Source organism: Sarcophilus harrisii, chromosome 1, assembly GCF_902635505.1.
Source record: "Sarcophilus harrisii chromosome 1, mSarHar1.11, whole genome shotgun sequence".
Classification (NCBI taxonomy): domain Eukaryota; kingdom Metazoa; phylum Chordata; class Mammalia; order Dasyuromorphia; family Dasyuridae; genus Sarcophilus; species Sarcophilus harrisii.
This window is the reverse complement of record NC_045426.1, coordinates 699122281-699393830: the sequence shown is the minus strand read 5'-3', so window position 1 is coordinate 699393830 and position 271550 is coordinate 699122281. Positions and strand designations below refer to the sequence as shown.

Genomic DNA, 271550 nt, shown 5'->3' with positions numbered 1-271550 from the left:
TGGGCAAGTCACTTAATCCTGTTTGCCTGTTTCCTCATCTTAAAATAAGATGGAGAAGGAAATGGCTAACCACTCTAGTATCTTTGCCACAAAAACCCCAAATGGGGTCACCACGAGTTGGACGTGACTGAAAGAAAAATTAATGAATAATAACAGCACAATTTTTCCTTGGGAGAGCCAGGATTCAAACCTCAAACCTCTGATTTCCCATCATGCTCACTAATACTTGGGCTACCCCTTAACATAACTCCCCAAAAACAAAGATGAAAGTTTTATACTAAATAACAACAAATGTTCATATAGCCCTTACCGTAGATTATCTCATTGTGGAGAGTTAAGGTACCACACATATTATTCTTGTCATTTTATAAACAAAGAAATCAAATTCAAGGATTTACCCACAAACACAAATAAGTGTCTGTGCTGGGATTCGAACACAAGTTTTCTACCAGGTCCAATGGCCTTGCCTGCTCTACCTCATTGTTTTGCTTTCATGGAACTTGAAAGGAGAGAGAAATTTGCACCCAAGATATCACTCCTTCAGACTGATCTTGTTGGTTCCCCCTTATTATATTTGGAAATCAGCAAATATAAGCACTGTATAGTCTTAGAGTAACTTGTGCAGGGTCACACAACTAGTGTGTGTCAGGGACAGGATTAGAGTCCAGATTTGATGGCCCCAAGACTCCTGGTCTCTTGGCTAAGTCCATCAGCCTTTTCATTCATACCACACTGCCCACCTTTCACAGAAGGCAGAGAAGACAAAGGACAGATACCCCTGCCTTTTACTATCTGACAACAAAATGCAAAAGATTTAATTCTCAGCTTTCTTCCCTCAGCATCCTGCAGCCAGCCTCCAGATCCCCTGTGACTGTTCCACTATCAATTCACCACAAAAGTGCACCACAAAAGGGCGGCTAGGGTCTCAGGGTGAGAAAACCGGTATAGATACCAAGATTGACGGTCCCCTTGCCATGGGTACCTGGCTTAAAGGAAGAGATAGATGGGAGCTGGGAGCTGGTGCAAGATGTATCTTTTAGCCATAAGGTGCAAATCTACTGAGAGGTGGGGAGCCCAATATTTTCTAATACTTTAGAAATAGCTCTCATTCATCACCCATTATGCTTCAGATTCATCTTGCAGGTGAGACAACTAGTCTTAAACTGGAGCAAGAGCAATTCCTTTCACAGCCCTTGGAATCACAGTCCTGCCTTTATCAAGGGATTCTGGGTCCTAGACATCTTTATCTTCCCCAAACCTGAGTCAGTCATACAAGCCTATGAGCCACTGCAAAGGCTGTCCAGAAGTGATTCACCTTCTAACGGAACAATGACCATTCCATCCCTGAAGATATAGGGTGGGGGATGCTGTAATAACAAGGCATATTTTAATATCAAATTTAATTTAATATTTTAATATAAAATAATTTTAATATCCATAGTTAATATTAATGTTACCTAGAGGAACAGAAGTACCAATCACCCTGAGCAAATGGGGGCCAATTTCGGGAGGCTGGGATTCTTTCAAAGATTTTCTCTCCTCTTCTATGACCTGGAAATCCCAGGATGCTATAACTGAAAGGAATTCATTCTCTTTTTAAAATTTTTTTAAATTTTAAAATTTTTTATACACGTTGCTTTATGAATCATGTTGGGAGAGAAAAATCAGGGCAAAGAGGAAAAACCATGAGAGAGATTAAAAAAAAAAAAAAACAGGAAAAAGGAAGTGAACATAGTATGTGTGCTGATTTACATTCAGTCTCCTTAGTTCTTTTTCTACATGCTGAGGGCATTTTCTGTCCAAAGTCTTTTGGGATTGCTTTGGATCACTGAACCACTGAGAAGAACCAAGTCTTTCACAGTTGATCATCACACATTTGTGCTGTTATTGTGTACATTGTATCCCTGGTTCTGCTTGTTTCACTCAGCATCAGTTCATTAAATCTTCTCAGGCCTTTCTATAATCAACTTGTTCATTATTTTTATCGAATAATAATATTCCATTACCATCATATACCACAATTTATTCGACCATTCCCCTATTGATGGACATTCATTCATTTTCCAATTCTTTGCCACCATAAAAAGAGCTGCTACATTTTTGCAAATATGGGTCCTGTTTCCAGAAGGAATTCATTCTAATGAATGAAGAGTAGAACTTAGAACATTGGATGGTAGGTCAGACTTAGAAATGAGCTTCGAGCATAAATTGTCAGTTGGAAGTGATCTTAGATCACAGATTATTAGTGCTGGAAAGGCTGTTGTTGGAACATAGAAAGTCAGAAACAAAAGGGGTCTTAGAACACAAGTTGATGGAATTGGAAAGAACCCTAGATAATGCTAGAATTGAGAACTCAGAAAAGAAAATATCTTAGAACAGAAAATATTAGAACTGGGAAATGTTTTAGAGTTTAGAATGTTAGAGCTGGGAGGAGCCATAGGCCATCGGATATTAAGACTCAGACGTGGAATTTAGAAATTATTTCATTTGCCCTCTGCCATCATTTTATAGAGAAGAAACAGTTCATGATCATGAACTGAAACAGTCAGCTGCTGAACCAAAACCAGACTTTAGGGCCTCTGGGCAACATTCTTTTCACTTCCCATCATGAGGCCTCTTACATATTTTAATAAAAGAGTTATTATCTTATAATTATAATTTGATTTTAATACCCTAATGTTATAGTATTACATTGTAAATCTTATATTGTTTTGGAATACAGCAAAATAATATTTTAATACTAATAGTAGCAGGATTTTAAGAAAAGTCACTATCTGGGGCAGCAGCTATGTGTCTCAGTGTACAGAGCCTATGTCACCAGGACCTGAGTTCAAAATACTTACTAGCTGTGTGACCCTGGGCAAATCATTTAAACCCAATTGCCTCAAAAAAGAAAAGAAAAGCTAAAACCAGGAAATCCACAAGAAGAATGGGGTGGGGAATGGTAGATTAAAATGTAAAGTTGTTGTTAAATTGTTGGTTAAAAAAAAAGCTGACATTTATAAAGTGCTTCCTCTATATTATATCACACGATCTACCTATTTGGAGGAGCAGTAAACTATTAAGAAGCCTGTAGTTTCAAATGAGGAAACTGAGGCTTAAAGAGGCCATGAAACTTAAGGTCCCGCAGCAAGGAAGTCAACAACTATGGACAATGGTAGATGCATTAAACCACTCTGGTTTAGAAAAAGAAAAAGAGATAGCATGGTCCCGGGAAACAGAAATTGGAGTTCAAGTTCTCCCCTTGCCGTTTGCTATCTGTGTGACTCTGGGCAAGTTCCTTAACTGGTATAGGTCTCAGTTTTCTCATGGGTAAAATGAGTGGTTTGGATTGTGTGGTCAATGAGGTCCCTTCTAGTTTTAGTCCCATGATCTTCCAAGCATCTTGGAAAGAGGACCCGATTGAAACCAGAAGACTTTGGCTCTGCAACTTACCTCCCGGTGCTATTTCTATACCTATAAAATGACAGAACTGGACTAATGACCTTTTGGGTCCCTTTCAATTATAAATATATGATCCTTTAAGGTCATGAGTTCAGCAAGAAATAAATTGTCAATTTTACTGACCTAATCCATCTAGCTCCCTTTTAGCTAAACAATGGGGCTATGAGCAGAATGTCCTATTCCACATCTCTTCTGCTGATAAGAGAGATATAAACCAATTCACACTAATTAATTCATCATCAAGCATAGGTAAGTGCTCACTATGTACCAGACAATGTTCTAGGCCATTAAGAGTAAAAGAGAAAGTAAAAATGTGTCCTTTTGGGGGCTCAATCTATTATATTAGTCTAGTCCCCATTTCCCCTGGCTTCTCCAAAACACTTCTCCCTGACTAGCATGATTTATGTTATTTCCCGCTGTTAGAATGTAAGCCCCTAGAGAAGGGCCTCTCTCCTTGTATTTATAAATGTCCAGGATTTAGCACAGTGCCCAGTGTAGCATCATCGCTACTACCACCACCATCATCATCATAGATCATTAACACCTACTTTGTGCCAGCACTTTATTAATATTATATCATTTGATCATTACAACAATCATGAGAGAGCAGTGCTATTATTATATTATTATCCCAATTTTATTATTTATTTTATGTCTTTAAATTTTAATTTAATTTAATTAATTATAATTACATACAGAAATATAAATATATAAATAAAAATGAAAAAATAAATTCTGAAAATTTTAAAATAATAATATGTAATAACATAATAATAATTAAATATTTAAAATTAAATATAAATCATATTTATATTATTATCATCCCCATTTTACAGATAAGGAAACTGAGACAGGCAAAGGTTAAGTGTTCCCAGGGTCACACATCTGATATCTGAAGCCAGGTTTAAACAAAGGCCTTGCTGACTCCAAGCCTGTGCTCTATCCCACTTAGCTGCTCCCCAAATAAATATTCTATATTTTTTCATTCAACCATCCAGTAAATCCAATAATCAATAGCGTGCAAGCAATTGACCAATAAACACTCTAGGCTCTAGTCATCCAAGAGAAACATGAAATGAATCTCCGCCTCCAGGAGTTTTCATTCTGTCCCACTTGTTTTCACCCACTTATCCTGTCCTTGCAAGCACCAGGTAGGACAGACAGAAAATCTCCTAAGATATGGTCACAATACTCAGAATAATTAAGCAAGGAAGTGAGTTTCCTTCAACTCTCTTTCTCGGAGCCCAGCCACTGAGCATCCCAGCTCTAAACAGCTGAACCTATATATTAAAGCAGCTGTAGATTAAGTATCAGCACAGCTAGATGGGAGGGGGATGTTGGAGGGGGGTGGAATAATTACTAAAAGGTATACAAATTAAGGAAATAATTCTCTAGCATTTTAAATTAAAACCTGCAACCCAAGAAGCTTGTTAATTTCAGCTCTGGTGAGTGGTTCTGTCACTACTTGGCTTCCTGCTGCCTAAGCACTGTCTGAAGTGGCTGGCTTTGATTTTTTCCTAATTTGCAACATACTCTGGCTTTGGGTAGCAAGTGGGTAATTACAGCCAGACTGAAAGCCAAGGCAGAAGCAGATCCACGGTGGAGCTTCACAAGGGGCAAAAGGCTGGAAAGAATCTGGGGGCTCTCCTCAGGACCCTCCTCCGAAGGCATAAAGAAGCATCCAGAGGATGAATCCATTCAGAAAGAGAGGAGCGGCCTTGAAAGCACACTGGGTTGTCCTCAAACTCCAGATGAGATGCTGCTATGATCATAAAACAATAACGTGTGAGAGCTGGACCTTAGAGATCACTAGGCTCCAGCCTCCTCTTTTGAGAGGCAAAACAACTGATGCTCGTTGAAGGGAAGAGACTTCCTGAAGGTCACAGAGATGCTCTTTTTGCCTTCTTTGTATTTCAAGTGCTGAGCGCAATGCCGGCACAGGCTAGTCAATTAGATGAATCTGATTCTTCATGACTCCATTTGGGGTTTCCATGGCAAAGATGATGAAGTGGTTTCCCATTCGCTTCTCCAACTTATTTTACAAATGAGGAAACTGAGGCAAATGGAGTTATGTGACTTGCCCAGGACCACACAGGTAATAAATATGAAACCAGATTTGAACTCAGCTCCTCCTGACTCCAGGCCTGGCACTCTATCTACTTTTTCACTTTAGCCACCATTCCTGGCATATACTAAATGAGTAATACTTTTTTTTTTTTTTTTTGATCAACTGACTGACTACATGGAAGAAGAGAGAAGGAGGTGAACTCTAGATAGCCTTAAATTGTCAGTGATCCTTTGGTATGATCCCCTTGCCCCACTCAGTTCTCAAATCCAGGGATTTGGAAAGCTCCTTCCACTTGACTATTGTCTTATGCCCCCTTCCTAGTGATCAGTGCTGGAAATCAACTCTACTTCTGACAAAAGTAAGGGACCTGTCTCCTTTTAGAGGGGGTTATTGCTTAAATGTGCTTTCTAAGCTGTGGAACACACATAGAGGGGACTTGACTTGAGTTCAGTCCAATCCAACTAAGCAATCAATCAATGATCATTTATTAAGTGTCTACTGCATGCCAGAGTGTGGAAATGACTGGAGATCCAAAGAAGAAAGAAAATAATCCCTGTTTTCAAGAAGCTCACATTCTAATGAGGGAGACAACAAGTAAATAATTCAATAGACACACAATAGGTAAAAAGTATAAGGAAAATAACCTTAACAAGGGGAGATCAAGTGACAGAAAGGACCAGGAAGGCTCTCGTTCCAATTGAGTCTTGAAAGCAGCCAATGATGTTAACACAGGCTAGGAGAGAGAGTTCAGCAGGCATAGGGAATGGACAGTGAGAATAGTTGAACAAGAAGGATGGAGTGTTATATTAGCAACAGCAAGGAAATCAAGGATCCAAATCCTCTTAAACTACTCCACTGTCTACCACCTTCATACAATCATAATAGTGGAATAATTAATAATAATAGTAATAATAACACTTACCATGTCTCTAAGCACTTTGCAGTCATCTCATTTAATCCACACAATAACCCTGGGAGGTAGATGCTATTATTATTCCCATTTTATAGATGAGGAAACTAAGGCAAAGAGGTTCAATGATTTGCACAGAATTACACAGCAGATAAGTGTCTATTATTATTCTTCTTTTACAGATGAGGAAATTGAGACAAACAGTGTAATGACTTGCATAGGATCATTTAGCTGGTAAGTGTCTGACAGACACTTCAATGAATAAAACATCTCTAATATTCCAAAATAAAGAATTGAGGTAAATATCCATTAATCAACAAGTATTTATTAAGCATCTACTATATGCCAGTCATCTGGTAAGCACTGGAGATAGACAGGTAAAAGTTGAAAACTCCCTGCCCTCAAGGAACTTGCAATCAAACCAGAGAAGACAATATAAACATATGTCAGCATATAGAAATAGATAAATAGATGCAAGATAATTGTGGGGGATTTGCTTAGGGGATGAGAAAAGGCTTCATATGGAAGATCGTGCTTGAGCTGGATCGAAACTAAAAGATATATTATACAGAAGATTCTTGTTCAAGTGTAGACTGGACTAGGTGGCCTCAAAGAACTGTTTCAGTTCTGAAGGAAATCAGCATTTATCAAGAGGCCACTTGGTTCTGAAGTCAGGGGAGCTGAGTTCAAATCCCACCTCATTCAATTAATAAACACGTATTAAGCGTCTACCTTGTGCCAAAACCCTGAAGATACAAAAAGAGGCAAAAGATGGTTCCTGTCTTCAAGGAGCTTACAATCTAATGGGGGAGACAATATGCAAACAAATATATACAGAATGGATGAGAAATAATTAACAGAGGAAAGTCACTAGAATTAAGAGGGATTGGGGAAGGCTTCCGGTAGAAGATGGGATTTTATTGGGATCTAAAGGAAGTCAGGGAGCCTGACTAGGAAGTTGAGGAGAGAGAATGTTTCAGGTATGGTGGTCAGGAAATTGTGTAATAAATTGGATAAATTACTTCACTTCCCTCACCCTCAGTTTTTCTGTCAGTAAGATGAGAAGATTGGACTAGATGGCCTGTGGAATCGCTCCCGATTCAAAATCCGATCCTTTACACAATCTGGAAGCAGCTTCAAGCATCCTTTTATTGACCATGTAAAGCTTCAAAAAAACTCTCTCTGATTGAGTCTGTTTTTTTTTTTTTTCCCATTCATCAGCTTCCTCTGTTCTAAGCACATAGCTGCTCTTGCCTAAGCCCTCACTCTCTCTGCTCTTTTCTGGAGATTTCTGGGATTTCCCCTGCCCTGAGATTAGATAGCACCGGCTTCCCCTGGCTAATTTTTGACACCTTCCTGGTCTAGAGAAGGAAAGAGCCTCAAGGACATCTAGTTCAATCTGCTCATTTTACAGATGGGCAAACTAAGGCCCAGAGATGTGAATTGGCTAAAAGTCACAAAGGCAGCAACTAAAGAAAGCCAGGATTTGAACTTGGGTTCTGTGAGTCCTTCTCCATGCTGCCTGCCTGCAGGAAATCTTACCCTGTTCCTAAAAATTCATGTTTCTCATCTGTGTGTAGTTTGGCTCCCCACCAAGGTCAGTGGGGGATGGGAAGTCTTCTGCTGCTTGCTACTTATGGAAAGTGTTTCTGAGGAGAATACTGATGCATTCTCTGCAACATGCAAGGGGAGAAGTTAGTGTAAGTCTTCATTTTTGGAATGAGGGGAAAGGGGGAAAAAGAGAAAGAGAGAGAAGAAGAGGGAGGGGGAAAGGGGAAGAGAGAGAGAGAGAGAGAGAGAGAGAGAGAGAGAGAGAGAGAGAGAGAGATCAAAATACACACACGCACATATATATCTTCATTCACTCTTGTGTACATTCTGAGTGTATTCTAATCTGTAGAACTCTTCTTTCTGCTGTCTACTTAGATAAATAGGTTCACTCATTATTGGCTTTTTGTGATGACCTTTGTGTAACTATCATTTGGTAGGAAAAAGTCAATTTTGCATGCTGAGTAGTCTCTCCCTTAAAGGGCTTGCCACCAGGGAAAGTAGTGACTTCTTTGGTTTTGGACCTAAAGAAGTCATACCCCTAGAATCAATAGTATTTAAAGAAATAGATGTTACTCTAATCCAGAACTCTCCTCTTTTAGAGATGGATAGATATCTCCTTCTTCTCCGCTCTAGGCAGGAATTTATTTTCCTCAAAGTATGATGGGTATGATCCCAGAGTTATCCATCTCTATCTTCCTATGACCCATCTATAAATTCAGGCAACCCATGTGGATATACACGTCTTATCTTGACAAGGTTGTGTCACTGGATTGCTTCCTGGCATAAAGTTGTCAGTAAATTGCTATTAACAGGACTGGCTGCTTGTTACTGAGGAGGCAAGTCACCTCCTCTTTCTTCTTCCACTTATCTCCAATACAAATGAAGAGAAGTGAAGGAAAAAGCAAGAAGCTGAATGTACCAAATTAGAAGAGCAGCCTCTCCATGGGATGATTTTTGACTCCTTCATGTTGTTGGTGTGGCTAAAAGGTCATTATCTCGAGACAAGACAACCTTCCTGGTTGCCTCCTTTCTTTGTTTCTCCTTCTCCTTCCTCTGTTTGACCCATCCTGACCCCTGGATGTTGGCCCTTAAACCTTATTTTATATGACCCAGAACACATCAAAATGAAGACCATGCTGCTTAATGTGTCTTTGGCCTGGTTGGTCCATCAGTAGAAAAGAAATGAGCAGTAATACCTGAGCAGCTAAGTAATGAACTGGAAGGAGCGTTAGACTTGGAATGGGGAAGACCTGATTTCAAATCTTGTCTTTGACATTCATTAGCTTTGTGATTCTAGGAAAATTACCTCACCTTTTTAACCAGTTTCCTCATCCATAAAAGGGGTATAAAAACTACACCTTTTTCCCCAAGTTTTTGTGAGCATCAAATGAGTTAACATATAGAAATTATTTTGTAAACCTTAGAGTGCTAAATAAATACTAGCTGCTACTACTATTGCTATTATTATCACCATTGTAATAACTTCCTTCAAGTACCAGTCCTGCCATATAGCAGACTGGAACAGCTAAGAAAGCCAGGTTCCAGAAAAGCTAAGCAAATGGTTCAACATGATGGTTTTGTAGCACAAGTGAGTACAGAATTCAGACGTCCTTATTCCTGTGTCTCACCCGGTACTTGATGCACAGTCGCTGCCTAATAAATACTTTAATATAATATAATGCTAATAAATACTGGTTGATTGACCAATTGGAATATTGAAAGTCCAATGTACTTCCCACCGTACTCCTCTGGTTCCTGAGGGTTAGCAAGAACAGCTGTCAGCAAGTGAGTTAACTTAGGTGTGATCTGTGAGTTCAATATCAAAGTGAGTTCATGGAGAACTATAAAAGTGAATAAGTGTCATGATTATTCTCTCAATTGACACTTCCAAATGAGTCACAGGAATTATAGTATCACGGGATCATAGATTTCTTGATGGAAGGGACCTCAAAGACCATCGAGTTAGACACGCCCTTTTATTATATATAAGAAAAAGACAAAATTAGTGAATTTGGAGATGAAAGAAATTTCAGAATCCATCTGGCTAAATTCACCCATATTGCAGATAAGGAAAAGGAGACCCAGAGAGGTCAGCTGACATTGGTCACATTGGTAACGCACAACTTGAACCCCAGGTCCTCTAACTCCAGAACCAATGTGCCTACTACTTCCAACCAATTGTTCAGTCCAACAGGACATGGCACTGTTTGGTGGCGGGTGTTACATTGCATAGGCTGCCTTGTTCTCATAGTTCCCCGGGAGCCCAGAAGCTCCAAGTACTCAGAAACGATTGTGGGGGAGGTTGATCTCCTTGTACTTCCTGCCAAGAACAAGGACTTCTCCCCAGCAGGCCTGTTCCCATGAAGCAGCCTGGCGTCTGGGAATCTGAAAGGAAGGTGGGATTCAGTAACTCCCCCAAGCACAAAGCCAAGGAAACTCCAACTGGCTTTCTGAGACTGAGCGCAGCTGCTCCCTTCGCCTCCACACCATCTCCCCATACAGCAGAATCTCCTGGAAGAGAGCAGACCTCTGCAAAAACAGAAGATTCCTGCCTATTCCACCTTCCTCTACAGTAGGGATTCTAGAAGAAGTGACATCTGTGAAAAGAAGGGACAGGGTAAATCAGGGCTGTACCCATGGACCTCTGAGATCTGGGAACAGGAGCTTTACAGATCAGAATCTTTGAGACGGAAGTGGCCGTGGAGGCCATCTAGTCCAACCCAAATCTTGACAAGAGTCCCCTCTATCACATCCCTAAAAGATACCATTCAGCTTCCAAATGAAGACTCCAGTGATAAATAATTCACTATTTTCCCAAGGCAGCCCATTTCATCTGGATCCATTCCAATGGTTTGGAAGCTTTTCCTTCCATTGAAACTAAACTAAATCTACTTCCCTGAAATTCATTACATTTGGTTCTGCTCTTTGGGACCTAGTAGAATCCAGATAAACCCACTCCTGCTTGATGGCCCTTCAGACACTTGAAGAGAGGTGTCCAATCCCTGTTACCCAATCCTGAGTCTTCTCTGCTAAACTTTCATTCAGTTAATCCCTATATAAAATTTCCTTCATGTTTTGGGTCACACCATTCCTTTGGACAGGCTGCAGTGTGTCCATGGCAACTGTTGTGCCACAGTTTCCTTTTATTGTCCTACTTCAGTTTCCCTAAATCATTCTGCCTCAGTTTTCCTAAATCATTCTGCCTCAGTTTCCTAAATTGTCCTGCTACAGTTTCCCTAAAATGTTCTGCCTCAGTTCCTTGAATTGTTCTGCCTCAATCCCCCTGGTTGCAAACCCCCACCCCCTTTCCTATTCATTAGGACTGAGATAATTAGGGCTGTAGAGATCTGGCCATCCTGACATTCCAAAAGATAAAACTCCAGATGTCCCATCTCAGACACCGAATTGACATCCTCTATCTCTAAGTTCCAGACTTTCTGTCTCTAACTAACTACTCCCGGTTTATCAGAATTCATGGTCCTACCCCCCAACCTGTCAGAACCGGATTGATGGTCCCTTCTTGGAAATTCCCACTCACCAGAGTTTGGACTCCACCCCCTGCCTTTGTCTTAGAGCCCTGATCTTAGAGCCACCTATATAAAAACCATTGGAATCTCACATTCGATGCTGCTGCTGCTGCTGAATGCTTTGAGATATCAGCCCTGAGACCAAAATGGATCCTTTGGTCCCAGAAAATCTCTCCCTCTCAGAAATCCAAATAAAATTAAAAACGTTTTCATCTCTATCTTGCCTCACTTTCTCCGGCATTATACAACCAATCAATTGGATATCATTCACAAAATCAATGACTTTAAAAGTACCTACTATGTGCCAGACACTGTGCTAAGCAATGGACACAAGATACTTCACTAGGTGCTGGAGATACAAAAATAAAACAAAACAGTCCCTGCCTTAAGGACCATTCTTTTGGAGGAAACAATATGTATTTAATTATTTAAGTTTATGCAACACATTTACGTTACACACACTTAAATTTATGCAATAAATCTACATGCATATAAAATAATGTAAACATTATATGTGAATACAGAATGAAAATAATGAGGCGATAGCATTTGTGTAGCACTGTGAAGTTTTGCAAAGTGTCTTACATTTGTTATTTTATTTGGTCTTAATATATTCAACATGCACCAAAGCAAGACATAGACAAAAGAAATTAATGAGATTACAAATAAGGAAGCACTTCTGCAGGGTGAATATAATGTTATTTCAGGGAGAGAGAGGGGAGAAAACAAAAAAGGCAGAGGATTGGGATGGACTCTTGGAAGAGGTAGCATTGGAACTGAGCCTCAAAGGGAAGTTGGGGTTTACAAGAGGCAGAAGTGAGGAGGGAGAGAATTTCATATGTTGAATACAGTCTCTGGGAAGGTATGCATGAGATGAGTTGAAGAAAGAAGAGCAAGAAGGATAGGTTGGGCTAGAAAGTAGAAGGCAAGAGGCGGGAGTACTGTGTAATCTTGCAAAGTAGGTTACACCCAGATCATAAAAGGGTTTAAATACCAAGTAGAGACATTGGTATTGAATTTTAGAGGCAACAGGGAACCATTAAAACCTCTTAAGCAGGGGATTGATGCAATCAGACTTGCATTTGAGGAATATCAATTTGGCAACTGTGTGGAGGATGGTTAAGAGAGTGGGGAAGGATTGGAGTCAAGATGACTAAATAGGATGCTATTATAATGGTCTAATAATACTTGCCAGTTTCTCATCTATAAAATGGGGATACACTGGAGAAGGATATGGCAAACTACTTCAGTAACTTTGCCAAGAAAACCCCATGAACAAGTCTATGGGGTCACAAAGAGTCAGACACGATAGAATGAATGAACAATAACAGTAGTACTTTAAGGTTTGCAAAACACTTTGTAAATATTGTCTCATTTGATCATCACAACAATTGTGGGGAGAGTGCTATGATTATCCCCATTTTAGAAATGAGAAATTTGAGGCATACAGAGTTTAAATGGTTCAGATTCACAAAGTTAAAAAGTGTTTGAGGAAGGATTTGAACTCAGTTCTTCCCCACTTCCCTGTCCAACAGTCTATGCACTATGCCACCTGGCCCTCTAAACAAGAAGTGTTTGAACTAAGGGGGATATTGGATGAATGGAGAGGAGACAGATGGAATAAATGTGGAATCAATGAAACTTGAAAATTGATTGGATATGTCTCCTCTAAAATGGCTCTCAGAATTGAAGTTAATATTCTAATTGTTATTTAAGGAACAATTTAATTTCTTCACTTTAGACATTATGATTCTATTAAAGGCTTCCTAATATTCCTTACCTGTGTACTTCCCACCAGCCTCAGAAAACTCATGCCGTTAACTTCAAAGTTCCATCTCATCACCCAGCATAGCTGCCCTAACCCAGAAGCACACAGAGATAACAGAAGTAAGAATGAGCCAGAATTGGGTTAGCATATGAAAAATTCCAGCCAAAATCTTAGGGTTCTGAATTAAATCTCCTTTCTAGGATATCAGCTCCTCCTTGAAGCCAATCCAAGGGAAAGTCACCTTCATTCCCAGAGTTTTCACCTGTCATTCATTTCTAGGCTTCAATTATGACTGTTTACATTGAGATTTTCTGAATTATCTGAAGCCCTAATTATTATGAGAACCCTGTGTTCAGAAATTGAAATATTTAGGAGGAAGAAATTTTAGGGATCATCTAACCTCTTATTTTACAGATGAGGAAACTGTTCATTTGTCTCCAGCACTGCTTCTCAATGTTTTCTTTGGTTTGAATGCTGTGGCCAGTGTACAAGGGAGAAAAACAAAGGGCACAATGTTTTAAATTGTATCAGTGCAGAATTAAAAAGTCCAGACATGCACTTAGCTGTGGTTCTGGGAATATTCATGATTTTACTGAACCTGAGGCCTTCTACCTCCCCCTTCTCACCCCACTCCCACTCCTATCTTATCCAACCAGATCTGCTTTTTTACCTGCAGTAATCCTCGGGATCATTTTCATTAGCAAGCTGAAATTTCTCTGTACAAGGGGTTTCTCCAAGGTTTGCTCCAAGCTCACAATTCACTTTCCTCTCAGCTCAGCAAAAGCTTTGCTAGCAGAGAGTTAATGGCCCCAACTCTCTGCAGGCTGCTCTTTGGGAGCTTGTAGAAGATGAGATCTGCTCTTGGGAGCCATTGTGTGTTTGTTCAAACTCTGGAACAAAGGATTCTTAGAATCTGGGATAAAACCAACAGATATGCACAAGGGCAATGTCCCTTGCTGCCCTCTGCATCCCCTGAGTGCCTTAGATTGAATTTCTCCCCAATTCCTGGGAATTCTCAGCTGTTGGAATACAGTGATTCAGAGAAAAGAGTGTTTGATTTGGGGTCAGAGAATGGGGCTTTAAATCCTATTTCTCACACTGACCTCTCTGACTCTCCTTAAGCCTCATTTACAAAATGAAGAAGTTGGACTAAATAACTCTGAGATCCTTTCTTGTTCTTGATCTAAGAACTGGAAACAAAGCAGATACACAAAGCAGATATACATTGATGGGCAAATGGGGCACACGGATTCAAAGCAATTCCAATAGATTTCTGATAGAAAAAGCCATCTGTATCCAGAGACAGAATTATGGAGACTGAATGTGGATCAAAGCATAATATTTTCACCTTTGTTTGGTGTTATTGTTGCTTGTTTGTTTTTTTCCCTCTTTCTCATTGGCTTATTTCTTTTCTTTTCCCCTTTTGTCTCATTTTTCTTGTGCAACATGACAAATATGGAAATGTGTTTAGAAGAATTGTACATGTTTAACCTATAATGGATTGCTTGCTGTCTAGGGAAAGGGGAAGGGGCGTAGGAAGGAGAAAAATTTGGAACACTATTTTGCAAACGTGAATACTGAAAACTATCTTCACATGTATTTGGAAAATTAAAAAGCTATTATTAAAAAATAAAAAATGAGCACATGAATGGGATGGAATCTTACTATGCAGTAAGACAGGATAAGTATAAAGAATACAGAGGGACATGAGAATACCAATATGAAATGACACAAAGTGGAGTAAGCAAAATGTGGAAAACAATAGACAATAATTACAACAATGTAAACAACCACAAAAAGCCCTACCCTAAACCAAAATCCCTGAAACTAAATGCAGTGAAATGATAAGAGTTATGAGTTTACCTCCCTCCCTTCTTTGCAGAGATACTGGACTATGATAGTAGAATTGTGTGTGTGTGTGTGTGTGTGTGTGTATGCACATATGTGTGTGTTATTTAGCTCCTATGTATTTTCACTTGGTGGCACAATGGATAGAGCACCATTCCTGAAGTCAGGAAGATCTGAATTCAAACTCAACCTCAGATACTTACCAGTTATGTGATCCAGGGACAGTCACTTCACTTTGGTCAGCCTCAGTTTCCCCAACTACAAAATGCGGATAATAATTGCACCTCTTTGCCAAGGTTGTTGTGAGGGTCAAATAAGATAATATTTGCAAAGAATTGCCTAGCATATAGTAGTACTTTGTTGTTGTTCAGTTATGTCCAGCTCTTCTGACCCTTTGAGGTTTTCTTGTCGAAGATACTAGAATGATTTGACATTTCCTTTTCCAGCTCATTTTATAGAGGAGGAAATTGGGGCAAATGGAAGTAAAGGACTTGCCCGGAGTCACACAACTAGTGACTGAAGCTGGAAATGAACTTGGTGTCCTATCTACTGTACTATTTAACTACCCCAATAGGTACTTAAAAAATACTTATTACCCCCTTCCCTGCTAATATATTAGTTAATGTTGGTGAATTGTTTTTCCCCAATCTTTTTTATTTTATGGGATGATTTGCCAGAAGAAGCAAAAAAAGGAATATACTGGAAATGGAAGTGATATAAAATTAAAATGTATCAATATAAATTTAAGTAGGAAAAAGACAAAATAAAGGGACTGATTATCCTATAGCTCATTTGAAATATTTAGTTTTCATTATTGTTCTATAGGAAATGGTCAGCAGGATGACTTTAGAGAGGCCTGGAGAGATTTACATGAACTGATGCTAAGTGAAGTGAGCAGAAACAGGAGATCATTACACATGGCAACAAGATTATACAATAATCAATTCTGATGGACCTGGCTCTTTTCAGCAGTGAGATGATTCAGACCAATTCCAATAGATTTGTGATGGAGAGAGCCATCTGCACCCAGAAAGAGGATTGTGGGAACTGAATGTTGTTTGACTGCATTTTATTTTCTTTCTCACTTTTGTCCTTTTGGATCTAATTTTTCTTGGGCAGCATGATAATTGTGGAAATATGTATGGAAGAATTGCATATGTTTAACATATATTGAGGGGCAGCTAGGTGGCGCAGTGGATAGAACAAGAAACAAAACAAAACAAAACATATTGAATTGCTTACCATCCAGGGGAGGAAAGGAAGGGAAAAAATCTGGAACACAAAGTTTTGCAAGGATGAATGTTGAAACATATCTATGAATATGTTTTGAAAATAAAAAAGAAATATTTAATTTTCAACCCTTGTCTGGTAGAGGAAGTCTCTTTCACCCAAGGAAGAAGGGATTGGGAGGCATATATATGACCAAAGAATATTAGTGGACATATAGTCCCTGATTCCAAAGGAACCCTGCTGCTTTGTGCTTACTTTGAGACTGTTGCTAAAGGCTATAGATCAATTTGTAATTTTTTATCTAAAGCTGGACCACCTCAAACATTAGAGGGCCATCCAGAGCCAGTTGCCTACCTGGACCAAGTGGTTTCCCTGAGATCCAGTTACTTATGCATGCTTCATTTTTTTGACACCAAAACAAAGTAGGGACCCTAGAATGGCAAAGAGATAGAAGACAGACATGTGTAACCATAGTACATATGTGACTGGATCAAGTCATACCTCTAGTACCTCAAAGATACTGACATACACTAGTTTCAACATGAGTAGCATGTTATTTCTCCTTATTATCATAGAACTACTTCTCCTTCCATCTTCTGATTATCTATTTAGCTTCTTTGGGGACACCTATTTCTCTATATCAATAATAATTTATTGCCAACCACTGTACTAAGTACCAAGATATTAGACTCTGATAGAGTGAAATAACTAGTAAGCTTCTCCTTAATGAAAGATGAATAAAATTCTTTTTGCACATTATCTAAGAGCTCTCATCCAAGCAGCCTACAGTCTCTAGGCTAAGAATGAATTTTTTGGCTTATTTTTCATCTAACTAAAAGATCAGGGCCCCAACTAACTATCTAACTTGGTGTTAATTCCCTCTCATACCCATAAATCTGATTGTAAGTCTGTAGCCTCAAAACCAATGGACCTCACTCAACAAAATTACCCAATGTTCATGTGGTGACTAGGTCTATAAATCTCTCAGTTCTGATATGCTCTCTGAATGACATTCAAAGGGGGCAAGCACAAAATGGTGCTATATCTTTGACATAGATAGACAAAGAAAGGAAGGAAGAAAGGAAAAGAAAGGAAGGAAGGAAGGGAGGGAGGGAGGGAGGGAAGAAGGAAGGGAGAAAGAGAGAAAGAAAAAAGAGAAAGAAAGAAAGGAAGAAAGAAAGAGAAAGAAAGAAAGAAAAAAAGAAAGAAAGAAAGAAAGAAAGAAAGAAAGAAAGAAAGAAAGAAAGAAAGAAAGAAAGAAAGAAAGAAAGAAAGAAAGAAAGAAAGAAAGAGAAAGGAAGGAAGGAAGGAAGGAAGGAAGGAAGGAAGGAAGGAAGGAAGGAAGAAAGACACAGATTGACATATCAATCTGTATCTACCAGCTAGCAATAAAATTACTCCTTGATGCTTAGGGTTTTGGCCAACATGAACATGTTGTTCTCTCTAGATATAGATTCTCCAAAGAAAACTAATCCAATACAATAGAGGCCTTCCCATAGGTATTTTTATATTTTGTGGCTGCCAATGAAGCATATAGCCCATCTCTGTCCTTCATTATTCTTTTAACATGTCCAGTCTACTTCCTTCTCTGATCAAAAATTTCCTTATATCACTTTCTGAGTATAGATCATCATTGGAAATGTGCTACATGTGCTTGTTCCCACCATGTGCTTCTCCACTATTCTTGGGTTCATGAGTAATTTTGAGGCCATATTGTACTGCAAGTGCAAACGAACTTAGAATCCAAGACTAGTCACAGATCATCAGCAGGATAGGAAAGCAACCCCCAGACTTTTGAGAATTGACTGTAAATGAGTTCTGAGTAGTCCTTAAATGTGCACACACACACACACACACACACACAGAGACAGACACAAAACAGCTGTTTTCTTAGGGAGAGAGCATTGGAGTTTTGAACATGAGACCTGAGTCAAAGTCCCAACCCTGCTTTTTATTAGCTGTAAAATTCAAGCCCTGACTTCAGTTTCCTTGTTTCTAAGAATGGGAGTAACAATGTACTCCCTCCCTCTAAAGATTTTTGTAAGAAAAGCACTTAATAAACTCTAAAAATAGAATTGTTAACAAGTACTGGAGCAGAACACATTGGGGCCATCCATGAAAAATGACTTTCAAGGGTTTTCTCATTCCCGGTTTCTGGAAGGAGCAGCCAGCATTATGTTTCTTTTAATGCTGGTGGACTATTATCAGGTGCTTTATTTTATGCAGGTACACCCAGCAAAGTGTATCTGCATCAAAAAAGGCTCTGTGCTCCGTGAGCAAAACAGAGCTGTAGTAGCTCAAAAGAAATGCAAGATGTACAAGTTTAGAGAACCCACCCCAAATGTTCCTAAAGACTATTTGTGTTGGATCTGTGGCAGAGAAGTCTAAGCTCAAATTCATCTGATCATCCACAGACAGGCACACTCTAACTTGACTCAACACAAGGGTGCCATTTTGAGCCTCCTTAAGAACTAAGGACAACAACCAACCAACCAACCAACCAATGTCAGACCAGCCCACCGAGCATCCATGCAGCCCTTGGCTGAGGTCTGTGAATCTAGTGTTAAAGGTAAGACTCCAAGGAACATGCAAAGGTTCCACTACGGAGGCAGAGTTTGTTCTTTGTCTTAACTAACTGTTGTATGTGGCTATGGCTGCTGAAATTCCAATGAAAGGAGTCAGGCTCTTGTATGGTCTACCCAGGTACACTTGCGTGCCTTCTATAACTCACATAGAACCCTACATCAGAAAATGGTGCCCATTTTCTAGGAGCAGATCCGTTGACATGTTTGGGAAAGCCAACATATCTGACCTTCCATATTGGGATTTGATCCCATGTCAATGGTGATGATCATCCTGTTATAGAAATGAGAGCTGTGGGGCAGCTAGGAGGCACAATGAAAAGAGTACCAGCCCTGAAGTCAGGAGGACCTGAGTTCAAATCTGGTCTCAGACACTTAACACTCCCTAGCTGTGCGACCCTAGGCAAGTCCCTTAACCCCAATTGTCTCAGGCAAAAAAAAAAAAAAAAAAAGAAAAAGAAAAAGAAAAAAGAAAGAAAGAAAAGGAATAAAAGAAAGGAAAAAAAAAAAAAAAAGAAATGAGAGCTATGAAATGAATTCACCCACTGATTAAAATCAACAAAATCATCCAGAGACAAGAGCCTAGAATATGCAGTCTCTGGAAATTTGTTGAGTTCATAATTTAACAAATGTATTAGGCACCCACTCTGTGCCAGTATTGTGCTAGGTGGTAGATATGTAAAAGCATCCCCTACCTCCCCAACAATTCTTGCCCTTGAGGAACTTACATTCTTCTCAGAGTATTTACTATATACACAAATTTTGTTGTTTTTGAGGTTTTTCAATCATGTCAGACTCTTTGTGACTCCTTTTGAGGTTTTTTGGGGGGGAAGGATTTGCCATTTTCTTCTCCAGCTGATGAGGAAACTGAGGCAAACAGGATTAAGTGGCTTGTTTAGGGTCACACTGTTAGTAAGTGCCTAAGGCTAGATTTGAACTCAGGAGATGAGCCTTCCTGATTCCAATCCAAGTGTTTTATCCTCTGCAACACCTAACAGTCCATATACACAAATAAATAAATTCAATACACACACACACACACACACACACACACACACACACCTTTCTTGCTCTCAGGTGAATAGTATCAGAGATAGAAGAAATAAGGATGCAACATTCTAAGGTTCAGAAGAACCACAGGGGAACAGTAGCTGAGCCTGGGAAAGAACTATGCCTCCAGAAGAATCTGTTTAATGCAATCCAAAAATGGATCAGTCTAGCATCTGAGACTCTGTTCTTTGAGCGAGAGAGTGACTAGTTCATTGGCTGTACTGCACCTAGGAGTGAATTGGCTAGTGGTGAGATATCTTTTTGTAGTCATCATTTTATATCTGAAACTACTCTTTCCAAAGACCCAGAGGTTTTAATAGATGGGAGAAAATGGCCCCAGTTGGAGAGGTACTTGCAAATTTGTTCTTTTTTCTGTTATTTTATTTTCTTCACTAAATAGTTCTCAATTACATGTAAAAGGATTTTTAACTATATATCTATATCTATATAGATACATGTATATATCTACATATAGATATATGTAGATATATAGATATAGATATATAGTTTAAAATCCTTTAATAATTAATTAAATATATATCTATATCTATAGATATATATAGATATGGATATATATTTAATTTTGAGTTCCAAATTCTCTTTTCTCCCCTGATTCTTCCCCTCCTAAAGAAGGCAAGCACTTTAATTTCTATTATACATATGAGGTCATGCCAAACATATTTCCTTATTAGCAATGTTGCAAAAGAAAACCAAAAGTTAAAAATAAAGTTTTTTTTTTTTTTAAGTATGCTTTAGGAACTCTGGGAGATGATTATGAACCACTACATAGAATTCCCAATTCCTCTATTTTTGTCTGCCTACATTTTTGATTTCCTTCTCAGGCTAATTGTACACTATTTCAGTCTGACTCTTTTTATACAGCAAAATAACTGCATGGACATGTATACATATATTGTATTTAATTTATACTTTAACATATTTAACATATACTGGTCAACCTGCCATCTGGGGGAAGGGGTGGGGGGAAGGAGGGAAAAAGTTGGAACAAAAGGATTTGCAACTGTCAATGCTGAAAAATTACCCATGCATATATCTTGCAAATAAAAAGCTATTAAAAAAAAAAAAAAGTATGCTTTAGGGGTAGCTAGGTGGTGCAGTGAATAGAGCACCAGTCCTGAAGTCAGGAAGACCTGAGTTCAAATGTGATCTCAGACACTTAACACGTTCTTACTGTGTGACCCTGGGCAAGTCACAGCCCCAATTGCCTCAGCAAAAATAAATAAATAAACAAACAAACAAATAAATAAATGAAATAATAAAAATAAATAAAAAGTATGCTTTAGGGGCAGCTAAGTGGTGCAGTGGGTAGAGCACCAGTCCTGAAGTCAAGAAGACCTGAATTCAAATGTGATCTCAAACACTTAATACTTCCTAGCTGTGTGATCCTGGGCAAGTAACTTTACCCCAATTGCCTCAACAACAACAACAACAAAATATGCTTTAAACTTCATTCAGAGTTCATCAGTTCTGTCTCTGGAGGCAACGAGCACTTTTCATCATAAGTCCTTTGAAATTATCTGGGATGTTATTTTGATCATAGTAGCCAAGTCTTTCACAGCTGACCATCCTTACAAATTTGCTGTTGCTATTTATATATTGGCACTTGCTATTATCAGTTAATATCCCCCTGTAAAATTAGTTGGTGTTTATTATCTTCTAACATTCTGTTTAACACAGTGCCTAGAACATAGTACTATAAATGCTTGGTGATGACTTAATTTATTACAAATAATATCAAGGAGATGTGGTTAAGTCATTTCAGTTGTTTCCAACTGATTCCAAGATAATCCATTTGTGGTTATCTTGGCAAAGATACTTGGAATAGTACTTAAAAAAGATACTTGGAATAGTGCCATTGCCTTCTCCAACTCATTTCACAGATGAGGAACCTGAGGTAAATAGGGTTAAGTGATTGCCCAGTATCACACAGTTAGGAGTATCTGAAGCCAAACTTGAATTCAGGAAGATGAGCCTTCCTGACTATCCACTGTATCAAATCAAGGAGATATCAATAGGTAATAAATGTTGCTAATTCCTTGGATGATAATTAGTTTAATTAAAGATTGATTAATCAGCTGATATTGGGAGGTTACAGATAAAACTCAGAACAATATCTCTTTTTTAAAATCCGATAATTCCTTAGGACTATCCCTTCAAATCCTGAGTGTAGATAAAGCATCAGACTTGATCTGGGAACTCAACCTAGAAGCAGATTGGGATAGGGAGAGTGAGTCCAGATTCTGTGTATGAAATACATATACAAAATATTGACAAAGTGCTAGACCAATCCCGGTGGTCTTGACTTTTGTCTTGCCACTGGTCTCTGATGATTCTAGAAGAAAGAGCAAGACTAATGACTTTGTCCAGCTCTGCCTCATTTAAATCCAATTCAGATGCATGTCAAGACATCACCTCATGATGTTATTGGTTCTCTTTGAGAATGAAGAACAAACAACAATTCACAAAATAATTTCATAAGGGAACAAGAGCTAACCTAATAACTAGAAGTACCAAAAAAAAGTCACATGAAAATAATTCAACTCTCCTGGAGAGCAATTTGGAACTGTGTCCAAAGGGCTATAAAATTGTGCATACCCTTTGATCCAGCAGTGTCATTACCAGGTCTGTATCCCAAAGATTTCATAAAATAAGGGAAGGGATCCACATGTGCAAAAATGTTTGTAGCAGTTGCTTTTGTAGAATTGGAAATTGAGTAGATGTTCATCAATTAGGGAATGGCTGAATAAGTTATGGTATATGAATATGATGAAATATTATTTTTTTAAAGAAATAATGAGCAGGCTGATTTTAGAAAAGCCTGGAAAGACTTATGTGAACCGATGCTGAGTGAAGTGAGTAGAACCAAGAGAACATTGTGCACAATAATAGTAAGACTGTGTGATGATCGAATATGATAGACTTAACTCTTCTCAGCAAAGTGGTGATCAAGACAATGCAATAGACTTAAGATGGGAAAGGTCATCTGCATCCCAAGAGAGAACTATGGAGACTGAATGTAGGTTGAAGTATAGTAATTTCACTTTTTATCTGTTTACTTTTTCTTTCTTGTGTTTTTTTTCTTTTTGATCTGATTTTCCTTGTACAATATGACAAATATGGTACTTATAACTTATAAAAATATTGTAACCCGTCTAACCTATATCAGATTGCTTGCTGTCTTGGGGAAGGAGGAAAGGAGAGAGAAAAAACTTTGTAATGCAAAATCTTACCAAAAACTATTTTTCCATGTACTTGGAAAAATAAAATACTATTGAGGGAAATTCCTTTACAGAAAACTAGGGATTCTCCAAGAAGAAGGTATTGAGAATTGCATTTCAGACATGGTGAAACCACTTGTGCAAATTTACATTGTCGAAGTTGAAACACTGTATAAGGAGAATAGCTGGCGTGTAGAAGAGTCATGTGAACTGACTGTCCTCTGGCACCCAGTTACTATATAATCTAAATTCAGTCTAATGTGTATTTACTATCCATTCCCCATTATCACCAATCAATATAACAGTTATTACTTAATGGGCAAAAATTGCAATTTGGGTTGTCCCAGATCTGCATGTTACTGCTGCAGCTAATTGGTACAAAACTTATTCTGGAGCTTAATGAAAATGTAAATTCCCACACATTAATCAAACAATTATTTCTTAACCGCCAGACAGACGATCCTAAACCCAATTAAGAAATAAACAAAGTTAATCAACGCTCAGACAACGTTTGCTAATCATATATATGGAGCAAGAAAGAAATATCGGGCAATGATTCATTGAAACATCCCAAACTCCTGTCACTTGCGACGGTTTCTAATAATCCAACCTCCCCGCTCCTAGGCAGCAATATCCCAATTTTATTAAAGCATTTGTTTTGCGTTAGGGTCGAGTAGGCATCAGAGGACAAAAATAGATATATTACCGAGTAAGGTAAATAATTGCACCAATTTAAAATAACAGGTCTAGGAGCCGGATATAAGCTCTGGTAACCTATTCTGGGTTTAATTAGCAAAATTTAGTCCATCTCATAAAGAAAAATGAAAAGCAGAATCTCATTCCCACACAAGTGTAAAGATTTCAATAGGAACACAAAAGATATGAGGCTAAATCTCATATGTATTATTTTGATCTCTTGTTCTGAGCTTTCTCATAAGTTGTACAGACCATTTGTATACATGTAGATCCTCCTCCTCCTCAACAACTCCTGTATGCCCAGATTTGTTCAGTGGTGTTTTCAACACCCACTAAGGTGGACTTTGTCATTCTACTCTAAACACACTACAAAACTACCAAGAATTTCCTGATGAAAGAAGGCTTTTACCTTCTTGTAGAGTTAAGTAAAGAGTTAAGCTTAATAGGGAAGACATAATTCATAAGAAGGTCATAATTCAACAGTTGTTTTCTCATACAGTAAGCACTACATAAATGTTTGTTATTATTTTTATTATTTTAAATATTCTCCAGTAGTTAGCACTCAGCCTTCTGTTCAGACACCTTCAGTTAAAGTCATTACTCCTGATTGTCAGGGTTCCATGTCCTCTGGCACAGGCATACCCAGTAAGGAACAGGAAAGGGTTCCAAAGGTGTTCTCAGGGATTTAACATTGTGACCTTCCTAAAATCCCAGAATTGAAGACTCCTAGGTAATAGAGTCATCGATACATCTGAGAATTTCTTCTATGGTAACCTCAGCCAGTGATCCTCAAGTCTCAGTGGGGAAACTTCTTGGGAAAAGACATCCACTGCTGTCTGATGCAGCTCCTGCTGGGTTGTGGTTGACTCTCATGATTGAGAGGTTTTTCCTTAACTCAATTTAAATTTGTCTCTTTGCACCTTTCACTCCTCTTTCTGTCTCTCTGGTCAGATGACTTTCAGATGAAAGAGGGATGTAAAACAAAGTACATCCCTCTTTCATCTGAGAGTCAACAAGCATTTTTAAGTACCTTCTCTATGCCAAACACTCTACCAAGTACTGGGGATAAAAGAAAGGCCTAAGGCAGTCCTTATTCTCAAAGAGCTCATAGTCCAATGGAGAAGAAAACACGAAAATTGTTAGGAAAGAAACAAGCACTTATTAAGCACCTACTCTTTGCCAGGCACTAGGCACTACTCATATAGTAGGCACCTAATAAATACTTTTTTCATTTGATTCTCACAACAACCCTGAGAAGTAGGTGCTCTTATTTTCCCCATTTTACAGATGAGCCACCTGAAATTGAAATTGAGAGAGATTAGGTCAACAATAAATCAATAAAGCAACGAAGATAGAAAAAGAGAGCTTAAAGACAATTCCTGTCCTCAAGAAGCTTAGGTGATTTGCCAAGGTCATCTAAGTATCTGAGCAAATGTTTGAGGCTGGATTTGAACTCATGTTTACCTGACTTTAGATCCAGCACTCTATTCACTGTACCACCTCCATGCCTCTAATTAAATACAAATAAAATATATGCAGGACCTAATCGGTTGAGGGAAGGCATTAGCATGAAGGAAGATGGGTAAAGACTTCTTAACGAAAGTGAGATCTTAACTAGGACTTGGTGGAAATGAGGGAAGCCAGAAAGTGAAGCTGAGGAGAGAGAGAAAGAGCATTATGGGCATGGGCTCGGTCAGTGAAAGGAATAGCAAAAAAGTTATGGCCACTGGATTGTAGAGTATATGGAGGAGGGGAAAAGATGTAAGGCCTAAAACTGGAAATGTGGAGGATACAGGTTATGATCACCCTTCAAATATCTGAATAACTGCCTTACTTGCTGTTCCTTAGGTACAAAATTACAACTCCCATCTAGATGTGTTTGAATAAGCAGAAAAAAAAAACTCTCCATTTTCTCAGGTCATATAGAACTCGTTTCTTTCAAATTTCAACTCAAATATCACCTATTGCAGGAAGAATATCTGGATGCCTCCAGTTGCTAGTGCCTTCCCTTGTTCTATCTACAAACTCAGGTTCTGATATTCAATGTTTGCTTAGGACAGAACATTTGGGACAGCAGAATAGCTAAGATATAGGACCTGCCCTCAAGGAGACTATAATCTAGTGATTCCCAATTACTGGTGACTTACTTTCTCTCTATTTTCTGTTTATTTGTCATTAGGCATTAGATATGGGAATGAGGGGAAGGAAGGAATGATGGAGGGATAAGTTCTAGATATCAGAGCTGGGCAATGGAAAAGATGATGATGTCCTTGACATAAATAGAGAATCAAATCTCTATCATGAGGAAGATGGGATCCATGTTTAGATCTTTTTTCAATTTTACATCTCCATGGTCCTTATGCCTTTATGTAAATCTCCTCAGCCTCCATTTACTCAAACCAAAGTGAGGAAGCTCCCAGGTCAACATTCAATTTAATTAAAAACCTCTTTCAAGGATAGAATGATTCCATTATATAATCTGAAATTATTCTTCATTTCCTAGTCATCTTCTCTTTAGCAGCTGTTTCCACCTGGATTAGATACCAAACAGTGAAAGCCTTAACACTCTCACCTCCAGAACTCCTGCCCTGGGAACCTTGATGTCCTGAATGGGGAGGACCTCCAGTGGTTTGCCATTCTCAAGCTGCCTCCCTTTATGCTTCCTTTTACTTCCTGTCCATCTTCTTGCCAATCCCATTGTGATGTAACTGCCCTCTGATTGATGCGCCATGTCTTTCCAGTTTAGGGATCAATACAGCCATTGCTACGATAAAGGTGAGTTAGTTCATTACCCTCTGACCCCATGGAGGTCATTTCTAAATTTCCAAATTAAACACTTTGCCACCATTCCTTGATCTGTTTTATCTCTTCCAATTCAATGTGCTGTGAGAGCAGGAACTGTTTTCACTTTTTTGTTTGTTTCACCAGTGCTTAAGGTAGGGCTTGACATATAGTAAGTATTTAATAAATGCCTTTTCTTTCTTTTTTCTTTCCTTTTTTTTCTTCTTCCTCTCTTTTTTCTTTTCTCTTCCTTCCTTAATTCCCTTCCCTTCTTTCTGTTTGATTCTTTCCTTTCTTTATTTATTTTCCCTTCCTTTCTCCTTCTCTTCTTCCTTTCTTTCTTCCTCTCTCCTTTCTTGCCTTCCTTCTTTCATTCATTTCTTTCTTTTTCTTTCTCTCTTCCTTTCTTTCTTCCTCTTCTTTCTCCTTTTTCCTTCCTCCATTTCTTTTTCTTTCTTTCTCCCCTTCCTTCCTTTTTTTCTTGCAATAAGTGTATTTTTAACTGTATTACAATATCACCAGAATCTCAGAATTTAATTTGTTGTAAAGCATCTCAGCAGCCATCTAGTCCAATCGATACCTGAAAAGAATTCATTCTCTAACATATCTGATATATGTGCCTGTCAATCTAATTTTATTTGTATTTCAACTTAAGGTGTAACTCAGAAATTTCCTGTCTTCATTTCTGATTGATCTCATCTTGACACCTAACATAAAGTCTTCATTGAAATCAGTCCAGAAACTGGGGCATGGGGCAGGGAAATAAAGGTTGTTCCTGACTGGGGAATCAGGGAAAGCTTCACAGAAGAGGCGGCAGTCTCCGAAGTAAGAAGAATGATCAGGAGCTATGGAACCAGTGACATTTGGCAAATCGTTTAATCTCTCTGTCCCTTCCTCTGTAAAATGAAAGTGGTTTAGTCAGATGAGCTCTAAGGTTCATTTCAGCTCTAAATGCTATGATCCTATGAATCTATGAACCTAAGCTCCTAAGAGGATTTAGGATCTGACCCCTGCTTGACCTCTCCATGACTACTGGAAACTACCCAAGACATCTCTGGAAAGTTGTCATAAGTTCCCTTACCTTGCTCAAAGTCCAGTGTCATTTTCTCATGTTAACCCTCCTCCCCCTCTCCATCCCCCCCCATATCCATACATACACACAAACACATTTTCTATTTTGTCCAGAAACTCTGAGGGTCTTCCAGATTAATATTTTTGGGGACCAGCTAGGTAGAGCAGTGGATAGAGCACCAGTCCCGAAGTCAGAATGACCCAAATTCAAGTCTGATCTCAGACACTTAACACTTCCTGGCTGTGTGACCCTAAGCAAGTCACTTAATCCCAATTGCCTCAGGGGGAAAAAAAAGACAGATTAATATCTTTGGGATGGCAAATTGAGTCATCTTTTCCCTTGATTCTTACTTAGTCCTTAGCCATTGAATGAGCATGACCTCAGACACACTGAAACCCAGGAAAGACCTTAATTTTAAAAGGCCAAGGTTACCCACTGTATTCTGGACCATTGCCAATGCAGGCATTTGGGGTTAGGGTTAGGGCTAAGATTACATTAGACTTTCATAATTGTAAAGGAAAAAGAAAAAGGCTGATAATTTTACACAGATTTGCCTCACTCAAATCCAACTCACTCAAAAGTCAAAACATCATGCTCACAATATCATCGGTCCTATTTGAGAATGAAGGATGAACAAAAACAGCATCAGGAATATAGAATGTCCAAACTGGGAGGAGCCTTAGAACAGAAAATGTCAAACCTGGGAGTAATCTGACAACCGTCAATAACATTTATATTCCCCTAACATTTTGTTTTTAACTCTGCATCATTTTTTATTTTTCTGGATTTGTTCTTTTCCCCATTAGATTAAACTTTCCTTAACGGCTAAGCTTGAGTTACATGTCTTTTGACCTCAGGACTTATCACATTCACTTTTCTATGATAGGAATTTAATCTTTGTTGACTTCAATTTTTTAGAACTCTATGTCAGAATTTGAAGGTCCTTATCAATGAACTGGCAAGCATTTATTCATTTCCTTCCACGTGCCTGGCTCTATCCTAAAGGTTGAGGAACCAGAGACAAAATGACATAATTCTTGCCCTCACAAAGCTTATATTCTGATGAGTGAGGAAACATTTGTATGACAATATGCAAAATGAATACATGGCAGTTTGGGGAGAGTAAGGCCCTAGCAGCTGGTAGGATGAGGTTGGTAACCAATGGGTAATCACATTGGTTGGGGCTCATGAGCAATAGTGCTAAAAATCTACATCTTCCTCAGGGTTAGCCCTAAAATCCTGAATGAGAGAATAGCAACAGTCAATCACTTCTCTGAGGACCTGGCCCACTAAGATGAGTGGGAGATGGAAAAGCAGTTCAAGAAAGAGTGATATATATATATATAATTTCATTTTACCTCTTTTGAGCAATATGTAAATATATATACATATATAATCTCATTGTACCTCTTTTGAGCAATATGTAAATATATATACATATATATAATCTCATTGTACCTCTTTTGAGCAATATGTAAATATATATGTATATATAATCTCATTGTACCTCTTTTGAGCAATATGTAAATATATATTTGTGTGTATATATAATCTCATTTACCTCTTTTGAGCAATATGTAAATATATATGTAGATATAATTTCATTTTACCTCTTTTGAGCAATATGTAAATATATATGTAGATATAATTTCATTTTACCTCTTTTGAGCAATATGTAAATATATATGTAGATATAATTTCATTTTACCTCTTTTGAGTAATATGTAAATATATATGTAGATATAATTTCATTTTACCTCTTTTGAGCAATATGTAAATATATATGTAGATATAATCTCATTTACCTCTTTTGAGCAATATGTAAATATATATATTTGTGTATATAGATAATCTCATTTACCTCTTTTGAGCAATAGGTAAATATATATATGTATATATAATCTCATTTTACCTCATTTTATCTCATAGCAATAGGTAAAAAAACCAGAAAGGTAGTAAGGGTCCAAGTTGACAAGTCAAATCAATAAGCCTTTGCAGGCATGTACTATTGTACATTGTTCCAATGCATGTTCATGCAGGCATGTTCCAAGTAGTAATCTCAGAAGTAGAGATAAAATATAGAGGGAAAGATAATATCTATCCTCAGAAACTTATATTCTAATAATAAGGGATCCTGAGGCTATCTAGTACAACCTTTCCATTTTACAGATGAGAAAGCTGAGTTTCAGGGCTGTTAAGGGCTTGTCCAAGTGAGTCAATGATGGAGTTTGACCCAAGCCTCTCGTCCTCTAGTCTAGGGCTTCTTCCACAACACCATTATAAACAAATTGAATTTATCTACTAACTCTGAGCTGTTATAAAGGCAATTACCATTCTGAAGACTTTGGGGACACCCTACTCCTGGAGAGAAGTCTCTCCACCACCCCTGCGTGTTCATTCAAGATACTTGGGAGATGACATCATTGTTCCCTTTAATTTCTCCTCAAGGAATTAAATGATAACAATACACACATAATAAATTTAGAGCAGGAATTTCCTCTCTATGTAGAATCAAAACACACAGAGTTAGGAAATATCTTTGAAATTTTCTCATCTGACATTTCACAGATGTGGAAACTGAGGACTGGAGTTTAAGGAACTTGCCCAAAGTCATACACATTGTAAACACCAGATCTGAGATTCAAACCTAAAACCTTTGGTTATTTTCAAAAATCAGAGCCATGGCATGGGGGTAGGGGCAGCTCCATGGTGGGGCTGGAAGGGAGGCATTTTACTCCCTAATTCTCTTCTGAAGTTGACATCTTTCCAGCTGTTGAGATTCCCAAAGGATTCATTATTCACTCACAGCAAGAAGCAGGGGATAGTTAACGTTGGTTTTATTAATGTCTTTAAATGTTTGTGTAGCTAAAAACTGAAGGGGAGAGACAAGGAAGGTTGGGAAAAAAGAAGGGCCCAACCTAACCTCATTGTATGTATGCCTGTTGCTTGAAATGAATTCTGATTTCCAATTTAATTTGCCATTTCCCTTCCTTATCTCTTCCCTTCCCTTCTTTCTTGCTCCTGTTTCTTCCTCTCCCTCTCTCCTTCCTTCCTTCTCCCTTTCAGCTTCTTGCCATCTCTCCTTCCTTTTCTTCCTCCTCATTCCCTTCCTCCTCTTTCTCTTTTTCTCTCTTCTTCTATCCCCACTTATTCCACATCCCTCATTTCCTCTAGTTTTTGCAGCTGGGAACCAGCCTCTGTTCCTTTTAGAAGGCTTTTTGTATAAAACATGCATAAACATGCATTTGCAGTGCCTGAGTTACAATATGCTTGATGTGACTTCCTCCATATCACTCTAATATTGTCATGCTGCTCTTGTCAAGGGATAAAACTCTAATTTGGTGAGGGGACAAAGACCTAATAAGCCAGGGTTCCATTATCCTTTACCCCTTCCCATTATCTCTCCAACCTCACAGACACCAAAATTTGAAATAATTTATAATTCTTTTTTTTTTTTTAAGAGTGGATTGGGGTAGCTAGATGGTGCAGTAGATAGAGCACCAGCCTGAAGTCAGGAGGACCTGAGTTCAAATCTGGCCTCAGACACTTAACACTTCCTAGCTGTGTGATCCTAGGCAAGTCATTTAACCCCAATTGGCTCAGGAAAATAAAATTGCTAGACAAGGCAACATGGGATGACAGATAGAGAAGCAGTTTTAGCATCGGGATAATCAGGGTTCAAGTCTCTGACGGAGGAGACCTGGATTCAAATCCTATAAGAGACTCTGACCCTAGGCAAGTCATAATTTCCTCATCGGTAATGTGAAGGAATTACTGACTTCCAGGGATCCTTCCAGACCTAAAACTCAGCTCCAGGAACACACTATGGGATCCTAGGACATCCAGGGATTTGTGAGCTTGCCTCTCAGTGCTCCTAACCACCATTGATATGTATTGTTAAAGGAAACTTCCTCATTGGGAGGTTCCCCAAAAGAATGAAATCACAATAGTAGAAAATGAATTTAAAAGTATGTTGTCTTCCTTTCTCTCTCTGAAAAGGTCTGGGTGTGTAATAACCCACTTCTCTCTCTTTTAAAAAAAAATCTTTGTTACAAAGCAGGAAAGCTGGGATGGAGGGAGATATTTGGAAATGAAAGTGTGTCAAAAGCTAAAACCACAGATACAAATAATGCTAGATTTGAAGTCATGGGACTTCCAGAGGAAGGAACGCAATAAATGTCATACACTTTGATGACTCCTTGCTCTAGACAAGTCATTTAATTTTTCTAGGCTTCAATTTAGGAGATTGCTTAGATGCACATAAAAAATGCATCTAAGATGGTTCAGTGTATAGAATTCTGAGCCTAGTATCAGCAAGATCTGAGTTCAAATCAAGCCTCAGATACTTACTAGTTGTGTGATCCTGTGTGTGGTCATTAAACCTCTGTCTACCTCAGTTTCCACAACTGTAAATTGGAGAGTCATATTAACATCCGCCTCTGAGAGCTGCTTTGAGAATCAAATGAGATAATATTTGTAAAATATTTAGCGTGGCACCTGGCATATTTATTAAATACTTAATAAGGTCTCTTTCCTTCTGTAAAATAGAGAAATTGGAACAAATGACTTCCTCCTCTAAAATGTATGATCCCATGATCCTAAGAAAGCTCCTCAGCACTTGACAAGTGAAGAAACTGAGATTCAGAGATATGAATAGACTTGACCGGGGTCACAAGGTTAAAACCTAAGGAGCCATGAAAGTGTCCAGTATCTGCCTACCTTCTCATTCTGGAAGATTTCCCAGCCTAACCCACGCGGGCCAAAGAAATGGATAAATGATTTCTCCATGTAAATCACTGTTGACTGCCCTAATCCAGCAGCCTGTAGACTTTTCAGTTTCAATAAAACTGAGAAGCCTTTTTGGACTCATTAGGACCTTCTTTCCCAAATACTAGGCAGAGCTGCCCCATCAACACCTCTTGGAAGAGAGACAGCTACAAAAAGAAAGCCTCAAGACCCATTTCGCTGCTGTCCATTTAAATGAGTGCTGAACAGCTCACGGTCCTGGTACTTCTCTGGATTTCATCATCTGCCTTTCCGGTCCACTTAGGCCATTTGATTTATCTCTCTGATTTCATAGAAAAAAAAATAATAACACTCTTCCCAGTCTCCCACCAAGCTAGGAGAGGCAGGAGCCCTCCGCCTCTTAAAGCAGTCCAGTGCTTAATGAGTGGAGAACATCAATATCCCTTTTCCCCATGATTAGCATTTCAAAGTAAATCCCTAGCTGTCAGCATCTCCCAGGCTGGTAGAAAGATGTTATAAGAGATGTTACACAAGCAATGATGAAATCACACCTCTGCTGGCCGCCTGACTTTTCGGAAGCTCAGCACCTTGGCTAAGACCCCTTCCCCCTTCTGTTGACTCGGTGCCAAAGTTTCAGATAAATCTCTGACTTCTTTTTTGACTTATGGGGGTGGGAAAGAGCACTGTCAAATTCAGGACCCACGTCAGATCACAATAAGAGACTCAGAACCTTGAATCTTTGGGGAGGGGGGATAGAATTAGGATTTTTTTTTAAGGAGCTCAAGAGCAATAAATCTAAGAGGGACCTTACAAGAAAGAATGTGAGAGCTGGGAGGGGCCTTAAAGCAGTCTAAGAACATGGAAATGTCAGAGCCAGGAAGGGCCTTAAAACAGGGAATGCTAGAGCTGGAAATCTTAGAACAGGAAATAGTCATGCTAAGAGGACCATGCTATATCAGACCTGGAAAGAACTTTAGGTAGCAAAGCAGGGAGGAACCTTGGAGATCAATTATTAGAACCTCTGCATTTTACCAAAGAGAAAACTGAGCTTCAAAGAGATAAAATCATTTCCCCAAAGTCTCAGACTTGAATTCTTGAACCCTAATACAATGTTCTTGGACAACATTGCTCAATGGAACTTTAGTTTAGCTTTGTTGAGTGGGCAATCATCTGAGAAGAATTATAGCTAACATTCATATACAGTCTACTATGTGCTTTATATAATTATTTTCTCATTTGATCTCACAACAACTCTGGGAGATAAGTGCTATTTTTATCTCCATTTTTTATATATGGGGAAACTGAGGCAGACAGAGGTTAAGTGATTTGCCCAAGGGCACACAGCTGATACTTGTCTAAAGTAACATTTAAACTCAAATCTTCCTGACTCCCAGTTCAGGGCTTTATCTATCGTTTCACCTAGTTGCCATGCTGGTAGTTTGAAGGCTCAATAATAAACAGTTAAACTTAAAGCATCAAGACAAGAAGAATTCTCCTATATCCAGGAAGTGAGAAAATAGACCAAAAAAAAAAAAAAGATTATAAGCTCTTCCATCTAGAAGAGGACCTCTGAGACCTCTTTTTGCAAAGGAAAGAAATGAGATTTAGGATGGTAGAATCACTGACACCAAAATATATTTAATAAAGGTTGAGAGGAGGGATTTGAACCCTAGATTTCTGCTCCCAGAGCTAGTGTACACATTGTTCAAAGTGAAGTTTAGAAAAGCACAACAGAATCAGTATAACTTAACAAGGAATCCAGGACCATTGAGGTTATGTCTTAAATAATCTTCTGATGTTGGATGACAACCAGAGATTAGCTTTGTTTTATTTGGTCCCAGTGGATTACATTTAAACATTATAGATTATACATTAGATTTATATATAGTTTAGATTCATACAGTGAGGATTGCTGGCTGTGTGACCTTGGACAATTCAATCAACTTCTCCCCCTCTGCAAATTGAGGGAATTGGACAAAAGAGATCCCTTCTGGATCATGATCTCATCCAACAGAATATGATCTTATCACAGACCATCTGCTATTTAAAGATGACCTTCATAAGCTCAGAGGAATTCATCACCTTATCAGCTACTCGTGCGTGTGTTCAAATAGCATCTACCATGTTGTAAAGGAGTTTGTCATCTACACTGAGTAAGAGAGGGTTCAACAAAGTGCAGCCGGGGATCTTGTGAGAAGTGTACTACCAGGACCATAGCTTTCATTTCTATAGTGCTTTGTTCTCTATATCATTAAGTCATTTGGTAATAATCCTGGTTACTATTGAAACAGTGCTTATAGATGTGTTTATGTATGTGCTTGAGTAAAATCTCATTTAATGACTCTCTAATGTAGGTGATATTGAGGAAATTGAGATTGGAGGAATAAGTTGTCCAAGGTCACATAGTCAGTAAACATCTAAGGTAAAACTCTAACTCAGTAGTTCCTGACTCCAGATAAAGCCCTCTGTCTACTACACTATCTAGATACCAAATAGGATTCCCATAGGGTAGTCAGGGAAGTTAAGAACAGTGGATAGTGTTGGGCTATGAAAGGAGAAGGGAATGGAAGAAGAGGAGGAACATGAAGTAGAGGAAAAAATGGAGAGATGAAGAGGAAGAAGAAGATGATGATGGAGGAGGAGGAGGAGATAGAGAAAAAGGAGGAGGAGGAAGAGGAGAAGGAAGAGGAGGATGGAGGAGGAAAAGGATGGAGGAAGAGGAGAAGAAGAAGAAAAGTTGATGATGATGATGATGATAATGATGAAGATGAAGGAGAAGAGGATCTGAGTCCCATTTTCCTCTTCTATAGAATGAGGGAGTAGACTAGTTGGTCTCTAAGGTGCCCCCAAGATCTATATCTATGATCCTATCATTCTCCCAGACTTTTCCACCCTCACCCTGCAATTCTACCTCAAAGTTTTCTTGAGGCAACCAGGTAGCATAATGAATAGAATTGGATCTGGTCTAAAAAAAAGCTCTGAGTTCAAATAAGGTCTCAGAAACTTCCTGATTGTGAGACAAGTCATCTAATCTCTTCAATACTCATTTTCCTCACCTGGAATATTAGAAAAATAATAGAACCTTCCTCACAGGATTGTTATGAGGATCAAAAGATGTGATTTATGTGAAGGATGTCACAAACCTTACCGGCCCTGTATAAATTTGAACTGTTATTATTTTTTTCTTCATTTTACGGATGAGGTATCTAAGCTTCAAAAGTATAAAAAGGCATTTACAGCAGGCAGTTGATAGGGCTGGCCCTTAAATTCTGTTCTCCTGGCTCCTGCACCACATCAATCCCCTCCACTAATGGGCAGTCTGTTGTGGTATTTCAGTGCCCTCAGAACATCCCATTATTATCTCCTCCCTGGTCAGATGGTAAACAGTCAGGGAACAGCTAGACCTGTCAGCACTAACTCTCACTCCACTTCTAACCACCCACGAAAGTACCCTCTGTATCCATTGGCCAGAGAAGACACAAGGGGCAGGAGAGGCCTGGGCAGATTTCCTTTCTCAAAAGAGCCGTCTGAAAAATGGACTCCCTTCATTCCCAGTCTCTTCTGGGTCTATCTCATGCCACTTAAATGTCAATCCTTTATTAAATTGATTTTGAAGCTGGGCAAAAGCTGTTGGGTTCCACCCCCTTTGCAGCAGATGTCAAAGGGAAATGTGATTCATTTTCTGCACATTTTGATACAAAAAACCAGGAAAACTACATCTGTTCCAATTCATTGCAGAGGGGAAGGAAGCAGCCCACGGCCTTGCTTGGGGTGGTTTCATATTTTTCTAGGATTTACTCCTTCTTCGATCTCTTAACCCCCTTTCCTGCGCTCATCCACTCTCCCAATACTATACTTCAAATCAATCCATTTATTACTATTATCCCTTGTATGCAACACTGCTACCATCTATCTACCTATCTACCATCTATATGTCTTTAAACAGGCTGATTCCCTCACCCAGAATCCTCTCCTCCCCACCTCCACCTCCTTATTTTATAGCACATTTCAGGTGCCATTTTTTACATGAGGCCTTTGCTGATCCCCCTATGGCTACTGTATCCCCCCCATCCTCAAATTGCTCTGCATTTACTCTTTATCTATTCATATGAAAACCAGGAATAATGATAGGACCAGAAATCAAAATCTGGCTAAAGATCTCAGTTCCAGGATCCCTAGGAAGAACTTTTAGGGAATGGCCTAACAGACTACATGAAAGTAAGATGAAATTCGGCGGGCAGAGATATCACTGAGACAACAAACATTTGAGTGCTTATATGTGCCCTTGTAAAGTCTCAACATTTGGATTCAAAAGATCACCTTCAAAAGTACAGTTTGGGGTAAGATATGATTGGATGACAGTTTGTCAGAAAAGGATTTGGAATTTTACTGGACCACAAGCTTATTGTTAGGGTAATTAATACGGTATCCAACCAAGCCATTTCAGTATCTTTGCCAAGGAAGCCCCAAAATGGGGTCACAAAAATCAGACATGACTAAACAACAATAACAAATATATCTGGCCCCAAATAGGAGATGGCAATACCAAAAATAAAAAAAATGAAACTCCCTCCTCTAACAAGCATTGGAGTCAGGAAGTCCTGAACTCAATCCCAGCCTCAGATATATACTACCTGTTATATATATATATATATAGGAATTTAAGCCCCTTGAGGGCAGGGACTGTTTTGGTCTTTGATTGTGCTCTGAAGACAAAAGGAGATGCAATATTCTTTACAGGGAACAGAAAGCTGGCTAGTTGGACAAGGAAGCAGAATATGTAAGAGGGAGTAAAGCAAAATAAATGCTAGCCAACCAGTGCAATTAACAAACATTTATCAGCCACCTTTGGGTTAGACAGTGTGAAAAATGCTAGAGATAGAAAGAGCTTACATTCTGTTAGGAAAAATGTGTGTGTGTGTGTGTGTGTGTCCATGTGTATATTATATATCTACAAACATATTCTAATATGTTGGGATTTGACTTGTTGTTTCATCAATATAGGGAGCTCTCAAAGCAGGAACTCTCTCTACCAATGATTGGCAACTGTTTTGCCATCACCAACATTGGGAAAGACACCCCCTGAGGCAGAGACACTAAGTTTCTTTATGGCTAGATATCTATGATCCAGGCCATTTTTTTCCTTTCTTTTCTTTCCAAGACTCAGTACCAAATATATGGTAATAGTTTCAGGAGAGATATGAGATATCATCTCGTCCAATCCCTGAGTTTATAGATGAGCAAACTGAGGCTCCCGATGGGTCAAGTGGCTGGCTTAAATTTATCTCTTTGCAAATAATGATAATAATAGCTAGTACTCACATAAAACTTTAAGATTTTCCGAGCACTTTATATATATTTTCCTTTTTAAAGCAACAACCCTGGGAGGTAAGAAAGAACAGGATGGGATGTCAGAAAGACTGAGTTAGAAATACATCAGCTACGTGACTCTGCAAGTCAGTTGTAACCTTTGTCTGCCTTAGTTTCCCCATCTGTATAATGAGGATACTATTATTATCCTCATAATAGTATCCTAGATAATAATAGTATCTATTTCACAGGATTGTTGTAAAGATTAAATGATTAACAGATATAAGGAGCTTTGTAAAATTCTCAAAACCCTTTAATAATTCTAGACATTATTATGATGTCTCCATTTTACAATTGAGGCAACTGAGGCATCTAAGTGACTTGCCTAGGGTCATATAGCTAGTGTCAGAAAATCTTTCTGATACTCCACATCCCGCTGTCCATCCAGCACTATAAAGTAAAACAAATAGAATATATGCTTGTTAGAGGAGGGAATTTCATTTTTTTTTGGGAGGGGGGGGTATTGCTATCTCCTATCTGGGGCCAGATGTATTTGTTATTGTTGTTCAGTCATGTCTGACTTTTGTGACCCCATTTTGGGGTTTCCTTGGCAAAGATACTGAAATGGCTTGCTATTTGCTCATTTTACAGATTAGGAAACTGAAGTCAATGGGATTAAGTGATTTGCACAGGGACACACAGTCTGTAAATGTCTGAGACTGGAATGAATTTAGGAAAATGAATCTTCCTGATTCCAAGGCCAGAGCTCTATCCATTGCACCACCCAGCTACTTAATCCCTATTCCAAGGCATGTGGTCTTGCTCCCTCCCCCATGCCAATGATTTAAGTGCATTTCATCCCAGCTCAGGTTCTTCGGACCTCCTCTTTTGGCACTGCTAGAAGAACATGGAGGGAACTTCTCTGCCTTTCTTTAATTAGATTAAAGGATCTATCATGGGTGTAGAAACTAGAGCTGCATAATCCTTAGGAGGAGCTGTGTTAAGTAGACTCTAGCCAAGCTGCTCAGATGTAGCTGTTGGGTTGCTGAAGGCAAAAAGCATTTGTGGGGAGGCTGTAAACCCATTTTTTCCTAGCGCAGAAGAGTAGGTATATGTTTTTAAACAGCCTGCTATGAGCTGCAAGATTCTGGAAAGCTGGGAACGTTTTGTTGTATCCCCAGCACCTAACACAGTGCCTGGCACAGTAGGTGCTTAATAAATATTTATTGGATTGAATCCAATTCCAGTCCATGGGGAGAAACTAGAATTCTGCGTTTCATCTTCTTGTTCTCTTTTATCTTTAATCTCTTCCAAATGAGATGTCTGTAAAAATCACACATGCCTAGTATATAATATATGCTATTTAAATATTTAATTTAAATACTTATTTCCTTTCTGCCTGCCCCTTCCCCTTTCTCCTTCCACTAGATGAGATCTTAACCTAGAGTGCATGAATTTGTTTTTCCTTCAAATCAAATTGATGGCAGTATTTCAATATAATTGCTTCCCTTTGCGATCTTAAATGTTTTATTTTATGCATTTAAAAAGATTATTCTTAGAAGGGCTCAATGGGTTTCACCAAAGTGCCTAAGAGGAACAGGACACCAAAAAAGGGAAGAACTTTTGCAATGTGTTATGAAAGGCTCCATATTCTCTAAAAAACAAACCAAATCTTCACTCAATCGTTCCTTTAATGCTCTGTGCCTGTCTCTGTCTCTCTTCCTCTCCTCTCCTTCTTTACTTCTCTTTTTTCCCTCTCTCTCCCTCCCACATTTTCCTTCTTCTCCTTCTCTCTCTCCACCCTCCCTTTCTCTTTTTATTTCTCTCCCTTCCTTCCTCTTTCTTTTCTCTCTTCTCTCTCCCCTCCACTCTATCCCTCTTTTTTTGGTCTCTCTTTACCTTTTGTTTCTCTCTCCTACTCCTTTCCCTTCTGTCTCTCAACACAAAAAAATAAAAATCAAGTCAGTACTCAGCATAAGAAACAACATGGCACTGATATATTTCCTTTGGGGCTCCTCTCCTGATTCTCCTAGTTTCTTCCTCCAACATTTCCCAGAAGCCTTCTCATCCTGGAAGACCCCTGTGTCTCTGAGGCCCCTTCCTCTGATTGGTCAGCTTCTCCTAGACACACTCCATTTTACTTTTAAGTAAAGTGCTGAAGCCAGCCATGTTCACTGTATTCCTCCTCTCGTGGTTCTAGATTTCTTTTTCTACCCTGGTCTCCTTAGGGTACTTTCTTCTCCTTCCCCAACCTTTTCAAGCTTCCTGTTGTCTTCCCCTTTAGAATGTAATCTCTTGGAGGGCAAGGACTGTCTTTCTTTCTGCTTGTATTTGTGTTTCCAGATCTCAACATAGTGTCTGATACATACTAAAGGCATAATAAATGCTGCTTGTTGACTTGTTGGTAATAGATAGAGACAGATTTAAAGTCGGGAAGACTGATTTGATTTCTGACATGGATAGATATTGGTATCAATTTATATTGTAGAGGGAATTTTATCAGTGGGAGTTCCTTTATTGATAAAACACAAACCTAGCTCCTATCCCAGAAAAATCATTTCAGGCAATTCATTCCTGTGGAATTGGAAATGAAGCCTGGCTTGAGTATCAGTTTCAAAGAGCGAAAGATTGCCTTGACTTGAAATCAGGGAAAACTTCCTAACAATTAGAGCTTTTTCCCAAAGTAGAAGAGCTTGCTTGAAAGGAAGAGCTTACCTGAGTGGGAGGGCTTACAGCAGGAGATAAGCGAATGAGCACTTCTCTGGAATATTGTAAGAGGGGCGTTAGGTACAATAGACTAGATGGCCACAAGTCTCTTATCAATTCTAACTTTTCACTATCCCACAATTCTTCCTCTAGGCTCTCCTGTGTGATGACCCCTTCTCTGCCCCTGATGACTGGGCTTTTCATGAGTCATCCCGTGTGTTCTAGCCAGAATGATGAAATCCAGGGAGAGAGAAGGAGACAGAATCAGAGAGAAAAACTGAGACAGAGATAGAGAGAGACAAAGGAGAGAGAGACAGAGATAGAGAGAAACAGAGACACAGAGAAAGAGAGACAGACAAAGCTGATATTATCAGATTAATGACTATGCCTAAATTATTCTCCATCCGCTCCAGTTAATCCAGTGAATGGAACATTAATACCAGTAGCTCTATGTACTATTATTACACAACAACCCAGGATCAGTTAAATTCATAAAGCAGAGTTCTCTAATAGGAAATCTTTCTTGGTGCTCAATCCCCATCTGCCACTCTCCCACGGACAATGTTTTAGACTTACATTGGGACCTTTGCCACCAGACCTCAGGGCTTCTGAATAACAGACCCCAATACCCCACCCTCCACGACTGAAAATCCTGACTGGGGGATGATTTCCATCTCATTTCATTCCAGTCTGTTACTTTTCATTTACCGCTGACATCTGATTTATTTATCTGTTTATGAAGCAAGCAGCTTAGCTCAAAGCTACAGGGATGTGCAGTTGATCAAATACCACCACGCACGGCATCTTCCCCCATCCTGAATTTTTATGCCGTCATTACTTAACAAAATAGAATTAAGTTGGGCAAGCAAGCTCCTGCATTATGCATCTCCTCATTTTATTCTCCTTTAGGCTCCTGCCGTCTGCCTTATTAAGTCATGAGGTGTGCTGAGGAAAGGTGGTTTTATCTTTATGCGTCTGAAAAGCCTTGTGGTATAATGGTTGGGGCTCAGGACTTAGCGTTAGGAAGACCTGCCTGGCTTTGAATGATACCTTGGACCGTTATTGGTTCTGTGGCCATAGGCAAAAAGTCTGATTTCTCTGAACTTTTTTCAAGCTATAAAAGTCATATTTCTAGTATCTACCTTATAAGATGAGGGTCAATTAATCAACAAGCATCAATTAAGGGTCTGCAATATATCAACACTATATTAGGTCCTGGGGATTCAAAGACACTTTTAAGTAGCTCACGTTCTACCAAGGAAGCATATTTACAGACAAATTTGTGGGTGTGTGTGTGTGTGTGTGTGTGTGCGTGTGTACAGACATAGACAGACAGACATGTATAAATTATGCATTACACATATATGAGACAGCTGGGTAGTAAAGTGGATAGAGCACTGTGCCTTCAGAACTGGCCCTGAGTTCAAATGCAGCTTCAGATCTTTATTAGTTCTGTGACCTTGAGCAAATCAATTCATCCTGTTTGCCTCAGTTTCCTCATCTGTAAAATGATCTGGAGAAGGAAATGGCAAACCATTCCAGTATCTCTACTACGGAAACCCCGAATGGGATCATAATAAACAGTCAGATATGACTGAAATGACTGAATAATATACATATATGTGCCTATATGCGTGTGTGGATAGATTATAAATGTAAGCTATGTACAAGATAAATAAAATAGGATTCTGTCCCGGGGAAAGGACTAGCAGTGGAAACTGAACTGAGACTTGAAGGAATAAAAGAGTTATAAAAGGAAGAAAAATAGAGAGAGTCTTCCATCTGGGCAAAACATGGGGGTGGCGAGAAAAAGAAATAGCAAATAGGTCAACTGATGGATCACAGACATAACGACAGGGGAAGCAAATGTGGAATCCACTTGGAAAAAGAGGCTGGAGTTAGATTGCAAAATGAGAGGACATATGGAATTTGCTTTGAAAAGTATGAAGTCTTATATACAGCAGTTGTTGTTATGATTAGAAAGTTCAATTTCTCACTCTAATCCACATGCTTGAATAGGCTTGTGGGAGAGAACTGGCTTTCTTGTGACTAAATGAAAAGAGAACTCAGAGATCATCAAGCATCCAGGGGATGTGCCCAAGATAGCTCATATTAGTTCTCAGGAGTCAATTGTTAAATTTTCAGGGTGAGCATTTACACTTTGAAAATCAGCAAATGCTACAAATCAAATTTGATTTGTGGTTCTGTTGACTGTCTAGACTTAAGGAAGCAATGAGGAATATATTAATAATCCATATTAAATTTAAGTGTGTATCACAAGTACATTCCCACCACCACCACCAAGAGTCAATTGTTTAACATTTACCAGTATACCACTGGGAATACTTAACATCAACCATAATGAGAATTAATTAAGGGACAAACATTTGTTAAGCACCTACTATGTGCTGAGCACCGGAGATACAAAAACTGAAAAGAGTTCCTGCTCTCAGGAATCTTGCATTCTAGAGAAGGAGACAAGGAGACAACCTTGTCATACTTAAATATATGATTCCATTAAATTGGATTGTTGCCCCAGGACACAGATTCTGTATTTTTCTTCCCTTTGTAATCAAACAGATGATGAGTCTCTTAGAATTTAGCTGGGTTAGACATTCAAGTCAGACCATTTTCTGGTCAAGAGCATAATAATAATTACATTTTACAGTTAGAAAATTCACACGAGTTCCTGGGGAAGGAGTCTCTCTTGAATAATACTAAAGTATAAGTAACTAATATAAGAACACCATATTTGTTAGCACTTTTGATTTTTGCAGCAACGTCATGAGATATGTCCTACAGGTATATGGTCATAGCTTTAGAGCCAAAAGAAACCTTGGATGTCTTTGACTCCATTATTTTATAATTGAGGAAACTGAGGCCCAGTAGACAAATGACTTTGTTCACTATTATATCTAGAAAGTGTCTGAACCCAGGACTTCCTGACTTTATATATAATATATGGATAGAGTGAGAAAGAGGGAGTGATCCTGAGATACAGTTGTCCCCCAAACAACTCATCTTCCTCTAGTTCATTAGTTCCATTTTAACTTCACAGACATTGTCATCGTCAGGTCCCTTCTCTACCTACCTTAACCCAGAAGAGAACAATTCCAGATATTCCCCTTGACGATGGCCCCAACTTGGTCTCATGTGGGTTAATGTGTTTCAGCAGGTCAAGGAATGGCAAATAGGCCCTGAGCCATCTGATGACCCATCAGCTCACATGGTCACTGTACTGCCCAAAACCCAGGGCCTCCATTGTCAGGCTGGAAATTCCAACTTCAGTCTCCCAAAGATTAAATTCTATTAGATTTAGCATTTAAGAAGGATTCACTAGGTGTCAGGTACTATGTCAAGCTCTGAGGGTGCAAAAGCAAGGAACCAAGAGATCCCCTGATTACTCACATGCTAATGTGGAAACTAACATGAAGGCGGGTAGGGATCTGGAAGTACCCAGGGTAAGCAAAAAAAAAAAAAAAAAGTATGCAGTTGGAGCAGACTAGAGATGAGCCAAGAGGGAAGCAAGACAGAAGGGAATGAGGAAGATTAGGTAATAAGAGGTCTCCTGGAAAGTCTGGCTCTTTCAAAATTATATTATAATAAATTTGTAGAGTGGACAAATTTGGAAAGTTTAGCACAGAGTAGTTAAAAATTATAGGACTCTAAAAAGAAATGTTGGTTCAAGTCTTGCCTCCGATACCGGGGTGCCATGACTCCTTTTGCAAATCATTTAAGCTCCCTCAATTCCCATATATAAAAAGAAGGAGCTAGACAAAGGAACTCTCTGGTCTTTTCTGGCTCTGACATTTTCTGTTCTAAGGACCCTCCTACTCCTGACTTTCCCTATTCTACGTTCCCTCCCAGCTCTGACAGTCCCTGTTCTAAGGCCTCTTCCAGTTCTGACATCTCCTGTACTCATACCCCTCCCATTTATGACAATCTAAGCTTTTGTGTAGTGTCTTTAACTGAGCTCTCCAAACTTTTCTCCACCAAGTCCCAGGAACCTTCTCACCTCGGAAGATCCCACTGCCCCATGGTCCCAGTCTCTGATCGGTCAATTCTTCCCATAATACCCTTGTAAGAAAACTGCTCAGGTGAGCCTGTGAACTCCTTCATTCCTCTCAAGGCTCCATTCCTGATGCTAAAGATTTCTTTCTCCATCCTTAGATATCTTCCCCCCCAACTTTTCAACTCCCTTTTATGTGTTGTCTTCCCCCCCCCCCCCACCCATTAGAACATAAGCTCTTTGAGAGCAGACATTGCCTTTTTTCTACTTGTATTTGTATTCCCCGAGCTTAGCACAGTGTCTGGTATATATAAGAGCTTCACAAATGCTTGTTAGCTTGACAAGAAAATTTACTGACCTAAAATCCATTAATAACCCCTGAGCTCCATAGCAGTAGTTCCTATGGCCGTCGAGTTCCATTGTTGCTTGGGCGGAGGAGCTATTCAGGAAGCCTGTCTTAAAAATAGATGAGCAGAAAGTAATTATTCACCACACTACAAGAGGTGTCTTATTTTTCAGAAATGTTCCCCACAGGGTCCCTTTAAATATTGAGCTGCTGAGTGTAGCTAAGAGTTTGTTAGAAGTCATTACTTGGCAGTGAGTTGGGTTGGACAGCAGAAAAAAAAGTCAGCTAACGTTGGGGGAGCATACTCTGCTCATTGGAGATCAATGGGAAATAAAACAAGACAGCTCTGGAATGTTAATGTTAGTCAATGGGAAAGAGTCAAGAGCATAAAAGGCACCTCGGTAATAGAAAGACCATCGACTTTGGAGTGGAGTGAATAGTCTCTGATGGCAGGAGGATGTCCATCACTGAAAACCTGGAGATTAAATCTTGCACCAGACATTCATTAATGTTTGATCCAGGGAATGGCTTTTAGCCTCAGTTTCCTCATCTGTAAAATGGGAATAATAGCATCTTCTACTGCCTTGGGTTATTGTGAGGACAAAATGAAATATGTGTAGGGTGCATTGCAAATCTTAAAATATTACATAAAATGCTAATAAATTATTATTGTTCATTTTCAGGGACAGTTTCATTCATTCGATGAATTCATGAATTCATGCCTGCTATGTGCAATTGCTATGCTAAGAACGCAGAATAAAAAGGGAAAATGACCATATGGCTTTGGAGATTCTGTGACTCTGTAATGCTTTCTGTCAAAGGTACTCTGATCTCCCAGAACTGTACCCCCAGCATTCTTAATTCTTCATGCTCCCATCCCCCACTTTTCCAATCAATTGCCAAATTTTGCCATTTCTATCTCCACAAAGCCTGTGTGTACAGAAAGAAGGGGACTAGTGAAAATACGGAAGCTTAATTAAGAACCTGAGAGACTGGAAGAAAGGCAAGAAATTGCAGCTTAAATCAGAGGTGGAAGCAAGGTGTGTTAGAGTCAGCTCTTATCTTCCCTAGAGGGCTGATTGTTAAATATTTGGAGTGAGTATTTTGAAAATTGGCAAATTTACAGATCAAAGTTGTTTGGTTTTTTTAGCTCTGAATTCTCTCCCTCCCTCTACTCCTTCCACCATTGAGAAGGTAAAAATTGTTATCCATTATACATGTGATGTCACACAAATATTTCCACATTAACCATGCTGGTTTTAAAAAAGGAAAATAAAGCAAGTGAAAAACAATATGCTCCAATCTGATCTCAGAGTTAGTTTATCAGTCAAATCAGGGCTTAATTTATTATATTCTTGATTGTCTTGACTCACTAGAGTGATGGAGAAAATATTAATGCCGATTACAAACTTAAAAATGTATAGTGCATACTTTATTTTTGGAGAGTTGGCTTTTAAATATTTACTAACAAATAATTGGTTGGAAGGGACATGAAGGACCATCTAGTCTAATCTATATCTACAAAGAATCCCCACTGTTCAGTGGCAATTAATCAGAAATAAAACAAGACACCTCTGGTTCATTAATATTAGTCCACAGTAAAGAGTAAAGAAAAGAGTAGAAAAGAAAATAATCCAAAAAACAAAATATAGACGAGGGAAATTGGAGATAAGCATAGACAAAGGGGCAGGAGAGACTACTAGATATATACAGTTCCCATTCTCTCTGTCCTCCAGCCAAACTATTCCATTTGCTTTTGACCTGAGCATGACATTCAAATTTCAGACTACATGTCTTGACATGGACTGCTTCCCATACCTAAAACACTCTCCCTACTCATCTTCATCTCTTGGAGTCCTCAGCTCTCTTAAAGACTCAGCTCAAGGACTACCTCCTCCAAGGGTCTTTTTCTGATTGCCTCAATTACTAGTCTTTCCGCCCCGCCCCCCAGTTCTATGTGTTTATATATCTTGTATTTACTTATTTGTAAATTTATTGAATTCTTCCAGTAGATTAAGCTCCCAGAAGGCAAAGACTAAATCATTGTTACATTAAAATATTCAACGCTAAGCTCAGTGCTTGGAACATAGTAGCTATTTAATAAATGGTTCTTGATTATTTGCTAGTCCAGCCCCTTCTGAATTGTAGAGTTCAGAAAACTGAAGTTATAATTTCCCAAATCTCAAATCAGCAACTGGACAGTTGGAAAAGATTCAGAGGAAAACAGGAGCACTGAGTTCAAGAATTTGATGGGCCATCATATGGGGAAAGGATTACCTGGGAACAGAAAGGCCCATTTTTAGGTTTAATGTCAAGAGAGTCCCCCCTGAGTAGGAAAGCTGCCCCAAGGAGGAAGGGGGCCTGGGGAGGTGGTAGGTTTCCTCCTCCAAGCAGAGCCTGGATGAGCCCTCACCTGTTCCGTTCCAGTGAAGATTCCTAGGGTGTAGTTTGGGTTACATAGCTGCTGAGACTCCTCTCAGCTCTCAAATTCTGTGCTTTTAGCTGCAGATTTCAAAGGAGCAAAGGAAAAAAGCACCACGTTCAATCTATCAACAGGGTTTTATATCAACAAATTACACCCTATAGACATAATCAGTAATACAAGAAAGATACAAGGAGACATGTGCATTCTCCTCACTGTCACCCTCAGGTCCCAATCGCAGTCTGGATCTGGGAAATGAAGCCATCCACATCACTGCCCAGAAATCAGCTCTGAATAGACCCTGCCCAACCCTAGTTGGCCCAGGGCAGTAAGTGACTAGGTGGCTTTTATTTGGAGATAAAGGGTGCCAGAATCCCTTTTGATGCACCAATCTAGGATAAGCAAACTTGAGCAACTTGGACTACCCAGATCAGGAGTAGGTCAGATAAGGTTAAATGCCTTCAGTGACTGAGACTCCTCCCCAGGGAAGAAGCCCAGTCTCACCCGAAAGCATATCTAGCATCTCTCCCGGCTCTAGACTCTAGGATCCTATTGTTGCTGAGTCTTTTCAAGTCCAGTCTCATTCGTTGTGACCCCATTTAAGTTTTTCTTAGCAAAAATACTGAAATAAATGGTTTGCCATTTCCTTCTCCAGCTCATTTGACATGTGAGGAAGCTGAGGCAAACAAGGTTAAGTGACTAGTCCAGCACCACAGCTAGTAAGTATCTGAGATAGGATTTGAATTTAGGTCTTCCTAACTCCAGGCTTGACACTCTATGTACTAGCTGCCTTATTGTTACTGTATCTATCATTTATATAGTACTTTGAAGTTTATAAAACACTTCTTTTTTTTACAAACATTATCTTGTTTTTTCTTTATGACTACCAAAGAGGAGGGTGCTATTGTTATCCCCATTTTATAGATAAGGAAACTGAAGGAGAGATATTTTGGTTTGGAAAATCACAGGGAGATTAAATGGATCTATGAATGCATTGAATGACATGCCTTTTCCAGCAATGGTAATATTACTTTAATAAAAGTTTCAGAGCCAGATAATCATCAGCAAAGAGATATGTGCATGTACCAGGGCAGTTGGTAAAGTCCAGTAATTTGGTGGGTGCAATAGCAGGCAAAGTAGGTGACAGGAAGATGGCAGGAGTGGAAAGCATGATTAGGAAAGTGTATTGTACTGATGTATGAGCTCTAAAAGTTGTTCTACCAACTGCCTATCACTGTCTTGACAAAAGGAATTATTTATTCACTTGATTTTTCATCCACCTGGGGTTTCCTGTGTGGATTGTCAGACCAAACTTTTTGAGTGATTTGGAATTTTATTAAGTAATAACTACAATGTTCTTGAAGTTGATCAAGCAATCAACCAACTCACTATATTTCAGGGACTTTATTAAGTGCTAGGGATATAAATATCATAATGAGCTCTTAAAGAGCTCAAATTGTAATGGAAACAAGAAGGAAAGAGAGGTGGGGGAGGCAGAGAGAAAATGTGAGAGAAGGGGAGAAGGGCAGAAGGGAGGGAGACAGAGAGGGAGAAGGAGGGAAACAGGAAGGGAGAGAAAGATTTTATATTAAGATCTATAAATAATAAATATAAAAAGAACTAATACCAATAAAGCAAATAAATGCCAGGTAGTATGAGCTGCTTTTTGAAGGAAGGAGGGGGATTTTGCTATGAGGTTGAGGTGAGGAGGGAGTAAATTCCAGGAATGGGGACAGCCAATTCAAAGATACAGAGATGGAAAAACAGAGCATCACGTAAGAAACAGAGAAATGGCCAATTGGAAAGATAGGCTGGAGGTTGGGTATGTAGAGCTTTCAAAACTAAACAAAAAAAATTCATATTTCATACTAAAGACAGTAGAAAACCATTGGACTTAACTAAGGAAGTATAATATAGAATGAGAGTGGACAGGATCAAATCTGTACTTAAGGAAAATCACTTTGGCAATAGTGTGGAAGATAGATTGGACCAAAAAGAGACAAGCCAAGGAGACCAAATGGGAATTACCAATTCCTAGCCACCATTGCTTTAATCTAGTCAAGAAGTGATACTGCCCTAACGTGTTCACTGTAAGAAACAAGAGAAGGGATCAGAGGCAAGCTGGAGATGGCAAGACTGGACAGTGGATGTGTTATCTGGGATGAGGGACAGTTAAAAAGTTAGAGGATAAGAATGGAGGTGTCTTTGACAGAAATAGGGAAGTTTGGAAGAAGGAAGGGTTTGGCAGGTGCTGGAAATAATTTGTTTTAGACATATTAAGTCTGAAATGTTTCCAGGACGTCCAGTATGAGATGGCCAATGGACAATTGATGATGTTAGACCCATGGGAAAGACTCTGATTAGACCTATGGATCTGTGAGTCATCTATATGGAGATGATAATTAACTCATGAGAGCTGATATGCCACCAAGTGAAAGAGCGGAGACAGAAGAGAAGAAAATAGAGCCTGAGAGAAAGCCTTAAAGAAAAGCCCACCATGAGGAAGATTTAAAGAATTGGTAAAGAAGATGAAGAAAGAGTAGTCAAAGAAGAGGAGAGAAATAAGAGAAAGCAATGTCTAAAAAGAAAACTAGAATTGAATTGAGTGATATTCAGAAACTGTTCAACTGTTCAAAGCAGCAGAGGCCAAGAAAGATGGGAACTTTAAAAAGAATATTATATTGGATAATTAGGAGATATTTGGTATTTTGAGGAGTTTCAAGTGAGTGATGAAATTGAAAGTCAAACTGAAAAGGGTTGAGGAATGAATGAGAGAAAAGGAGGTAAAGAGTGACTGTAGACAACTCTCTCTAAGAGTTTGACTAAAAGGAGAGAAGAGGCATAGAACAATAGCTAGCAGGAATAGTGGGAGCCAGTGACAGCTTTTTAGGGATGAAACAATGTGGGTGTGTTTGTAAAGCAATTACAAAGAAACTTTGAAGGTTCTAGAGATCACAAGGCTGACCCTGGGGACAATCTGGGGACAAGAGGGGATGGAATCAGAGGCACGTGTAGATGGCTTTACCTGCTTAAAAAGAAGGGTTCTTATTTTCAGGCAATGAGGAAAGGAGGAGAGAGGCAGATATCTAGGAATAACCAGATTGCCTTGATGCGGTGAGGGCCCATTTTAGATTGGTTAACAAATTTTGTCAGTCCAGCTGTGGGACTTCCTTCTGCTCTGTCCAGCTGCACATGAATAGGAGCCAAGGAAGCAGATGTAATTGAAAGCTGAGGTTTGGCAAGAGATGAGCAACAACAGGATAAAAGGATGAGAGATTTGAGTGGGCAGTATAGAGTTGATTTGGTTAAAAACAGGGTTGAGATTGGAAAGGGAAATGACTACAGTTACATTAGGAATATTAGCCTAAGAAAATCCCGTAATTATGACAGCATCATGTGAAAAAGGTAGTATCTAAATTATTTCACCATCAAACTTCTTTGACTGAGATTCTGCATGCACCAAACCTCCTCCATGATGACAATGAATACCCTTGATAAGCATGTCTCTCATTTTATGCTTCATTAATATTAGCAATCAGAGTCACCAAACAAGATTATTTCTCAAAAAATCTGCTGAATATCTCCATCTAGACATCCCACCAAATCCTTCAAACTTTCGAAGACTGAACTCAAATATTCCATCCCTAAACCCACTTCTCCCCATCCCACATTTCTGCAGGAGCCACAGTGCCTCGGGTTTATAACTTGAGTGTTCTTTGACTGTTCCTTCCTCTACCACTCTCTTCCCAATCAAGAACCAAGTAAAAGAAAGAAAAGAAAGATTCTCTATGATGTCATGTAGCTAGATACTGCCCCTCAGTCATATAATGAACAAGTTGATCAATACAATTCAACAAGCATTTTTTAAGTGACTACAGTATGTAAGGCACCATGGTGGATAATGGGGATGGAAAGACAATATTTTTTAAGCCCCTGCCCTCAAAGAAGCTTATATTCTATGGAAGCAGATAAATAAATATACCAAGGTATTCTGAGAACAGAGAACTAACAACTCAGTGAGGATCTCGGAAGTCTTCCTCTAAGAGGCGACACTTGACCTAAGCCTTGAAAGAAGCTAAAAGTCAGAGTCCAGGAGGGAATCCATTCCTGTCACATTAAATATGCTGTATAAGGCACAGAGGCAAGAAATAGAACTAAAAGGGAGGCATTACAAAGAAACAAATCCAGGATAGATGACGGGAAATTTTTCTAACAGTGAGAGCTATCCCATAGTTAATGGACGACCTCAAAGATCTTCAGGCAAAGACCTTGATGACTATTGAAAGGGGGAGTTTTAGGTTTCCGGGCTCTGACCTTTCACTTCTTGCCCATTGATCTCCTGGCCACTTCCTGGCCATCTCCTCACCAAGCCACATACCTCTCCCTTCCCAACTCCTGTCTCCATGTTGTCTTTCTCTATTGAAACATAAGTTCTTTCATTAATTGGAAGAAAGTCCAAGCAATTATCTCATGCAAATAGAATAGACTCTCACTGTGCTATAAGAAATTATGAAAGGGACAATTTCAGAGAACTCTGAGAAATTATGTATAAATTTATGTCAAGCAAAATGAATAAAACCAGAATAATTGATATAGAAACATTCATGTAAAAAAATTGGGGGGAAAAACTTAAGAAGTCTAATCAACATAATGACCGACCATGATACCAGACGACCCATATTAATACGAGCTGCTCACTTTCTGACAAAGGGGATGGATTCAGTGTGCAAAATGAGACCAATGAGAGTGTTTTTTAGATATCAGTTAAAGAATGTGCTATACTTATAATATGCTTTTGTAACATTGATTTTGTTTTTTTTTCCCCTTTCCAATGAGAGATGAGGAAGAGAAAATAGACTTTTGTTCATTAAAAAAATTTTAAGAGAGTATAAGGCCCTCAAGAGAGACAGAATTTAGCGTGCCTAGTATGTAGTAAGTAAGCTCTGGCTGAATGCTTTATCTAGTTATCTAGAAGGGATAACTAGATCCAGGGACAAACTGAACTGAAGGCGTGATATTGAGCAAGTCACTTGACCCTGTTTACCTTTGTTTCCTCATCTATAAAATGAGGGAGAGAAGGAAAAAGGCCCTATAGCATCCTTGTCAAGAAAACAGTTACAGGTGACTGAAATGAGTGAATTACCAAAGAGAGCTTATGACATTCTATCCAACTCAAAGATTCTATGACTATGAACAGTTAATAGGCCAGTTTGTTTAGAACAAGGATCCTCAAACTTTTTAAATAGGGGGCCAGTTAACTATCCCTCAGACCATTGAGGGCCAGACTATAGTAAAAACAAAAACTTTGTTTTGTGGGCCTTTAAATAAAGAAACTTCATACTCTTGGGTGAGGGGGATAAACGTCCTCACCTGCCGCATCTGGCCCGTGGGCCGTAGTTTGAGGACCCCTGGACTTTAGAAGATACTTCTACTAAGCCAGAGGCTTTGGAGTCTGAGTTATTTTGTTCCCCCAATTCAAATTTTCCAAGATGGTCAAGAGTTTCTTTGTGACCCAGCTCCTCTCCAGGGTAGGTCCTAGACATTACTAGACACTAATATATGTGTCTAGATAGAGTTCAAGGTTATGGATTTTCTTTAATAAAAGCAAAACAAAACACTATTTTTCTGGTTCTCTGAGTGTTCCCTGGCTCTGAGGGGCCCTGGAGTTCACTTCTGCCCAAACTAACTCTCTAACATTCTCTGACAGCACGGCATTTTCAGACAAAGTCAGAATTACCTCAGAGCTCTGAATTATTCACATCTTTCAGGTCACATTTGCTGATGGCACAAGGGGGAATTGGTGGGGGGAAGCAAGACTCATTAAGCTGAGTGCCTCAGTAAAGTGAGCTGCTCTTTAGTATCATTTATTGGTTGGGGCCAGGCTCCCAAAGGCCCATGACCTTCCTACTTCCTAAGGAACCACTGCCAGAGAGAACACAAAGCTGATGCTGCCCACTTGTGTGAGCCAACAGAAGCCAATGGAAAGTGGGACCTCAGAGGGACATCATAGAATCACAGTATCTCAGAGGCTACCGTGGTCAACTCCATCTGAGAAAGAATCAGTTCAAAAGCCGCCTCAACAAGCATTTATTGAGCACCAGTTATGTGTCAGGCTGCATGAAAAATGCTGGGGATATAAAGAAAGGCAGAAAACATCGTCCCTGCCCCTCAAGAAGCTTATATTCTAATGGGAGAAATAATATACAAACTACTACATAAACATGATAGGTATGGGATAAATTGGAACTCATCTCAGAGGGAAGACACTAAGATTAAAGGGCAGTGGGAAAGGCTTCTTGCAAATGTAACATTAGCTGAAAGAATCTGGTCCCTCAGTGAAGAGGGACAGAGTTCTAGGAATGGGAAAACAGGCAGTAAAACCCACAGTCACAAGATGGAGTGGTCCCGGCCTTTGCAAAGCAAAGCCATTCCCAGTGAGGAATTAATAACAAGAAGCATTTATTACCAAAATTATCTCATTTAATACTCAGAACAATCCTGTGATGAGGGTGAGATTATTATCCTCATTTTACAGTTGAGGGAACTGAGTCAGAAAAAAGTTAACTGACATGTACAGGATCACAAAGTAAGGAAGTGTCTGAGATTGGATTTGAACTCAGTTCTTCTTGACCCCAAAGCTTTAGCCACTGAGCCGCTTAGATGCTTCTCAATTGAGGATCCCCCTTGAGGAGGAACCCCCCATTTCCCAGACAGCCCCTCACAAGAAGGTCTCCCAGACAGTTAGCCTAAATTTATCACTTGATACATCAAGCCTTGTTCCGTCCCTGGGGCCAAGCAGAACCAGGTTAAGCCTCCTTCCAGATACAGGCCTTCCAAACAGTTCAGCACAGCTATCAGCTCCCCTGAGCCTTCATTGTTCCAGACTAATCCTATTCATAATCCTAATTAAACCTGTTTAATGATGAGAAGAGGTTGAAAAACTGAGTTCCCTCCTCCCAGGAGCTCTTCAGGCTGAGGGTGAACCAACCCTTGTCCTGGATGCTGTGAAGATGCTGTACCTTTTGTGCCTCAGCTGGACTCAATGTCCTCTGAGGCCCCTGTCAGCTCTCAGAGTCTGGAATTCTGCTAATAATCATTGGACTGAGAGCTGGAGTGGTCTTAGAGATCTATAAAATTGTAGCACTTGTTGGAAATATCGAGTTACTATGAGTAAAGTCCTTTGAAAAAATCAAGGCACTAAATACTAATTTGTTTTATTTTAAAGCTTTCCATCTATTTACTGCTGACATTTTGTGCTCTAAAACCCTACCTAACTCTGACATCCCCTGTTCTAAGAACCATCCCAGCCCTAACATGCCCTCTTCTAAAGCCCCTCCCAGCTCTAACATCCCCTCTTCTAAGGCCCCTCCCAGCCCATGTTCTAAGGCCCCTCCCAGCCCTGATATCCCCTGCTCTAAGGTCCCTGCCTGTCCTGGCATTCCCTATACTAATGTCCTTTCCAGCTTTAACATTTTAAAAATTCTGTATTGAGAACTAAAATATTTGACCTTCATTCTGCTCTAGGCAGCTGCGAAAAAAGAACTGAATGGGAGATCAGACAAATAATGGATGCTAAAGAGAAAACTCAATCTTTGCACATAAATTCTTAATATATCTGGCAGCCCCTGCTCTCAAGGGGCTTACAGTCTAATGGAAAGATATACAATAATATGATACAAATACAATATAATCCAATCCAATACAAAACACAATCATTCTAGGGCTACAGGAGGGAGACCAGATGAAGGTAACTAGTGGGCACAGGGCATGGTAGAGAGAGTCTGGGGTGAGCCAGGAGAGAAAGGGAACACGGCAAGCCTGAGCATGCCTTTGAGTAGTGGAGAAGCCTCTCCATCAGAGGGAGAGGTCAGAAGTACTCTCAGGGTGTGAATTCCCAGTGGACTGTGCTTCCAAAACCAAGTGGTTCTGGGAAATGGAAGAGAAGATCTTTAGCTTGCAGAGCATCAACTCTTGGTGGAGTCATGAATTTACATCCAGTCCATCCTTGGCTCCCAGTGCAGACACGCCACAGGTTGATTTGGAGATCCCACAAGGATGCCAGGAGGGTTTTGGGAAGTACAAGACCCTTCAGACCCTTTGAAGCTCACAAGGTTCCCTTTCAGCTAAGAGGAATAGGAGATCTTACCTTGTCATTAGGCAAATCTAGCTTTAAAGGATCTGAAGAATTTGGGATTTCCCACCTTCCCGTGGGTCCTACTGGCGTCCTCAACTCAACCGTTGACCCTGTCTCTATTGGGAACCAAGGACTGACTGTTGGGAGAAAAATTGTAACACTGAGTGGAATGACCTGGTTGGAGAGGGAGTGAGGTCCCTCTCCTTGGAGAGCTTCCTACTTGTGAAATCTGTTCTAGACAAGATTCCTGTTTGTATTGAGATTGGCCTAATTGGCTGCTGAGCTCCCTTTAGCTCTAAGGGTTCATAAGGGGCAGTTGTTCCAAGTTTCATCCTCTTCTTCCCACATACCCTTTGCAGACAGAGTTCGTGTAGTCCCCTAAGGCTTCTCTTCCTCCAACTGAACAGCCGCCATGATTTTCCCGGCTTCTTGTATGACATCTGGACTCCATTATGTGCTGTGAGTTTGCATCCTCCGAGTCACTAATGGGGGACCCTGCTGAGAGGCAGGGTCCAGGAGGCAACATCTGGAGCTGGGTTTCCAACTGCTCCCAACCCTCTCTCTCTTTTTCTTCGAGGTAGGTCCTTAATAGTCTTGGGGGAGTAAACAACCTAATTAATCTTCCTTCTTCTGTATCTAATTTACTCCTTTTTATGAATATGCATCTGTAAAGGCCTTACACCTGTGTATTTAGAACTCCCCCATTCAAGAAGTATGTCAACTAATCAGTAGCCAAGAAGCCCCAATGCTTCTGTCTCTCTCTGACACATACGCACAACATAAACACTCACAAATACATAAACACATGTATACACAAACACATCTACATTAATACACGTACACATGTATACACAAACACATGTGCGCACACACACATGTGTCCCTCAGAACACGGTGCAAGAACTCAGATGAGTTCTCCCCTCGCCCACTCTCAGAACAATCCTCCCCCAAACCTCCAGATCTGGCCTGCTGTAGGGATACGTGCTCACAGGGGCTCCCATGCTCATGCCTCAGGATTACATTAGTTTGAGCTTCATATCCCAGGGAAGGAGTAAAATGCAATAGTGGAAGGATGGTTGAATTTAGTCAGAGGCCCTGGGTTCAAATCTCAGCAGTGCCATTTACTATGGCCAGTCCCTTGCACATAGTAGGTGCTTCCTAAATGTTTACTGAATCCACTTTAACTTCTCTCCACAGGTAGGAAGTAACAAGCCCAGGTTCTCTGACTTCAAGCTCTGCATTCTTGCCCATGGTACCATTCTGAATGGAGCCTTATGGGTAGTGGAATGAGAGCAGGATTTGTAGTCAGAGGACCCAGTTTTGTCCACCTATGTTACCTTTTCCTCTCTGTACCTCAATTTCCCTTCCATCTTACGAGGAAGCTGCACCTTGATCCCAGGAAAATGGAAGATATCTTCCTCATACCTTGATCCCTTGCTCCAACAACCCATCCAGAGACTTGACTGTTTACCCAGTTTGGATCATCTGAGAGTCACCAATCTTACTCTTTCTAGTGAGGAGGACCACTAGACCTTAGCATCAGCTCAGTCACGGAACCCTGAGACTCTTCAGGCCTGACCATCTGCCCTAGCTCTACACCCTCCATACCCCACAGACTATCATCTAACCTACAGTCGAAACCTCAGATCATATTAGCATTCACATCTAGCTCATATCTTCCAGTCTTTCCAACCATCCTCAAGCCAAACTTTTATCTATTGTCTCCCTCAATTAAAGAAAGATCACCTTCAGATGAAGGACTGGTTCTCTTTTTCTACTGGAGTCCCCAGCATAGTGTCTGGTGCAGAGTAATCACTTAATAAATGCTTTTTCATAAATTTTTCATTCAAAATAAATGTTATTTTATAATAATTATATTATTATCTAATAATTACATATATTATAATTATATAATAATACACATATTATTAGAAAAATAAATTTTTGAAAAAAGAGAAAAAATAAATAAATTTTTCATCCATTTTCTACAGATTTGGGGAACGATAGCTGTAGAACACTACATATAATAGGTTTTTTTGGACGTATTAGTCAAATTAGCCAAAATGGTTTTTTTAATTATTATTCTTTGTTATAAGGGTCTAACTTCTGGGGGAGAGGAAAGGGATTTCTGGGAAATATAAAATGATGTAAAAACAAAAGATATCAATAAAAGTATATTTTGAAAACATGAGGAAACCAGACTAGCTAATCTTGAGGGTCCCTTCCAGTTCTCAATCTAAGGTTCTGGGTGAAAACTTTGGCTGAGCCATACCAAGTGTACTTGGAGAAATGAAAATATATTATCATTTAAAGCAGACTAATGACTATAATGAGCACAGAAGAGCTTAGTTTAAGGGAAGGAGTTGACAATTGGTTTTTGAACAAGATCCTAATTAGGGAATTGCTAATTATTCTTCTTTATTACAGACATCCGCCTAGGGGCCTTTTCCTAGTATAAACTATGGAAGGAGAGAACACCCAACCAGAAGTCAGGAGACAGTCCCTCATTATTTGCATGAAGTCGGGCTAATCCTTTAAAGGGGGCAATCTGGGAGACCTGGTTTCAAATTCCTACCCTGAAACTTACTAGCTGTGTGACTTTGAATTAATCATTTCACTTCAGTTTCTTCATCTACAAAATTATGAATTACAGAAACCCATGATTCCATGACTTACAAGGTTCCTTCTAGCACCAAAATACACAAAATATAACATGGAAGAAGAAAGGAATTAACCAGATAATAAAATTTTTAGCCTCAATTATCACATCATAGAGGAAGGGAATGTTGACATGACTGCCAGAGAGGAGGGCTGGTGCAGTCAACGTGTGTCTCTCTCAATCTTACGGTGCTGAGAATCATAAAACCTTGGGCTAGAACTAGAAGACACCTCAGAGGTCAATCTAGTCCAACCCCCTTCATTTGACAGATGAGGGAACTTAAGACCAGAGAAATGAATGATTGTGTAGTTTATTATTAAAGGCAGGATTTGAACACAAGCCCTATGATTCCAAATCCAGCTGTTAAAGTTCAATCCAACAAGTGATGGTATACGCTGGAGAGAAGAACACTGGATTTGAAACTGGCCCGGATTCAAATCCCAGCTATGTCATTGATTGCTTATATTTCTTTGGGCAAAAATCACTCTGTCCAGCTCACTTTCCTTATGTGGAGAATGAAGGGATTAGACTTCTGTCCTCTCAGATACCTCCCAGCTTCTAAAGTGATGATGCTATGAAGCTATTCTAGAGGCCTTGGGGCATATAGGTAGCCATCACTCCAAGCAATCGACCAAGCTGAAGGTAGTTCTATTTTTCTGCATGAGTATTGGAGAGGTTCTTTACTTATCTCCCCCCATCACTTCAGAGCATTCATGGGTATCTTCTGACTGCTTTTTATACCGTATATATCATGTGTGTATAATTTTTTACATGTTGTCCCTCACCCTTCCAACGTGAGTTCTTTGAGAATAGTTGAATTGGGTTTGGAGTGGGAGGTTGGATTTTTGTTTGTTTTTCTTTATGTCCCTTCTTTCCCCAACCCAGAGCTTAACTCAGTGCCTAGAAAATAGTGAGCACTCAGGAAATGGTTCTTGACTATTAGCCATAATGACTTCATTCTGCATTATGGCAAAACATCTTTTAATTGGCCACTGAGCCAGATATTTAGTTCTGAGCAAGAACTCCATGAATATAATAAAGGAATGATCCTTAATCCTTTGGTCTCTTCATTATTCTGAACAAAAACTCCATGGATGTAATAAAGGGGTGATCCTCAACCCTATGGTCTTCTCTTTATTATTCTGAGCAAGACCTCCATGGATATAATAAAGGGGTGATCCTCAACCCTCTAGTCTTTTCCTTCTGTTCACTTTGAATGAACTCTTGACTTGAGGCCACATGAGAAGTTTGTCGAGGTTTCTAGGTTCAAAACAGTGTCCTTGGCACTGGGGAGCCAAGGACAGAACAAACAAAAAGCCAATCCCTGCCCTCCAGAGGCTTGTATTATATATATCAGGGGTCCTCAAACTACGGCCCGTGGGCCAGATGTGGCAGCTGAGGACGCTTATCCCCCTCACCCAGGGCTATGAAGTTTCTTTATTTAAAGGCCCATAAAACAAAGTTTTTGTTTTTATGATAGTCTGGCCCTCCAACAGTCTGAGGGACAGTGAACTGGTCCCCTATTTAAAAAATTTGAGGACCCCTGATATATATATATATGTCATCAGGCCTTTTTAAAAATAAAGCCTGTTGCACAAAGCCCGCCATGTCACTTCCTCACCATGCAACAGTTCTGGCATTTTTTTTGGAATACCAGTAATTACATTATCCTGACAAAGGACAAAGAGAAAATGGGTTTTTTTTTTTAAGTCTTTTCTTCTATTGGCACTTAAAAGTCAGCTCTCCTCCCCAGACATCCCTTCTCTTTTCTTTATCAGATTTGTCAAGCCCACTGGCATTTAGAAGCCATATTATGTTGATTCTTTTTTCCATCCCTGAAAAAGAAGAGATTTGACCTTTGGTAAGTAAAATAGAATTCTGAGCTTTCGGTTCCAGGCACTAATGTCTAGGCTAGTTATCTCAACGTCTGGAGGACTACTCTTCTCTGAGGTTCTATCTGATAGCAGCCCCTGGAGATAAAGTCCTGAAATAAAAGTTTATTAATAGCGCAGAAAGCAATAGGAGAGGGAGGATGAGCCAGGATGGAAGGGAGGGAGGGAATTTCCAGGGTCATGATTCATTCTGCTGAGGTTTCATTTCTTTGACTTCCCACTCAGAGAAATGCCCAATTTTGTTATCTTGGGAGAAGAACACAAGCATCAAGTCAGAAAATTAAGGCGGGAGAAAGACAACTGATTGGCCACAATAAAGTGAATGAAGCTGCCTTGTGGGAAAGTCAAAATAAAGGCTCACATCCCACACAGAAACAATGACTCACTCACTTTTGGGGTTTGTGAGAGCCTGATCACTCCAGAGAAATGTGATCTCCCCTTGTGATAGCATTTAAATATGGTAGGAGTCATTGCGTATAGTCTGATGTCCCCATCTGCCCTCTTTGGCACCAGGAGAAAAAAAGGGGTTCAATAAGAGGGGCTTAGCAGAATGGCTAGCAGCCAGGCATTGGTCCAGGTTGCTTGGTGGAGGTATTCCCACCCACGTCAGAAACATCTCCAAGAGGGCTGATGGCCAGCATCAAACTGAGCTCTCATCCTGTCCCTGGGAGGTCTATAGCCCAGCTGAACCAGTCCAAATAGGAAAGGAAAACTGAGCTGCCCCTCATGGAAGTGAATCACATTTGAATGGATCTTGGTGACAAGGATGGAATGAGAGCGTAACAAAATGAAGAACCAATCTTCTTCACCAAGTACATCCAAAAAGCAAGCTGCCATTTCTAAACTGGAAGAGACGACAGCTAGATGGTACAGTAGTAGATAGAGAGCCAGAGCTTGAGTCAGGAGGACCTGAATTCAAATCCAGCTTCAGTCACATACTACTTGAGTGATCTAGAGCAAGTTATTTAACCCCCTTTGTCTCAGTTTCTTAATCTGCAAAATGGCAAACCACTCCAGCGTCTCTGCCAAGAAAATCCCAAATGGAGTCAGGAAGAGTCAGCCAGGACTTAATTATTCAACAACAGCAATAAGTGAGATTGTAAGTTCATCAGTAGGTGAAGTTTCCTTTGTGGAAACTCCTCTTGTGACTAGATCAGCAACTGCTTTCCAAAGCATTGCTTGAGGGGCACCAAGAAATTGTCAAAAAATCCTAGATTTAGGGTGGAAAGACATCTTAGAGGTCATCATTAGAGATCACCCTTGTTTTAAAGAGGAAGAAACTGAGATCTAGAGAGGTTAGGTCACAGCTACTATTGTAACTACTATTCAAGAAAACACCTGAAGTATACTGTTCTTGACCTCTAGCCTGGCTCTGTAATCACTAAAGGTTTTTGGTCCTTTAGGGCCCAGTTTATAGAATTATTGTTATTTACAAAAAAAAAAAAAAATCAGACCTATTACACAGGAGACTTTTGGACGGTCAATCAATAAACATTTGTTAAATACTTACTTTGTGCCAGATACTGAGTTAAACACTGAGGCTACTCAGAAAAGTATAATACTCTCTGTTCTCAGGGAGTTTATTGTCTAATAAGGGAATCAACATGCAGACAAGTATGTACAAGCTACACGCACACATACATATGTGTGTATATGTATATATATATATATATATATATATGTGTGTGTGTGTGTGTGTGTTTATATGTGTGTATATCTATATGTATAGTTATCTGCCAATATGATATATACAAGACTAATTGGAGATCACCCGGAGCACTAGGTAAAGTAATACTATGTGCCTCAATTATAGGAAGGTATTAGCTTAACCTGGATCCTACTGCAAATGCACTTACAAAACTCATATTGCCTTTTCCTTAGACACATCAGCAGCCTGATCAAAGCAATATTTTTTATTATATATATATATTTTTTTTATTATAGCTTTTTATTGACAAAATATATGCATGGGTACTTTTTCAACATTAACCCTTGCAAAACCTTCTGTTCCAACTTTTTCTCTCCTTCCTCCCTCTCCCCCAATGGCAGATAGTCCCATATATGTTAAATATGTTAAAGTATATGTTAAATACAATATATATGTACATAGTTATACAATTGTCTTGTTGCACAAGAAAAATCAGATCTAGAAAGAAGATAAAAATAACCTGAGAAGAAAAACAAAAATGCAAGCAAACAATAACAGAGAGTGGAAATGCAAAGTAATATTTTAAATTATATCCCTAGAAATATCCCTAGAAAATTTTCCAAATTGATATCAAAGTATAAACCAACACTCTCTGGGTACAAACCCGCTAAGTGGTGCCATCCAGCCCCGGGACCATTAGGAGATGAGATCATGAGGCAGTCTTTCTTTTTCATACTTTTATGCCCAGCACTTAGCCCAGGACTTGGCAAATAGCAGCTACTTTAATAAATATTTATTGATGGGAGAACATTAGAGAGGAAAGCTGTCTAAAGATTTTCATTGTTCTAGTCCCAGGCCCTTTAACCTCTATTAAACTGTAAGCTTTTTGAGGACAGGAACTGTTTTTTTTTTTGTTTGTTTGTTTGTTTGTTTTTTTGCTTCTTTTTGTATCCCTGGCACTTAGCACAATGTCTGACACATGATAAGTCCCTGATAAATACTTATTGATTGTTGATCATTGATCATTATCATTAGAGAGGAAAGCTGTCTAAAGCATCCTTTGTTAAGAGCCAGGGGCTCTTAACTTCCATTAGATTGTAAACTCCTTGAAGGCAGGGGCTGGGTTTTTTTTTTGTTTGTTTGTTTGTTTTGTTTTGTTTTGTTTTGTTTGCTTCTTTTTGTATTCTCGGTGCCTGTTACAGTGCCTTGCACATAGTAGGTGCTTCATGAATGTTTATTGTTTGGTTGATAGAGTCCTCTGGAAGTTTGGTGAAGAAGCCGAGGGACTTTTTAGAATCATGCTTTTAAATGAGCATAAAATACACGAGCTTATAAAGGAAACAAAAAAGTTAGGGACATAAAGAATAAAGGGGTAGTAGGTTTTTTTTCCCCATCCAAGTTCTCACATACCCTGAAATTTATCCACAGACCTCCCCAAGTGGTCTGTGTGGACCCCCAGATTAAGAACCCTGTTCTAGATGGTATTGGTTATATCTCATTAGCTCATACTGATCGTTGTCCCCCCCCTTTTTTTTTGCATTCACAAACTATCTGTTTATTGTTGCTGTTGGCCATTTCACTCAAATCTGACTTTCCATGACGCCATTGGGAGTTTTCTTGGCAAAGATCCATCAGTGCTTTGCCATTTCCTTCCCCAGCTAATTTTACAGATGAGGAAACTGAAGTGAAGTGACTTGCTCAGGATCACACAGCTAGTACCCGTCTAAGGCCACATTTGAACTCAGATGACTCTTCCTGACTCCTGGCTCTATACACTATGCCCCCCATCTGCCCATCTACTTATTGCTCTCTACCACAATCTATAGGACCCCATTTTTCTCATGATTATTTTGGGGGAGGGGGTGTGTGGAAGAACCAGAACTGTGCAGTCGTTGATTCAGGGACTTCCCAATAAGCAAATTCCTCCTCAGCCAGATTGCCAATCATCGGCCAATTTGCCTTAAAGGAACTAAGAAATCATGTGACTGGTCAAAAGACCAATATTGGTTACAGAATTCTTAAAGCTGAGTCTTTCTGAAACTGTAGCTGATTGTATCTATTATACCATAGGCCCTGTAACACTTGATTATAGATATCATCAATTGTTTCATGAAGTTAGTTACAATGTTACATATTTCCAGTTCAAATCCAGTTTCAGACACTTAATACTTCCTAGATGTATGACCCTGGGCAAGTCACTTAACCCCAACTGCCTCAGCTAAAAGAAAAAAAAAAATTTTATAAATCTCCAGCACTGAACACAAAATGGGTTTCAGCCTCTTAGGATGATTAGGGTGGCACAGCGGATAGAACACCAGACCTGGAATCAAGAAGATCTGACACACTATGTGATTCTTCATCCTGCTTGCCTCAGTTTTAACTATGTGATTCTTTACCCTGCTTGCCTCAGTTTCCTTACCTGTAAAAGGAGCCAGAGAAGGAAATGGCAAACCATTCCACAACCTTTGCTAAGAACACCTCAGATGGGGTCATAGAAAGTTGGATGCAGCTATATGTGTCAAGCAGGCTGCTAAGCATGGAAGGTGCAAATACAAACAAAAAGAAAGATAGTCCCTGAAAACAACAACAAATCTGGGCCCTACTTCAGGGTGTACTGATAAGTGTTAAGCAATCAGGTTAATGGAGAGTGGGAGTGGGGAATTGATAAGTGTTTAACAATCAGGTTAGTGGGGAGTGGGGACAGGGAATTGATAAGTGTTTAGCAATCAGGTTAGTGGGGAGTGGGGGTGGGGAACAATTGTACACAGGGCCTACTTTTCATGTGCATTAACATTTTCTCCATGACTTTCCTAAATCTAGACAATCAATGAAACACTAAATCAGTCCCTGATTTGTAGAGTTTGCTTATTTCCAAGGTATAAATGAGCACACTGAAAATTTAACACTCAGCTCCTTTGAGATCGTTCTAACACACTGCTGTCACTTAACTCAGCCTCGGGTGGTATTAGCTTTATCAATTTCCTTGTGGGATAGAAAGCCCAAATTCTCCAGTTAGAACCATTAACCGGCACACAGTCACTATTAGCATCTTTTATTTTTTTCCTTTACAGACCATTCTATCTTTATTGTGTATCAGCAACAAAAATCCCAAGCTTTTTATTTACGAAGCATATGCATGGGTAATTTTTCAGCACTGACCCTTGCAAAACCTTCTGTTCCAACTTTTCCCCTCCTTCCTCCACCCCCTCCCCTAGATGACAGGTAGATCCATACATGTTAAATATGTTAAAGCATATGTTAAGTACAATATATAGCATCCCTTATTTAAGGAGATCTCAGAATGTTCTCCAGCCCCTAGAAGAGGGGTCTCGGGTTTAGCCTCTGAGTTCTGCTGAAGTGATTTGTTAAGGTAAATTGTCTGTGTGTGTGTTGGGGGAGGAAGGGGGGGGGGAAATAATCTCCTGCAAACACCTGTGATCAGTTGAATTTAATTGGGCTGCAGCTGCTGTTGATTGCATTTTAAAAAAAAAATATTCAGTTCTCCATGTATCTGTTCCAGCACATCTTTCCCATTTGGAAATCAAAATTTAGCTCCACCTCAGCTGTCCCATTAGAGGTTTATTTAAAGGAGAGTTGAACCGTGGGTGTTCTTCTGATGGCAATGAAGCCCTCCACACATGTATTTAAACAGGTGGGTGTTTCAAATAGAATTTCCAGAGGAATCCTAAGGAAGCATGATTATGGAACACCTATCAGCACTGCCAAGGTTGACGCCTCACTCTCTACCTCATGTCTTCTCAGCGGGTTCCTAGACACCCCTGAAAATAACCAGGAATAAGAAAAACCCTATTTGGAATCACTGTTGCCACTGTCAAATATTCCCACGTGCCCCTCTTGCCTTTTAAGTCTATTTATATAGATAAAAATAAGGAGAAAGCCCTGTTAGAACAAGCTTTTTTTCAAGTTTTCAACAAGCATTTATTAAGCACCTACTATATGCCAGGTACTCACCTAAACTCTAGAGATATAAAGAAAAGGAAAAAAAAAAAAAAGAACCTCCCTATTCTTTAAGAGTTCACAGTCTAATATTCTTTTTTCCCAGAAAAGAAGAAAAATGGAGCAGCTAGGTGACGCAATGGATAGAACACTAGCATTGGAGTCAGGAGGATCTGAGTTCAAATGTGATCTAAACCATTTTTAACTGTGTGAGCCTGGACAAGTTACTTAACCCTGATTGCCTCAAAAGGAAAAAAAGAGAGAGAGAGAGGCCAGTTAGTGTATAGATCACCAGCCCTGAAGAGAAGAGGAACTGAGTTCCTGAGTTCAAATCTGATCTCAGACATTTAACACTTCCTAGCTGTGTGACTCTGGGCAAATCACTCAACCCCAATAGCGGAAGGAAGGGAGGGAGGAAGAGAGGAAGGGAGGAAGGGAGGGAAGGAGGCATTATAGGTAAGAACAGTGAGAGTGATTAATGAGTATTCATCAATCTTATGAGGCCAGTTTCAGAAAGATCTCTGTTCAAGTCCACTCTCTGACAATATTGACCTTTTGGCCATAGGAAAGTCGCTTAATTTCCCTAGACTACTACTGTCTAAAATTATTAATTAGAGAACAGTTGGCCATCTGCCTTGGGGGTGGGAGTATTTTTATTGGGAAACCCCTATATTATGACTCAAATACTCATATTATGAGTAGGGATAGTCCTTGACTTTAAAGGAATTCTATTGACCCCTGAGATTAGTCTTATTTGATATGCTTGAGTTTGGAGATTAATTTGGTAGAAAACTGACCAGTTCCCAGCATCTGCAAACTATTCCAGTGGTTGGATAACCGTTTCTGTAGAGAGACAACCTGTTGAGGGCTGTTATGTGCGCAACTTTAAATTCTAAGCCAGACCAAGATGGGAAACCAGAGGGTAGTGGTCCAACAACTAAAGTGATCTAGAATCACAGATTTAATTTGGTTATTCCCCATAATTGGGATGTTCTCCCACCACCTTTAGCTTTTAATTTCTCTGATTTCCTTTATGATTTAGATTAAATCTTGTCTTTTACAGGAGGTTTTTCATAAGTTTTAGTGCAGAACTGAGTGCTTTGAGCACTCAACTAGATAGCTAACAAAAGGTCTCAAGCTGATATTAAGTCGATTTTCTTTTACTAGTACTTTTATTACAGATACACAGAATCACAGAATTTTGAGTTAAAAGGAACTTCAGCACCCATTTAGCACAACCCAAATATAAAAGGAATCCCTTTCTCCTCTCCTAATTCAGACTCAAATTTCAGATGTGAGGAAAGAAGTGGGCAGACTGGAAAGGATAAGGAAGTAAGAAAAGAAATTGAGTCCATTTCACATAGGGGAAACAATATAAACGAAGATGTTTTAGGGAACAGAGAGAGGGACAGAATAAGAAAGGTGATAGAAGGTTTGGAACACAGATAAGATGAAAGGGAGTAATAGGGAACAAGATTGGAAAGGTGAGTTGGTGCTAGATTCTGTCTTGAATACCAAAATAAAGAATTTATATATACCATATTGGAAGGCAATAGAGAACCACTGGGAAACTGAAAGTAGAAGAACGATATGTTGGGAAGATGACTCCAGCCATCATGAAGGATGTATGAAAGATCCTTGGGAGATGGATAAAGAATGTATGAAGGATGGATAAGAGATGGGCTTTCTGGAGATAGAAATAAAGGTTAGAAACCTTTTACAAAAGTCCAGAATAGAAATGGGGAGGCTTTCTTAAAAAAAAAAAAAAGTTCATTTAATTTAATCATTTTGCCTTTTTTTATTAAAAAAAAAAAGACCAAAAGGAAAACAGAAAAGAAATACAAAAAAAAAAAATAATAAAGCAAAACAAGAGAACATTGTCATGTGCCCAGCAGATCATCAGGGAGGATTCAAAATATATAATAACAAATTACGAGGTCAAGAAAGCATATGTATTTTTTTCTTTTTTGTTTATTATAGCTTTTTTATTTACAAGTTATATGCATGGGTAATTTTACAGCATTGACAATTGCCAAACCTTTTGTTCCAATTTTTCCCCTGCTTCTCCCCATCCCCTCCTCCCCCCCCCCCATGGCAGGTTGACCAATACATGTTAAGTATGTTAAAGTATAAATTAAGTACAATATAAGCATACATGTCCTAACAGTTATTTAAGTATGTGTATAAGTGGAAGAAATTATGCCCATTTTTTTCTGTATTTCCTTGTAAATTTCCTTTGGTTCTCAACTATGCACCTTATTTACTTGATTCTTTTCCCCCTCCTTTTATTCCCCCTACCACTCCCAAGCAATCTACATTTAAGAAAAGATATGTTTATCTATATAGATATAGATATAGATATAGATATAGATACATACACACACTCACATCCACACCCACCCCACATATATACACATGTCTTTCCTATTCTTCTGCTTCTTTAATTAAATTCTGCTCCATAACTTGCCTTGCCATTACTTAACCTTCCCCCACCAGAGGATTCCTCCTTTGTCTTCTTCCATCGCCCTTTACTTCCCCATCTGCCCATCCCTCCAACGGAGAGGCTTTTTGTCTGGGATGTTGTACCAGTGAATAGAGAAGAGAACAAATGACTGAACTGAGCAGAGTGTAAGGAAGAGAGAAAAGTTCAAAAGTAGAATGTGTTTCCTCAAGGAGCAATGAGAATTCAGACAAACCAGATGACTAAATATCAGATGTATAAGCAGGAGCCTATTCTTTTTCAGAGGTAGATTGGGTGGACTAGATGAACTCTTTCCTTCAGTGACTCTGAGTCAGTAAGAATCCTGATAGGTTTCAAATCCAGTTACCTGAGTAGATACCAGTGCTGGGAAACAATGGTCAAGGATATCTGATTAAAGGGCTTATTATTATCGACCACACAAGTCTTTAGAACCACTCATTAGTAATTATGGGAAGTTTATGGCTATTGACATAGTCTCATGGAAAGGAAATCTGAGAGCAGATGCAGCATCCACAAAATATCTATGAGACACACTCCCCTAAAGAGGAACAATCATGAGTCACACAGTCCCATTCCCCTTCCTTCCAATGTTCAAATCCTATCCTGTGCCAGAAAGCAGCGATACATAGACAAAATAAAGCTGTTCCTGTCTTCAAGGAGTCCATATTCTCCTGAAAGGGAAACAGCACATACAAAGACAAATAAATACAACATAGAAAAATATTTCCAAGAGAGGCAGGTCCTATCTGTTGGGAGAATCAAGAGAGATCTTTTGTAGATGGCATTTAAGTCCATTACTCAAAAAACATCACCCCAACAATCCACACATAATAAACAAAATGAGTTTAAAATGTCTATTACCCTACTTATCAAAGGCAAATGTATGGATTATCCATTGAGTTAATGTCTATATACATGCATTGAAAAGGTGATCTGAATAGAAAGTAAACTAGATCTATAATTGATCTCTCTCTCTCTCTCTCTCTCTCTCTCTCTCTCTCTCTCTCTCTCTTTCTCTCTCTCCCTCTCTCCCTCCCTCCCTCCCCAATATTATAGTGGTGATCACAGAATCACAGAACATCAATTTTGAAAAAGACTTCAGAAGCCATCTAATCCAGCCTGTTCCTGATCAAAAAAAAAAAAAATGTTTAATGACATTCTTGGCAAGTGGTCATCCAGCCTTTTGTTGAAACCTCCCATGCGGAGGAGGTCATTTGATGAGGCCATATGGCTTTGAATAATGGAACACCACAATCCCTGAAGAAAATTACATGAGACCCAAAAGGCAATGGAAAGATACAGGTAAGGGTAATTAAGTTATAATTTATTACCAATGCTTAATTGCCTGCAAGAAATGGCATAGATGATCTCATCCTAGAAATATGGGATCAGAAAAAGAGGCTATTTGTGTGTAAGTGGGGGATCTTCACTTTGAGAAGGCCCCCAGCCTTCATTCTTCAGTTTTCCTTCTGACTTTCTGTACTTCGACACCATAGTCCATCATAGGTGCTTTCCCCATCCTGCTTTTTACTTCCTTTTTATATGTGGAGTGTTGGGAAGGACTAGCACTTCTGGTGTAAGGGTTGACTTGGCCAAGCCTTTTTCAGGGCTGCTCATCCACCTCTGGTGTCCGCCTACCATCCAACTGTCACCTGTGGCTCCAAGAAGCTATACAATGCACAATGACCGCACCCTGGTAAAAAACAGTGTGGCTAAACTATGTTGAGGGTAATCAACAGACCTCAAGCCTGTCAGCAAGTTAGGGGTGGGGGGGGTTTACCCCAAGGATTGAAGACTTGCCCTGCAGAACAGGCAAATGAGAACAATATGTTCCAATGGCCATGAAGGCAGCTGAAGCAAACGCTTAGAGGTTGACCAAGCACCAAAGAAACCAATGTCATCAACTTCTTCCAGCGCCATTGCCCATCATCTTGGCTTGTCTAACCACTGGACTGTGACTCTGGAAGAAAGAAGGAGGCTGATGACTTTGTGCAACTCTGTCTCGCTTAAATTCAATTTAAACAATAGTCAAAATGTCTCCTGTGACGTCATTGGCCTTCTTTGCAACAAAAGACAAACAATAGTCGTCTCCTCCCATTAGATTGTAAACTCCTTAAGGTCAGGAATTATCTTTCTTTTTATTGTATTTGAATCTTCATGTTTAGCACCTATTGTTCATTCATTTCATTTGCATCCAACTCTTCATGATCCCATTTGGGGTTTTCTTGGCATAGATACTGGAAGGATTTGCTATTTATTTCTTCAGTTCATTTTACAGATGAAGAAACTGAGGCGAACAGGATGAAGTGACTTGCCCAGGATCACCCAGCTAGTAAGTGCGAGATTTGAACTCAAGAAGATGAGCCTTTCTGATTTCAAATCCAGTGTTGTATTTACCATACCTGGCATATAATAAGCACTTAATAAATGCTTGCTTAGTTATAGGTCATGTCAAAGTTGAGATTGTAGACCAACCTGACTCTAAGTAGCCTAGACCGCTAGTCAGAGAACCTTCTGTTCTGAACCAATGTCTCTTTGGCAGAGTGTGCTTGGAGGTGTACAACAGAAGTGGGTCTTATTTCCCTTAAGGGGAAAGGGAGATGAAAGGGCCAGACCCTTTAGGATGCCTATGTTCTTTGGTCAAATTATTCAATTGTGGTCCTGCCTCCAGGGACATATGCAGACCAGGAGATCCCTCAGGACTCTTCCCTTCTCATTCTGATATCAGTGATATCAGCGACCAGAAGCCTTAGCTAGAGGCAGCACTGGGACAGGTTCTATATAAGACAACGGAAATCCCACCTTAGTCCCTACCCATCCAATCACAGTTCAAAGCATGAAACACGGACAGGGACAGGGCCCACTAACTGATCAGATCTGTTTTTTAGCTAACTATGGAAACCATTCTCCATTCTATCAACATGGCTCCCAAGAATGAGAACAATACTCTTTTTTTCTCCTTTTCAATGATATTTTATTTTCCCAAATATATATAAAGTTAATTTTCAACATTCATTTTTGTAAGACTTTGTGTTCTAATTTTTTCTCCCTCTCTCCCTTACCTCTCCACCTCCTCAAGACAGTAAGCAATCTGATAGAGGTTAAATAGGTGCAATCCTTTTAAACATTTCTATATTTGGAGGATAATGCTCAAAGAATAAATGATCAATTTTTTAAATGGACATGTGATTTCATCAGTATAAGGAGCTCTGATGAGGGATTTCCCCTCTCTCCGAAGATCAGCACCATTGTTGCATTGTTATAGTTTTATATTAACTGGGGCAGCAGCTAAGTGGCAGTGGATAGAGTAACGGATCCAAAATCAAGAAGACTCATCTCCCTGCATTCAAATCTGGTCTCAGATATTTCCTAGCTGTATGACTCCGGGCAAGTCATTAAACCCAGTTTGCCTCAATTTCTTCATGTATAAGGAAATGGCAAACCATTCCAATATCTTTGCCAAGAAAATCCCAAATTGGGTCAAGAACAGTCTTGTTCTTGATAAATGGATAACTGTAACTGGATAACAGTAACAAATCGCCTGAGGCACTAAGAGATTAAATGGCTGGCCCAATGGTCAATGTCAGTAGGATTGAATCCAGGTCTTCTTGACATCAAGTCTTACTCCCTATTCCATTGACATCAAACTCCAGTAGAATTGGCTCCCTATTACAGCATGTTAACTTAGAAAGCTACAAAAATGAGCATTATCTATGTAGTATTGCATTTTTAGTTATTTTTGTTAAATATTACATTTTAATTTAAGTTTAGCCTGTCTTGAGAGTCTTCAGGATGTGAGTCAGATACCTCTGTACTATACCATGCTTCCCCTCACACTATCACTTCTGTGTTCCTTTGTTAATATAACCCATACTCAACATTGGCTCTTTGGGCTGCCATATCACACTCTTGATTATACTGAGGTTGAAATTCCCTAAAGACCCCAGATCTTTTTCAGACAAACCAGCTGTCAGACTCTGGTTCCCTTAACTTGGGAAGTTGGTTTTTTTAAACACCAGTATAAGATTTTATATTTATCTTCATTGAATGTTTCTTATTCCATTCAGCCCAATACTTTATCTCCTAGAGAAGGTTTTGGATTCTGATGATATCTTCTTGAATATATCTAATATATCTTGAATATAATGAATATATCATTAATGGAAAGTCCATCCAATTTCACCAGAGCTGCAGATACAGAGCTAAGTATAAGCTCCTTGAAGGCAAGGAATGTTTGGTTTTTGCCTTTCTTTATATCCCCAAGACTTAGCACAGTGCCTGGGACACAATAGATTCTTAATAAATGCTAGCTGACTGGATAATTGTGCATTCTGTTCAGGCATTTTATTCATGTCCAACTCTTCTTGACTCCATTTGATCTTTTCTTGGCAAAAACAATGGAGTAGTTTGTCATTTCCTTTTCCAGGTCATTTTACAGATGAGGAAACTGAAACAAATAGGATGAAATGATTTACAAAGGATCACAGAGCTAGGAAGTGTCTACAGTGGGATTTGAACTCACAAAGATGAATCTTCTTGACTCTAGACCCAGCGCTCTATCCATTTAGGCATCATCTAGTTGCCCAATTTTGCATCAGCTATCCCTTTCAGCTCTGTGTCATCTGCACACTTAGCAAGATACCATATGTCTTTATGCTACAGAGATGTTAAGCCACATAGAATGAAGCACAGAACCCTAAGGCTCTCTGCTTGAGACCTGCTTCCAAACTGATGTCAACCATTAATGAATCGTCTTCCATCAGATCATTCAATTAATTCTGAATCTATTTAACTGCACTATGGTCTGGTCCAATGGTATCCAACTCAAATATTTACATAGGCCACTAAATTGTATATAAGCATCCCTACAAGCCCTATATTTGGTTATATTTTATTCTATTAAACATTTTTCCAATTAATCTGTTTCCTCCAATACTTGTTTTCTAAAAGTATAGGTATGCTATAAGAAGGCTATAATATTCCCTTGTATACATTAGAAACAAGGCTTTAATGCTTGCTTCCTACAAAGGACAGCCAACTATTCATTTACCCCCTCCTACTTCTTATCACTATGGCTAGAAAGAGCTACACAACTGAATAGCTGATTTACCAATTCTGCACCCATTTCCAAAAAGAAAATTAGATTAGTGAAGCACCCCATACTGGATGAAACCATGTTGGTTCTTTGTGACCATTGCTTGCTGCTCCAAATGGTTTCTTTAATGAAATGGGCCAGAATTTCCCCCATGAATCAAGGTAAAATTCACAAGTTTTCAGGCTTCCTTTTCTTTCCTTTTTTTCCCAAAGTAGGACATTTGTCCTTCAGACTTCTAGGGGATAGGTCTAAAACCAATATTTGGATTTTACAGGTGTAGACTTAGTTCGATCTACCCATAGAAAAATGAGCTGCTTCAAGAGATGAGGAAAGGGGACCTCATCAATGGTCATCTTTAAGAAGAGAGTTGTTGATACTATTTTCACTTTTTTTTGTTGTTTTTTTCCCCTTTCTCATGGTTTTTCCTTTTTGTTCTGATTTGTCTTTCAAAAGGTGAGGAATATGGAAATGTATTTAAAATGCTTATATGTGTGTAATTTATATCAGATTGCTTATTGTCTTGGGGAGGAAGGAGGAAAAAACATTTGGAACTCAAAATCTTACAAAATTGAATGTTGAAAACTATCTTTACATGTAATTGGGGAAGCATACTATTAAATGGGGGCAAGTCAATGAAAAAAACAGCATATTGAAAATGACTAATATGGAAACATTTTACATAATTCCACATGGAAAACCTATATCTCATTGTTTTCCACCTCAGGGATAGAGGGAGAGTAGGACAGACAATTTAGAATTCAAAACTTTAAATACAATTTTTTTTAATTTAAAAAAGAAGAAAGAGCTTGTTGACTTAGAAATACTGAACTAGATGGCCTCTGAAGACCTTTGCATCTTTTCTCTGAAAGATAGAGAAGAAAATGAAATTAAGAGAGAAGAAGGAAGAGAAGGCAAAAAAGAGAGAAAATGGGGGGGAAATGGAGGAAGGAAATATAAGATGGAGGGAAAGAAAATAATGAAGACAAGAGAAAGAAGTAAAAAGAAAGGAAAAGCAAGGATAAGACAATGGAGAGATGGCAGAAGAAATAGTAACTATCACAAGAAAAATAGACTTTAACCTGGATGAGAAGTTGTTGTTGTTATTGTGTTATGCAGTTGTTTTGATTGTATCCAATTCTTCATAACCTTATTTGGGGTGTTGCTGGCAAAGACACTGTCATGGTTTGCCATTTTCTTTTCATGTAAGAGATGGGGAAACTGGGGCAGCTAGGTGGATAGAGCACCAGCCCTGAAGTCAGGAGGACCCAAGTTCAAATCATGCCTCAGACACTTAACACTTCCTAGTTATATGATCCTGGGCAAGTCATTAACCCCAATTGCCTCAACAACAACAAAAGAAATGGAGAAACAGTTAAATGGCTTGCCCAGAATCACACAGCTATGAAGTATCTGAGGCATGATTTGAATTCAGGAAAATGAGCCTTCTTGACTCTAAGCCCAGATCTCTGGGTACTATGGCACCAACTAGTTGTCTGGATGAAAATTTAAAGGTCCCTTATTTTATAGAGGAGAAAAGTAGAGGTAAAACAACATACCCAGTGTCACCAAACTGCTAAGTGACTGAAACAGGGTTCGAGTCCACATCTTTCTCCCTTCCAGTTTGGCATCTTCTAATGACATATATTTCATGCTGCATCTGATATGATGGAGATTGCCAGAGAGAGGGACCCAGCCAAATGACTCCCAGTGGCCCTTGGCCCAGAAGTTGCCTATCCCTCATCAGATGCCTAATGAAAAGTGATTATCCCGAGAGCAACAGCCTCATGCCAGGATTGCCCTAGAAAAATGACTAAGGAAATTTAGAAGCTAAGACTCCTTTGTAGAAAATAAAATCATTTTATATAATAGGGGAGACTCTGTGCAAGGCAAGATTGCTTCATAATCCTGCCATGTGGACCAAGTGGGATTCTCCTTCACATAAATTGAATTTTGATTTATCAACCAATAAATGTCTCCAGAATCCTCATTAATGGAAAGTTCATCCAATTTCACCACAGGTGCAGATACAGACTATTGGAAACTCCCAGTAAAATATGACCCTCATTTACCATCAGTGACTGAATGCCCACATTGAGTGGGAATGATGGCAAGAGCCCATCTCTCAGCATTTCCAGCAACATCTGAGGCCTAGTGATATAAAAAGTCTCAGTCCTCCAATACTATTTGCCAAAGTGTATTGGGTAGTCACACGACACTGATCCAACAAACGGATCATCTACCAAGATGGAGATCGGGTCCTCCATAATCTGGCATTATTACTATGGGTTATTATTGTTGTTTGCCCTTCATTTTCTAAGAGGACCAATGATATCATGGTGTGATATCTTGACTCATTCATGATTTAGATTTAATTGAGGTAGAGTTGCACAAACTCACCAGCTCACTCTCTCTTCCAGAGTTACTGGTTTCTATGGCCCAGGATGCAGTGGATGACCTTTGTGCCTTCAGTGTTTGATTTGACCAAGCTTCAAACACTCCACAGTGCCTGCTTCTGCCACATCTATGGCCTTTGGAACAAATTATTCTCATCTGCCCACCCGGCCAAGGGAAATCTTCATATACTTAGGGTAGACACCTTTCTATTCGCTGAAAGCTTGAGAACCATTGGCTACACTCAATCTGGTTTAGCCCATCTGTCAAGATGCTTTTACTGGAGTGTGGCTGTTGCAAGTGCTATATGACATAGATAAGAATAGAGTAAATCAAGTGGGCACCAAAGGTGAATGAGCAGCCCTGAAAAGAACTTGGCAAACTCTCACACCAGAGGTACTGGTCTTCCCTGAACAACTCATACATCCCTGAATTTGATATACCTTTAAAAGGAAAAACAAGTGTTCTCTGTCTCTCTGTCTCTGTCTCTCTCCCTCAAAACTAAATAACCTGCCAGGGGTATTTCCTGCTCCTTCTTTTCTGAGGGATTCTGGGAGAAGTTGTTATCACAGCTAGGCAGTGCAGTAGATAGAGACAGTACTAGAACTAAAGAGAGAAAGACTCAAGCTCAAAGAACCAAGAGAATATTGCACACAATAACAAGAAGATTGTGTGACAATCAACTGTGATGGACTTGGCTCTTTTTAAAAATAAGATGATTTAAGGCAATTCCAACAAATCTCTGATGGAAAGTGTCATTTGCATCCAGAGAGAGGACTGTGGAGACTGAATGCTGATCAAAGCATCATATTTTCATCTTTTTGTTGTTGTTGTTTGTTTGCTTGATTTTTTTTCCCTTTCTTGTGTTTTTTCTCTTTTGATCTGATTTTTCTTGCACAGCATGATGAATATGGAAATACGTTTAGAAGAATTGCTCATGGTTAACCCATATCAGACTGCTTTCTCAGAGAAAGGGGGAAAGGGAGAGAGGGAGAAAAAACTGGAACACAAGGTTTTGCAAGAATGGATGTTGAAAACTACCTTTGTATGTACTTGGAAAAATAAAATACTATTGTAAAACTTAAAAAAAAAAAGACAAGCTCAAATCCAGCTTCAAACACTTTACAGTGGGATCTTGAGCAAGTCATTTAATTTGTCTGCCTTAGTTTAGTCATCTTTTTTTTAATTTTTGTTTTTTGTTTTTTTTATTAAAGCTTTTTATTTTTCAAAACATATGCATGGATAATTCTTTGACATTAGCCCTTGCTTAACCTTGTATTCCAATTTTCCCCCCTTTCCCCATCCCCTCTCCTAGATGGCAAGGAGTCCAATTTATGTTAGTTTAGTGATCTTTAAAATGGTGATAATAGTAGCACCTTCCAGGGATGTTGTGAGGATAAAAACCAATGATATTTATAATGTATTTTACAAACCATAAAACACCATACAAATGAAAGCTACAATGACAAAAACGAAGCAGTTCTTGACCTCCAGGAGTCCGAATTTCCCAGTTAGTTCCGCTCCTTGGACTATTCCATCATGCCCCAATCCTGGTACCTCCCCCTACCCCCACCACTCCCCTTTTCAGTTGCCTTTTATGTGCTGTTCTCCCCCATTAGAACGTAAACTCCTTGAAGTCAGGCACTGGTTTTGTTTTGCGGGTCTCAAAACTTAGCACAGTACCTGGTACATATTATACACTTAATAACTATCTGCTAACTGACTGACTGACTGGATTTTACAACTGGGGCAAAGGAGGAGGTGCTATTCAATATATTAATAGGTAAAGGAAGCAACTTGGAATAATAAAAAGATCAGTCGTTCCCTAATTAGAGAAGTCCTGCCTCTGATACTTATTATGTCTATGTCACTACAGGCCAGTCACCCCATCTTCTCCGAGCCTCACTTTCTCCATCTGTAAAGTGAGGGATTTGGAACTGGTGACCTCTCAAATTTCCTTCCAATCCTATATTTGTGAATTTAGGGGAAGCCTGCGCTCTATGGATGAAGAAATTGAGATCATACAGATTAAGGGATTTGCCCAAGATCACACCAGCAAGAGCAACATCATTTTGATCTGAATACAAGACTTCTGGCTTCCTTCTGCTGCTCCAGGGTCTTCAATGTCATTGGGACATTTCTTTATTTGTTGCATGGTATCTTCATACTTAGTGTTGTTGTTCAGTCATGTCGAAATTTCCTTGACTCCATTTGGGGTTTTCTTGGCAACGATGTGGAATGGTTTGTCATTTCCCTCTCCAGCTCATTTTACAGATAGGGAAACTGAGGCAAACAGGGTAAAGTGACTGGTCCAGGGTCACACAACCAGTGTCTGAGACCAGATTTAAATTCATTTCTTCAAGACCCTAGGCCTGGGAGCTCTAGGTAATGGCACCCTCTAGATGCCAGGATCTCATTTTACAGATGAGGAAATGGAGGCTAGCAGGGTTGACTTGCCCAGGGTCAAACAGCTAGTAAGTGGATGAGGCCAGATTTTAATTCAGATCTTCCTTACTCCAGGTATGGTTCTCAATGTTCCTGCCACCAAGCTCCCCACGTGCCACAAACCAAATATATCTGAGCTGCGTCGACAAGTCTAAGGAAAATCAAGAGTCAAACGATATTTCAGCAGCTAGAGGCTATACTGACTTCCCTGTAAGCTTGACCTGAGATAGTCCATTACCCAAATGCTTCTAGCCAAGGGTATCCTTTAAAACACTGTGGATGGGATCCAGTAAAGCTCGATGATTTATCAAGGATATTGGAAGGAAAAAAGAATGTGATTCTTCCCCTGAATAAATGTTATTACATTCCATCCATCACCATGCCTTCCAACGGATCTCATAAACATAAAAACGATGTTTATGGGTGAACAATGCACTTTAATATCCCCTGAATAATTTGTGCTATCAGGAGTACACATCCCAATATTTTCTCCTTTGGTCCATCCCTGGCTGGCTCTGACCACACAAGAGTAAATGAGCTTATAAATTACATTAATGGGTTTTCTTCACCCTTCTGTCAGTCCCCTCCTCATATTGCTGGCATGCCATATGAAAGAAAGGCTGCAGAGTACCAGGATTCAGATCCCAACCTATTACACTTACTACTAGTGACTTTGAGCAAATTAATTCACTTCTCTGGGACTCAGTTTCCTCACCTGTACAATGGGGAGAAGGTGAAAGGAAGCTTCTTTCAACTCTAAATTTGTGGTCCTATAACCCTAGGAATGGTTTCTCTAATTTAAAAAAAAAAAAGAAAAGAAAAGAAACTTTACTCTGTCTAAAGGTCTTCAATGTAGATCTGAATTCAAATCCTGCTTCTGAAACCTACTGGTTGGATGAGTCTGAACAAGTCACTTCTAAGATCTCCAGATACTTCTCTGAGAGTCAAAGATACAGATAAGCTGCTGATCTGCATTGGGAGTGAGCTTCCTTACCTAAATGCTCTTTATTCTGATGAAATCATAGATCCAGCCTCATCCCCCCATCTCCAATTCTCAATAATCCCCCCAAACTTATAGTGCCCAAAGGGATTAAACTCATACACCATTAGGGGTTCCAGGAAGACCTCAGTAATCATCCAAGGCAGTGTGGGGTATAGAGAAAGAGCACTGGATCCAAAGCCATCACTAGGAACAGATCCTGAGCTGGAGAGGACCTTCTCTAGCTTCACACTTTGTTTTATATAAGGGAAAAGTGTGAATGTCAGTGACCTGCCTAAGTCATGCAGGTGATGACTGGAATCTTGATCCCAGGACCCCAAAATCAGCAGCCTTCCCATAGTTCTATCCTGACAGAGAAGGTCAAGGGATTGATTTGTTTGGATTCAATATCCATCTACTGGTGGAGTTGAAACAGTCATTAGGAAATTAAATTAACATTTTGAAAAAATCAATAAAAACAGTTTTAAAAAAAAAAGAATTCACAGTAGGATTTAGAGTTAGAAGAGATCATTGTGATCACCCAGTTCAAAACAGTCTCAAATTACAGATGAATCAATTCAACAAGCATGTAGTCAGTGCCTACTATGTGCATAAGACTCTTCAGGACATAAGTGAAAGATTCCCTGTCCACAGGGAGCTTATGTTTTATCACAGAAATAGCATATACATATTGGACAGCTACGTGGCTCCATGAATAGAGCACTAGGTTTAGAGGCAAGAAGACTCATCTTCCTGAGTCCAAATCTAGTCTCAGATACTTACAAGATATGTGACCCTGGGCAAGTCACTTTACCCTGTTTGCCTTAGTTTCCCCATTTGTAAAATAAATTGGGGAAGGAAATGATAAAATCCTCCAGTATCCCTTCCAAAATAATCCCAAATGGATATGATTTTAAAATGGCTGAATAACCACAATAAGTATTTATAAAGTATTTTTGTAAAATAAATATGAGAGTTGGGAGTGGTTATTGTGGACAGAAAAAAAAAAAAATCAAGAAAAGCCTCCTTTAAGAAACGATATGTGTTGTATTGGTCAACCTGTCATCTGGGGGAGGGGATGGGGGGGAAGGAGGGGAAGAATTGGAACAAAAGGTTTGGCAATTGTCAATGCTGTAAAATTACACATGCATATAATTTGTAAATAAAAAGCTTTAAAAAAAAAAGAAAAAGAAAAAAATGATATGTGTGACAACTGAAACATGGGAATGTCAAATGATTGTCCAAGGTCATACAGGTGATATATTGCAGAACCAGAATTTAAACCTAAGTCTCCCATCTCCAAACCCAGGACTCTAGCCATTTTACCACATTGTCTCCTCCAAGGTCAACTCCAAGGAAGCAGCTTCTATTCTCGATACTGAAATTTGATTGTGCTGAATATGGCTTGCAATAAATGTGGCACATCAGTTGGAGGAAGCTCAACAAGTTGAGATATGTGGATTTAATAGGTTAGAACTGTTATAAGACACTGTGATCATGAAGAAAACTTTGAAGCTTGGGAAGACACATAGAAAGTGATGCAAAGAAATGTATGAAGAGCCAGGAAAACTGGATATCTGTGAGTGCAAGAAGAAAGTGGAAGGAAAATATAAAATACAAAATAATCAAAATTGATTAACAATAAGAACAACTATAGCTAGTTTTTATAGGACTTCAATGTTTGCAAAGTGCTTTACAGATATTAGTTAATTTGATCCTCATGACGATGATTGTTGGAAAATTATAAAGCTTGGGGAGGATGAGGAGAATTATTAGGAGGACAAACACAAGGAAAAGGAGTAAAAGAAAAAAGAAAAGGGAAGGGAGGAGGAAGAGAGGAACAGAAGAAGAAGAAAAAAGAGGAAGAGAGAGAAAAAAAGAAAGAGAAAGAGAAGGAAGGAGGAAAGGAAGGAAGGAAGGAGGAAAGGAAAGAAGAAAGGAGGAAAGGAAAGAAGGAAGGAGGAAAGTAGAAAGAAAGCAGAAGGAAGAGAAGGACAATGAGTAGTAGGAAGAGGAGGAGGAAAAGAAAGAGAAATTTCTACCAGCTTCTTTCCAGAGATAGAGCACAAATGGGAAGCATTCTATATCGTATCAAAAGGAAGGGGGAATCTCCATGATAGTGGGATTTAGAACTATGTGAGATATACTGTCTCGGTCATAGCTTTTAAAATGGGTAAAAAGAAATAGAATCATCTTTCCTCCCCAGCTCCCCTGTGGGTTTCTCAACTATACCCCCCAATACTTACAACCCTCATAAAGCAGAAAATACAGTAACAGTTTTATCAAAAGATACCAGACAAGAGAGCTGGTGAGCTTTGCCTGTAGGAAACCTGCTGAGGTGAGAGCAGTCACAAGTTAGGAGTCTGGGCAAATGAACTCATATTCGTGGGATGCTCAGATGTAGCTGCTGAGAGCCCAGTGGAGACCACATGGGCTGTCAGAAAGGTAGATCCTGGCAGGTCCTCTCCCCCTTTGTAGTTTTCATTTGCCTCTAAATCTTGATAAAAAGAGGTCAATCTATCTGGATAAATTCAGCTGCCCCACTTTCTATTAACCCCACTTTCCAGCTACAAAAAAAGTAACAATGGTCTTCTATCTATACTTTTCTGATTACACGTGGCATTTACATACATGCTCTTTGGTGTGACAAGGAAGAATACAAATGCCTTAAAAATAAATGTGACCTGTATACTTATTTTGTATTTAATTTATACTTTAACATATTTAACATGTATTGGTCAACCTGCCATCTAGGGAAGGGGGTGGGGGGAAGGAAGGGGAAAATTGGAACAAAAGGTTTGGCAATTGTCAATGTTGTAAAAATTATCCATGTATATGTCTTGTAAATAAAAAGCTATTGATTAATAAATAAAAAATAAAATAAAATCCCTTTAAAAACAAATAAATAAATGTGACCATGTATACATAAATGCTTACATAGGAAAAGATACATATATGTATATACATATGATTAAATATAATGACATATGTAGCTGTGTAGACTCATATACATCACCTTGAAGTGGGTAGCTTGTTTGGGGGTTGTTTGAGTTGGCTATCATTTGGGGTTTTGCAGAAAACGATTTCAATTCTAGATAGTGTTCAAATGCTTCTTTTTTAATGGCATAAAATTAATTAGGCATCTCAAGGACTGATTAGCTAATAGCCACACAACGAGGCTGGTTTTGAGTGAGATTTCCCGAAATGCTGACCCACTCACTTCCAACCTGGAACTCTTCCATCTGAGCTGGGGAGTCTGGAGCCTCGTTATTTACTGCAGTGCATGTTGGTCAAGGAGAGAGATAAAGGAAGAGGCCAGCTTGGCAAAGCAGGAAGGAGAGGAAAGACCTGCCTTCTGGAGAAGAGAAATAAGAAAGCAATGGCGGGTGCTCATAGCCTCAGGACCAGAAGATGAGCTTACAGTCATGGTGACAGGGATGAGTTGAAACATTAATAATGCGATAGTGGAGATTATCCAAAAATAAATAGATACATTGGTTCATAAATCTAGAATTGGATCCTACATTTAAAAGCTAATAAGAACTTCAGAAGTCATCTAGTGCAGATATATCAAATAGGATGTGAATTCAACAACATTCTCGAGTGTAACATGAACCAATTAAAATGTAGCTGACACATATTAAAAATATAAATAAAAATACAGTACAATATGTCTTTCAGTCATATACAACGTTGTGTCCCTATTTGAGGTTTTCTCGGCAGAGACACTGGAATAGTTTGCCATTTCCTTCTCCAATTCATTTTACAGATGAGGAAACTGAGGTAAATAGGGTTAAGTGACATGTTAAGTGCCCAAGGTTATACAGTTAATAGTGTCTGAGGCCAGACTTAAACTCAGATTATCCTGATCCACTGTTCCACCTAACTGCCCATAATACAACATAGATAATGTTAACCTGAGATTTTCTAAGTCAATATGTAACTCAAATCCATTTCTATTTGAGTTTGATATCATTGATCTAATGGAACCTCTTAATTTTATAGATAAGGAAACTGAAGTTCAAGGATTTCCCCAATGTTGTACAGTTGGTCAGTCAACAAGCATTTATTAAGCTCCTCCAATGTATCAAGTACTTTATTAAGCAGCAGTGGGGATTCAAAGAAAGGGGAAAGACTTGCCTTCAGGGAGCTGACAATTTAATGGGGGAGACAATGAGGCAAAAAACCATGGACAAACAAGCTATAAATGGGACAGAGTAGAGATAGATAGTTAACAAAGGAAAGACAGTAGTATTAAGAAAGATATAGAAAAGCTTCCTGTTGCAGGGGAGATTTCAGCTGGGACTTGAAGGAAGCCAAGGAAGGTTTATTTGTTTCAGTTTTTGGCTTGTGGCAATTGAGGTTAAGTGATTGGCCCAAGGTCACACAGCTAGTAAGGGTGCAAGTATCTGAGGTTGGATTTGAACTCACATCCTCCTGACTCTGGTACCAATGATCTATCCACTAGCTGCCCCAGGAAAGATGGTATTTGAAAGCCGGTACTCTAATTCTATAATCTTGTACTTTTGCCATTGCATTGTTTTACTCTTGTTTGGAGAGAAAAGCAAGAGGAAGAGGAAGTATATTTGAGGAACCAGACCCAGAGAAGGGAAGTCAGTCAGCCAATCAACAAGCATAAGCACATGGCTGATTGTCTTCTGCTCTTGGGTCGTCTTTCTTGTCTATAAATGGATGATTTGCCACCTTGTAAACCTGAAATAAAGAGGACTACCAAAGTGGCAAAAACTTACGTTTTCAATCAAGAAAAGGTAATTGCAACTTGGGACACCATGCAAAGGTACTGCAAAGGGAGTTGGGTCTAAATACATTTCCACAGGGGAGGAATCTCATGAAAGACACAGTCTAGAGAAGCAGTTACAAAAGTTGTTTTGCATAATTACTGAAAATACATAAAGAAGGCTAGTAAGTGGTGAAATCTGGTTGAATAGTAGGCTGCAGGTGAAGCAACAAGGAATTTTCAGAGATATCACAAGATGGACTCCAGCAGGTTTGGACCTACTACAGCAATTGGGTCTGGGTCAGGCAGCCTATCCAATGGTTGTTGCATTCAATAACCTAATAACTTTGAAGTTGTTTTCTAGCCCAAAGTCTATGATCTGGGTGTCCTAAGTCCCTTTTTCCTTCTGAAACTTAGTTTCCACAACTGGAAAAAAAAGGAATATATTATTAAAATTATCTCCAAAATCCTTCCAGCTCCAAAATTCTATAATCCTCAGGACTCAGAAACCTGCTGAATGGTTACGAAGAAAGGATAAAGATTTTACTCACAGTGTGTCAAAAATGACTAAATAGCAAGTAATCATAACAATAATAATAATTTATATTTCTATAGCACTTTGAAGTTTATAAAACTCTTTCCTCTGCAAGAAATAGATATTTTGAATATTATTATCCCCATTTTCCAGAAAAGGAAACTGACTCTTTGAAAAGTTAAATAATTTGCCCTTCATATTAGTTTATAAGAGCTGCTGCAGGAATTCAAACCCACAAATATCCAAAGAACTCAAATACTGAGGGCACGGGATTGATCAAAACACACTGCTCTTCCCTTCCCTAGAAGGTGTCTGTGAATATTCAAACATTTTGGAAATGTAACCATCTCCCTCTCTGGAATACCCTATCATACATTAAATTCTAAAGAGGAAGCTCATTTATCAGTGTTAATTATGTCACCAGGTACTAACAGCCCCATTATTCAGCTGATAAATCTAATATTCAACTCTTCTACAGAAATTATGCAGCAAAACACACCCTCACAGAAGTTACCCAAAACCTTAGAGAGTTGCCGATTTCTCAGAGCCTCCTTTTCCCATTTTAAATACACCCCTCTGCAGTATTCAGAGGGTTGTCTGTTTGTCGAGTTAATGGAGAAAATGACTTTACTCGGCACTTCTCCCATCTGTCTTAATATTTTAATTTATACCTTTATTAAACCCTTACGGAAAATGGACTCCAAGCTTCCTCATTAAGCGGGTGAATGCACCCAGCATAGAGCAGCTGCAAGTGGGTTCTTTCAGCTGGCACATAATCTCTCCCAATCCATTTGCTTTCGTGAATTCTTCCACATGGATATATTAGAGTGAAGCCACAAATAAATAGTGCGGTTTGTGAATGATGGATGGGTACATTGATCTTTAAATGGTTGGTAATAGTCCTTTGTACTTTCCTAGCATTTCAGGCTAAGAAAGTAGGAATGCCAGAAACAAGAATAGGAATCTGGTACCATCTCACACCCCTAGAATTTTACAATTTACTAAATAATTAATATCTTCTGCAAGATTGCCCTCCCCTTTCTCCCCCAACTCCCAGGGCTTTCTTCTAAAATGACCTTCTGTTTAAAACGTATATAATTTGAGATATCCCAAGGAAGTCATAAAGGAGGGGAAAGGACCCCATATGCAAAAATGTTTATAACAGTTCTTTTTGTGGAAGCAAAGAACGGGGAAATGAGTAGATGCCCATCGATTGGGGAATGGCAGAACAAATTGTGGTATATGAAGAAAATGGAATATTATTGTCCTACAAGAAATGGTGAACAAGCTGATTTTAGAAAGGGCTGGAAAGATTTACATGAACTGATGCTGAGCAAAACAAGCAGAACCAGGGATACATTGTATACAATAATAGCAAAAACATACAATGATCAACTGTGAAAGACTTGGTTCTTTTCAGGGGTTCAGTGATCCAAAGCAATCCCAACAGACTTTGGATAGAAAACTATCTGCAACATGGTTCTCTTCAACAATGAGATGATTCAGACCAGTTCCAATGATCGTGTGATGAAGAGAGCCATCTACACCCAGAGAAAGAACTGTGGGAACCAAGTGTGGAACACAACATAGCATTTTCATTCTTTTTGTTTGCTTGCATTTTATTTTCTTTCTCATTTTTTCCAGTTTGATTTGATTTTTCTTGTGCAACAAGATAATTGTATAAATATGTATGCATATATTGGATTTAACATATATTTCTACCATATTTAACATATATTGGACTACTTGCCATCTAGAGGAGAGAGTGGGAGTAGAATAAGGGAGTAAAATTGAAACACAGAGTTTTGCAAGGGTGAATGTCAAAGAATTATCCTTGCGTATGCTTTGAAAAATGAAAAGTTTTAATAAAGAAAAAATCTTTAAAAAAAGAAAAGCAAACTCCACCTGCATCCAGAAAAAGAACTAAGGAGACTGAATGTAAATCAACACATGCTATGTTCACTTCTTTTTTCTGTTTTTTAATCTCTCCCGTGGTTTTTCCCTTTTGCTTTGATTTTTCTCAATATGATTCATAGAGCAATGTGTATTAAAGATATTTTTAAAATATATACATAAAATAAAATGTATATAATTTGAATTGCGCCTTCTTCATTAGACGGTAAGCTCCTTGAAGGCAGGGAGCTGTGGTTTGCTTTTCTTTGGCCCATCAGTGCTTAGCACATTGCATGGCACATAATGTCGCTATTGTGGTAATGGGAGTGGTAGTAGTTCTATTCTTCCTGACCCCTTTCTTGGCAAAGACACTGAAATGGTTTGCTATTTCCTTCTCCAACTCATTCTACAGATGAGGAAACTGAGTCAAACAGGGGTAAGTAATCTGCCCAGAGTCACATAGCTAATGAGTATCTGAGGCCATTTTGAATTCATGAAGAGGAGTCTTCCCTGACACATAGTAGACACTTTTAATAAATGGCTGTTGACTTGATTTGTCTCCCCATTAGAATATGAGCTTCTTAAAGGAAAAGATCATGTTTTTCCTTTTTTTTTCTTTTTTTTTTTTTTTTTTTTTTTTTGATCTCTAAAGCTTAGAAAATAGCCTGGAAAATAGTAAGCACTTAATAAATGCTTGTTGACTGATTGACACTTTCCTTACAAAAACATTAGCAGGAAGGTTGTACAGATGAGAAGATAGAAACCCGGGGATACTGAGTCGTGGTGTGGTGGGAAGGCAGGGAATAAGCATTTATTTAGCTCCTACAATATATAAGCATTGTGCTAAGTACTTTTAAAGTATTTTATCTCATTTGATCCTTACAAGGTAGAGGCAATAATTATTCCCATTTTGTAATAAAAAAATAGAGGTGAAAAGGATCACTCAAGGTCATACAGCTAAGTACATGTCAGAGAAAAAAATCTGAATCCAGGTCCTCCTGAATCCACACTTTGCACTCTAATTAACTACTGAACCCACCCCCTGTTTCTGAGCTGAAACATATCCATCTTGAACCAAATCCATCTTGAGGCTCTTACTATAGACAACAGGAAAAAAAAATTTCCCATGCTCTCCTTGGAGAAGAAAAGAAAGAAGTTGACAGAGAGTTTTCCCCTTTGCTCAGAAGCAATGAAAAACCTTATTTTGTGGGATGTTTGATCATCCCACACTGAAGTCCCAATATTAAGTATTTGAGGGGGAGAGAAACACCATGAAAATCATTGCCCCAACACTGATGATCAAAGACAAAATGGTAGAAACATTGTAGGAAGAATTTGCTGGGATTCTCTGAATCAACTCATCACATACACGCATACTTGTTCATTTCAATGAGAAATGTCTGGAAAGACAAGTTGGAGCCAATTGTAAAGAGTTTTTTAAATGCCAGAGTGAAGTATAAAATAGATCATTTTTATTATATTAAATTAAAAAGACTTTGTACAAACAGAGAAGCAAGTATTGTATTTTTCTCCTAAAAAATGAGATAATATTCGTAAAGCACTTAGCATAGTGTCTGGCACATAGTAGGTGCTATATAGATGAGTGTTGTTATTCCGAAAGACAATAGGGAGCTTCTGAAGCTTCTTGAGCAGAGGAGACATACGTCCAGAAGTGTGGTTGGGAGCCCAGGATGACCATTACAAATAGCTGGAAAGGAATTTGGAGGCTATGTAGCCCAGCAGCTTCATGTTACTGATGAGGAAAAGAATTAAGTAAAATTCTAATTGTTCACTGGAGAAGAGACAAGATTCAAAACTGTCTCCAAATCTACCCTTTCCTAGAACTGGAAAAGATCTTAGAAATTAGTCCTCTTGTTCAATGCCCTTCATTTACAGTGGAAGAACGCCTCTTTTCCCTCCCCCCACCCCCATGACCTTAGGAGAAGCAGCCCAGGACTCCTAGCTCCTCCTGAGCCAAAGCAGCCGGGGCCAGCTGACTGCTCCCTTCCCTCAGCCCTGCCAGGCGCACCGGGGAGAATCAGCGCTTTCCCATTCTTTCCCGTATCATTCACCCTAACACTTCCCCTGGGGGCTGATGGATGAGGACAGGAGACAATCTATAGCTCTGTGACAGAATGTTTACTACCAGCCCTCTAGGAAATGATTACTTCCAGGTAATTCTGAACCTCAGGACTGTGATGCAGTGTCTCATATATTAAATTGCAGCAACGACTGTATAAAAGTATTACAAGGAGACCTTGTATTTCACTGCTTCCTGGGGGGTGGGGAGGGAGAAATAGAGGAAGGGGGAAAAGAGGGAGGGGAGAAGAAGAGAGACAGAGAAGGGAAGGAGGGAGGGAGGCTCTGAGGCCCCTCCCAGCCCTGACCTTCTAAGATCCCTCCCAGTTCTAAAATTTCCTGTTCTAAGGTCCTTCCCAGCCCTGACCTTCCCTGTTCTAAGGCCCCTCCTAATTCTGACATCTCCTTTTGTAAGGCCCTTCTACCTCTGTCATACCCTATTCTAAGGCCCCTCCCAGTTTTGAATCCCCTATTTTAAGGCCCCTCCCAATTCTGACACCCCCTGTTCTAAGGTTCCTCCCAGCTCTGACACCCCCTGTTCTAAGGCCCCTCCCAGCTCTGACATCCCCTATTCTAAGGCCCTTCCCAGGTCTGACACCCCCTGTTCTAAGACCCCTCCCAATTCTAACATCCTCTGTTCTAAGGTCTGACATTCTAGGAGTTAGTCTGCCCAAGGCAGAGACAGGACACTAGTCAGAAGCAGTGTCTAAGCTGGTCAGGGATGGAGCTCCGTTGCTTTGTGCACACTCAGAGGTGAGCCCTCAGTCAGATCCTTCCCAGGCCTCCACGCGAAGCTTTGTCTGCAGATTTAATTGTCATAGGCATCTTCCCAACAAGGAAAACATTCATGGTGTTAGCAAAGCAAATTGTTAATTAAAATAGCTGTATCTTCTAGGATTTTAATTTAGGATAAACACCCATTGGGACGGAGAAAAGCATTTAGACCGTCAGAAAGGTGCTGTTTCCACATCCAATTGTCTCCAATACACAATTTAGAGATGATAATTCCTGCTTCTAATTGTGAGTTCAAAGTGTGGCAAATAAGACCCCTGCTATATTCAGAAGAAGGAGCTGTATATACTACTAAACCACTTCAGGGCCAGCTGTTGGTATCACCCATATCTAAATAGTAATCCTCCCAGTCACAGGGGACTATCATCAGAAGGTCAGCCAAGCTGTAAGTCACCTTTAAGACTGGCTATTTCCAATGGCTTTAGCCAAGGTTCCCCGCCTCCTCCCTTCCCCCACCACACACACTTTGTTTCATTTACTACTTTATCCCCTCCAGATTTCTGTTCTTTCCATTGCTTTTGGCCCAGAAAAGAGAACAGAGCAGCAAGAGAATTGTATAAATATGTATAAACATCTATTGGATTTAACATATATTTTAACATGTATAACATATATTGGATTGCTTGGGGGGGGGGAAGGAAGGGAAAAATCTGAAACACAAGACTATGCAAGAGATCATTGTTGAAAAAGTATCCGTGCCTATGTTTTAAAAATAAAAAGCTTCAAAAAGAAAAAAGAAAGAAAGGAGGACAGAACTTGATCAGAAGACCAGCTTCTCCCATATTTGAGAGAATCCCCAGAGCATGGGGAAAGCAGTGAGGGGACAGAGAGCAGTATTCTGCCAACCAAAGAGCAGGTACCCCCATTCTGGTGACAATTTATTAGCATCAGATTTCTGCAGAACAAGGTGAGAATCAGGACAACCCAAGGAATGTTGGGTCCAACTATGTTACAAATAATGAGAATAATAGCAGCAGTGGAATATGAAAAATATCAGATAGGACATGAAGGCTAATTGGAAGGTTTTTTGATTTTGATAAAGATATTTCATTTTATATCATAAAGATATATTTCAGAGTTACATCATTTTATAGATTTAAAGGTAGAAAAACGCTCAAAGGTCTCTTAGTACAATTCCTCACTATGCAAATGTGGAAATTTCATATGTACTATATGTCTGTGTGACACCTCTGATGTTCATTGATCAGTCAAGAAGCATTTACTACACATTTACTGTGTACCAGACACCAATGTGTCAATCAACAAGCATTACTAGACACTTTCCTGGTCTCCAAAGAAATCAAACAGCTTCTACTAGCAAGAAGTTTACATTCTAAGGAGGAAGACAAGTAATTAAGCACAAGGTAATTTGGGAGAGCAGGCACTACTAGCAGTTGGTGGCTCAAGAAAAGTTGGGACTTCCAAAGCAATCCCAATAAACTTTGGACAGAAAATGCCATCTGCATCCAAAAAAGCACTATAGAGACTGAATGTAGATCAATACATCCTATGTTCACTTCTTTTTCTGTTTTTTAAAATCTCTCTTATGATTTTCCCTGTTGCTCTGATTTTTCTCTCCCATCATGATTCCAAAAGAAATATGTAGTAAAAAATAAATTAAAAAACAACAAAAAAAGAAATTTAATTCCATTCACAGGCAAAAAAAGTTGGGATTTGAGATGAAGCTTGAAGAAAGTGAGGGATTTAAAGAGAAGGTGAGGAGAGAGTGCATTCCAGGTGTGAGAGATGCCAAATGCAGAGACTCAGAAGTGGAATACAGAGGGCCGTGTGTGAGCCACAGAAAGGAAGGCCAACAAAATTATTTGATGATCAACCTTGATGGATTTGGCTCTTTTCAACAAATGAAGTGATTCAGGCCAATTCCAATATATTTGTGATGGAGAGACCTGTCTGCATCCAGAGAGATGACTATGGGGACTGAATGTGGATCAATGCCTAGTATTTGTACCTTTTGTTGTTGTTTGCTTGAGTTTTTTCCCTTTTTGATCTGATTTTTCTTGTGCAGCATGATAAATGTGGGGGAAAAAATGAAAACCTATATTGAGTTACTTGCCAGCTAGGGGACAGGGGTGAGGGGAAAAGAGGGAGAAAAAAAACAGGGTTTTGCAAGGAAAAATATTGAAAACTATCTTTGCATGTATTTTAAAAATTAAAAATTATTATTAAAACTTTTTTAAAAGAAATTAAAAAAAAAAAAAAAAGAAGAGAAAGCCATTTTGCTTACATTAGGACATATTGAAGGATGTCATATGCAATGAGGCTGGAAAGATTGGTTGGGCCCAGATTGGGAAGGGCTTTAAAAGGAAAGCAGAGGAATTCACATTTGATCAAGGAGTTAAGAGGAAACTAGGGAGTTTATTAAGCAGTGGTGTGAGCTTCTCAGATCTGTATACATCTAAGGAAAATCACTCTGTCAAGAATGTGGAAGGTGGGTTGAAATGAGAGAGCTGAGGTAGGTAGGCAAGGAGGCCATTGTGATCATCTACATTCTACTGCCAATATTCCATATTCTGGGACAACTAGATGGCACAGTGGATAGAGAACAAGCTCTGGAATTAGGAGGATGGGAATTCAAATTCAGCCCCAGACACGTAACACTTACCATATGTGTGGCTTTGTCCAAGTCACATAACCCTAAATGCTTTATAAAAACAACAACAAAAAATTCCATGTTTTAATCTTCTTCCCTTCTCCCAACCTTCTAAGGTCCCTCCCAATCTTGACGTTCTATGTGCAAGATTTCTTCTAAAACAAACATTTTAAGTTTACTTCATGGTAAGAGCTGAGAAGATACAAAGTTTAAATTTGTGTGTCTTTGACCTCAAGAGGTTTAAGTCTAGGAGGAAGACAAGATATCAAAACCTGTTAATTAGAGCTTTTGTAAACAAAATGATATGATGCAAATTTAGAAATGCAGTTTCCATGTTGAACTGGATACATTTGTGACTCACATATACAGAAACTACAAGGGAAACTAACCTCTTATTTTGAGAGACTACTAAATGCAAAAGAAAATTGTATTAAATATAGTTTCTTGTAACACATTATAACATAAAGAGTTTCTATTTTTCTTTCTTTAGAGTTTGCTTACTAAAAGTTCTTTTTTTTTTTCTTTTGCCCTTTGAAACTTTTGTACAATGTCTGACTGGGCTTTGCCCCTATCCCTTTCCAGAATGATAAGCAGTAGTTCCAAGATTCTTCTCAACATAATCATTAGCACTTGGACCTTGACAAAGGCTGTACACCCTGAGTAAACATCTGTCCATCAAACTCATTAATGTTCATTATTCTCGGGTTAATTACGAGAAGCTATCATAAGTCTTTTCCCTCTCATCTGCCACACACCTCCAGGAAACAGCTACTTCTGAGGTTGCTGAGGGTATGGAATGTGTCACAGTAGATTTTCTTGAAAAAACAATCTTGACCTCATAAAATCCATTCCCAGGGCTCAGTCATGTGTAGCCACACCAATTAGTGTTCTTGGATTTTCAAGGCCTATTGAAAAGCTAGAATGTGTTTATAAACTACATCAGAGCTTGAACTTGTTCTTTATATTGAAAAAAAACTAATCCACCCACCAATTCCATTGCTGCCAAACATCCATCCTAAGACCCTCAAATGGGCACTGATGCTTATATTGACACGGTGAGTCTAAGTCGAGTTGTTACTCAGAGCGACTTCTTACCATAAGGTGATCCTGGTAGCTTTTATCTTCTCTATATTCACTATCAGGCACTTGGAGAGAGACTGAGTTCTGTGACCCTAGGTGAATTTCACCCTGTCTGCCTCAGTTTCCTCATCTGTAAAATAAGCTGAGGAAGGAAATGGCAAACGAATCTAGTAGCTTTGGCAAGAAAACCTCAGAAGGATTCACAAAAAGATAGATATGACTGTAACTGAACAAAACACTCCCTCTCCATTTGAAATCTGCCTGGTTACTTTATCCCTCCATAAACCCCTCTGGAATATAAAATAATTATAAGTTGGATTTTTTTTTATTTTGTTTTAGTTGCATGGTAACAGAACATAAGCTCCTTAAGGAAGAGACGGGTGCACTTTTTCATTCTAACAGCACCAAACATAATCCCTGGCACATAGCAAATTCCATATCAAGCCTCAGGCATTGTGCAAAGCCCTAGAGATGCAAAGAAAGGCAAAAACAGCCTCTGCTCTCAAGGAAACAACATGCAAACAACTATGTACAAACAAGCTACAGAAAGGATCGATTGGAGATCATCTCAGAAGGAAGGAAGGCACTAAGATTAAGGAGAACTGGGAAAGGATTATTGCAGAAGATGGGGCTTTGGCTAAGTCTGGAAGGAAGCCAGATAAGCCAGAAGGAGAGACAGAAGACACAGGAAATGCCCAGAGTTCAGAGAGGGTGAGTATTGTTGGAAACAGCAAGAGGATCAATGTCACTGTATCACAGATTACAAGATAATGAAGTATAAGAAGTCTGGAAAGGTAGGAAGTGGCCAACTTTTAAGGACTTTTGAATGATCTGTAGAGCAGTTTACATATGGCAATTAATAAATGCTTGCTGATTGATTGTACTCCCATTTACTGCAACTCCAGTTTCATCCTAAATTTCTCATTCTCCCTCCCACACATCCAATCATTTCCCAAGTCTTATCTATTGCTGCTTTGCACTATATTTCCCCGGAGCTCCTTTTCTGTTTTCACACAGCCTTCATCCTAGTTTAGGTCCTCATGTCTTGCAGGAATCACCAAAATAGCTTCTTTATCAGCCTCTTTGTCTCCATCTAATCTCCTCTCAGTCTCATCCCCTTTTCTTCCACAACTGCCAAAACGATCTTCCTAAAGGACTCTTCTGACCATGTCACTCCCCTACTCAGTAAACGCAATAGCTCCCTATTACTTCTAGGATGAAGTACAAATTTCTCTGTGTGTATTTAAAGCCTTCACAGTCTGGTTCCATACTGCTTTTCCAGTCTTACTATGTATCAGTAGCTCTCAAAGTGCAGTTCAAAAATTCCTGGGGGAGTCTCTTGAAATCCTTTCAAAAGGTCTTTAAATTCAAAATTAGTTTTTATTTCTAATACAGTAAATATCTATAAATATAACCCAAATAAACAAAAACTCTTTGCATAGATTTTCAATTTTTAATCATATTAAAATACTGAGAGCAAAAGTTTGAGAACCACTGCTATATATCACATCCCTCCAGAAGCATACTCTGTAGTGCAGCCAGCCTGACCTAATTGATATTCTTCACACATAATCCCTCTCCCATCTCCATTCTTTGCATAGGCTGCCCTTCGTGTCTAGTCTCCACTCCCTCCCCATCTCTGGTTCTAAAGATCTCAGTTGGTTTCAAAGGATTGCTCAAACAACCTTTTCCCCTCTGGGACCTTGGGACCCCAATACATCTGGGATAGATTCTCTCCTAAACCACCTTGGTCTCTGGGAAGGGAGCAGTTCAGCACAGATCACTTCTTACATAGCACCAGGTTCACATCCAAAGGTAACATCACTAACAGATGTGATCTTGATTCAGCCTATGCCCAGAAGTTCATTCCCAAGGTTAGTTATTTTAGAAAAAAAAATTATATATCTTAATATTCTTTTTTGAGTTTTAAATTCTCTCCCTCGCTTCTGCCACTCCCCCCACTCCACCCCCATTGAGAAAGCAGGCAATACAATATCAATTATACACGAATCATTTGCTCATTAGGTCATTGTTGCTGCCCTGATTCTGGAATTGAGAATCTGGACTATTGGGAAGCTTGGAGCTTCCTATTGACTTTTCAAATTCACACAATTGGAGGTGCCAATCTTGCCCACCTAAAATTAAGAACAATCATCAGGTTGAGGACCAAAGTTTGTCTGTGGGGCCACAAGGCTCTGCGGTGGAAACAAATCCCAGAGTCTTTCACTGTGGGAGAAGACTTGCCCTCCCTTGCCAATCAAAGAGTCTCCTATTCACCTTGTGTTTCCCCAATGCTTCAGTTTCTCCAGAGCTTCTTCCTTACCTGTTCTCCCAGAAGCCTGCTTCTGAACCTGAGGCAGTTGTCTAAGCAAGATACTGAGATCTGTGCTCGCATCACACCCCAAGTACACTAACAACTGGAGAGCTTAGCAAAAGTCTCCCACAGAAAGGGGGTGTTTGAGCAACACTTTGAAGCCAATTGAGATTTTTAGAGGCAGAGGAAAATGCTTTGACTTGATTTTTTTTTTCATATCTATAAAGTAAAAACTCCCTTTTATAAAAGCTAATTGATTGACTAAACGACCTGGGGCACTAATCACCTGCCTTACATATTGGTGAAAGATAAACAGTGGGGATTTGAGCTGATGATCTTCAGTTGGGTTCCACTCTTTATGACCCCATTTGGGATTTTCTTGAGAAAAGAAACTGAGGCAAGCAGGTGAAGTGACTTGGTCAGGAAGATGAGTCTTCCTGACTCCAGGCCTGACATTCTATGCACTATGGTACCCTCATTTGCTCCCAGATGGTAGTAAATTAGGAAAGAAAGAGAGACAGGGAGAAGAGAGAAAGAAAGAGAGAGAGAGAGGCAGAGAGAAACAGAGAGAAACAGAGACAGGGAGAAAAAGACAGAGACACACACAAAGAGTGAGAGAGACAGAGAGACAGAGAGAGAGAGCCAGAACTAACTTATTATACTTGTATCCTTCTCCATAAAGTGACCTTGTGCTTATTTTGTATTTGTTTTGGATATTTTTACATATGTACATATTGTCTCTTCCAGTTGAACATTAAGCTTTTTTAAATTTTATCTATGCAAAATGTCTACCATTGTGCCTGGTATATAATAGGTGTTTTATAAGTGGTTTTTGATTGATTGACATAGTAGGTGCTTAATAAATGCTTGATGGACTGATTCAAAAATATTAATTTATTATGCATTTGCTACTAATTGATGAAGAATGGGTGAATAGGAATGATCACCTCTCCTCCCCTTGGAATTAGCCTCTCAAACCTAAGACACCACCACTCTTGCTAGCTTTATCTGCTCATCTCAAAATAGGTATAGTTGAAAGCTTTTTTTATCTACCTAAGTATAAAAACCCACATTCTCCTAATGTCCAGCAGCCATCCAAAACCAGAGAGCTACCTCCATTGGCTAATAATTTCATTTCTCTGAATAAATACAAAGCAAAAACTTGCAGGTATCAGCATAATCAGTGGGAGTTTGGGAAACAGGAAAGGAGGAACAACCATTTATCTAATTTAACACCTACTATGTGCCAGGGTACTCTGCTCTGCTTAAGTCCCATACTAATATTATTTCATTTGATCCTCATAACAATTGTGGCAGATAAGTACTATGAGTATCTCCATTTTACAGATGAGAAAACTTAGACTGGTTAAATGATTTTCCCAGAATCACATGACAAGAATTGACTTCCTAACTCCAGATTCAGTTGTGATCCTTGGCTATTTGTATACTATCAATTAGCTTTTCAAATGGATTGGTATCAAATGGGATTTTATGGATTATTTCTCTATCTGGTATATATGTATAAATTGGTCCTGATGGGTCGTATCCAAAACTGCATAGAATCCAACACTCCTCTGTCAGGAGGCATCTTATCATTATTCTTCTTTATTCATTGGTGGTTCTTGCAGTGATCAGAATCCCCAAGTCTTTCAGATATGCAATTTGTCTTTGCAATGTGTTTATTATATAAATTATTCTCTCTACTCTTTTGACTTGTTTTTGAAAAGGGTTCCTTTCTGGACTTATATCCCAAGGAGATGTTAAAGAAGGAAAAGGGACCCACATGTGCAAGAATGTTTGTGGCGGCCCTTTTTGTAGTGGCTAGAAACTGGAAACTGAATAGATGTCCATCAATTGGAGAATGGCTGAATAAATTGTGGTATATGAATGTTATGGAATATTATTGGAATATTATTGTTCTGTGAGAAATAACCAACAGGATGATTTCAGAGAACTGGAGAGACTTACATGAATTGAAAATACTGAAAATATTACCTATGTATATGCTTTGTAAATAAAAAGCTATAATAATAAGTACCCATGAAGTCCTGGTATGAATCAAACTCGTCTCATTATTTCTGTTATCTTTCATTGAAAGGGCCACAGCTCACTGCCATTGGTAGCCATTGATGTAAGTATTAAGATTTCCCCATACTGCCTCGGGTCCTTCCACTAGGGATGGGGTCTCAGGCCTCGGCACATGAGTCGAATCTGTCCTCTTGCTTACAAGCCACTTCCCTCACTTTGAAATTAAGCTTCTGTTTGATCCCCAACTCTCTCCAGTGGTTCTCAAAGTATGGTCTAGAGAATCCTGGGAATCTCTGAAACCCTTTTAGAGGGTCTACAAATTCAAAAATAGTTTTTATTTCCAGTATGGTAAATGTCTATAAATATAGTCCAGATAAATAAAAACGCTTTGGAGAGACCCTCAATAATTTTTTATAGGATAAAGATACTGAAAACAAAAGTTTGAGAACCACTGCTCTAACCTGCCCTGTTCAGCTCCAACCATCCACAGGTTAGAGGCCGGTTCAGTCTGACTGACAACAGCAGGCGAGTCCTCATGACCAGTCAAGAGGTGATCCAGCCCTAGCATCAAGTGTTCCCATGATGTATTTTCTCCTAAGAATTCTAGATTCAAAGGACCTGGGTCCGAATTCTAGGCTTGCCGTTCACCACCCCATTGAGCAAAATATTTAAACTCTCTGGACTTGAGTCCCACCATCTTTTAGAAACCATTTCACAGAGCAAGGTTGCCCACTGTCACCATTACTATTCAATATTGTATTAGAAACACTAGCCTCGGCAATAAGAGTCAAGAAAGAGATTAAAGGAATCAGAATAGGCAGTGAGGAAACTAAACTATCACTCTTTGCAGATGATATGATGGTATACTTAGAGAACCCTAGATATTCTACAAAAAAGCTATTAGAAATAATCCATAACTTTAGCAAAGTTGAAGGTTATAAAATAAATCCCCATAAATCCTCAGCATTTTTATACATCACCAACAAAATCCAACAGCAAGAGATACAAAGAGAAATTCCATTCAGAATAACTGTCGACAGCATAAAATATTTGGGAATCTATCTACCAAAGGAAAGTCAGGAATTATATGAGCTAAATTACAAAAAACTTTCCACACAAATAAAGTCAGACTTAAACAATTGGAAAAATATCAAGTGCTCCTTGGATAGGTCGAGCAAATATAATAAAGATGACAATACTCCCTAAACTAATCTATTTATTTAGTGCCATACCAATCAGACTTCCAAGAAAATATTTTAATGATCTAGAAAAAATAACAACAAAATTCATACGGAATAATAAAAGGTCAAGAATCTCAAAAGAATTAATGAAAAAAAAAATCAAATGAAGGTGGCCTAGCTGTACCTGACCTAAAACTATATTATAAAGCAGCAGTCACCAAAACCATTTGGTATTGGCTAAGAAATAGATTAGTTGATCAGTGGAAAGGGTTAGGTTCACAAGACAGAATAGTCAACTATAGCAATTTAGTGTTTGACAAACCCAAAGATCCTCACTTTGGGGATAAGAATTCATTATTTGACAAAAACTGCTGGGATAACTGGAAATTAGTATGGCAGAAATTAGGCATGGACTCACACTTAACACCGTATACCAAGATAAATCAAAATGGGTCCATGATTTAGACATAAAGAACGAGATTATAAACAAATTGGAGGAACATAGGATAGTTTATCTCTCAGACTTGTGGAAGAGGAAGAAATTTGTGACTAAAGACGAACTAGAGACCATTATTGATCACAAAATAGAAAGTTTTGATTACATCAAATTAAAAAGCTTCTGTACAAACAAAGCTAATGTAAACAAGATTAGAAGGGAAGCAACAAACTGGGAAAACATCTTCACAGTTAAAGGTTCTGATAAAGGCCTCATTTCCAAAATATATAGAGAGCTGACTCTAATTTATAAGAAACCAAGCCATTCTCCAATTGATAAATGGTCAAAGGATATGAACAGACAATTTTCAGATGATGAAATTAAAATCATTACCACTCATATGAAAGAGTGTTCCAAATCATTATTAATCAGAGAAATGCAAATTAAGACAACTCTGAGATACCACTACACACCTGTCAGATTGGCTAAGATGACAGGAAAAAATAACGATGAGTGTTGGAGGGGATGTGGGAAAACTGGGACACTGATACATTGTTGGTGGAGCTGTGAACGAATCCAACCATTCTGGAGAGCAATATGGAATTATGCCCAAAAAGTTATCAAATTGTGCATACCCTTTGACCCAGCAGTGTTTCTACTGGGCCTATACCCCAAGGAGATACTAAAGAAGGGAAAGGGACCTGTATATGCCAAAATGTTTGTAGTGGCTAGAAGCTGGAAACTGAGTGGCTGCCCATCAATTGGAGAATGGTTGGGTAAATTGTGGTATATGAATGTTATGGAATATTATTGTTCTGTAAGAAATGACCAGCAGGATGAATACAGAGAGGCTTGGAGAGAATTACATGAACTGATGCTAAGTGAAATGAGCAGAACCAAGAGATCATTATATACGTCAACAATGATACTGTATGAAGATGTAATTTGATGGAAGCGGATTTCTTTGACAAAGAGACCTAATTCAGTTTTAATTGATCAATGATGGACAGAAGCAGCTACACCCAAAGGAAAAAAAAACACTGGGAAATGAAGGTAAACTGTTTGCATTTTTGTTTTTCTTCCCGGGTTACTTCTACCTTCTGAATCCAATTCTCCCTGTACAACAAGAAAACTGTTTGGATCTGCACACATATATTGTATCTAGGACATACTAGGACATATTCAACATATATAGGACTGCTTGCCATCTAGGGGAGGGGGTGGAGGGTGGGAGGGAAAAATCGGAACAGAAGTGAGTGCAAGGGATAATGTTGTAAAAAAAAAAAATTACCCAGGCATGGATTCTGTCAATAAAAAGTTACTATAATAAAAAAAAAATATATCACAGCAAAAAAAAAAAAAAAGAAAAGAAACCATTTCACAGGACTACTGTGAAAATCAGAGGAGATAAATTATATAAAGCACTCTGCAGACCTTAGAGTACCATATGTCTCTCATCTTTATTATTGTCATATTAGAGTTAGAAAAGACATAGAACATCCCTATCCTTTAGGAATATCCCTACTCCATTGTCCAACTGTCCCATGATTAAAAATAATAGGTCACATTGACAGTTCTTTAAAGTATATCAAGTGTTTTATATAGAATGCTTCATTTGAGTCTTAGAACAACTATTGTTTCCATTTTGCATTTGAGGAAACTGAGGTTCTCATCTTCCACAGGAAAGTTTTTGCGATTCCTCTTAATTCTAGTGCCTTTCCTCATTCAATTGTTTCCTATTTATCCTTCTTGGTCCATATGTGTTTGTTTATTGTCTTCCTCATTAGATTATAATGCCTTGAGGAGAGAGATTATATTTTTCCTATATTTTTTCTCTTTTTTTATATATGAACCCAGCATAGTGCCCGACACATAGTAGGTGCTTAATGAATGTTTGTCAACTGATTGAATGATGGACTCAAAGACCTTAAGTAGCCTGTCCAGGCTCACAAAGCTAATGTATCTAAAGCAGTCTTTCTAACTTCCCATCCAGTACTCTAACCACTGCAAATGTGATGTACAACAGGGGAATCTAAAGTGCAGAAAGACTATGGTTGCTGGGAGGCTTTAAAGGATCTGCTTTCTGTAATTTGCTTTACAAATGGTAACAGGATAAATACTTTGATACTCAGTGGATTTTATGATCTCATTGATTTGAAAGTTCTCTCCAGAAAGATAACAAAGATCATGAAGCTGCAACCTGGTCCATTCTGTCTCCAATACTCATTTACCTAAAATTAGGAAAGAACAAAACACAGGCACCTTGCATTGCCAGCCACATGGCAGATAAATGGAGAAATAAGGGAGCCCTGACAGCTAACTCTCCTCCACCAAAGGCTTACTGACCTCTGCTGATGGAAGGGGCTTTCTCATTGGGGAACTTTCTACATTGATGAAATCATGAGTTTAATCAACACAAATAAAAGTTCCCTCCAACAGGAAGATCAAAATCTATAAAAATCCTTTACGACTCTTGGCCACATCCTCCCTTATCTTTGCCACAGATCCATACAACATGCTGATAAGCTTTCCTTAATTTCTTATGTTTCCCTGAGGTCAGGAGTGAAGCAGACTCACTAATTTTTAATTCTATTCAAATATTAGTTATTAGCATCTACACCCAGAGAGAGGACTGTGGAAACTGAGTTTGGTTCACAACAGAATTTTCACTCTTTTTGTTGTTGTTTGCTTGCATTTCATTTTGCTTCTCTTTTTTTGTCCAGTTTGATTTGATTTTTCTTGTGTGGCAAGACAATTGTATAAATATATATATGCCTATATTGGATTTAACATAGTCTACCATGTTTAAAATATATTGGACTACTTGTCATCCGGGAAGGAGAGGTGGGGGGGAATTGGAACACAAGGTTTTGCAAGGGCTAATGTTGAAGAATTGTCCATGCATGTGTTTTGAAAAATAAAAAGCTTCAATAAAGGAAAAAAAATATTAGTTATTAGAATTATACCATACTGTTTCTCCTGTAAGTCCTGCCTGAAGCTTATCTACCTGGTTAACTATCAGAGAAAGTCTTTTTTTGAGAGAGAAAAAAAAATTCAAAGGACCATAGGTTTAGACGTGAAAGGGATTTGACTGCCTGCCCCATATCGAGAGCAGACAGAACCTAAACGTGGTGCCTTAAATCAATCACTCAGCCTCCTGCTGCCCCTGTGCCTCCCACACCTTCTCTCAAAAAACACAGAAGAGTTATCATAAAGATGGAGAAGCAACCCAGATACCCAAGTCCCCCTTATGTGTGCCTATGGGGCATTTCCATAGAAACCCATTGCCCTCCCTCCTGACAGATGAGTGGATGCTTTCTCAACATTCTTAGTCAATCACAGCAATTCTCTGAGACCAGTGCTTCACCCAGTGCAGTCCTGTACCTTTGAAGGACCATCCCCTCCCAAATCTGCCCTCCCCCAGGCTCCAAGCAGGTCCCCGTGCTCTCCTTACCTGGATTATCAGAGAAAGGCTCAGGAGCACAAAAATCTGCAGGGTTATTTTAGCCTCCCTTCTCTCTGCCAGAGTTCAACTGAGGACAATTTACAAAGAACCTCTCCTGGCTAGTCCCTGACTCCTTCAGAGGTCTTGCTCTATCCAGGAGTGTCCAGGGCATATTAGTCATGGTTCAAAGTCTCTCTAAAGGTATGAACCTTCTCTGCCCACCAGGAGGCTCATAGGAGTCACAGCAAAATCCTGTGGTCTTTCTCCAAGTCCTCTGGTAGTACTAGTTAGAGAGAAAGGCCAGAGAACAGAGGTGCTTTTCTTTCTGTACAAGGGGCAGGAAAACTTACATGGCAATCATCTCGATAACTCTCAGGGATAATCTCTTCTTTGACCAGGAAAAATTGAAAAGATCACAGACTTAGATCTAGAAAGGATCTTAGAGGTCATCTCATTCTACCGTCTCATTTTACAGAAAGAGAAACTGAGTCACAGAGCTAGAAAGTGATTTACAAGAACCGATTTACTTGCCTCACAGGGGAAGTAACAGAGTTGGATGTGAACCCAAGAACTAGGGAGATCCCAGGGAGATCTTACCATCGGACCCCAGTCCAGGGAGGGGGAGTGCAGTACTGTGGAATTTTTATCCGACTAGCATTCCTCCAAGCTCTCCGCAAACAAGACCTCTCATGCATCTATGCTGAAAGCCTGCAAGAATCTGTAACAGATGCAACCATGGAGATAACTTTGTCTGACAATCTGCTAAGCAGCAGCATCAAGACAGGTGTCCAACAGGGAGACACATGTTCACCTAAGACTTTCGCCAGTGTCATTGAGAAAGCCTTCTGTGTACAGAGTCCAAACAGGAAAAAGATCCTCTAGTAAGGGTGTCCCAGATGGCCCCAGATGCTCCTGTTTGCAGTTAGCTCAAAACTGAGCTTCAGAACTCTATGGCAATCAGCTATAGATTGGTCCTCATTGAGGACCAGCATCCTTCAAAAGAGATTGGTCTAGCCATACATGTTGGAGAAACAAAGCGGATGAAAACTGAAAATCGTCCAGGTCACAGAATGCCGATGGATAGGCAGTCTATTGAGTTATATATATGTATGTATGCATATATGTATATATACACATATACATATAACTTCATTTGTGTGTATATATGTGTGAGTATATACATACATACTACTATATATGTACACATATATAGTATACATATACACACATATATATATTCAAGCACACATAAATGTCTATGTCAGTAAAGAAACATTTATTAAGCTTAATAGATGGCTCAGTGGATAGCGTGCTTAGCTTTAATCCACCTGAAAAGGAAATGCAAACCACTCCAGTATCTTTGCCAAGAAAATCCCATGAATATTACAGTCCACAGAGGCACAAAGAGTCAGACTCAACCAAGTAACTGAACAATAGGCAGATTTGAGAATCATCACATAGAGTGGTGATTAAATCCATAGGAGATAATGAGATCACCAAGCTAATTGTATAGAGATAGAAGAAAAGAGGACCTAGGACAGAACCAACAGTTAAAGGCATGATCTGGAGGAAGAACCAGCAAAGGAGACAGAGGAGAAGGAGCCAGAGAAGTGGGAGAAGGAGTCAGAGAGATGGCAGAAGAACCAGGAGAGAAGGATGTCCTGGAAACCTAGGGAGAAAAAAGAAGCAGGAAGTGATACAAAAAAAATGTTAAAGGCTAAAGAGAAGTCAAAAGAATGAGGACTAAGAAAAGGTCATAGGATTTGGCAATTAAGAGGTCAATGGTAACTTTGGAGAGGACAGTTTCAATGGAATGGAGAGGTTGGAAGCTGATTGTAAGGGGTCAAGAAAAGAATGACAGAAGAGAAATTGGAGGCACCTATTGTAAATGGCCTTTGGGGAAAATTTAACTACAAAGGGCAGAAGAGATATAGGATGAGAGTTAATGAGAAATGGAAGGATTGGGTATGCTTTCAGGATGGAGGGGAGACATGGGTATATTTGTAGGAAGTAGAGACTGGTACAGTAGAAACAGAATTAATTATAAGCAAAAGAGTAGGGAGGACAGAAAGGGCAATCTCTTGGAAGAGACAGGATGGAATTGGGTCTCTCAAACAAGCAAAGGACTTAGCCTTGGTAAGGAGTAAGGCTATTCCATTCTGGGAGACAAGATAGGAGGAAAGAATGGCAGAAGGCATGCATGTATAGAGAGGAGACAGAAACTGCAGATCAATAGTGAGCTAGGTCTAAGAAAAGAATTCAAAATTGTGTAGTACTTTTGGTCATCTTGAGATGTCCTTCAAACATAAAAATCTGTCAATCAAGTTTTTATTGAGTACCTACTATATGTCAGATACTATTCTTGCCCTCAGGGATCTCACATTTTAATGAGAAGGGACAGCATCTATCTATGTGTATATGTATGTTATGTATGTATGTGTGAATATGAGTCTAAACATGGGGTTAAGAGAACTGTGATTTCATGGGTATGGGGTACTCCCAGATGAGGAAATTCCCTTTACCATTGCAGGGTGATATCTTCGTTGTACTTTGTGATCTTAAGAGAGTTGATTAGATCATTGAGCAGTTTAGGGGACTTGCTCGGGGTCATACAATAAGTAAAAGACTTTGGCAAAATTTGAATTCATTTCTAACTTCAAATCCGAAATCCAGAAAATGAGCCACCTAGCTATTTAGAGATGTTATAGAAAATTTGGTAACTGAGGCAACTAGGTGGTGCAGTGGATAGAGCACCAGCCCTGAAGTCAGGAGGACTTGAGTTCAAATCTGATGTCAGACACTTAACATTTCCTACCTGTGTGACCCTGGGCATATCACTTAACCCCAATTGCGAGAGAGAGAGAGAGAAAGGAAGGAGGGGAGGGAGGGAGGGAGGAAAGAAGGAAGGAAGGAAGGAAGGAAGGAAGGAAGGAAGGAAGGAAGGAAGGAAGGAAGGAAGGAAGGAAGGAAGGAAAGAAGGAAGGAAGGAAATTGGCAACGGAGGGAAAATTTGGGATTAAGAGTGAGGATAGCAATTAGTTGTGAAACTGAGAGACTGGAGAGATAGTGGTGGAGTAAAGTCAGAAAATATTTAGATGGCTTACTCTGTGCCCGGCATTGTGCTTAAGAAGAAAAATGGGTCTTACTCTCAAATAATTGAAAAGGGGGCTGGGAAATGGAGGGGATGACAAGGGAATGAAAACATGTCTTTTCTGGATCTACTCCAAAGAGGGAGCTTCTTCGAGGAAATAGCCATTCAAAGGAAGAAACTACAGTGGGCAGGTACTTCTACTATCCAGGGGTGTTGCAAGCTTCCAAGGTGAAGAGGTTTCTGGGACAGTATTTAAAAAAAAAAAGTAGGAAAAATAAAGAATGTTGCCTGGAGGAAAATGAAGAAATTCCAACAATAACAAGAAAGTTTGAAAAAGGGATTTGTTTGGGGACTTGGGGAGGAAAGATAATGAGTTCCATCTGACACGTTGATCTGGAGATGTCAAGAGAACATCCCTTATAAGCTAGGTGGTGCCTTAGTGCACAGAGCACTGGACCTGAAATCAGGAAGATTCATATAGACAGATTAGGAAAGGCTTTCCCTAATCGATGGCCTTTCTGCTGAACCTTCAGGAAAGCTAAAAAGGTGGAGGTAAGAAGGGAGGGCATTTCAGAAACAGCTCGTACAAAGCTGCTGAAGTGGAAGATGCCAAAGCTCAAAGTCCTAGGAGAAATGAGTAGATTGGGAGGCAGCTAGGGGATAATAATGGATAGAATGCTGGATTTGGAATCGGGAAACCCTGTGTTCAAATCCTGCCTCAAACACTGGCTTACGTGTGACCCTGAGGGACCCTGGAATGATAAGATTCTATGCTTCTGTGACTCACTCAGGGTTACGCCCCTTAGTAAGTGGCAGAGCCAAGAATTAGAGAGAAGACATAAAAATGAAGGAAACCATAGTGAAGATAAATCACAGTTCAGTACCCCAGTACAAGAGATGTCACCAGGCTGGCCATGATTAATTGCCAAAAGAGTGATACGGCTAAAAATCACCCAAGGAGTTCAGTCATTAAAAGACATCAGTGAAGGATGGAGAAGCTTCATACAAGAGGAGGGATTTGCAAAGCACCCTTAAGTTATCAATCCCTGTCTTGCCACTGGGTTTTTCCTTCTCTGGGGCTAGAATAATGGCTTGGCTAAGAACCAGAGGCAGGGTGGTTCATCGCTTCCCCAAGAAGCTCCAAAGGATCTCATCAGCCTGTATGAGTGTATCAGCCTTGGTCCTCAGTGCCCACTCTGAGTGGACAACAGAGGGAAAAACTCCTCCCCAGATCACCAGCAAGAATGGTGCCCCAGCCAGTCAGCCATTTCTTCGTGTCCGACCCTACTACGCTCCTTTGGATTTCTCCATCGTGCCCCGCTCCCATCCGCTCCCATCTTGCACCAGGTCCCCTTTCTCTCCCCTTTCATCTTTTTGAATGGTATCTTCTCCCATTTGAGTATAAGCTCCTTGAGGGCAGGGACTGTATTTCTTTTTCATATTTGTATCTACTAGCACTTAGCATAATGTGTGGCTATAAGTGCTTAGTCAGTGTTTATTGACCAACTGACATGGGTAGGGTGCTGAATTTAGAAAAGACAGATCTAAATTCAAACCCTAGCTCTGTCTATTGCTCCAGATCTTGTCCAACTCATTTTCCCTTCTCCATATGTAAAAGGAGGGGATGGGACAAAGTTACCTCCAAGACAGCTTCCAGCTTTAAAGCTGACCCTTGAAGGAAATCAGACATATTAAAGAAAACTGTCTGTTCTATGCTTTTAGGGGACCCAACAGAAAAAAGCCCATCTAACACCTCCTGCTGCTGTTGCTGCTGCTGTTGCTCCTGCTCTTCCTCTTCCTTCTCCTCTTTCTCCTCCTCCTCCTTTTCTTATTCTTTCTCTTCCTCTTCTTCCCCTTTCTCTTTTTCTTCCCCTTTTTTCTCTTCCTCCTTTTCTTCTTTATCTTCTACTTTCTCCATTTGCTCTTCTTCCCTTTCTATTCTTCCTCCTCCTCCTTTTCTTCCTCTTCTTCCCCCTTTTCTTTCTATTCCTCTTTCTTGTTCTCCAACTCTTCCTCCTTTTCTTTATCCACTTCTTCCCCTTCTTTCTCTTCCTCCTCATTCTTCTCCTTTTTTCTCTCTCCTTTTTCTCCTTCTCCTCTTCCTGTTTTTCTTCCCTTTCTATTCTTCTACTTCCTTCTCTTTCTCTTTTCTACTTCTTTCTCCTCCTCCTCCTGTTCTTCTTTCCCTTTCTATTTTTCTACCTCTTTCTCTTCTTCTTCTTCCTCCTTTCTTTTCCTTTTTCTTCAATGCTTTCTCCTTTTCCTTATCCACTTTTCCACTTCCTCCTGTTCCTCCTTCTCATTATCTTCTTCCTGCTTTTCTTCTTCATCTTCTACCTTCTCTTCTTCCTCTTCCTCCTTTTCTTTCTTCTCTTCCTCCTTCTCCTCCTATTCCTCTTCTTCCCCCTTCTATTCTTCTTCTTCCTTCTCCTTATCCTCTTCCTCCTTTCCTCCCTCTTTCTCTCCCCTCCCTTTTCTTCACTGGCTTATGGACTAAAAAGAGAAAGGATTCCAGTGGCTGGAGATGGGGAAGACTGACAGCTATTAAGCCATACCTCATCCCTGAACTCTGTTCAGTCCCGAAGCCTGAACGCTCACTCTGATGGCTCGCCAATAATCCAGTGACAAAGATGAGCTCTGTTCTGTTTCCAATAGGGCCCCCTCCCTGCTGGCTGGATGTCAGGAAGGCTCCTGCTGGAAAGCTCCCTGCCCCCAGGCCCTGATGGTGGAGTGTGTCCAACAGCCCCACACTATGGAGAGTCACATTACCTGAACAGCAGGAGGGGGAGTCTGAGTCTGTCTCATCCCATAACGAGACAGAGGTAATGAACTCACACTGCTTTCCTGGGCTTGCTGATTAGGACGAGCTCGCAATTTTTAAGAAACAGTAAGTGCACTGATGGAAGGAAGGTTGGCATTTGGAAGCTTTGATTTTGTTTAAAGAGTTTTCTCTTTCTTTGATGACTTGATTGGGTGTCAGAGACCATCAGAGGCCGCCTCCCCTGTGAAGGCAAGTCACTTAACCCCAATTGCTTTACCAAGAAGAAAAAATAGACTTGAATTCAAATCCTGACTCCAGTGCTTATGGACTATTCAACCCCCTCATTTAACTGATGAAGAAACAGAGGCCCAAGGAGGAGAAATCACTTCAGATTCTTCTTCAGTTAAATGAAAGGGTTGAACTTTATGGCTTCTTTTCCAGCTCTACATCCATGATCCTAAGTCTAAATTCAAAAGCTCAAGACTTAGGAGAATCTGGGGGTTCCTTTCTCCTGACACACGCTGATACAGGAGCAAGAATACTGCACCCATGGAAAGCAATGCTGGCTCCCCCATCTTTTCCATTCTATTATTCAGGAAAACAAGTTGTCAAATAAGAGGTGGTCTCTGAGTATTTGACTTCATTTCAAACCCAAGCCAGAATCATTTGTATTCTTTCCTCCATTGAGCTCCTTGTACATTTTGTCTCCCATAAGCCAGTGGGAGGGGGGAGTTGTCTCATTTTTGTCTTATCACTAGCACCAATTATATTCAAGGTATACAGTAAGTATTTAGCAAGCGTTTGCTTATTAATTCATTGATTATTTCCAATAAACATTTATTAAGTGCTTACTACATGTCAGGCACTATGCTAAGTGCTGAGTTTATAATTAATAAAAAGAAAAATCTTAATCAATTTTTTTAAAATCCCTGCTCTCAAGAAGCTTGCAGTCTAAAAAAGGGAGACATGACTCACAAGGAGATAAAGATGGGGAGGGAGGGAGGAACACAGGGAAATAACATGCTCAGGTGCCCCTTGTTCCATGGAATTGAAACCAGCAGCCACAAAATGGATTATTTGTATAACAGCAGTGTCTCCTAACAGCAGTTAGGAGCTAACAGCAGTTAGTAGACTGTAAGCTCTTTGAGGGTGAGCCATACATGTATGTGTGTATGTGTGTGTTTGTGTGTGTTGTTATTCAGTCATTTCAATCGTGTCCCACTCCTCATTTAGGGGTTTACTTGGCAAGCTATTAGAGTGTTTTGCCATTTCCTTCTTCAGCTCATTTTACAGAATAAGAACCTAGAAATTGACTAGCTGTGTGAGCCTGGGCGAGTCACTTCACCTTGTTTGTCTTAGTTTGTCTAAGCCCAGGATCACACGCAAAATTTGCATTTGATCTTAGGAAGATGAGTCTTCCCGGCACAAGACTCTATGCACTATGGAGCACTACTAGCTTTTCCCTTTGTACCCTAACAGTTCTGCAAGCCCAAAAGACACTTAGTACATGTGTATAGGAATTGAATCCAATTGTAGAATAATAGATTTATAACCACAAGGTTGTCTAGTCCCATGGTTGTCAAAGTGTGATTCAGAGAATCCTGGGGGTCTCTGAAACTCTTTCAAAAGGGTCTACAGATTCAGTTAGTTTTTATTTCTAATATAGTAAATATCTATAAATATGACCCATAAAAACAAAATCTCTTTGGACAGATCCTCAATCATTTTTAATATTTATAAACATACTGAGAACAAAAGTTTGAGAACTACTGGCGCTAGCCCAAATCCCTCACTTTACAGGAGAGGAAATAATCTCAGAGATTAAGTGACTTGCCTAAATTCACCCAGATAGTAAAGAGTAGAAGCAGGTTCCCCTGGTGCAGAATTTAGTCAATTGGTCAATAAGTACTTAGTAAGCACTTACTGTATACAAGGAATGAGGAAATATACATGTACACACATCCATCCAGGGGCTCCAGAATAATGAAGATCACTCCATATAAACAAAATGGAGACAGGGTAATTAGTAGATAACCAATAACCAATGGGAAGGTGCCAGCATTAAGAGAAGCTGGGAAGGCTTTTCACAGTGAGGGAAATTTTAGCTGAGACTTGAAGGAAGTCAGAGAAGTGACCAGGAAGAAATGAGTGAGATGTCAGACAATCACAGAATTTCCAATTAGAGGGACTCAATGGCTTTCCAACCCAACCTGTCAGAATTATCTCTATTACAACCCACAAATGGTCATCTGGATTCTATTTGGAGACCCCCAATGAGGGAGGATTCCCTATCTTACAAAGCAGCTCATTTTGCTGTGGGTCAGTTCTAAGGACAGACACAGAATTATCTCTGTTAATTACATCCCACAAACAGGCATCTGACTTCTGCTTGGAGACCCCCAATAAAGGAGGATTCCCTACCTCACAAAGCAGCCCATTTTGCTGTGGGGCAGCTCTAAGGATAGACACTCTTTCCAGACATCTAAATCTGCCTCTGTAAAGCTTCCACCCCTCACCCGATCTTCCCTCTTGGGCCAAGCAGAACAGACCCAGTGCATGTTCCCCATGAGAGCACTTCCAATATTTGACCGCTGTTTTATATTCCCAGGACCTCAGTCTTCTCTTTCCTAGGCTCTCTCCACTATGATTACTGATTGATGGGATCCAGCATTGATACTCACCACCTTCTCAGCTCCTTCAGCCACTTCCTTCCTCTAATTGGAGGGCTGAAGGGCAGAGCAGTCAACTCCTCCCAAAGCCTTTCTTTATACAGGGCTCTGAACTTTGCAGTTAAACACATCACTTCCCATCAGCAACTCTGCTTGATTTCAGCTGCATGAGCCTCATGTCCCAGCTCAAGTGGGAATCTTTTAGCTCCCTATTGTGTATCCTCTTTCCCCATTAGATTGTGAGCTCCTTGAGGACAGCACTTGGCTTTCTTTTTCTTATTTATATCCTCAACACTTAGCACAGGACCTGGCACACAGTAGGCACTTCATAAACATTTATTCACTGACTGAATAGATACTATCCTAGACCTGTGTCCTGGTGAACAACTCTGGTACTCCTGAGTTTTAAATTATATTCACTTCTAACTAGAAGTTTCCAGCAGCTTGCTAATACAGAACACCTTCCACCTTCTTTATCCTAAAGAGAGACCCTCGGTTTGCTACTGCTCTGTGTTCTCTGGCTCCGTTACCCTCCACAACAACTGACACAGCAGGCCTTGCTCTGAAAACCCTATTTAAACACAGGTTCCCTCAGATTCTGGGCCCTAAACTAGACAAAGGGCATATCCCACTGTTCATCTGGGTCACCACTCAGCACGGTGGGTGGTAGGTGCGAGAGGTGCCCCATACAACACTATCCCTGATTTTCCCTTCAATGCTGTGCTGTCTGTGAATATCAATAAATCATTTTAACCCGTCATCACTGCATACTATTCATCCAAACTTAAATCTAGTTCTTATTTTACAGAGGGGGAAACTGAAGGACAACATAGAGTAGTTGAACATGCATTGAATCTGTGGAAAGAAGACCCCCAAATTAATTTGCTACAGCATAACTTTGGTGTCTCAAAGTCTCTTATTTTCTATGTAAGTTGAAGAATATCTGAATAAATGATCTATAAGGCTTTTCCAACTTTAAATCCATTTGAGGTCAAAAAGGGCAGAAATAGGGACTCATCCAGGATCACTCTAGCTAACGAACCATTGTCCCAGTCATGGTAGGATATGGGTACCTGTTGTGGGAGATTTCAAGTGTTCTGGTAAGCATGACCCCAGCTGCCACTACTCTCCTTATGTACAAAAAGAAAGGGCTGGAATAATAACAAAGATGAACAATGCTACTCAATCCAACTCAATGAGCAAACGTAGCTGCCTGTTGGGTACAAGGCATTCTGCTAGCCAACAGGAACAAGAAAAACAAGGACAAAAATCTCCTCTGCCTTCATGAGGGGATATAACACTATTGAAAAATTGGCTCATTCATGCATCTTCTTGTTGGACCAAAACATTATTTCTTGCAGCTCTAAGACACAGACTACAGAAATATTAATAGGTGCCATTGTCAAGCCCTTCATTTAACTAGGCAAAACCGGAACCATTTCGTCATCTTTGGACAGGTCCAGACAAAATACAAGAAAGGCTAGCATCAAGTCAGAAGACAAATGGAGATAATAAATATCATGCTAAAACAAATGGTTACAAGTTTCACCATGGGAAAGAAAACATCTCTGTCTTATAAAGATACCATTGAATTAACCACTAACTCTACATGATCAAATAATGAGTTAAGGAGGAGAAGCAGGAGGAGATGAAGAAGAGGAGAAAGAGGAAGAAGAGGAAAAAGGAGAAGAAGAAGGAGGAGGAGGAGGAGGAGAAGAAGAAGAAGAAGAAGAAGAACAACAACAACAACAACAACAACAACAACAACAACAACAACAAAAAGAATAACAAGAAGAGGAGGAAGAGAAGGAAGAACAAGAAGAAGGAGGAGAGGAGGAGGAGGATGAGGACAAGGACAAGGACAAGGACAAGAACTCCCCCATAGCTATTTCATCTTGCTCCAGGCACCCTCCTTAGCTTCACAGAGTTTGCCTTGCCCCCTGCACAGCATTTTCTACAACCCCACATCCTACTTTCCAGCCACACACAGCTACTCGATGCCCAGAGTATTCCTGTGGACAACAATAGAGTAGCCGAATGATAAACTAGCTGAACTCATTCCTCTTATGATCAAGATATTTCCACTCCATCATTTCTTCCTTTTTTTTTTTCTATTTCATAAATCATGTTTTTCTTTTTTTTTAATTAATTTAATAGCCTTTTATTTACAGGTTATATGCATGGATAACTTTACAGCATTAACAATTGCCAAACCTCTTGTTCCCATCATTTCTTCCTAATCCCAATGATTCTGACCTTCTAGATGGCTATTGTTCAACTTCATTCTCAATAACTCCCATTGACCACTCCTTTATCTCCATCCATCTCAGCCCAACTCCTCCTATGCCAATTCCCATTTTAATGGCACCCAACCCTTCTACTGTGCTCTTTGTAATGTCTGTTCCATAGGGAACAAAACAGACTTTATCTTAAACTTTTTCCTTTCTTGTTCTTTCTATCTTCTGGCTCTCACTGAGATCCGGCTTCTCTGTAGTAACACAGCTTCTCTGGCCATCCTTTCCAGCAATAGCTGTACTTTCTCTCATTCCTACTAGCTCACTGATCAAAGCAGAAGAATCAGAATATTCCTTGCTGCTTCTCATCACTTCCAGATCACTAGGTAACTTCTCCTCCATTGAGATTGACTCAATCCGTATTTGTCACCCAATCAAGATTCTCATAGTTGGTATCTTCAGACCTTTAGAGACTCATCCATTAGTTTCATGCCTGGTTCATCTTTCTTTTCTAGCACAGTGCATATAATGGATCTGGAATAGGAAGACCTGAGTTGAAATCTGATCTCAAACACTTAGTAGTTCTTTGTCCCTTTACCCAATCTAAGATCTTTTCTTGCCAAATCACAGCCTTGAATTATTCTTACCATATGGCTTCTTTCTTTTCTACTCATGTGCTGCTGAGTATAGCTAAAGAAAATCATGAAACTGTGCTAACTGGTCCACTACAAATTTATGATACATGATATCAACTGAGCTTTAATAAGGTGATTCTTTTATGCCTTTCTAATAAACCCACTGTCCCAGTCACTATAACAGCTTTTTCAGTTCTTTTCATCCCTCCTCAAATTTCCCATGGATCTCTCCTTCTACCTTCTCAGCTGAGAGTCTTGGACAATAGGGAAAAAAATAAGACCATTTGCAAACAGCTCCTTCTTCCCTCTCATTCCTCTTCACACATCACTCTTTTCCAACCATTTCCTTCTTCTCCCATTTCACATAAAGAGGTGGGCTTCATGCCAGGAAGTGCATTGTAAGAGATACCTTATGTGTAGGTTCAGGGGCCTCTCCCACCAGCCACACAATTGCAAACCCTTCTATATGCACATATAGTGACCTCCCACCATCCCATATTATCTAGAAGATTATCTTCTCTTTCATTCTTATTTTCTCATTTATCTTGCTTCTTTCCACATCTATTGGCTTTTTATCTACTGCCTACAACCATGTCTTCCCCATCCTCCAAAAAACCTCCCTTTATTCATCCATCTCTACTATTCATCATCTTCTCTCTCCTCCCCTTCATGGTTAAACTCTTTGAGAAAGATGTCTACAATGGATATCCTTCACTTCCTCTCCTTTTACTCTCTTCTTGACTCTTCTGACCCAAATATTCAACTGAAACTTCTCTCTCCAAAGCTACTGATGATCTCTTAATTGCCAAATCTAACAGTCTTTTCTCAATTCTCATTTCTCTTAACTTTTCTGCTATATCCAGTCTTGAAATCTAGTATTATCCTTGATTACTCACTGTCTCTTGCACCCCCATATCTAATGAATTGTCAAGTCCAATCATTTCTACATTTGAAACATTTCTCTTAGGTGCTGCCTTCTGTCCTTTGCCACCGCCACCCTGTACCATCTTGGTACAGTCCCTCGTCACCTTTTGCCTAGAATATTGTAATAACTTGCTTGTTGGTCAAGTTTCTCTCTTCCTAAAGCACAAGTCTGGCTGGATCACCCCTCTATTCAGTAAACTTCAATTGTTTTCTATCACCTTTAGGGATTAAGTAAAATAATATGTATGTATGTATATGCATGTATAGAGAACATAAAAAGATAAAAAATAAATTAAATTTAAATTAATAAATAACAATAGAAAGAAAGAAAAAGAAGAAGGAAGGAAGGAAGGAAGGAAAGAAGGAAGGAAGGAAGGAAGGAAGGAAGGAAGGAAGGAAGGAAGGGAGGGAGGGAGGGAGGGAGGGAAGGAGAGAGGGAGGAAGGAAGGAAGGAAGGAAGGAAGGAAGGAAGGAAGGAAGGAAGGAAGGGAAGGAAGGGAGAGAGGAAGAGAAGGAAGGAAGGAAAATTAAAAAACAAAATCCCCTCTTTGTCTTTTAAAGTGTTTCTTTTCAGATTTTTTGCACCTTACTCTCCTCCAGGTGCTCTGGGATCCAGTGACATTGGCCTCCTTACCTATTCCTCAAACACAGCACTCCATCTTCAGGCTCCAAGCATTTTCACTAACTGTCCTTCATGCCTGGAGTTCTTTTCCTCCTCATCTCCTCATCCTGACCTTTCTGGCTTCCCTGCTTTTCTTCATGTCTCTTCTAAACTCCTATGTTCTTCAAAAGGCCTGTCCCAGTCCTCCTTAATCTTATACCTTACCCCTAAGACAGCCCCTAAATTCAATCTGCACATACATGTCTTCTTCCCCATCAAGCTATGAACTCCTTGAGAATTGAAACCATCATTTGTCTTCCTTTGAATTCCCAGAACTGGTATACAGTAGGCAGATAATAAATGTTGGTTGATTGACTGATCCATAAGGACACATAGCCATTGTGTGACAGAGGGAGGACACGGTCCCTTGTCTACCTGGTTCCATGTACTATCCCAGTCTGTACCATTCTGCAACATACCTGAGAACTTGTTATCCAGCCTTTCCACTTTGGATCATCTTTGTTTAAAATATTTTCCTTATTCCAAGCCCAAATTTTCCCTTTTTTGTACCCTTCACCCATCATTCCTGGTTCTTTGCCCTGGGTCAGGCATTACATTTCTAATACTTCTTCCCCATACCCATCATTCTCTCCTTTTCCTTCAGCCCTCACTACAATTACTTGCCTATTCCCATAAATAAAGACAAGAATTTGGCGTGACCCTTTTGTCAAGGATGACCTCCAAGATTAGCTTCCCCAAGTGCACCAAGAGGCATCAGAAAAACAAATTTAAAAAAAAAAAAACCAATTCATTCTGGGCTAGGTAGCCAAAAATAAACGCTGATTGTTCCCAGAGTGCCGCAAATAATAAGTTGTATTCCATGGGCTCCTGGAGAGAATTGAAAAACTCGTTTTCTCTGGAGGAAAAAGAAACTAGGCCCTATAAACTAAAGCCAGGACTGTTCCAAACACTGCATTAAGGACATTCCCTATTCTGATTTTACAAGCCGGAGTCAGGTACACACGCTGAGTCTCTTGAATATATTTACAATAAAATCAGCATAATGCACAGTTAATATTCAGAATGTGATTAATCCAAATACCCCATTCCACATTCCAATTACATCCAGTGCTTGCCAACGTAAGCCATGTTTTGCTTAAACGCATATGGAGTCAATCGGAGCTTTAGATTTATGCCCATTGCTGAATGCTAGGCTTTCTGATGGTAATAAGTTATATTCCTATTATGTGGTGGGCAATAAAAAATCTGATATTTATTCTCTGGATTTTTTAGAAAGTCTCAGAAAGTGGCTGAGCTGCTAGAACATTGCTACATAATTCACAAACTAATGTCACGGTCGCTGTGTTATTGGCTTTTGAGAAACTAGAAAAGAAATTGGAAGGCTCGTCTCCTCGACCATATTCAGAAGAGAGAGATTACTTCCCCTTCCTTCTGGGTGGTTCCTGAGTCTGGGAGATGGGCAAAGCTGTGCCCCTCATACATGCTCCCCATATACAAAGTTCCATCTCCCTCCTCCATGCCTTTAAAGAGGCTGTCCCTCATGTCGGCAGTCCTCCCTTCCTTCCTGCACTTCTGCATCCAAATATCTCCAACTTTCCTTCAAGATTTTTTCGTCCAAATTCAACCTCCTAAATAAGTTTATTTTCGGATTGAGCCAGAGCAGCTAGGTGACTTAATGGAGAGAGTTGTGGGACTGGAGTCAGGAAAATTTGAATTTAAATACAGTTTCAGATACTTACTACCTGTGTGATCCTGGGCAAGTCATTTAATTGCTTCAGTTTCCTCAACCGTTAAAATGAGGCTAGGAATACCAGGACAGGTATGTGGTGTAGTAGATAGAGCACCGGGCTTGGAATCAGGAAAATTCATCTTCGCATGTTCAAATCTGAGCTCAGACACTTGCTATCTGTGTGATTCTGGACAAATCACTTAATGCTATTTGCCTCAGTTTCCTCATCTGTAAAATGATCTGGAGAAAGAAATAGCAAACCACTTCAGTATCTCTGCCAATGAGACTCAATGACAATGAGACGATAACAACAATCTCCACCTAACTGGGTTGTTGTGAGGATTAAATGAGGTAATATTTGTAAGATACCTAAGAAAGTTCTTGGCACATAGTAGGTCCTCAATAAATGCTTATTCCTTTCTCTTAATCTCCCCAACGATTAGTGTTTTCTTCTTCCTAGAAAAACATTTTATATTTCTGTGTCTGTTTCACATTGGTTCATCTATGTACAAATTATCTGTCCCCAGTAGAATGTAAATTTCTCTAGTCAATCAATAAACGAGCATTTATTAAGCCCTTACTAGTGCCAGATATGGCGATTGGTGCTCGGAGATACAAATCAAAAACAGCAAAATGACCCCTTCCCTCAAGGAGTTTATATTCTAGCTGAGGTGACAAATGTATGTCTCTCAGGACTTACAGAGTTAACACAAGATCATTTCAAGGGCAGCAGCAGCTGGAGAGAGGGGAGAGGAGGAAAGGCTTCTAGTAGAAGGTGGGGTGTGAATTATGTGGGAGGAGAAGGGCTGATTGGAAAGCTCAGATCCACTGATTTCCCCTCAGGCCCCTTAGTGTAATTGCCCATTTAAAGGGGCAGGATCTAGGAAATGTGAATGTCTTGGAAAAAAGTGTAACCTTTATTATTCCTCTAGAATGGGAAGTTATTTCACCCAACTTGATGGCATTAGATGGCAAGTAGCTACTGGATCAGCCATGCCCCTAGAAGCTTATAAAAGCAAGCTATTGTCAGTGCAGCATTGAAAACTACAGGTTGAACTTATTATGTCCTTAAAAAGAAAAGTGCTACCTAATAGACTAAAATCAGATTTCTATATCAGCCTCTTATTCTATTCTGCTAGGTCTACAGAATTTGTTTGGTCATTATTAAATTTAGAATAATCTTGTTTAAAGAAAAACACTCATTAAAATCAGTCAAGGCAGAAGAGGTAAGCTTTGGAAACTACGTAAATATGGCTAAGTGGAAAATGTCTAAATAAGTTGTGGTAGATGAATATCCTGGAATATTTCATAAGAAAAAGTAACCATGGAGAATTCATGTTGACTTGTAGCTGGTTAGCTTAGCTGGTGAAGGCCTTGTGTTATTGAAAGTGAGCTGATTATTCAGCTGTAATCTCAGAGAGCTAGACCCGGTGAGGAGAATAACATGGTTCTGGTTAGTTGTTATCAGAGAAGACAGATTTAAAAAAATAAAAGAAAGAACCTTTCACCATGCTGTGGAGTCTGGATGTCCACAACCAAGGAGCCTTGAAAAGGTTCAGTAATCAACATGTATAATTTTACAGTTACTTGCAACTCAAGATCTAAAGAGTTTTTGAGCTAGAAGCTTGCAGGGGAAAAACAAGTCTATTTGGATCCAAAGCACAGAATTCACTTAGATTGCAGTGAATCTATTTGTAAATGAAACATCCTGATGAAAACTTAGCTTGCCCCAGCTCTCTCTCTGTCTCGTTATCTCTCTCTCTCTCTTTCTCTGTCTCTCACTGTGTGTCTCTATGTCTGTCTTTCTCTGTCTCTGTCTTTGTCTCTCTCCCTTCTCTTCTCTGTCCTGTCTCTGTCTTTCTCTATCTCTCTCTCTCTCTCTTTCTCTGTCTCTCTGTGTGTCTCTGTGTCTATCTTTCTCTGTCTCTGTTTTTGTCACTATCTCTCTGTCTCTTCTCTTCTCTGTCCTGTCTCTGTTTTTCTCTGTTTCTCTCTATCTCTCTCTGTCTCTATCTCTGTATCTCTGCCTTCATCTATCTCTGTTTCTTTGTCTGTCTCTCTGTCTCTATCTCTTTTCTCTGTCTCCCTATTTTATCATCATCATCATCATCAAAAACAACAACAATAAAGGATTTTTTCCATGCATATCCTATCTGAGATATATCTAACCACAGGGATTTTTCCCATCTTATCCAAGCACATCTGAGGTTCCCTATTTCCCTACTTTGCCCAATTCAGTTCTTCCTTATTCTCCCTTCTCAATATAAATCCCTTGCTTCACTCTGCCAAGAGATCTGTCTCCTTTAAGGCCGAGGACCCCCTGTCTCTTTTAATGCCCAAATAAAAGCCCTTTGCTGGATTTGGAGACCATTTGAGCCAGAATTCTTTCAGAGATGATCCATGCCCCACACCCTGGTACCCCAACCTTCCTGGCATAGCTCAGCAATCTGACTTTTAGACACAGATGTGCTTGTGCAGAGAAAGAAATACCTTCCTTTATGAAATACAAAAGAGAACGTAGACACTGCCTGGTTCCTAATGGGGGCGAGGAGGCACCATGGTGCATAGAGTGCCTGGAGTTAGGAAGACACCTTGTTTAGGTCATTTTTTCAGTCATGACCAACTCTCTATGACATCATTTGGGGTTTTCTTGGCAAGAAAGTTCCAATGGAATCGCAAAAAGTCGGGCAGAACTGAAGAATCACCATCACAAATTGCCCCAGTGCTCAGGGCAGTAATCCATCCCTGCCTTACCCATTCTCAAAGACCTGGCCTTCAGGTGGGACTCAGACCTATGTATCCAACAGCCATTCACTAAGCACTTATTCCATAATACCACTCTGCCAGGTAGGCACTGAGGGCAATACCAAGGGACCAAGAAATAACCGCTCCCCATACGGAGCCTGCAATCTAACAGGAAGAAAGATACACATCTTTTAGGAGAGTGGATTTATTTGTTTGTTGTTGTTTTTAGAGCTGGGATTTTTAAAAATTCATTTTATTTTCAATCCATGGAACAAAACAAATTTTATACCAGTATAATAAACAAATGATGATTGCACATGAAACTACCAATCTACTACATACAGCTTGCTTTTCCCTCCAAATATATAACAAAATGAACATGTAAATTTCTCTTTCCCCCTTTTTTTCTTCCTTCTCCTTCTCCTTGTCCTCTACATGGCTGCTATTAGAACAAATAGGTATATATGTAAAATTATTCTGTACATACTTCTATTTATCAGTTCTTTTTCTGGATGCAGATAGTGTATCTCTTCACCTGTCCTTTTTTTCAATTTGTATATTTGTGATAATCACAATGACTCAGCCACTCAATCATCCTTAAAACAATATTGTTGTTACTGTATACAATGTTCTCTTGGTTCTGGGAGGGTAGGATTTAATTACCCCAGCCTTCCTCCCAGCTAGTTGATATAATACAAAAATAATGGACATATACCAAAGACAGTATTTCTTTTTTATTATTATTATAGCTTTTTATTTACAAGATATATGCAGGTAATTTTTTAGCATTGACAGTTGCAAAGCCTTTTGTTCCAGTTTTTCCCCTCCTTCCCCCCACCCCCTCCCCCAGATGGCAGGTTGACCAATACATGTTAAATATGTTAAAGTGACAGTATTTCTTTTATAAACTACAAATACGTGTCTGTGTCTTTTCATCCCTTTATAAAATTTTTAAGAGGTCTGTGATTTTACATGATAGTTCATGTAAAAACTATATCAAATTGCCTATTGTCTTTGGAAGAGGGAAGGGGAGGAAGGAAGGGAGAAAAGTCTGGAACTCAAAATCTTGTAAAAATGAATGCTAAAAATTTTCTTGAAATGTAACTTGGGGGGGGGGAAATAAAATACTATTTGTAAAGAAAAAAATTTTTGTGATTGCACCAAATGGGAGCTGCCCGTTGGCCCAGCGAAATCAGTTTACCAACCTTGCTTAGTCAAGGACCAACATCTGACTTCAGGCTCAGAAGAAAGGAAAAAAGGTAGAGAGAGCTAGGAGGGCAGGAGAAAAGAGAAAGGAAGACACATCAAGGAGCAGCCACAAGGTCATATAAGAGGATTCTGGGTCATTGAAAGACCCTGGACTTCAGACCTGAAGGAGGCAATTCTGTCTAGAATTCCCTTCTCCCCTTGTGGGAGCCTGAAGCTTTTCCTCTGGGCACAAGAAATGTCTGTTTCATTAAAGTCTGTTTACCTTTCTTGGTTTTAAATGTTTACATTATCATTTAATTTGGCAGTTGAGATAAATGGAGTCAAGCCAGGTCTTGCTAATTTGGTGTACTTCTCGAGAATGTCATTAGAACAGGCAATTGAGGGGAGCATCCTCTCTGTTTTTTAGCAGAGCAGTCTCTGGGGACTTGGAGAAGAGAGGACACAGAGAAAAATAAAAACAGAGAAAAAGAGAGAATTTCTGTACAAGAAAATATATACAGGCAGAGTCAGTAATAAGGTAAGCATATCTGAATGACCTGCCCACCAAGCCACCCCACTACTGCAAAATGGGACTTCAAAGCACCATATAAATATACTATCTGGTTACTAAAAGCAGAGGCTCAGAAGGGAACTTTGAAATCCTCTTGTCTCACTCCTTTATTTTATAGAGGAGAAAGTTGATCTAGGAAAGGCTTTTTTGACTTTCCAAAATCACAACAGTGAATAATATATGGCCCTTGACCCCTTGGAACTTATGATCTAACAATCTGACTGGTTGGGAGAAGTTACAAAAATATGTCTTGCCCTCTCACACCTCTCAGAGTGACTAATATGACCAAAAAGGAAACTGTTCGATATTGGAGGGGATGTGGAGAAAATTGGAACACTGATGCATTGCTGGTGGAGTTGTGAACTGATCCAAACATCCTGGAAAGCAATTTTAAACTATGTCCACAGGACTAAAAAAATGTACTTATCCTTTGGTCCAGCTCTATCACTGCTAGGTCCATATCCCAAAGATATTCAAAAATAGGGGGCAGTAAGGGGGAAGAACCTATTTATATAAAAATATACGTAGCAACTCTTTTGGGGATGGCTAAGAACTGAAAATTTTGATTGAGGGATGAACATCAATTGGGGAATGGCTAAACAAGCTGTCATATATGATTGTAATTTAATATTATTGTGCCATAAAAAATGGCAAGCACGGTGATTTCAGAAAAACCTGGCAAGATTTACATGAACTGATGCAAAGTAAAGCGAACAGAATCCAGAGAAGGTTGTACACAGTGACAGCAATATTGTGTAATGTTTGACTGTGAATGACTTAGCTATTCTCAGCAGTACAATGATCCAAGACAGTCCCAAAGGACTAATGATGAAGTACTTGCTAGCTGCCTCTAGAGAAAGACCAGATATTGATTGAATGCAGGCTGAAGCAAGCTTTTTTTTTTTTTTTTTTTTTTTTGCTTTCTTTCTTTTTAATTCACATCTTCTTGTACAAAATGGAAAAGTTATACATAATTGCACATATATAACTTATATTTGATTGCTTCCAGTCTCAGGGAGGGGGGGAGAGGGAAGAAGCAAAGGGGAAGGAGGAAGGAATAAAATTCAGAATTCAAAACTTTAAATAAAAATGTTTTTAAAATTGGAAAAAGAAAGTGTTTCTCTTCCTTCTTTGCTGAGTTGAGGGATCATAGGTCGGGAATTATTGTTCATTCTTCATTTTCTAAGAGGACCAGTGGTACAGCAGGGTGATATCGTGACTTGCATGTGAATTGGATTTAAGGGAGACAGAGCTACACAGAGTTATCAGCCTCACTTTCTCTTCCTGAGTCATTGAAGTTCAGTAGCAGGAGAAAAAGCAGGACCACTGGCAATGCCCCATAATGCAGTGGATGACCTTAGCATCCTCAGTGTCTGGCCCAGCACAGGCAGTACCTGCTTCAGCTGCCTTCTTGGCCCCTGGAACAAATAGATCCCCATTCTATCCGAGGAAGTCTTCACATGCTAGGAGCAGACATTCCCCCCTCAACTCATCAACAAAACCAAAGCCTATTGGTTTCCCTCAGTCTGTCTGCCAAGATAGTGGTACTAGGGTATATAGCTGCTGCTATGCTACAGCTTCTTGGAGTCTCAAGTGAGAGTTGGGAAGGAAGTGGACACTGAAGAGGAATAAGCAGCCCTCAGACCAGAGGTGCTAGTCCTCCAAAAACATATACACCCCCAGTGCGGAGAGAAAGACTGTATCCTGAAGGATTTGTCTGAGGTATTGAGTCATTAGTGAACTTTTTTTTTTCTTTTTTTATTCTTGGTTATAAGAGTTAACTTCAGACCCATGAGAAACTTAAAGAGCTGAATGGAACCTGGAGTGGAACAAAGGAGTAAACTTGACCAGCCTGAGCACTAGTCTTAAAATAGACATTCTGGGAAGATGTAACCAAAGCTAGAACAAGTTTAGAGAGGGAAACATGGAGCCCAGAAAAGAATGAGGACAATCAATTCTTGGAAGTAGAGAAAGATGGAATTCCAAGGTTACACAAGCAGTAAGTAAGCCCCAGAACTAGAATTTGAACCCAGCTCCTTGACTGCAAAGACCCCTCAACTTTGGGGTCCTCAACTTAAAATAGAGGGCCAGTTCACTGTCCTTCAGACTGTTGGAGGGCCGGACTATAGTCAAAACAAAAACTTTATTTTGTGGGCCTTTAAATAAAGAAACTTCATAGCCCTGGGTGAGGGGGATAAACGTCCTCAGCTGCTGCATCTGGCTTGCTGGCCGTAGTTTGAGGACCCCTGCGGCCTATAACATGCTCTGTCCTATAGAGAAGTATAGAATATAATATTAGAGCATGAAATACTGTGACACAAAGGAAAGAGTACTGGCTTTGCAGGCAGAAAACCTGGGTTCAAGTTTTGACTTTTTCACTGACTAGCTATATGACCATGGTCAAGTTCCTTCTCCTCTTTAGGGGTTGCTTTACAAGGCTTCTCAAATCTCTTCCAGCTCTTGATCTTAGATCTGTCTGTTGAAACCCTTCCTTTCCATCAAGAATCAATTCAGATGCTTCCTCTTCCTCCATGAAATCTTCTACAAACCTCCCACACACAGATAAAAATTATCTCTCCCTCCTCCAAATTCCACTTGGCTAGCTCTCCTTTGCCATATCACTTTTCATCACATATTTAGAGTTGAAAAGTCCCCCGCCAAATGCTCAGCTCAACCCCAGACTGCCCACAACTTCACTCCCTCCACCTCAACCACCTTCTCATGCCAGCAATGTTTCTACCCTATGTCCTCCCTCTTTCCATGGGTGAATTACTTCACTTGAGGAAGCACCCTCACCAGTATGCTAACTTCAAACAGCCCATGATTCCCTGAAGGATTTCTCTATCTCCCCCTTCTGCATGTACCTTTCTCCTTCCCTTTTACCTTTTCTCCTGCTCTTCATGTATTGTCTTCCCCATTAGACTATAAGCTCCTAAAGTACAGGGATTGTCTTTCTTTCTTTTGTGTATGTGTGTGTGTGTGTGTATATATATATATATATATATGTGTGTGTGTGTGTGTACATGTGTGTGTATATTCCCAGCATTTAATACAATATCTGGCACATAGTAAACACTTAATAAATTTTCTATTTATCCATCCATCCTTATCACTATCTATCCATCCATTCTTGCATCTATCCATCCCTCCTTATCTCTAGCTATCCATCCATTCCTCTTTCTTTCTATCTACCTACCTATGCAGCTATCCAACTATCTCTCTGTCCACACATCCATCCACTCATCCATCTATCCATCTATCTATCTCTCTATCCATCTATCTATAATCAATCCCCTCATTTTATACATCAGAACACTAAAGTCCAAAAAGGTAAAAATGATCTCTCAGATAGGATTACAAAAATTGAAAGTTTATTTAAATTGCAGGGATTGTGTCCCTTTTTTTCACTTTTGTACCCCTAGAGCATAACAGTGCCTTGGAGAAAATGTTGAAATATTCATGTATATTCCTATATTCAAAAGGGATCCTAAGTTCAGGAAATTACTTTTTTTTTAGTCATTTCAGGCGTATCAAACTCATTGTGACTCCATTTGGGGTTTTCTTGGCAGAAACACTTAAACAGTTTGCCATTTCCTTCTCCAGTTCATTTTACAGATGAGGAAACTGAGGCAAAAAGGATGAAGTGACTTGCCTAGAATCACACAGCTGGTCAGTATCTAAGACCAGATTTGAATTCAGGAAGAAGAATCTTCCTACACTTCAGGCCAGAAACTCTATCCACTACCAATATCATATTTCCTCTGATTTACACAAAACAATAAGCCCATTAGAAAATCTGTACAAGTAAGAAACGCTTGCTGTGATGATTTTGAAACACACTTGGGCACAGCTTATCTGGCCCTTGGCAAACAGGAATCAGAGGCCACCGTTTCTACAAATGGACCATAGTGAATGTCAACTAAAGCCTGGCTTCTAGCTACTTCAAAGGAAGTCGGAGATACAGCCCAACTCACCAGGGATATATCTTGCTTGAGTTTCCTAAGATCTGCTCGAGGACAGCTCCTCTTCTGAGCCGGGGAAGGTAGAAAGGAGCAGAGAGGGTAGGTATGTTACAGTAGTCTCCAGAAGCTAGCCATGCTGGATAAAAGAAAGCAACATTTTTTGCTTCATCCCTGACAGCTCAAACCAGTACGAACACTTATAATGTAGTCAACCACAGCTAGGTAGTTATCTATTTTGAAAGGAGCGGGGCACCTCCTTAAATCAGCCTGCTTAGTTGCATTTGGCCTGCAGATGGATAGGTCAGCTCAATCCTGGGAAACCAGACACGTTTTCAGCAACAAAGTGGATGGTATAGAAGGTACATGGAGAGAGACGTCAGGTGGTTAGAATCAGATCAGCTGAGGCAAGGCAGTATTCTGAAGCTTGAGTCATGGTACCCAGCAAGAATTTCCTCCATGATGGTTGCGATTTCTCTACCATGAGGGAGTTGGATTAAATGGCCTCAGAGGATTCTAACTGACTCATACCTGAATAAGGATCCCCTCCACAACAGATCCTCGACTAGAATTTGGGAGAAGTCCAGAGTGGAAACCCGATACCACCCGAGCCAACCCACTTCTCTTTGGGATGATTCTCAACATTAAAATTATTCTTACATGAAGCCTAAATCTAAATCTCCAAAATCTCAATTCGGTTGAATTTATTCAGCTTCTACTACATTAGACAAAGACAACCCTGCCCTCTGGAAAATTTGTAATCTTCTGATGAGGAACAACACAGACAAAAATAAGTAGATATAGACTATACAAAAAATAAACACAAAATCACTTCTATCCATTGTTCCCAGTTCTTCCCTCTGGGCTAAATATAATAAATCAAATCTCTCTTCGTGTGACAGATATGATGGAATGACACATGATGGAAGACAATATGATACAGTCGAAAAAAAAGGCTAAATTTATGGTCCAAGGATCTGAGTTCAAATCTTACTTCTCTGTCTCTTAGAACCTGTGTGATCATAGATGAGTCCTTTCCTCATCTGTAAAATGAGAATTCCATGACTTCTAAGGTCAGTTCTTCAAATAATTCAGCCAGTTGACGAGCATTTGTTAAGTGTCTAGTATTTGACTATTGTTTGGTGCTGGAGGAAACAAGACTGAAACGAATCCCAGATTCCTAGAATTTATGAGATGAAAAGATTCAGAGCCAGCTAATGCAATAGAAAATAAAAGACACCCCTGAACAACCCACTCAACAAAGTAGTCATCCACTTATTCTACCTTTTATGAACTTCAGCCCTTGTCATATTTCCACGTATAAATAAATACAAGGGAATTAGGGAGAGTGATGGGGAGGGAGACACTGTCCTTCCTCTGACACACAATGGCTATGTTTTCTTATGAAACTAAAGAATCAGAAGACCCTAAGTCCAGAGCTAGAAGAGATCTCAGAGGCCATCTAGTCCAACCCCCTAAGTGTGCAGGTAAGAAAACTCTTCAGTGCGTTGTCCATGGTGGGACCTGACATATGGGAAGTGATAGAAGAAATATTTGAACCCACTGACTCTAGGCCATTCTAATATTCATGAAGCTAGGACCCTCTGGGCAGCAAGGTAAGCACTAGACAACCATGAAAACAATAAACACACCTTGATTTGTAGCTTTCCCAATTTCTTAGGTGTGATCATTCCAGCTGAATATGTAATAACTGATTCTAGAAAAACCTTGGGAGTAACATACATTGCCTATTTACAACAAATCTGGAAAGAGAAGCTAGACAATGTTTGGAAGAGCTCTAAATGCCAAAGAAATTTAATCTGGTCTTAAAAGTAATAGGGAGCCATGCATTTGCAAGATAACTAATCTAGGCTAATCATCCAGACTATGGATGCATGGACATGGAGCAGCAAAGTAAACATTCTTAGAGGATGACATTGGTTCTTCTTAGCACAAAGCATGCAGTGCTAACAGTCCACAAACTACCTAAACTAACTCAGCCTTCAAAAGTCACAAAAACAGACCCTTAGGGATTTGGAGTTTTGCACAGGTCTGATTTTCCCAGCCTTTAATTCATTGCAGTCAAGAAATGGCTCCAGCTAATGCAAGAATAGCCCAAGACCAGATGAACCAAATCAGTTCCAATGGAGCAATAATGAACTGAACCAGCTACGCCCAGCGAAAGAACTCTGGGAGATGACTAAGAACCATTACATTGAATTCCCAATCCCTCTATTTTTGCCTGCCTGCATTTTATTTTATTTCCTTTACAGGCTAATTGTACAATATTTCAGAGTCTGATTCTTTTTGTACAGCAAAATGATGGTTTGGACATGTATACTTATTTTATATTTAATTTATACTTTAATATATTTAACATTTAACCTGTCATCGGGGGGAGGGAGTGGGGAGAAAGAGGGGAGAAATTGGAACAAAAGGTTTGGCAATTGTCAATGCTGTAAAATTACCCACACATATAACTCATAAATAAAAAGCTATTAAAAAAAAAAAAAAAGAATAGACCAAGACCCATGGATAGACCTGTGTCCGCCATCTTCAACCTAAAAATGACCAGATTTTTTCTTAAAGAATAGCCCTGTCTGTGACTTTCTCAAGGTCCAGTGCAATGTGAAAGAAAGAGCTCTAGATTTATAATCAAATTTTTAAAAAGTGGGATTAGGTCTAAGTGTGGCCAAGCCCCAGTCATGTGACCATGGGTCTTGAACCTCAGTTTCCCCAATCTGTAAAAGGTAAATAAGAACATTAGCACGCAGATTTCCTGGGACAGTTGTAAATAGAAGAATATGTAATACATTAATAATAACATAATATGTTATTATATAATATAAATATGTAAATATAACAATTATAATAACAAAAATCTGTGTTCTTACAGAATTTTTTAACTTGTATATCACCTCATGAGGTAGTTAGGTAACGTTCTTCTCACTGCAGACAAGGAAACAAAGTTCAGAGAAACTCAATGATTTGCACAAGCTTCTTTGCAAAGATATGGGGGGGAGCATTACATTTGGCAAAAACTACATAGATTTTCAAACTAGTCTGAAGTACATTGGCTAGTTTGGCCAAATTGATTTTTATGTCCTCTTGCTTTTTTATTCTTTCTTAAAAGAGATCTATCTCTTTATAGGAAAATAATGACGGATTCATTCAGAAAAAAAGATAACATCAAATAAGAATTGTCAATTAAACAATTTTAAAGATGTCAGACTTGAAGCTTAAACTGAGAGCTTTTCTGACCTACATTGTCCCCCAAGTGAAGTCATTTCTGTCCCAAACATTCCAGAAATATATAACTTTTCTCTCAGGAAATAAGTGATTTTCTAGACTTTCATGGGATCAAAGATAGCACAAATTGAACCAGTTTTTCCATTTCTTAGCTCTCTGTTCACCACTTTGAGCAACCAAAGGCATCGCTCCTTTCTTCCCAATTTCATGGTCCCAAGCAAGCCACACACCAAAGCAGTGACTTATTTCTGTAGCTCCTTAAGCTTTTCAAATTCCTCCCACTGCCCCTGTGAAATAACTAGCCTTAGAATGATTGTCTTCATATTTAGGGGCAGAACCTGGCCTCTGGCCATGTGATTTTATCATTATTCTGAACTCTCATTGTGAAAACTCCATGCCCTAAAGCAAATTAGGTCTGACTCTTACAGAGTTGCATTGAGAGGTTGTGACTTGTCCAAGTTCCTATAGTCAGTATGTGTCAGAGGCAGGACTTGAACCCAAGTCTTCTGGCTATCCACCACTCTATACTACCTCTCATCCCCATATTCCAAAGAGAAAACTAAATTCTCTTGCCTTTCATCACCAGTTAGTAATTGTCAGAGGTAGATATAGCCAGGGTGATCAGAGATCTTTACAGAGATGAAAAAGGGAACTTTTGGTCAATTTAAGATTATTGTCAATTAAGAGTCAAGAGGATGAATCTTTGCAATGTGTAAGAGGAGCCTCTCAAAAGCTCTTTAGGACTCTTTTTTTCTAATAAAGATAGGGAGTGTGAGAGAGAATAAGAACTTTTCTCCCCCATGCCAGAAGGATAATCATTACTTGCAGCAGAAGTACATGGCATCAACGATGGATATTTGTCTAGACAAGCCTAAGGTTTTGTTGAGGTCAGGAACCAAATGTTGAGGTGTAGACCACATGTTGAGGTCTACATTTGGGGTACCTAAATGAAATTAGGGTTTAGTTAAGGTCTAGTGGGCAGGTTTGGGGTACAGAGAGTTCCCCTGCAACCCCCTTCGATTCGGCACAAGGAAACGGCGAAAAGGTCTAGTAGCGGCGCGGAATTCCCAATAAAAGCATTTATTGGCCCAGAGAGCTAGATTAATAAAAGAGGTTTATTACTGAGTTTAGAAGTAAGAGATAGGTGAAGGTAGAGATAAGGAGGGCACTGGACAGAGGGTCCAGTGGACAGAGGGTCCTCACATGGTGACCATGTTTGGAATCTCTGCAAAGAGGGGTTCCCAGTGTGGCCCTTTTAAGTTGGAGACTTAGCTCGAGGGGCTTTGGGGTGTAGCCCCAAAGTTGGCTCAGATCTGGGTGGGGCTGGGACAGGTCCAGATCTTCTATTGAAATTCAAAGGGACCAGGATTTGTGAGTCAAAGGGTAATTTACATTAACTGGGGGGGGGGGGGGGGTTGGGAATCAAAGATTGGAATCTTTCCCGCATCAGTTTTACCTCAAATCCCTGGCTATCTTATTCTGCCTTCCAAGTACTCAACACTGTCTGGCACATAGTAGGCGCTTAATAAATTCTGGTGGACTAAATAACTACCCATTTCCTTTTTCTGAGTACAAGTTGACAAAGAATAATCTTAAAAGATGGATATTTGTAATCTTGGTAGTTACCTTGTGGGTTGAGTTCTATCTTGAGTTCCAAGATCATGGTCAGAGAAGGTTTCTTTTATAGCTTTTTTCCTTTATTGTTTGTTTGATTGCTCCCACCCATTTGAATATCCCCACCTTTGTTTCCCAGAAAAGAGGATCACAGTCATGATTATCCTGTCTGGGGAAAAACATATATATTTCTTGATTAAGAAGGCGATCTGGACCCTGCCAGCTATCCATGATATTTGCTGCAAGCCCTGCAGGGATGAAAGTCTGAGGTGAATACAAAATATCTGCTCCATAGATCCACAAAGGGTCTTTAGTTTCCAGGGGAATATCATGAGTGTAATGAGCTATGGAGTGTTTTATGTCTCCCGTATCTGCTCATGCATGTCTCTTAGTCCTACGCATCTTATATAGTTTCTGTGATAGAGGAATTAAGCCATTGTTCCACACTAGATATAAATTTTGCACATCAGGTACTTTTGAGGGTGGGGGACACCATTACCATAATTTGGGGGCGATCTTGGATATTAGTCATCCCTAAACCTCATTTTTGAGATTTTCCTAGAGTTGCTCCTGAGAGAAGGACAGAGTCAGAGTTATGAAATCAAAGCCACATGAACTCATCCCCTTTGGAGATCCTTCTTGAGCCACTGGTCACTCCGAATTCAAAGCCAGGTCTTTCCTGATTCCTTCCATTCTGCCACAATATCATTGAACTCTCTCAGGGCTATCCATTCAAAATCGGAGGACCCTTCAATATATTCCACTCCAGCACCCAGATGGGATTGCCCTGGCCCCTTTCCAAAACTCCCAGAGATTCTGCTCCCATGTCAACTGCTTAGTAGGCCAGCTGTCACCAATGTTTTACAATGTTCTCGATGAAGAGCAAATCCGTATTGATTTCAGGAGAAGTGGAGCTGTAAATTACTAGTCGTGACTGGCTGGCCCATCCTGAGATGAGGATCTATCGATTGGACTGAGGGTCTAAATCTAATTATCACCCAAGGAAATTCATTGGAAGAGAAAAACAATGCAGATTTGGAAAGAGGTCATTAATACATTGGAATTACCTGCAAAAACACATACTGTATAATTCATTTAGTCCTCTGCAGTGATTACTTTGGAGATCCAGAGGCTTTTTTTAGCCAAAGAGTTGGGTGTAAACTCTGCTCCTGGCTCATTGTTCCAAAGTAAGTAATATTTACAGAGATTGCTTTTCCCTAACGTTCTCTCTTATGCTGTTTTCTTAGTCTGACTAAATCCAGCCCAGTCTCTGAGAATTTGCTAGCTGAAAAAATCATGGCAAAAATCTAAGCAGCCTGGTATGGAGGCTAAGCTTGGACTCGGACAACCTGGGCTTGAAACCTAATTGTGTGGCTTTGGCTATATCACTCCATTTCTCCATACCTCAGTTTCTCCAAATGTAAAACAAAAGGACTGTGCTTGATGAGCTCCAAGGTTTCTTCCAAGTTCTGAATCTATGGTCACAAGTGTTACTAGGCTTTATGCAAAGCAGGCACACAGTGGAGAGATCTCTCAATATTACAACCAACACTCTTCCAGAGAAGCTAATGAGCCTCAAGTTAATGTTACATAAAGAACTTTGAATTTGAAAGAACTTGGAACATTTAGCCTAAAGAAGGGAAAACTTAGAGGGGGATTGGATGTCTGGGGATGGATTTGGAAAGGCTGCCTTGAGAAAGGGTGATTGGAACTTGCTCTGCTTAAGTCCCAGAAGGCAGAACCATGTGGATGTAGCTAAAGTAGATTTTTGGGAAAACTTTCTGACTTTAGAGCTGCTCCCAAAATGGGATGAACACCCTTGGGAGACAAAGGGTGCCTTTTCCATGGAAATCTTCTCATATTTCCTGTATCATTGTATATGAGTGAGAATTGCTGATTGCTCCCACCCATTTGAATATCCCCACTTTTTTTTTCCCTTTTGGTCTGATTTTCTGGCACAACATGACAAATATGGAAATATATTTAAAAGCATTGCACATATTTAATCTATATCAGATTGCTTGCTGTCTTGGGGTGGGGGAAGTAAGAGAAGGAGGGAGAAAAATCTGGAACATATAGTCTTACAAAAATGAAACTTGAAAATTATCTTTATATGCATTTGGAAAAATAAAATACTATTGAGGGGGAAAAAAAAAACTCTACCTTTGCCAAGTAAGAATATGTCTTCACTGAATTGTCCAATCAAAATTGGGCTAGGATTAGGAAACTCTTGGGTCCTCTTCCTATTGTTCTTAGCTGACCACATGAGCTTGGAAAGCTTACTAAGTTTCCATAGGACTCAGTTTCTGCAATTGTAAAGTGGGTTTCCTAGGGTACTTTGAGGATGGGTGAAGGGCACCCTTATTTTTGAAGAAAAGTTCCTTGAAGGTAAGGATTGTATTGAGCTTTTTTTTTCATTTACATCCCCAAGCACTCAACAATAAGCTTGGTGTATAGTAAGTCTTTTAAAATGATTGTTGGATATAATGGAGTTGATGCACAGAGCATCATTCAAATGATTTAGTTGGACATTGGCTTAGATATTTAATTTTGGAATGACCCTGGGAAAGTCACCCTCTCTGTACCTCAGTTTCCTCAACTACAAAATGGGGGAGTTGAACTTGACTGCTTCTAGAATTCCTTCTAAGCTCTAAATCTATGTCTCAGTATTCTGGAAAGAAAGTGTAATTCTGATGCAGGGACATTCAATGTCAGATGAAAGTAATATTCTTATTCCAAACTGGTAGGAACCATCCAAATTAACATTTGTTAATTAACAAATGAACATCTGTTAATTAACATTTTATCTGTGACAATTTGGAATTGGGTCCTTTGTATTGTTCTTGACAACATACATGCCTTTCAATGGGATCATAGGAGCTAGGGCTGGAAGGGACCATAGAGATCATGGAGAACCATCTTGTCATTTTATAAATGCAGGAATTTAGGACTTAAATTTAAGAATTTAGATACATTAAATAATTTGCCCAGGGTCCCCTAGCCAATAAGTGACAGAGCTGAAGCTTGAGTCTAGATTCAAATGGCAAATCTAGTGCCCCTCGGTTTCACAGGGCTGTCTCTTCTCATATAGATTATTCATACTCTATGGGAAAAGATTTTAATATAAAAATGCTAAAGAGCTACTTTCCTAATCCCCAATCTCAATGATATGTCAAAGTCTCAGGGTTTGGGTGCTAGATACCTTCTAAGGGTAGCCCTGAGGGAAGGACCCGTCATGGGCCCCCATCAGTTGCTTCCCGTTCAAGATTATCAGTAGATTATCAATCTTGGATGTGGTTCAGTTGTGTCCTTCTCTTTGTGCCATTTGGGGTTTTCTTGACAATAATGTTAGAATGGCTTACCATTCTTAGCTCATTTTAAACTAAGAAAACTAAGGCAAACAGAATAATTGTTAAATGTCTAAGACCATATTTGTAGTAAGGAAAATAAGTCTTCTTGACTTTAGGCTAAGCATTCAATCTACTGACTCACCCATCAATTAGTCGGCTAGACTCAATTAACTTTTAAAAAGAGATATTCCAGAATATGGTAGAGTGAAAATAGCTGTTAGAAAAGAATTTCTTCCCAAAGTCAAAGAGCCTAGGGAAAAGTGAGCTCAAGCTTACAGGATTCACAACTGCTAGTGCCTGCTTCTTTTCTCTCCTCTTGGTGAGGTCCTTCAAAAAGTCCCCTTAAAGTATTGAAAAGCTCTTTGCTGGGATCCTTATGAAGCTATGAATCTGCCTTCCATACCCTCTCCCAGGGAATAATTACAAGACACCAGTGGGAAAATGGGAAACTCCAAACCCTCCAGCCTTTCAAACCTCCTAATTTGATCAGGATCCTCCTGATCCTCCTGAAGCTTAAAGATCAATAAAGGAGAGTCCATAGCTGAAAGCAGGGCATTCTCCTCCTGCACTACACACCTCCCTTTTCCCAAGCCCAAAGCTGGGCTTTAATCTCTCACTTTAATCTCTATATGATCAAATTTGTTGTGTCCAAACTGACTTCTTGAGTTTATACAAGAGCCATAGGGCATCACCAAGTTTCCTCAACCAATCAGAATGGTGATTCCCTGTCAGTATCATGCGAGTTCACAATATTGTCTGAATATATTTTGAAATGTGCTATTTTTCTCTTTCATTCTTTATTTTGTTCAAGTTTTCTTATACAAAATGACTCTTATGGGAATGTTTTACATGATTACACATGTATAACCTATATCTGCCTAATGTCTTAGGGAAAGGGAGGGGAGGGAAGATGGGAAGGATAGAATTTGGAACTTAAAAAAATGTTAAAATGTTTTAACATGTAATGGGGGGGATAAAATGTCATTAAAAATACAAGCAGACAAAAATATATTATTGGAGTTCATCCAAGGATTTTGGTACTTAATCTAAATCTAAGACTGATTCAATGGTTGAGACTAAAGCCTGTGCTTGCTATTGATTGATTGATTATTTTCACAGTGTTAAATTTATCACTCACTTCATAGCATTTTATCACTCACTTTAAATGAGTTTGGATGAACTGATTGATTTATTCAGTAGGGCCCCATCCTTACATTAAACTATGATTTTTGTGTCTCCGACAGTTCCCACCATAAAATGGGCATCTAAACCCAAAAAAGACATTTATAAACTTGCTGCTTAAAAAATTTGATGACAAGGTCAGGTTCAAGCGTACCCCACCTGTGACATGAGTTGTTTCCCTGAGAAAAATAACAGAAAATCTTGTGATAATGTAGAGGGGAAGGAGCATTGCCCTTAGGAGGCCTGGGTTTGTGAGTTGGTGCTTACACTTTCCACCTGTATGGCTTTAAATAAATCCGGGTGTGGGAGTTCCCTTCTTTGGCCTCAACCTGTTCATTTATAAAATGGGAGGATTGAACCCTAAGGCTTGACAACAGCTTCCACCAGGACTTTGTTGCTATCCATTGGACTTGGGGTTCCAAAATAACTCAAGGCTTCATTTATTACTTGGTTTATTGCCTAGACTTAAGAAAGTTATGGAGAAAATGTTAATAATGTTAACTAAACTGAAAAGTGTATGATATATCTATATATATTTTTCTCTCTGGAGAGCTCATTGTTAAACATTTTCCATTGGACCACTGACTTTGAAAGTCTTTTCTAGCTCTGACATCCCCTGTTCAAATGCCTCTCTCAGCTCTGAAATTTTCTATTCTAAGGCTCTTCCAAGCTTTGACATTCCCTGTTCTAAGGCCCCTCCCAGCTCTGACACCCTCTGTTCTAAGATCCATCTCTGACATATCCTGTTCTAAGGTCCCTCCCAGCCCTGACATCCCCTGTTCTAAGATCCAATTCTGACATCCCTTGTTCTAAGCTCCCTCCCAGCCCTGACATATCCTGTTCTAAGGCCCTTCCCAGCTCAGGCCCTCTCCCAGCTGTATGCCATTATGCCAGACTTTAATAAATTGAATTCTACATTCCCATTTCAGAGATACTTTTATCTTTAATTTTTTTATTGCTATACAAAAGGCAGAATAGATAGAAGGTCAGGAAGCCATGAGTTCAAGTCTCACCTCTGACCCATACTCTGGGTCACTTTACAGGTAGTTCTTTATCAACATCAATAGAGAGATTTCCTTAACGGGAGAACCCAGAATCATTGATATCATAGGCTTGCACCAGTCCCTGAAGTGGAACCTTCGATCACTGTAGCTTTCATATTACTTGCGTGCATATCATGCATTTATACCCATTTATTCATGCAATTATTAAGCACCTTTTATACTCCAAGAACTGTGCTAGCGTCACACTCTAGTTACACTAGAGATTCAAAGTCAAAAATCAATCATTCTTTTCCTCAAGGAATAGGACAGAAGGTAGGGAGTACAGCATATTGACAGATAAAATAATCCTTTAATTTGGACTTGTGATTTCCTTGGGATAGGGAACTTCTGGCAAGAAAATTCCTATCAGTACTGGTCAGTCCACCTTCTCTGTAACTCACAGGGTCAGATTGCTGACTAAGAGACAAGTGACTTGTCTAGAATCACACAGTCTGTCGATGTCAACGGTGAAACTTGAACCCTGGTCTTTTGGGTTCCTCAACCATCTCTGTGTACACTGTGCCATGCTTCTTCTTGTGTTTATATATGTCAGACAGTCAATAGGTCAAAAAAACCCATTTATTAAGCACCTACTATATGCCAGGGAATCGTGGTAAGTGCAGGGAGTAGAAAGAATGCTTTTTTTAACTCCCTACCCTCAAGAAGGCTACAATCTAATTGGGGAGACAAGATGCAAACAAGCACGAGTAAATATACTAAAGAGGAAAGGGGCTGGTGTTAAGGGCTATCAGGAAAAGCTTCTGGAAAAAGGGAGTTATTGGTGGTGGTCCTTCATTCTCAGAGAGGACCAATGATATCACAAGATGGAGTCTTGACTTGGAAATGATTTAAATGTAAGTGTGGTTGAGCTGTTCAAGGTCATCAGCCTCCAGGATCATTGGAATCCCAGTGGCAGGACATAGGTCAGAATGACTGGTGATGGTCCAGGATGCAGTGAAAGACCTTTCAGCTGGGAGCTGAAGAAACCTGGTAATGGGGGATATAGAATGAGGAGAAGAATCCCAGTCAGTACTGCTAAAGGGTGCCATAGTTGTACCTCAGTTTCCTCATCTGTAAAATGAGCTGGAGAAGGAAATGGCAAATCACTTCAATATTTCTGCTAAGAACACCCCAAATGGATGACTCATATTCCAAACGATGAAAAATCTACACCTATAAAATATCCTGGGGAGTTTGGAGCTTTAGGGAGCCTTGGATAAAGTGAGAAGCCCTCTTATAAAAATGAATTACCCATGCCCTTCACCTCAAACTTGTCTGTTGGCTAGATATGAATTATGAGGGGAAGATTTCTTTCCTCTGACTTCTAATTTTGTCTGTACTTGTCAGCTAATAATTAATAATCCATTGACTCGTGACATCCTTTCTATTTCAGTCTTTTGGTTCCAATTTTTTTCTAACTTTTACAATTCTCTCTTGACCCCCTCCTCCCCTTCTCCTACCCTAGATTCTAAGAGCAGGAACTTATAATTTATTATAATTATGCATTGTATAATATATAATATTTCATTCTGATATTACTCAATGTATTTATTATACATTATAATTATTATAGTATTATTTTCAGGGCTGCTCATCCACCATTTGGTATCCACCTTCTTCCAATTCTCGCTTGTGGCCCCAAAAAGCTGTAATATGCACAGTTTGCTATACCCCAGCAAACATCTCAGCAGATGGGTTAAACCAGATTGAAGATCATTGATAAGTGAGTTAGGGCGGTGTCTACCCCAAGCATGTGAGGACTTCTTTCAGTGGAATGGGTTCAGGAAAACAATTTGTTCCAATGGCCGTGAAGATGGTGGAAGCTGTTGTGGAGTGCTTAGAGTTTGGTCCGATATCAAAGACGATAAGGTGATTCTGGGTAATAACCTTGTTCTGGTCACCAGATTTCAATGACTAGAAGAGAGAGGGAGGCTGACTTTGCACAACTTCACTGAAATGTTGGTTATCTATGATATTATTGGTCCTCTTTGAAAACAGGCGAGCACCACTCCCATGATGCATTATAATTTCATGTATCCCTCATTGCATTTAACATATAACTGTTCAAAAGAAATCTCATTTAATTTAATTTATTATTTAATTTATTTTCATTTAATTATTGTTATTGTTGTTACAGTCTAGAATTAATAGTTCCATCTACATGGAGAACTCCCAGTGTGGAAGTGCCCCATGTACCAATGTAGAAACTCGCTGTGCCCATGAAGACTGGACATCCAGGCATCCAGACCCTTAACAGCATCCACAGGGAGCTGAAAGCCGGACATTGTCTAAATCAGTTAAACCAAAATGAAAGAGGGCTGACATCAATATTCCTAGAGACCTTCAAAGTCCAGCTCCTTCTATTTCTTTGCTCATAGGGATTCTCCAGATTGGGAACACATCCACAAAGGTAAAATGTTGGAATTTCCCCAAGGCTGGCTATCCTTTTGTTTGTGGTTAGGGATGGGGTCTGCTGGGAAGGTGGCAAACACAAAGCTATAGACTTGGAGTTATAGAAACCTGAGTTCAAATCCTGTCTTATTGGGCAAGTCACTTAAATCTCTGTGTGTCTCAGTTTCCTCATCTGCAAAGTGGAAAAAATAATGGCACCCACTTCCAAAGTTATGATGAAAGTTCTATAAGATAATATTCTATAACAAAGTACTTTGCATACTTTAAAATAGTATTTAAAATAAATACTCATTATTATTATAGTTAGCATTTATATAATTCTTAGTATGTACCAGACACTGTGCTAAGCATCTCATTTGCTCCTCATAACAAACCCAGGAGGGAGATGCTATAATTATACCCCTTTCACAAATGAGGAAATTAAGGCAGGAATAGGTCAAGTGACGCACCTGGTATCACATAGCAAGCAAAAGTCTGAGGGTGGATTTGAAATCAGACTTTTATTTTTACTCCAAGCCAGATACAGCATCCACCATGGACCTTAGCTGCCTGAGGCCTAAAGCTAATCATTACTATCATTTTATTATCGTGACGCCCCAATATGACTTGGGAGGCTTGACTCTAGTCACCAAATGAGGTAGTACATCAGAGAAACAGCCGTAACTAGGAATTTGTTTTTTACTTTTTCGAATACATTTTTATTGATGTTTTCTGTTTTGTATATCACTATAGTACCTCATATGTCCCTCCCTCTCTCCTCCATTATATGGCAAATAATACTTTTTTTTAGAGAGGAAATAAAGTCAGCATAATTAATCAATACATTGAAAAACTTTGAAAACATGTGCACTTTGTCACCGGCTCTATGAAGGGATAAATTTTAGGCATTTTCTCATATTTCTTCAATTAGTTCCCGCTTGATAATATTCTATATTCATTCATTCATAAATACATTCAGAAAACTAAATGTAATAGAATATTATTACATTCATGTACCACAATTTGTTTAGCCATCCCCAATTGAGGGGCATATGGTTCTCAATTCTTCCCTATCACAAAAAAAAAAAGTGTTGCTATAAATATTTTGATGTATATAGGGATTGTGTTCTTATTGATGGCTTCCTAAATATAAACTTATAATATATATAAATATATAAACCTAGTAATGGGATCTCTGGTTCAAAGAATATAGACATTTTAGTCATTTTATTTGCAATTTCAAATTTCTTTCCAAAATGGTTACATCATTTTATAGCTCCACCAACAATGTATTAGTCTGTCTATCTTTCCACAACCCCTCCCATATTGTCAATTATCATTTTTGTCCATTTTCAAATGGACAAGATTTTAAGATGAGACGTCAGGGTTATTTTGACTTGCATTTTCTTTGTTATTAGCGATTTGGAGCATCTTTTTCCATGTGTGATTTTGAATTTTTTTCTTTTGAGAAATGTGTGTTTATATTCTTTGGTCACATATCTGTTGGGGAATACTTATTAGTCTTGTTTATTAATTATTTATATATCTTGAATACCAACTCTTATCAAAGAAATTTGATACAAAGATTTTTTTTCCCCATTCCATCATTTCCCTTCTTATGTTAGGTGAATTAGTTTTGTCTATGCAGATGCTTTTCAGTTTCAAATAATCAAAGTTTTTTATATTTTTGTGATTATCTCTACCTCTTGTTTGATTAAGAATACATTTCTACCTATAGTTGTGTGAATGATATGATTTATTTCTCCTCTAAAACTTTTAGTGTGACTTTTAATATTAAAGTCATTTATATAACTAAGGATTTTTTCACTTGGGTCAAGTGGCATAAAATAGGCCCTGTACACACCATGAGATGGCTACTATCTGGCTTGGGGAAGGACCAGTCTAGGCAATGGGCCACTGTATATGAAAAGGAAGACTGTATTTGTTTGAAGGGACTGGGGATGTTTAGCCTGGAAAAGTGAAAACTCAGCTGAGTTGAAATACCTGAAATCATAGTTGTCATATGCCTTCTGTTCTGATTGACCCCAGTGGAAAGAACCAGGACTGCTCCTGAAAGAACCACTGCTGGTTGGCTGCAAAATTAGCAAAGCAGAAGCAAAAAGGGCAATTTAGGTTTATGTAAGGAAAGGAAGGGGAGAAAGTTGCTAGGTGGTACAATAGATAGATCATTCATCCTAGAGTCAAGAAGACCAAAGTTCAAATCCAATCTTACTTACTAACTATATGATCCTGGGCAAATGATTTCATTTGACTTGCCTCGATTTGCTCATCTATAAAATGAGCTGGAGAAAAAAATGGCAAACCACTCCAGTATCTCTGCCAAGAAACCCCAAATAGGGTCATAAAGAGACTGAGGTGACTGAACATAGAAAAAAAAATATTTCTAACAATGAGATCTGTCTCCAAGTAGAATGAGCTTCCTATCCACTTTGGGAGGCTCGCCATCACCGCAGGTCTTGAAACAGAGAGTAGATATTCATTTGCCAGGTATATCATAGTGGAAATTCTTTCTGGAATAGAGGACCCTTCCACCTGTCAAATTAATTAAAATAGACTTTTATTTTAATTAAGCATTCTTGCTGATGAGGAGCTTAGTCAGTAGTTTCTACATTGCTGAAGGATTATGGCTCTTTAAACCTTTAGAGGGGTCTTAGGAACCATATAGTCCAATTATCATGTTTTGCAGATGAAGAAACTGAGACCTAGAGAGACATAAGATGTAAACATCAGAGGGGAATATTTGAATCCAGAGTCCCCTGGGCTCTTTCCACTATACCTCAAAGGATTTTCAAAGACTAGACACTGGGTCAACACTCTCTAAATTTCTATACCCTGGGATAAAGCCCCAATTGCCCCATCCTGGTTACATCTATGCAGAGTTGTTTTCATCCATTCTTTCCATCACTGTTCACTCTTGGGTGAGGAGGTAGAGTTCAGTCAGGGAGCAGTATGTGACAGCTAAAAAAGAGAAGAGCAAGCTGATCAGTTAATTCCTTTGTGGAGGCAGGAATACAGATACAAACATGAGCTCCCTTGCTTTCCCTGATAAGGTTCTCTGCTGGAGGAAAAAAAGAAACCATCACCTAATGGAAACAACCCTTTGTCCTCAGAAAAAAATATTTCCAGGTGATGTCTATCAGACCCGAAATGAAGCTTTAACAGGCTCTTTTTTCCTCCCTGACATGAGAGATTGGCATTGATTTTTTTTCCCTTTCCCCGTTCTGTTCATAGTCTCTTTTCTGTGAGTCTGACAGTGGAAGGAATATCTCTCTAAAGAGCAGCAAAAAGCAAAAAGCTAGTCCGGGGACTATTTCTTAGCCCTTTGTTCAGATCCCCAGGTGGGAAAAATGACTCATTGATGGACAGGCCAGAAATCACAGGATGGTAGATCTAGAAGCAGCAGCAACCTCAGAGGCCCACTGCTCAGCCTTCTTATTTTATAGAAGAGCAAAGGGGTTTCTGGGGAGATTAAGTGTCCAAGATCACCCGGGGGGCAAATATCAGAAGTAGGATTTGAATTCAGGACCGCAAACCCAATCAACCAATCAATTAATGATCATTTTTTCAGGAACCTATTCTGTATCAAACAGGACATATAAAGACAAATGAAACAGCCCCTTTCTCTCAAGGACTGGATGTGTAGGATTCAGAGGAAGTGGGAAGACAAGGATGTCACCAAGACTGTGAACTTGGAAAACTAGAAAAAAGGCTAAATTCTTTCCATTAAAATAAAACAGTCTGATAAGGTGGATTTTAGGAAAACAATCAGTTCTCTTTGGCCATGCTCTGTTTGAAAGGCTCCCTGTCTGAAATGTCTTATAAACAGTTGGTGATTTGGGACAGAGGCTTAAGGAAAACATTAAATCTGGATCTCTGAGTCTCAAAGTCATCTTTGTAGAGATGATAATTAGGTGATAATCTGGAGATTATCGCCTCTGGACTTCCCTTGCTTCCTTCAAATCCCAACAGCAATCCCATCTTTTACAGAAGCCTTTCCCAATCTCCCTTAATTCTAATGCCTTCCCTCTATTGTTGGGGTTTTTTTTTCGATTTCTCCATCTTGTTTGTACATAGTTGTTTGCATGTCTCACTATACTGAAATTATTCAAGGACAAAGACTATCTTTTACCTTGTTTTATATCTCCAGCACTTAGCCCAGCATTTAGCACATGGCAGGTGCTTAATAAATGCTTATTGCCTGCCTTACTGATTACCAGTGATATCACTGGTTCTCTTCAAGAACGAAGGACAACCAATAACAATCAAATACATTAGCAAACAACATCATGGGTCATTGCTTATTTGGTAGGGAATTTTTAGATTTTTTTTTTCAATTTCAATTTTCTCTCTCTTTCCCTACTAGGAAAAAAAAATTGAAATCTTTTAAACAAACTTCTTAGTAGCTCTAAAGGGCTCATCCCATCCAAATTTCTGAAATGTAATCTCTTAGGCTCTGAAGTTAGGAGGGCTCTGAAGTTCAAAGATCATCTATTGTATGGAACCATATTCCAGAAGGAAAAACTGAGACCCAGGGAGAGCTCTTAGAGTTCAGTGGGGAAAATTACTGGTACAAAGTCCTATATCTTGTCCAACCTGCACAGCTTACAGAAGAAAGAACTGAGACCAAAAGCGGATCTCAGAATCCAGAACTTCATCTAATCCATCCCTGTCATTTTTCAAATGAAGAACCTAAAGCTCAGAGAAGGGTCCTAGACTCCCCTGGTTCTGGACTCCTGTGGATCCACAACTTCTCTCTAGATGAGAGATTGACCTGTTTATGCTTAATAAAGAAATATGGTTCACACCATTTGGATCCAAGATCATTCAAATTTTAACCAGTGAAGCCAGAAGGCAAATCTGGGGAATCACCGTCTAGATGCAGGTTCCCAGGTACCTTTGCAGGATGCAGAATTGGTTAGAGGCAGCGAGGTAACATGGCTCTTAGAGTCAACCCCTCTGGTCAGTTAGCATGGACCCTGTTTCCATGGTAAGAAACCACTAGTAAGGAAGGCAGAGAGGATGATTGTGCAAGTGGGCCCGAGCTGACTCCCAGCTCTGTCACCTGGGTCAGAGGGTCCAAAGGAGCTGGGAGAAGGGAATGTGCAAGGAAAGTAGAAAGGACGCAATGGTAGAGCTTCTGATTCAGAGACAGGAAATTAAAAAAAAAACAAAGAAAGGAAAAGGAGACCAGGAGAAAGATACTATTCCTCACTCTCCAGGAGAAGCCTCATCATCAGTAGATGCCTTCTCAGAAGAAAGGTGCTAGTTCTTTCTCCAGTTTTACCTCCATACAACAACAGCCTTCTTATTCTTGAAATGCCTCTACTCTATGATTGCTGAGTCCCTAGCCTTCACTGTGTTTTCATAAGGAAGCCCAATCATACTCAGTTGTCTCCTCTCTCCATTTTTCAGTCTCTGGAGTTTGTATCCCCTCTACTTAGCACAGTACATGGCACATAAAAAGTACTTAATAAATGCTCTATTTATCCATCTACCTTTCCAGCTATCCATCTATCATCTATCCATCCACCTAAATATCCATCTACCCATCGATATAATCTAGCTATCCATTATCATCTAGCTATCTAGATCTATCATCTATCCATTCAGCCAGCCAGCTAGCCATCTCTCCCTATATATCCACCTATCTAGCTATCTAACTCTCCATCCATTCAAATTTATCCATTCAACCATCCAAGAATCCATCTAACCATCCATCAATCCATCTAATCATTCAGCCATCCAGCCATGTCCCTCTAAGTATCTATCAATAATAGAAAAGAGAAAAGTTGGAGCAGAAGGGCAAGCGATGAGAGCTATCATCACGTTTTTAAAGGACTAAAAAGGAATTGGACTTATTCTGCTTAGCCTAGACAACAGATCTAAGACATTAGTCAAGCAGTCAATAAAACATTTATTAAATGCATACTATGCTTCAATCATTGTGCTAAATGCTGACTATACAAAGAAAGGCAGAAGACAGTTCTTACCTTTGAGGAGTTCACAGTCTAATGGGGAAGACAATTGTCAAATAATTATGAACAAATAAGTTACATACAGGAAAATTGAAAATGAGCAACAGGGGGGAAAAAACACTAACATTAAAGATCTAGCTCTCTAACCATCCATCTATTCATCAATCTCTTTATCTACTCATTCATCCATCTACCTATCTATCCATCTATCTCTTTATCCATCCATCCATTCATCCATATATAGGAAAGCTTCTACAGCAAACTTCCTTTTAAAGGTGAAATTTTAGCCAAGTCTTGAAGGAAGCCAGGAAGAAAAAAATGGGCAGGGTAAGCATTCCAAGAATGGTTGACAGCCAGGGAAAACACCCAGGGCTTTAATCAGATTTAAACTTAATTTCAGGAAAACACTCAGAGCTTAAATCAGATTTTAGTTTTATTTCAGAAAAAAAACTTCCTGATGACTGGAACTGTGTAAAAGAGGAATGGACTATCTCAGGTTCTTCAAGCCTTAGATAACCATCTGTTGACTATTTTCTCAAAGAGATTCTTGTTCAGGTATGGATCAGAAATTGCCTCTGAGGTACCTACCCTTTCTGCCATTTGAGATTCTGCAGTTCTGTTATCCAATAAATCAATGATTCTGGGGTTCAGATTTTTCTCAACTGGATAGATAGCAGACACTACTCACTGATATTCATAAAACCAACTGACTTAGTCAAACCAAATATGAGAGGATAAATAGGGAAGGAGAACGGCCTAACAGAGAGAATACTAGACAACTGGCATCAGATCTGGTTTAGAATTCTGGCTTAATCACTACTGAGTTGTGTGACATTTGGACAACTCACTTCTCCAGCCTGAGCCTCATGTACTCTTTGGCAAAGCAAAGGGATTGGACTAAGTGATCTGGAACGATCTCTAACAGTCTTTCTGTGAAATGTGAGAAGGGAGCATGGGGAGCATAGAAGGACCTCATTGTCCTTCTAAGATCCAACAAAGACTCCAATGGGAAGAAGAATCAGTCAGCTAGTACCTCCCCTGGAATACCAACTCCAACATCAACTCAAAATTCTCCAGATGGCTTTTATCAGGACTCTAACTCTTAGACAATACACTAGTGGGATTCCCAGGTGGGAAAATCCTCGCTACACCCCTCCCACACTTCACCCCTATCTACTTCCTGGAGCTGAAGTTCTTTGAACAAGATACAAAGTAATTGGAATTAGAGACAAAGAGGATTGATTGTATTCATACTAAAATGTAAATGACGGCTCTAAAAGCAAGTTTCTGAAAAAAGAAAGGAGAAAGAACAAGATCAGTGAGCTTTTCCCAGAGGGAAGGAGGGAGAAATCTGGGGAGGACAAAGGAAAAAGTGGAGATAGATTTGCTGATTTCAAGATAGCTAGTCACTTATTTGTCACTTTCTCTCCAGGTTATTTCCTAACCCAAGGGCCTTCCCAGATCTGACATCCCTTGTTCTATTGGAATAAGAGTCAGTTTGCTCAGTTGCTTAGAGTGCTAATAAGGCTAATGTCATAGATTGGATCCCCAGAAGGGTCCCAATTCTGTAGGGCAGACAGGTGGTATGATGCATCATGCACTGGGCTTGGAATCAGGAAAGCCCATCTTCATAAGTTCAAGTCCATCTCAGACACTTACTCATGTGTGACCCTGGACAAGTGACTTCACCTTTTCTGCCCTCAGCTCCTCATCTCTAAAAAACAAGGTGGAGAAGGAAATGGCAAACCAGTCAGTACCTCGGCCAAGAAAACTACAAACAGAGCCACAAAGAGTCAGATGCAAATGGAACAACTGAACGTGAAGACTGGAACAGCCCTTCCCAGCTCTGACATTCTGCACTCTAAGCATCTCTTCCACTCTCAGCCCCATGAGTTTTACCTAGTGCACAAAAGCCCAGAATTTCCCTGTTCCTGCTACACATCTGGTCCCCAACATCCAGTTGTTTGCAACAAGAGCCAATATTTCGTCAGTCCTCTGCTACCATCTTCTGGGCATTGTGGTATATCTCCATCCTCCTTCCCTTCCCACTCCAGTCTTTTAAGTGAGCTGAAAATTCCCAAGTTTCCAGCCTGTCCCAACCCTCCATCTCATCCCAAGATGAGTTAGTCTCCTAAAGATTCTGTCAGTGAAATAATGCTGTAAAAATTCAGGCTAATGAGACTAGAGTGGAGGGAAGGTGAATCTAGAGGTGGAGCCCCTAGATAAAACTTGGGAGAGAGGTACTGTAAAAATATTCTGTAGCACCCTTTTAGGGAAGTCCCCTTGGACACCAAATACCAACTAAAATGTTACCTCTTCCAAAAAGCCTTCTATAATCCTTCTGGTCAATACCTGCCTTCTTTCTCAGATCCCACTCAGGTCTCTATTGCACTTAAAATATATATACATTAGGGGCAGCTAGATGGTGGAGTGGATAGAGCACCAGCCCTGAAGTTAGGAGGACCTGAGTTCAAATCTCAAAATTTAATACTTCCTTGCTGTGTGACCCTAGGCAAGTCACTTAACCACAATTGCCTCAGCAAAAAAAAATACATATATATGTATTATATATTTTTAGATATTATAGTTATCCATCCCCTCCTGCTGAACTAAAAATGCCTTACTTGGCTAAAATTTTGCATCAATGTCAAATTATCGATACAAAGCTCTGTCCAGAGTAGGCTCTTGACAATTTTTTGCTGAAATTGAGTAGACTTAAAGGGAGGCCAAGAAAAGATGTGCTTGTCCTGAAATTAAGTCAGGATTCCAACATCGAGCTCCAGAAGAACTCTGAGTGAGGTGTCCTAGAAGGAGCAATGACGTCTGAAGTGGCTGGGACCGTCCCTTAGGGAGTTGCTGCAGACTCAGTGGAGAAGACACAGAGATCCCACTCTTGTTTAAGATTCCTTAAAGAAGAGGGGCATGAGAAAGTGTGGGGTTTGATCCTAGCCATGCTCATTAAAGCAGGACAGGAGAAAGGAAAGGAAAGGGAAAGGGGAAGAAAGGGAATAGGGACAGGGAAGGAAAGAGAAAGTAAAGGGAAGAAAAGGGAAAAGAAGGAGGTAGAGAGGAGAAGTAAAAGAGAGAAGGAGGCATGAGAGGAGCAGACACACCCAGGGGAGTGAAGTTTGATTCTGCAGGTGCACAGTAAGGCAGGGAAGGAGAAGGAAAGGGAAAGGTAGAGGGGAGGGAAAGAGAAAGAAGAATGGAAAGGTAAGGGAGAGGAGAAAAGAAGGGGAAGGAGAAAGGAGGAAAGGGAAAGAAGAATGGAAAAGTCAGAAAGAGGGAAAGGGAGTAGGAGAGAGGGAGGAGATGAAAAGGAAAAAGGAAAGGAATGAAAGTGAATGGGATAGGGAAGGGAAAGGGGAAAGAAAATTGGAAAGGGAGGGGAAGAGAAAAGAAATTAGAAAGGGAAAGAGGAGGAGAGGAGGGGAAAAGGAAGAGGAGGAGAGAAAAGGAAGAGGGAAAAGTGAAAGGGTGAGGAAATGAGAAAGAGAAGAAGGGAAAAGAATGGGAAAGAAGGGGGACAAAGAGAGATAGAAGAAGGACAAGGGAAAGGAAAGGGAGAAGGAAAGGAGAAAGGAGAGGGAGAAAGAAAAGGAAAAGGAGAGGGGGAGGAGATGGGAAGGGGCAAGTGAGAGAACACTTGGGGCAGGTTCTAAAAGCAGAATTTCAGAATTGGAAGAGCCCTTGGCAGCCACCTTATCCATTTTATGTCCTGCCACCCCCCAAAGAATCCCCATTGTAACACAAGTGCCAAGTGATTGTCGGGCTTTTTCTTGAAGCCCTAAAATGAATAACTTCCTTGGGAAACCACTGCCTTCAGAAACAGGTCGTTCTACTATGGGACAGCTTTAATTTTTATGAAGTTTTGCTTTGGTTTGGTTTGGGTTTTTTGCTTAGTCTCCATATTGCACCTAATTCTGACCTGTGGAACCAAACAGAATCAGTCTGAGCCGTCTTTCCCATCATGGTCCTTTTGATGCTTGAAGACGTCGGTCATCTTCCAAGCCTTCTCTTCTGTAGGCTCAACAACACCCCAATTCTTTCAGCCTGTCTTCCTGTGACATAGTCCCCCAGCCATCAGCTTCCTTCTCAGAATGTTTTCCAAATTACCAACGTTCTACTTGAACCATGGTGCCCAGAACCGAACACAGGTTCTCCAGCTGTAGTCCGACTAGAACAGAACACCGTTAAGAGTCTCACCTTCTCATTTCTGAAATTTATGCCACTCAATGAAACCAAAGATTAACCTCTTTGGGGGGTGGAGTGGGGGGAAGGCTGGGCTGTCACGTCATCCATTGACTCACATTAAGCTTGTGATCCACTAAACTCCCCAGATCTTTTTCTTATTTTTTTTATTTTAATTTTAAAATTTTCATTTTTCATTTTTTTTACATATTTCCCTATGAGTCATGTCGAGAGAGAAAAATCAGAACAAAAGGGGGAAAAATCCCTTCCTTTTTTCCTTCCCTTCACCCTCTACACCTCCACTTGGGACCATATATATTTTGGGGGGGGGGGAAGGGAAGCAAAAAACAAAACAAAGTAAAACACCACTTTCCATGAATTTCAAAGAGAAAGTTCACGACTGTTCCCTCTGGAGTCCCCATGGGGATAATGACTGGTCAAACAGTGACCCCTAGTGTTCCACAATAGGAAGAATCAGGAAAGTTTCTGTTTATTCAAAAGGGAGAGAAATGAAACTTACTGGGATGGGAATACAAAAAGAGCTTAGCATTAGTTTCATTTCTTTTTTCTAACCAGATTGTTAAGGTGGCTCAGAAATAGAAAGGTCCTCTGTGGTCCCCTGGAATCCCTCGGGCTCCCCTTGACTAGGAACAGGAAACTGACAGCTAAGTAAAGCTAGCTGAACTTCCCCAATATCCTGCCCAGGGTGTCCTGACAGTGTCGCCCTCACTGCATGAAGTTGGGCTCCCTTAAGGATGCGGGCTGGCCACTGGGCAGGATCCCGCCCCATTCCTGGAATAGCTCTAAAACTTCTCCCCAAATCAATATTTTAGTGATGGTTATTTTCTCAGTTCTTCCCTAGCCCTGAGCCACTGAATGGGTGTTGCCACAAACAAACGGAGTCTTGACGAAACTTTAATGTCGCTGATCCTCTTCGAGAAGGAAAGATCACCACCAACAACAACAGTGTAGCCACTGGTCCAGATGGCGACCTATTCTGATTTGTACCAGACCCCTGCCCAAAGACTGGATGCTTTTGTGGCTCAGAAGCTCCAGCCAGATGTGGAGTGGAAGAAGGAGATCAAGGATGTCGTTAAGAGGGTGGAGGAGTTCCTGAGGGAACGGTGCTTCCACACACCGATTTTCCTGGATCGGGAGGTCAAGGTGAAGAGGGTGGTCAAGGTGAGAAGAACAGAGAAGTTCTGGGGAGTGGCCATGCACCTGGTCTCCACCCCGGGTGAGGGAAGTCAGGGAATGGATAGCCAGCTGGACTGCCTGAGGACCGTGGGCAGCAGTAATGCCTGGGAGATATGGACAGCTCAGAGGCTGCCCTTGGTGAGAGGGAAGGGAGGAGGGGAGGGCACCCTGGAGCAGAAGTTATTCTAAGTCAAGGGATAAAGATTCCAATACTGTGTCTCTCCCGGGGTGACTCTGGGCAAGAGATCTCACCTCCCTGTTCTCACCTTCTCCCTTTGTAAGAGATCTCACCTTCCTGTTCTCACCTTCTCCCTTTGTAAGAAATCTCACCTTCCTGTTCTCACCTCCCCCATTGTAAAAGATCTCACCTCCCTGTCCTCACCTCTCCCCTTGTAACAGATCTCATCCCCCCCCCCATTCTCACTTTCTCCCATTGTAAAAGATCTCACTTCCCTGTCTTCTTCTCCCACTGTAACAGATCTCACTTTCCTGACCTCACTTTCTCCCATTGTAAGAGATCTCACCTCCCTGTCCTCACCTCTCCCATTGTAACAGATCTCATCCCCCCCATTCTCACTTCCCCCATTGTAAAAGATCTCACTTCCCTGTCTTCTTCTCCCAATGTAACAGATCTCACTTCTCTGATCTCACTTTCTCCCATTGTAAGAAATCTCACTTCTCTGATCTCACTTTCTCCCATTGTAAGATGAGAAGACTGGACTGTTTGGGGATGAGGTCCTTTGCAGCTCAAAATCTAATATCATATCATAAAAAGAGAAAATGATCTAGGGTTCCCAAATCTCCAAATGAAATATCTGTAAACTGCCTGGCACATAGTGGGCACTTAATAAATGCTAGTTCTCTCCCTTCTTCCATTTTCTCTAATGGGATATATCTAAGTCACTAGTTTTCACTGATGTCCCTATGACTATCCTGAGCCCCTCCCTGACTTTTCAGCCATATGATGGAGTCTTTCATTCCTGGGGGGACAATAGAGGGGAGGAGTTGATACAAGTTTCCTCCGGAAGCAGTTATAGGCAAAATACAGAAAGCTAAAAAGAAGCCAGGTAGCCCAGTGGATAAAGTACTGAGCCTGGCAACAGAAAAACCCGAGTTCAAATCCAACCTTAGACAATGTTACCACCTGTGTGATGCTGGGCAAATCTACCTGTCTGTTTCCCAAAATGGGGATAACCACAGCATTTACTCCCCAAAGTTTCTGTAAGGATGACAGGAGATCAGATTTATCAGGTGCTTAGCACAGTGGTGTAGTTTGTGCTCAAGGGTGGAGTCTTGACTTGGGAGTGAGCTGGATTGAAGTGAGGGAGGACTGTGCAAAGTCCTCAGCCTCCCTCTCCAATAGAGCCATCGAAGTTCAATAGCAAGACATATCAAGATGACCTGTGGTGGCCCTGATGCAGTGAGTGACCATGGCCTTTCTAAATTAAGGTCTTCCTCAGGCCCTCAGTTTATCTCAGGGCTAGATAAAAATGAAGACCCAAAATGGCCAAATTTGTCCTCAATTTACCTGATATGTAGAAGCAAGAAAAGATGCAGCTGGGAGGGCTGGCTATAGGACAGTGTAAGGAGAGCCCCAGGCTGCCCTGGCCAAAACTGGGGTCGGCAATGTGAGGACACCCTCAAGTATTGTGGTCAGAGTTAGGAGATGGCACTTTGAGGAGAGCTCTCTAGAATTGGGCCAGGGCAATTCCCAGGCTCACTCTAGAAGTGAAAGTAGGGCTTAGTGCTAGGGTAGCCTGAAATCAGGAAGTAATTTGAAGAACTCCAATGAGGGAGAATTTCCTCCCACTCAGAGACAGCTCATTCCACTTTGGAATCACGGGACCTACGGGCAGAGTTAGAAAGGACCTCTGATTCTATAGCTAATAAATTGGGGTTCAGAAAGCCATACAGCTTGAAAGTTTTAAAGATTAAGAAGTTTAGGAGTGATTTGAAGTCAAAAGCTCCCAAATTGGGGGTAGGAGCTTTGGATTTCTCTTAATTGGGGGCACTTGCTCAGCATGAGGATTAGTAAGACCAAGGTATTCAAAAAGCATCTTGCATAGTTAATTCATTCAACAAACACTTATTAAGCAGCAACTGCCATGAGGTGCGAAAATTGATGGCAAGAGATGCCCTAACAGCAATGGGATCCCCTTGGCCGGTTGTGCAGGTTTTGTGAAAGAATTCACAAACCCCCATAAATACGGGCCCAGGTTTGTGGCAAATACAGGGTTTATTTATGCTAAGAAAGCAGTATGCTAAGAAGACAGCTTTCTTGGTGGGCAAGGTCCTGTTAGGACTATTGCAAAGAAGGTTTGACACTGAGAAGAAAATCTCTTCATCAGTGGGCTAAGTCCAGAAGGGCAGGTCTTCCTGACTAGGAATTAGCAAAAATGGGTTAACAAACCCTTGATTACATCCGGTTTAGTCTTGACCTGGGGCTGGGGAGCAATTTGAGTCAATCCATAGAGGACATGACCCAGTCCAAGATTTCCAATTGAATGAGATTACTTATCTGGGAGCTGTCTGGGAAAGGTATGCCCCTCCCAGGGTTTGAGAGTCAGAAGCATCCTTCCCCCCAAAGGGAACATAGTTTACATCAGGGCCCCCTCAAAGGTTAAAGGGACACAATTTACATCAGCTCTATATCAGGCATTGTGCTAGGTATTAAGGATACAAAGAAAAATGAAGCAATCTCCGCCCTCAAGTTTTAATTCTATTGAAGGGAAACCAAAATTTTAAACATAAGTAAACCAAAAACTAACTGCACGTATGAATAAACTAGATGGTAGAGTCCCAAGGAGTGTGCCCACAAATGCTCCACCTCTGACCCCTCAGGGATTTTACTCATGGGTCAAACGTAGCTCAAGATCAATGCTGCTTGGGTGGATAATAAAGCTGGTCTGTCCTTGGCAGGGAGGCTCCTTTGGGAAGGGGACAGCCCTAAACCATGGCTCTGATGTGGACCTGGTCATTTTCCTGAGCTGCTTCTCCAGTTTCCAAGAGCAGATGAAGCTCCGAGGTGACATCATCACCCATATGGAGGAGAGGCTCACCAGGTGTCAGAAGAGTCTGGCCTTTGACGTTCAGAGCATCACTACAGCACGGACATGGCGTCGCGGGGCGGGTCCTCGATCTCTGTCCTTCTACATTCAGGCGAGGAGGAGTAGTAAGCGTATTAAAGTGAATGTGCTTCCAGCCTTTGATGCCATGGGTAAGAGAAGAGGAGGGTCTCCCCCTGGGCACAAGTGCCAGGCTAGCAAGAAGAGGTCTAGAGGGTAGTGTCCTAAAGCCTCTTATGCAAAGTCAAAAAATAAGCCCTTTATCAGCCAGGCAGTGGGTAAGTACTGGAGGCACAAAGGAAGTTCCTGCCCTCAAGAAACTCATAGTCTAATGAAGGAGTCAACATATAAAGTCATCATAGATAGGGAAAAGCTCAAATTCAGCCTCAGACATGAACTGTGTGACTCTGTGCAAGTCACTTTGTAATGCCGAAGAAACTGAGCAAGACAGAGATTAGAGACCAATTCAATAATTTATTAAATGGAGAGAAATACTGGGACCAATGGATCCATGTTGATCCCAGGGCTAAACGAAACTATCATCTCAGTCTAGCCTCAAGTATCCGGGCAGCGAGCTTTTTATGGAATAACAAGAACAATGACATAATGGAGGTACTAGGTGGGGATAACCTAATGGAGGAAGGTTACTGATATTCTAATGACATTTAAATGGATAAACCTTTATCTTGTCAAACATTAAGGAACGTCTATAAAACCTTTATCTCAAACATTAAAAGGGAACGGTTATAATCTAAGGCAGAATAACGAAATAGGACAATTGGAGGAACTGTTCACCCCATTAAAAGGGAACTTTAGCATAACAACTTCACCCTGTCTATCTCAGTTTCCTCATCTGTAAAATTATCTGGAGAAGGAAATGGTGAGCCACTCCAGCAGGTCTGCCAAGAAAACCCCAAAATAGGATCACAAAAAACTGGACCCAACTGAACAACTGAAAAAAATGATAGGGAAAATGGTACTGTACTGGATGGAATAATAATAACAACAACAATACATAATCCTTACATATCACTTCAAATTTACATATGTTATTTCATTTGGACACATATGAGGAAATTAGGGAGCCAGATGAGTTTGGAGAACAGAAGAGTAGATGATGAGTTCTGTTTTACAAAAGGTGAATGACCAGCAGACATCTTGTAGGGGGACAGCTTGTTCAGGTATGGGTGGAACTCAAGGGTAAACTAGAGCCAGCTAGAATCCTCTCTGGAGAGTCAATTGTTAAATTTTCAGGAGGAGGGCTTATGCCTTGGAAATCACTAGCTACAAATCAAAGTTTGATTTGTTGTTTTGTGTCTTGTTTGAGGGTTAAGAATATGATGGTAAGATTGGTAAGATTTTTATGTTATTAAAATGAAATTATTTACATGGATCAGCATGATAATAACATAATCACAATACATTATAGGGAAAATGTTGAAAGCCAGCCAAGAATGTTTTTTTTTTTCAGAGAACCAGTTGTTAAACATTTAACAGCTCACTCCCAGCAGAGTGAGGCAACTTTTGGGGTCACTTCCACCTCTAAGATTGTGATTCTGGGGGATGGGTATCAATGAGTGCAAACCCCTCAGATAATGTCAGCCCTACATCCCAAGAGAAGGAATCCTCCAATCTTTGTTCTGAGAGAGCTTCATATCCCCAAATTTCCTCTCCCTACAGGAAATCTTGCCCGCAATGAGAAGCCATCTCCAGAGGTCTATGAAAATCTCATTAAGAGCCGAAGCAAGCCTGGCGAGTTCTCTTCGTCCCTCTCTGAGTTACAGAGGAAATTTTTTAAGCACTTACCAGTCAAGGTGAAGAACCTACTTCGGCTGGTGAAACACTGGTACATTAAGGTGAGCGCCATGTTGGAAGGATGGTGGGCAAAGGGGCCATCACTGGTAGAGTCAGGAAGGTCAGATGAGTAAGAGACAGTCTAAAAAGAGCAAGGGACACTTCTATAGTATTCCTTTGGAAACACTGGAGTCAGAGGACCTAATCTTGTCCCTGCTACTAATTGCCTGTGTGATCTTGGACAAGCACTTTTTTGGACTTCAGTTTCCTTCTCTGCAAAATATGGAAGGAAGACGAGATCATCTCTAAGATCCCTTCCAGATCTAAATGTCAGCTTCTATGAAGTGTACATGCAGTTAAGCAGAATTCTGCATGGGGCTGTTACATCACCACTGCTTGCAAGAAATTTCTGGGAGTGCAACCCCTATCTCCCAGAAGAGGCATGGATAGCTCTTCTTGACCTGTATGTCAGGACCCTTTTTGGTCTCAACAGGGTCCCCTGCTTGACCCCTGCTAGACTGTCTGATGACCTAAGAGATAATTCTACGCTCTTAGAGCACAATCCATGATAAGGCAGGGGCTCCAATAGGAGGGCATCCAGGAAGAGCAGAATAGATACCGTCACTAGGGCTACTTACTCTAGTTTGTAGAGTAACTACTAAACTCCAGTTAGTAACAAGAGTTAGTAGTTACTAGATTAGTAACCTGGAACTCCCAGAGACTAAGTGACAAAAATGAATCTTAACTGGTCTTCTTGGTTCAGAGGCCCGGGCTCCACCCACCAGGCCATGCTGACTTTGGGATTCAAATCCATATGCCTAAGAAAAATGCAATGTAAATATGTGATAAGTCACCATTTCTCAGCCATATTTTTGGAAAATCAACAAGAGAAACTTTAGCGCCTGCTTTTCTTGGCTTGAGAAAGATTCACATTTAGTTCTAATCCTCATGAGCTGCACCTTATGAGTTGTGTGACCCTGGAGAAATCCTCATAAGAGTGACAAAAATAGAGTTTTTGTTAATGCTTCATAATATCAGTTGTTTGTTTTGTTGGAGAGAGAAGGGACCTTAGAGATCATCTAGTCCAGCACCAGCACCTCCCTCCTTTTAGAGACGAGGGAAATATCTACAGAGGAAAAGGGATTGACCCAGAGGGATCCCCATTAAATAAGGACCAAGAGAGCAAAATGTCCTAAAGAGAGAGATGATGACAGGCAGGTGGACAGATTGACAGAAACAGACAGACAGAATAAATATTTAGATGGATAGATGGATGGATGAATGAATAGATAGATAGATAATAGATGGATAGATGATAAATAGATGGATGGATGAATGGATTGATAGATAGATGATGGATAGACACTGTAGATAGATATATAGACAAACAGGATACATAGAGTTTAGATAGATAGGATGGATGGATGAATGGATGGATGGAAGGAAGGATGGAAAACAGATTAGGTAGATAGACAGACTAGATAGGTAGACAGAATAGATGTATGGATAGATCAATAGATAGATAGATAGGCAGGATATATAGATGGATAGATAGATATAAAAGGATGATGGATGGATAGATACTATAAATATATAAGCAGGCAGACAGGATATGTAATTAGTATAGATGGATGGAAAGATGTATAAACAGATAGATTGTATAAATAGGAGACAGACAGAATAGATGGATGAATAGACAGAAAGATAGACATGATATGTAGATGGATAAATGGACAGATGGATGGATGGATGGATAGATAGCTAGATAGACAGATGATAGATAGATAGATAGATACTATAGATACATAAATAGATGATAGATAGATACTATAGATACATAGACAGATAGGCAAACAGACAAATAGATGATAAACAAATATAATTATCTGTATATGTATGTATGTATTATACATATCTCCACTTTTTAGTAGGTGTGTGGTACATAGGATAGAGGACAGGGCCTGGAGTCAGGAAGACCTGAATTCAAATCCAGCCTCAGACACTTTCCAGCTATATGTTCTTAGGCAAACTGCTTTACCTCTCTCAGCCTCCATTTCCTCATTGGCAAAAAAGGAGCAATAATAGTACCTACCTCTCAGAGTTGTTATATAAGGATCAGAGATGATAGTAGCAATGTGTCTAGCACATACTAGGTGTTTAATTAATATCTGTTCCCTTCCCTCTATTTATATATTAAAAAAGAGACAGATAAAAATATTTGTTAAATGCCTAAAATGTGCTGGATACTATGCTAAGAAGAACGGGGGGTGATGATGGGCTAATTCCCAATAAGTCTTCGTCTCTGACTTCTCCCTGGATTTGGCTCCCAGAGCCAACAGGATGACCCATGGATTTGACACACTAAGGTCTTGAGATTCTTTCTTGACATAGGAATCTACAAGAAGAACCTCTAACTCCTACATTTAAGAGTGCGATCTAGACCCTTAGAAAGGTTAATGGGGATCACAAAAGAACAAATCAGATTTAATCAGGACCAGATCATTCTAGACTCATCACACTTATTTTTTGGACAGTTATTGTACTGAAAAATCAAAGGAATAATAATAGCTAGCTAGTACTTTACAAATATTATGACCACAAGTCTGGGTTGTAGATATTATAATTATTCCCACTTTACAGTTGTGAAAAGATGCTAAGTATCTTAACCCTTAAACTGAAGATGTTAAAACTTAGTCAGACAGTCAATAAAACTTTATTAAGCACCTTCTATGTGCCAGGCACTATATACTAAGCTCTGTAGACATAAAGATAGCTATAAAGAAAGGTTAGACAGTCCATGTTTTTAAGGAGCTCAATCTAGTGGAGAATGCACTATATAAGCAATTATGTACAAAGAAGCTATGGATAGGATAAATTAAAAATAATCAACAGAGAGACTGCAGTAAATTAAAGAGAACAGGGAAAGCCTTCCTGAAGAAGTGGAATTTTAGCTGGGATTCAAAGGAAGCCAGGAGGCAGAGATGAGGAAGAAGAGCATTCTAAACATGGGGGACAGCCAGAGAAAATGACCAAAGTCTGGAGATGAAGGGTCCTGTTTGAGGAACAGCTGGAAGGTTAGTGTCACGGAATCTTAGAGGATCTTGGTAATAGATAGGAGTAGGGGGGCAGAGGAGGAAAGAAATTGAAAAAGGGAAGACAAATAAAGTGAAAAGAGAAGCAAAAATTAAGATTAAGAAGGGCTTTGAATGACAAGTAAAGGACTTTATATTTGTTCCTACAGGTCCTGGTTGGGGATTAAAATTCTCAACCTACAATAACTCTGAGCCAATGGCCCTTTATCAAAGGATGCATGGGATTTTCTTCTTCCTCTTCTGCTCAGATCTTCCAAGATGCCCCTGACCCACAGAACCTTGTTTTTATTGGGTTTAATACCCAATTTTGCAGAAGAAACATGGCAGAATACAGAATCTAATTGTTTGATAGACTTTGCTCTTGAAAGTCAAAAATGACATATTGGGGAGAGGGGAAGTGGAGGGGATCACAGATTGGCTGAAACATGAGGCTCCACTGACTAAGTGGTCATAAGATGGTCCCATGCTTGTGTTGGACAAGAGATCTAGGTACAGAGCTACAAAAAGAAGTTGGAGGAGTTTCCGTGTAATTGGGTCACAGTGAATTTACAATCTCAGATCTGAGATTTAATATACAGAACTTGGAATGAAATCAAACTGATTAATACTGATTAGAATGGAGGAAGGGTCCAACTTCTGCCACAGGCATCCCTGGTCCAGTCACATCTGGAGCACGGTACCAAACGTGACATTGTTGGAAAGTCAAGTTGTAGTTTGCCCAAAAGAGAGTTCCCAAGACTGTGAGAAGACCAGATTCCATGCTACATGGGCCCTGGTTGAAAGAAGGAAGAATGGTTAGCCTAAAGAAGGAAGAAGTTTCAGCGAGAAACTTCTCAGAGCTATGCTCAAGTACCTGAAAGACTACTCTGTAGAAGAGCCTTCTTCAGAACCAAGAGCAATGCAAGGGGAAGGGATAAAGATGCCATCTTGATATCAGGGGAAGCTTCCTATCAATGAGAGTTATCCCAAAATGGACCACACTGCCTGAGCAGGGGGCAAGCCTCTCAAGGGAGATCTTCAAGCAGAGGCTGGGTGACCTTTGTCAAGGATACCAGGGAAGATAATCTTGGCCAGATATAGATAGAATTCAGTCGATGGCCCCTAGATTCCTCCTAACTCTTAGTTCTTGGGTGGTGGCTTTATAAAACAATCCGCATGAGAAGTAGAATATCTCAACTAAGTGACTAACTAGACCCAAGATTTCCTTTTTTATTGGAAATTTTTACATTGTACTATCCATTATGGAGCGCAGATATTAGAGTGCCGGACCTGGAATCAGGAAGATTTGATTCAAATGCTGCCTCAAACACACACCAGCCAAAGTTACCAATGATCGCTTAATTGCCAAATCCAACAGCCTTTTCTCAGTCCTTATTCTCTCCTTGATCTCTCCACGGCCTTTAACAGTATATTGATCATTCTCTCGTCCTCGATATTCTCTTCTTTCTAGGTTGTCAAAGATATTCCTTCTGTCTGCTTTGCTAGATCTTTCTCTAGATCACAGCTTTGTATATGTGCCTCTTCTCTTCTCCCAAGTCAACTCAACCCTTATCAGCCTCAGTTTTCCCAGTGGTGAAATGAGAGTGAAAAACAATATTATTTCATAGGGTTAACCATTTTTTCAGGGATACCAGAGTCTCCAAAAAGATAACATTTATCAAGTATCTAGTAAACCTTAAAAGTACTTGCATTCTGGCCAGTGAATGAAATCCAAAAACAAACAAGAACATTGAAGGTAGTCTTGTAAACTCTAGGAACAGAGAAGAATTTAAAACCTTGATGCTAGGAGTTCTTTCTGGGTTTTTGTCAAGAACGTCCCTTCTCCTAATGGCCCAAGTTCACTAGCCAGCATCATCTTCAGTCATTCATTTTCTCTCACTCCACACATATCAATTGCCTAGTCTTGTGGCTTCTAAATCTACAATTTCTCTGATTATTCCCTTCTGTCTGATCGATGGAAACCCCACCATGTCAGATTTTTATCACCTCTCCCCTGGACTATTCCAGTGACTCGATTGATCCCTCATCTCTAAGCTTTCCCCTCTCAGGTCCATCCTCCAAATAGCTGTCAAAGTGATATTACTAAGTACAGACAAAAACCATGACAATCCTGGGCTCGATATTCAGTGGCAAGCCTTTCATAATTTAGCTCCAGTCTATCTTTCCAACCATATTGGACATAATTCATTTTCCACATTCTAAACTCCAGTCAAATGGGCCTTCTTGCCTTTCTACATATGACATTTCTTTTCCAATTTCTATGCTTTTGCATAGACTGTGCCCCATGTCTGGCCATGTTCACCTCTGCCTGTGGAGATCTCCTTTAAAACTCAGTTCAGGGACAGCTATTTGGTGTAGTGGATAGAGCACTAGCCCTGAAGTCAGGAGGACCTGAGTTCAGATCTAGCCTCAAACATTTAATACTTCCTGGCTGTGTGACCAGGGGTAAGTCACTTGACCCCAATTGCTTCAGCAAAAAAAGAAAGAAACAAAGAAAGAAAGAAACAACTCCACTCATTTCAAGGGGCAGCTAAGTGTCGAACTAAATAGAGTATCAGCCCTGAAGTCAAGAGGACCTGAGTTCAAATCTGTTCTCAGATACTTAACACTTCCTAGCTGTGTGACCCTGGGCAAGTCACTTAATCCCAATTGCCTCAGGAAAAAAAACCACTCAGTTCAAACACTATTACCCAGGTGCTCTCTCTAAAATTAACTTGTATTTACTAGGAATCCAAAATCTATGTAAATGTTGTCCCCTTCCAGAAGAATGTAATCTCCTTAGTGTCAGAGATGGCTTTCACTTTTGCCTTGTTGTCCCTGGTACCTACCACAGTGTCTGACATCAAGAAAGCATTAGTGCTTGGTGAGCTTTCATTCATTAAAAAATGTATGTTGACTGAATGATTGATTGACTATAACTCTTGAAGGATGGTCTTGCTTTTTCTCATAGAAAGTGAAAGCTAAGTGCCCTGGAGTCTTTCTGCCCCCCAAATATGCCCTGGAGCTACTGACCATCTATGCTTGGGAGATGGGGACTCAAAGAGCCGAGTACTTCAGAACTGAGGAAGGCTTCATAACTGTGATGATGCTGCTCCAGGATTACGAGAACATATGCATCTATTGGACCACAAATTATAATTTTGGAAATGCCATCGTTCGAGACTTTGTGAAAAACAAACTGAAGAAAAATAGGTGCTAACGCCCTTCTCCCTGCCTCTACTCTCTATGGGGGAGGGGACATGAGAAGGTCAGAAGTGGGGGTTTGGGGGCTTCTTTTCACATAGGGAAGGAGTGTGATTGGGGGACCACCTAGGAGTTGAGTAGATGAAGGCTTTTGTAAAATGAAAGGGGGAAATGAGGCTGACATGGATAGGATTGAATTACCTCTATCAAGTTACCTCAATCCCATTCTCCAACCAGATCATGGTCTTTGGAACAAAGACCCTACTGGTCCTTCTTGGTCTCACAGGAGCAAACTGGCAACCATGAGGCAAACTTGCAAAACGACAGGTTTAAACTCAATGCAAAAGAAGCAAAAGGACTGGGGGCAGAGCGCCATTCTGAACCTACTTCTCTGTTCCAGACCCATTATTTTGGATCCAGCCGACCCTACTAATAATGTGGGAGAGGGCAGGAGATGGGATGTGTTGGCCCAGGAGGCTGCCCACTGCCTGAAACAGGACTGCTGCTATGATGAAAATGATGAAGAAATCCAAAGCTGGGATGTCCAGGTACAGAGTCACTCCCCAGATCTGGACCTCATCATTCTCTCTACCTCCAGTCTACATCCCATCTCCTCTAATTTCCCCAGGTGTTCTGGAGCCCTCCCAAAGGAGAATCTGAACAGGTTCCATTATTTTATCACCTCCATAACCCCAAATGTACTGCCTGGAGAGGGCTAAGTGGAACAAAGAATCTGGCAGAGAGATCAGGGTCAGAATTTGAACATGGCTCCTCTGAACTCAGAGCCAGTTCCTTTCCACTGAATTGTGCTGGATCTCCAATGATAATATATAAATCAAACATCTGTATCTCTTAGCTGCACATGCTTTCAAAGATGGAGAAACAAGCCCAAACAGAGCTGAGTGCTTAACCATGACAAAGGCAAGATTCAAAATCCACTCCTCTAGATCTTCTAAGTCAGTGCCAGAGATCTTCTTATTCCCACTGCTAGGGATAGAAACACATTAAACATTCTGAAAAATACAAGAAATTGTAATATGGCAGCTCAGTAACACAATGAATAGAAAACCTAAGTCAAATCCAATCTCAGAAACTTGGTAGTTGTGTGATCCTAGACAAAGTCAATTAACATGTCTGCCTCAGTTTCCTCAACTGTAAAATGGATTTAATAACAGCACCTATTTCACAGGGTGATTGTGAGGATCAGATGAGATATTTATAAAAGGCTTAGCAGTACACTTAGCACATGGTAGGCTTTATATAAATGCTAACTGTTGTCAGTTCTATAAGAAGTTGCTGTTACCATAAAGCTGTCACTATGAATAGTGTGTGTGGTTTGGTGAAACACCAACCACCCTTGTTCCCATCCCTAGGATCAGAGGGTGGTGACATTTTCTGAGTCTGTGTCCCCCACAAAGAATCATTGATTGATGTTCTTTTATCCCCCTCCTTTCCAGGGAGCCAGAAATGTTAAGGTGATCCTGAGACAGTCTGGTTGGAAAGATTGGACGCTCTGGATGAATCCCTATGACCTGATTAGGAGGATGAAAGCAAAAATCAGACAGGAGCTAAAGCTCACAGGTCAGCTACGTCTCTCCTTCCAAGATCCCAGTGGTGAAAGGCAACTCCTCAGAGGGAGAGATACATTAGCCCAATATGGGATCTTCTATCAAATTGTTGTCTATCTACTGGAAACCTTCTGGCCTGAGATCCAGATCTTTGTTAAGGGGCCCAACAACCACAGCAAGATTTATGCTGTTGACCCTGACGACTACATCCAGGATCTGAAGGAGAAGATTGAAGAGGCAGGGGGGTTTCCAGTAGAGTCCCAACTCCTAGAATTCCAAGGCCAGAGACTTAGCGATTATAAGACTCTCAGAAACTATGGGATCCAGGACAGTGACACCATTGTCATGAGTAACTGCTGACCTCTGAAGAGCTGAGAAAAGTAATTGTTTCTCTCATATTAATAATTCATTGTTGAAATCAGGACCAGGATTTTTTACCTTCTCATTTAGAAACTAGAAACTTGTAGGTTTTTCAGTTGCTGAAGGATATTGTTAATGGATGAGCTTGCCCACACCCCCATCATACATGTTTTTTGGTCTTGGATAGGAGATTTCATCCCATTAGAAAACCTTACAAAGCATTTACTCTAAGGTGAATTTTAGCCTGTCTTGTTCCACTCAGGAAAGAGCTGGTGGGGGGTACATCCTTTGTCTAGATTATCTGAAATTGGGAGTGATCTGGGAGCAAGAGTGATCAAAGTCACGTCCTGTAGCCCCTCATTGGAATAAGTACATCTCTCATTAATTGTTAACTAATCAAAATTTATTGTTTCCAGTTGGAAACAGCCATTCTTCCAAAGGTATATACATAATGAAAGACCTGCATGAATAGTCTTTTGGCATTCAAGAGTGCTACTGACCTCTTTTATTAATTATCCTCAAACAATAATTAATAAAGTAATTGATTACCCAGAAACTCTGTCTCAAACTTTTTATACATCACAAAACATTGACTTCTGTGGGATATACTTCAGGAGAAGACCTGGACAAGCCCAAAGAATCTCAGGGATAGCTATAGAGAAGGAAACAAGTCATCTTCTCACTATTATTCTAATAATAACTATTATTATATTATGACATATTATTAATAAGAGTTAATAATATTCTAATAATATCAGGCAAGAACTTCATTCATTTGTGGAAACATGAAGAAACTTTTATCGTATAGTGTGAACCCAATTCTATATGACTGGGAAGTTAGACCACTTCTATATATTGCTTAGGGAGCCTTAAATAAGGATTTAGGTTATGCTGATCAAAAACCTGGTCAAATCCAAAGACTGATGGAAGAAGATTTTCATAATTATACATCTCAAGCAACCCATGTGCCTTATCTGAAATTTGATCCTGCTCTGGTTAATCAATTATTGTTTCCATGTTCCTTTGATTGAATACATATATTTGGGGGGAGTGGGGCATCTCTTTTTCTGATTTCGGGAAATTGTACTTGTTTGCGCTTCCCCTTCCAACTTGGAAAATCCTCAGTCTTTCCTCCATTAAAAATCAGATTAACTAATTTCATATCCCAGTTAATTGTTTTCTTTTAATCAATTTGTATTATTTGATTGTTTTTAATGCATAAATATCTGTCTCCTCTATATTTGGGGTCCAGTGCCAAAACTGAGGAGACTTGATCCCAATTTGTTATGCAATTAGAAAGCATTGCTTAATAAAACCACATGCTTGGAAGTTTAAACTTTTGTTTCCTCAATTATTGAGGAAACTTCCATTTCAGTGCTAGAGAGATAGGCAGATATAGATGAATAGGTAGATGATGGATGATAAAAAAAAAACATATAGGCACTTAAGGTAGATGAGACAGACAAATGGATATATCAATAGATAGAGAGGTGATCAATATATAGATAAATAGATAGAGCATTTATTAAACCTTTATTATAGTCCAGGCATTGCTCTAAACACTGAGAATATAAATAGAAGCCAAAAAAAAAAAAAAAAGACAGATGTGTGAAAACAACACATAAAAGCAGAAAGGGTAGAGGAAGAAAGATACCCACAAAGAGGCAAAGCCAACAGATCAGCAAAAGACTAAGCATGACTAACCTGGCACTTCCTCAAAATGGAGATACTCAGAGCAGTTCACCAATTAATGAAATGAGCCCCAGGGTGGAGGGATACCCCAGAGTAAAAGGCTGAAAAGTGATCATAGATTTAAAAATGGTAGGAACCTTTGAGATCATCAAGGCCAGCTGCCTACTATAGATAAGAAAATTGAGAAAATAAGAAAAAGGAGAAATAATTACAAGTAATTGATGGGTCCTGTGGGTAATTAATGTTTGCTGCAAGCTTTGAACCTGTGTACCCTTGATTCCCTTTCAGTGCTCTATCCAAGACACAAAATAATACGTGGGGGGAAATCATCATAAATTAATTTCAGTGGAAGAAAAAAAAAGATGAGCTAGAGAAGGGGAGGGAGAAAGGATTATGTGCCACATGCTGAACTGACCATGAGGAGGGTTGAACAAACAAAAGAGAAAAAAAGAACAATAAAAATAACCTCATGAAATCTGGGATTGAACAACATCACCTGAGAAAGAAGAAGTTAGAGGGAGAAGACTACTTTCAGATTAATGTAGTCAAAACAAAGACTAAGTATAGACTTTTAAATGGATGCAGTTTACGAGATGTATATGTGCAGGTAAGTGGGTAGGTGTGCTCCTATAGTATAGTTAATGAAAGAATGAACACTGTTGACAGTTATATTTGACAATTGGGAAACTGTGTTAATTCCCCAATAAAAAGAAAAAGATGAAGAATGGATTTTTTAAAACACAATTTGCTGCATATAAGAAAGATTTTAAATTTACAGACACAATGAAAATGAAGAGATAAAACAAAATCTATGATGTTTTGTGTGATTCAAAAAAAGTAGGAGTTGTGACCATTTTCTCTAATAAACTAATTAATTAAAATATGTGAAGTCCAGAGAAATAAACAACATTATGCTTATATGAACAATAGATGGTGAAAAATAACAATAATTGATTTATATGCACCAAATGGCTTAACAGATAAGTTCTTCTTAAAGTTAGGACCAGGGACAACTAAGTTGGTAGAGTGGATAGAATGCCCACCCTAGAATAGTAATAGTAAAAATCTAGGACCAGCTTTATTTCTGTAAACAGTATTTTACATAGTGATGTCTTAATAATAAATGTGTAAGGAAGGATGGAACCAAGATGGCAGAGAGTAGAGCTCAGTTTTTATCTGAGTTCCTCCTAGTGTCCCTCAGATCAACACCAGATCAAGCCTCTGAACTGGTTTTGGAGTGACAGAACATACAAGTATTTGGAATGTAACAAATTTCCAGTAGAAGATACTTTGGAAGAACTTCAGAAAAAAGTCTGTTTCAATAAGGCAGAGGGAAAGGCAACAGAGCCCAGAGTAGGGAGCCATGGCACTGCAGCATCTGTACACTGGGGAATCTACTGGGAGGCTCTTAGGCTACTCTGTCCTCCAAGCCAGTGGATCAGCAGATTATCTGTGAGACATCCAAAGCAAATACAAAAAACATATAGTGAGTCTCTGAACCCCAGAAAAATGATACACCTGGCCATGCCTATCCAGCACTGTAAGTTAATCAGAATCACCAGCCCCAGGCAACCTAAAGTGGCTGTCTCTCCTTTGTCCTAAGAACAGACTTGAATCTTTAAAAAGAAAAAAAAGAGCAAAAAAGCAAAAAGAACTCTAACTTTAGATAACTTTTATGGAAAAAGAGAAGCACAGAACTCAAACCCTGAGGATCCTAAAGGAAAATAATCTCCAGATGAAGCTGAGTTGGTCCCCATTTCACAAGGTTCTCTTGGAAGAATTCAAAAAGAATCTTAAAGTTAGAAAAATGGGAAAAGAAAATGAGAACTTTGGAAGAGAGTTTGGAAAAGGAAAAGTAGAAATTATCTGAAGAAAATCTGAAGAAAAAGCATATAACTCCTTACAAAATAGATATGAAAAAGAGGCCAACTCATTGAAAAACAGAATTTCTGAAATGGAAAAAAAATGCAATGTACAAAACACCTCATTTAAAACTTCAATTGGCCAAATGCAAAAGGAAATAAAAAAGCTAACTAAAGTAAACAATTCACTAAAAATTCAAATTGAACAAATGAAAGTGAATGACAATGAGAAATCAAGAATCAGTCAAACAAAACCAAAAAAATAGAAAAAATGTAAAATATCTCATTGGAAAAACAACTGATCTGGAAAATAAATCTAGGAGAGACAATCCAATAATCATTGGACTGCCTGAAAACCATGATGAAAAAAAGACCTTACACATCATCTTTCAGGAAATCATTAAGAAAAACTGCCCTGATGTCCTCAACCAGAGGGTAAAATAGCAATTAAAAGAATTTACTGATCATCTCCTGAAAGAGATCCCAAAATGAAAACTCCAAGGAACATAGTAGCTAAATTTTAGAATTATCAAATGAAGGAGAAAATATTTCAAGCAGCCAGAAAGAAACAATTCAAATATCAAGGATCCAGGATTGTCCAGGACCTAGTAGTTTCTACTTAAAGGATTGAAGGCATGAAACCTGGTATTCTGAAAGGCAAAGGAACTTAGATTACAGCCAAGAATCCAGCAAAATTGAGTATTATAGTTCAAGGGAAAAGATGGACATTCAAAGAAACAGATGAATTTCATTTATTTTTAACGAAAAGACCAGAGCTGAGTAGAAATGCAGAACACAAGAGAAGCATAAAAAGGCAAAAAGGAAAGAAAAAAATAACTTTCTTTTAAAAGTTAAAAAGCTTATATCCTTATATGGGAAGATATGTTTAAGTCTTGAGATCTTTATCTCTGTTCTGGGTATAATTAGAGAGTGCAGATATAATTTTATTTTATTGTGATGATATAAAAAAGAAACTAGAGGAGGAAATGTGATTCTACTGGAAGAAGAGGAAAATGGAGTGAAAATGGGGTAAATTGAATCTCATGAAAAGGCAAACAAGGTCTATTACAATTAAGGAAAAGAAGGGAGGGTGATGAGCATTATGTGAATCTTACTCCCATTCAGAGTTGGCTCAAAGAGAGAATATCAGACACATTTAGCTTCACAAAGAAGCTTGTCTCACCCTATAGGGAAATAGAAGGGGAAAGGAGAAAGGAAAGGGAAGCTAATAGAAGAGATAACAGAAGTAGAAGGGGAAAGGTATAAGAAAGGGAGAGGGGCTGTAAAGCAGAGTGATACAATTCAGAGTAAAGGTAAAAGGCTGGAGCAGAATCTATTATGCTTGAGCTAAAGTAAAAAAAAAAAAGCAGGGGTAGCCATCCTGATCTCAAATTAAGCAAAGGCAAAAATAGATCTAAAAGAAATCATTTTGTTTTCTTTCTCATTTTTTTCCTTTTTGATCTGATTTTTATAGTGCATCATGATAATTGTATAAATATGTATACATATATTGGTTTTAATATATTTTAACATGTTTAATATATATCAGGTTACTTGCCATTTAGGGGAAGGAGTGAGGGAAGGTGAGGGAAACTTGGAACACAATGTTTTGCAAGGTTTAATGTTGAAAAATTATCCATGCATATGTTTTGTTGTTGTTGTTGTTAAGATTTACTTATTTGTTTTTATTATAGCTTTTTATTGATAAAACATATGCATGGATAATTTTTCAACATTGACCCTTGCTAAAACTTCTGTTCCAACTTTTCCCTTCCTTCCCTCCACCCTCTTCCCTAGATGGCAGATAGTCCTATACATGTTAAATATGTTAAAGTATATGTTAAATACAATGTGTGTATACATATTTATACAATTGTCTTGCTACACAAGAAAACTCAGATTTAGAAAGAAGGTAAAAATAACCTGGGAAGAAAAACAAAAATGCAAGCAAACAATAACAGAAAGAGTGTGAATGCTATGTTGTGGTTCACACTCATTTCCCAGTGTTCTTTCGCTGGGTGTAGCTGGTTCTGTTTACTACTGATCAATTGGAACTGATTTGGATCCTCTCATTATTGAAGACAGCCACTTCCATCAGAATTGATCCTCATATAGTATCGTTGAAATGTATAAGGATCTCCTGGTTCTGCTCATTTCAGCCTTCCTGTATTCATCCTGCTGGTCATTGCTTATAGAACAATAATATTCCATAATATTCATATACCACAATTTACTCAGCCATTCCTCAGTTGATGGGCTTCCATTCAATTTCCCATTTCTAGCCACTACAAAAAGGGCTGCCACAAACATTTAGGCACATACAGGTCCCTTTCCCTTCTTTAACATTTCTTTGGAATATAAGCCCAGTAGTAACACTGCTGGATCAAAGGGTATGCACAGTTTGACAACTTTTTGAGTATAGTTCCAAACTGCTCTCCAGAATGGTTGGATCTGTTCACAACTCTACCAACAATGCCTCAGTATCCCAGTTTCCCCATATCCTCTCCAACATTCATCATTATCTTTTCCTATCATGTTAGCTAATCTGAGAGATTTATAGTGGTATCTCAGAGTAGTCTTAATTTGCACTTCTCTGACCAATAATGATTTGGAATACTTTTTCATATGGGTAGAAATAGTTTCAATTTTGTCATCTAAAAATTGTCTCAAGTCAAGTCAAGGAGGAGACTTTCAACCTTTGTGTTCTCAGCAATTGAGACAGTGTCTGAAATATAGAAAACTCTTAATAGATGCTTGTTAGCTGACGTTTGGAAACTGAAATCACATGAGAGGTAAATTCTATCAGCTTTCTGGCTTGGGGCCCATGGCCTCTGGACCCACTAACCCATGAGTCATGGCACCTGAGTCATAATGGTAAAAACTGGAACAAAACCAATGTTATGCAGCATTTGAAAGATAATGAAAGTTTTGAAGACATTTCTTCATTTGGACTCTTTAGCAGATTAGTTTTGCTTCTCATTTAGGTTTCATTTCTTTTTATGACCACAGAAGCCCTGGGTTTAAATTCAGTTCTGCCACATACTGCCTGTGTTACCTCAGACAGATGACCACATCTCCTAAGGTCATAGTTACCTTATCCATAAAACGAGAGGGTTGGATTAGTGGACTCTGGCATCCCGTCTAGTTTTAAAAATGTTTGGCTACTCTAAGTTTGCTTTCCCAATATTGCTTCTTTGGTTTTAGGATCATGGTCCCTGGCTGTTATCCCAGGGACTGAATAAAGATTCAATTTAACAAATTGTTTTTGTTGCTTAGATATATGTGAGTTTCTCAATATTGAGTCTTGGAGTATGAGTTTGAACTCAGATTTTCTTGCCTGTGCCACCTCACTGCCCTATACATATATCTTATTATTGTTTTTATTATTAAAGCTTTTTATTTTCAAAACATATGCATGTAAGAAATAAACTAGTTGATCAGTGGAATAGGTTAGGCTCACGGGACAAAATAGTCTATGACTACAGCAATCTATGTGATTTCAGTTTCCAAACGTCAGCTAACAAGCATCTATTAGGAGTTTTCTATATTCCAGACACTGTCTCAAATGCTGAGAATACAAAGGTTGAAAGTCTCCTCCTCCAATGTAGAGATAACATGGAAATAATTGAGTACATATGTAGGGTTGGGTGACAGAATAACTCGACTTGAGCAAGCACGCTATGTTATTAAATTGTTTTTTTAGTCATGTCTGACTCCCCACAGACTTACTGAGGGTTTTCTTGGAAAAGATACTGAAGTGATTTGTCATTTCTTTCTCTAGCTCTGCAAAATACAGATGAGGAAACTGAGGCAACAGGCCTAAATGACTTATCCACAGCTAGGAAGAATCTAAGGCTGGATTCCAGGTCAGGCAGGTACTCTATCCACTGAACCACCTAGTGGCTACTCACTTTAAAAAACTATATCTTAATACTTTTGTCAGATGAAAATAATCAGAGTTTTGAACTAGGTGTTAATAAAGTCTAAATATACTTATTGGATCATTAATCATGGACTTTAGACTATGTCCAAAATGTACTTCATCAATTTTTAAAATCCTTGGCCAGCATTTATGATAAAAGGGCACAGGAAGTATATTGGTATTGACTGAGGAAATTTGTCTTGTCCTAGTTCCAAATTGGCTTGCTATCTTATAAATGACCTCCACCCCAGAAGTGTCTAAACAATGAATGGGGTCCAATTTGCCCATTTATACCCCATTCCTAAGTGAACTTGATGGAATACTGTGTAGCAACAAATCTAAGTTTGAGCCCAATCTCACCAAAGTTTGAAGTGGTTCTGGGAAGAGTGTGCCTTTGGGCACTGAGATATTTTAGAGAAAAGATGCTTTATATATCTACTTTCTACTCTATCTTCTCAGTAAATATACCTTTTGCAAAATTTAATTGATGTAATTGGTTAAGTGATGTTGGTACACTCATCAGTGTTGTCAATGATAGTGACACTGATTAGAAAACACTGTAGAGATATGGCAGTTGATACAGGAGGAGACACACCAGAAATATGTTTTGAACTGATAGTTTTTTGTTTTTTTTTTTAAGAAACAATGAATTGCCCAACTCCATTTCGTGTTTACCATTCCTGCTTTGTATTATATCTCTTTATTTGGTCTGTAATCTTTTCTCCTAAGCAAACCTACCTTTTGCCAAAGAGGAAACAAAAGAAGCAATGACTTGTGACTACCCAGTGGACTTAAGAAGATTTTTGAGGTCCATGTATAACCTTACTCTAAGAATCAGAATAAGTACCCCTAGAACTCATAAATATTATTGTTAAATGGAGAAGTGGTTCCGTGACTCAAACAGTAGATGTTCATGGAAATGTAAACTCTTTGCAAAGTAGAAATTGCTTTTTTCTTTGAACTTATATCCCCAGTCACGCAGTATCTGACATACAGAAGGTGCATAATAAAATGTTGTAGATTGGTCAATTGATTCAATATCAACTTGAAAGTAAGTCTCCAATGGATTCATATAATTTAATTTTTCTGTTTTTAATGCCAGACAAAGGTTTAAATGACATACAGGTCATATTTGTGAATAATACAAAGCTAAAGGAAATAACTATCCCATCATATAACAAAAGTAATATTTTTTTGAATCCTTGACAAGTTAGGCTATTGATCTGAATCTGAGATGAAATTGAATAGGAACAAATTCAAAGCCTTAACATTTGGGTAAAAAAACACTTCAACCTCACAAGCACAAGATCAGCAGAGCATGGCTAAATTAAAATTTTTCTGAAAAAAATCTGAAGGTTTCAGGAAACCTCAAGATCAATATGAATCACCAGTATGATGTAGCAGATTGATAACAAATACAGCTGTTGAGGTGACTTTACGCTGAATTACATGCGAGAAAGAGCATGAAGAAGTAAAAAGAAATGTTATTCCTTTATACTCTGCTCTTCCTCTCTCAGATCCTCCCTAAAATACTGAATTCAGTTCTGAGAGTGCCCCAAAGTCAGATAGGTTTCTGATGATGTACCTTAAACCTTGGACTCAGTGGATGCTTAATCCTTTTTATGATATGTTTTTCCAATAGAACTGACTCCAAGGTACCCTCATTACATTTAGGGATCATAGTATTATTGTTTTAGCCCTGGTCATATAATGTAACAGATGAGGTTACTCAAGCCCTGAGAGAAGTGACTCATTCAAAATCATAAAGTTAATAAGTGGATGAGATAAAATTCCAACTCAGGTACCCTGACTCACAAAGTTCTGGCTAGTACTATATTATACATTGGGAGAAAATTAACAACTAAGGGTAAAGGATGTAGAGAATTCCTTCACCAAAAGGGAAGAATTGTTTGGAGGAAAGAGGACCCTACTGATGGTATCGGGGTAGCAATTCCGAATTTGAAATAAGCGTGACAAATTCACAATGGCCATTCTCTTTGGCAAAAAGCAGGTTTATTTAGAGGAAGGAGTTGCAGACAAAAATAAGTGGTAAAATAGACACCAGAAATGGTAAATATCAAACAGATTTGGGAGAATGTAGAGTTAGACTAACCAGAGTTAGAGGAGAAAGACACTATTAGAAGGAAGGCACTATGAATAGAGAGAAAGAGTAACTTTATTAATTACTTAACAGGCTTAGTCCTGAAAAAAAAACATAGCAAAGGTCTTCATCATAACCAGATTTTTTAAAGGAGAAAGGCAGTCTTGGGGTATTTCTCAGAGAAATAAATACAGAAACTGAGAGGGAGGATCAAGGAGCCAAAAGGAATGCACCTGGCAGATTCCAGTCCCACAACTGTCTAAAAGGGTGTTTCAAGATGCACAGAAGTTTGAGGGATAGACAAAAGACAGAATCTTCACAATCACTCTATATTAACAGGATAGTCTGGGAATTGGTTATATTGAGGGGGCTTCTTCCTGACAGGGGAAGATAGTTCACATCAGTACTGGTAAAGACTGGTTGTAATAATAATCAATGACTATAGTAATCTAGTATTTGATAAACCCTCAAACTCTCGCTTCTGGGATAAGAACTCACTATTTCACAAAAATTGTTAACAAAACTGGAAAATTATATGTCAGAAACTCAGTTTAGACCTACATCTCACACCCCATACCAAAAATAAGGTCATGGTTTGGGAATAAAAGGTGATACCATAAGTAAATTAGGAAAGCAAGGAATAATTTACCTATCAGATCTTTGGAGAAGGGAGGAATTTATGACCAAAGAAGAATTAGAGAATTTATGAAATGCAAAATGAATAATTTTAGTTACATTAAAATAAAAAGAGTTTGCACAGACAAAACCAACACAAGCAAGATTAAAAGGGAAGTACAAAGCTGAGGAAATATTTTTATAGCCAGTGTTTCTGATAAAGGTCTCATTTCTAAAATATATAAAGAACTATGTTAAATTTATAAGAATAAATTCCCCGATTGAATGACCATTTACCAATTTACTAATTGGTAAATGGTCAAAGGATATGAACAGACAATTGTCCGATGAAATTAAACTCATTTATAGTCATATGAAAAAATGCTCTAAATCACTGTTGATTAGAGAGATACAAATTAAAACAATTCTGTGATACCACCTCACACTTTTCAGATTGGCTAAGATGACAGGAAAACATAATGACAAATGTTGGAGGGAATGTAGGAAAACTGGGACACTAATGCATTGTTGGTGGAGTTATGAAATGATCCACCCATTCTAGAGATCAATTTAGAACTATGTCCAAAGGGCTAGCAAACTGCATATAGTCTTTGATTCAGCAGTGCCACTAATGGGTCTGCATCCCAAGGAAATCATAAAGGAGAGAAAAGGACCCACAAAGAAAAATGTTTGTAGCAGCCCTTTTTGTGGTAGCAAAGAATTGAAAAATGAGTAGATGCCTGTCATGTGTGGAATAACTGAATAAGTTGTGGTAAATGAAGACAATGGAATATTATTGTTCTATAAAAAAATGATGAATAAGCTGATTTTAGAAAGGCCTGCACAGATTTACATGAACTGATGCTGAGTGAAACAAGTAGAACCAGAAATACATTGTACACAGTAACAGCAAGATTGTGTGATGATCAGTTATGAAAGATTTGTTTCTTCTTGGTGGTGCAGTGAACCAAGGTAATCCCAAAAAACTTCAGATAGAAAATGCCACCTGAATCCAGAAAGAGAACTATGGAGATTGAATGTAAGTCAACACATGCTATGTTCACTTCCTTCTTTTGTTTTTTTTTTTCTCTCCAGTAGTTTTTTCTCTTTTGTTTTGATTTTTCTCTCTCAACATGATTCATAAAGAAACGTATATTTTAAAGGCTAATATACATGTATAACAAAAAAACAAAACAAAGAACCATGGAAAAACTTTAAAAAAAATGCATAAGCACATGCATGAGTGAGGATTTCCTTCTCTATGTCTACCACCCCCATTTGTCTGAGCCCAGACCGTCTGGATCCCATGAGTCTGTGTTGTGCTATCGGGAGCTGTTGGAATACACAGGAGCCACCTGACAGTAGCTGCTGGAGATCCAATTCAGAATGGATCTCCTCTTGTAAGAGGATGATACAAGGAGACTGAGAGGCAGTTGCTGTTCTCTGACTTCTCTCACTGAGAGGCCCTTGCGTTGTCTGACCTCTCTCCTCTTCCCTCTGCTTCCAATTCATCTCATTCCCAGTCCACAAGCAACACCTGTGTCAGCAAAGGCTGCTTTGCAACTCCTTCTGACTCTATGATCCACAGATGTGAAGGCTCTCAGAGAACTGACCTGTCCCTTAACAAGTCTGTTAGCAAAGGGGCCCCTTCCCTCAAACCTTTCTGCCAATGATTCTCCTTCAGTCCTTATAGATAGACATAAACATTCCATGCCCACCCTCAAAAAAAGAGAAATCAGAATTCCCATTTCTTTATCACCTTCAGTTCTCCTCCCTATTTCTACATGGGGGTGGGATAGACCCAGCAAGGCTTTTTAACCTGCGTAGGTGACTTGGAAATCACCAAGTCCATTTCTTCTGGTTATTTGGAAGACTACCCAAACTTACCAAACAAGCTGCCATTTTGTCCTGAGATCCTCTGGGCTTTACCATCTCCCCTGCCCTGTGCTCTGCAGATCCTGAGCACTAACTGATCTGCCAATGCAAAATAAATTTCTGGGTCTATTCACCCTGCAGCTAAACTCTATTATATGTATTCAGGTAGGATGAGGTCCCAGAGGGCAAGGGAAGTCATGATTTTTTTTCTTTTCTTATCCTAAGTCATTACATAGGAAAAGTTTTTTTTCATTCACTTCAGTTATTCATCCAAGTATTAGGAGACTTTGCCATGATGAAGTCCCAAAGCCATGGCCATTCTGGTCTAGTTAGGAAAAGGAGTTAAATCCTTCCACACAGACTGTGTTCTGGGAGGGGGAAGTCTGATATTTTGAAACAGGAAAACCTTGAGAAAGGCAGAACAGTTTCATTTTCTCAGCAGACTCAAAACTGAGAAACAAACTGAAACTTTTCATTCTGATTGTTAATCTGATGACAAAGGGGTGGGGTCAGGCAAAGTCTGGAGTCACCTTTAAAAAGTGAGCTTGCAGGGAGACATCTCTGGGAGTCCTTTGCTGGAATTTGTCACCCAACATGGCGAAGATGGAAGACTTGTATAATACTCCCGCTGAGAAGCTAGATGCCTTTGTGGATCACGTCCTCCAGCCAAATAAAGAGTGGAAGGATGAGGTGAAAGATGTTTTTAAGAGGATTGCTGACTTCTTTCAAAATCAATGCTTCCAGGATTATATTATAAGAGACAAACAGGTCAAGGTGATAAAGGTGGTGAAGGTAAGAACAAGTTCAATTCTTCAGAATAGGGGAACCCAATCCCACTAAGGAATAGGACAGGTGATATAGTATAACTGAAAGGATATTGTCTGGCCAGGCTGTCGAATAGGAAAAAGAAAAGTGTCCAAGGTTCACTTGAATGGGAGGAGAGAGGCACGAGGATCTGGGATCACCTTACTCCGAATTCTTTCTCCAACAGGACAATGTCCACCATGGCCAACTCTGTCCCTATTCCCTCTCTCTATCCCCTGCTGCTAGCTCTAAGTAAAAAAAAATGAACTCTCTCCAAGAACTACTCTGGGTCCACTTCCTGATCCTTCTGAATTCTTAATTTAGATTTATCAAGAGAGAGGCTTGATAAATGAAGGACAGACCCATTGATTCAGTCTCTTCCTCCACCCAACAAGCCAGTTTCCTCTTTGAGAAAAGAACACCCTCTGAAAAGTTTGAGCAGACTACCTGAATAGTTACAAAACAAACTAAGGTTTACTATTCTCTCCTCGAGTGCTCACTCCTCTGTCTCTCTGATAAAACCCTTCCTCTGCCTCTCCTATTCTCTGTTCTCAGCTCCCACTGGACTCTCTTCCACATAGTTCTCTTAGGTCAGTGCTATATTTTGTACTTTTTTCTGTTGCCTTTCTTTGCTTTCATCTCTTGCTTTTAAAAATCTAAGTGAATTTCCTTTGCATTTACAATATATAGTCTTTTTAGATAACTTACTTTTGTCTTTATCAGAATTCATTTTGAGGGAAGAAAAACCGAAACATCAATTTCTTAGATAAACTTTCAGTCCCTTCTCACTTTCATATTCCTCCCTCCACAAGTGCCAACAATCAAAGCTTCCCAAATCGGAAAGTTTGGGAAATTCTGACTTTACCTAATGGAGCTCAAAGGGCAAGCAGACTTTAGGATCTGACTATCTCTAGTTTTTTATCTCTGGACTAGATTATACAGTAGATAAGGTGCTGGGCCTGCAGTCAGGAAGACCTGAGTTCAAATACAATCTCAAACATTTATTAAATGTGTGGTTCTGGGCAAATTGCTTAATCTCTGTCTGCCTCAGTTTCCTAAACTGTAAAATGGAGACTGATAATATCTATCTCCTGAGATTATTATAAAGAACAAATGAGATAATGTTTGTAAAGTTATCAGTACAGTGTCTGGCACACAGTAGACTTTAATAAATGCTTATTCTTTTCTCTCTTCCCCTTTGGAATCATGAGAACAGAGGTGGTCCAAAAGATATTTTCCATAATGAAGACTAAGGGCCTTTCTGAGTTTATGATATAAAAAAGAAGCCCTTGAATCCTGACTCTACCATTTACTATGTGTGATTTGGTCAGTTTCTTCATTTGAAAATGATAGTGCCAGACTCAATGACTTGCAGCTCTGAAAATAGGATGCTGCTTAAAGTGTTTCGATTTGGGAACAAAGGTAACTCTATAGCAATTCCATACTGATTGATAATGAACCTGGTCTGTCTTTGACAGGGAGGCTCCTTTTCCAAGGGGACAGGCATAAAAAATGTTTCTGATGTGGATGTGCTCCTTTTCCTGAGTTGCTTCTCCAGTTTTGAAGACCAGTACAGACTCCGGAATGAAATCATTGAATTCATGAGGGAGAAGCTCAAAAAGTGCCAAGAAAGTATAGCCTATGATATTGTCACCGTCCCAAAACAAGAGACCTTGTTTCGGCCCCCACGATCCTTAAACTTCGATGTCCAGTCAAAGAAGAGAACAAAACTGATCCATGTGGATGTGCTACCTGTCTACAATGCTCTAGGTAAGAATAGACTAATGCCTTCATGAGAGGGAAGGCTTTCTAGGACAGGGGTTCTTGATCTGAGGTCCACAAAAGGGTTGAATAGTTTTCACAGCATATGGGGAGGAGTGGAGAAGATTCCATGTGTGTGTGTGTGTGTGTGTGTGTGTGTGTGTGTATGTATGTGTGTGTGTTTATTTTAATGATAGATATATCAAGTCAACAAAGATTTTTTTTATTATAATAACTTTTTATTGACACAACCCATGCCAGGATAATTTTTTACAACATTATCCCTTGCACTCACTTCTGTTCCAATTTTTCCCCTCTCTCCCTCCACTCCCTCCCCTAGATGGCAAGCAGTCCTATGTATGTTGAATATGTCACAGTATGTCCTAGATACAATATATGTGTGCAGAACCAAACCGTTCTCTTGGTCAACAAAGATTTTTAAGACTGTGTCTTGTGGATACAGAAAAATGCAAAGCCCAGTCCCCTCTCTCAAGGAGCTCACAATCTATTGGGGAAGACAATATACAAACAAATATGTACAGATAAGCTATAGATGGGACACCTTTTCGCTACTATCGGAAGGAAGGCTTAGCTTTAAAAAGGACTGGGAATGGCTTCTTTCAAAAGATAAGATTTCAGCTCATAATTTTCTGCTGAAGCAATTGGGGTTCGGTAACATGCCCACAGTCACACAGGTAGGAGCTTTTAAATGCCTGGAACCGGATTTAAACTCAAGTCTTCCTGACTTCAGGGCCGGTACTCTATCCACTGTGACATCTAGCTGCCCCATTTCAGCTCATAGTTAGAGGAAATCAGGGAAGTCAAGAAAAGGCAACAAGAAAGAAAAAGATTCCAGACAAGGGAACATACAGTGAAAATGACCAGAGTTGGGCGATGATGGAGTGTCCCATATGAGGAATAACTAGAAGGCCAGTATCATTGGATCAAAGGGTTCACAGAGGGAACTAAGGTGCATGACTGGAAAGATAGTAGGGGCCCAGATTCTGAAAGGATTTTAAAGTCAGAGGATTTTAAATTTTTTTGGAGGTAATAGGAAACTAGTGGGATTTATCAAATTGAGGGCTCGACACAGTAATCCTATATATTTTATTCTATTCATTTAAAAACTGTATTTTGAGAAGGGATCCATATGCTTCCCAAGACTGCCAATGAGACATGCAAAAAAAAAGTTTAAGGAATTCCTGTGTTAGAGGAAGCATATGGGGAAACATATGGAAGATGATTTGGTTAACAAAGGTGGACAGAGAGTTATCCATTCAAACTTATTTTAAAAGTTGATCCATAATTTCTCTTTCTCAGTCTTTTTGTCTTCTTGCCCTGACACTGCTAAGGGCTCAGATTTTTCAAGGAGAAGGAGCCTGAAGTATATCTGGTGGACTGAACCATGATGAATTAACTGTTTGTGAGTTCCAAGAACCAAGCTAATCCAATAAAGAAGTATTATGTAACTATCATACGCTTGGTGCTAAGGACAACCACAAAGACAAAATGAAATAAAATACCCTCAATGAACTTATATTTTCCTTTGGAGGATGCAATAGCTAAATAGATAAGCATACATGGACAATTAAAGAGGAGGAAAAGAGTAGTAACAACTTGTGCTCATCACAAGCACCTGCCACCTGATAAGTGCTCAACAAATGTCTTTTGACTGACTGACTGACCATTTAGGGGGATCAGGAAAAGCTTTCCTTAGAAGCTAGCAAATGAGATGAATTTTTAAATAGATATCTAAGAGGTAGAGGTGAGAAGAGATGGGGGAACAGCTTGGTGCAAAAGTAGAGACCAGAGCTGGAGTGTTGAGTGTGAGGAACAAGAATAAGATCAATTGGCTAGAACTTATCTTGTATTATAGTGAATAAGGTGAGTGAAAAGACTCTTTGATGGAAGTGGGAGACCCAGGTGTTACACATCACCCATTTCACACATTTTTGGACTTTCTGACTGTATCACTCAATTATGCTGATTTTTTTTTCTCTCTTAAAAAAAAACAAATTTGTCATATGGGAAGGTTCTCAGGGAAGGGTAAGATACAGGGAACACCATGGTGACATAAGAAACATAAAGCATCAATAAAAATTACTTTAAAAGTAAGTAATAATAAGATAATAAATGAATAAAAATAAGACTAATAAGGCTTAAAAGATAGATTGGAGCCAAGTTGTGAGAGGCTATCAATATCAACTGAGGCATTTTATCCTAGAGGCAATAGGGAGCTACCAAGCATTCTTGAGCAGTGCAGTGATATGGTCAGATTTTGTTTTAAGATGATTATTATATCTAGACTATGTCTCTCTCACCTTTCAGAAGAAGAAAATCCACTCTCACTCTATCAGACTTTGAGGCAAGAAAATTGCCCAGAAGTGGTTCAAGCACTTAGTGTATGGCAAAACCCACAATCTACTGTCTATGAAAAACTAATAAAGAGCAGAAGATGTCCTGGAGAGTTTGCTCCATCCTTCAGTGAACTGCAAAGAAATTTTGTGAAACATCGTCCAACCAAGCTGAAGAGCTTTCTTCGGCTAGTGAAGTACTGGTATCGAGAGGTAAGGTGGTCAGGGCATCCAAAGAATTCACCATGACTCCAAGTAGTCAGGAGAAAGAGAACCTAGAAAGATGAGTGTGACCAAGGGAAAGGATAATGTGTTTGTGATAAAGAAGATTGTGATTGCAAAATGCCTTTGAAAGTCTAACAACATTAACGTTCCTTTGTCAAGAGCACTGGGTATTTTCCCTTGTGTTTAAATTCTGGCTCTACTATTTGTGGAATATTTCTCCAGATAGCTGGTCCCTCATTTCTAAAATGATAGGTTTGGACTAGATCATCTCAAAGGTGCTTCCAACCACACATCTTATGGTCTTATAGGATGTCCACACAGGTATCAAGATTGTTGGGTCTTTTTGCTAAATCAATCAACAAAAACTTGGTAGGTGCTGTCCTGGGTGCTGGAAAGACAGTGATTTTAAAAATGAAATTGTCCGTGACCTCAAGAAGTTGGCATCCTATAATAATAGATAAAACATACATATTCAAATATATGCCCAAAATTACAAGATATGTTTGCTGCTAAATTGAAACAAAATTAACAAAAGGCAGAATTTTTAATCTAGGAGTCTGTGGACAGATTCTTGGTGGTTTGTGACCTTGGATAGGAAAAATAATTTTATAATTGTATTTCAATACTAATTTCCTTTATAATTCCAGGTATTTTGTTTTATGCATTGAAAAATTCCATAGGCTTTCTTGTGCTCCCAAAGGGGTCCAGGACACAAAAATAAAGACGATACCTGATATAAGACCTATATTAAATGATCAGTAATCATGCATTAAGCGCCTGACATATACCAAGAATTGTGTTGACTTTGAAGATACAAAGTGAAAGAGTCCCTGACCTCCAGAACGCAGCTGGGGGCATAGTAGATAAAGTACTAGACCTGACGTCAAGCAGATTTGAGTTCAAACGTTACCTCCAAAATTTTCTAGCTCTGTGTACCTGGGTAAATCATTTAATTTCTCTTAGGCCTAGTTTCCTCATCAGTAAAATGGGGATAATTCTAGCACCTGGCAATATTCTGTTGTGAGGATCAGATCTGTGTAAAAGGTTTTATAAATCTGAAAGGCCAGTTTTGAGGAGATGACATGCCCATAGAAAGCTAGGTCTATACAAGATACATACAGAGCTTTAGAAGAGAAGGCTCAGGAGAGAGAGGGAAAAATCTCTTGCCAGTGATCCTAAAAGACAGAGGTGAAGAGTAAGCATATAGTAGACATGGGGGACTGTCAGTGAAGAGACAAGAAATAGAGCATTGTATTGGAGGCATTGTGTTAAGTGTCAGATTGTCTGGGCATGAGAGTCAAGTTATGAAGGGGTAGTTCTATTAATGCCACATAAAGGAGTTTGTATTTCATCCTAGAAGCAATAAGGAGTCCCTGAAGAGAATAACATGGCCTGTACTGTTTTATGAGGGAGAATCACCTTGGCAGTTGAGTGTAGGATGGATTACAATGGAAGAGAGACCTTTTTCAGTAATCAAGATATAAGATAATGAGGTCCTGGTTTAGGGTAGAAAGGATGGGATCTAGATAAGAAATGTTATGGATAGAAACCATGAGATATGATTAAGTAGAGAGTGAACAGTTGAGGATAATGCTGAAATTGTAAACTTAGGTAACTAAAAGGATGGTGATGTCCTTGAATTAAATAAAAGGAGCAGGGAGAAATAGAAAGGCTTCATGTAGAAGGCGGGTTTCTATGCTGAGCTTATGAAGAAAACTAGGAATTCTAACAAACATGAGTGAGATGAGAGAGCATTACAGACATGTGAAACATTCTGTGCAAAGGCAGATGGGAGTTAGAGCAATGTGTAAGAAATCCCAAGATAGTTTGGCTGGACCCCTAAGCACACAGAAGGGGCTCATCAATGTAGGAGAAAGGGAAATTAGAATCAAGTTGTAACTAAAATACATTTATTGCTTAGAAGAGGTTGTCTTCACAGTATCCACTAAATCCCAGAAAAAGTGTGAATCGTTTCCCTTGGCCATGTCTACAGGACTGTCTTTGATCTTCTCAGCCCTCTTCCAGTCTAAATTCTGCCTCTCTTTGGTGACCAAAGAGAAATACGAATCCCTTACCATATAATACTTTTATCACCTAATGAATCTTCATGTACTAAAACCATTGTTTCTTTACCTTGACCTCAGAGCAATGTTATTATCAAATGAGATATTTGTAAAATACTTAATATATTGTCTGACTTCCAATGGTCTTGTGATGTAGAGAGCCATCTGCACCCAGAGAGAGGACTGTGGATCACCACATAGTATTTTCACTTTTTTGTTGTTGTTTGCTTGTTTTAGTTCTCATTTTTCCTCCTTTTTGATTTGATTTTTCTGGTGCAGCATGATAATTGTGGAAATATGTATAGAAGAATTGCCCATGTTTAACATATATTGGATTGTTTGCCATCTAGGGGAGGGTAAGTGAGGGAGAAAAAATGGAACACAAGGTTTTGCAAGGATGAGTGTTGAAAATAAAAACCTTTATAAACAATAAAAATAAAAAAGTAGAAAAAACGTATTGTCTGGCACATAAGTGCCTACTAAATGCTTATTCTCTGCCCACCTTCTTTTCAGTATAAGGTAAATTAAATAATAGCTAAAAGCAGGAAATGGTGAAAATGAGATTCAGAATTTTTTTTATCAATACCCAAAGGTCTTGGAAGAGGTTGAAAGTGAAATTCTTGGGACCATTGAAATCCTATAGACTAGCTAAGCCTCTAAAATGTGCTTAAAAACATGAATATTTAGGGATTTCAAGAGGTTAAAAAAACATGGAAAAAGCAGGATAGAAAAGACTTGAGAGTTTACTCAGCAATATTCCCAATCCGTAGCCCTAAAACTCCTCCATCTAAAAAATGTTTTTATCTCTTTTTATAGTACGTGAAAAAGAAATACTCAGGAAAGCATATCCCCCCCAAATATGCCCTGGAACTCCTGACTATTTATGTCTGGGAGATAGGAAAGCCAAATACAAATGACTTCTCTCTAGCTGAAGGATTTGTGACACTGATGAATTTGGTGAAAGATTATAGAAATATCTGTATCTACTGGACCGTTTATTATGATTTTGAAAATCAAGCAGTTGGACACTTTTTGAAAAGGCAGCTGAGATACATACCACAAACCAAGGAGAAAAAAAGGTAAGTAACTCCACTCCTTGATTCTGCTCTAGCTGGGTGACAGTCAATGGAGACTAAAGACAGTGTGTAAAAATAGCAATAGCTGGCAATTATGTAGCTCTTTAAGATTTAAAAAGTATTTTACATGTTAGGTAATGTAATAAATAGAACTCTGGGCCTGGAGTCAAGAAGATCTGAGTTCAAATCCAGCCTCATTCGCCTACTAGCTGTGTGACTACAGCCAAGTCACTCAACTTTTGTCTGCCTCAGTTTCCAAAACTATAAAATAGGGATAAGGATAGCACCTGCCTCCTGGGATTGTTGTGAAGATCAAATTAGATAGTATTTATAAAATGTTTACAGCATCGTGCCTGGTACATAGTAGGTGGCATATAAAATGTTAGCTATTTGAGACACACAACAATTCTGTAAAGTGTTATGATTATTTATTGCATTTTTACAGATGAGGAAATTGAGGTACTGAGAAGTTAATTTTCCAGTTAACTCCAGAGTTTTGTGTATTTGAGACAAAATCAAAGTATAGAAAATGCCTTGGATAAGAGAATCCAAGTATATTGTAATATTTGTATCTGAATTTGGAAGGGAAATCAGGGAAAGGTAGAACTCAGAGAATTGTTTTCGATGATCAAAGATGTGGATAACAATGAAAAGATCATGAGTTCTTTGTTCCAAGATGCCTGCAAGGGTCTACTGGCCTGTCTCAGTCTCTCCCTTTTTTTTTTTCTTTTGCCAATGCTCAACTCTCCTTCTAGTTACTGGACTATGTTGTCCATTCTTTCCAGGTCAGTTTGTTAAGTGCCAGGGAGAACTTGCCATCTCCCCTGGCTGCTGTGTTCAGATCTTGGGCTCGCCACTCCTTTCAGTCTACTCTTTCACAAATTGTATGAATCTCTTTAAGAATTCTGGGTGTGACCCAAATATATTTTGTGGCTGACATATTGTGACAGCCCAAGATTGCTCAGAGGGTTAGGAAAGAATGCTTGTTCATCTGAACTACAAGCCCAAGGATAATTAATCTATTCTCAACCACTAAATATATAAGGAAACAGTTCCCTGAACTGGTTTCAGGGAAATGAGAAGACCTTCTTTTCCTGACATGTAGTGTCATGGCCATGTAAGGTAAAAGGTAAAGCTGGGACATCTAAAATTCTTCCTACATCAAAATCTGTGACTCTGTTAAGTAATCTAGTTAACCAACTAAAAACTAACTAACCTGAGAGGCCACCAAGTTTTAGAGATGAGGAAATTGAGATTAATTAACCATGTTCCCTCCCCCAAAAAAAAAACACAATAAAAATAAAGTGAAAAAAATGTGCTTCAAATTGCATTCAGAGTTTATCAGTTCTCTCTCTTGAAGTAGAAAGAAGTTTTTATCGTGGGTTCTTTGGAATTGTCTTAGATCACTGTATTGCTGAGGTTCACAGTAGGTTATTGTTATGATATTGCTTTTACCCTGTACAATATCCTCCTCCTTCTGCTAACTTCATTTTGCATCAGTTTATTTAAGTCTTCCCAGTCTTATAACACAGTAGTACTCCATCGCTATCATAGACCACAACTTGTTCAGCCACTTCCCACTTCATAGGCATCCCCTCAATTTACTGGAGTGCTTTTTGATGGAAATAGTAACTAAGCAAGTCATTTCTCTCTCTGAAACTTGTGGGGAGGAAAATGAAAATCACAACTATTTTTTCAACAGCTCGATGAACTAACAATGTATAAATCCCCCAACACCTGATAGCCTAATATTAGAACGTGGCTACTTCTTATACAAATACATGGTAAACTAGATGATCTCACCTATTGTTATAACAACTATTTGCTGTCCTTGGATAAGAGATTGCTGTTTTTTCTAAAAAGGATTTCTTTCACAATTGTAAAAGTATTTGGTCATTTCCCCTTGTCTCTCGCCCTTGAACCTGGAATATTTTCTTATTGTAAAATATATCCTTTCACTTGCATCCCAGATACTTTCCTTTTCTTCTTTAATAGATTCCCCCCTTTCTTGATTCTCCCTAGGCTGAGAAATAATTTACTTTTCTGTCTTAAATTGCTACAGAATGTTGCTGATTGCCCATGTACTCTAGGTGAGCCTGAAAGATTATTTAAAAAAAAAAGTTTTTCTCTCCCCCAGAAATCTGAATTTGCTATTGTCAAGAGCAGATTTCTTAGCATCCTAATAAAGCTCTTTACTTTCAATTTGGACTCCTGTCTTTGGCCTATGTGAGAACCAGACCCCCATACCCACAAGGCTGAGAGAATTGCCTTCATTTCCTTATCTATAAAATGAAGGGGTTGAGCATGATGATGATGAAGGTAATATTAGTAATAATAGTTAACACTTAATATGTACCAGGCACTGTGCTAAGCACTTTCCAATAACTGCCTCATTTGATCTTCACAATAAGCCTAGAAGGTAGGTTCTATCAATATCCTAATTTTACAGTTGAGGAAATTAAAGCAAACAGATATGAAGTGACTTTCCTAGCAGCACACAGCTAGTAAGTACCCTCCTTGACTCCAGGTCTGTCATTCCATCCCCTGTGCTTTCTAGCTTTTTAGATGACCCCTACGGTCTCTTCCTGCATGAAATCTATGAACCTATGATCTTATAATTATTTTCCAATTTTAAATTCTATCATCCTAGGATGATAGGGCTAGGAGGGGAAGAATTCTCTATTGTTTCAATAGATCTGGGCAAGGAACCACCCTGAATAAAAGTGATCATTTCTTTGGTATTATAGGCCAATCATCCTGGACCCAGCAGACCCCACCAACAAAGTAGGAAACGGATACAACTGGGATCTGATAGCCAAGGAGGCTTCCTATTGCCTTAGCCAGGCCTGTTCTCAATTGAAAGACAGAATGCCCATCTCAAGCTGGAATGTAAAGGTAATGATTCTTCCTTTGGGGCTGCAAAGATATCTATATATTCCTACACACACACCCCCATGACTGTGGGATCCTGTAAATCCAACAAAACCTTCCTGTGAATGAGTTCTGGACTAGATGAGCTGAACTCTATCCCTGGGATTGGCTCTTCCTGAGACCAGAGTCATTTTCCCTCAAACTACAGGTCTCTGTAGTCAAAGGCACAAAAATGGGTGACAAAGAATACTCAAGTGCACTTCTTAGGAGGGGAGATCCATGGACAACCAAAGATACTCACCAGCTCTCTTTTTCTCTCCTTCTCCATTTCTTCCCCAGGGAGCAAGAAATATATGTGTGACTGTGATATGTCCTGGTTTACGGACATGGGAATATTGTTTGAATCCCTATGACCCCATTCAAAAGATAAAAAAGGAAATTGAAAAGGTTGAAAAGATCCCCATAGCTGATCAGCGGCTCTCCTTCAAGGAACCCAAGAGAAAGCGCCAGGTATTGATGGGACACAGCAACCTGGCAGAATATGACATCTTCTACAAAATAAAAATTGAAGTGCTGGTAATCAGTTCTGCCAGACACCATATCCATGTGAAATTTCCTGATAACACCTGCCAAACCTACCCCCTTGAAAGAAGAGATACTGTCCTAATGGTGAAACAGCAGATTGAAGAGCAGGGAAAGCATCCTGTGAAAAATCAGATTCTGAGATTCCAAGATCAATTCCTTCGGCAGAGAAAAACCCTCAGATACTTTGACATTCAAGATGGCGACACTCTGGAGTTGAAACTAAGCACTGCAAGTAAAAGGGGGAAATTGAAGACCAGAAAAGAGAAGGTGGTGTTGGCAAGAGTTTAGCAGTTATGGGAACATCCTCACGCTCCCATCAGTGAAGCAAGCTCTACTCTGATTCCTATGCTTCCTGTTCCACCCTCTCTTCCATCTTCCATATTGAGTGTTAGACTAAGATAATTCTTTAAAGGGACAGAAAAACTGTGTATACAAAAGTATAAAAAGACCCAGCCAAGTGAGAACTAAGTGAGAGTATAGCTATACTTGGGTTCTCAGTGCCCTCTAGGAAGTACCTGCCTAGCTGTGATGATTCTGGAGGAGAGGAAAGAAGTATTTAATTTTGATTTTGAATCTTTCTTAATTGATTCTTTTCCTCTCTTCTGAAATTGAGTTTTTAATTGCATTTTGCACTTCATAAATACTTTTTTGGCTGCCTTTTAATCCTGATATATGAAATTGTTTAAATGGTCTAACTTGGGTCTATCCCAAAATAGAGGGAAAGGAGCCAGGAATGATAGACCTGGCCCTTCCTTTTTAAACTACTCCTTTGAAAAGTCCCTCAATCCTTCTTTTCTTGTTCTTTGTCTTTTTTTTCTATGCTGAACTTAACAGCCCCTTGTTTACTGTACGGATCAATAAAATTTGTTTTATTTAGGACTTATCTTCTTGTTGGTGTTTCTGGCTCCTTGTGTACAGGTCTCCTTGTGTCCCCCAAGTCTAACACAAAATAGACATTAATAAATGCTTGTTGGTTGACTAATTAACTAATTGGGATCCACCTCCAAGGGAATGGGAAACCAGTGTAAGGCTCCTATTATTCCTGTGGAGTCCAGGCGTTGAAGAGCCAACAGTTAAAATTTTCTATATTTTCTCCTCCCACCAGCCCAGTGCAAAACTAGTGTGATCTTAAAATGAATTAAGAGATCTATTGTATCCATGATTAGGGAGGTGACAGTCCTATTGTCCCCTATCCTGTATAGAGTGTTCAAGGAAGACTAATATGTCTACTGTGAAGGCTCACTTTGCACTTCTCGGGGCTGCTCATCCATTTTGGGTGTCCACTCATCAACTAACTCTCTCCTGTGGCTCCTCCGTAGCATGTGCAGCAGCCTCACACAGAGTAAAATTGTCTCAAGAGATGGGCTAAACCAGGCAACAGGCTTCAAATTTTCAGTGAGTTAGGAAAATGAACACCTCAAGCATGTGAAGATTTTCTTTATTGGAATGGGCAGATGAGAACAATTTGTTCTCATTAAATGCTTAAAGCTTGGTCAGATGCCCAAAGACACTAAGGTCATCCACTGCATCCTCGCCATCCTGACTTTTGTCTTGATAAGTCTGGAGGAAAAGAGGAGACTGAAGACTTTGTTCAGCTTTGCCTCACTTAAATCCAATTCTTGTGCAAATCAAGGTGTCATTTCAAGATGTCACTGATCCTCTTTGAAATTTAAGGAGGAACACAGGCTACATTTAGGGTAGTGTGGAAACTCCTGGATGTCCCATTCTAGAAAGGCCATTAATCAAATGGAAAGCTTCTAACAGATAATTGAAATGGAAAGGGAGAAAACTCAATGGGATATGCACCAACCTGGATAATATAGAGAAAAATGATACTGTGAGACTAATAGTTATTGAGATGCCCAGAAACATGCCTTGTTTAATACCATAGAAAGAAACCAACAGGAAAAATCCCTGGCCTCCAACATTTAAGCACAATTGCATAGTTTAGACAATAGCAGTATAGACCAGAAATCCTCACAGGAAATTTGAACTCGGAGGTATTACCTTTGACTTGGTAGAATGAGAACAGGACTATTCCAGACATAGAAATTCTGCCAGGATATACTCATTCAAAAGAATGAGAGAGAGAGAGAAACAGACACAGACAGACAGAAAGAGAGAGAGAAACTGAAACAGATAACAAGATACACACAGAGAGATAAATTATATTAAGAAAGCTTACTCATGTAAAGAATTCTGAGAACCAAGCAGAGATTGGGAGGGGGAAATGAAGAATGGTGGGGATTTGGAAAAAGATGAAAAAAGAAATATGATTTTTTTTTAATTGAAACTATACCCTAAACCACTGAAGAGTTGGGGAAACTCATATCAAAAGTCTGCTACAGTAGTGATGGGGAGTTTTAGTTATTCAAACATCTGCTAGAGTGCTTTCTCAGCTTGGTCCCAGTGAGTAGAACTTGGAACAGTGAATGGACATTGGTAACAAGGCAGATTGAGCCTGGATGGAAGAAAAAATTTCCTAAAGACTGTTCAGCAGTGGAAAGGGATGCCTCAGGAGGAAAGGCATTCCTCTGCAATTGGAAGGACTCAGGCTAAAGTTTGATGACTGCCTGTTGGGGAGCTTGCAAAGGGAATTCTTAGAGGCAGAATCAAGATGGCAGAGAATGAACAGGGCATTGCCTGAACTTTCCCTAAGTTCCCTCAGAATCAAGACTAGATCATCAGGTCTTGAATGGATTTTGGAGTGACAGAACCCACAAACATTTGGAGTAGAATAGTTTTCCAGCTTAAGATATCTCAGAAGGGAGGGTAGCTAGGTGATGCAGTGGATAGAGCACCAGCCCTGAAGTCAGGAGGACCTGAATTCAAATCCTGCCTCAGATACTTAACACTTCCTAGCTGTGTGATCCTGGCCAAGTCATTTAACCCCAATTGCCTCAGCAGGGGAGGTGGGGGGGAGGGAGATATCTCAGAAGGACTTCAGGAAAGTCTGTCTCAATTGGGCATGGGAGAATTCAACCCAGCAGGAAGGCTCTTAGCCAAAATACAGCAGCATTGGCTACTCTGTCGTGGTTCAGAAGGCCAGTGGATCAGCAGATCACCTGGGAGATTTCTAGCGCAACCACAGAAGGCAAATTGTGAGCCTCCTAACGCCAACTTAACAGGCAAGAATTGGCCAGGCCACTCAGTGCAAGAGAGGAAGCCTGCATCACCATTGACCCCAACCCAGTTCTCTTGGAAGAATTTCAAAAAAAAATCTTAAAAAAGAGATAGAAGAAAAATGGGGGGGGGGGAATGAGAGCTATTCAGGAGAGTTATGAAAGTTTGGGGAGAAAGACAACACCTTGAAAAGGGAAGCACAGAAATTGACTGAAAAAAACAACTCCTTGAAAAATAAATTTGGTGAAAAGGAAATACATATATACTGAATAAAACAACCCCTTAAAAATAAATTCAGTGAAATGGAAAAAATACTGGGAATTCTTGTTTGAATTCTGACTGAATGAGACGGTTGCTAAGGACCTTTTCAACTTTGTGATTCTGGAAGATTCAAGTCACACTTACTATCTAAATTGAGAACCAGTCATCTTCTCTTGATTCCTTCAGACCTCTTCCAAATAAAAATGATGTACAAACAGTAAAAGTAATTGCAGCTGTCTCCACCACAAAATAACAACAAAAGGACCACTGAGAGATTTGTCTCTAAGAGAGCACAAAGAAAGGGAGAAAAAGGAAAGATGAATCTTAATTTGAAAAGAAAAAATTAAAAGGCTTAGAAAATTAAATTAAAATCTAACAAAACAAGTTGAAGAGGAAGAGTAGAAAGGGTTTTATCTGACTAAGAAGGGAAAAGGTGTAGAGGAACTAGATAACTAGATTAAAGGACTAAAAAAGGAAATTGATAAATTAAACAAAATTTCAAAACTAGGGAAAAGGATAATTCCCTGGGAAGAAAATCACTTGAGGATGAGAGGAAGAGAACCTGCGAGGACAAGACTGATTTCAAGAAGATTAAGCAAAAAATAACTAAAGAGAAAGGAATCTTCACAGAGTCGAGGGGGGATTTTAAAGTCCCTAATTCAGGGGGTGAAATACTATTAGATACAAATGGAGAAAATATGAACCAACTCTCATAACTTTGATTGTAAATTTATTAAGCCAATAAAATGAAAAACAGTTGATAAAGACTACAAAATTTTACAATATGTTGTTTACAAGCAACACATCTAAAAAGCAAAAATATACATAGAATAAAAATGAGGGACTTAGAACAAAATTTACTTTGTATCAAATGAATCCAAAAGATGAGGACTTGCAGCTGTACTCTCAGACAAAGCATACATAAAATTTGCAACAAAAAAGAGACTGAGTAAGAAAATGAGACAATTTCAGTATTAAATTGATATGCTCCAAATTACTTTAGCTTTTACATTCATAAAGGAACAGTGACTGAATTACAAGAAGACATAGATTGATACAATAATAAGAGGAGACTTGGATGTTTTCAAAGGGTTGAGCAAATCTAATGGAAAGATAAACAAAAGAGAATATAAAATTGAGTAAATAGCTGGAGAAACTAGTACTAAAACTAGAATAAGACATGGAATACATTTCTCAGAATTAGATGGAACCTTTACAAAAATTAAATTAAATACATAATAGGGCACAGAGATATTTCATATAAATAGGCAGAAAGAGTAAGTACATTTTTCAATAAATTTATTTATTTACTTATTAGCAATAAAAATGTTAAACACTTTGGAGAATACTAACAAAAGATATAGACCCGGATAAAAATTTGACAATAAAATCTTCAAAAATCAATAGATTAAATAAATTAAATCACAGAGAAAATGAATGCTTATGTGAAAGAAAAATTAAAATTATGAAATAACATACAAATATTTCTAAGATGCAATTAAAGAAGTAGTTAAGGGGAAAGTATAGCACTAAAAAAATGCAGTAGCAAAATAGAAAAAGAGAGGATTAATGAATTGAGTGTGCATTTTTAAAATTAGGAGACCAACAAATAAATCTAAAGATAACATTAAAGAGATGATTTTTAAAAACTAAGTAATAATAAATAGGAAAAGCAGGGGAAAACTATAGATATAATAAATAAGACTAAAAATTGGATTCTTTGAAAAATAAAAACTAACAAAAGTGATAAACCTTTATCCGGTCTTACTAAAAACACAAAAGAGGACAGAAAATAAAATCAATAAACTAACAAATTAGCAATGTGAAATCATAATAAAACCAGAAAAAATAAAGAAAATTGCCAGATTCAACCTTAAGATTCTGTTCTAGAAAGGGTCAGTGTGATTTGAGGCTTCTAAATAGGAAAACCAAGAACTGAAACGCAAAGAGCTATAAACATGAAAAGAGATCACAATTTAAGGTGTCATAGAAAAAGAGGGTTCATTGAAACTTCATATGAGCATCCCCCAGGTTTGCATTGGGCCCCAAGAAAAGGAGAATTAAGCTTTGTCTCAAAAAGTCTCCTTTCTTCTTCTCCAACTCCTAAGTCTTAGGAGATCAGTCTTGGGAATTAGAGCATTTAAAAGCTTCCAATTATAAGACTGGTGAGTACTAGACTGGAGAGTCAGCTTAAAGAGAAGGGTCAGTAAAACAATGTGAAACTACTCCCAAAGGGCTTTCAAAATGTGTATATTCTTTGGCCCAGCAATAATACTACTAGGTAGCCCAACAAGATTTTTTTTAAAAAGGAAAGGACCTATGTGTGCAAAAAGTATTTAGAACTGTTATTTTCATGGTTGTCAAGAACTGGACATTGAAGGGACACCCACCAGTTGGGGAATGACTGAACAAGTGATGGAATACTGTTGTGCTATAAAAAATGATGAGGGGAGAGGATTCTAGGAAGATGGTGGAGTAGGTCAGAAAATGTCTTCAGATTTCCCCAAAAAGAACAAATTTGCACCTCAAAGTGTACATAGACTGGTGAAAAAATAAAGACTATGGACAGAATAAGGCTTTGAAGAAAGACCCCAGGAGAGGATTTAACCAGTGTGAAATGCAAACACCCCTAGGCTAGCTCCACAGAAACAGCAAGTAGGAGCCGTCAGGCTATCCATGTTTGGCAGGAGCCTCAGCCAGAACCATAGAAACTTTCATCTCCCAGACAGCATGCAACATCAAGGGTCTAAGTCCAAGCAGAATGAAGCAACCTCCTCTGATTAGGAATGCTAAATCCAGCTGTGCTGCACAGATATGACCCTGGGAAAGGAGGAAGCAGCACAACTAGTAAGTGCAGAAGCAGTGGGGCAGGAATGTTGGTGGCTTCAGGCACTTGCATGAAGGGGGAACTTTTGGTTTGGGGTTCCAGGTCAGAGGGAAGAGCTGAAGCGAAGCTAGAGACATCCCCCCATCCTAGGATTAGAGGTGCTTATATTAATAGTTCTTATTTAAAAAAAAAATAATGAACAAAAAACAAAAGAAGAAGAAGAAGAAAGAACCCCACCATGAAACTTACTATGGGAATAGGGAAGACTAGGGTTCACCTCCAAAGGAAGATGCTGAAGTTAAAAAAAAAAAGCCTTTTCTACCCCAAAGAGTAACATTAAATGACTCCCTGTCCAGAAAGAATTTGTAGAAGAATTCAGAAAAGAATTCAAAAATCCAGTGAGAGAGACTGAGGAAAATTTTTTTTTAAAATAAAATAAAAACCATCCAAGAAAAACAACTAGAAAAGTAGATATAGAGTCTTTTTCTATTTTTAATAGCTTTTTATTTACAAGTTATATGCATGGGTAATTTTATAGCATTGACAATTGCCAAACCTTTTGTTCCAATTTTTCCCCTCCTTCCCCCCATCCCCTCCCCTAAATGGTAGGATGACCAAAACATGTTAAATATATTAAAGTATAAATTAAATACAAAATAAGTATACATAACCAAACCGTTATTTTGCTGTACAAAAAGAATCAGACTCTGAAATATTGTACAATTAGCCTGTGAAGGAAATCAAAAAATAAAAGGATTGGGAATTCAATGTAATGATTCTTCGTCATCTACCAGAGTTCTTTCGCTGGGTGTAGCTGGTTCAGTTCAATTCATTATTGCTCTATTGGAACTGATTTGGTTCATCTCATTGCTGAACATGACCACATCCATCAGAATTGATCATCATATAGTATTGTTGTTGAAGTATATAATGATCTCCTGGCCCTGCTGATTTCCCTCAGCATCAGTTCCTGAAAGTCTCTCCCGGCCTTTCTGAAATCATCCTGCTAGTCACTTCTTACCAAACAATAATATTCTTATACCACAATTTATTCAGCCATTCTCCAATTGATGGGTATCCACTCAATTTCCAGTTTCTGGCCACTACAAACAGGGCTGCCACAAACACTCTTGCACATACAGGTCCCTTTCCCTTCTTTAAGATCTCTCTGGGATATAAGCCCAGTAGAAACACTGCTGGATCAAAGGGTATGCACAGTCTGATAATTTTTTGATCATAGTTCCAAATTGCTCTCCAGACTGGTTGGATGTATTCACAATTCCACCAACAATGTATTAATGTCCCTGTTTTCCCACATCCCCTCCAACATTCTGCATTATCTTTCCCTGCCATTGTAGCCAGTCTGACAGATGTGTAGTGGTATCTCAGAGTTGTCTTAATTTGAATTTCTCTGATTAATAATGATTTGGAACACTTTCATATGAGTGGTAATAGTTTCAATTTCATCATCTGAGAATTGTCTGTTCATATCCTTCGACCATTTATCAATTGGAGAATGGCTTGATTTCTTATAGAGTCAATTCTCTATATATTTTGGAAATGAGACCTTTATCAGAACCTTTGGCTGTAAAAATGTTTTCCCAGTTTGATATAGAGTCTTAAAGAAGAAAATAATTCTTTGAAAATTAGAATTGGGCACTAAATTCTAATATTAGAATTTATATATATATATATATATATAAAGAGAGAGACAGAGAGAGAAACAGAGAGAGACAGAGACAGAGAGGGACAGACAGACAGACAGAGATAGACAGAGAGAAAGAGAGTCAGAGAGAGAGAGTGTGTGTGTGTGTCAAAGAGAGAGAGAGAGAGAGAGAGAGAGAGAGAGAGAGAGAGAGAGATGAATGGTAGTGGACAAGGTATATAGATTAGTGAGAAATGGATAAAGGGGGGAAGGATAGCATATTATGAGGTGGGATATATAAGGGTGTTTAGATTAATTGAAGTGGGATAAAGTATGTAGATTAATGGGAATGAGATAAAAAGGGAAGTAAAGGTTGGTGGAAGAAGATAAGGGAGGGATCTACAGGTAGAAGAGGTTAAGTAAATAGCAAGGCAAGTTAAGGAGCAGAATTAAATTAGAAGAGTTAGCAGGAATAGAAAATAAGAGATGTACAGAAACATTACGACAAAGATCAGGAGCAGAATTTATTAGGAAAAAAAATTAGGTCTAGTAATCACTGATCTTAGACAAAGTCAAACTTAAAGATTCAACTGAGAGAGAAATCTACATTATATATGTAAGCCATATTAATATTATTTTCGATGTATGTTTACATGTAGGTGAATGTGTGTATATATATGTGTATATATATATATAAACATATATATATGTCTGAGTATATATGCATGTAGGTCTATGTATAGATTTAGATATAGATATATGTCTGGGTATGTAGACTGATAGATATATATATATATCATGTATTTAAAAACATGTTTGGGCTTAACTGCAGCCTGCTGGAGAGAGGTAGGGGGGAATTAAAGAGGAAAAAAAGAATAAATTTTAAAATGCAAAGCAAAGGGCAAAAACATAACCTACAAGGAAGCAAAGAAAAGATGAACACCCATGAATATAATTTCTTCTATTACTATAAATGCTTTCTTGAAATAGAAATGTACCATTACATATTTTGAATCTTCCCTGATGTTCTGCTGGGCACATAACAATGTTTTGTCTTGTTTTGTTTTTATTTTCCTTTTCTGTCTTTCTTTTTTCTATTCTGTTTTTCTTATTTTGTATTTAGTTCAATAAATAAAAAAACATATTTTTTTAAAAAGAAAGAAATTATAAGCAGGATGATTTTAGAAAACACCTGGGAAGATTTATATAAACTGATGAAAAATGAAGTGAACAAAACCAGGAGATCATTATACAAAGTAATAGCAAGTAATAGTAAGGATGATTAATTGTGACAGACTATTTAGCTACTGTCTTTAGTATAGTAGAAGCTACTCTAATCAGTACAATAAGCCCCCAAAATTCCAAAGGACTAAAGATGATAAATATATCCACATTCAAAGAAAGAATTGATGGTAAGTGAATTGAATTCTGCAATTGAAGGATACTTTTTTTAAATTTTCATTTATTTTTCTTGATTTTTTTCCCCAAGATGGCTAATATGGAAATGTTTTACATGACTTCACATGTATAATTGATGTCGTACCACTTCCCTTCTCACTGGGGGTGGAGGAGCTAGAGATAAAGAATTCCGAATTTGAAATATTTAAAACAATGTTAAAATAAAGTATAATTATTTAAAGAAAGAGATGGAAGCAGTTCTAGGAAACAATCTAGGAATAGGAATTTTTGCAGGGCCTATTGGAAATATGATCCCTGAGACTGGATGATTTTCTTTAAAGCTCAGATACTCTAGCCAACCAAGCTGTGGAAAAAGATGAGGACCAAGGAAGTTCTGTGGGAGTCATGTTTCCAGAAATATATATATATATAAAACACATGAGGAGACTCAGGTAATGAAGCTAATAAAGATGAGAAGATGGGCATCCCAGGGAATGAGGGCACCTGATCTTTGGCAGTTGGTTACCTGAACTTGCCAATATCCCAGACAATGTAAAAACCCAGGGAACCAAGCCAGAAGAAGTGATAGGTTTATGATTCCCCATAAGACAGAAGAAATCAAGGAAGGACCCAGAATTCCCAGATGCTAACTGCCTGGCTCACTATTATCCCAACCTCCTAGAAAACATATAGAATTGAAACATATAGCTATATTCTCTATATAGAGAGAAACTTGAGCTAAAAAAACTTTTGAAGTATTTTTATGGGACTGCTAAAGAATATATGCATTTCTCAATCATATGTGAAACTTTAAAAACTGACCATGTCTTAAAGCACAAAGATATTTTTCTATTCTCCCTATTGGAACATATCCACAAGACCATCTCTATTTGCTTTCACATGTTTCTTCTTGCTGAGTCTAAGTAAGTCAGATAATGTCCAGTTTTCCCCAAAACATCCATGAGCCCCTTAGATCACTGTTTAATTACCAGGTCAAGTGATTGACAACTTTTTACCAAATAAAAGAGAGAACTCTTGGGAAACTTCTTCACTTCCCTAAGCTCAAGTTTCTTGTGGTATATTTATTTAATCACCAAAGGGCATCTCTATCCATTCAACTGATCTTGCTCTGCAAAAGAATATGGGGGGAAAAAAAACAAGCTCTTCTCTTGTCCTTTTCTCAGAATTGATATTTCCTGGTGCTAGAAGAATTAGCTTTCACTGAAGAATTAGAAAGGATAAGGACACAATAATATCTCAGGTTTATGGGATGGACAATCATTTCCATTTCATTTCCCAGGAGGGTTCTAGGGTTCTCATACTTACCTTCACAGTTTGCATATAATTCACTAGGCAGAATTGCTGAGTAAATGCTATGTTCTCTATGATTCTGAAAGAATCTGTGTTCCTCCATCCGTCAGGTCCATTTTTCTCTCTGTGGGACAGTACTGACTTGTCATGGGGTGTTTGCATTTGTGAATTTAGTCAATTGGAACTTGGGTCTAGGCCCCACCTCTGGCCAAATCACAATTCCTTCTTTTTTTATTTTTAAAATTTAAAACTACATACAAAGATAGTTTCTGCGTCCTTGATTGGGTCTCTCCTTGCTCCCTTTTAACTTTTCCCAAATGATTTCTCACTGCTCGATGTTGCTGTTGTTGTTGTCTATCCTTAGTTTCTGAAAAGAACTAATGACATTACAATGTTGGGGTCAGCCTTCAGTGTGTTCAGCTGTAGCTGACCTGTTGAATATGAGTTTGAAAAGCTCAGCTGCAGCTTGGACAAAAGTAATCCATTAGAACATTTGGGATGAAGATGTCTCTGGATTTGCGCAGCTCATATTTCTTTTGTGCTGCCGCAATTGTGCTTTGCTCATGGAGTACATTGCCTTCTTTGTTGTGGACACAGCCATCCTGGACAGTCCTGTGCTAGAGTCTCCCATGTCTCACAATTGAAACTAAAGTTCTTTAAAGAGACCTTGGCAGTGGGCGCCCCAAGGCAAGATTGTCAGGAAATTCAATGTCAAAAGATTAGATACTTCTCCAAAAGGGAATATTTCATTGCTGACCTTAGGGAAAGCTGAATCAGCACACAATTAACAACAGTGAAGTAGAAAAGGATCGGGCAGCTTTCAGAGACCTGGTGTACAGCAACACATTTGCTCATCTGGGTCAGAACATTCACGAACATCAGAAGTGGCTTGATGTAGTTGATCAATGGAATAGGTTAGGTTCAAAGGACAAAACAGCCAATAACCTTAATTATCTAGTGTTTGACAAACCCAAAGACCCCAGTTTTTGGGATAAGAATGCATTATTTGACAAAAATTGCTGGGAAAATTGGAAATTAGTATGGCAGAAACTAGGCATTGACCCACACTTAACACTGTACACCAAGATAAGGTCAAAATGGGTTCATGATCTAGGCATAAAGAATGAGATCATAAATAAATTGGAAGAGCATAGGATAGTTTACCTCTCAGACCTGTGGAAGAGGAAGGAATTTATGACCAAAGAAGAACTAGAGATCACTATTGACTACAAAATTGAAAATTTTGACTATATCAAATTGAAAAGTTTTTGTACAAACAAAACTAATGCAGGCAAGATTAGAAGGGAAACAATAAACTGGGAAAACATTTTTACAGTCAAAGGTTCTGATAAAGGACTCATTTCCAAAATATATAGAGAATTGACTCTAATTTATAAGAAATCAAGCCATTCTCCAATTGATAAATGGTCAAAGGGATATGAACAGATAATTTTCAGATGATGAAATTAAAACTATTACTACTCATATGAAAGAGTGTTCCAAATCACTATTGATCAGAGAAATGCAAACTAAGACAACTCTGAGATACCACTATTCACCTGTCAGATTGGCCAGAATGACAGGGAAAGATAATGCAGAATGTTGGAGGGGATGTGGGAAAACAGGGACACTGATACATTGTTGGTGGAGTTGTGAATACATCAGCCATTCTGGAGAGCAATTTGGAACTATGCCCAAAAAGTTATCAAACTGTGCATACCCTTTGGTCCAGCAGTGTCTCTACTGGGCTTATACCCCAAAGAGATACTAAAAAAGGGAAAGGGACCTGTATGTGCCAAAATGTTTGTGCCAGCCCTGTTTGTAGTGGCCAGAAGCTGGAAAATGAATGGATGCCCATCAATTGGAGAATGGTTGAGTAAATTGTGGTATATGAATGTTATGGAATATTATTGTTCTGTAAGAAATGACCAGCAGGATGAATACAGAGAGGATTGGCGAGACTTACATGAACTGATGCTGAGCGAAATGAGCAGAACCAGGAAATCATTCTAAATCTCAACAGCGATACTGTATGAGGATGTATTCTGATGGAAGTGGATTTCTTTAACAAAGACAAGACCTAACTTAGTTTCAATCTATCAAGGATGGACAGAAGCAGCTACACCCAAAGAAAGAACACTAGGAAATCAATGTAAACTGCTTGCATTTTTGTTCTTCTTCCCAGGTTATTTATACCTTCTAAATCCAATTCTCCCTGGGCAACAAGAAAACTGTTCGATTCTGCACACATATATTGTATCCAAGATCTACTGTAATCTATTTAACATGTATAGGATTGCTTGCCATCTTTGGGGAGAGGGCGGAGGGAGGGGGGGGAAAAATCGGAACAGAAGTGAGTGCAAGGGATAATGTTGTAAAAAATTACCCTGGCATAGGTTCTGTCAATAAAAAGTTATTTAATAAAAAAAGAAGAAAAAAAAAGAAGTGGCTTGATGAAAATGAGAATTCCACCAGGTTTACCATCCTCGTGCACAATAACAGTAATGTTGTAATAATGATCAAAGATGTAAGACTTGACTACTCTGATCAATACAATGATCCAAGACAACTCCAAAGGCCTCATGATGAAAAAAATGCTATCTACCTTTGGAGAGAGAACTGATGAATTCGGAGAGCAAATTGAGAGCGAAATTATTTTCTCTCTTTTGTTCTTTTAGTTATGCTATGGTAAATATGAAAATGTTTTGTATAACTTCCCATCTATAATCAATATTAACTTTCTTTGCCTTCTCAGTGAATGTGGTAGAAAGGGAAGGAGGAAGAAAATTTAGTATTCATAATTAAAAAATAAAAGAATTTCTAAAATTAATAAATTGTTTTGATGAATGTATATGCAATGACATACTAAATAAATAAATTCCCTCTCCTGCTTTGCTTCTATGGTAGAAACAACAACTTCATTCTTCCCTCCTTGCAGTTTGGGTTTTTTTCTTAAAAGGTATTTAAAAATCACAGCATAGTATTTTCATCTTTTTGTAGTTGTTGTTTGTTTGCTTGTTTTTTTTTCTTTCTAATTTTTTCCCCTTTTGATCTGATTTTTCTTGTTCAGCATGACAAATATGAAATATGTTTAGAAGAATTACATATGTTTAAGCTATATTGAATTATGTACTGTCTAGAGGAGAGTGGAGAGGAGAGGGAAGAGAAAAATATGGAATACAAAAATATGGGATAACAAAGTGAATGTTAAAAAAACTATCTCTGCATGTATTTTTAAAAAACAAAAAGCCATTATTATTTTAAAAGGTATTCATATATTCCTTAAGACTTAGTTGAATTTCCACTCTTTCTGTTAATGTTTGCTTGCATTTTTGTTTTTCCTTTTCAGGTTATTTTTACCTTCTTTCTAAATCCAATCTTTCTTGTGCAACAAGATAACTGTATAAATATGTATACATATATTGTATTTAACATATACTTTAACATATTTAACATGTATGAGATTACCTGCCATCTAGGGGAGGAGGTGGGGGGAAGGAGGGAAAAGTGGGAACAGAAAGTTTTACAAGGGTCAATGTTGAAAAATTACCCATGCATATGTTTTGTACATAAAAAGCTATAATAAAAAATAAAATTTAATTTAAAAAAAAAAGACTTAGTTGAACCAGGAAACTAAGGGCTTATTATAGTCTGTTGACCATCTGAGCTAGAGGACCTCTAAGATGCTTAGCAGGTGATGGAAGTGTCACTCCAATGAAATAACTCAAGGTGTCCTCAATGGTTATCCTCTTGAATATTCTCCTGTGATATCTAAGTAAATCTCCTTTTGTTAACTATTGAATGACAAATATGAGGTTTGTTCATTTTTTAAATTTTCTTCCAGTGTCTAAACTAATTAACTAGGGAACTGGCCTGAGTCATCCCCAGCCTAGAATAACTATTTGCTATTTAGATAATTGGGGAAATCACTTCATCTGTCATGTCCTCAGTTCATCTTCACAATGAGGAGATTGAATTAAATGAAATCTGAGGTCCCGATCTAAAATCCCATGACTCTGGAAGAGGGAACATAGAGCTGCCATCTCAGATTGGGTTATCCAGGTATTGACAACAGCTAAGTACCTGATCTCACTTTCCCTATGAGTGTGGGACACTATTGGCTATGAGGAATGATGAAGAAGGGGACTTACTATGCAAATTTACAAAAATTATCTCATTCGATCCTGCAAGGTATGTGCTATTTTTATTCCCATTTTACAGTCAAGGAATTGAAACAGACAGGAATTAAATGACTTTCCTAGGTTCACACAGCTAGTAAGACTGAGGCCAGATTTGAACTCATAAAGTCTCCCTAATTCCAGACCCATTAGGCACTATTCTATGCTCTATGGTGCCATCTAGCTGCCCCCATATTTATAATTGGAGTTTTGTTTTTATTTCTCACCTGAAGTTGGGAATGGAGGGAGAGAAAATGGATTCTTGTTGATTGAAAAGATAAAAATTAATCTTTTGAAGAGCTAATAGTATTTTGTGGTAATAAAAAATTAGAAACAAAAACCAAAACAAAGAATTAGAATGTCTAAATCAATTGTGTTGCAAGAGAACTAGTCTTTCCCCCAAGGGTGACTTATATCAGGTGATTCGGGCATGTGTCCAATCCAGATTACATTTATTAAGTGAGCTAGCTGAAACAGAGATGAGGGAGGGGAGATGGTTAGGTGAGAGGGTTACTAAGAGAAATTCTAATAATTTTTTCTAAAGAAACATATAAAAAAATTTAAAAATATATCAAAAAAACCAATCAATAGTGACTTTGTGACTGTGTGTAAACAAGAAGTACTTGGATGAGGGTTCAAGAACGAAAGTCATGATTTATAATGGGCCCCTTCTCTACATTAAGATTGTCTCTGGAACTCTGAGAGTGAGTGGATTGTAGCTAAGTGCAGATGGCTGTGCCCAGCTCACTTCCAAAGGAAAAATACATGATTGGATACAGAAATACCTTTCATTCAACAGGAAAAGAGGAAAGGAAGGAAGGAAGAGAGAATTAGAGGAAACATAGATTAAGAAAGGAATCAGTTCTGTTGGAAGACAGGTTGAAAAGTGTGATCCAGGCCAGAGAGAGAGGCAAGATTGTAGAAGTCCAGAACTCTGGAAAAGTATCCTTGAAACAAGAATACTTACAACAGGGTGATTGATGAGATAATGGTTCTCTAGTTTACATATATTTAGTATGGCGATGTAATGGTTCTACAGTTGGCACATGCTCAGTGTGCTATGGTGATGTAATTATACTAAGGTCTTTAAGGGCTGAGAGCATTGGAGATGACAGAGACAGGAGAGTGTGTGCTCGAGCTTGATCTCAGACTCCAGCCTCTAGACTCCAAACTCTAAACTCCAGACTCTATCCCTGACCATCTTGGTAGTGACTCTCCTGCTAAGACCAAGGCCCATCCAGAACTCCTCAAGAAAGCCAACCTGGACATTACATAAGACCAAGAGGAATTTGTAGATGTCATGTTAGGTTCTAAGGCCAATATGCAAAGTTATCAATTAATCAAGGAATATAATTATAGCTATTCCCACTCAATGCAAGGCAAACACCATCTGCCTCGAGGTAGGGCTGTTGTCTGAAACTGAAAGGGGAGATGAGTACAGAACAGTAGTTCTAAGATGTAATAGGGTTGATCTTTATAAGTCAGGGTAGGCAAAATCACAGGAGAAAGGAAGGAAGGAAGGAAGGAAGGAAAGAAGGAAGGAAGGAAGGAAGGAAGGAAGGAAGGAAGGAAGGAAGGAAGGAAGGAAGGAAGAAGGAAGGAAGGAAGGAAGGAAGGAAGGAAGGAAGGAAAGAAAGAAAGAAAGAAAGAAAGAAAGAAAGAAAGAAAGAAAGAAAGAAAGAAAGAAAGAAAGAAAGAAAGAAAGAAAGGAAGGAAGGAAGGAAGGAAGGAAGGAAGGAAGAAAAAAAGGAAGGAAAGAAGGAAGGAAAAAAGGAAAGAAAGAAGGAAGGAAAAAAGGAAAGAAAAATGATATACTGAGAGCTAGATGCCATAGTGATTAGAGTACTGGCCCTGGAGTCAGGAGAACTTGAGTTCAAATTTAATCTCATATACTTACTAGCTGGGTGACCGTGGGCAAGCCACTTAATCCCATTGCATTCCCCCAAGCCTCCTCCTGCCCAAAAAGGTGGAAGAGGGGAATATGTTACAGAAACCTGTTATTTCCAGGAAGTCTCCACTTCTACAGTCTATAAGACGGAATATAATTAGAAACCAAATTGTGAAGGTTCCCAGGCTCATACAGCTAGTAAGTGACTGAGGTCAGATTTGAACTCATGATGTCTCCCTAATTCCCCATTTCATCACCCCATTTCCTTGGCATGGGAAATCATTCCATCCATATTCTAGAAAAGTGTTAGCAGTTAGCATTTCCATGGAATCAGTTGTGCAAGGTCACACAGCTACTAAATGACAATGGTCAGAGCTCAGTTCAGATCTTCCTCATCTCCATGAGGCCATAGCGGAAAAACTACTTTTAACTTGAGTTCAGATCCTGACTTCCCCAGTTTACCTCTCTAATCCTGAGCCATCCATACGCTCCTTATGACCAACACACTAATCCCCACACTAGAACTTGTCTTAAATATTAAACTAAATTGTGTTTTCATTTTTAAGAGGGGCTTCTGGCAGAACCAAGAACCTGGATCTGTCCTGTGTTCCACCCTGATTACCCATTACTCCCCTTCTCATCCTCTGTGGCCAAATCAAACTGACCTTTAATACTCCTTTCTTCCTGTGGCTGCCCCCAAAGCTGGGGATATCTTCCTTCCCTCTGTTTCTTTGTTAAGGGATGTCAAACTCAAATAAAAGGGCAGGCATTAAGGATCCTTCCACAAGGATCTCTATGGGCTTCGTATTGACTTAGAAAACCACAAATTAATACTATGGAGAGGGGTTGGATTTTAATTTATTTTCTTAAATATTCCCCAATGACATTTTGATCTCTTCCAGGAGGGCTAAAATATTTGCCATTTCTATCTCAGAATACCTGATTTCCTTCAACACTCAGTTCAGGTGCCGCCTTCTACCTGAAGTCCTTTCTAATCTCAGAGCTACCAGGAGAGAGCCAAGGTGGTCAGTGGATAGAGTACTGGTCCTGAAGGAGACACAGAATGTGACCTTAGGGAAACTGTTGATTTCAAATCTGGGCTCAGACACTTATTCAGTTGTGTGGCCCTGTGTAAGTGTCTTATGCTCGGTCTGCCTCAGTTTTCTCAACTGTGGAATGGGTAGGTGTTATTAAAATCTCCTACCTCCTGGGAGAATTGTGAGAATCAAATGGAATAGTATTTGTAAGGTACTTAACACAGTGCTGGACACTTAATAAATGCCTGCTTCCTTCCAGTTCTTCATGACCCCATTTGAATGGTTTATGTTTTGGGTTTTTTGGCAAATGGCGTGCCATTTCTTCTCCAGCTCATTTTACAGGTGAGGAAACTGAGGCAAACAGGATCACACAAGTAGGCTGGATTTGAACTCAGGAAAATGAGCCTTCCCTGATTCCAAGTCCAGTACTCACTCCACTCCACTAATAGTTCAACCCCTACCAAAGATTAGTCCAACATACAAGCACTGCCCCTTGCTTTGAGCAGGGGAGAGGAAATTGGGTAGAGTTGGGGCAAGAATAGAAGGGCTGTGGAAGGAGAGAGAGGTTGGATAAGCCCAGAGATATGTGATCCCTGGGAAAGTCATTTAACTTCTGTCTGTCTCAGTTTCCTCAATAGTAAAAATGAGGACCCTGAGAGCTGGGCATGTGTGCTTCAGCCCAGAGAAGGTGCTTAAAGAACATCAAGGACATTTGCAAAGAAAAAGTGCTGAATAACGGTCAATGTAGGGAGAAAAGTGTGAGATTTCAAATACTGGTTTCCAAACGTCATAGAAAGGAAAATCAAAGAGAGCAGAAAACTGAAACTAATGCAGAGGCTGGCCTCCTAAGGTGGTCCAGTAGCCAGCCAGCCAGGGATCCTGACTCAGAAGACACCCTTTGCTCGAGCTGTTGACTCTGAGAAGAGAAGTCCCGGCTGAGACCTGATCCCACAAAAGTTCCCCTCTTTCTTGACCCCTTTGCCATCAGGACAGAGAGAGTAAAGGCAGAGCCACCTTAAGAAGGAGGTCAGGGGTGGGCTGGACAGCTATTTATCTATTGCCCTCTCCAGTCCTAAGCACAGATGGAGCCACTCGGGAACCTGTTTGAAACTCCGGCAGAAAGGCTAGATGCCTTCATAGCTCATGAACTCCTCCCTACCAAGGAGACCAAAAGGGAAGTCCACGATGCCTTCCAGATGATCCAGAGATTTCTTCATGGTTGGTGTTTCAAGGAGCAACAGGCTGGAATGTGGAAGGTGATGAAGGTGAGAGACTGCCCCGGGGTGGGGTGGACTATGCCTATCAATGCTTCTCCTCCCATCTCCCCTGCCAGAGAGCCACCCATACAGCCCAGGAGTCAAGTCAACAACATTTATTAAGTGCCTACTATGTGCTGGGTATTGTGCTAAGAGCTGGAGATACACAGAAAGACAAAAAAAACCTACAATTACTTGTAAAAAACAATTTTTGTCATTTAGATTTTAAAATGTTAAGCTCCAAATTCTCTTTCTCCCTCCCCTAACTCTTCTTTGAGACAATAAGGAGTTTGATTTTACAATCTAGAAGGAGAGACAAAATGCAAACACTTACAAACAAGATATGTACAGAACGGAGACATCACAGAAGGAAAGGGATTTGAAAAGGCTTATTTCAGAAGGGATTTTAGCTGAGATCTGAAGGAAGGAAGCCCGGGAGTCCAGAGGGCAGAAATGAGGAGGGACTGAGAGTGCATCTGGATGAGCATCTTGCAAGAAGGGTCTCTTTTGTCCCAATCTTCCTCTTCCCTGCTTCTCTCCATCAATCTCTCTGAGCTCTTCCTGCCTTCCAGGACTCAGGCAGATTTTTTACATCCTCCTATAGCCAAGGCTTGATCCATTCACCACCCCAGTTGCCTCTATCTACCCTCTCGCCCATCCCAACTCCTGCTTTCCTCAGCGATAAGGCTCTTTGCACCCAAGCAATTCTTCACCTAACTTGCTGAGCTAATTGGCACCAATTTATTAAGCTATTATGTGCTCAACATGTCAAACTATTATGCACCCAATTTGTTCACAGCAAACAAGTCTAACTTACTAATATACTCCCAACTAGCTAAGTACAGAATACCAATTCACTTAACTGTGTGCCAATTTGTTTAAACAATGGGCACAGTTACCCAGTGTATATGCTTCTGGCTTGGTAGACTAATGGATTGCTAATCTGCTAAGTTACCTCTCGCCTGCCTTCCTAAACTAATACAGTCCCAACTTAGTAAATAAATTAAACTAGTATATTCCCAACTTGATAAATTAATGATTACCCAGTTGCTAAATTAATGGGTACCAACTTGCTAAAACAGCACATATCTAATGTTTATTTCAGTAATATTTTATTTTTCCCAATTACTTGTAAAAATCATTTTTGTCGTTTACATTTCAAAATGTTAAGCTCCAAATTCTCTTCCTCCATCCCCTAACTCTTCCTTGAAACAATAAGTAGTTTGATATAGATTACACAGAAAAAAATTTCCAGACTAGTTATATTGTGAAAGAAGATACACAATGCAAAAGAAAGGAAGGAAGGAAGAGGTAGAAAGAAAGAAGGAAAGAAAGAAAAAGAAAGCAAGAAAGCGAAAGAAAGCAAGAAAAAGAAAGAAAGCCAAAAAAAGAAAGAAAGAAAGAGAGGGAGGAAGGGAGGGAGAAAGGAAGGAAGGGAAGAAGAGAAAGGAAAGGAAGGAGGGAAGGAAGGAAGGAAGGAAGGAAGATGGGAGAGAGGGAGGGTGGAAGGGAGAAATATGTGCTATTTTTATTCCCATTTTACAATCAAGGAATTAAAACAAAAGGAAATAAATGACTTTCCCATGGTCATACAGTTAGTAAGTGACTGATGCCAGATTTTCATATGTTTTAATCTCTATTTAGACTCTACCAGTTCATTCTCTGGAGATGGATAGTATTCTTTCATCATGACTCCTTGGTTATTTTATAACTCAGAAAAGCTAAATCAATTAGGGTAATCATCACACAACGTTGCTGTTACTATATCCAATATTTTCCTGATTCTGCTCACTTCACCTTGCATCAGTTCATATAACTCTTTCCAGGTTTTTCTGAAATCATTCTGTTCATCATTTCTTATAACATAATCATATTCCATTAAAATCTTATAGCCCAAGCATGATAAATGTGTAAAAGAACATGTTTAACATGTATTGGATTACTTGCTCTCTAGGAGAAGGGGGAAGGGAAAAAGAAAAATTTGGAACACAAGATTTTGCAAAGGTAAATGATGAAAACAATCTTTGCATGTATTTTGAAAATAGAAAGCTATTATTTTTTTAAATCGTATAGCATAACTTTTCATTACCAATTAGGCCACCCTCAACCAATTTTTCTCCACCAAAAAAACTTAATATTTTTATAATTATCCTTTTCTCCTTTTTATCTCTGGAAACAACCTATAGTTAAAACTTATTTTAAAATAAACAACCACTAAACTAAAAACCCCCACTTTTAAATCAATGTCGAACCAGCAATAATTTTCTAACTAAACATTTCCAACACTAATTCATGACACAACTCCATAAAACCCCCTTCTTTTGTTACTTTCTGCCCTTGTTAATAAAACACCAATTCAAATCAAACCCCTTTCACTAAAACCCTTATCTCAACAGCCAACTCCATATTCTTCCCTTAAGTCCTACCCTCCCCCACCACCTGTTTGTTTATCTGTCCCTCCAACCCACTTCCCCGAAAAACTTGAGGGCGTCCCCAGAGGATGGAGGAAGTATCTGAGGGAGGAAAAATTTCAAACCTTTACCCTGGCTCAACAAACCCTGTAAGGACTCCCCACCCAGAGGTGGTCAAACCATCAACTAAAGAAATCCAGGACCAAAATATCTCAAATGGAGGTATACCTATTTGTTTGGAAGATCACACCACCAACTCAATTTATTTAATTAAAAAAAGAAACACCCCTGGATTGCCAGGGGGAGAAGCGAGGTAACTTTCATATTTCCCATGCATCGTTCCATTCTCCACAATGAAATGATCCAAAGCCATTCTATCCAAATCTTTGGTTCTACAAGAGATAGAAAACCCACTCTCCGTCAACGAGTGAATTTCTGTTGTCCTTCAATGACATTGATTGAATTTATTTGAAACATTTAGCAAAGACAAGGTCTACAAAGATAAAAATAAACAATTCTCACCTTCAGAAGGCTTCTACTCTATCATGGAGAAACAACACAAACACATATAAATAAATACAAAATATATAACAAAGAAAGAAAGAAAGAAAGAAAGAAAGAAAGAAAGAAAGAAAGAAAGAAAGAAAAACACCCAACCCACAGAGTTATTTTGACTTAGGAGTGAAGAGAACTGGTTGCAATCCCAATTCAGCTGCTGGACAGTGGCAGGAGCTTGGATAAGTCATTGGTCTTAGTTACTTGCAGAGAGAATTCTAGGTTCATAAACTTAGAGATGAAAGTCATCTTTAAAGTCATCTAGTTCAATGTACTCATTTTACACTAAAGATCAGAGACATGAAGTGAACAGTCTAGAGGTAATTAGCTAGTATGGGTCTTACTGCAACCCAAGTCCTGATTCCTTCTCTGAAAACTCAGAAAGACCACACTGCCTCTTATCCCATTTTTTTTTAATAGGCTTTTATTTACAGGATATATACATGGGTAACTTTACAGCATCCTCTTATCCCATGTTACAGATGAGGAAATTGAGGTTCAGAAGGGGATGGAAAGAGAAAGGAAGAAGCATTTGGGGGAGGGAGAGGAGGAAACAAGCATAATTTTTGTTCTGCCATTTTGATAGTATTTTTTCCAATTGTATCCAAAGATAATTTTAACATTCATTTTAACAAAATTTTGAGCTCCAAATCTTTCTCCCTCCCTCTCTCCCCTACCTTCTTCCTAAAATGATAAACAATTTGATATAGGTTATATATTATGTGCAACCATGTAAAACCTATTTCCATACTAATCATATTATAAAAGAATAGACTAAAAGAAAACATACACAAAGAAAATGAAAATAGTGGCTTTGGTCTGCAGTCAGATTCCATCAACTCTTCCCTGGATGCAGATGGCAGTTTCCATCGTGAGTCTTTGGAATTGTCTTGGATCATTGTATTGCTGAGAGGAGCTAAGTCACAATGTTGGTGTTACTGTATACAATGTTTTCCTGATTCTGCTCACTTCACTTTGCATCAGTTCATATAAATCTTTCCAGGTTCTTCTGAAATCATTCTGTTCATCATTTCTTATAACATAATCATATTCCATTAAAATCTTATAGCCCAAGCATGATAAATGTGTAAAAGAACATGTTTAACATGTATTGGATTACTTGCTCTCTAGGAGAAGGGGGAAGGGAAAAAGAAAAATTGGAACACAAGATTTTGCAAAGGTAAATGATGAAAACAATCTTTGCATGTATTTTGAAAATAGAAAGCTATTATTTTTTTAAATCGTATAGCATAACTTTTCATTACCCAATTGATGGCCAGCCCCTCAATTTCCAATTTTCTGCCACCACAAAAAGAACTGCTATAGATAGTTTTGTATAGATTAGTCCTTTTTCTCCTCTTTTTATCTCTGGGATACAGACCTCATAGTGATATATGCTTAATATTTTAAACATATAGATACCAATCCACTAAACTAAAATGCTCCCCACTTGTTAAATCAATGTGTCGCTAACCTAGTAGATAGCAGTTTTCTAAGCTAAGACATTTCCAACATGCTAATCTCATGGACACAACTCCATAAATGACGCCTCTCTGTTTGTTGAGCTGCTGTGTCTGCCTTGTTAACCTTAAAGACACCAATGTGCAAATCTAACACGTTCCCTTCTCACTAAACCACTGTATGCTCAGACAGCCAAGTGCTCCTATATCTGTCCCTTAAGTCCTACCCCTCCTCCCACTTTCTATTTCCTGTTTGCTTCATCTGTCCCTCACACACCCTACTTCCCCGAAACAACTTGAGAAGGGTACAAGTCCCCAGAGGATGTGAGGAAGTGTGATCTGAGGGAGGAAATAGAGGTTTCTAGAAGCCTTATACCAACTGGCTGCACAACAGCCTGTGGAGCAGGACTCCCCACCCAGAGGTGGTGCTGGGTGCCATCATAGGCTAGAGAGAACATGCTCAGGACCAGAGATATCTCAAGATGGAGGATCAGTACCTATGTTAGTATTGGTAATTGATCAGCACTTCACCAACTCAATTTATTTAATTAATGAGAATAATTGAATATGTTCAGCCCTGGATTAGTACAGGGGGGAGAAGCACAGAGTGTGAACTTGGTCATATGTTACCTTCCACATGCATCAGTTCCATTCTCCACAATGAAATGATCCAAAGCCATTCTATCCAAATCTTTGGTTCTACAAGAGATAGAAAACCCACTCTCTGCCGTCAACGAGTGAATTCTCTGCTATGTCCTTCAATAGACATTGATTGAATTTACTTGTGCCAGACACTAGTTTAGCTTGAGACAAGGTCTACAAAGATAAAAATAAACAATTCTCACCTTCAGAAGGCTTCTACTCTATCATGGAGAAACAACACAAACACATATAAATAAATACAAAATATATAACAAAGAAAGAAAGAAAGAAAGAAAGAAAGAAAGAAAGAAAGAAAGAAAGAAAGAAAGAAAGAAAGAAAGAAAGAAAAACACCCAACCCACAGAGTTATTTTGACTTAGGAGTGAAGAGAACTGGTTGCAATCCCAATTCAGCTGCTGGACAGTGGCAGGAGCTTGGATAAGTCATTGGTCTTAGTTACTTGCAGAGAGAATTCTAGGTTCATAAACTTAGAGATGAAAGTCATCTTTAAAGTCATCTAGTTCAATGTACTCATTTTACACTAAAGATCAGAGACATGAAGTGAACAGTCTAGAGGTAATTAGCTAGTATGGGTCTTACTGCAACCCAAGTCCTGATTCCTTCTCTGAAAACTCAGAAAGACCACACTGCCTCTTATCCCATTTTTTTTTAATAGGCTTTTATTTACAGGATATATACATTAATTTAAGCATCCTTCATCCCATGTTACAGATGAGGAAATTGAGGTTCAGAAGGGGATGGAAAGAGAAAGGAAGAAGCATTTGGGGGAGGGAGAGGAGGAAACAAGCATAATTTTTGTTCTGCCATTTTGATAGTATTTTTTCCAATTGTATCCAAAGATAATTTTAACATTCATTTTAACAAAATTTTGAGCTCCAAATCTTTCTCCCTCCCTCTCTCCCCTACCTTCTTCCTAAAATGATAAACAATTTGATATAGGTTATATATTATGTGCAACCATGTAAAACCTATTTCCATACTAATCATATTATAAAAGAATAGACTAAAAGAAAACATACACAAAGAAAATGAAAATAGTGGCTTTGGTCTGCAATCAGATTCCATCAACTCTTCCCTGGATGCAGATGGCAGTTTCCATCGTGAGTCTTTGGAATTGTCTTGGATCATTGTATTGCTGAGAGGAGCTAAGTCACAATGTTGGTGTTACTGTATACAATTTTTTGATTCGCCCTTCACCTTGCATCAGTTCATAAATCTTTCCAGGCTTCTGAAATCATTCTTTTTCATCATTTTATAACATAATCATATTCCATTAAAATCTTATAGCCCAAGCATGATAAATATGTAGAAGAACATGTTTAACATGTATTGGATTACTTGCTCTCTAGGAGAAGGGGGAAGGGAAAAAGAAAATTTGGAACACAAGATTTTGCAAAGGTAAATGATGAAAACAATCTTTGCATGTATTTTGAAAATAAAAAGCTAATTTTTTAAATCTTATAACATAACTTTTCATTACCCAATTGTGAGCCCTCAACCAATTTTCCCACCACAAAAAAGAGCTGCATAAATAGTTTTGTGATTGGTCCTTTTCTCCCTTTTTCTGGGATAAGACCTATAGTGATAATTCAAATTTTAAACAAATAGATACCAATCCACTAAACTAAAATGCTCCCCACTTGTTAAATCAATGTGTCGCTAACCTAGTAGATAGCAGTTTTCTAAGCTAAGACATTTCCAACATGCTAATCTCATGGACACAACTCCATAAATGACGCCTCTCTGTTTGTTGAGCTGCTGTGTCTGCCTTATTTTTTTTTTCTTTCTTTATTTATTTTTTTATTTAATAGCCTTTTATTTAAAGGATATATACATGGGTAACTTTACAGCATTAACAATTGCCAAACCTGCCAATTTTCACCCTTATCCCCACCCTCCCCTAAATGGCAGGATGACAGTAGATGTTAATATATTAAAATAACTTAGAACACAATTAGTATAAATGACCAAAAATTATTTTGTTTTGTGCTGCCTTTGTTAACCTTAAAAGAACCAATTGCAAATCTAACAGTTCCCTTCTCCTAAACCACTGTTTGTCCAATGTTTTCTGTCCCTTAAGTCCTACCCCTCCTCCCACTTTCTATTTCCTGTTTGCTTCATCTGTCCCTCACATACCCTACTTCCCCGAAACAACGGAAGGCAGTCCCAAGGATGGAGGAAGTTACTGAGGGAGGAAAAAGGAGGTTTTTAGAACCTTATACCAACTGGCTGCAACAAAGCCTTGGAGAGGACTCCCCACCCAGAGGGGTGCTGGGTGCCACATGGTAGAGAAATCCAGGACCAGAGGATCTCAAGATGGAGGATCAGTACCTATGTTAGTATTGGTAATTGATCAGCACTTCACCAACTCAATTTATTTAATTAATGAGAATAATTGAATATGTTCAGCCCTGGATTAGTACAGGGGGGAAAGGGGGAACTTTTAATTTCCTTCCAATGCATCATTCCATTCTCCACAATGAAATGATCAAACCATTCTATCAAATCTTTGGTTCAAAGAGAAGAAAACCCATTTCTGCGTCAACGGTAATTCTCCTTATGTCCTTTAATAGACATTGATTAATTTTTTTGGCAGACACTAGTTTAGTTGAACAAGGTCCAAAGATAAAATAAAAATTCTCCCTTAGAAGGCTTTCTACTTCACAGGAGAAACAAAAAACAATAAAAAATAAAAATATATAAAAAAGAAAGAAAATAGAAAAAAGAAAGAAAGAAAGAAAGAAAGAAAGAAAGAAAGGAAAAAACCCAACCCAAGAGTTTTTTGCTTAGGAGGAAGAGAACTGGTGAATCCCAATTCAGCTGCTGGACAGTGGCAGGAGTTTGGATAAGTCATTGGTCTTAGTTACTTGCAGAGAGAATTCTAGGTTCATAAACTTAGAGATGAAAGTCATCTTTAAAGTCATCTAGTTCAATGTACTCATTTTACACTAAAGATCAGAGACATGAAGTGAACAGTCTAGAGGTAATTATAGGGTATTCTTACGCAACCGTCCATTCCTTCTGAAAACTCAGAAAGACCACCGCCTCTTATCCCATTTTTTAAAACTTTTTTACAGGATATATACATGGGTAACTTTACAGCATCCTCTTATCCCATGTTACAGATGAGGAAATTGAGGTTCAGAAGGGGATGGAAAGAGAAAGGAAGAAGCATTTGGGGGGGGGAGGAGGAAACAAGCATAATTTTTGTTCTGCCATTTTGATAGTATTTTTCCAATTGTTCCAAAGATAATTTTAAATCTTTAACAAAATTTGAGCTCCAAATCTTTCTCCCTCCCTCTCTCCCCTACCTTCTTCCTAAAATGATAAACAATTTGATATAGGATATGTTATTAACCATTAAAACCATTTCCTACTAACATATTATAAAAGAATAGACTAAAAGAAAAATACACAAAAAAAAGAAAATAGTGGCTTTGGTCTAATCGATTCCATCAACTTTTCCTGGATGCAGATGGCAGTTTATCGTAGTCTTTTGGAATTGTCTTGGACTTGTATTTGAGAGGAGTGTCACAATTTTTTACTTATACAATTTTTCCTGATTCTCCTTTACTTTGATCAGTTCATATAAATCTTTCCAGGTTCTTCTGAAATCATTCTGTTCATCATTTCTTATAACATAATCATATTCCATTAAAATCTTATAGCCCAAGCATGATAAATATGTAGAAGAACATGTTTAACATGTATTGGATTACTTGCTCTCTAGGAGAAGGGGGAAGGGAAAAAGAAAATTTGGAACACAAGATTTTGCAAAGGTAAATGATGAAAACAATCTTTGCATGTATTTTGAAAATAAAAAGCTAATTTTTTAAATCTTATAACATAACTTTTCATTACCCAATTGATGGCCAGCCCCTCAATTTCCAATTTTCTGCCACCACAAAAAGAACTGCTATAGATAGTTTTGTATAGATTGGTCCTTTTTCTCCTCTTTTTATCTCTGGGATACAGACCTCATAGTGATATATGCTTAATATTTTAAACAAATAGATGCCAATCCACTAAACTAAAATGCTCCCCACTTGTTAAATCAATGTGTCGCTAACCTAGTAGATAGCAGTTTTCTAAGCTAAGACATTTCCAACATGCTAATCTCATGGACACAACTCCATAAATGACGCCTCCCTGTTTGTTGAGCTGCTGTGTCTGCCTTGTTAACCTTAAAGACACCAATGTGCAAATCTAACACGTTCCCTTCTCACTAAACCACTGTATGCTCAGACAGCCAAGTGCTCCTATATCTGTCCCTTAAGTCCTACCCCTCCTCCCACTTTCTATTTCCTGTTTGCTTCATCTGTCCCTCACACACCCTACTTCCCCGAAACAACTTGAGAAGGGTACAAGTCCCCAGAGGATGTGAGGAAGTGTGATCTGAGGGAGGATATAGAGGTTTCGAAGTTGAAACTGGCTGCACAACAGCCTGTGGAGCAGGACTCCCCACCCAGAGGTGGTACTGGGTGCCATCATAGGCTAGAGAGAAGATGCTCAGGACCAGAGGTATCTCAAGATGGAGGATCAGTACCTACGTTAGTATTGGTAATTGATCAGCACTTCACCAACTCAATTTATTTAATTAATGAGAATAATTGAATATGTTCAGCCCTGGATTAGTATAGAGGGGAGAAGCACAGAGTGTGAACTTGGTCATACCCTTACCTTCCACATGCATCAGTTCCATTCTCCACAATGAAATGATCCAAAGCCATTCTATCCAAATCTTTGGTTCTACAAGAGATAGAAAACCCACTCTCTGCCGTCAACGAGTGAATTCTCTGCTATGTCTTTCAACAGACATTGATTGAATTTACTTGTGCCAGACACTAGTTTAGCTTGAGACAAGGTCTACAAAGATAAAAATAAACAATTCCCACCTTCAGAAGGCTTCTACTCTATCATGGAGAAACAGCACAAACACATAAATAAATACAAAATATGTAACAAAAAAAGAAAGAAAGAAAAACACCCAACCCACAGAGTTATTTTGACTTAGGAATGAAGAGAACTGGGTGAATCCCAATCAGCGTTGGACAGGGAGGAGCTTGGATGCATTTCATTACTTGCAGAGAGAATTCTAGGTTCATAAACTTAGAGATGAAAGTCATCTTTAAAGTCATCTAGTTCAATGTACTCATTTTACACTAAAGATCAGAGACATGAAGCGAACAGTCTAGAGGTAATTAGCTAGTATGGGTCTTACTGCAACCCAAGTCCTGATTCCCTTCTCGAAAACTGAAAACCAACTGTCTTATCCCATGTTACAGATGAGGAAATTGAGGTTCAGAAGGGGAGGAAAGAGAAAGGAAGAAGCATTTGGGGGGAGGAGAAACAAGCAAATTTTTTCGCCATTTATATATTTTTTCCAATTGTATCCAAAGATAATTTTAACATTCATTTTAACAAAATTTTGAGCTCCAAATCTTTCTCCCTCCCTCTCTCCCCTACCTTCTTCCTAAAATGATAAACAATTTGATATAGGTTATATATTATGTGCAACCATGTAAAACCTATTTCCATACTAATCATATTATAAAAGAATAGACTAAAAGAAAACATACACAAAGAAAATGAAAATAGTGGCTTTGGTCTGCAATCAGATTCCATCAACTCTTCCCTGGATGCAGATGGCAGTTTCCATTTGGAGTCTTTGGAATTGTCTTGGGACTGTTTCTGGGAAGAGCTGTAAATGTTGGTGTTACTGTACAATGTTCTCCTGGTTCGCCACTTACCTTCAGTTCAATAAATCTTCCAGGTTTTTCTAAATACACCCCCATTTCTTTTTTTTTTTTTGGGGAGGCATGGTAAGGACTTGCCCAGGATCATATAGCCAGTAAGTGTTATGTATCTGAAGCTGGATTTGGACTCAGGTCCTCCTGCCTTCAGGGCTGACACTCTATACGCTGTACCATCTAGCTGTCCCTCTTATCATTTCTTATAGCACAATTCCTTTATATTCATATATTGTATATGATATACATTCATATATCGTTGCTTGTTCAGCCATTCCTCAATTGATAGATATGGCCTCAGTTTCCAATTTTTTGCCACCACAAAAATTGCTGTTACAAATATTTTTTTAGTGCATGTGGGTTCCTTTCCCTTTTTTATGATCCCTTTGGAAAACAGTTCTGTTTGTAGTATTACTGAATCAAAACATATCCACAATTTGATTGCTCTTTGGATACAGTTCCAAATTGTTTTTCAAAATGGTTGGATTAGTTCACAACTCCACCAACAATGCATTAATATGCCAATTTTCCCACATCCTCTCCAACATTTATCGGTTTCCTTTTCTATCATATTAACCAACCTGATATATGTGAGGTAGTATCTCAAAGTTGTCTTCATTTGCAATTCTCTAATCTAAAATTATTTAAAGCATTTTTCCATGTGGCTATAGATGGATTTGATTTCTTCATCTGAAAGTTACTTGTTCATATCCTTTGGCCATGTATCAATTGAGGAATGACTTGTAGGAATGAGCACTTTTTTGAGAACCTACCATGTTCTAAGCAGTGTAAACATATATATAGACACATACGTGTATACATATATGTACATACATGTGCATGTGTTATTTATAATTTCCTCCATTAGACTGTGAGCAAAGTGTCTTATACATATCATTTCATTTGCTTCACAACAATCCTGTGAAGTTTAGACTGTAAACTTGAAGACGGGTATTTTTTGTATTTCTTTGTATCCCCAGTACTTAGCAGATGCCCAACACACAGCAGGTGCTCAATAAATGCTTATTAATGATGATGATGACGATGATGACAACTTATTGGTCTTGACTCTAGAAGGCAGAAGTAGGAGCAATAATCAAAGTCATATCGAGAGCCACTTAGATTTAATCAAACAACCAAGCAATGAGCATTTATTGAGTACCTACTACATACCAGGCACTGGATATATAAATGGAAACAATGAAACTAATATTTAGAGTTGCTCAGGAAGAGTTGCCCAGGGACTTACCAGGAAGGTAGACAGCGGGCTTCTCATCACTGAAGGTTTTCAAGTGAAATGTCCCTCTGGGGGATATTGAGGTGGGGATTTTGCACACATAATGCTTAGAGATCAGGTGGTCTCTGAAGGTCATCCCCAGAAATGTGACTCTGCTGTTCTCTTCTTGGCAGGCAGGCTCTGTGATGAACGGAACAATGCTTAAGTACAAAGGGGAAGTCCACGTGGTCGTATTCCTCGACTGCTGCTACAAGTACAGTACAGATGCCTCATACCACCATGACATGCTAATGTCCATGAAGGAGAAACTACCCCACTGGAAGAACTTGGCCAACATCAGTGAAATATGTGTGAACCCTGAAGTCCCTAGCTCACTCTTCTTTACAGTTCAATTCACGACGACATCAGAGCCCATCGATGTGGTCATTCTGACCGCCCACAATATCCTGAGTAAAATAGATGCTAATTCTCATGTAGTCCCCATGGGTCTCCTGAGCCCAAGGGTGGCCCTGAGCCTAGAGTCAGGAAGACCTGAATTCAAATTCAACCTCCAACACTTACTGATTGTGGGACTCTGAGCAAATCACTTACCTTTGCCTGCCTCAATTTCCTCAAATGTAAAATTGGGGTTATAATCATGCCATGCTCCTTATTGTGAAGTGATATTATGAAGTGCTTTGCAAATGCTAAGGACTGTCTCTATAAATGCCAGTTAGCTGGGTGAGGGCATTTTCCACCCCAGGACCTACTTGACCATGGCACCCTCTTAGATATCCATTTCTAGGGTTCCTTCAGTCACTGGAGAGCTTGAACAATAGAGAATTTTTAGGAAATTTATCCTGAGGTAATATTTTGGATAAATTCATGGATGAGGTGCAATTATGTCCATAGTGTCCATGGGGTTTTCTTGGCAAAGATACAGGAGTGACTTGCCATTTCCTTCTCGTGAATTAAGGCTAGCAGAGATTAAGTAACTTACCTAAAGTCATACAGCTAATAAGTGTCTGAGGTTGTATTTGAACTTAGGTCTTCCTGATTCTAGCTCTTCCTGATGCCTTGACATGGATGACTGCTTCGTAATGTTTATTAAGGAAAAGTAGTAATAGCTGAGGCCTTTCCCTAACATATTGAGTATTACCTCAAGAAGGACAACCAGTTCACAGTGGTCCTGCTGATTCTGGACTAGAGGGCAGAGCCATAAGTGGGATGGACAGAGATTTGTGTATACATCTAAAAAAAGTTTTTAATTTTATACAGTCTAAATTAATTGTTTATCTTTTATGAGCATCCCTATTCTTTGGTTTAGAATTCTCCTCCTAACCATAATTGTGAAAGGAATCTCTTTCCATTCTCCTGATTTTTTTCATGATGTTACTTTTACATTTAGATCCCGTATTCATTTGGAACTTATTGAGAAAATGAGTAATTGCTGGTCAACAAAAGATTTTTCTACTAAACAGATTGCCAGTTTTCTAGTAGGTTTTTTTTTTTGTCAGATACAAAGGGTCATGATTTTAACAGTCAAAATTGAACAAACAACAATTATCAACTTTAAAAGTTAATAAAAAGAGAGGGGTTAAGAGATTCAAACAGTGGAACTGAAACAATTCAGTACACAAGTGAAAAAAGGCATAACTGACACTGAAGAAAAGTGTTTGACATAGTAATAGATAGATATTAGAAATTGGACAGATTGAGAATTAGTTTTGATGAGAGAGAAATGTTCATTCTGGTATATATGTATATAGAACATAGAGTAATATATAAAATATATCATATATTATTATACATTATATAAAATTTATTATATTATGAATGTATTATCCATAATAATGTTAAAATACATACAATATATTATATATTACAACATAGATTAGGTTAGATTATTGTTCTTCATTTTCAAAGGGAACCAAATTGACATCATAATGTCCAAGTGTGGCTGATCAGACCAATACGGGCTCAGAATGCTCCCATTAGGTCAGACACCAATAGTCCCTATAAACATTTGGGATGGACTCTAACTTTGCACATCTCGAGTTCTTCTGAACTGATTCAATTCTGCTTTGCTCATAGAGCACAGCACCTTCTCTAATGAGAGCACACCATGCTGGGTGGTCCTGGGCCAGTGTCTCCCATATCATACAATCAATTCTAAAGTTCTTAAAAGAGACCTTGAGAGTGTCCTTGTATCGCTTTTTCTAACCATCTTGTGAGTGCTTGCCATGTATGAATTCTCCATAAAATAATCATTTTGACAAGCGCACATTTGGCATTCGAACAACATGGCCAGCCCAACAGAGCTGCGCTCTCTTTAGTAGAGTTAAAATGTCTGGTACTATGTTATATTAATTGCAATGGTATATAACTATATACATATATATATAAAACAAATGGTAGAGTATATGTGTTATATGACATATGTTATATATTTTGACATATCTATTATAATTTTTAAAGTTGATATTAGTCATTCATTCAATAGTTACTGCTAAAACTATGACCTTATTTGGAAAATTCCTACTCTGTTTGACAAAAAATATATTTTTTTTTATGTGCATACATGTCATATTTGGGCTAACTTTCTGAAGGTCCATCGGATGGGCCCTGGTCTCAGCAGGATAGACACCATGAGAATGGTCAGGAATAGAGTCTAGAGTTTTTATTTTGGCCCAGTCTTGATCTTAGTGGAGGAGGCAGGAGGCAGGACAGCCACCACAAAGCTGGTCAAAGATGGAATGTCTCATCTCCAGTCCTCTCGGCCTTTAAATACCCTATTACAATTACATCATACTGATTATGTGTGAATTAGAGAGCCATTACATCACCATGCTAAATACTAAGTTTATGGGAACTAGAGAACCATCATCTCATCAGTTCCACCGAGTTAACACTTTGTTGTAGGTATCCTTGCTTCAAGTAGACTTCTCCAGAGTCCCGGCCCTCTACATGTATACATATGTATCTTGCGTGTATATTGCACAACATAAACATGTGCATTTATAAATATATAATTTCATTTAGATATGTCTGTGTCATAACACATATATACTTATATGTGTATATTTTCTGTATTATGTAACTATATAGAATAGGTATGCATCACATAATTGTATGCATTATGTCATATTTTGTATATCATATGATTTGTATACCATATGATTAATATGGTATATATTATATGTAATTTTATATGTGTATATAATCACATATATATGTAATTTCCACTTCCACAATGGTAATTTTCTAGGTCCCAAATTCTTTTGGTGGTTGACGTTAACTTTTCCATTGCCGCCTGTACTTTGGCCAAGTTTTTCAAGGCATCATGCTGCTCCTTGCCCCACATCTTGAACTCCTCATTATATTCTGGATGTGCCTTTTGAGAAGGAAAGCTAGGGGCAATGTTCTTACATGTACTGGTTTTGATGCCCCATTTGGAGTTTTCTTGGCAAAGATACTGCAGTGGCCTGCCATTCCCTTCTCCAGCTCATTTTACAGATGAGGAAATGGGATGATCCTGTTGCCCAGAATCCCATAGCTAGCAGGAGTCTGAGGCTGGATTTGAACTCAGATTCTCCTGATCCCTCTATCCGCTGCTCCACCTAGCTGCATTTTGTTTACAACAGAAAACTCCATATTATTGAGAATGTCCCATTTTAATGGTAGATTGTCCCAGTATGCAGTTTCATCCTTAATTTTCTCATATTAACGCATAAAACAGGGTCTTTGGGGAGGTGTAACCATGCCATAATTCTTGATATGCATAATGTGAACACCCAGGACTGACCCACTGAGGCCACAGATAAGGATGTGTCAGGTAGAATCTGAATCCAGATCCCCTAACTCCCACACCCCTGCTCCTCCTCCTGGACCACTTTGCCTCCCTCTCCCAAGCACCACCTTGAGAATCTCTCCCTGGATTCCTCTCTTCCCAGAATCCTCTCCTCCCACTTGCCCACCACCCCCTGAGACTTACGTGGACCTGATTGAAGCTGGCGGCCTTCCTGGCCAATTCTCACCATCCTTCGTACAACTTCAGAAGAGTTTTATAAGAAGTCTTCCCACTAAGCTGAAAAGCCTCCTGAGGCTGGTAAAGCATTGGTACCTGCAGGTAAGGGGCAGTGGAGCTCCTGATGGCCAGAGATGGGACGGAGGCGACTGAATCTTTGGGAACACAGTCAAGAGAAAATGGAGAGTCGTGGAGAGAGATACAGAGTGACAATAAAAAGGAAAGTCAGGTTGGGAAGAGCTACATTGATGTACAGACAGATGGATAGATAGGAGGGCAAATAGGGAAAGACATAGACAAGCAGGCAGAAAGAGTTATAGAGGCAAGCAGAGACAGACAGAGCTAAACAGAAAGGCAGACAAAGAGAAAGATACAGGCAGAAAGATAAACGGGGAGAAAGAGAAACAGAGAGAGATGGGAAAGTCCAGGCCATTTTACCACATGTTTATTTATCTTCTACTTTGTGAAAGGAACTGTGATAGGTATTGAGGATACAAAAAAGAATATATGAGTTCTTGTACTCAAGGAGCTTCCAGTCTACTAGGGGAATACAATACAATTTATAGATAGATGATAGATAGGTAGGTATGTAGATAGATAGATAGACAGACAGATAGATAGACAGACAGGATAGATAGATAGACAGACAGACAGACAGGATAGATAGATAGATAGATAGATAGATAGATATAAATTAATACAAAGGAACAGGAGCAGAAAATGTACTGATAACCCAGGGCTCCCCCTGAGATGGGAAGCATTGGAGGCAATCCAGAGATATCATGGAGACAGGAACAGGATAAAGCACCAAATTAGATATGAGGAGTGAGGGAGAACGGCTCTGAATTTATGAATCTTGGTGACTAGGAAAATGATGGTGCCTTCTATCCCACTCATCCTCTCCCTCCCTCTCGTTCTCTGCATAGCACCTGAAATTCAGCTGCCCCAAAGCCTCTCTACCCCCAATATATGCCCTGGAGTTGCTGACCATCTATGCTTGGGAGACGGGAACCCATAAAGCAAAGAAGTTCAAGATGTCTAAAGGCTTTGTGAGTGTTATGATGCTTCTCCGAGACAACAAGGACATCTGCATCTACTGGCCCGAGTACTACAGTCTCCACAACCAGGTTATCAGGGACTTTGTGAAACAGCAGCTGGAGAGGAAAAGGTAGCAGTGCTCTTCCTACATCACCGAGGCACAGGAAGGCAATGGGAGGAAAGATAAGGAGGGAGGTCTGCTCCCGTTTCTCGGGAAGCCAGGCACAGTGATGTACAGCTCCAGTCCTTGCTTCTGAAGCTGGTGGATTGCATGAGCTGAGAAGTTCTGAACTCTGAGTTTGGACTAAAGCCAATCTGGTGTCCACACTAAGTCTGGCGCCGATATAGTGCGCCCCACCAGGATGCCTGCAAAGAGGTGAAAAGCAGATCCCATCAAAACTTTGCTGCCAATCAGCAGTGGGATTGCCAGGGAATAGTCACCACCTGCTTGGACAAGATAGACTCAGTCTTTTTTTAAAGGGGGGAGGCAGCTAGTTGGTGTAGTGAATAGAGCACCAGCCCTGAAGTCAGGAGGACCAGAGTTCAAATCTGGCCTCAGACATAACACTGCCTGGCTATGTGACCCTGGGCAAGTCACTTAACCCCAATTGCCTTAGCCAAAAAGAAAAAGAAAAAAAGGGGGGGGGGAATAGAGTGGAAGAAAGATGAAAGGGAGCCAAAGAAGTGGAAAGGGGGAAGAAAAAATATTAGAGAAAGGAAGGGGAGAGAAGGGAAGGAAGATAAGAGAAGGGGAAAGGAGAGGAAAGGAGAAAGCAGAGAAGGGAAGGAGGAAAGGGAAGAAGGGAAAAGAAGGGAGAAAAAGAAAGAGGAAAGAGGAAGGTTAGGAGGGAGAAAGAAGGTTAGGTGAAAGGTAAAAGTAGGAAGGGAAGAGAAAGGGGTCAAAGAAAAGGGAGAGAAATGGGAAGGGGGATGGAGAATCATGAGGAAATGGGAGTTGAAAGAGAGGAAATAAAGAAGGGGAGGAGAGAAGAGAAGAAAGAGGGAAGGGGGAAAAACTGTAAGAGAAAGGCTGGAGCTAGGACTCCAAGCTTAGGCTTTAGACTTCATCAAGAACACTTTTCTCTGCTATGGTTTCTCACCTACAGAGCAGGGGGTGGTTTGGTTTGGTCTAATTTGGTTTGCATTGAGGACCCAAAGAACAAGCTCCCTCTTTTCCTACAGACCTGTCATCTTGGACCCGGTGGATCCCACTCACAATGTAGGAGAGGGAAAGCGATGGGACCTGGTGACCCAGAGAGCTGCCCAGTGCCTGAAAAGCATATGTTGTTTTGACAAGCGTAACAAGGCAATCCCAGCCTGGAACATAAAGGTACTGACCCCTCCCCTCACCCCTCTCCTTGGTCTTGAAATCCAGCTGTCCATTAAATCAGCACTCCTGAGGACGTGGGATTTTCATGCTGTTATTCCCTCCCTACTTCCATTCCTCCTCCCCTAAGGACTTGTTCTCTTGAGAGAATGAATCTCTAGATCTCTTGACACTGGGAAGATGATATCATCCTCCTCATATGATCCACTCATTTCCTAGATCAATAAATTTTAAAGGGTCCAGAAAATTTGGATGAGGGAAAAAACCTTTATCTTCACTTACGTCTAACTGATACTTGGTGTTCCTTTAGTTATTAATAAAGGCAAAAAAAAATCTTATTTTGAAAAATGGATTCATACTTTTTATAAGGCTCCCAGAGGGGGGGCAGCTAGAAGGCGCAGTGACTAGAGCACCAGCCCTGAAGTTGGGAGGACCTGAGCTTAAATCTGGCCTCAGACACGTAACACTTCCTAGCTGTGTGACCCTGGGCAAGTCACTTAATCCCAATTGCCTCAACAAAAACAAACAAACTAAAACAAACAAACAAAAAAAAAGATTGCCAGAGAAATCTGTGACACACAACTCCTTCTCCTAGCTAGATCACATCTGGATAAAATGTCTAAGAAAAAAAAAAAAAGGGACACTGACTCTGAAATACATTTTTATCCCTTTCTGAGTTGACCTTGAGACGAAGTAACTCTTCCATTGTCTTCCCCCCAATCTTTTTCCCCCCCTTTTCTCTTCTGTCCATTCCCTTTCCTTCTTCCCTCCCCTCCTCTCTCTCCTTCTCTATCTCCTTACCTTCCATCCCCTCTCTTTCCTTCTTCCTTTCCCTTCTCCCTTCCCCTCCTCTCTCCTTTCCTCTCTTCCTCCTCTCCTCTCTCCTCCCTTCTCCTCCCTTTCCCCTCTCTCTCTTCAAGCACTGGTTGGCCAACTCCTCCAAGCCAAGCGAGTCAATCCCTCACTGCCTCTGCCAGCTGAAACAATCATAAATCACGGTGAACAGGCAAAGTAGAAGCAGATGCTGTACAGGGGGGACTAAAGGGCCAACTAAAGAAATGTGGACTTAATCTCCCTTCTCCTCCCTCTCCCAGAGAGTCAGATCTATCCAAGTGACGGTGAAAAGACAGAAGGAGAAGGATCTGACCATATGGGTGGATCCCTTTGACCCCATCCAGCAGATGAAGAAGCATCCAAATCTGACCCTGCTCTTCTCCCACCAGCAGTATCTGTTCTGCTGGGAGCCTGGCAGCTGGCAGAACAGCCTCAGGTGCCATTGCTCCTTAGCAGATTACGGGATCTTCTGGGACGTCAGCATCTACCTGGTGGAAAGACTTGCCTCCAAGATCCAGCTCTGGGTGAAGCTGCCCGGAAGCAAGAGTCCCGACGAGTATTTCATAGGGTCCAATGACCTCATAGAGGAACTGATGTATCTGATCGAAGAGAGACAAGGGCTGCCCCCTGGACAGCATATTCTCATGTTCCACGGACAGCACCTGCAGATGGGTGCAGGTCTTCCCTTTAGTTATTATGACATCCAGGATGGTGACGTCCTTGTTCTCTCATAGAGAAAGCACTCTTTATCCTGCCCCAGGAAAGAGTTTGGAAAACATCCGAGATTTTTCTTTTAAACTTTCCCAGTCATAGGGGAGGGGAGAGAGGGCGGGTGGGAGAGAATTTGGAATTCAAAACTTTAAAAATAAACAGGCGATAAATGCTTTAAAGTTGTTTTTACATATATTTGGAGGGGAAATAAAAATACTATTTGAAAAAATATTTTCCTAGTATACTCCCGCTATTTTAAATTATCTGTCCTCAATTCTCTGTTGTTTGGTGCAGTTTATCACAGTTCTCTGATGGGAAAGGTGGCCCAACTCTCTCTCTGTGGCTCTGTCTCTCTCTTTGTCTGTGTCTATCTTTCTCCCTGTGTCTCTGTCTCTGTCTCTCTGTGTGAGAGTGTGTATCTGTGTGTGTGTGTCTTTCTCTCTGTAACTCTCTATCTCTGTCTTTGTGTGTCTGTCTCTTCATCTCTCTTTTTCTTTGTCTCTATCTGTCTCTCTTTCTCTTTGTCTGTCTCTCTCCCTCTCTTGATCTCTTTCTTTCTATTTCTTGGTCTCTGTCTTTTCTCTCTTTCTTTCTCTCTCTGTGAGTGTGGATAACTCTGTGTGGTGTCTCTGTGTGTCTCACTGTGTATGTCTTTCTCTTTCTCTGTCTCTCTATGTATCTCTCTCTCTCGTTGTCTCTCTGTCTCTCTCTGTGTTTCTTTCTCTTTATCTCTCTCTCTCTCTGTGCCTGTCTCTGTTTCTATCTCTGTCTCTGTGTCTGTCTGTGTGTTCTCTCTCTCTGTCTCTCTGTGTGTGCCTTTGTGTGTCTCTCTGTGTATGTCTATGTATGTGTCTCTGTCTTTCTGTCTCTTTGTCTCTGTCCTTATGTATGTCTCTTTTTTCTGTGTGTGTCTCTCCCCCCCCTCTCTCTGTCTGTCTCTCTCTGTCTGTCTCTCTCTGTCTCTGTCTCTCTCTGTCTCTGTCTCTCTCTCTCTGTCTCTGTCTCTCTGTGTCTCTCTGTGTCTCTTTTTCTCTTTCCCCAGGGATAATGACTTAAGTCACAGCAACTAGTATGGCTCTATCCCAGTTGCCTATTATGAGCAAAACTAAGTCCATATAGTTATCACTCCCACATCACAACTTTCTCCATTGCTGTTTTGATATATCTCAGATTAACATAAGAAATGAAATGGGAATTTAGAAGGAGTTTGAGGAACAAGAAGGCCAGAAGAAAACTCAGGAAAAGTTTTTTGTCTAATAAAAAAGTATTTTTATTTAACGGTTTTTATTTAATTTAATATGTAATATTAATTAATTAATTAGTAATTTATTTAATTAATTTAATTTAACTAATTTAATTAATATGTAATTTAATATGTAGATTTTATTTACATATACATATGTAAATATGTAGATCATCTACATATTACCTATAGCCAAATATTTAGTCTAAATTTTACAATAAGGTACTATAAACACCCCACGAAGGAAAAAGAAAAAGAATAAATTCAGATTTCGCTAGTATGAAGGGAGGGCCGAAAATTGTATACATATTTTCCAGATCAAAGGGGAAGGAGGGGGCAATGCTCCTGATCCTGGCACTGTGGAAAGAGTAACTATAAAGTATGTATCTGATACCTTTGACTCCGAGAGAGAGAGAGAGAGAGAGAGAGAGAGAGAGAGAGAGAGAGAGAGAAGGAGGAAGAAAAGGAGGAGGAGGAGGAGGAGGAGGAGGAAGAAGGGAGGGAGGGAGAGAGACTGAGACCAAAATCAAGACAGAGACTGAGACCAAAATCGAGACAGAGACTGAAAGACACACAGAGAGACAGAGAGAGAGAAAGAGATTTCACATGGAGAGAAAGACAGAGAGATAGAGACTCTCTCTTTTTATAAGGAGTGTTGAAGATCTGAGGAACTTATTTGCACTAGAGATATGAAGGACTTGGTGCTCCTTCCTTAGCAGGGTTGTCATGAGGATCAAATGAGATAATACTTGTAAAATGCTTGGCACAGTGCCTGGCATATAGTAGATCCTTAATAAATGTTCTTTTCCTTCCCACCTGCCCTCTCAAAAGAATGTACGTATAAGAGGAGGAGGAGGAGGAGGAGGAGGAGGAGGGAGGAGGAGGAGGAGGAGGAGGAGGAGGAAGAGGAGGAGGAGGAGGAAAGGGGCAGTAATGAACCCAAAGAAATAAATATCATGAGCAGACTTTTGATTCCCTTCTCTCACCAGCTGCCAGTTTTATGCCCTCTGCTATCCTAATCCCTTCCCCATGGACTATTTATCCTGTGCTCTCCTCAAGTCATCAGACATCATTCAGATAACCAACAAGCACATGTTAAAGCACTTAACATCCTTAAAAGTTCTTAAGAATTGCATGACATGGGAGACACTGGCCCAGGACATTACAGCATGGCGCACCCTCATGGGTCTTTACCTGATAGTATCAAGCCCTGTGCTAGGTACTGAAAATAAAACAATTCCTGCCTTCAAGTAGTCCATATGGGATTAGGAGTTGGAGGGAGAAGCCAGGGAAAGAGCATATGCATATGTATACAGAGTACATGCTTATACATACATGCAGGGTACATGCTGTCTGCAGATAGTCTCGATATTGTTCGAAGGAAAACATGGAGAGATTGTCTCCAGAATCTCCTCTACCCTTCTCCAAAAAAGATGGATTCTCCCCTAGAGGGGAGCAGGAGCTTAGGGTGCCAAGGCTGAGCCACTGGGCCCTTCTCAGAGAAAAGATGCAGACCAGAATTCGATCTATTTGCCCTCTTTCCTTGAGCAGAAGCAGGACATCCTCGTATTCCCACATTGGCAGCTTGTGTGGAGGATGGATTGGAGGAAAGAAATCAATCAGGATGATTTTGGATTCCTGATCCATGGATCAGAATAGAGGGGATGAAAGATCATACCATAGAGGGCGGGGGGCAGGGGGGCTTCCAATACTTCACTTTTGTTTCTGTGATTATGTGTCCTGTGGGCATCTCATACTCATCGTTTCCAAAACAGAGCTCCTTATCGAGCCCAGCTTCCTCTGGTACTCTCTGCCCATTCCCTGAGCAGGAAGCAGGGAAAACCTGTCTGCTAGTGGTATCAGTGATGTTCACTCTGCTCACGAAAGCAGACCACAGCTGGCAAACTGGGGCAATCCCACAGACTCTTACATTTGGATAAGAGCCGGTTTACTTGCAATGGTGGCCAAAGAGGTAGGGATTCATGGGCACAACTGATGGAAAGATATAGAGAGGAGCAGAAAAAGAGGGAGACCGCCCCCTCAATTTGGTATTAAAAAAAGAAACTCAAATCCCTGCAACCTGGGTGTTGTCTCCCCTATTAAAATAGAAGCTCCTTGAAGGCAGAGTCTTTCCTTGTAGACTTAATTCAGCACTTGGTACTGTTGAAAGCTATGCCGGCTCAGCAGCCCATTGCTCCCAGAAATGTTTATGAGGGAAGCTTTGGAGAGGAAAGAGACACTCTATTCACAGCCTTTTATTCACTTACTCTGTCACTTACCTGTAAATATAGGTAGGATCTCTCTAGGGAATTTGGCTCTCTCTTTCCTCCAAAGAGGGAAGATACACAAAAGCCAGTTTTCAGGCTCCAAATCCCTCTTTTCCCTAATGGGAAGAAAACCAGAGGAAGACTATACCTATGAAATTAAAGATTTTTATTAAGCAGGGAAGTAAAATTTGTATGGAGCAGCTCAATTAAGTAGTAGGTGTGAAGGGTGCGTATACTTTTCAAACAAAGGAAGGCAGAGGGTTGGTCCCAGAAAGGAATGAGGCAGGTAGCATTATTCCCAAGGGGAGGAGATGATCCAGGAAAAAGGGAGAGTGAGAAATTCCAGGTATCAGAGCCATGGCCTTTTGATACAAAAATCAGAAGACATTCTTGATAATGAGTGAGTCTGGCAGTTCAAGGCTTGAGCAAAAATAAATAAGACACAGGGGTGTCTCCAAAATACCATGAAATATGATGTGCCCAAGAGTCCTATAATCAATGCCCTGAAGGTCCATAAATCACTAAATGACTCAGAGTCTATGAGCCTATTTGCTTCAGATTTGCTGATCTTCTGCATGTCCAACTGTATTTACTGTAGGTCACCTCAAAGGATTGTTGGTATGTCAAGAAACACTGTGTCTTAGTCAATACAGTTATTCCCTACAGCTCTTTCTGGTTATCCAGATAATCAGGGAGCTCAAGCAAGTTGAGATAATTGTTATACCCATTTACAAATTCACTTGTACATACTCCCTACCTACAAATTGTCATATTCTTGCTACCTTGGGGAGGAATTGAGATTCAAGGGCCCAACTTCTTTTGCTGAGGTGGGCCTGTCTGGATTGTCTTAAAGTGATGTATAAAAGCTGTCCCCATCTTGAAACCACAATTGCTCTTCAGTGATCAGCCACTGGGCATGTTGCTACCTTAATATACATATAATAAAAATTTTTTAATTTTAAATTTTTAAAAAATAAAAAGTTGTTGTTGTTGTTATTGTTGCTGGGGTTTTGGGGGATTTTTTTGTTTTTAGTTTTGTTTTTTTGCTGAGGCAATTGGGGTTAAGTGATTTGCCCAGGGTCACACCCAGGAAGTGTTAAGTGTCTGAGACTCAGGTCTTCCTGACTTCAGGGCTGGTGCTCTATCCACTGTGCCACCTAGCTGCTCTCCTGAGTTTTACCTTGTTAATCAGGGTAAAAGCCCAAATGAAGGATTTTTCTTTCAACAGTACATAGTAAGCAATTAATAAGTGTTTTTCATCTGATTGACAGATTCACACTCAGTTTTCAAAACTACAAAGGCAAAGACCCTCCCCCATTTCTATTTGCCAGGTGATTCAAGATAGTGGGCCTGGATCTAAGGACGGGCTTTGTCGATTATTAATTGTATGATCATGAGTCTCTTCCCTTCTCTGAGCTCAATATCTGTTTACCTACCTTATCAGAATCACCCAGATCAAATGGATGGTATATCATATTGAAAAGCATTTGTCAGTGCTGATAAGCCCTTCAAAGAGGAAGATAAAGTATCCTCCTTGTGGGAGAGAATTTGCACAAGCTTCTCAGATAAATGCCTCATTTCTCAAATATATAAGAAATTAAACCAAATTTATAAAAAATAAAATAAAAGCCATTTCCCAATTGACAAATGATCAAAGGAGATAACAGGGAGTTTTCAGAAGAAGAAATCAAAGCTGTCTAAGGTCACATTAAAAAATGTTCTAAATCACTATTAATTAGAGAAATGCAAATTAAAACAACTCTGAGATACTACCTCACACCTATCAAGTTGGCTAACATGACAGAAAAGGAAAATGACAAATGCTAGAGAAAATATGGAAAATCAGGAATACTTATGCATTGTTGATGGAGTTTGAATTTCTCTAACCTTTCTGGAAAACATTTTGCAACTATACTCAAAGGGCTATAAATTGGCGCATACTATTTGGCACAGCAATGGCAATATTTTTTTTTTAATTCTAGCTTTTTATCTACAAGTTATATGCATGGGTAATTTTACAGCATTGACAATTACCAAACCTTTTGTTGCAATTTTTCCCCTTCTTCCCCCAACCCCCTCCCCCAGATGGCAGGATGACCAGTAGATGTTAAATATATTAAAGTATAAATTAAATACAAAATAAGTATACATGACCAAACTGTTATTTTGCTGTACAAAAAGAATCAGACTCTGAAATATTGTACAATTAGCCTGTGAAGGAGATTAAAAAAAAAAATGCAGGCAGGCAAAAATATAGGGATTGGGAATTCAATGTAATGGTTCTTAGTCATCTCCCAGAGTTCTTTCGCTGGGTGTAGCTGGTTCAGTTCATTACTGCTCCATTGGAACTGATTTGGTTCATCTCATTGCTGAGGATGGCCACATCCTTTATATAGTCTTGTTGTTGCTGTATACAATGATCTTCTGGTCCTGCTTATTTCACTCAGATTCAGTTCATGTAAGTTTCTCCAGGCCTTTCTGAAATCATCCTGTTGGTCATTTCTTTCTGAACAATAATATTCCATAATATTCATACACCACAATTTATGCAGCCATTCTCCAATTAATGGGCATCCACTCAGTTTCCAGTTTCTGGCCACTACAAAGAGGGCTGCCACAAACATTTTGGCATATATGGGTCCCTTTCCCTTCTTTAAAATCTCTTTGGGGTATAAGCCCAGTAGTAGCACTGCCGGATTAAAGGGTCTGCACAGTTTGATAACTTTTTGAGCAGAGTTCCAAATCAGCAATAGCAATATTAAAGATTGTATCCCAAAGAGATTCAGGAAACAAGAAAAGAACCTTTTTGTGGCTCATTTTGTGGTGACAAAGAATTGGAAATTGAGGGAAGCCCATCAATTGGAAAATGAGCAAGTCATGGTATATGATTATGCAGAATGTTATTACGATAGATGAAATGATGGACAAGATGATTTCAGAAAAGCCTGGGGAAACTTATTTCAACTGATACTAACTGACTGATACTTTACTAAAGTGAGCAAAACTAGAAAAACATTGTATACAGTAAAAAGCAATAATGTAACAAGAATGAGAGCTCTTCTTGGAAATACAATGGTCCAAGAGGATTCCCACGAATCAATGATAAGAAATGCCGTCCACCTCTAGAGACAGAACTGATGGAGTCTAAATGCAGATCATACTTTTTCCACTTCATGCTGCTTGCTTTTTTTCCCCCAGCATGATTGATATGAAATGGAGCCACTAAGTGGTGCTATGGTGCATAGACGGTTAAGTCAAGAAGATGCATTTTCCTGAGTTTAAATCCAGTCTTGGATACTTACTAGCTGGGTGATCCTGGGCAAGGCACTTAGAACCCTGTCTGCCTCAGTTTCCTCATCTGCAAAATGAGCCAGAGAAGGAAATGGCAAACCACTCCAGCATTTTTGACAAGAAACCACCAAATGTAGGGGCAGCTAAGTGGCTCAATGGATAGAGCACCATCCCGGAAGTCAAGAGGACCCAAGTTCAAATCTGATCTTACACATTTACTATTTCCTGGCTGTGTGACCTGGGCAAGTCACTTAACCACAAATGCCTCAGAGAAAAGAAAAGAAAAGCCCAAATCTTCAACAGGAACAACTTTTCTCAACTTGACCTGAAATCTGATTTTGCAAATTTCTTCCTTCTGTCTTCTAGGATCTAGCAGAACTAGATTTTTCTATAGAACAGCCTTCAGTTACTTGAAGGCATATTTTTTTCTTCTCCAGGTTAAACTTCAACTGTACCCCAAACACCTTGCATGGGCTGATATTCTGGGACCTCTTTTTCCTTAAAACTGCCTTCAGGATTCACCGCCACCTGAACTGGATAAATAAATGCCTATTGATTCCAGGATCAAATACAAAAGTTCTTCATTCCTGCTGCCCCCCCCCCCCCCTTTCCCAGTATCTTACACCTTATTCCCCTACACTTATTTTTCCATCTAGTGAACCAGCTCTAGAGTCTGGAGAATCTGAGTTCAAATCCAGCTTCAGTTACTTGCCAGCCCCCCCCCCAAAAAAAAAAAGAGATCATTATGTTTTCAACTTATTTCTGCAAGCTCTCCAGAGGCACAGAGCCATGTCTTCCTCTTCTTTGCACCCTCCTGAAGGACCTACTCAAGGACACTGAAAATGAATGAGTGAATCTTGCTTGTTTTTATGGTCTCTGCAGAAAATTGGCCCCAAAGGGAAGGACCAGGATTGGGGGAGGGTACATTTTGACTTGATTTCAGGGGGAAAACGTCCTGTCCTCGTCAAAGAAACTGGTAATATTGAGCCTAGGAAATAGAAGATTAAGTGGGGACATGATAACTGCTTGAAGTAGTGGGGAAGAGTGAACTGATTCCGCTTGGCCCCGGAGAGCGGAACGAGGAGCGGTGGGTGCAAGAGACAGGAGATGCTAACGGAGACGGATCAGCCACCACTTGTGCTTGTTGAGGGCTGTCCCACAGTGAGACGGGCTAACCCCTGAGGAGGGGGCGGTCTCTCCCTCACTGAAGGCCTTTGAAAAGAGGCTGGACGAGCCCCAGCCGGGGATGCCACGGAGGGGTCTCTGGTGCAAGTGTGAGTTGAGCTCGGCTGTGCTTCGCGGGTCCCCTGGATTCCGAGATGGAGAACTACAATCCCCAAAATGCCCTGCGCGGTTCCCTGGCTGTGGGAGAATATGAGGAAAAGGAAAAGTGACCCACAATGCAGTGCGGCGGACCAAGATGGCTGCGCCCAGGGGTAGCGTGAGCGACAGCGAGAGCAGCGAGGACGGCGACGCCGAGGAGCTGCAGCGGTGCCGGGAGGCGGCCCTGCCGGCCTGGGGCTGGGGGCCACGCCCGGAGCGGGGGCAGGGTAGGGATCCCCGAGGACGGGCGGGAACCTGATGCGCCTGCGCAGGCCGGGCGGGCGGGGGAGCGGGACCCTCCCCCCGGGGACAGTGGGGCCACAAAGTGCGGGGAGCCGAGAGCCGGCTCCCCTCTCTGACGGATGGGAAAACCGGGCAGGGCCGCGGGACACGCCCTGCCCGACTAGGGAGCCGCCCGCAGGCTACCCGGAGCGGAAGCCCCCGATGAGGGCCCTGAGAAAGCTTTCGGGCCCGGGGCAGCTCCGCGCGCTTTCCTCTCCGTCCCGGGACCCGAGCGCTGGCGCTGGATTTGGAGCCCGTCGGCCCCGGCGCGCGCGCCCGCGGCAGCTCCGCGTGCGTCTGCCTGCCCCGCTGCGCTTCGCTCCTGGAGGAGCCCGGCCACCATCTGCCCCTCCCCCCCCTCCGGCAGGTTCTCTCGGGCTGCGGAGTCAGAACCTGCCGGGGGCGCGTCACCGAAGCTGGAGGCGGGGCTTAAGGGGCGCCCCGCCCCCGCTCATCCTCTGTGGGATTTCTGGCAGTGTTGGGGAGGGAGTGGGGGAAGGGAAGGAGAAAATGTGGCTCCGGGGGTTTGCAGGGGGGGTGTGGGAACCTGTCTCTGCCTGTGCTCTGAAAATAAAAGGCTGGGGGGGGAGGGGCGGGTCTGTGGGAGGTCAGGTGAGATATTCTGGAATTGGGGTCTGGGGGGGAGGGGCACAGCCTGGCCCTCTTGCCCCCCTCCCTCCCACCAGCCTCGCTTCCCCTTCTTTCCCACAGAGGCCCCAGCTGCGGACCCTTTGCCGGCCGCGCGCCCGAGCCTCAGGTACTCGGGGGTCCCCGGTGTGCGGAGAGAGCTCCTGGGTGGGGGGGGGGGGGCGGTGTGGGAGGGTCTCCCGAGCTCCTTTGTGAACCTCGCAGACAGAAGGCGGACGAGCACGAGCAGGACGGCAACGAGCTGCAGACCACTCCCGAGTTCCGGCTTCATGTGGCCAAAAAGCTGGGAGCCTTTTTGGACAGGTAACGGGAGCCCCGGGGGGCTAGTCCCTGCCCCCGACACCCAGAGGCAAATTCTCCTTATGCGGCTGCGACCTTCTTGGGGCCGGCCCAGCCCCAGCCCTCAGCGCACCCGCCCTGGCTCTGCCTGATCCCCCTGAAGGCAGCCACGTTGGGCAGGGGCCCTGCTGACCAGGGGCTGGGTCTGGCCTCTGACAGCCAGGCCTGGGCGAAAGGTTCCAGCGCAGTCACTGCCCTTCTCTCCCCTTCAGCTGCATCACCATTTCAGAATCCAGCCCCAGGCCCGCGCAGGCGCCCGTGCAGACTGAGGCCGGGGAGGACGATGGTGAGTGCCCCCTCCCCTTTCCCGAGCTCAGACCCTCTGGCCTGGTGCCCGGCCTGCCCCAGCCCTCCTCGGGCTTCACTCTGGTACGTTGCTCTTTGCAGGCTTCCGCCTCTTCTTCACGTCCATCCCGGGCAGCCCAAAGAAGGAGGCTGGCCCTCCCGCCGTGAGCAGAAAGCGGCCTCCGTCCAGTTCCAGGTGAGTGCCAGTCGCCCCCGGTGCCCCCGCTCAGAGCCGGCCTAAGGAAGTCATCTTGGCAGCCCCCATTGCTGGGACGCTTGGGGCTTGGTGAAGCGCTTTCCCTGCAGGCCTCATGTGAGACCTGAGCAGGAGGAAGGAGTCTGGGCGAAGGGCCCCCAGGCCGGGTGATCAGCCCAGACAAAGGGCCCGGCTTGGCCCCAGGGGTGGGGGCCGGGGTCCAGGAGGGCCGACCTCTTCTCCAAGAGACCTGACTCCGACCCTCTGATAGCAGTGAGTCGGACAGCGGCGACGAGTGGAGGCGATGCCGGGAAGCGGCGGTGTCCGCTGGGGACATTCTGCGACAGGGAGCTCAGCCCATGCTGGCGTCCACGGCAGCGAAGGAACAGGCACCAAAGCAGGCGCAGGCCAGGCCGAACAAGGAAGCGGGTCCCAGAGTGACCACGGAGGAGCAGCCAGGCGGCACGGTCCGGCACAACGGGGATCATGCAACGCTCCCCACAAAGAAAAAGAAAAAAAAGAAGAAAAAGCTGAAGGAGAGTGAGCCCTGCCCCAGGCAGAAGGGCCACGGCCCCAGAGTGGCCACTGAGTGACTCTTGTCAAGCTGCCCCTGCTGCTCCCGCCCTGGGAGAGAGGGACGGGCCCTCCGAGAGCCTTGGGAGCCGGGGACTCCTGGGAGCCTTGCCCTGTGTGCCTTCTGTCCTCCAACCATCCTTCTCATTCTGCCAGTGCTACAGGCATAGTCAAGCACCAGGAGAACGCCCAGGGCTGCCATCTGCACCCTTGGGACTCCTCATAGCCCTCAGCCACACGAGGTTGGCCTGGGGCACCTGGCACACCGAACTCAAAGCAGCCACTTCACTGGCCATTCTGGGGCGGGGGAGAAATGGCTGGAGAGGCCTGGGACAGGAACCTCTGACATCACTGGGGACATTCCCCCTCCTCCCCACACTTCCCAGCCCTACAAGCCCCTAGGAACTTTATATTTGTTTTCTGAAAAAAATATAGGAGTTTTCTGAAAACTTCTAGAAGTGTTTAATTCTATAATTCCCAGTCAACCATAACTATGCAAGCAAAGAATCGGGGGATTTGGATCTTGGGTCATCCAGCCCCAGCCCCCATGGGTTCTGGGCTCAGAGCTCTGCTGAGTGATTCTCACTGGGCCCACTGACCCCTGAGGGGCTGTGCATCTGCTCGGATTTCCCATACATTCGTTTGTTCTCTCATCGCCCTCCATCTCCCCCATTCTTAAAAAAAAAAAAAGGGTAAAGGGTCATTCCCATGATTTGGAACTTGTGGAAATACTGCACCCCAGGGGGTCACAAGAAATGCTCATAAAGCCTTAAACTGCCTTGAGAGAGGCATCGAGTGCAGACCTAGGGAGAGGCCGGTGCCCCTGGTCCCATGCCCCGATCAGACAGCATTGAGGGCACCCCGTGGTGCATTGTAAGCCCCCAGAGACATTCAGAAGCCAGCAGTAAGGGCTGGGAGAGATAAAGTACCATAGGGACTGCTGGGCCAGAGAAAGAAAGGTCCGAGTTCAAATCCAGTCTCTGATAGTCGCCAACTGTGCAACCCTGTGCCTGCCTCAGTTTCCTCAATTGTAAAACTAGACAATGATAATAACACAAGCCTTGGGCTTCTAGAGTTCCTGAAGCTGTGATCCTGCAAGACTCGGAAGGATTATGGTGTGAAATGGGGCTCTCTGGGACCTTGTTCGCTGGGATTGGTCCATGACTTCATGAAGTCACCATCTTCCCCTGAGGCGGCTAGGGAGCGCCCCTGGTGCCTCAGATGCATCCTAGCTGGGTGACTTTAGCTAAGTCACCTCACCTCTCCCTCCCAGATCATAATGTATGAGAAATAACTGTAGGATATCTGTAAGGCAGCTGGCATAGTGCCATGGGAGCTTATAAAGGCTTGTTGCCTTCCCTGGGGAAGCCTGAAATCAGGCTGTTGTCCTTACTGAGAACTTCCCTGGACCCCCTCTGAGCCTACCCCCCCCCCCCCAGAATCCCCTCCCAGCCCTGCCTCCTGCCCCCACCTCCCAGGCAGGCTGAAGGAACATAGCACTCCAGTTGAAAGTTAAATACATAGATTTATAGGCTCCTCTCCTCCCCTGCTTGGGAGCAAGCAGCAAGAGATGCGTCCTATTCGTTCCCTTTCTGTCCCCGTGCAGGAGATGTAGGTCCGCACAAGCACAGGTTGTATGTGCTGTGAATGTGACCAGAGCCCAAGCAGCCTCGCCCCAGCAGGCCTTGTCCACAGCGTGTCCGGAGGATGGACGGCCACTTCCCACTCGGGAGCAAGGCTGGCTTCTGGGAACAGAGCTTCAGCTTGGGGATTCCCTCCTCTTGCCTCGCAGCCTGGCTGGAGCTGCCTCCCCACGTGATCCGGTTTCCATCCCCAGCCCACTTCTCCCTCGATTGAAATGTTGCCAGGGCCCGGGGCTCCTGGCAGGGGAGCCCCTGGGGAGGGGGGAAGCAGGGCTTCCCTCTACCAGGGGAGCCGAAGTTAACACAAATGCCCAATGGGCCTGGGCAGAGGAACAAAAAGCCACGGCTGGAAGGAGATGGTGGAATAAGGCTGCACGGGAGCCATCCAGAAAGAGAGCAGCCAGACATGACCGGATGGCTGCGGAGGTGGCTGGGCAGGGGCCCGCCCCCCAAGCCACCCTGTCTGCCTGCATCTGGGGAGCCCAGGCCAAGCCCAGTGGCCCATGTGTGCGGGCATGAGGCTGGTGGTGGCACCTGCATCCAGGACGGCCGCGTCCTGCTCTGCCCCTGGTCTGGCTCTGACACTGGCCAGGGGGACTGAGCTTGGGGAAACAGGTGGCCCAGAGACCCGCTGATGGGGATCCCAGGGTGGTGGGGTCTGGGGGAAGGATCGGAGGCCCCGCTGGGGTCCCAGCCACGTGGCCCAAGGAACAACCCCTTCAGCTCCTCCATGAAGTGGAGTGGGACCAGATCCCCGAGGCTGCTTCCAGCTCTCACACCCTATGACCCTTCAAAGCTGGCAGGAAAGAGCTGGGGTCAAGGTCAGCAGGATCCCTTCTGCCATTGGGCTTCTTAAAGTTTTCCCAAAGGTCCTTGGCCCACGGGGCAGTGGGGGTCGGGAGAGTCCAAGGGGCTCCGGCTTCTCTGGGCCCCTTCAGCAAGCAACGACCATCCCCAACAGAGCCCAGGCACTTGGGGGGTGGTCGCCATGGTTACTGAGAGGAAGACGCCATGTGTGTGGAGATGAAGGTCTCGATGACGCCGTGATTGGAGGACAGGAGCTGGCTGTGGCTGCTGGTGGAGTCCGAGCCCTGGTACAGTACCAGGCTGCTGGACGACACTGCGGAGGCAAGCGTGGCCGGTGAGCTGCGGCTTCCCTGTGCCCCTGCCCGCTCCCCAGCCTGGACCTACTGCCACCCATTATACAGAGGAAGAAACTGAGGCACAATGACACAACCTCCCCACAGCCTTAGGCTAAATATCTGAGACTGGTTTCTCAGCTCTTCCTGATTCCAGCTCTGGCTCTATTTGAATCCAGGTCCTCTCAGAGCCATCCTTTGCCCAGTGGCCTATGAAGTAACCTGAAATTTTGGAAGAGATAGCTAAAGTAGGCAGCCCAGTGGTGCAGTGGTTAGAGCACTGAAGTGGGAAACAGGAGGCCCTCAGTTCATCTAATACTTCTCAGCCTCAGTTTCTTCATCTGTAACATGGGATAATAACAACACCTACTTCTCAAGGTTATTGCAAGAATCAAATAATAGCCAGAAGCTGCTTTGCAAATCTTAAACTGCCTTGTAAATGATGCCTGCTCTAGGAAATACTAGGACAATCTCCCAGGGCCTCAGTTTCCAGCTCTACATTATCAGTGCGTTGAATGGGATGAGCTCTAGGGTCCCTTCCAGTTTTCAGTCTGTGAGCCTCTGACCTGTCTTTGGAAGCTTCCTAATGGCCTGGCCCGGCCTCCAGGACTGCGTCCTCCCCACACTCCCTATCAGGAGAAGATTGTTCTCTCCCCTGCTCCCCTACCCCTTCCCCAGCTGAGGTGGCTCATAGATAGAGGGCTGGACTTCGGGTCAAGAAGGCCCGAGTGTGAATCTCGCCTGAGACGCCGGCTGTGGTGACCCTACACAAATCCTGTGACTTCCCCCAGCCTCAGTTTCCTCATCTGTAAAAACAAGCCGTTTGGACTCTGGCCTCCAAGGTCCTCCAGCGCCCTCCAGCTAGTAAGGAGGTCTGAGTCAGAATCTGAATCCCCATCCTCTGACTTTCCGCAGCCCCTCGCCGCCTCTTCCCTCCCGACAAACGTCTGGCCCTTGGGCGGTCCCACCAGAGGGGCCAGGGCGGGGAAATGGGCCTCCCTCACCAGCTCGGCTGGTGCTGAAGCGATGTCCCCACTGCAGGTGCTAGATACCTGGGTCCTGGCTGGGGATGTGGATGGCGGAAGCCTGAGACACAGGCGTGTGTAGGCCGGACTCGCTGGGAGCCTCCGAGTCTGAGCTGAACACCTAAGGGAGAAGAGGCTGTTGAGGCGGGAGCAGGGGCATCAGAACGTGGGTAGCGACCGGGGTGAGAGCTGTGGCCGGCGTCCCCTCAGCCTTACCTGCTTGGTGGGCGTCAGGCTGGCAAGCGCACTGAGGTTGGCGGTGTCTGTGATGAGCATGGTCTGGGGGAGGAGGCCTGTGTGTGTGTACTGAGCGACATCGGGCTTGTGACTGTAGAGGGCTGTGGAGGAACGAGAGTTACAGAAAATACGGGGACCAGAGGCCTTGCCTCGGCAGGGGATGCCATGTTTTTTCTGAGTGGATCCAAGCAATGACCCAAAGAGATTTCTGCTTGCAGAGGGCTGGAGATGAAGCACCTCGACCATCCCTAAATGAACTGAGCAATATGGTCCTTGGTGATACTTCTAATTTTGTCCAACACTGAGACCAGAATCCCACTTGAGCACAGGACTGACTCATTGGGAAAGGGCACCCTCTCTCACTAAGACTCCCGGGGGGCCAGTCAGGCGGGACGTCGCACCCCTTCCCCACAGCCATTTCGGAAGGGGAAGAGGAAGGGAGTCGGGGACTGGGCCCTTACCATGAGGACTCTGTAGCTGGGCCATGGTGGCCATGAAGGGGCTCTGGGCCATGTGACCCTGCACCTGCTGCATGAGCGGCTGTTGATAGGAGGGATGCAGTGACTGGGAGAACTGGACAGGCTGCAGGGTTGTCAAGCTGCTCCCCATGCTGTTGATGACGGGCACGCTCTGAGCTTGGCTGGAGGCTAACCCTAGAACACGTGAGGGAGGAGACAGAAGTAGAACCCACTTCTGTTCCCCATCTGACTTCATATCCGGCAGAGTCAGGTACATCCAAACACTCTAGAGTCCAGAACCCAAAGGGGCCCTGCAAGGTTTAGGGCCTGGGCTCAACTTGTGATGATTTAGATAACAATCTAATGTCACCTGTAAAATTTGGGTAACATAATTATTCCATTTTCTTCCCTTTCCAAATCATCCTTCACACAGCTGCCAAAATGTGTAAAGGGCTGGAACTCTTGAGTTGATGCACTGGAATCCGACAACCGAGCACTTAAGGCTAATTACCGATTGGACAATACTCTATTAGCATATGCTTGGAAAATGGCCCTTCCCACCATTCTGTGCTGGCTCCATCTTTTGGTGTAGACAAAGAATTGTGGGAAGGATTAGGGGGTGGAGTAAGACAAGCCAGAGTCACTTTTTGGCAGGAGAGGAAGAGAAAGGGGATGTAGAGATTGATGTGTCCATTCCCTTCACTTCTACCCCTAAAGACCAAGAATAAAGACCAAGGACTTTTAATTATCCTGACTCCAGCTGATTCTAAGGCATCCAGGGGGCTAACTCAGTCTTCACCAAAATTGTCTTCATAAGGCATAGACTGGGTCACTCTGATGCTTAATGACCTTCAGTGGCTCCTGATTTCTCCTAATTACATCCACATCCTAGCTCTCCCCAGAATGGTTGGCAAAGACCGAACACCTTGAAGGCAACCTCTCTTAGTCTCTGTCTGTTGAAATCCTAGAGTATCAGACTTGAAGAAAATCTCAGAAACCAGCTAGCCCAACATGCACCTAAAGAAGAATATCTTCTACATTATACCCAACAACTCCAGCCTTTCCCCAACGAGACATGGCGGCTCTTCAAATCCTGGAAGACAGTTCTCGTATCTCCGCCCCCCCCCCCCAAGCCCTCTCTTCTAGAAGATTAAACACTCCCAGATTTTCTAATTGGCTCTCATGTGATATGAAAAACCAAGGTCTTTTGACTCCTTATTTTTCCCCTAAACCATAGAGCCCAGAACCAACAGTCCTCCATATGTGAGCAAGCCAAGGTAGCACCCAGAAGGAGGGGGACAAGGACATTTTGCATGCAGTTCAAGGTCTCATTGGCTTGGCTGGCCACTATATCACACATGGCAATCCTCTTCTTCCAATTTCAACATTAAAAGCTCTCCCTTGAAGCCTGCTGGAAGTGGTCTCTGTCCCTGAAGCCCTTTATCTGGAGTTCTCACGGATAATCGCAGAATTTGTGTCAGAAGAGCCCCTGAAAGTCACTGAGTCCAACCCAGGCCTGAGCAAGAATTCCCTTCTCAGTTTCTCCAACAAATCGCCATCCAGCCTTTGCTCAGAGCTCTCCAAGGACTCCCTCATTTTACAGATGGGGAAATTGAGGCCCAGGGAGATTAAATAGTTGATTCGGGATGCAACTCAGGTCCTCTGACCTCAAAACAAGTTCTGTCTCCTGGTCCACAGTAGTCCACCATCCCTGTTTTTTGGGCTTTTACATTAGAACCCTGTGTCTAGGAAAAGCCTTTTTTCAGTTTTCCTTCTTCCCAAGTGTAGAAACAAGAGTTTGTATGGTGTAAAGGAAAAACACTGGCCTAAGAATAGGAGTCCCAACTCTTGTGTGATCTGAGAAAAGTCACTTCCATTGTTTGGGCTTCCATTTCTTTATTTTTAAGATAAAAAGATAGTCTCTAAGACCCCTCCCAGTTCTGACATCCCCTGTTCTAAAGCCCCTCCCAGCTCTGACATCCCCTGTTCTAAGATCCCTCTCAGCCCTGACATTCCATGTTCCAAGGCCCCTCCCAGCTCTGACATTTCCTGTTCTAAGACCCCTCCCAACTCTGACATCCCATATTTTAAAGGCCCCTCATAGCTCTGATAGTCTACATATTAGTTAGCTGGACCTTTGGGGCTATGTCTTCACCCCTCCATTCCCCTCATTCTGATCCCAACTCACCAATGACCAAGGTAGAAGCTCCCGTGTTGGTGAAGGTGGGGCCCAAGGAAGAAGGCTCTCCTGCCCCAATGGCCATGACCCCAGGGAGGGAGGCCATGATCAAATTCTGGGGCTGCTGGTTGATCCCTGGGGGTGTTGCCTCTAAATTGTGCAGAGCAGTCAGGGTGCTGACGGGGGGAAGGGTCCCCCCAGATGCTGAGACCTGCGCAGGAGGAGAAAGAGCACCACAATCAATATGGAGAACCACCAAGATGGCGGGGGGGGGGGGTGGTTCAGCTCATGAAACCCAAGGGAGGCACGCCCACCACCGTCTCCCCAGCACCTCTCTTTCCCCCACTTTACAACCTCTTTCCTTTGGAACCACTTCATGTGCCTATAATGGGGGGCTTCTCCCAGACCCACTAACTCCAAGCCAGTTTCTAACCCTGCCCTGGGGCAACACCACCCTTTAAAAGAGTTTCCCTTGCAGAAAAGAAGGGTCTACTAGATTTGGAATCATGAGACTTCGATTCAAACACCAGGTCAACGAACTACCTATATGACCCTGGACAAACCTCTATTTCTGGACTTTAGTTTCCTCATGGGCAAAGAGTTAGATTTATGTATTCTTTATTGTTCAGTCATGTCTGACTCTTTGGTCCCATTTGGGATTTTCTTGGTAGAAATATTGAAGTGTTTTGCCATGTCCGTCTCCAGTTCATTTATAGATGAGGAAACTGAGTCAAAAAGGGTGAAATGACTTAGCCAGAGTCACACAGCTACTAAGTGTCCAAAGCCGGATTTGAACTCAAGAAGATGAGTCTTATTGACTTTGCAGTATGGTGTCCCCTATTGGTGCTCTAAGTTCTTTAGGATCCCTTCTTTCTCACAACCCTGTGAAACCTGACATGGCCCCAAAGGTCCAGCTGCCTCTTGATTCCTGTTACTGATGCTCACTATCTTTATGATTGTGGCCAAGTCACTTCTGTTCTCTGTATTTCAGTGTTCTTTTCTCTAATACGGGAATAATCATCCTTTTTACTGCACCTCTCACAAGGTTATTGAGAGAAAGGTACTTTTAAAATTAGAAAGGACATTATTGGGAGACACAATAAACCTCACAGTTTGGGTTCAAGTGCCATGTCTGACATGTATTAGTTCTTTAAGAGCATGTGTTGTAGCCCAAGTGCTGAATTTATGTTACCTTCAAAGGGAAGCCCTCACCGGAACCTCCATATGCTGATGCATTCACCAGTCTATTAATCTGCTTTTCTAAAAGCTACTTTTATTATGCAAAAAATTATTTTTCTTTTTTCTTTTACTTTATTCTTTTATTTTTCCTCAAAGCTATTTTAATTCCACAAAATTTTATTCTTCATTTTTTTATTTCATTCTTTTATTTTTTAAAAGCTATTTTTATTATACAAAAAAATTTATTTTTCTTATATAGTTTTTCTTACATAATTATTATTGCTTTGGTGACTGCCCCTTTGTTTCCTTCAGAGAGAAGGAACAGATTGCCAGACTTAGAAATGGCCCCAAGAACTGGGGTAGGTACATTCTGCAGTTATGGGCACAAGCCAACAAAGTTGAGTAAGCTCGTTGTGGGCTAACACTGTTTCATTTGTTATCTTTTTTCCCCCTAGCACAGCTATGGTACAACCTAACAAATGCTTATTGGTTCATTGAACGACTAAGTGAATGAATGATTGATGTTGCCTTTTAATAACTATCTACCGGGTCTGTAGGCCCTGAAGGGCAGGCACTGCCTTGCACACATAGTGACTTGTACACAGTAGGCTCTTAAATGCTTGTTGAATTGAGATGAACTAATGTTCTGCCAAGGAGGCTCCCCTGGATGTCCCAGGCATTCCTATTAGAGTAGAAACAGGTGTCTATGGGTGGCACTTCCTCCATAAGAAGCATGATATAAGAGAAGGAATGAGATCCTGGCAACCAGAGCTCAATCTGATCTCTTCCTCCAGCTCCCCTCTCTGAGCCTCAGTTTCCTCATCTGTAAAAAGCTGAAACCTACCTGAAAATAGTGTCAGGTGCACCAAGCAGCCTTATTATTCCTGGAGCAGAGGAAGGGGGAGGGAGTGATCCTGGCTCCAGGGAAGCCAGAAGGAAGGCTCTGGGTGAGCTGGCACTCACCAGCTTGGCATCTGTGCTGAGCAGGCTGTGACTGGGCTCCAGTCCTGGGGGGGATATCTGATGCAGGACGGTGGGGGTTGTTACCATGCTGCCCCCTCCGTGGCCGCTTCCCCCAGACGATTCCGCCTCGCTTGTCGGCTGTTGGCCATATCGTACACCTGTAGCTGAGTGGGAGGGGTGAAGATGACGCCCAGCCTATCTTTTGTCCATCCTTCCCAGACCCATGTCTACCTCCTCCATACAAATGTCCCCCTTCCATGTTACCACCAGCCAGCACTTACCATGGACTTTGCTGGGAGAGATGGAAGGGGGAGGGAGGCCTGGGGAGCCATGAGCTGAGAGTGAAGGGCCAGGGCCAGTCTGAGGCCCGCTGAATGTGTCCATGGCTAGCTTATGTCGGAAGGCCTCTTCTTTCCGCCGGTTGGCAAACCAGTTGTAGACACGCACCTCGGTGACCAGGTTAGAGCCCAAACCCTGGGCCTGTGATGGGGAGACCCCTCTCTGGATACACTCAGCCCTGTGGGAGCATCACCCAGGCCCAGTGAACTCCACAGTGGGAATTGTGGAGGGATGGAGTGGGGAGAAGAGGGGCAACCCCCCATCAACCTGTCCTTAGCTTACCCTAACACCTCACTGCTGGAGCCCCTTCCTATTCTTTTCTCACTCCTTTCACTTGAGATTCTGAGATCCTCAGCTTGGGAAAGAACTAGAGGCTCCCTAGTCCCTAGTCTGATCAGAAAGTCTTGGGAAATGGGAAAGGAAAGCCTATTGTTTCCTAAGAAAGACCAGGATCGCTTTTGTGGTTAGTTTTCCTCTTACAGTAAGAGGAAAACTACATTTTAATAAGTTCCTTCCAATCCTTCTGGTTCTGGTTCTAGGGCCAAACAGAGCACCCTCATCATCAGGACAGCTACGGTTTAGGATTATATGCCAGCAAGCTCTTATGTAGGGACCTGAAAAGTGTTAGATAACTACTTGCAGAGGGGGAGGAGGAGACCCCACTTCTTCTCTAGAAGAGAAATGGGTGGGCTGACAAATTATCAATTCTCCCTGTGGGAATTTGGGGGGGGAGGCAGGAAGAGATGGGAACAAAACCAAAGGGATCCTAAGATTAGAAATTAACTTCCTCCAAAGCAATCCCAATAGACTTTGGACAGAAAATACCATCTATATCCAGAAATAAGGAGACTGGATGTAAATCAACACATGTTATGTTCACTTTCCCCCTCATTTTTTCATCTCTCCCTTGGTTTTCCCTTTTGCTCTGATTTTTCTCTCATGTTATTAAATGTGTGTGTTTAGTATGTATTACATTCAATTAAATGTATATTTAAAATGAATAAATTTACTAGAAAATAAAAAAGAAATTAGCTTCCCCTGGATTTGTACCTGGCATATTTTTCTAGAAAGTGTGGATAAGTCAGGAAGACCTGAGTTCAAATCTGGCCTCAGACACTTAATATTTCCTAGCTGTGTGACCCTGGACAAGTCACTTAATCCCAATTACTTCAGCGAGGAGGAAGAGGAGGAGGAGGAGGAGGAGGAGGAGGAGGAGGAGGAGGAGGAGGAAAGAAAGAAAGGAGAAAGAAAAGAAAGAAAGAAAGAAAGAAAGAAAGAAAGAAAGAAAGAAAGAAAAAAGAAAGAAAGAAAGAAAGAAAAAGAAAAAAGAAACAAAGAAAGAAAAACCAATTCCTCCTTCTTCCTAGAACTCAGACAATAAGTGGATCAGCACCAGGGACAGTGACAAGAAGGAAGACCAGATTCTTGAGCCCTGCAAGCCTTTACCTGTTACACTCCTCCACTAAAGCTTCCCTCTCCTCCTTGCTGGGATTCTTCTGCCTTTCATAAGCCTGGAACAGGATCTGCTGAGAGGCCGGACCCCACTTGAAACGATTTCTCCTCCCTTTCTTGGTGGGCAGTTCGTCTCCCATGGGCTCCTCAGCCAGTACGCCCTGTCCCGCGTGTGTGAATTCTGTGGACATGTGAAGTTGTGAGCAGACCCTAGATCCTGAACTCTGGGTCCCTGTTTGCCCTCCACTACTTTTGGTCCTTTAAATAAGGTGAATATCTGCCCATCTTTTTCCTGAAGGCCCAGAAAGAGATCAGACAGATCATCTCTAGAGGAAGATCTAGCTCTTCTGCTCCTACTAAAGAGGGATGAGCAACCACAAGTTAGGAATTCTGGAAATACTTTCTGGACAGTGGGTTCAGGCTGTAAGGATACAGGGGTATGCCCTGAACCCTGCCTATTCTTAACCCCATCTCCATAACTGCCTGAGTAAAAGAAATAGGCAATCTTCATGGAGGGACAACAAAGAGCTCCCAGGAGTTGGAGGGAGGAAGGGGAAAAGTCAGAACAGAAGTGAGTGCAAGGGATAATGTTGTAAAAAAAAAAATTACCCAGGCATGGGTTCTGTCAATAAAAAGTTATAATTATTAAAAAAAAAAAAAGAGCTGCAAAAAAAAAAAAAAAACCAAAGAGCTCCCAGCTTCCAAATACCCCCCACCTAACCTATTCTCTGCATGAAATTCCACTTTCATGTCATTCGCTGCCCTCCTCCCACCAAGTCCCTCACATTTATTTTGTACTATGTGCCAGGCAAGTAGGAGGTATAGTAGACTGGGCTTGGAACATCTGTTCCTGTTCAAATCTGAGTTCAAATCCTGCCTCTCAGGCTCAATTTCCTCATCTGTAAAATGAGGATAACAACAATACTTACCTCATAGGATTGTTGTGGAGTTCAAATTAGGTAACATTAAAGCATTCTGAATCTTAAGGCTCTATTATAAATGCTACCTAATTGCATTATTATTACATATAAGTATCCCTTCCACATCACCACTTTCCTCATCATGGTTTGATATGTCACAGGTTGGGATAAGAAATTAAATGGGAATTTAGGGGGAAGTTTTGCAGAAGCCGCAGATGTCTTGTGAACTCTAGCAGATGACATTTAAAAAGTTTAAAAACTCAAAAATATATAAAGTATATGTATAGGGGAAGCTAGATGGCACAGTGAATATTGCACCAAGACGACTTAACACTTCCTAGCTGTGTGACCCTGGGCAAATCACTTAACCCCAATCGCCTAGCAAAAAATAAAAATAAAGTATATATATATATATATATATATATATATATATATATATATATATATATATATATATATAATATCAATCCAAATTTTACAAGATATTGTAAGCACCCCATAAAAGAAAAAAATCAGACCTCTTCTCTAATGTGAAGGGAGAGCAAAAAATTGTACATGGATTTTCCAGATTATGGGGGTGCCATACTCCTAACCACAATGTGGAAGAGATAACTATATTTATATGTATTCCTTCTGTCTCCCCCCTACCCTCCCCATGGAATATAATCTCCTTGAAGGTAAGAACTACTTCCTTTTTGTCTTTATATTCTCAGTACAATGCCTGGAACATAGTAGGTACTTAATAAATGTTCACTTGTTTTGGTTGATGTTGAATATTGCCTCTCTACTCTTTCTCTTCTGCCTCCCCACTCACACACATAGACACAAAAGAAACAAATAATTCAGGGCACCATGTGATGATACCAATGGTTGTTACTTACGCTGGGCCACCTCCCGCTGCTTGCGGACATACCAGGTATACAGGGCTGCCCGCTTCTGGGTCTTCATGGGGGTGCCTTTGTTGAGGTGCTGGGATAGGTGGGACTGGTTGAGGCCAGTGGTATCTACCACTTCCCTCTGGGGAATGTTGTGCTGTTGAAGGTAGGATTTGACCATCTTTGCCACACGCCACGGATCCTCCCTGGGAAGAGTAGAAAATTAATATTGCAAGCTTGAAGGAGATTGCGTCCAGTAAGATTTTCCCCAGAAACTCCCAAAACTGCACTGGGGTCTCTTGGGGCCAGCCGGGTCCTGAGAAGTGAGGCAATTAAAGGGATTAGGACAGCAAGTGGGTAAGGATGAGATTTTAGTGAACCACAATGACTCCATCTTGTGACTTAATTTTGGATCTAGCTCATTTCTTTTTCTACTCAATTATGGATCCAGCCTAATTTCTATCTTGCAACATCATTCAATTGTGGGAATTGGGGGGGGGGGATTATAATATTGTTTAAATATTGTTTAAGCTAACTCTGCATGACTGGAAAACTGGACCACCTCTGCCTGTTATTTAGAGATCCTTAATTAAGGACCTTAATTAGGCCGGCCAGAACCCCAGTCAGACCCAAAGACTGACACAAGGAGTTTTCTCACAATTATACGTCTCAAACCAGCCCCATATTGGTCACTCGAATATTGTTTCCATGTTTCCTTGATTTAGACCTTGGGGGAATTGGGAAATCTCTTTTTCCAATTTTAGGAAATTGTACCTCTTCATTCTCTCCCTCCCACCTTAGAAAGTTCCTTATCATTCCTCTAATTAGAAGTCAAATAGACTAATGTTCATCTTGGTTAATTGTTTCCTTTTAATTAATTGGTCTTATTTGATTAATTGTTTTTAACATGTAAAGATCTGTCTCCCCCTCTAAGCATAAGAAACTCAATTTGTTAGGCAATTGACATACAAGGCTTAATAAATTGAAATGTTCAGAAGTTCAAATCTTCATTTTTCCCATTCATTTTCTCTTTCACCCACTACAAAGAATATGCTCCTGTTCAATAGACAAGGATATAGGCACCCAGCCATTAGAAACATATATCTATATATATGATGAATTAAATATAAATTTATATGAATTAAATAAATTCCTATATATTGCCAAAAGGGAACAGGATCTCAAAGTCCTTAAGGTGTTGCTTCTACTCGGGAGAAGAGAAGAGAGAAAAAACATAAAGAGAAAAGAAATGAAAAGAGAAAAGATGTTCAAAGATCATGTGACAACACATTATTTGGTTGTTTTCAGTCATTAGTTCCTATTCTTCCTGACCCCATTTGGAGTTTTCTTGGCAGAGATCCTGGTATGCTTTCCCATTTCCTTCTCCAACCTATTTTGCAGTTGAGGAAACTGAGGCAAATAGGATGAAGTCACTTGCCCAGGGTTACATAGCTAGTAAGATTTGAACTCAGAAAGATGAATCTGGATTTCAATCAAATCTGGCACTTTATCCACTGTGCCACCTAGTGTCCATCATGTGACAACATATTCTAATTTTTTTGATAGCTATTGAGTTCTTATGTATGTTATTTTATTTTTATAAAATGAATTAAAATAAGAGAGAAATATCTTGGGGTTACTCTAAATTAGTTCTTTTTAAAAAATATTTAATGATAGTTTTTTAACATACATGCAAAGTTAATTTTCAACATTCACCTTATAAAACCTTATGTTCCAAATTTTTCCCCTCCTTTCCCTGCACCCCCCTTCCCTAGACAGCAAGTTATCCAATCTGTGTTAAACATGTGCATGTATCATGCTGCACAAGAAAAATCAAATCAGGTAGCTAGGTGGCGCAATGGATAGAGCACCAGTCCTGAAGTCAGGAGTACCCGAGTTCAAATATGGGCTCAGATATTTAACACTGCCTGGCTGGTGACCTGGGCAAGTCACTTAACCCCAATTGCTTCAGCAAAAAAAGAAAAAAGAAAAGAAATGAAATGAAAAAAGAAAAAATCAAATCAAAATCAGATCAAAAGGAGGGAAAAAATTTAACAAGCAAGCAACCAACAACTAAAAAGGTGAAAATACTATGTTATGATCCACGTTCAGTCAATTTTCAGTTCTCTTTCTGGATGCAGATGGTTCTCTCTATCACAAAGATTATTTTTTTCCCCCAGTTCAATCTCCTACACCTCCTAGATCTCCATTGTCTGTCCTGGACCCCAAGAATTAAGGTGCATTAATATTCAAGACTTCAAGATACTCTTTGGATTGGACCATAGTTAAGATATTTTTGACTTTCAACAGAGTTAAAACAAAAAAAAATATATTCTAAACGCATGGAATCAGAAAGTCTGAGCTTCAAAAGGGAACTCAGCAGCCACCTATTTTAGTCCATACCTGACCAAGAATTCCCTCTATAACTTCTCCAAGAGCTCACCTAGCCTCTGCCCATGAAAGCCTAGTCCAATTTGGGACAGCTAATAATTGGAAAGTTTTCCTTTGCATTCACCCTACTTACCTCAACATTTTCCTCCATCTTTCCCAGTTCTGTCCTCTGGAGCCAAATGGAACAAGATAACTCCCTCTTCTAAATGATAGTCCTTCAAATACTCTTAAGAAAATTGCATAGCATGCCTCTTGCCTCTTGGTGAAGAGGTTGTTGATGAACAATCGGTATAGAATGAGGCATATGTTTTTATTCTTGGACAATATGTTGATTTATTTTTCCTGGTGACTCATTAGCCACAAAGGCAGGTTCAGATGAGGGTTGAGTAGGAGAGTTATTGGTCAGTGACAGTGATATAACAAAAGAATAGAGCATAAATAAAATAGTTTTAAATAGAAATTTTTAAAAGCTATCAGGTTTCCTTCCCAAAGGCTTCTCTTCTCCAGATTAAAACTTTCCTAGTTGACTCAACTATTTCTTGTACAGAATAGTCTCAAGGGTAATTGTGATAATAATCACTAGCATTTTTGCAAATTTTATCTCATTTTATCTTTATAATAATCCTGGAAGCTAAGTGCTATTCTCATGCCCATTTTATAGTTGAGGAAATCAATGCAGGGAGAAATTAAATGATTTAAGCAGTATCATCAACTACTAAATATCTGAGAAAGGATTTGACCTTTGGTTTTCTCCAGATTCAGCTCTTTATTCACTATCCCACTTAGTTGCCTCTTCTTTGGAGAGTTTGCTCATCTGGAATTTTCTTGCATCAATGAATCACAGCTGTCCAGTCCCTATCTTATCATACTAATGACTCCAATTGAGTTTACAGTTCATTAAAACCTCCAGTTTTTTTTTTTTCATATGAAGTACTGTCCAGCCATGTATCTCCTGTCCTGTATTTTTCTAGTGAATTTCTTGAACCTATTAACATGCTTATTACATTTCATTTTATTGGATTTAATCTGTTGTTCTAATTTCCAAGATTTTTTCCATCCCAGCATTTAGATTATTTAATTAATTGAGGTTTGGTTTTTACAGATAAATATATGTTTAAATATTTCAAAGATAAATGTGGGTAAATATATAAATGTGTTAGGTGTTATACATATATACATACACATATATACAAACCTATATATACTTAAATACTTAGGTACACATATAGTCAACATCTTCCAAAATAAATATATTAAATTTAATTTAGAATATGTTGACTCATATAGAAATATGTTAAAAGTTGATTGTACACATATAATTTATATCAGATTAGGAAGGGAGGAGCTAAGAAACGGAGGAGAAAAAAAATTGGAACTTGAAATCTTACAAAAATGAATGTTGAAAACCATCTTTACTTATAGTTGAAAAATAATATACCTTTAAAATAAAATAACATACATAAGAACTCAATAGCTATGAAAAAAATTAGAATATGTTGTCACATGATGGACACTAGGTGGCACAGTGGATAAAGTGCCAGGTTTGATTGAAATCCAGATTCATCTTTCTGAGTTCAAATCTTACTAGCTATGTAACCCTGGGCAAGTGACTTCATCCTATTTGCCTCAGTTTCCTCAACTGCAAAATAGGTTGGAGAAGGAAATGGGAAAGCACACCAGGATCTCTGCCAAGAAAACTCCAAATGAGGTCAGGAAGAATAGGATATGACTGAAAACAACTGAATAACGTGTTGTCACATGATCTTTGAACATCTTTCTCCTTTCATTTCTTTTCTCTTTATGTTTTTTTCTCTCTTCTCTTCCCCCTGAGTAGAAGCATGCTACACCTTAAGGACTTTGAGATCCTGTTCCTTTTTGGCAACCCCTTTTTAGAGATTCAGAGTAAAGTAAAAAAAATAAAATAAAATAAAAAGTAAAATAAAAAATAAAAAAATTATGTTTGAATCCTTCTTTGTCTCATTTGTTTTATTTCTTGGCTAAGTGCCTAGTATCCAAAAATATCAAGCTAGCTAACAGAAATAAAGAAGATCAATTGCCTTTTCCAAGAGAAAAATGGTCAAAAGATAACGACAAACAATTTTCAAAATTCAAGGCAGCTAAGTGGCCCGGGAAATAGGGTTCTTGATTTGGAGTCAGAAAACTGAGTTTGTATCTAGCCTCAAACATTAGTTGTGTGACTCTGGACAAGTTTGCCTCAATTTTCTCATCTATAACATAGGGATAATAGTAGCACTTGCTTCCTAGAATTCTTGTGAGCATCAAATAAGATAATATTTGTAAAGTACTTAGCATAGGACCTGGTACATAGTAGGCATTTAATAAATGCTTGTACTTCCGCCCAAAAAAAGAACTGAAAATTATTAATAATCATATAAAAGAATGTTGCAAATCACTAATAATAAGAGAAAGGTAAATCAAACAATATGAGGTTTGATCTCAAGTCTAGCAAATAGGCACACATTGGCACAAATTATTCAAAATGGGAATAATCAGTGTGGGAAGAAATGTGCCAATTCAGTAGCACTAATACTGCTAGATGGTGCAGTGGTTAGAGTGCTAAACCTGAAATCAGGCAGGCCTGAGTTCAAATCCAGCCTCAGGCACTTAATAGCCTCAGTTACATAATTCTATTTGCCTCAGTTTCCTCATCTGTAAAATGAGCCAGAAAAGAAAATGGCAAACTACTCCAGCATCTTTGCCAAGAAAACTCTAAATGGGGTCACAAAGTCAGACACAACTAAAAAATGATTGAATAACAAAACTAATGCATTGTTGGTGGAATGTAATTTAGGATTCTATAAATATAATTGACGTATAATGCATGTACAGACCCCATCAGCTTACTCGGCCAATGCAGCCTCTCAGCATGAGTGCCTGGAAAGTCAGGATGATATGTGGGGAAAACACCAAAATGAAATCAAGAGACCAAAATGCCAAAACAAAACCAAGAAACCAGGAAACATGTGCGGACTTTCTGTAAATGGTTCTAGTCTGCTCTTTGTCTATGGAGGCATTCCAAAGGGCCTTTCAACTCTGACTCCTTCCTCTTATTTCTCAGTCAACCTTAAAAGATCTTCATAACTCCTCTATCCATGGTATCCAGTGAGAGATCATAGAGTAAGAATGTAGGCCTGCAGACTTTTTCCCTTCCCATTTGGCCCTAAGAAACCCGAAGACCTAAATCATTTGACTTTTTGTTTCCACTCTAGGTGAAAGGAGTGGAGTTTTACATTCTAGTGACCTCAAAAGATTTTCATGAGGGTCTCTAGCATTTTTCAGAGCCAGTATCCAGTCTGGTTGCTGCAGCAAACTCAACATTGATAACCCAAGGAGCAAAGTATGACCTTGTGAGCCCCGGTTGCTCAAATCTAAATTGAGGACTCATCCATCAGCAATCCTGTCTTTGGAATTGAGCTTGATAAAAACCAATGCTATATAAAAACTGATCTAAATTTTAGGCCTATTTCCCCAGAGACTGAGTTGGTATAGGGGAAGAATATGCGCTGGAGACATTGGAAGAAATGATTGTAGCAATCAATATAAATTGGTGCAATGAAACTTGGGTACTAGTTACCAGTCCCAAAATTGGAAAGATGAATGATGGGAGCTCAAGCAGACGATAGGAAAGAGAAGAGAATTCCCAACCCTTCAGAATACCCTGGAATACTAAGAGGAAGATATAGCCTTCCTGGTTCTGGGAGAGGAAGCCAGAGCATTCGTGCTATACAAATAAAGTGGATAAAATATCCATACCCTTTGATCCATAGATTCTACTGATAGGTATATATCCCAAGGAAATTATTGATTTAAAAAATAAGTCCCCATCTACGCCAAAATATTTATAGCACCATCTTTTCCAATAACTATGAAGACCGCGCATTTTAAAATCAGCCGGAGTCAGGAATTCAGGTTAGGGGAAAATCATCAATCTTTATTCTCAGTGAAGAAGGATCGGAGGTGGAAGAGAATGGGCGATAGCAATGTGTGCAGCTGAGTCAAGAAGCTAGCTCGACCAGCAGCCACACAACCAGCAGCTACCAGCATAGAACCCAGGCTCAATCTCCCCCAGCCTCTCTTCCTGTCTCTCTGCCTCCACCCATCAAAATCGTCATTTCCTATACAACACATCAGGACTTGCACAGAGAGTGGGCGGGGGCCATTCTTTATCCAAGCATGTATATTAATAGAGTATAATCCAATTACTATTTAGCCTCACGTGCTTGGGACCTCAGTGCATCAACTCAAGCCTCAGCCCATTACAAATAACAAAGAATTAGAAATAAAATAGAGGCCCTTTGACTGGAGAATGTACTAAAGTAATTGTGGTACATGAATGTAATGTAATAGTACTGGCTATAAAAATGGATAAATATAATGAATAAAGAGAACCATGGAAAATGTGAATTGGTACAAAATGAAGTAAACAGAGCCAAGAAAATAACATACATAATAACCATAATGATGTAAATTGAAAGATCCTGGAATAACCAAAAATTAATGTTGCTGAATTTCAGAGAACAAGCCTGGCCCAAAGAAGACATGTGAGAAAAATACCTCCTTCCCTCCACTTCTTTGTGGATGGAATGGAGGGTAGAATCCATAATTATAGAACTCTACATTTATTGTCAGGTTTGTTTTTTTTTTCAATTGTCTGCGGATGTGCCATATCGATTATATTTATAGAATCCCAAATTTCTTTCCAGAATGGTTGGGTTAATCCACTACCAGGGTATTAATGTTACTGCCCTTAGACAATCCTCCAAACATTGACTATTCCAATATTGAGTCATTTTTTGCCAATTTGTTAACTCAGACATCAGGATTTTTATTTGTATCTCTTATCACTGATATATTGATTTGTTTTATTTTTTTCTCTTTTTTGTTTTTCTTTTCAATTTTTTTGTTATAAGGGATAGAAGCCTGGGAGGAGGAGGAGAAGGGAGATCTAGAGGGAAATAGAGGTAATGGAAAAACAAAAAATATCAATAACATTTTTTAAGTTCATGAAATGCTATCCTCATTGTAACCCTGTGATGTCAGTATTATTTTCCTCTATTTTACAGATTAAGAAGGTAAAGTTCATGTTATGGGCCAGGATTCTGTACTTAAAACAAGGATTCTTACAAGGTGCTAATTCAGGGGAATTGAAGAGACAATGGTTATCTAGTTTAGCATGGTGATTAATAGTTCTCTAGTTCAGTATGATTGAATTAATCTTACAACAAATAATGGTTTCCTAGTGATATAATGATTGGTTTATACTCAGTATAAAGCATATAAAACTGTGACAAATTCATCCAGAGTCAGAGGCAGAGACAGACTCAGAAGTGCCAGACACAGACTCAGAAGGGACCCAGAGACATATTCATTCCATCGCCTCCCTTTGTGTTTGGTCCGAACTGACTCTTGTAGGGATTTATTTATCTGTTGTATAGATGGGCTTATGATTTTTATGGTTAAGAAAGAAAAGAAAAGAAAAGAAAAGAAAAGAAAAGAAAAGAAAAGAAAAGAAAAGAGAAGAGAAGAGAAGAGAAGAGAAGAGAAGAGAAGAGAAGAGAAGAGAAGAGAAGAAAAGAAAAGAAAAGAAAAGAAAAGAAAAGAAAGAAGGAAGGAAGGAAGGAAAGGTTCAGAAAAGTTAAATTCCTTTCTGAAGATTGCACAGAGCTAGCTCTTGCTCTGAAATGTTAATTTTCTCTCTATTTTGTCTTCATTGTTTTTTGGTCCAAATCTGTAATTGCATGGATACAAATAAATAAATAATCTCCTTTTACTAAGGCAGATAGGCAATTCATCTGTAGTTTATATGAATAATAATTTATGTAGTGATTTAAGATTTTCAGTGTTTTGCATATTTGCCCCCCCAAACAACCCAATGAGATAGACATTAGTGTCCCCATTTTATAGATGAGATGACTGAGGCTGAAAGCGGCCAAGCCTCTTGCCCACAGTCGTACAGCTTTTATATGTAAGAGATGAAAGTCTAAGGCCAATTATCTATCTACCATGCTACCTTGAGAGATGACAAAAATGAAGAAACAAAGAAATAAAAGGAAGACTCATTTGAAGAAAAGAGAAGAATCAAAATCAAAATCAAGATGCTAACTTTATATCTTTTCTTTAAAAATCATATTAACAGCAACAAAAATTGGGAAAATACATGGAATGAAAGGATTGGAAAAGGACACAGAAGCAAAAAGAACATATTTGTTCAAGTTTTGGTTTTTATCAAAATTAGCATGCACTTTAAAATCAATGAATTTAAACCTTAATGTATCATCTCAATTTTTGGATATTTGAGTGTTTGTCGAAGGTTAATAAATCTCTAATTTTAAAAATGACTCTCTTCCCACACCAAAAAAAAAAAAAATCCCTCAAAAAAGTCTGTTCTGAGGTGCCTGGGCCCCTAGGTTTCACTTCTCTAGATCTCTCTAAATCCCTCTAGAGGGAGGACCCTCTAATTCTCCTCTATTTCTGTCCTCAGAGGTCACTCATGACTCCCCTCCTTCCCATATTGGCTGTGTTGACTCTGCGGTTGCCAGGTAAGGCTCTTAGATGATAGGAAAAGGATAAAGTCCATTTCTGTGCTCCAGGTCAGGCAAACACCTTTATCTCATCTCCACCCCAAAGCCAGCTGTCCTCAGTCCCAGTCCCTGCCTGGGACCAAGAAACCTTTTGTATAATATAGTCCCTCCTCTCCCCCTACTTTGGCCTTTCCCATAGGTACGAAAGAAGAATCCAGTCTTTTAGCTTGTAGACTATGGATCCTTTCCTCTTTGGACATACCATGCTAAGGTCTCAGGTCAAAGAACTAGCTTTTTTCCCTATCCCACAATCCTCCCTGGCTCAGAATGAAAGGGGCTTTGTTCCAGGACACTGAGAGCTGGGAGAAAGGGAGGTGTCACCCTTCCTTCCTTCAAGGACTGCTACAGCTTTACCTTGAGATTCCCCCTTACAATAGACTCTTTGTGGGATGGACTACACCCTCTTTATACACAATATACCCTTGTTTTGATTATCCCCTAAACCAGAGGTGCCAACTCATAACCCCCAGGTGCAAGCTGCCTGCAAAACTCCAGAGGGAAACCCGTACCAGATTTAAAGGTAATTGAGAAATTAAAATTATTTAAAAGGCAATACAACATTAAAAACATTGATTTATGGTTTTTTAATCAACATGGGACCAAAGAGATCACTTTTATGAGTGTGACAACCACCTGCTCCTCCCAAAAAATGCTCTTTTCCTAAGTTAAAAAAGGCTCACTAATGGCTATCCTCTATCCATCTGACTTTCTCTTTTTCTCTATCATAGCATTAAGGTTAAAGTCCCTCAACTAGCTGTAACCTTAGAACAAATCACCTAACCACTCAGTCTCAATTTCCTCATCTATAAAACATGATAGCTATAAAACTACTCCACAGACTTATTATGAGGCTCAAAAGTGATTGTATATATAAAGCACTTTGAAAATATACAACTTAACTGTTATTGTTATTATTAATCACTAATTACTAATTACAAATAGAATGAGGATCAAATGTAATTGTATATATAAAGCACTTTGAAAACAGAAGTTAACTCATTGTTATTGTTACCTAGTCAAATGAAGATCAAATGCAATTGTATATATAAAGAGCTTTGAAAACATAGAAATTAACTATAATTGTTTTTATCTAGTCAAATGAAGATCAAATGCAATTGTATATATAAAGTGCTTTGAAAACATACAAGTTAACTATTATCATTGTTACTTGGTCAAATGAGAATCATATGCAATCGTATATATAAAGCGCTTTGAAAACATACAAGTTAACTATAATTGTTGTTTTTACCTAGTCAAACACCTTTATTGTACAGGTGGATACCTCATATTCACTACCTTGTCCCCTCTGACACTGCCTCTCATGCCTTGATTACTGCAATTACCTGCTGATGGGACTACCTCAAAGAAGTCTCTCATTATCCAGGGCCATCTCATCATGATCTATATCTGGCCACAGGATCTAGATGTCTCTGAAGGGGAAAGTGAGGCAGGTGACTTTGCCCAGTCCTCCCAACCTGAAATCCAACTCACTTACAGGTCATGGTATCACCTTCCTGATGTCAAGGTCCTCTTCGAGAACAAAGGACAAATAACAACCACCATTCCCCCCATTCACTTGCCAAATTAATCTTCCTAAGAGCAGGTCTAACTATGTCACTTTCCCACTCAATAAACTCCATTGGCTCCGTGATGAAACACAAAGTCCTTTGTTTGGTTTTTAAAGCTCTTCACCCTGGCTCCTTCCTACCTAACTTTCTGGTCTTCTTATACCTACATTACCTCCACATATCTAATAACACTAACCTCCTAATTGTTTTTTGCATATGACTCTCCATCTTCCAATTACAAGCTTTTCATTGACTGCCATACTTGGAACTCTTCCACTTTCACTATGCTTTCTGCCTTTCCTGGCTTCATTTAGTTAAGGTCCCATCTTCTACAAAAAGTCTTTCCCAGAGCCTCCTTGTCAAGACAAAGTTAGGAACTATATGAACACAATTACAAAACATTTTCCACACAAATAAAGTCAGATCTAAATAATTGGAAGACTATCAAGTGTTCATAGGGAGACTGAGCTAATATAATAAAAATGACAGTTCTACCTAAATTAATCTACTTATTCAGTGTCATATTAATCAAACTGCCAAGAAATTACTTTACAGAACTGGGAAAAATTAATAACAAAGTTCATCTGGAAGAACAAAAGGTCAAGAATTTTAAGGGAATTGTTGAAAAGTGCAAATGAAGGTGACCTAGTTGTACCAGACCTAAAACTATATTAAAAAGAAGTGGTCATCAAAACCATTTGGTACTGGCTAAGTGGATCAGTGGAATAAATTAGGTTCACAAGACATAAATCAATGACTATAATAATCTAGTGTTTGATAAACTCAAAAACTCCAGCTTCTAGAATAAGAACTCACTATCTGACAAAAATTGCTGGGGAAATCGGAAAATAGTTTGGCAGAAACTAGGCATTGATCAACACCTAATGTCCTATGCCAAAATGAAATTGAAATGTGTTCATGATTTAGACATAAATGGTGATACTATAAGCAAATTAGGAGACCAAGAGATAGTCTATCTCTCAAATCTGTGGAGAAGAAAGAAATTTATGGCCAAATAAGAACTAAAGAACATTATAAAATATAAAATAGTTAAGTTGAATATATTAAATTAAAAAGGTTTTATGCAAACAAAAGGTCAAAGATCAATACACAACTCTCGTCACAGCCTTCTTGTCCAAACCATAAGCAATAATAGTAGCCATTAGCTCACTGATGATTGAGTACATTAAGACCAGAGGAATCCAACACCTTTGGTGGCCTATCATTCAGAATAATATTCTATAACATTTGAAAGCCATAGCTTTTTCAAGACCAACAGATGGGCATTCACTCAGTTTCCAGTTCCTTGCCACCACAACAAGAGCTGCAAAAAATATTTTTGCACTTGTGGGTGCCTTTTCCTTTTTAATGATCTCTTTAGAATATAGGCCCAGTAGAGGCATTGCTGGATCAAAGGGGGGGTTGAACAGCTAACCTTGGAGGTAGCTTCTCCATCCTTAAAGATGGCATCTGAATCAAGTCCATAGGTGAGGGCACTTATTTGGATAAGCAGGACTTTGACAACTAGAGGGGCAACTATGTCATTTCTAAGTACAAGTGAAAGCATAAGACATCAGTGAGAAGAGGAGAGCTGTCCACCACTTCCAGACATGTACCCTCTCTTCCAGTATCCAGATCAGTATTAAGATTGACTCCTTTTGTCATGGTATTGACTTCTATAATTCTATCGCTCATCCCCTCTTTAAAGAAATTAATGACAAACAATCCCATGGTACAATGAATACCATGGAAAAGGCACTATGGGATGTAAAGTTACAATCCCATGGCACAATGAATACCATGGAAAAGGCACTATGGAATGTAAAGTTACATATCTATGACATCGTCTTAGTGCATGGTCCCACTCATATCCCCAAAACCCTGAACCCCTAAAGACTTCTTCAAGGGCAAAGCCTGATGAGGTTGTTATTTATGGTGCAGCTTTTCCGGCTGCCATCTTGTCTGGAAATAAGGCAGAGAAGTTCAGGACTTGCTCTGTTGGTATCATCCCTTTTCCTCTGGGTATTGAAACTCTTGGCAGAATTATGACCGTTCTCATTCAATGCAATACTATCATTTCCCTCTCCACTTCCTGTGCAGACACTGACATTCACCACTTATTCAGATCTGCCGCAATGGAGTGCTTTCTTAGGTTTATGAAGGTGAGACCAATAAGCTCCTTGTCAATTTAGCTCATAGGAAATCTCCCTCCTCCATGAGGTGCTCCTTGAATTGAAATGACTTTGACATTGAGGCAAAAGATATCCTCAATGTATCTGCTAGAGATAAAGGCACGGCAGGAAAGTAAGATTCCCATCCCAAGTACAAAGGACCCTCCAACAAAAAATACAGGGAGCTCCCTGAGGTTAAGATTAGGGTTTTTTGCCTTCTTTGGGTCCTGAGTGATTACCCCAGTACCTATTATAAATGACTCTTGTCTAATATTGAACACACAGTCCAAGAAGCTGAGACTGAAGATTGAGTAGCAGAGAGACACAATGTTTTCCAAGAACTCACTAATACCAAAAGAATTCAACTGAACACTATGGTGGAAGATGAGAAACTCCAAGGCAAAACTAGTGATGAAGACCACAAGGATGTTGACAAAGGCTGGCTACAAACCAGATGGCTGAGGAGGAAGAATCTGAACATCATCAGAAAGAATCAAAGAAAAGGTGCCACCACATCATTATCAAACTGCAATGATAGTTTTAAAATTATGTCTAGAGATGAACCAAATCAGTTCCAATTGTTCAATAATGGAGAGAACCAGCTACACCCAGCAAAAGAACTCTGTGAATTGCCACATAGCATTTCCACTCCCTCTATTTTTGTCTGCTTGCATTTTTTATTTCCTTCTCAGGTTAATTTTACCTTATTTCTTGTGCAGCAAAATAACTGTATGGATATCTATACATATATTGTATTTAACATATATTTTAACATATTTAACATGTATTGGTCTACCTGCCATCTGGGGGAAAGATGAGGGGAAGGAGGGGAAAAGTTGGAACAAAAGGTTTGGCAGTTGTCAATGCTGAAAAATTACCCATGTATATATGTTGTAAATAAAAAGCTATAATAAAAAAATACTTAACTTTCTGTTTTCAAAAAAACACAAAATAGGTGCTTAATAAATTACATAAATATAAAATATAATCTAAATAAATAAAATATAAAAAATAAAAAATAATTATGTCTAAAATGTGCTGTAAATTAATGGTCTTTGGAGTGTGCGTAGGAAAAAGGTGAACAATATAGCATTTTTCCAAGACTGTAACAAAGGGGGAATTTGTCTTGTCTTTGAGAATAAAAATCTTTTTAAAATCGGTATCAAAAGAAAAACAGATTATTGCCAAGTGCTATATTCAGTCCTAACAAACTTTGTTTTAAGGTATCTCCCAGCCCCATCATTCCCTTTTCTAAGACCCCTCTCAGATCCAACATTCCCTGTAGTAGCATCCCTCTCAGTTCTGATATTCCCTGTTCTGATATTCCTCCCAAGTCTGACATTTCCTGTTATCAGGACTCTCTCAGCTCAGACATTCTATGAATCAACAAAATCTATGAAATGGAGTCATAATGAATATTGAGAACTCCTCAAGAACTGGGAGGCAAAAAAGGAAGTTCCCATGGATTGTGGAATAATCATTAAACAAGTTGTGGTACATGAAGTTTCATATCTAGCCATATCTAGGCTATCTTCTAGGGGCATATTTGACACTCTTCTCTCCCCTTATGACTTCCTAAAACAAAACTCCCCTCCTTGATCACTCTTCCTCAGATATGTTGTCTTCCTACATTAGAATATAAACAATGTGAAGACAAATATTATCTCTTTTTGAATTTTTGTACGCCCAAAGCTTAACATAGTACCTAGCATAGAGGAAACTCTCACTACATCTTTTTCATTTATTCATCCATGTAATATTACTGTACTATAAAAATGACAAATATGAACAATTCAGAAGAGTGTGTAAAGGCTTTTGTGAATTTATGCAAATTTAAGTAAGAAGAGCTAAGAAAACAAAATAGACAATGAATAAAACAGAATAAATGGAAAGAAATTCTCTCCTCCCCCCCCCAAAAAAAATCACACATACAACAATCCTCAGTACTATGTAATGATGACAGTGACAAAGTTTGACCTTACAGAAGAGTTCTGAAAATGTGCTTTTCTCACATCCTTGCAGAAGGGGAGAGACAATCAGTGTGGAATTTGTCACATAATGTTAGATACAGTCAAGAGGATGCTGGTAAATGTTTAACATTCTGCTGAAGATACGCTTTTAAATTTAATCTGAAATATTAACACTTTCTTCATCACTTTATTAAAGATCAAGCAAACCACAAATCAAACCCTGATTTGTGGGATTTTTGCTGGTTTCCAAAGTCTCAGTGTTCACACTGAAAATTTAATAGTTCACTCTCCAAAATGGTTCAAGCTAACCTCAAAATATACTTGGATACAGGTAGTGTATCATTTGATTTTACTGACTCCTTTTACTATTTCTTTTTACAGAGATTAACTTGTTGGGTGGGGAAAGATAAATAAATAAAAGTTATACAAAAACAATATATAGTATCCAGACAAATTTCAAAAATGAATATTGAGTTGCCAAGAAGGAGACATTAATGTTACATGAAAAAAAAAAAAAATGATGGCTAACCTAAGATGCACTGAAAAGGAATGATGGGAGCTCACTGCCTAATACCGACATCAGCCTGTTACCACCTACTGATTACAAACCACAGACCTTAACTGAGAATGAACTAGAAGGCTGCCTCCCTTTCCCCTCTCACTTCAACCATAGCATGGGTTCCATAAACACCCATGGCCCAACAGAGAGAGCACAACCTATTGTCCAATGAAGGGAAAGGAAAGACCAGGCCAGGGTAGCCCTCCATGGCCCAGCAGGCTGAAAAGCCTAACTTTGGACTGGCAGTAGGGTATGGTAGCAAGTACTGACTCCTCAATCTAAGGAGCTGGGTCCAAATCCCACCTCCTGTATTTATCAGCTGTGTGAGTTGGGGGAAGTCATTTAACTCCCCTGAGATGTGGTTTCCACATTTGGGAAAGAAGTGCTTGAACTAGAGGGCCTCTGACTTCCATGTCCATGCTTGTATTTCTACTGGCTAACTCCCATACTTGAAAAGAACTCCTTCCCCACTGCTTTGGGGGAGCCTTTATTTCTTTTAAGGGCTTTCCTATGTGTGGCGCCTTCTCATCTGTCAGCACTTTCCCTGTGCAACCCCTTACCCCCAGAATCACCCCAGAATCATATGTGTACACATTGTATCCCCATAAGGCATAACCTCCCCCTAGAACTACCTTGTAGCTATTTGTGTATATCCATATGTGTACACAAAATCACCTTGTAGCTATTTGTGTATACCCATATATGTACACATTGTATCCCCATAAGGCATAACCTCCCCCACCCTCTCAACTACCTTGTAGCTATTTGTGTATACCCATATGTGTACACATTGTATCCCCATAAGGCATAACCTCCCTCCAGTACTCCCTTGTAGCTATTTGTGTATATCCATATATGTACACAAAATCACCTTGTAGCTATTTGTGTATACCCATATATGTACACATTGTATCCCCATAAGGCATAACCTCCCCCATCCTCTCAACTACCTTGTAGCTATTTGGTCTATACCCATATTTGTACACATTGTATCCCCAATAAGGCAGAAACTCCTTTCCCCCAGAACTACCTTGTAACTATTTGGTTTACACCTATATGTGTATACCGTGTGTCCCAATAGGGCAGGGAGGATTTCACTTTTATGTCTATTGCCCTAGTATTTAACACAGTGCTTAGCCCATAGTAGGTGCCGAAAATAATCTATATAAAGTGCCTTGCAAACTTTGAAACACTATGTAAATGTTAATGATTATTATCACTAAAAAATAATTAATAATTGACTGATTCCAGCTCTAGACCTCCTATTCTATGATTCTTGCTAAGGAAGAAAGGATCTTAAGAGAAGCTGGAGGAGAGTTTCAGGGAATATCTAACTCTCTAAAAACAAGAGATTTTAGATTCAGGTCTCAATTTAGCTGCTCCGAAGTCCGCCTGCTGACCCCCTCTCTACCTTCGTCTGTACGGCCAGTCGAGATCTTGCTTCTTGGTGAACACAGGTATGTGCTAGGTTTGGAGCTGTTTGGAAGAGGGGGAAGGGCACAAGAAATGCTAGCAAGCTTGGCTTCTCATTGGGACACCTCTTAAACCAGTTTTGTCTACTCTAATCCCACCAGGGCAGCAAGGTGGATAGAGTTCGACAAAACAAAATTCAAATCCTGCCTTAGAAACTTCCTAGCTATGTAATCCTGGGCAAGTCACTTGATTTCTTTCTGTCTCAGTTTCCTCATCTGTAAAGTGAGGAAAATAATAACACCTTCAGTTCTTGTGAGAACCAAATGAGATAGGGGGAGGAAGGGAATAAGCACTTGCTATATGTCACTCACTGTGCCAAGCTCTTTTTATAAATATTATCTTATTTGATCTTCAGAACAACCCTCTGAGGTAGCTGCTATTGCTTTCCTTATTTTACAACTGGGGAAACTGAGGCAAACAGCGTTCTTTGGGGTTTTGTGTGTGGGGTTTTTTTTTTTTTTTGCACTCTCTCCACCAGGCCATGAGCTGGCTCAATATTTTTAAGTCACCTTATGTTTTTAAAAAGAAATATATAACTGCTAGTTATACATAAAACCTATAATGTTGGGCCTGGGGAAAACCAAGAAACTCAGTCCCCTCCTTTTACAGATAAGGAAAAGGAGATCCAACTAAGGTCACTTGTTTAAAGTCAGACTATGAATTAACATTAGCAGTGAGACAAGAGTCCAATTCTGATGCTACCTAAAGATCTTGTATCCCCATTGTCTAGCATACCACATGGTACACAGTAGGAGCTTAATAAATAACATGAGTGATTTGAGCAGAAGATGGATGACCTTTTGTCTGGAATGATTCTTATATTCAGGTAGGGTTCAAACAAACCAAGTTGATGTGATTTCATTCAATCCAATAAGCATTTATTAAGCACCTACTAACATGTGCCATAATGATGAAATCCCACGTCCAGACCATATGTCGGGTAGTGGAGATATGAAAATATCACAGTCTCTACTCCCAAGGAGCTTATACTCCAAGAGAACCGCTACTATCATATCTTCAGAAGACTGATGATGACCCAGACTACCCACCTCCAGTGGAATCAATCTGCATGTTTTTTTTAAATGAGGCAAGTATAAAGGATAAACCCATTTTATTTGACTGTGAAGATTTGTTATAAAAACTTGGGTTTTCTTTTCTATGAGGGGAAGAGGGAAAAATAAATGTTTATTAATTTAAAAAGAAAAGAAAATTCACCACTATTGTGCTAAAATCTAGGGTTTTGATATGAAAAAAAAAATGAATCCATCTTCAAAAGAGTTGGGGCTCCCTGAATTAAGTGAGTTCTTGCAAGTTTGAGAGTCTCTCATTCCAGGCAACGACTCCTAAAGAGAGAAAGCCTGGCTCCCCACTTTAGCAGCCAGTCTCAGGCCTGGACTGTGCCCTGAACGCCATATCCCCTTGACTCTGGCATCCTCCCTAACAGATTCCAAATGATCTTCCCAATAGAGGGACCCCCCATGAACTAATGACTTGGACCACACTCAAGTCAAGAACAGCCACCTGGCCCTCAGGGAGCTCAGACAATCCCTATATATGGGGCCTGGATCGTCTTGGCCTTGGATCGTCCTGGTCCTGGCCCTTGGCCTCTGCCCTCCACCTAAGGCTGCCCTTCCTTCTCCTCCCCCCCACCTCCCCCTTCCCTCAGGATGGAGGCCCCCCCTTTTTTGAAGGGCGTTTTTCACCTCCCTTTTGTTACCTGAACAATAAGTAACCCGGGTAGTTAGTTATAAACTCCAGCAGGAACAAGAGTCTGGTTGATAATTTATAGCAACATCTCAAATTTAAATGGAAAGCAAATAACAACCTGTTAGCATTAAAGAAAGCCCAATCCCCGAGCCTGGCTGCCACACTTGGGCCTCAACGGGGCTCCTCAGCTCCTTCTTCTCCTTTCTCTGGGCCTTACTCTCACCTCCTCTTGCTTTCCTCCTTTCGGCCTTCTTTCCCCTTCCTCTTCTCATCCCCTTTTTCCTTTCCCTTTACTTCCAGCACCTACGTCTGCCCTCCTCCTTTCTTTCCCTCTTTCTCCCTCTCAGGTCTCAGGTCCCCTTGATCCATTCCAGGATGGCCCAGTAGTTGGACTTCAACTTGTGATATTCTCAGATGACTCCCCTCCCCATGGGGCGCTTCACTGAAACCCCCCAGCAGCCTGCTGACTGGCGGAGGCCCCACCCAGGTAAGAATGGCCCCTGGTGAGGGAGGGAGGAATGGTGCCTTCCTTGGGGCCTCAATACCCATCCCAGGCTCCCTAGCAGGGTTGGCCTAGCCTCAACCAGGAGCTCCACTCCCCACTCTTCCCCCCCTCCCTTTCCACCCTCTCTCTCTGGACCTGGACGTTGTGCCTTTCTGCCCCTCCCCCCTGCTCGGTAGAATCTACCCTTTGCCCCACAGCTTCCCTGCCAAGTCAGGGGGCCCCTTTCAGGCATGGAGAGTCAGAACTGGGAGGCCACCGAGAGATACCTAGTCCAACCCTTGGATTTTATGGAGTTGGGGGAAAAAACAATAACCGATGCCCTGAGTGGAGCAGAAATTTGCCTAAAGCCCCATAGAAAGCAAATGGTAGAGTCAAAATTAGAAGTCTGATTCTGTCCGCAGGTGCTTCCTCCCATGCTCTTCCCTCCACGCCAAATTATCTTCAGGTTCCCCGTCCCAAGCCCCCTCAGAGGCCCAGAAATCCCTCTCTTAGATTCCTAAAGTTGGTCCTTTGGGTACTTGGGTGAAAGGTCTGCTCCCCCCGCCCCGGTGTGTGTGTGTGTGTGTGTGTGTGTGTGTGTGTGTGTACAGAGAGAGAGAAAGACTCCACACACACAACAAATATTTCTCTGACCCTGACCCAGATGGACGGCCGATTCCCTACCTATCCACCTTTCATCCAAAAACAGTCTTAAATGGAGGGTCCTTGTACAGAACCTAGTCTCCAGCTATAAGTCTCTCCCCCAACTCCACCCATCTCCCCCCTACCCCCAGATTCAGGACCTTGGACAGAAGGGAGGGTCTTTACTCAGGTCAACATTTCAACCCCAATTCCCATTGGAACCAATTTAGGGAGAATATCTAAAAGTTTCATCTGGGAGAAAGCTGATTTCCCAAGTCCTTGGACTCCATGCTCCTCAAATAGGAAAAGCTAGAATGCTAATAGAAGGCTTCTGGAGCCCCCAGTGCCCCCTCTATAATCACCCCCTCTTTCCTTCCCTCTGGGAAATCTGCCCAAGGCCTTTGGAGCCAGGTGTCTGGCCATGTCTTCCCCAGGACACAATTATCAGAAGTTAATGATCACATGGCTTATCAGGAACTTTTCAGTTTATAAATTTATAAAAAGAGAGAGAGAGAGAGAGAGAGAGAGAGAGAGAGAAAGAAATAATAAAGCCCCTTAGATAATTAGTAACCAGGCAAACCTGGCTGGGGAGGGGGGAGCAGCCCAGCCCCAGGTCCCACACACTTCCAGGGATGGGGAGCCAGAGAGATGGGATGTAGCAGATGAAGGAAGCTGATCAGGTAGGGATGGCAAGGAAGAAGAGGGAAAGTCGCCATTGCTTGGGGGAAGGGGTACTATAAGGGGAGAGGAAGTAGGGAGGAGGAATCAGCTTTGACCCTAGGAATCCATCTGCCCTGAGGTAAGAATGAACCTTTCCTTGACTGATGGGGTACTTGACCTCCTTTCCAAGTCTGCCTATTCCTAAACTCAGAAGAGTTTCCCAGTTCCCATCACCACCACTACCCCCCTTCTGCACCCAGGCTTCCCTCTCTATACTCAGATGTTCACTCAACTGGGGAGCATGGGGATTCAAGGTGGGGGATGCCCCCAAGGAATTTTGGGGGGGGGGATTTCAGGATAAGATGGTTCCAGTGCTTAGAAATACCCACTTCACTCACTCACACACACACACACACACACACACACACACACACACACACACACTTTCCAAGTTCTCTCAGGGAAGACTCTGAGTGAGATTTCCCAGTTCCACTTGCCCCTTCTCCCTCTAAGTTTCAAGCCAAGCTTGGGTTCTAAGGCCGTACCCTCCAGCTCCTCCAAAGTCCCCCCCCCCCCACCAAGCTGATGAAGACCATATACAGCAATTCTAAGTCAGAGCAGATCCCGTCCCACTGCTGGGGAGAGAACAGGCAGTGAACAGGGACAACAGTAAGGCAGGACAAGCAGGGTGGAGGAAGTGGACCCCAGGACTATGCCAGAAGGGGGAAAGGTGCCTTACTGTAAGAGCGTCTCCACCACAGCCTTCTGGTGGGCTGCCTCCTCTGGGCTGAGGTTCTCCAGCTCCTTCAGGATAGGGGGCGTGAAATCCTCCCCCTCATCGTCCGTGTCATCCTCAGACCCCCGTGGTTCTCCCAGCCCATTGGGGAGCTCGGCCAGCTCGCTGCCACAGGGCTCCCTCTTGTCCACAGAGCTCTCTCCCGTCAGGTCATAGGGTCCTGTCTCACTCAAGGCCCGGATCAGGGTTTCCTTGGTCAGTCCTGATTCCAATAGAGCAGCCAAGAGCTCTGTCTGTAACTGGCTTAGCTGGGAGACCATGGCTCCAGAATGGAGGCCAGTGGGCCACGCTACCTCCACCTGCCCAGATCCTCAGGCTTCCTCAAAGCATGGCCGGCCAACCTGTCCTCCAGAGAACAGAAACGAGCTGCCCTTCCTCCCTTCCAATTCCCCCCAAAATCTCACTTACCAAGCCCTATGGCCCCCCCACCCACACCCCTGTCCTAGCCCGCCGGTGATTCAGGGCCCCTTGGCTCTCTGTTTACATTGGAGCTAGGGAAATTCTCCAAGGTTCATATTTATCCCTGTGCTTAGCAAGGTACTGAACTTTGGACTTCAGCCCTAAAGCAGCGCGCAAAGTGCACCAGGCTAGGAGAGGGGAACAAGGGATGCGGCAGGATGGGAGTGGGTGGATGAGGTGGGAGGGTAAGGGTGGGAGGACAGAAACTGGGAGCTGGGGCGGGAGAGGGGAGGAGGTTGGACTAGGGGCTTTAGAAAACCCTGGGGGGGGAGAGTGCTCCTGGGAAGAGAGGCAATGCAGGGTCTAAAGACCCCCTAAATTCAAATCCAAAGAAATATCCAATTGTATCTCTGTGGGATTCTGGATAAGCCACTTAACGTCTGTAAGACTCAGTTTCCTCATCTGTGAAATGGAGAAGGGGAAGGCAGGAATTAATCTAGATAGCCTCTGGGATCCCTTCCCTGGCTAAACTATGATCCTTCTCTGGGTCTCAGTTTCCTCCTTTGAAAAGGGAGAGATCCCTGAGGTCTCTAAATTCTATGGACTTAGCAGAGAAAAGTGGCTGGATTTAGACCTCGGGATATAAATTCATAGAAGGCAGAGATTGCGTCTTCTGCTCAGCTTGGGGCAGGAAGCGAGTAACTGTGCCCTCTTTGGAAAAGAACCCAGAGTGGGCAGCAGAGAGGCCGTACCAGGCTTCCCACCCAAGCTTCTCTTCCTGCCAAAGAAAGACATTCTCCACCCCGGTAGCCTCCAGAGCTAAACCCTCACTGTCCCCCTTTCCCCACTATGCCAGCCGAGGGATTTTCAGCAATGGAGGACAGTTCCAGAAGGTGACTGAGAGGAGCGAGGGAAAGAAATAGGAGTGGCCTGAAACCAGAGGAGAGGGCCTCAATTCAAATGTGGAACCACTTCCTACCTGTACTCCCCCGCCCATGACCTTGGAAAAAACATCCCTCCTCTCTGGAACTCAGTTTCCTGATCTGTAAAAAATGAAGCAGTTGAGATATGTGATGTTTAAGATATTTCCTAGAGCCTACAAATTTTTATTTAATGCCTCAAACCAAGAGAATTTTCTCCTTGTGGTTTTTTAAGTTCTTTCTCTCTTTCCCTCTGCCTTTCTCTTTCTTCCCTTCTCTTTTCTTCTATCTTTGTCTTTCTGTGTCTCCCTTGTCTTTGTTTGTCTCTCTCTGTGTGTTTGTCTCTCTGTCTCTTTCTCTCCCTCTGCCTTTCTCTTTCTTCCCTTTTCTTTTTTCTGTTTCTTTCTCTTCTGTCTCTCAGTTTTTCTCTTTCTCTCTGCCTTTCTCTTTCTTCCCTTCCCTTCTCTCTCTCTCATCTATCTCTGTCTCTATGTCTGTTTCTGTCTGTCTCTTTCTCTGTCTTTGTCTCTGACTGGCTCTCTATCTGTGTCTCTGTCTCTCTGTCTTTATCTCTATATTTATCTCTATCTGGCTCTCTCTCTCTCCCTCTGCCTTTCTCTTTCTTCCCTTCTCTTCTCTCTGTCTCTGTCTTTCTCTATCTGTTTCTATCTGTGTTTCTTTGTCTGTCTCTGTCTCTATCTCTGTCTGTCTCTCTGTGTTTCTCTGTCTTTCTCTGTCTTTGTCTCTTTCTCTGTCTCTCTGTCTCTGTCTCTCTCTCTCTCTCTCCTTCCCTCCTTCTCATTCTCTCTCTATCTCTCTCTCCTTTCCTCGCTCTCACACACATATGCCCAGGAGTTCATCAGTGTAAGGAACTCCTAGTATGAAATTTTCCTCCTCAGATACAAATCAGCAATTCAAATTAATTTATACTCTTGAGAGAGCTATCTAAGAACAAAAGAGATTAAGTGACTTGCCAGGGGTCTCACAATGTATCAGATTGGACAGGATTTGAACCTGGGTCCTTCCTGACTTTAAGGCTGGGCCTTTATCTGCTCTGCTGTACTCCTAGTCCCAAGAGTCAGAATTTGCAGTCTCTTTGGATGTTACA

General features: G+C 40.1%; 5 protein-coding genes across 6 annotated transcripts; 4 read left to right on the top strand and 1 right to left on the bottom strand.

Annotated features, from left to right (window-relative positions):
- The first annotated feature begins 148843 nt into the window (after positions 1 to 148843).
- Positions 148844 to 163675, top strand: LOC100916177 (2'-5'-oligoadenylate synthase-like protein 2). The gene is made up of 6 exons (XM_023497072.2): positions 148844 to 149445; positions 152380 to 152677; positions 154206 to 154381; positions 160362 to 160603; positions 160995 to 161142; positions 162052 to 163675. The coding sequence occupies exons 1-6, from the start codon at positions 149248 to 149250 to the stop codon at positions 162520 to 162522; spliced, it is 1533 nt and encodes a 510-aa protein (XP_023352840.1). The 5' UTR covers positions 148844 to 149247; the 3' UTR covers positions 162523 to 163675.
- Positions 163676 to 175026: 11351 nt separating this feature from the next.
- LOC100916439 (2'-5'-oligoadenylate synthase-like protein 2) lies at positions 175027 to 187211 on the top strand. The gene is made up of 6 exons (XM_012542479.3): positions 175027 to 175381; positions 176872 to 177163; positions 179483 to 179721; positions 182613 to 182875; positions 185620 to 185767; positions 186083 to 187211. Exons 1-6 carry the CDS (start codon positions 175184 to 175186, stop codon positions 186614 to 186616), a joined length of 1674 nt encoding a protein of 557 aa, XP_012397933.1. The 5' UTR covers positions 175027 to 175183; the 3' UTR covers positions 186617 to 187211.
- A 17582-nt stretch (positions 187212 to 204793) lies between these two features.
- LOC100916701 (2'-5'-oligoadenylate synthase-like protein) lies at positions 204794 to 225391 on the top strand. Its single transcript, XM_003761099.4, has 6 exons — positions 204794 to 205261; positions 217502 to 217778; positions 221261 to 221436; positions 222261 to 222502; positions 223555 to 223702; positions 224794 to 225391. The coding sequence occupies exons 1-6, from the start codon at positions 205079 to 205081 to the stop codon at positions 225265 to 225267; spliced, it is 1500 nt and encodes a 499-aa protein (XP_003761147.1). The 5' UTR covers positions 204794 to 205078; the 3' UTR covers positions 225268 to 225391.
- An 8044-nt stretch (positions 225392 to 233435) lies between these two features.
- On the top strand, positions 233436 to 236159 carry C1H12orf43 (chromosome 1 C12orf43 homolog). Of its 2 annotated transcripts, none has more exons than XM_031948737.1 (6): positions 233436 to 233595; positions 234362 to 234407; positions 234503 to 234601; positions 234850 to 234923; positions 235025 to 235118; positions 235393 to 236159. In XM_031948737.1, the coding sequence occupies exons 1-6, from the start codon at positions 233466 to 233468 to the stop codon at positions 235709 to 235711; spliced, it is 762 nt and encodes a 253-aa protein (XP_031804597.1). In that variant the 5' UTR covers positions 233436 to 233465; the 3' UTR covers positions 235712 to 236159. The 2 variants fall into 2 exon arrangements, with proteins under 2 accessions (XP_031804597.1, XP_031804596.1); XM_031948736.1 differs by having other exon boundaries at positions 235390 to 236159.
- A 2083-nt stretch (positions 236160 to 238242) lies between these two features.
- Positions 238243 to 269747, bottom strand: HNF1A (HNF1 homeobox A). Its single transcript, XM_031948735.1, has 10 exons — positions 269067 to 269747; positions 248107 to 248306; positions 246300 to 246486; positions 244796 to 245031; positions 244515 to 244678; positions 242382 to 242583; positions 240197 to 240388; positions 239715 to 239836; positions 239526 to 239619; positions 238243 to 238454 (listed from the first exon to the last, which is right to left on the bottom strand). The coding sequence occupies exons 1-10, from the start codon at positions 269381 to 269383 to the stop codon at positions 238327 to 238329; spliced, it is 1842 nt and encodes a 613-aa protein (XP_031804595.1). The 5' UTR covers positions 269384 to 269747; the 3' UTR covers positions 238243 to 238326.
- Positions 269748 to 271550: the final 1803 nt, after the last annotated feature.

Bases quoted from the DNA above. Each gene is read 5' to 3' on its own strand.
- LOC100916177 (XM_023497072.2), top strand. From the start codon at position 149,248: ATGGCGACCTATTCTGATTTGTACCAGACCCCTGCCCAAAGACTGGAT. The intron at 152,678-154,205 runs GTAAGAGAAGAG...CTCTCCCTACAG, and splicing joins TCCAGCCTTTGATGCCATGG to GAAATCTTGCCCGCAATGAG. The intron at 154,382-160,361 runs GTGAGCGCCATG...TTTTTCTCATAG, and splicing joins TGAAACACTGGTACATTAAG to AAAGTGAAAGCTAAGTGCCC.
- LOC100916439 (XM_012542479.3), top strand. From the start codon at position 175,184: ATGGCGAAGATGGAAGACTTGTATAATACTCCCGCTGAGAAGCTAGAT. The intron at 175,382-176,871 runs GTAAGAACAAGT...TGTCTTTGACAG, and splicing joins AGGTGATAAAGGTGGTGAAG to GGAGGCTCCTTTTCCAAGGG. The intron at 182,876-185,619 runs GTAAGTAACTCC...TTGGTATTATAG, and splicing joins CAAACCAAGGAGAAAAAAAG to GCCAATCATCCTGGACCCAG.
- LOC100916701 (XM_003761099.4), top strand. From the start codon at position 205,079: ATGGAGCCACTCGGGAACCTGTTTGAAACTCCGGCAGAAAGGCTAGAT. The intron at 205,262-217,501 runs GTGAGAGACTGC...TCTTCTTGGCAG, and splicing joins GAATGTGGAAGGTGATGAAG to GCAGGCTCTGTGATGAACGG. The intron at 223,703-224,793 runs GTACTGACCCCT...TCCCTCTCCCAG, and splicing joins TCCCAGCCTGGAACATAAAG to AGAGTCAGATCTATCCAAGT.
- C1H12orf43 (XM_031948736.1), top strand. From the start codon at position 233,466: ATGGCTGCGCCCAGGGGTAGCGTGAGCGACAGCGAGAGCAGCGAGGAC. The intron at 234,602-234,849 runs GTAACGGGAGCC...TCTCCCCTTCAG, and splicing joins CTGGGAGCCTTTTTGGACAG to CTGCATCACCATTTCAGAAT. The intron at 234,924-235,024 runs GTGAGTGCCCCC...TGCTCTTTGCAG, and splicing joins TGAGGCCGGGGAGGACGATG to GCTTCCGCCTCTTCTTCACG.
- HNF1A (XM_031948735.1), bottom strand. From the start codon at position 269,383: ATGGTCTCCCAGCTAAGCCAGTTACAGACAGAGCTCTTGGCTGCTCTA. The intron at 248,307-269,066 runs GTAAGGCACCTT...TACTCTTCCCAG, and splicing joins GTGGTGGAGACGCTCTTACA to GGAGGATCCGTGGCGTGTGG. The intron at 245,032-246,299 runs GTAAAGGCTTGC...ATGCTCCCACAG, and splicing joins TTAGTGGAGGAGTGTAACAG to GGCTGAGTGTATCCAGAGAG.